Source organism: Tursiops truncatus, chromosome 1 (assembly GCF_011762595.2).
Source record: "Tursiops truncatus isolate mTurTru1 chromosome 1, mTurTru1.mat.Y, whole genome shotgun sequence".
In the NCBI taxonomy this organism is placed as follows: Eukaryota; Metazoa; Chordata; class Mammalia; order Artiodactyla; family Delphinidae; genus Tursiops; species Tursiops truncatus.
Genome location: NC_047034.1, coordinates 90,308,336 through 90,596,693, shown reverse-complemented (window position 1 = coordinate 90,596,693; position 288,358 = coordinate 90,308,336). Strand labels below are relative to the sequence as shown.

General features: G+C 36.4%; 1 pseudogene; it reads right to left on the bottom strand.

Annotated features, from left to right (window-relative positions):
* Positions 1 to 92,735: 92,735 nt before the first annotated feature.
* Positions 92,736 to 241,680, bottom strand: LOC101329817 (BRISC complex subunit Abraxas 2 pseudogene; annotated as a pseudogene).
* Positions 241,681 to 288,358: the final 46,678 nt, after the last annotated feature.

Sequence of the window (288,358 nt, the reverse complement as noted above, 5' to 3'; positions counted from 1 at the left end):
GAATGGATAAATAATATATATATATAGCTGAATCACTTTACTGTACATCTGAAATTAACACAACACTTAAATCAACTATACTTCAGTAAAACAAAGAAACAAACAAAAAGATAATGATAGGGCTGTTAAGAAGTATAAAGTGTAATTCAGATGCTGGTGATAAAGACAGAAGCAAACCAGAAAAAGTTCCTGTTCCTTTGCAGCTAACTATCTAGTTTCTGGAGAAATATAATAAACAAGATATATATAGAAGTTGTACTGTAACTAGTGCTATGAAGAAAAAGAGTAGGTGAGGGTGATATGAAATATCTATATTGAGGTTGATATTAACCTAAGGTCAACGAATAATATCTTGCTGAAATATTTAAAGCATTTTTTTTCACTTGTATTACTTTCAGGAAGATACCAAGTTCCCAATTATAATGAAAATTAAGTCCCTGTAAAGAGCTTTATACTCATTTATCCCTCCAGGTACAAAATGAGTTTTAACTCACAAGGACACTACACCTCCTGACATATATAGTAGTAGTCAGGCTCATAATCTCCCATGAGGCCTAGAACATTACCACAAACATATAGGGTGCTAAAGTGCTAAAAACACAGGAAGTGAGAATGTATTTTTAAATTTTACTTTAACTATCTTAAGGGGTGAGTATGATCAAATTAAATTTACTTAACTCATAAATTGGAGCAGAACATGGTTGTACATTCTAGATTTTGATTTATTGGTCAATATATTCTACTTTACAGACTATATTGGTCAATATAGTAATATATAACATTATATACTGACCAATAGTATACTGGTTAATATGATATGTTTTGTGGGGGAGAGGGATCACAAGAAACTGATTGCTTTAAGTCAGCTTAAACACAAGAGTGGATCTAGTGGAAGTAGAATAGGTTAGCTTAGCAAATCCAAAAGATGAAGACCTGACAATTCCAGGTATCTTGCTGGATCAATTTGTGGTCCTCCGTGGTGACATTAATATGACTCAGTCTGAACAAACCCCAAATTTTGATGCCTCTTATTAGATTTTCAAATGTTCATGATACACCGTAAATGGCCAAGTTTGCACCAGGTATCTTGACCTCTGGCCTAGTTAATGATGGCCCAGTTAATGTTGGTGCTGCATAAACCCCTGGCTGGTCTAAGCTTCGGTGGATGCCATAATGTCTGTTTTCACTCACCATAGTTTCTGCAGTGTCTAGCAGAGTGCCTGGTGCATGAAAGGTAATTAATAAACATTAGTTAAAAGAATATTTTTCACATATAAATGTAACAACATACTATTATAGGTTGTTATGAATACTGGCACATAAAAAAGTATAATATTCTTTTTTCAAAAAGTTTCATTGAATCAGGCAGTCCTAGGAAAACTGGTTAAAAGCAAGCTAGTATCCTCTTTTCACTGCTTCACAATCAATCTAAGTGTTTAAATATTCAACATTACATTAAAACACTTATGATTCTAGAGGCCTTTATCTATTTTTGGATGTTTTTATCAACAAATTGAATGTATTTATTAATCTGCTAAATACAATAATGAATACTCAGTATTCACTTTTGCTATGTAGAAGCCAGTAGTGAAGCAGTGTTCTGAGAGTACATAGGCAAAAGATGCTCAAACAGAGGAACACATACATGTTTTGGTGCTTTGTCTACTTTGTGGAGATCAGCCTTAGGATTCCATTCTCCAAGTGCATTGTGCAATGAAAGCAGCAATCTGCTATACTGCTTACCTCGATAGCGCAGACTTAAAAGAACTGCCATTATCTATCAATGCAAGGACCATTAAAGATTTAAAAAGATAGCTATGTCAAGGATTATAATAAACATTTAAAATTTTTTCTTTATAACTATTTTGATATTTGCTTTATAAATCTGAATAAAACCTAGAGATAGGCATTCTTACCTCTATTTATAAATGAAGAAACTGAAGGCCAGAAAAGCTAACTGAATCCCCAAAGTAAATATAAATACTCATCTATAGAACCGAAGTTCAAAATCTCATCTGCATGCTTCTGAAGCCCATGTTCCTTTACATTATCATGTCTCTAATACATTTTAAAATATTTGGACTTGAGATGTTAATGTATCAATACATCTTTAAAAGAGTACCAGGAGAAATATCACAAAATCAACTTCCCAACAGCTGGAAAAGAGGAGGCTACTGAATAACCGGAAACAAAATCATTTGTTTGAGGAAGACACCCTAAGAGACGAACAATGATATCCATTCTGTGTTATAGACATTCCTGGGAAACCAAAAGAAATTATTTTTACCAATGGAAAAATAAAAGTGGCCCAAATGCTTACAAAAGACAACATCTCGTTAAACTGTAACTTTAAATAAAATATTCTTCTGACACCTGCAGACTGAATTTGAATTCTTGTGACAAATATTTTAGGTGATAAGCAATCTAATAATAACATCAACAACTATGACTTCATCTAGCAAACTCATTCATTAGAAATTTTGCATGAGACATTTCCTAATTATTTTAACCTTATGTTCTGTTCTCTTCTTTATATAAAAAGGTGATGAAACTCTTGTGTGGTGTTATTCTGATTTAGACCACAGACTGTCTTATGTTGTACAAAACAAAGGCAGCATCTGATACTGTACGTGGTATACAGCAAATACTTATTGTGTTGAATGAGTACTTTTCCATTTTATGGGATACATTTGGGCTAATGGAGTCACTCTGCTGTTCCCTGTCACTGATGCAGTTGGAGAGCTCACTGCATAAGACACTGTGCAGGCAGTGTTCATGGAGCCACCAGAAGTTAATAGGCCATTTGCAGAGACATGGATGGCCCTAGAGATTGTCACACTGAATGAAGTAAGTCAGAGACAAATACCATAGGATATCGCTTATATGTGGAATCTAAAAAAAGGGTATAAATGAACTCATCTACAAAACAGAAATAGAGTCACAGATGTAGAAAATAAACTTATGGTTACCAGGGGGGAGGGATAATTGGGGAGATTGGGATTGACCTATACACACTACTATATATAAAATAGATAACTAATAAGGACCTACTGTACAGCACAGGGAACTCTACTCAGTACTCTGTAATGAGCTATATGGGAAAAGAATCTAAAAAAGAGTAGATATATATATATGGTATACAGATTCATTTTGCTATACACATGAAACTAACACAACATTGTAAATCAAATATACTCCAATAAAAATTAAAAAAAAATAATTTAATAGGCCCAGGTGGGGATTAAGCCATGGTTACAAGCCACACTGGCAATACCATGGAGGTCTTCAAGATGTTTTGCTGATTAGCTTAGGAATGAAAAGAATGTAGGACCTAGAATCAACTGAAAGTATAGCCCAGTTCCAACAACTCTCAATTATGTGAAAATCAAATTATAATTGATAAAAAAGGTCTTTAAGTTTTAAAGCATCCTGCAAATGTTGGTAATTAATACTTTGGCATATATTTCCTAAAACCATGTTTCCATTAGTATCTCTAACATTTTGGCTACATGGTCCAAAGTCTGTCAATGGATCTGCAGTTCCCTATATGGGTAAGTGTTCTGAAATTTTTGAATGTGTTTTATCTGAATGTTGTGTAGCTAAATGACCATCTGTAACTAAATGATTCTGCTGTTTCATCCCTGCATTTTAGAGCCTTCACTTTCCTTTTTCCCACTGAGAATTTGAGGAGGGCAAGGGTAGACCAGAAAGAGTACTGAGAAAGGATTCTAAGGACCTGAATAACTGTCTTATGACTTTAGGGAAATAATTTAAGTTTCCTTAACTTCTGTTTACATACCATTAAATGTGATTTTCTCCCTAACTTATAGTATAGCTGTGAGGATCAAATAAGATTATGTGCTTCATAAGCAATCATACACATATAAGAAAATATCATTCTGAACACCTGTTCACGATTTTGATATTTTTCAGACATTGATGGCAGAATTCTAGATGAATGCATATTTTTTACCACAACACTTACATCTTGTAGGTATTGGTTATGTGTCTCTTCTCTCCAGTACAGGCAGTGTGGTTTAATTTTTTAGTGTCTCTGCAAATGCTTCTATTAACTTGCATCAATCTTTCAGCAAGTATTACTATGTGCTATAATTACATGCAAGTTATGTGAGGGGATGGGATTACCATGGCGAGCTAGCTGCTCAGTCTCTTGTCCTCACAGAACAAAGAAACCATCAGAATGTTGCAAAGTCATTCTTTACTACTCAGTGCTTCTCCATAAGATAAAGTGTTGGGAATATGAGGAAATTGCATCAGAGTTGAAGAGAAGTCACATAAAGCCAAATACCTCCACACTCTAGGAGTCCCTCCCAGAGCTATTATCTCTATTTTTGCACCTGCTCATTTTGAGGAGATAAAAATAGGCAACACATCCAGGTTGACTGAGTTCTTATTCAGATAGCCTACATTATAAAAACAATATCGCTGACACCACCTGAATTTTGTAATTATCGTTAAATACTATTTAGAATAGCCCAATATCATACAGTGGAATGCATTTGGACCCTCAGATGAGAAAGGAAAAGAATGAACTGTGAAAGTTCATGTTAAAATAATTAGCCCCACATTTGCTCATAGCCAAAAATGTGCGATTACATGTATATGCCCCAAACTCTTGGTTTCAAAGAATGATGAAAATTCTTTCAACTCACCTTGATGTAGAAACAAACAAATTTGCTAGAAATGTTGTTTCCCCTGGAATTTGAAGGGCAATGATGACATTAATAACATTCTGTTCTATGTCAAACTGATATAAAAGCTGCAAACATCTGAGAAAAGACTCCCATCCCTAAATGGCAGAAATTATTTAAACCACAGGCCATATAGCACTCTCTCTGGGGACCTTTATCAGGGAACGGTTGGAGGTGGGCTTTTTGGGGCAGCCTGTATTTACCCCTCAATTCATGCTGGTCAGGTCTTTTACCAAGAGAGTTTTGTTTTCAGTATTTAGCAGTGCAGCAGGCAACTGTTTACCTCAGGGCATGAGAGTCAATCCAGTGCTTTAGAATCAGTGTGCCACAGGCAGCTGTGTTGCCCATGGTAACAAAGGCATCTTTTGGGAGAGGGAGCTCTGCAAGCAGCAGGACAGAAGATAATCCCATCAATTTTGGTCAGTGCCCTACTTGAAGGTGTTTTTGCTGCATGAATAACAGTCACAAGAAATTGTATAGGATTACAATATTTTACAATCATTTAGGAATTTGTTTCTGAGATCTGTATATTGTACACGGTAATATAAATAAATCTTTTTTATTTTTAAAATAAATTTAAATAAAGTGGTCTTAAGTAATCATTCAACTGGGAATGACTTACACTTCTCCTACCTCAGCAAAGAGAGGGAAAATGTGACACTAATTCTTGTCTAACATGTAGGCAAACGTTCTTAGATTGTGTCCTTAAGAAGAAAACTTTGGACATAGATTAAGACTGGACCACAATGCATGTTTTAAAATGTCATGAAAATGGCTTGGCCTAGAATTTCACAAGAGTCTTCTATCTTTCTTCCAACATTCAAAGTATAAATAAAATCTCACTCTAGATTTTATTATTAATAAACACTTCTTGGGATTAGCAGCCTGACCTTTCCAGTGGCCTTGTAATTAGCTCAATTTGTGCCCAGACAGCCCAGTGGAAGACGGATTGCAAAAGAGATAGAGAGTAAGAAACCATCGAGGACATTATGGCAATAATCCAGTGAGTAAGGTAGAAGGCAAAGAGGACAGGAATGGAAAAGAGGAAGAGAATGAGGAAGAGGAAGAAATATGTATGTATCGAGCACTTCACTTGTTCCAAGCTAAGGGCCAGAAACCAGATATAAGTTATCTCATGTAACTCTCCTAATACAACTGAAAGACATATATATCATTGTCCCCATTTTACACACTGTGGGATGGCAGAGGGAACTGTGCAGATGGACTTAGTAGGGGTCTGAATAAATATCTGAGTGAAAAAAAGTAACTTTTCAAAACTGTTTCTGAATATTCCAGCTGAGTCAAACTATACCAATCTTTTTTATTACTGTGCCTGCAATACTGAGGGCATGGATGCTGCTTAGGGAATAGTCGTATTTTTTCAAGGAATTATGTCATTACCAAAATTGAAATATGACTGCCTACATTATGGGATATGTTCTGAACATAATGTCAAGCTTGGTGGAGATTGGTTTGTGAGAACTTTGACTTGTTGTTGTTTCTTGAACATCTTTATAATCTGATTTCAGTTTATTCGAGATTCAGTTTTGGTATTCTCAAAAGGAATAGAGGAAATCCGTCTCTATTCTACACCAATAGAGAGGAAATCCGTCTCTATCCGTCTCTATTCTACACCAGAATATCTCTGAGAACAAGTATGACAAAAAAAGCTCACTTGATTTTCCTGAGATGTATATAATGTATGTGAAAAACCTAGTTATTTTCTTGTATGGACTGGTTTTGAGCCAGGCAGATTCTCTGGGTACAAATCTAGGCTCTTCCACTTACTACCTGTGTGACTTTGGACATGTTAGTTAATATTTCTGCTACTCAGTTTTCTCATTTCCAACCTGGGAGTTGTAGTGAACAAGTTATATTAGGCAAAACTGTTTTAATCACCACCCTAGCTTGCATTTATTGGTACCTATTATGTGAAGTATGTGATACATAGATACACGAAGACAAATCAGACATCATCTCTGGCCTTGAGGAGTTTATCATCTAGTGGGGAGAAAGAGACCAAAATTATTTTAATTCAAGGTAGTAAAACTGTTAGAGAGATCTATACATAAGATATTACAAGATGACAAAAGAGAGATAGTAATGATGAGCCATAGGCTTCCTGGAGATGAAAACTACCCTGAAACTTAAAGGGTGAACACAATTGAGAAAAGCAAAAATTTTGATAAATGCATTGTAGATAGAGCAGCTGCAGTATCAACCTTAAAGAGATATCAATCAGCAGAGTATAGTAAAATGCAAACAACATAGTTTATGCAAATCTTTAATACCAAGCCAAGGAGATGGGACTTCATTCTTTAGGTGGTGGGGAGCCACTCGAGAGCTTCAAAAAGGAGAGTGATATGGATAAATTTCTTTTTGGAAAGCTCACTCTGGCTGCAGGATGAGGGAGTGGCTGATGAGGTGGGAAGGAAGGGGCACATTGAAAGTGAAGAGTTTTGTTAGTTGGCTATTTTATTATTTCATGTTAATGAGAATGAGAACCTGCCTGAATTTGGTATCAGATGGTTGTAGTGCAAAATAGGAAATAGATTTCAGAACAAGTTAGTTATGAGATTAAATGGACCTGGGAATTGATTGGATGTAGTGGGTAAGGAAGAGGATTCAATGATAACTCCAATACAGGAAGACCAGGGAGATGGAGTTGCTTTTTACAAAGCTATGCAATATGGGGAAAAAAAAGAATCTGGAAGACAAAATTACAAATTCTTTCAGGAAGAACCTGTTAAATAGTATTTCTACAATGTTTAGGTGGAAATGTGCAGGAAGAAGTTAGATTGCCTTGGGAAAAATTGGGGTTATAGAAATACATTTTTCTCTCACATGCATATATGGGTGAGGTTCCATCTAAAGCAGGAGAGAATGGCATCCAAGGAGACTAAGATTTAAAGCATGCAGAGTAGTAGGCTGTAAGAATGGGATATCAGAAATCACCACAGTTTAAGTGGTATGCAGAAGAGATGCTCACAGGAGAAACTCAGAAGTAGAGGTCAGAGTGGGTAAGAGGATAACTGGTCCCACAGAGGGAAACTAGGAGTTTCAAGAAAGTCAAAGAGCTTATACATACATCCAATAAAAGTTATTGCTGTAGGCCTTTATTCTGGGAACATAAAAGCTGAAACATGTCCATTGATTTTTGACCCTTGCCAGAGCAATTTCAGTTTGTTTGGCACAAAAGCTAACTGCTGTGAGTTGCATTGTAAATGGGAAATGAGGAAGTGGGGACAAGGAGTATAGACTACATTTTCACAAAGGAGAAGAGGGCAATGCGGCTGAAACCACAAGGAGGTATGAGGTCAAGACTGGCAAATTTAGGATGGGAGAGATCTGAGGACATTTAGAAGAAAAAAACACTAGAATGGGGACGTTTGGAAAGGAAGTGATATTGGTGAATGATAGAGCAAGGTCAGCCGGGAGGAGTTGTGTTTGAGAGCAGCAGGAGAGGCAGAGGTAAAGGAGAGAGAACTCACAATTGAGAATAAAAAGAATAAAGACACTACGTCCAATTTTGCTATCTGTCACTTAGAATTGTGATATTAGACAATTTACTAAATCAAGTTCCTAATAATTTTATCTTCCCACATAAGGGAAGTAGCTTAAATAAAGTAAAGCAAGTAAAACAGAACTTTCAATTAATATTAATATCAATATTGGATTATAAGTGAAGATGGACAAGGTAATGTGGTGTGTGTGTGTGTGTGTGTGTGTGTGTGTGTGTGTGTGTGTGATGGAGAGAAGAGAGCTAAGGAAAACCAAACCTATTTCCTTAAATTTCTTAATATTGTCAGTGAGATCTTTCTCTTTGCTCCTCCCTTTGTCCACATTCCTTGGGATAGAGTGGGGCTGTGTGGTAGACAAAACGTGTCTAGAAATTTCAACTTTCATCTCAAAATTTGTTGATCATCTGCTATATTCAAAGCCCTCTACCAAGAGACAGTGTTTAAAAGTAGCCCATTCAAGCCTTAGCCCATTCATGCTCACAATCTAGTGGGGTAGAGAGGTAAATATAAAATCACCTGAAGGGTAAACATACTGTGATCTAAAATTGTATCTTTTACCTTTTAAAAGCAAAATAGGATCCAGCTATTTTAGAACACCATTCTACTTTAAGGCCTGAGATATTTAGAACTCTTGAAATGTCATTTGATGTGTAGATACATTTGACATACATTAAAGAAGAAGTCACCTAAGAGGTTTGTCAGACCAGAAAAAGTGTGACTTTCTGGCCTGAGAGGGGGTGACAGAAGCCATTGAGATGATTTATTGATAAGTGATGATATGCAGCTGTAGTTCAAAGAAGGGCAGAGTCAGCCCTTAATAAAAATTCCAATCCAAGGGTTTCCTGCATTAAAAAAATATATATTTCAGAGATAAAAATAGGATGTAGGCATGCACACACACACACTCTGATTCCCCAACCACAGATCCAAGAATGGCAGGCTATTTCAAGTTGTATGTGTATATTCCCACTCCATCCCCCTACACTGTCCTTTCCTATCTGTATACCAGTCTCCTCCTTATTTAATTCTTCTTTAGATTATAGCCATTTCCCCATCATGCACATATTTGTGTTCCTACACCTGATAAAGATTACGTCAGCATATCCATCTGGAATTCTAAGAGTGTAACGCTCATGGCCACAGATGCTTCACAATAGAAAGGGGAGTAGGACTCCATTAAAATAATCAGGGATCTCTATGAGATGGACAAAGAGGGCTGTGATGTTGGGAGCTAGAAGGTTGGATTGGGTTATAATTTCACATGGCACCTCAGCTGTGCTTCACTCCAGAATCAGCTTCTCTTCCCAGTTCAACATCAAGTAGCTGAAAGGCTTAAGCCAGTTTTTCTGTTCTGGTTGCTGAGCCCAAAGGACAGGAAATCATTACAGGAAAAACATTTCTAGCAAAGGTCACTGTAATAGAAAATTACATCAATCACCTCGAGGAAAAAAGTACATTTCAATTGATGTCATCCGTCCATGGGATAACATCCATTTTAGTTTCTGACTTGGGTTTTTAAAAGTTAGTCTAACTTTTGGAGAAAACACATCAAAAAGTAACCATGCCTTCAACAGTGATTTCAATCTTTTGAAAAGGAAGTGATGGTTATTAGCTATTTCATGTCAGAAGCTAAATGGTTACCTGCTTAGAAGAGGAAGAGATTTTTTTGGGATGTACTCCAATGGAATGGTAAAAGGAGCATTCTAGAGCTTTCAGAGTTTTTCAGCATACTTTCTTATATGATTGAAATGTGGCAGATACACAGCTTAAAGATAGTGATAATTTTTTCTATGTATTTTAAGTAAATGCCATTTACTTTCTAAAAATGCCTTACAGTCCTGTCTCAGTATCCATGGGATATTAGTTTCAGGACCCCTTGCAGCTACCAAAATCTACAGATGATAAAGTCCCTTACTGTCCCCTCTCTATCCATGGATTCAACCGACTGTGAATTCCATCTGTGGATATGGAGGGCCAACTGTATTAACTTGGCTTTACTCTACTCAGTCCAGAACGCTTTCCCCTTTAATTCCCCTCAAATATTTCCAAATCTAGACAGTGACTGAAATAACTTCTCAATCATCTCCTATACAAAACTATATAGAATATTTAACACTGATATTAAGTGAAGATTTATCATGTAGGCAAATTGCTGCAAATGATTCTATCTGAATAATCAGCCTTAAGAGGCCAGGGTGTCCCTGACTCCCAAACTATACACATATTCCAGCCTTGGTCTCTGAGCCTTCCTTTCCCTTATAGGCAACCAAAGTGCAAAGTCTCATCACTACAGCTTGGAAAGTACTTGCTTGAACTCTAAGAAAAACTTCTATCTGCCCTATTGCAATGAATCCTAAAGTGTGGTCCCCAGACTAGTAATATCTGCGTCACCTAAGAGACTTCAGGCTTCACCTCAGACTCACTAAATCAAAAACTCTGGAAGTAGAGCCCAGCAATCCATGTGTCAGCAAGCTCTCCATGTGATCTGGATGTACACTAAAGTCTGAGAACCATGGCCCTTTGGATTCAAATAAAGAATGGGTCCCACCTTTCTCTTCTCTACCCAACAGCCCTGGACCCCTGGATCTGATACAAATGAAAAAGATTATTTGAGAAAATGTGCTGGAAGGAATGGCTGGAGAGGTTCTAGGGCTCAGCTAAAAGTTCTATTTCACTGGCACAGGAAGCTTCTGTTTCCCATTGCCAGGCTCAGAAAAATAAGCAGGCCAATGGCCATCACAGGCAAACCCCTACCAAATCTGAAAGGATTTACACTGGGGAGTAAGTCTATCTTGTACAGTGGTCTGGAAGCACAGTAATCACTTTAATCTGGCAGGATGTAAACTGAACTGGGTGGGCTGTTTGATCATAATACCTCACAACGCTTCTTCAGGGCCTTACTTGGGTCCACTATACAGTTGACCCTTAAACAACAGAGGTTTGAATTGGGTGGGCCCAATTATATGCATATTTTTTTCAGTAGTAAATACTACTGAACTACACAATCTGCAACTATTTGAATCTGAGGATGCAGAACTGTGGATACAGAGGGACCATATACACTAAAGGCTAACTATAAGTTATACTCAGAGTTTTGACTGCCAGGAAGGTCAGCATTCCTAATCTTATGTTGTTCAAGGATCAACTGCATTCAGCAAAGAAGTAAAATGAAGCAACTTGCAAAGTGTTGTCCCAAGGATGGCCTGGCTCTCCATATGCTCACCACAGTGTTTTTCTCCCTGTGTCTTGAGGCCAGGGGAGTCAAGCCAGAACAAATGAGTTCATATTTCTATTATCATGAGGAGATGAAGGCAATTGAGAAGAACCACAACCTCTTGTAATTTAATAGCTAGTAAACTTTCTCAAGTGGGGAAGGTTTCTGAAAATTCTCTTTTCTCTGTAAATTTGTATATTCTTATTACAAATATCACTCCCACCCCACCTACAGTCATAGAGATCCTTTCATATAAAAACGTGTTATTTCATCAGTTATTAGAGATTCTGCCCAAAATGTCTTCGCATCAGTTAGGTTTATTTATCTTATCTACATTTTTATGCTTTGACTAGATTTTGTAAATGTTTTATCTCATGGTACTATGTTAGGTCAGAAAACCAACATACAAAAAATCCTTAGCAGAATTATAGCATACCCACCAAAAGGAAAACTTTGGTTTTAGTAATTTTTTCCACATTAGAAAGGAATGAAAAATGCTGCTGAAAAATCTCAGTGCCAAAGAGATACTGTAATATGTGCTGTGATGGAATTATATTGAGTTTTCTGGGAATTTAGAAGAATAAGTTTCAGCTTATCATATGAGCAATATCATCCTCAAAACTAATGACAACAAAACATTTGCATTCCAAACCCAAGGGAAATTCCATTTTGAGAGCCAAAGGAGATGCAGACAGAGCCTCGGGTTCCTCCTCTCTTGGATCTGACTTAATACCACTTTTAGTTCTATCACTGGGGAAGGAAGGAATGATGTAGAGTAGACTATGCCTTTGTAAGGGAGGAAAATATCAATAATATTTCACCTACCCTTCTGAGTTCTTATATGAGACCCCTGTAGTAAAACATAAACAGAAGTTTATTAACACATATACCTCATATATGCATGGGAGATACAAAGGGAAGAATAATTAGCTCCCCAAACTAGCTTAGAATTCAGACTGAAATACCATCTGCATACTGAAAGAGGAGGAGGAATGTAGGCCTCTTAGGGGAAACTAAATGATTTTTAAGAAAGATGAATGGGCCCTTTAGATGGGAGGTATGGCTGTGATAAAGTTTATCTGGGTGTGGTGTTGACTTTTAGTCTCTTCTCCTATGATGAGAATCAATCGTTCCTGATTGATGAAACTCCAGGGAGAGGATTTATGACAATCCAGTCCTTTATGGAGGACTTGTCTTTAGGCAGATAAGGGGAGTTCAGAGAGAGCCTCTCCCTGAATTTTCTGTATTTCAAATACCTACAGCTCAACATAGCCAATATACCACAATGGCATATTTTTTAGTGACATGTTCTGAACTCCTATAGTCATATATTGGGGTGGTATATTCTCCTACCCTTCACTTTCCTATATTGACCTCTCTTCAACTGGCAGAAATCTCAAGATGTTTCCAAGATGGTTCTTTCTAGATCTCTAAACTTGATGTGGGAAGATTCATGCTCTTTGGTATTATGGTGGGAACATTTATCCTTAGGGTGGGGTATCCACTTTCCAGATTCCTTCCAAAGCTCCTAAAATCCAAATATATAGGGTAGAGATAATAAGCAGTGTTTGTGAATGTTGGACAAATCTCTCTACAGGCAACAGAAGATCTTAATCCATAGGCAGACTGGGAAGACCTGGGGACCGTTGTCTTTCTCTGCCTATTGACTTATGTATAGTGAACTAGAATGATGGTCTGGCCCCAGGTGAGCTCTGTTTCAAACCCTGGGAAAGATGTCATAAATATTGGATTATGTCTTTTAAAATTTTAGAGATCTCTCTATTCTAGAAAAGAGACTTACCAAAAATTTCCTAGTGTACCAGTCTTGTCAAAACATCTTCCAGAATAACTCCTTGTTTTCCTTTTACCAAGAGAGAATGCTATCACTCTTATCCACCCAATGGCCGGGCAGGTCCCACTGGTCAGTGAGACTCTGTTGGGATCCCAGTATAACTTTGAAATGCAATGAGAGATGCTCTCCTGTGGAAATACCTATAATCCTAGTACAGATGCTGTCATCTTTTCTTCTTTCCACACTCAACCACTAATGCCTTTGGGGAAACAAGATATCTTAGAGAATAGCTATCAGCTGAACATTAGTCTACTTACCTTGACATTAGATAAGGACTGGGTTACGTAAAACAAGAGAGTTGATTCCATAAGGAAATTCAATGTCCTTACCACTCTTGGACAATAAACATTAGAATTTAAATACAGTGTTCCCACAAAGGACCTTTCACTTGCCTTGAAATTCTACTGTGAAAAATCTTCATGTACAAATAAGTGAATATTTTTAATAAATTTGACTTGCAAAGAGACAAACCTTTGCTTTCCTTCTTTTCTGAACATCTCAGTTTTCTGTGTTAGCCCCTGAGAACCACATTTAAAAAAGGAAATTCATGAGAACTGACTTTCTAAATGTTGCTGTATTCCCCCTTAGAACCAAAATGAAAGTAAAAATTATTATGGTTACTCAACAATCTTAGTGTACTTGGATAATATTTTGAGATATGTATTTTCTGTCCTTTATCATTTCCCTTTGTTCCCTTCCATTTTGGCAGTTAGCTGGTTCTGTTCCACATTGCCTTAGGGTCTACATGTGGTAAGTATCAAAAGTAACGTAAAGAAGATGACTTAGTAGTTACGTGTGGATTCCAGAGTCAACATGTCCTGGTTCTAAGTCTCACTGGCTATTTAATAGCTGTGTGACCTTGGGTAAAATATTTAACTCTCTGTTCCTCAGATTTTTATCTGCTATATATAAATAATGATGGTATCAGTCTCATAAAGTTTTAATATTGAGATACTATATTTAAAAGGATTTAACCATGCTTTAAAATGGTAATGATAATCATTGACACTTATAGAGCACTTACTTTGTGTTTGATACTGTTCTAAGATACATAGTGACTCATTTAATATATGCAGGCATCCTGTGCTTTAGGTATTATATACTAACACCACCACCACCATCATTATCATTCTTAAACAGAAATGATGGCATACCACAGTTGATTGGCTGCAGTTCTGATGAAGTTGGCTGGGATCAGATGACTCCACTCCAGGCTATAGGGTAGGTTCAGGACTGCTCCAAGCATTTGTTCTTGGAACTGTTGCTATCAGAACTTGTACTTCTCATAGTGAATCATAAGAACACAACAGAAAAAGCCATATTCAATAACATTTAAAATCTCTGCTTGTGTCACATCACTATTAAGACCGGTGGCAAAATCTTAAGGAAGTAAACTCTGCTGGCCATCAGGCCTCGACAAAGGTGAGAAAGTACAATGTTAATGAGAGGAAGAGGATGAGAATTAAAAGCATTAAACCACTCTACCATATAGAGAAAATAGATATGCAAAGAAGTATTTATAATATGATACAATGAAATCACATTTAAACTGAATGTTAGAATAGAAAGTCAGTGAGTCAGAGGAAAATTGTATATAGTTTAAAAATTTTCCAGAAAACCCTTTAGGAAGACACCTTTGTTGAAGACTGAGTCATTCATAAAATCCTACTATGAGAGGCTTCTCTTCAGTGTGGGAAGACATCATTGTTTTATTGGTCGATCACCAAATCAAATATAAGCCTATGTACAGGGGTCATGTTGAATGAACCCAGCATGATGCTGAGATCCTACTTTCTGGGATGTAGGTAATTGAGAACAGCTAAGGGAACCAGGCTACGAACTCGTGCTCATTAGGGACATTTGCTTTGAAAGGAAGGGAATATGCCTGGGTACTATAAAACCATCCTCTGTTTAAAATATTTTCCTCAGATTCGTTCAAGATGGCAGAGTAGAAGGATGTATGCTCACTCCTTCTTGTGAGAGCACCAGAATCACAACTAACTTCTAAACAATCACCAACAGGAAGACACTGGAACTCACCAAAAAGATACCCCACATTTAAAGACAGAGGAGAAACCACAATGAGATGGTCGGAGGAGCGCAATCACAATAAAATCAAATCCTATAACTGCTGGGTGGGTGACTCAAAAACTGGAGAACACTTATACCACAGAAGTCCACCCACTGGAATGAAGGCTCTGAGCCCCATGTCAAACTTCCCAACCTGGAGGCCTGGCAACGGGAGGAGGAATGCCTAGAGAATCAGACTTTGAAGGTTAGCGGGATTTAATTGCAGGACTTGACAAGATTGGGGTAAAAAGAGACTCCACTCTTGGAAGGCACACAAAAAGTATTGTGCCCATCAGGACACAGGGGAAGGAGCAGTGACCCCATAGGAACTGAATGAGACCTATCTGCTAGTGTTAGAGGATCTCCTCCAGAGGTGGGGGTGGTTGTGGCTCACCATGGAGACAAGGACACTGGCAGCGGAAGTTCTGGGAAGTACTCCTCGAAATGAGCCTTCCCAGAGTCCGCCATTAGCTCCAACAAAGACCCAGGTAGGCTCCAGGTCTGGGTAGCCTGAGGCCAAACAACCAACAGGGAGGGAACTCAGTCCCACCCATCAGCAGACAAGCAGATTAAAGTGTTACTGAACTCTGCCTACCAGAGTAACATCCAGCTCACCCACCACCAGTCCCTCCAATCAGAATGCTTGCACAAGCCTCTTAGACAGCCTCATCCACCAGAGAGCAGACAGCAGAAGCAAGAAAATTACAATCTGAAGCCTATGGAAAGAAAGCCACATTCACATAAAGATAAACAAAATGAAATACAGAGCACAATGTACCACATGAAGGAACAAGATAAAACCCCAGAAAAACAATTAAATGAAGTGGACATAGGAAACCTTCCAGAAAAAGAATTCAGAATAATGATAGTGAAGATGATCCAGGACCTCAGAAAAAGAATGGAGGCAAAGATCAAGAAGATGCAAGAAATGTTTAACAAAGACCTAGGAGAAGTAAAGAACAAACACCTAAACAGAGACGAACAATAAAATAACTGAAGTGAAAAATACACTAGAAGGAATCAATAGCAGAATAACTGAGGCAGAAGAATGGATAAATAACCTGGAAGACTGAATGTTGGAATTCACTGCCATGGAACAGAATAAAGAAAAAAGAATGAAAAGAAATGAAGACAGACTAAGAGACCTCTGGGACAACATTAAATGCAACAACATTCACATTATAGGGGTCCCAGAAGGAGAAGAGAGAGAGAAAGGACCCGAGAAAATATTTGAAGAGATTATAGTCAAAAACTTCCCTAACATGGGAAAGGAAATAGGCGCCCAAGTCCAGCAAGTGCAGAGTCCCAGGCAGGATAAACCCAAGGAGAAACACACTGAGACACATAGCAATCAAATTGACAAAAATTAGAGACAAAGAAAAATTCTTGAAAGCAACAAAGGAAAAATGACAAATAATATACAAGGAAACTCCCAAAAGGTTAACAGCTGATTTCTCAGCAGAAACTCTACAAGCCAGAAGGGAGTGGTATGATATACTTAAAGTGATGAAAGGGGAGAAACTACAACCAAGATTACTCTAACCAGCAGGCATCTCATTCAGATTTGATGGAGAAATAAAAAGCTTTACAGACAAGCAAAAGGTAAGAGAATTCAGCACCACCAAACCAGCTCTAAAACAAATGCTAAAGGAGCTTCTCTAAGTGGGAAACACAAGAGAAGAAAAGGACCTACAAAAAAAAAAAAACCCATTAAAATAAAGAAAATGGTAATGGGAAAGTACATATCAATAATTACCTTAAAGATGGATGGATTAAAGGCTCCAACCAAAAGATACAGGCTTGCTGAAAGGATACAAAAATAAGACTCATATATATGCTGTCTACAAGAGACCCACTTCAGACCTAGGGACACATACAGACTGAAAATTAGGGGATGGAAAAAGATATTCCATGCAAATGGAAATCAAAAGAAAGTTGGAGTAGCATTACTTTATCAGATAAAATAGACTTTAAAATAAAGAATGTTACAGGACACAAGGAAGGACACTACATAATGATCAAGGGATCAATCCAAGAAGAGGATATAACAATTATAAATATATATGTACCCAAAATAGGAGCACCTCAATACATAAGGCAACTGCTAACAGCTATAAAAAGGGAAATTGACAATAATAGTGGGAGACTTTAATACCTCACTTATACCAATGGACAGATCTTCCAGAGAGAAAATTAATAAGGAAACACAAGATTTAAATGACACAATAGAACAGATAGATTTAATTGATATTTATAGGACATTCCATCCGAAAACAGCAGATTACACTTTCTTCTCAAGTGCACTTGGAACATTCTCCAGGATAGATCATATCTTGGGTCACAAATTAAGCCTTGGTAAATTTAAGAACACTGAAATCATATCAAGCATCTTTTCCGACCACAACGCTATGAGATTAGAAATCAATTACAGGGAAAAAAGCATAAAAACCAAAAACACATGGAGGCTAAACAATATGTTACTAAATAACCAAGAGATCACTGAAGAAATCAAAGAGGAAATCGAAAAATACCTAGAGACAAATGACAATGAAAACACGATGATCCAAAACCTATGGGTTGCAGCAAAAGCAGATCTAAGAGGGAAGTTTATAGTTATACAAGCCAACCTCAAGAAACAAGATAAAAATCAAATAAACAATCATCTAACCTTACACCTAAAGGAACTAGAGAAAGAAGAACAAACAAAACCCAAAGTTAGCAGAAGGAAAGAAATCATAAAGATCAGAGCAGAAATAAATGAAATAGAGACAAAACAGTAGCAAAGATCAATAAAGCTAAAAGCTTGTTCTCTGAGAAGATAAACAAAATTGATAAACCATTAGCCAGACTCATCAAGAAAAAGAGGGGTGGGCTTTCCTGGTGTCACAGTGGTTGAGAGTCCGCCTGCCGATGCAGGGGACATGGGTTCGTGCCCTGGTCCAGGAAGATCCCACATGCCATGGAGCGGCTGGGCCCGTGAGCCATGCTGCTGAGCCTGCACGTCCGGAGCCTGTGGTCCACGGTGGGAGAGACCACAGTGGTGAGAGGCCCGCGTACTGCAAAAAAGAAAAAAAAAAAAAGAAAAAGAGGGAGAAGACTCAAATCAATAAAGTTAGAGAAGAAAAAGGAGAAGTTACAACAGACACTGCAGAAATACAAAGCATCCTAAGAGACTACTACAAGCAACTCTATGTTAATAAAATGGACAACCTGGAAGAAATGGACAAATTCTTTGAAAGGTATAACCTTCCAAGACTGAACCAGGAAGAAATAGAAAATATGAACAGACCAATCACAAATAATATAATTGAAACTGTGATTAAAAATCTCCCAACAATCAAAAGTCCAGGACCAGATGGCTTCACAGGTGAATTCTATCAAATTCATTTAGAGAAGAGCTAACACCCATCCTTCTCAAACTCTTTCAAAAAATTTCAGAGGAAGAAACCCTCCCAAACTCAGTCTATGAGGCCACCATCACCCGGATACCAAAACCAGACAGAGATACTACAAAAAAAGAAAAGTAGGGACCAATATCACTGATAACTATAGACATAAAAATCCTCAACAAAATACTAGCAAACAGATTCCAACAACACATTAAAAGGATCATACACCATGATCAAGTGGGATTTATCCCAGGGATGCAAGGATTCTTCAATATATGCAAATCAATCCATGTGATACACTATATTAACAAACTGAAGAATAAAAATCATATGATCATCTCAATAGATGCAGAAAAAGCTTTTGACAAAATTCAACACCGATTTATGATAAAAACTGTCCAGAAAGTGGGCAGAGAGGGAAACTACCTCAACATAATAAAGGCCATATATGACAAACCCACAGCAAACATCATTCTCAATGGTGAAAAACTGAAAGCATTTCCTCTAAGATCAGGAACAAGACAAGGATGTCCCTCTCACCGCTATTATTCAACATAGTTTTGGAAGTCCTAGCCATGGCAATCAGAGAAGAAAAAGAAATAAATGAATACAAATTGGAAAAGAAGAAGTAAAGCTCTCACTGTTTGCAGATGACATGATACTATACATAGAGAATCCTAAAGATGCCACCAGAAAACTACTTGGGCTAATCACTGAATTTGGTAAAGTTACAGGATATGAAATTAATGCACAAAGATCCCTTGCATTCCTATACAGTAACAATGAAAGATCAGAAAGAGAAATTAAGGAAATAATCCCATTCACCACTGCAACAAAAAGAATAAAATACTTAGGAATAAACCTGCCTAAGGAGTTAAAAGACCTGTACTCAGAAAACTATAAGATACTGATGAAAGATATCAAAGATGACACAAACAGATGCAGAGATATACCATGTTCTTGGATTGGAAGAGTCAATATTGTGAAAATGACTATTCTACCCACAGCAGTCTACAGATTCAATGCAATCCCTATCAAATTACCACTGGCATTTTTTACAGAAGTAGGACAAAAAAATCTTAAAATTTGTATGGAGACAGAAAAGACCCCAAATAGCCAAAGCTATCTTTAGGGAAATAAATGGAGCTGTAGGAATCAGGCTCCCTGACTTCAGACTCTACTACAAAGCTACAGTAATCAAGACAATATGGTACTGGCACAAAAACAAAAATATAGTTCAGGGGAAAAGATAGAAAGCCCAGAGATAATCCCACACACCTATGGTCAACTAATCTGTGACAAAGGAGGCAAGGATAGACAATAGAGAAAAGACAATCACTTCAATAAGTGATACTGGGAAAACTTGACAGCTACATGTAAAAAATGAGATTAGAACACTCCCTAACACCATACAGAAGAATAAAGTTAAAATGGATTAAAGACCTAAATGTAAGACTGGACACTATAAAACGCTTAGTGGAAAACATAGGAAGAACACTCTTTGACATAAATCACAGCAAGATCTTTTTTGACCCACCTCCTAGAGTAATGGAAATAAAAACAAAAATAAACAAATGGGACCTAATGAAACTTACAAGCTTTTGCACAGCAAAGGAAACTATAAACAAGATGAAAAGACAACCCTTAGAATGGGAGAAAATATTTGCAAATGAATCAATGGACAAAGCATTAATCTCCAAAATATATAAGCATCTCATGGAGCACAATATTAAAAAAACAAACAACCCAATCCAAAAATGGGCAGAAGACCTAAATAGACCTCTCTCCAAAGAAGATATACAGATGGCCAAGAGGCACATGAACATCTGCTCAGCATCATTAATCATTAGAGAAATGCAAATCAAAACTACAATGAGGTATCACCTCACACCAGTTAGAATGGGCATCATTAGAAAATCTACAAACAACAGATGCTGGAGAGGGTGTGGAGAAAAGGGAACCCTCTTGCACTGTTGGTGGGAATGTAAATTTATACAGCCACTATGAAGAACAGCATGGAGGTTCCTTAGAAAACTAAAAACAGAATTACCATATGACCCAGAAATCCCACTACTGAGCATATACCCAGAGAAAACCATAATTCAAAGAGACACACGCACCCCAGTGTTCATTGCAGCACTATTTACAATAGCCAGGTCATGGAAGCAACCTAAATGTCCATCAACAGACGAATGGATAAAGAAGATGTGGTTCATATATACAATCGAATATTACTCAGCCATAAAAAGGAACGAAATTGGGTCATTTATAGAGACGTGGATGGACCTAGAGACTGTCATACAGAGTGAAGTAAGTCAGAAAGAGAAAAACTAGTATCGTATATTAATGCGTATATGTGGAATCTAGAAAAATGGTACAGATGAACTCGTTTGCAAGGCAGAAATAGAGACACAGATGTAGAGAACAAATGTATGGACACCAAGCAGGGAAAGTGGGGGCGGGTGGTGGTGGTGGGATGAATTGGGAGATTGGGATTGACATATATACACTAATATGTATAAAATAGATAACTAATAAGAACCTGCTGTATAAAAAGATTAATAAAATAGAATTCAAAAAAAATTTTTTCCTCACTCTGGGTCTCTCTGTCTGTCTGTCTCTGTGTCTCTGTCTCTTTCTCTGTCTCTTTCTCTCTGACTCTGTTTATCCTCAATTTCCATCCATGGTACAGTTAGTTGAATTTGTATTATTAAGTGAATGTTTAGTCTAGTAACTGGAGACGTATACTAGAAGGAGAAATAACTATCAACTAGACTACAAACCCTTCCTGGAGGAAAGAAAGCCTATGGATGTTTAGTGGATGCCTGCAAAGATAAGGCACTAGGCTGGCCTACAGTATATGAATCACAATTAAGCTGAAACTTAAAAATCGGCAGGGATTTAAATAGACAGAAATATGAAGGAAGGGTATTCCAGGTGGAAAGAACAGTTTGAACAAATGCACAGAGGAAGGAAAATTAAATAACTGAGACTAATCCCAATTCATAATAAGTTAACGAATAAGAGTCAAGAATCAATTACCAGTGGGTTATTTTTACTGAAATATGTAATGTCATTCAGAGCTGATATTTACAATGGTAGAATGCTATTAGCAGAGGAATATGTTTAAACAATCATTAGGGCAAATTCTTTTAAATTCTCGAAATAACAGTTTTAACAGTGGCTTAAAAAGTTATTTTCAGAGTAACACCCCCATTTAAAAAATAAACTTTGACTCACTCTAAAACCTGACTATGGGTCATCTATTTAAATTAAAGTATGTTTATTGAACACTAGATAACATTCCAACAATAAATTGACACCGTAGAGAAAAATCAAGTTTAAAATAATTAAGGAAGCAAGCCTGGCATTAGGATTATAAACTTTGATTTAATTTATAGAAGATAACAGTTGCCATTTTATAGTTAAACAACTATAAAGGGCTACTTGTACAGCATGTTGAGGCATCTAAATAAAAGCCAATTTCTCCACATGATTTGTATTTTACCTAAAAAGTAGATAAAACTCTGCATTTCCCAGCTTTTCAAGGTGAATAATAATTCCAAAAAGTTCAAAATTTGAATTTCTTCAAGCATGAGGGTGGATACTAGGAGATATATATGGATTAGATATAAATATAGATATAGATGCTCTAAATAAAGTATCACATAAATCTGATAACTGATAATGCAACAAATGGCCTTACTATGTGTCTTGTTCTATGATTTGTAGGACCATTTAGTAAATTTAACGTCCTTAAATCTCAAAATTCTGAAAGCAAAGCTCTCTACTATCCATTTTCTTTACATCTTTAATTATTAATCCAACAACAGAAAACAGACTTCTATTAATCAAAATTTACTGAACTCTCAGAATCTACAGGGCAGTTTTACATACTATAGGTGTTTAGGAAGCAAGGGTTTCCTCAATTCATGACATCTTTTATTTTCAAGATGACTCTCTTGAAATCTCAGTTTGTCTGTGATATTGAGGCCAATTTTCACTGAAAATCAACTCATTCCAATATTTGGTTTATGTCACTTTATTACATGACTCCAACTCTTTAGCAACTATAATAGCATAGTATCTATAATAGCATAGGAATAAAAAACTCAGAAATTGAAATTCAAAATCTTTTATTAAGAAGCTAGCATGTGGCCAGCTGGAATACTAGGAGATGGAATACAATGATGAATAATATGAGATCCAGACTACGTCCTAAAGAGCTGAAAAAAAGTGAGTCACAATAGAGAATAAATAATCATAAGCCAATGTGAGAACTCTAATTAATAGAGATGGTTCAAAATGTTAAGAGCAGACAAACCATGGTGGGGTCACGGAAGATGTCATTAAAGAAGATGATAGATTAGTTTAAATTTAAAGGGAGAGCACAAGCTTTCCAGGTTGACAAGTGATGGGGAAAGATGCAGTTTCCTAGGATGCTAATGAATTTCTTTGTAGATTTATTTGCATGTAATTCCCTCTTTTCCTCAGTCCTAAAACACCATATCCTTATTCTTTTTTTTTTCCCTCACAATGTCTCAGAAGGGGATGATAACTTAAAGTAATACTGTAAAAATCCAACCATGAAGCAAGGGGGAAAGCTCACACTAGATGTGAAACTCATCTCCCTTATTAAGGTTTGGGGAATTGTTACATGGAGTATTTTTCCCCTTAGCAACTGGATCACTGTTTTTGTGAATTTATCGTTAAATTAAACACCATGAAATCATTCAAGACAGCAAATTTATTATTATTTGCATGTGCTTCTCTCTTGTTTTGGAGTCTCCTCTGTATTCTCAGATTGGGGTTAATTACTCATGATTTCTCCCTTTGTATTCATAATTTTTCTCTGGCAGTTTCACACTGTTATTATTGGGACTTCTTTTGTCCTGCTTAATTAAATGCTGAAAGGCTTCCAGTTGATTTTGCAGTCTGCTGAGGTAGCTAGATAATTTGCAGTCTAAATAAAATGTTCAGCCTTGACTCAACTTTCAAGACCCACTCTTGCAGGCAATGTGTATGAGATGATGCCATTGGTGTTATTCATCTGTGTTTAAAAGCAAACAAACAGACAAACATTTCTTTAGGATAAACTTCACTATCCTTCAGACAGAACCTTTCTTCTTGGGTTGTGGCTTTCTGTGCTTTCTTTATAATTCATTCAGTATTGAGAACTAATTGTCATCATCACATTGAGTCACCCATGCTAAAGAAATAAAAACCAGCACTCCTTGGGTGACAGTGATAGCGCCAAAGCAGCAGGCAGCTCCATGTGTGAAGCGATTCAGAATGGCTCTGTGTCACCAAGGAAAATGGCCTCTTTGCAATGCCTATAAGAGTCAGTGCTCTAAGAAGGCAGCTTAACACACAGAAACACATTTCTGTAAGGTCAGCTTGAGAGAATGCATTTCTGAAATAATTTTTTAAAAAAAGCAGTAAAAATGAGGATGCTGGATAGCATTTGGTGGGCATTTATGTAATAAATAACAGTATATGCTTATGCACACTTGCATTATTGTAGTAAATAACCAAAGCCCTGGGATGAAATGACTTGAAATCTGAAAGCCAATGGCCATTGCATACAGACCTATGAAATATACAAATGGAGGTACTGTGGCTTTTTTACCACTTTGGGATCTTTAATGCACTGCTTAAGATTAATTAAAATAATAAAATGAAGCCCACAATTCCCATTTCTGTTCAGAAGAGGCACCGTGGAAATAAACAGACCTATATTTTTCCACAAGCACTTCCTACAGATTCGGCACACTGCTGGTTTCTCTCCACAAACCGTTTTAATCCATGGGCACTCTCTCTGAGTGCTCCTTTGTGATGGTGAGAGGGGCTCTGTAGTGCAGCAACCGCTGCTGTTTACTAAGCTCATCATCAGCTTGAAATGCATGCAGGAACCAAACAGGAGATTGGTTATCGATATGTGTGACATGGGAGTCAGCAGCCCTTTCAATGGAAAGACACCATCTCTGACTCCGTTTGATCTTCAATATGGTTACATTAGGGCCTTTGAGAAATCTTATAATGTTCCCTTCAGCCTTTATGCAAAGTTAAACCTAATACATGGAATCTCACCTGCTAAATATTCATTGAATCGTTTCTATGATCCCAGGCATAACAGACATTATGAGAGACAAGGAAATACGGAACTTGATTCAAACCTTAAACAGGTTATAATTGAGTTAGAGAGCAGAACTACAACCAGAATAACGACATAAATAAAAAAATACATATCAAATAAGATTTCAATGGTACATTTCATAATAAAAATATAGGTATGTATCAATTAAGTAATAGGAGTCTCTAAAGCTTAAAAATCACCAAGGAAGGATAAAATCTTACTACTTCAAGTATGATCCACAGCCCAGCACATGAGTATCACCTGAGAGCTCGTTAGAATGCAGAATTTCAGGTCATGCACCAGATCTACTACAGCGAAAAAATAAAACAAGATTTTAACAAGATTAAACAAGATCCAGGTGGCTTGTATTCACAGTAAAGCTTGAGAAACACTGGACCAAACTACAAGGCCCAAGTGGGCAGAAATCCTAGCTATATATTTCATGGCTGATCTCCAGTGACTAGTCTCCCAACATTGATAGGTGATCAATAAATGCTCATTGAAGAAACCAATGTGGTCCATTGCTAAGCACATACAGCACAGAGGAAAATCCAGGGTACATAAGATAAAAAGGATGTACATGTTTTTAAAATGTCTAGAGAAGCCCCACTCTGGGCTGCAAAAGTAATATTTAGATTAATTAGAAGAGTCATTATTTGGTTTGAGAATATCATTTGAATTCTTGGGGATTGATACTTGAAATATAATTTAAGGAAAAGATATTTCTATTCATTAATCTCTATTAAATAATTAAAATTATTTATAATATCTTAAATAAAAAGTTATCTTTTGATATGCATGTTCAAAAATAGAAAAATTATAAATGTATGACTTCAGAACATAAATTAAAATGGACTTTAGAAATATTTTGCTTTCATATAATTATCCTTTATTGATAAGATCCTATGAAAATGTTTTTTCTATTAAACTCTCAAAAGAATATTAACAAAAATATGACATCTCTTACTATGCTCATTACTGACTACATGAAAAGTTAGAGCATTATAACGTTAGGAATGTAATCAAAAGGGCTTTAAAAAGCATGTCTGTCTAATTTTTATTATAGGGTTTCTATAACTAGGCATAACTTTGTGATTTTTTTAAACGCTGAAAAATTCCAATATAAAAATCAATAAAAACACAGAGAACATTATGTAAACATTCCTTGGGGTCTCTGAGTGATGTCTGCTAACATAAAGAAGAGGCTGGTCTAAATCAGTGACTCTCAACAATGACAACTCATTTTAACAGCCTGGATAGCTTACCAAAAATACCAGTGGGCAGGCCCCAGCCAGTCCTATTAAGTCAGAATTTCTGGGTGTAAAATTTACTGTCTGTCAGGTGAAGGAGGTCTGTCTATATTGTGTCAGTCCTTTATAGTTTTCTTTATAATTACATTTCTCATTTATACACATTGTACATTATTATCAGTATTCATATTTTGCAGTAACTTTATTGGCATAAACCATATAAGTACTTTGGCTAGGAATAAATAAAAGACCCATTATGATAGAATTCAAAATCAATCTATAGTTCGTTTTTTGTTGACTCTTCAAGAAAGACAAAAAGGATGTAGGACTTATAGGTCTTCATTAAGTTATAACTCTGAGCCCTGTCTCTGATTTTACTCTTAAATGTAGATATAGAGTTGTTAAAGGTGGATGTTGATGATTCTTTGCAAGCACACCTCTACAACTCACTTCATTTTAGAAATTCATTTTTGTCGTCATTTCCTTTGGGGTAACAGCTTAGTATGGCTGCATAAGTCTTCCATTAAGTCAGGAGTCAAAATTTTAAGGTAATAAAAATTATACACAGTAATAAAAATTTAGTTATAATTTCTAATTATTCAACACTATTTACCAAATATTTATTGAGGGTTTGCCATGTGTCAGGCTCTGTCCTACGTATTGAGATATGACAGTGAAAATGGCAGACATGATCCATGTGCTCAAGGAGCATACTGTCTAGTCCTGAGAGGCAGGCAATACACAGCAGTAAATGAGATAATTTTTCAGGTAGTGGTAAGTGCTATGGAGAAACAAAACCGGACTAACGTGATCATTATTGATAGGATAGGGTGGATGGTCAGGGAGGGCCTCCCTGACAATGTAACATTTGAGCTAAGACTTAACGACAAGAAAGAGTCATTCATAGGAAGATTACAAAAAAAAATTCCAGGCAGAAAGAATAGCTTATTGCAAACCTGTAAGATAGGAATGAGTTAGGCATTGTCAAAGAACAGGACCAAAGCTTATGTAGCTAGAGCAGAATGAGCAAGAATTTGAGTAACAATAAATCAATTGAAAAAGATAAGTAGAAACCACGTGATGTGCCACTTCAGTCACCATAGTGGGAATTTGAATATATGATCTTGTATGTTCACTGAAGTGAGAAGCCATGGAATTTAAGCATTTGTGGGGAGATAAGGTAGGAAGAGCAGTGGGAGGATTAGGTGGTGGATAACATGTCTTAGATAATGAGTATCTGGGAATCTCTCTTGATTTTTGCATTGATTTTTATGGAAACAATTCCCTTTATAAGTTTATTTGCTTTAAGTTGCCTTTTCTCGGAGTATATCCTTAAAATATTTTGTGAAACTTCTGCATTATCTTACATTCAATAAAATACACTCAGAGAGTTCAAAAAGCTTGCCAAAGGCCACAAAGCTGGTAAATGGTAAGACTTGGAGTTAAATTCGAGTTCTAAAACTTTAAGTAACATGTTCATTTTTGGTGTTAAAAAGAAATGAGAATAAAATGACAAAAACAAAACAAAACAAAAACCCTTCCTATTTAGTACATATTATAATTTCGATTCTGAAGATAAGTACTTATGAAAATGTCCTACAAGAGTAATGTTCCAGAAAGCTGCGAAGTTCAAAATGTGAAAACTGTCAGTTCAAGGCAGTATAGTGATAACAATTTGTGATAAGCCCTATCCTAAGCCATCATTAAATTACCCATTCAAACCAAAGACAAAGACAAAAACTGTCAACAGCTCAAATTAAAACCAATGAAAGTGACCCATTTTCAGGATTCTAGGAGGAAGTCTGAACATCTCTGTTGATGGACAGAGCTTCTCAAGTCTCCAGGGAGGTGGGACAGGGATGAACAAGGAGCACAACATGGTAGGGGAACTAAGGGGGGATCCAGGTTCCCTGCAGTGATTAAATATTCATTTTTGCAAGTCCTTTCCTTAACTATCTCTAAACCTTCATTAAAATACTAAAGTTATAGTCTAGGCTCCTACATCTCATGGGGGATAAAAGCACTCCCCATGCTTAGGAAGAAGCAGACAAATGGAAAGTGGTTATCTCCCCAAGATTAGAGTTGGATAATTAGGCTATCACCAATGGAGGCATTTTGTCCCCAACACAACTGGCAATGAACAGGGATACCCTCAGAACCATCTGGAAAATACTGTGTGGGCACTATTTTCCAACACATGAGAGCCTGTGCCACCATAATTTGGACTACATGTGGATGTAGGGAGCAATATAGTAAATTGAAACCTGGAGCCAGACTGCCTGGATTCAAGTCCCACTCTTCTACTTACTAGCTATGTGATCTTGTATGTCACACCTCTATGCTTAGATTGTGTTGTCCTTAAAATAAGAATAGTAATTGTGCATATTTCATAGAATTAACGTGAAGACTATGTGAGTTAAGTATACACAGGGCATGGAAAAGTGTCTAGTACGTAACTGCTATGTAAGCATTGACTATGATTATCATTTAGTATTAGTATTGCTGTTGATGTAGTTATGTAGCTCTGGGTCCTTAGGCTGAATAAATGTGTGCATTACAGACAGGGGCTAATAGAGCCCTGTATCTTCAGACTATAGATAGCAATTTGCAACTTTTATCTTTAATCTATTTTTCATACGAAAAACATAAATACACCTGTAGATTATTGATGAAAACATACATACTTTTCAACCTAAAACTCTCGATGCTTATTTATGACAAATGGAGCAAAATTAATGGGATGCTATGTGTACCATAAACACCATAAAATAATATATGAGAAAGTCTTCAGCATGACTATTTTTATAATCTTAATACCTGATACCATGAACAAATTAAGCTTTAAAAAAATATTAATTGACATGACAATAATTTAATGGATGCTTTTTGATTTTTTTTAATAGACTAAGAGTCACATGCTAGGCAGACACCAAGTTCAAGCATATTTAGCAAATGAGTCAGTGGACATATTTAAATGCCCAACAAATTGAAACACAAATCCTGGAAGCCACCAGTCAGGCCCACCATCATCCTGGCTAGTATTAACTTAGGCCTTCACTGGTCTCTCCTACTCCTCCAGTTCAGCAGCCCTTCCCACTGGCTCATCCTAAGAATGGAAACCATTGTAACTAAATGCCTGCTGCAACTGAAATTACCTCTGCAAGAAATTTTAAACCTTTGAAATGAGTACATTTATTAAATGAAATGGTAAAGACAGGATTTGAAGAAGGAAAATAAGACTCTCCTTTTCCCCCCATCAGAATGCCATGTCCTTCCTGAACTTTCACAGACCCTCTTTTCACTGAGTCCCAGAATCAATGGACTGTCCCACCTCAGCTCATACCTCAGTCAACCTGCTGCCGACCTTCACTCCTCCACACAGCCAGTGACCCTCCCAAGGCCAAATCTGCCTACTAATCCCAAGCAAGGTAGTGAATCTCTGTAGATGTTTCCTCAGCTAACTCATGTTGCCAGCTGACTTCTGTTTCATAAATGTCTCAGCATTCACTTAGCTTTCTGCATTATCCTCACCTCTGAGCCCCAGAGAATTTCCATATCCTCTTTTAGGCCCTAATGCAGTTTTATTCACTATATGATACAGATTATTTATGGCATTATCTGTGGGCATTCCAGGCCATGATCTAGAAACTGAGAAATCAAGGCTAAATACGAGGTGGCCATGCTTTTGTGGACTTCACAGTTTAGCCAGGAAACAACATCTATGCAATTATTAAAAGGTTATCTGTGCAATAAGAGTACCTGGGAGCACAGAGCAGACACTGACTGGAGAGGAGGTGGGGACCACTTCCTAAGAACTGACATTTGAGATGAGTCTAAAAAGACAAGACAAGTTCCATTAGTAGAAAAAGGCTGGGAGTGTAGTGGGTGGGATGGGAAAGACATGTTAGACAAGGAAATAATATTTATAAAATCCAAAAATATTACCTATTCCAGTAGTATTAGTTTTATATTATCTTTTACTGTGGAGATTCTCTACTTGTCTATCAGTATCTCTTTCTCACTTCCCCTTGGCACAATTTAAAAATATAACACCTACTTCTAACTCCTGTTCTTTGAGCTCTCACTCCATCACAATAAAGTATACAATCAGTACATGCCTCTGGAAAATGAATAATTTAATAAAATGAATTCAAATACTTAGTTGGACATCTGAAACATAAAAAGAAAAGAATGTGGAACACATTCCGGATGGATCAAATATTTAAATATAAGAAAGAAAACTGTACAATTATAAATGTGGAAAAAATGAGGTAATATTTTTTATAATCTTGGAGTGGGAATAGCCTAAATGTGACATCAATACCAGAAACTATAAAGACGTTTAACCAATTTGATGAAATAAAAATTAGATACATAAATTTGGCAAAAGGCAACAAGAGCAAATATAAAAATGACACTGTAGTTTTGCACCTTGACATCCACTTCCCATCATTTTTTAATCTGCTCTCCATCTCTATGGCTGAATAGTGGACCTCCAGAGCCTCTGGGAATCCCAGAAATTGACTAAATTAGTGGCTCCTGGGAGCTCTCTGGTTTCCCTGGGCTCAGCCATGACGAGCCCCAGCAGGCTCTGTGGTCACTTGAATCTTGCTGTGCCACTCAGTCAATGTTCACTGTTCTCAGTTTCCAGGAACCTCTCCCTCCCCTCTTCCTTTCACCTTAGAAATAGTCAGCTCTGGGTTACTGCATAATCCCTTGCGGCTCCTCCCTCCCATATCGTTGTAAAACAAGGTCCTGTGAGTTTCGTAATTGAATTTTTTTTCCAAATTATTCTAATTTGATTGTACTGTGTGTTTTTTGTTGATACCCTGAGAGATACACTGGGAAGTTGAAATGTATATAACAGACAAAGATTAATGTTTACAATATACATCATAAGGAAATAATAATTGCAACATTAATAGCAATGCTATTTATTGTTTACTCTATTCCAGTCACTTTGCAAAACTTGTTCCAAGAATTAGTCCATTAATTCTCATAAGTATACTTAGAAAATTTTAATGTTACTGATAAGTGAACTACAGTTTAGAGACACGAAGTAGTTTGCTCAGTCACATGGCCAGTAATCAGAGTCAATTTCAGAATCCCATCTGATTACAGAACCCACACTCTTAACTATAATGGTATACTCAGAAGAGAAAAAAAAGATTAAGTGATTGTAATAACAGCAAAAATAGTTAGCATTTATAGAGTATTTACAGGCTATCAAAAATATTTTTAAGCATTTTATTTCTATTAATTCATCTAATTCTCAGAAAAACTTAATGAGGAGGAAGGACGAAGCAATGTGCTCAAGATCATACAGCTAGTAAGTAGTTTTCAAGCCTAGATACACTGATTTGAGAATCTATGAACTTCATCTCCATACTTTACTGATTCTTAGTAGTGAACAGAAAATTTACTAGAAAAGAAATACAAACAAATATTTGCAATATATCAAATAATCAAAAATTGAAAATAACATTGAGATATTTCTTTTAATCTATAAGATTGGCCAAAATTATCAAGATTTTTTAAAAGCTAGTATGGGTTTTTTAAATCTTTCTCCATATGGGTGAGACTGAGAAAAAAATGGACACTGTCATATGCTACTAGTGGGAGTATAAAATGGAATAATATTTTTTGAGAACCTAAATATTTATCATTAGATAATCCATTAAATGAATTATGGGACCATGCAGCACTGCCAAAATTGAACTCTATAGATATACCCATTGGCAGGAAGATGATTTGAAATCACATTTTTCAGTTTTAAGGAAAGCTTATAAAACAGTATGCCAAATATGATCCTAATGCTACCCCTTATGGTGCCTGTGTGAACTTAAAGAAGCCCTCCCCCACCTCCCCACTCCTCAGGGGAGCAGACGGTAGGCTAAGGTGTTCTTTTTCATTGATTCTTTGATCGAGACGCCTGCGTGGACTACACATCTTGCCAGTGTACACGTCAACTCCCTGTAAACGGTGTTATACTTTAACTTAAATACGTTTTATCGAAATAGAAAAATGCTTCTTATTTCTTTTTATTTTTTTGCGGTACGCGGGCCTCTCACTGTTGTGGCCTCTCCCGTTGCGGAGCACAGGCTCTTGACGCGCAGGCTCAGCGGCCATGGCTCACGGGACAACTTCCAGCGATGGTTTTAATTCCATTCGTTTTTTGCCACTCTGGGGACTTTGCTCCCTCTCTCCTACCCCCTCAAGGTTTTTCTCTCTAGTATTTCCCCTTCAGTTCTCTCTCAGCACATCATACACCATTTCCCCACCTAGAGTACCTCCCTCACTGACACTCCATTTCTTCTTTCTCAGCCAAGTGTCTTGAAAAGTATCATACTCAACTTTCCCCATATTTTCTTCCATTTGCTTCTCCAGCCCCTGCACTCTACCTTCAGCTGTCTCCACTTCTCTGAAACTACTGTGACCAAAGTCATGAGAGACCAGATCACCAATTTTGCTAAATCCAATGGACACTCCCTGCAGTCCCTATCTTATTGGATCTCTGCTGGTTTTGATAGAGGTTTGCACTGATTTCTTCTTAAAATTTTTCTATTTTGGTGGTTCCCGTGACATATATTATCTAATAATATTTCACCCAACCAAAAACTATGGCTAACATAGTTTCATGTCTTTGCCACTATCTCTCAGTCTCTTTACCATGCTGTCCAGTTCCACCTTTAGCCTTCACTTTAGTTTCATTTATCAAGCTGTCTATTGTAGGACTTAGCAATACAGCAGTGAGCAACCGAAAGTCTCTATTCCCACGTAGCTTGCATCCTAGTTCGTGTCTGTGTGTGGTAAGTGAGGTCAGAGATGGAGAGACAATCTATAACAAAATAAACAATGGAAAACAGCAGATTATGATATGTGCTATGCAAAGGATTCAGTTAACCTGATACGATAGAAGATGACTGGGAGTCTAATGAGGTTTCGCTGAGGAGGCAGCATTTGAACTGAGATTGAATGGCAAGATGAGGGCAGCCATGTGAAGTTGCCTGGAAGAGCAGTTCAAGCAGAAAGAATGACCAGTTCAAAGCTGTGGATGAACTGAGCATGTCTGAGGACAGAGATTCTGTTGGGCTGCAAGTTTTGTGGATAATGAGGCACACTGTAGTCAGAGAGTGTGCAGGATCAGTAGAGGCTTTAAAGCCAGAGTGAGGAGGATTTAATGGAAAACAGTGGAGTGATATGATGGAATTTATATCTTTAAAAATTTACGTTGTTTGAGGAAAGTAAATTGCAACCAGGGAGGGGTGGCAACAGGAAGACCAGTTAGGTGGCTTTTGTAGCGGACTGTTTAAGATATAACAATGATTTCCTAGACTAGCATGGTACCAGCAGAGGTGGCAGCAGTGGCCAATTGGGGGTACATCTGGAGGTAGTGGCAGAAGTTACTGGTAAATTAAGAATAAAGAGAAAGGGATAAATCAAGGCATTGGGTTGATCAGTGTGTGACTGATGATATGATTCATTAAGATGAGAGATGGGAGAGTAGTTATGATGGTAGAGAAACAGGTATCAAGGGTTCTGACTTGACAATGTGTGTGATTATTATTGATATTCCTGTGGAGGTGCCAGGAACTTGGAAAAGTCCAGTCTGGAAGTTGGGTGAAAACACAATGCAGGTAATATAAATTTAAAAGTTGCTGCCGATGATTTTTATTTAGAGCCGGGGACAAGATAGGTCTACCAGGGAGACTGTGTTGATTTAAAGGGAGGGGAGAATGGAGCACAGGTTCACTCCAAGGTTTAGTCATCACAAGAGAATGAGCTAGATAGGGAGGGTGGGAGGGAGGGAGACTCAAGAGGGAAGACATATGAGAACATATGTGTATGTATAATTGATTCACTTTGTTATAAAGCAGAAACTAACACACCATTGTAAAGCAATTATACTCCAATAAAGATGTTAAAAAATTAATTAATTAATTAAATTAAAAAAAAGAGAATGAGCTAGGAACAGAGATTAAGAAGAGAAATAACCAGAGCAATATATTACAAAAGTTAATGGAAAAATGTATTTTAAGGAGAGAATGAATAACTGGTTGAATGTTGCTTTGGGTCAAATAAGATAAGTGAAGAAAACATTCAATTTTGACACAATGAAAGTCATTTGTGACCTACCCAGGGACAGTCTCAGTGAGATGGTGAGGGCAGGGACCCTATTAGAGAATCTGAGAGGACAAGGTGAGAAGCAGTGGAGTCAGTAGCTCTATATAGCACCTTCAGGTAATTTTGCAATCAGGGGTAGCAAAGAAATGAAGTGATAACTAGAAGAAATGAAGTCAGGAGAGGATTTGTGCTTTTTGTCTGTTGTATTTGTTTGATTTAATTTTTAAGACAGATGAAACTGCCTCCTATTTGTTCCAGGTTTCTGTTAAGGCACCACTATCAACTGCATCCCTCAAGACTGGAACGTGGAAACTTTTCTCACTCCTTTGTCTCCCTCACTCATATTCCATCAAGTTTTATAAGCAGATTTCCTTTCTGTTTCTTGAATCTAGCTCCTCCTGTCCATCTCTATTACTATTATTTTAGTTTGTATACTTACCTAGATAGACCTCCCTTGTCCAATTTTACTATCTTTTAAATCATTTCTTTAAGTTGCAACCAGAGTTGACTGGATAAAATTTAACTATTTCAATATCTTGCATAAAATGGCTATTTCCAATTGTCTGCAGAATTAAGTTCAAGCATTGTAATTTGGGAAGAAAAGCTCAATCGACTTTCTCTTTCATCTCATCTCACTTCTTGCTTTAATATTTATCAAAATTCTGTGGAATATTAAATTACTGGACTAATTTTTTTGTTGAATACCCATATTGTTTTGGACTAAGATATTTGTATGGCTGACTTGCTCATTCCTTAATGGATAGTTCTTATTTATTCTTTAAGGTTTAGATTAATATTCTACTTCTTAAAAAAAGTGTTCTCAGAAATTTAAGATTAGATTAAGCATACAGTGTTGTGGAAGCCCATAGAAGTTTGAATATGAGTGCTTCTGTGTGTCTGTACCCATGTCTGCGTGTGTGTATGTTATTGAACCCAAATTATTTGCTTAAGCATGTCTCCATCACTAGTGTGGGTTCTTTAGGACAGAGGCCATTTATTATTCATTTTTGTTGTCCCAAGCCATAGCTGTTTCCTCAGAAGCGCTGAGCAAGTGATTGTTAATCCAAACACCAGTTCACTATGCAGATCTAATGCTCAGTGATACTTATGCCACACAAATATCCTTTCCCAGATGGGATGTTCATGCTTACCAGATAAAGGGCAAGTTTCTATAGCAAACAACTATAGACTTTGGATGCAGTAGAGATTGCCTTCAAATTCCAGGACTGCTATTCATTTGCTGTCCTATAAATCATCTAGACTCTCTGAGCCAGACTTTTGTCAATTGTAAAAAGAGGTTACTAACACCTATTTTCCTGGTGTTACTAATACTTAAAATATTTTGAGAAATAAAAGGTATAATATTTATAAAACTACATAATAGGATAATGCCTGGCAAATAATTAGTGGTCCATAAACGATCATTTCCCTCCCATCTATGAACTACAGATTCATTCATTCTCCAAATATTTATTAAGCACCAACTATGATGCAGAAACCCTCTGAGGAATTACAATCCAACAATAAACAAGACAAATATGATTCTTACATTAGTAGAATTCAAATACCCTAATGAGGAAGACCAAGGCTTAGTAAACAATTATACATTTTGTTATTTAATTAGTTTTAACTTAAATTAATTATTATTTAAATTATTTAATTTGAATTTAATTATTTAATTAATTAAATTTAAATTGATTGTTATTTAAATTTAACGATTAAATTATTTAATTATTAAATTTAAACTTAATTATTACTTAATTGTGAAAAGTACAACCAAGAGGATAGTGGATATGAAAGTATTTGAACTTACCACCCATAACTTTTTCCATTACTTCCCTCATCTGTTAATAGAGTTCATTTAGACACTTGCTCAACAACATTACTTTTGATTCGGAGACAATCTGTGAGTGATCAAGTATATATATCAAGTGTTAAATAAAGCAAAGAACTGGGTTACTCATTATAAGGGATACTAGGAAACACACTATAGTCTTTGGTGTCAAGGGACTCAGGAGTGGAAATTAGCACTAAAAATGAGTAAATAAGTGCTACAGGAATTTAAAAGCAAAGACTCCCAGATGTGAAATCAATTTGAAAATGGCATCTGGTTTGGATTTTTCAGAATTGCTGGAAGTTTGAAAGTAGATCTTCATTCTGTTACCAATAAATTATGCATTTTAATCTCTCAGAACCTTCCCTCTACCCAATAGTCACGACAGTAATTTAAGCTTTTATTACTTGTCACCTAGATTATGAAAATGTCTTCTAAATGGCTTTCTACTCCAATCCCTTTCCTCTTTGTTTCTAGGGTGATCTTTGCGAAAACACAAATCTGATCCTGTCATATCCCTACATTCAATCTGTCAGTGGCTTTTTTGGTTTTCAAATACAGCCCACATTCTCAACATGGCATTTGAGCTCTGGGAGATCTGAGTGTCCTGGTCCAGTGTTGTAGTGAGTGCCCTGCATGCTGAAGTCTAGCTACAGCAAAGAGTGTACAATTCCCAGTCAGCTCATACTCTTCAGAGCCCTCTACTTTCCTCCATTCTCCTTCGTTTCATTTTCCTAACTCCTCCTATGCTTCTAGGTTCAGATCACATGCCATCTTTACAGGAGCATCTTCTGAATTTCTTCTAATTTCTGATAGGAGTGGTCATCTGCTCCCATGAAACTCACTATCTCTATCTTAGCAGCTACCATCTGTACTCGCTCATCTATTTGTCACTCTCCCCCATTAGACTGTGACCTTGTAGGGCAAGGACTATGTTTCTTGTTTTTGTTTCTCCAACACATAACAGACTTCTTGGAATAAAAGAAAACTCCACATTTTTTGTATGAATAAGTACATGAATTCTTGAGGTACTAGAGGTATTTCATGTCATAGCGTTAAACTGATTAAAATGGTTAAAAACAAGGTGCAGGGCTTCCCTGGTGGCGCAGTGGTTGAGAGTCCACCTGCCGATGCAGGGGACACGGGTTCGTGCCCTGGTCCAGGAAGATCCCACATGCCGCAGAGCGGCTAGGCCCATAAGCCATGGCCGCTGAGCCAGCATGTCCGGAGCCTGTGCTCCGCAACGAGAGAGGCCACGACAGTGAGAGGCCCACATAACGCAAAAAAAAAAAAAAAAAAAAAAAAAAAAAAAAAAAAAAAAAAAAAAACAAGGTGCAACCTGTTAGAGGATAGAAAGGGGTCTAATTTGGCAAGAACAGAAATTATTCAGATGAGAACAATAGATAACAAATGTAGAAGGAATGTGGAGCAGGACTGTTAGATACAACTTTCTGTGATGAGTATTTTCAGTTTGGCATTAATACAGTAGTCACTAGCTACCTGATCTATTGAGCCATTGAAATGTGGCTAGTGCACTGGGTGAATAAAATTTTTAATGTTACTCAATTTTAATTAATTTAATTTTAATAGCCTCCTGTGTGGTCTACTCTATTGGATAGCACAAAAGAGACAAGTTTGCAGAAGGCTCTGGGTATCAGGGTAATGAAACAATACCTTTGGAGGTAATACAAAAAATTTGAAGGGCTCTAAGCAGAGAGTTGAAATAATCCAGAATATCTTAACGAACTATCAAAGCTAAATACTAATAAGCAATGATATAAAACTATGAAAATCATATATTGTTATAATTGGTATTCTGGCTTATCCTTCTAGAAATTTTATTTTGTCTCTCACTTTAACGGTGTAATGAGGTGAAGATAATGGACAATGTTTTTTTTACCTAACTTACTAATGTAAAATGATAATGTAATTTTTTGGAAATATTGCTGATAGAATTTTTTTTTGAATTTTATTTTATTTGTTTTTTTATACAGCAGGTTCTTATTAGTTATCTATTGCTGATAGAATTGGAGTAAAAAGCTTGACTGTCAATTATTTCCTTATAATCTAATTAGTTGGATAGTAAAACACAATTTACAAAATTACAATTTGTAATTTTGAAAGTATTTGACTTTTCATTGCATATATTTCATGTAATAGACAAATAGGAGGCTCATCTGTTTGATCTGCATCCAGAAAAATGTTGATACTGTGCAGCTATCTGACAATGGCTTAGGCAAAAGGCGACCACAAAACTTACCTTCTTGGGGACAGTACCAGGTACATCTGATGTGAATGAGTTGACACTTGTTAATAGATTTTTAACATCTAGTTTCAGTCTCAAAAGTGTCCATATTTGGATGATAAATTATATGGTCACTATGCATCCCTGTCACAAACTGCGATATACTTTTCTTTTAGGAAATGTGTACATTAGGAAATGTGTACATAGTGTAAATGTCCAATACACTTCTCCTATTTCTTTTTTTTTGTCTGCCAGCAAAAGCATGAGAGCAGAGAGCTTGAGATTTTCAATAAGGTAAGAGTTGAGACTGTGGTGAAGATATTCCTAACATATCTGAAAAGTTTATGAACATCAAATGGTAAGGTCAGCTTCTTAAACTTGATGACACAATTGTACTTCCTCATATGGTTTATCAGGATTAATTAAAGTGATTGTATAAAGCACTCAAAACAGTATTCTGCAGAACATGATTGGTGAATATCAGCTGCTATAATTCTTATTGTTATTTGTGTTCTTATTATTAATGTTGATTTCCTGTTCTACTACCCCTCTGGATAAGTTCACACATCCTGGAGTGAGACTTGGCCAGAAAGAACACACCCAGCATTCGATAGCTCAGATGACTCCAGTCCTAACAGGAGGCACAGGGCACCAGGAGATTGATTTTCTGCCTTCTCTTCAGGCATGGATTCTAACATGTGCCGGAACAGGGCAGGTGTAAAATTACACTAACCTGACCAGACTTAGGAAAGGATGTAATATGTCTGAAGTGTCCCATGAATTCACAAACAGGAATCCCTGTGTTTATTTATTTATACAGTACTTCCCAAAGTGCTGCCTATTTCCATGCCCAAAGCAAGGTTGCTTTGGCACATTTAAAATTACTGAGGCATTAGAGTATAGTGTGAGACTAGGGGTCCCACATCTACTTATTTAGACAGTATTCCTGCCTCAGAAGTTGTGATCATTAAAGACGTTTAGAAAATACTGTTTCCTACTAAGTGTTTTTTTCTAAATAGTAACTATTATCATTTTCTAATTGATTTAGAGATTGTGATAGATGAACAGTGTTGGGAAAATATGAAAAAAGACATATGAGAAAAAGAAAAGAAAGGAAAATACAATAATTCAAAACTGTGGCCGTATTGGATTTAAAAGAATGAATTTGGGGGAAAGGACTCAAAATCTTTCTAAAAATCTGCGAAGTTTACCAGGAAGCTAAAAGCATTTAGGCAAAGAGTCCTAAGTGATTTTTAAAAATTTGCATCATAAATGTATAATCCTAGGAAGGAAACAACTTCAAACATACCAAAGATGTTTGGAAAGAATTTAAAGCAATGAAAGAAAGAGAGCTGTACGGATATACTCTGTGGGAGTGCATATATTAACGTGAACCTGCTTGGCCATCAGCAGAAGACCAGGGGCTAGTGAGTGAAGAGGAAAGAGTAGAGGGCTTTGTTATGACAATTGGGTCTCAGAAGAAAATCTTAAGCTTTCAAAAAGAGAATGCCAGGATCTAAATGATGGTTTAGGAATCTGTTTCTTATGGCTATATGTAGGATGATTGTGCATGATGAGAAATTTGGAAAGGAAATAATTAAATTAAATCCAGATGAAAAAAGTGGCAGGTAGGGCACAACGGGGTCAGGGTGAAATATTAGTGATTTAGCTTTCTTGTTTGTTGTTTAAAAAAGAGAAAGCCTTCATGCAATATTCAGATAATACTGATATAGGACATGTTAATAACCTCAATGGGGGTAGAAAAACAAAGCAGTGATTCCTATATAATAAGCATGTAAACCAACATATTGATTAGAGTCTATGGAAATTCATCTACAAAACACTACTTTAACTCAATTGACATAACTAAGCAGAGTAAATGAAACGATGAGCTGACAAGATAAATTGTTCTTGTTTTCTTTTTGTGCCTGCAGGCTGTATGATACTCAGTCTGTTGATTTTTACATTGAATCACACAATACTTTCCCTTAAACTTGGGAAGATGTTTAGACTTTTGTTCAGTGTAGGATGGTGATTTTCAGTAGTCTGAAAGGAAATATGTTCTAAATTTCACATCGGTCTTGTATCTAATGACCCAGGCTCATACACTAAGGGCCAAGACAACAGGACTTGTGGGAAAGGGTTGCTGGATATTTTTGTCAAGAACCAGCCAAGAGATTAGGACATTGAGGGAGAAAGATGGAAAGATGCAAAGACAAGGAAAAATGGGGAATTTCCCAGGAGAGCAGAACCAAGATGTTGCCAAAATAAAGACAATCTGAACTTAGACAGGAAGAAACTTTATTCAGAAGAAAGACTATTGCATTAGGACAAAATTCCCATCTCAGAAATCTGCATCTCAAAATCAACAGGTAAAGGCTTTTATTTATAAGGCAAGGAGGGGTAAGCAAAGATAAACATATCTTTTAAAAGGAAGTTGGACAAGCAAGAAGAAATAAACTGGGCATGACAGGAAAAGTGCCTTGCTGATTTCCAGGAGACCCTGACAAGGAACAGGTTCCACTTTCAGTGCTCGCTCAGGCTTGTAGGCCAAGATGAGTTTAGGGACCCAGAGGAAGGAGAGAAGTTTGACTCAAGTTTGGTCAAGAGAAAGCAAAGGTAAGAACTAGGCAGCTGTGAACACTTGGTCAATATTATTCCAATACATAGGAGGAATAGCTAAGATACCTACTTGGGTGGGAAGCTCTATGCCAGATTCAAGGGGAAGATAGGATCAAGGGAAACTAGTGTAGAAACTGGGACTAAATTTGAGAGCTAGAATTGCAAGGTGATGAAGCCACCAGGGCCTAAAAGCCTCAACCATTCCCTCATTCATAATGTGCAAATATCCTGCATAGTTGGCAAGAGTTATCCAGCCAATGAAGGAAGAGCTAGGAGCAATAGAAGAAGCCTCTTATTGGAGCATAATGAAAAAATAGAACAGACTTCTCAGATAATGAAAAATATATATTCATTTTATATATATATATATATAGCTCCATTATTTGATATGAAATTTTTCTCAGCTATCTCATTGTAGTGAGTAGTTTCAAAAAACTGGGATGTCTGGAATATCACCTGACAAAAGTTAAAAAAAATAAATTAGGATTGGCCTGCATGATTCAAGAAACACAACTGCCAATCTATGTTCACCAAGATGGATATATACTCACAACAATAATAGTAATGATGGCTAGTCTTTATCGAGTGTTTGCTATGTGCCTATTACAGAGTTGAGGTCTTTCATTCATTATAACATGTAATCCTCTGTAATAACCTGATAGATAGGTATTATTATTATTACTATTTTGCAGATAATGATAACCTTTACTAAAATTCCATGAGGTAAGTAAATGAAGCTCTGAACCCTTAATTACTTACTGAAGGTCACATGACTCCTAAGGGCAGCACTAGAAATTGAAACCAGATGTTTCACTGAATGTATTCTCAACTGATGATCTGCCATATTCAGACCACTGAAATCTCTTCACATACACATACATTTGGACTGGACATGTATATTTAATATACTCAGATCATTCTCACTGGGATCTCTGCAGGTTGACCTCCTTTGGTTTAAATCACCTTATTTCATAATCCCTCAGCTCTGATATAAGCTTTGTACTATGTACTCCCACTTGCTTATAGGTTTACAAGCTCCTGAGGTTTCCAGCCTGTGAGTTTTGTCTGCTCAGCTGGATATCAGGCATCTTGAGAATAATCACAGTAGTGTCCTTGACATTTCCCAAAGATTCAAAGACCTTAGTTGATGATATTTACATTATGAAATTACACAAAAGATTTTTATAAAAGTCAACAACGTGTCTAATAGAAACAATGTCTAATGCACCGGATGATTAACTGTACTTGCAAATATAATGACTATTATGCTTCAGTTCTACTAAATTACTTAAGGATTTTGGGATTGGGGATAGAAAGAGCAAAAAGAACTATCTCCTGAGAGCAAACTATGTGCCAGCCATTTCATATACATTATTTCATTTAATCTTGTCAAGTACCATTTAATGTAAGCATTACTGCCCCTCTTAAAAATGAGGAAACTGAAGATGGCAGAAGAGTAAGTAAGACGCAGAGATCACCTTCCTCCCCACAGATACACCAGAAATACATCTACGCGTGGAACAACTCCTACGGAGCACCTACTGAACGCTGGCAGAAGACCTCAGACCTCCTAAAAGGCAAGGAAATCCCCACGTACCTGGTTAGGGCAAAAGAAAAAAATAAACAGAGACAAAAGGATAGGGATGGGTCCTGCACCAGCGGGAGGGAGCTGTGAAGGAGGAAAAGTGTCCACACACTAGGAAGCCCCTTCGCGGGCGGAGACTGCGGGTGGCGGAGTGGGGGAGCTTCGGAGCCGCGGAGGAGAGCACAGCAACAGGGGTGCGGAGGGCAAAGCGGAGAGATTCCAGCGCAGAGGATCAGTGCCAACTGGCACTCACCAGCCGAGAGGCTTGTCTGCTCGCCCGCCGGGGCGGGCGGGGCTGGGAGCTGAGGCTCCGGCTTTGGTAGGAGTGCCGGGAGAGGACTGGGGTTGGCAACATGAACACAGCCTGCAGGGCGTTAGTGCACCGTGGCTAGCCGGGAGGGAGTCCGGGAAAAGTCTGGACCTGCCGAAGAGGCAAGAGACTTTTTCTTCCCTCTTTGTTTCCTGGTGCACGAGGAGAGGGGATTAAGAACGCTGCTTAAGGGAGCTCCAGAGACGGGCGCGAGCCGTGGCTAAAAGTGCGGACCCCAGAGACAGACATGAGACTCTAAGGCCGCTGCTGCCGCCACCAAGAAGCCTGTGTGCGAACACAGGTCACTATCCACACCCCACTTCTGGAGAACCTGTGCAGCAGTGTGATTTCCGGGGAAATCAACAGTAACACATTCATATAGGGGACTTTAAAACCCCACTTTCACCAATGGACAGATCATCCAAAATGAAAATAAATAAGGAAACACAAGCTTTAAATGATACATTAAACAAGATGGACTTAATTGATATTTATAGGACATTCCACCCAAAAACAACAGAATCCACATTTTTCTCAAGTGCTCATGGAACATTCTCCAGGATAGGTCATATCTTGGGTCACAAATCAAGCCTTGGTAAATTTAAGAAAATTGAAATTGTATCAAGTATCTTTTCGGACGACAATGCTATGAGACTAGATATCAATTACAGGAAAAGATCTGTAAAAAATACAAACACATGGAGGCTAAGCAATACACTACTTAATAACAAAGTCATCACTGAAGAAATCAGAGGAAATCAAAAAATACCTAGAAACAAATGACAATGGAGACACGACGACTCAAAATCTATGGGATGCAGCAAAAGCAGTTCTAAGAGGGAAGTTTATAGCAATACAATCCTACCTTAAGAAACAGGAAACATCTCGAATAAACAACCTAACCTTGCACCTAAAGCAATTAGAGAAAGAAGAACAAAAATACCCCAAAGTTAGCAGAAGGAAAGAAATCATAAGAATCAGATCAGAAATAAATGAAAAAGAAATGAAGGAAACGATAGCAAAGATCAATAAAACTAAAAGCTGGTTCTTTGAAAGGGTAAACAAAATTGATAAACCATTAGCCAAACTCATCAAGAAAAAAAGGGAGAAGACTCAAATCAATAGAATTAGAAATGAAAAAGGAGAAGTAAAAACTGACACTGCAGAAATACAAAAGATCAAGAGAGATTACTACAAGAAACTCTATGCCAATAAAATGGACAACCTGGAAGAAATGGACAAATTCTTAGAAATGCACAACCTGCCAAGACTGAATCAGGAAGAAATAGAAAATGTGAACAGACCAATCACAAGCACTGAAATTGAAACTGTGATTAAAAATCTTCCAACAAGCAAAAGCCCAGGACCAGATGGCTTCACAGGCGAATTCTATCAAACATTTAGAGAAGAGCTACCACCTATCCTTCTCAAACTCTTCCAAAATATAGCAGAGGGAGGAACACTCCCAAACTCATTCTACAAGGCCACCATCACCCTGATACCAAAACCAGACAAGGATGTCACAAAGAAAGAAAACTACAGGCCAATATCACTGATGAACATAGATGCAAAAATACTCAACAAAATACTAGCAAACAGAATCCAACAGCACATTAAACGGATCATACACCATGATCAAGTGGGGTTTATTCCAGGAATGCAAGGATTCTTCAATATACGCAAATCAATCAACGTGATACACCATATTAACAAGTTGAAGGAGAAAAAACATATGATCATCTCAATAGATGCAGAAAAATCTTTCAACAAAATTCAATACCCATTTATGATAAAAACCCTGCAGAAAGTAGGCATAGAGGGAACTTTCCTCAACATAATAAAGGCCATATATGACAAATCCACAGCCAACATCGTCCTCAATGGTGAAAAACTGAAAGCATTTCCACTAAGATCAGGAAAAAGACAAGGTTGCCCACTCTCACCACTCTTATTCAACATAGTTTTGGAAGTTTTAGCCACAGCAATCAGAGAAGAAAAGGAAATAAAAGGAATCCAAATCGGAAAAGAAAAAGTAAAGCTGTCACTCTTTGCAGATGACATGATCCTATACATAGAGAATCCTAAAGATGCTACCAGAAAACTACTAGAGCTAATCAATGAATGTGGTAAAGTAGCAGGATACAAAATTAATGCACAGAAATCTCTGGCATTCCTATACACTAAGGATGAAAAATCTGAAAGTGAAATCAAGAAAACACTCCCATTTACCATTACAACAAAAAGAATAAAATATCTAGGAATAAACCTACCTAAGGAGACAAAAGACCTGTATGCAGAAAATTATAAGACACTGATGAATGAAATTAAAGATGATACAAATAGATGGAGAGATATGCCATGTTCTTGTATTGGAAGAATCAACATTGTGAAAATGACTCTACTACCCAAAGCAATCTACAGATTCAATGCAATCCCCATCAAACTACCATTGGCATTTTTCACAGAACTAGAACAAAAAATTTCACAATTTGTATGGAAACACAAAAGCCCCCGAAGAGCCAAAGCAATCTTGAGAACGAAAAACGGAGCAGGAGGAATCAGGCTTCCTGACTTCAGACTATACTACAAAGCTACAGTAATCAAGACAGTATGGTACTGGCACAAAAACAGAAATATAGATCAATGGAACAGGATAGAAAGCCCAGAGATAAACCCACACACATATGGTCACCTTATCTTTGATAAAGGAGGCAGGAATGTACAGTGGAGAAAGGATAGCCACTTCAATAAGTGGTGCTGGGAAAACTGGACAGCTACATGTAAAAGTATGAGATTAGATCACTCCCTAACACCATACACAAAAATAAGCTCAAAATGGATTAAAGACCTAAATGTAAGGCCAGAAAGTATCAAACTCTTAGAGGAAAACATAGGAAGGACACTCTATGACATAAATCACAGCAAGATCCTTTTTGACCCACCCCCTAAAGAAATGGAAATAAAAACAAAAATAAACAAATGGGACCTAATGAAACTTAAAAGCTTTTGTGCAGCAAAGGAAACCATAAACAAGACCAAAAGACAACCCTCAGAATGGGAGAAAATATTTGCAAATGAAGCAACTGACAAAGGATTAATCTCCAAAATTTACAAGCAGCTCATGCAGCTCAATAACAAAAAAAAACTAACAACCCAATCCAAAAATGGGCAGAAGACCTAAATAGACATTTCTCCAAAGAAGATATACAGACTGCCAACAAACACATGAAAGAATGCTCAACATCACTAATCATTAGAGAAATGCAAATCAAAACTACAATGAGATATCATCTTACACCAGTCAGAATGGCCATCATCAAAAAATCTAGAAACAATAAATGCTGGAGAGGGTGTCGAGAAAAGGGAACCCTCTTACACTGTTAGTAGAAACGTAAATTGATACAGCCACTGTGGAGAGCAGTATGGAGGTTCCTTAAAAAACTACAAATAGAACTACCATATGACCCAGCAATCCCACTACTGGGCATATACCCTGAGAAAACCATAAATGAAAAAGAGTCATGTACCAAAATGTTCATTGCAGCCCTATTTACAATAGCCCAGTGATGGAAACAACCTAAGTGTCCATCATCGGATGAATGGATAAAGAAGATGTGGCACATATATACAATGGAATATTACTCAGCCATAAAAAGAAACGAAATTGAGCTATTTGTAATGAGGTGGATAGACCTAGAGTCTGTCATACAGAGTGAAGTAAGTCAGAAAGAGAGAGACAAATACCGTATGCTAACACATATATATGGAATTTAAGAAAAAAAATGTCATGAAAAACCTAGGGTTGAAACAGGAATAAAGACACAGACTTACTAGAGAATGGACTTGAGGCTATGGGGAGGGGGAAGGGTAAAGTGTGACAAAGCGAGAGAGAGGCATGGACATATATACACTACCAAACGTAAGGTAGATAGCTAGTGGGAAGCAGCCACATAGCACAGAGCTAGGTGCTTTGTGACCGCCTGGAGGGATGGGATAGGGAGGGTGGGAGGGAGGGAGACGCAAGCGGGAAGAGATATGGGAACATATGTATATATATAACTGATTCATTTTGTTGTGAAGCTGAAACTAACATACCATTGTAAAGTGATTATACTCCAATAAAGATGTTAAAATGAAAAAAAAAATGAGGAAACTAAGGCTCAGAGGTTAAACAACTTTCTTAAGTAACTATTGCTAATGCACTCATAAAACTGAAACTTGAAGGTAGATTTCTATAACTCTGAAACCTGTAACTTTCTCACGTCCTCCAGTGACCTCAGCAACTTTTTGTTTGACGATTCGGCATCACTAGATAACAGAACAAATTCAAGAGCTAATCACCATGCATTTCTAAATTAATTTATTTAAACTTGAAGGTTTCATTATTTCTTCCTCTATGAGCGTTCAACTGTCTACTGATAAGCCGACATTAAAGAGATATGCAAATAATGTAAAAGAATGCCACCCTTCTATTTCGTTTTGTTTTGCTTTGCTTTGGAAAATGTAACTATTGTTCATAAAAATATACTATTTATGTTAACATGTAAAGGGCTTACTGCAGTTTTTGAAATGAGTTAACATTTTAATTCTCAGTTTTAATTTCTAATAGAGGAAATATCTGTAAATATAACCCACATAACAAAAACACTTTGATATTCTCAAGAATTTTTAAGAATGTAAAGGAATCCTGAGTCTGAAAGTTTGAGAACTGTTCTTTAAAGCCAGTAACAACATCTTTTTATTTTCTAAAAGGCACAGAGGTAGAACGTTTAAGTTCTCACATATCCTACACAAAGTAATCAACAAAAGCCTAGGAGCTGTGGCTTTCAAGATCCTTAGTTTTATATTTATTTTGTATTCCCCATAACTTCTAGGACCAGCTTTGAGCCCTGAAAGTAGACAATACTTCTTTAACAAGTAAATTGCATCGTTTAACACCCTGCCTCCCAGATTCAGCTATATCACTAGGAAGCAGTGAGTCTAGTAGACATTAAAATGTGTTCCTGAAAATACAAGAGAGGAAAGGTCCAATCTGAGGTTGCATCTCACAGGATTGCTTGAGATAAAGAATATGACTCATTCATTTCTTCAACAAATATTTATAATATACCTACTCAGCTCAAGGCACTATTGTTTGGCACTGGGAAGTCAGAATCAAAGATGACTGGCACAGCTCCTGTAGCCTTGGAAATTATGTTTTGGGGAGGGAGAGCCATTACTCAACTAATTGCACAATTAGTGGTTGATTTATATTTGTAATGAGTGTTAAAAAAGAGACCTGTAAGATCCTATAGGATATTACCAGGCATAAAAAAAAGCCAGAAAAGGGATTTAGGCTAGTTTCTCCCTGTTTAGAATAAAGAAGAAAGTAGTCCTGGAGGGGAATGGCTCATTCTCTGGAACAGTTGTCAAAATTGTATTCATATAATTGTTAGTTTAATAATTTGACCAATGCCTGTTTTCTCTACTAGTCTGTAAGTTCCATGAAAGAAATGGCTATTTCTGATTTGTTCACAGCTCCCCAAATCTAGCAAAGCCCATGATACATGGTGAGACATAGTACATTTGTTAAGTAAATGAATGAATTTCACATGTACCCAGAAAGCTTAGGAGAGCTTCCTAATAGATTCCTACTATATATTGAGTTTATTTTTTTAATATATAAAACATATTAAAAAGGAGGAAAAGAGGCTAACGATTTTTCAACTGTAATTAAATTTGCTAAGAGTCTGTTCCAATACATCAATGTGTCAAGATGTGCTCATTAAAAAGTAAAAAAAAACTAGTAAACACCAAATGCAGAATTTTCTTTTGGCAAACAGATAACCAGAGCAGAAATAACTAAAGAAGAAAACTGAGGAAGAAAAGAAAAGTAACTGAGGGCATAACAATGTAAATGGTGACGTAAATGAGACAACTGCAAATAGAAGAATCCAATGCATGAAATAAAAGTATGAACAAAAAAGAAACTGAAGAAACAGAATTTATTAAAATGGCAACACAACTCATGGGATAAAATCAAAGGCTGATAATCACATTGTGAGATACAGGTGATGAGCAGAGAAAAGAAAAACGGAGAACAAGAGAGAAGGAAAGAGAAAGAGAGAAGTAGACCGAGAGACCATCCTAATCACCTTGGATTGGTACATTTTAACTGACTCCCTGTGAGAGAAAGAATTAACAACCTGAACAATTCTGTTTGTAAAGGCTTTCAAACATTTAATTTTTCATGCTACATACAAATGATTGGTACATTTATTTCATATGTCTACCCATAGTGATAAAAATATTTACATTATCAAGTAAATACTCCAATAAAAAAACTAACAGCAAGTAGAGGGTTATGTCCAAAATACCTAAGTTTGTTTACATGCTATCAACAATCTGGTCCTTAAAGTGGTGCCTGGGAATGCTCTTACTGGTCTTCTAAAACTGTATTACTTAGTGGCACTTGTTCTATTGGTTGTACTCCAGGCTTTTGTACCTTCGCCAAGGGTTACTGATTTGTGTGTATGTGATTTGTGTGTGTGTGATTGTGAGGTGTTGATTTATAGTGAGAAATATATATCTGGTGTTTGTCCCCATGTCTGGCACAGAGCTCCTGAAGCGCTTAGAATTTCTGAAATGATGAGGGAGATAAAGGTGCCTTTCGTTACTCATAATCAGTGGCTTTCCACCATGCCCAAGTGTATGTTAGTGGGGTGACTTTTGGAAAGCCCCTAGGTTACTTAAGGATGGAGGCTGCTTGCCAGAGGAACCAACTAGAATTAGAGGACTGGAACTTTCAGCCTTACCCCCTGATCTCCAGGGAGGAGAGAGGAGATAGAGATTGAGTTTAATCACCTTTGGCCAATAATTTAATCAAATATACCTATGTAATGAGCCCTGCAGGAAAGCTAAAAGGACAGGGTTCTGAGAGCTTCTGGGCTGGTAAACATGTGGAATTTCGGGGAGAATTGTTCCCAGAGAGGATGGAAACCCTGTGCCCCTCCCTCTCCCCCATATCTTGCCCCATGCATCTCTTCCATCTGGATATTCCTGAGTTATATCCTTTAATAATAAATGTGTAATCTAGGAAATAAACTTTTTCTGAGTTCTGTGAGCCACTCTAGCAAATTAATGGAAACTGGGGAGGGAATCACGGAAACCTGTGATTTCTAACTGGTCTGTTAGGAGCACAAGTGACAACCTGGACTTGCAATTGGCATCTGAAGAGAGAGAGTAGTCTTGTGGGACCGAGCCCTTAACCTGTGGGATCTGTCACTATCTCCAGGCAGATAGTGTCGGAATTGAGTTAAATTGTAGGACAACCAGTTGGTGTCCTAAGAATCTGAGAACTGTTTTGTGTGGGAAAAGTCATCACACATTTGGTGATCAGAAGTGCCAGAAGTGAAGCAGAGAACTGAGAGACCAGACACACAGAGGAACGTTTTTCCTTAAAGTGATGGTAAGTAATGTATAACAGCATTGGTTTATGAAAGTAAGTATGTTTATATAAAAAATTATGTCGATTTTGAACATAAATGTAAGACCTTAAAGAAATTCATGCTTAAGCAGACATTACTCACCAGATCAAACATGCCCCCTCCATGGTGTACTTTAGAAGGTGTAAAATCCTGCACTGTATTTGTATCCTGAATTGGAAAAGGGAGTACCATGATACCACAGAAATTGTACAAAACAATTAATACTCCCTTAATTTTAATTTTTATAATGTGAACAGACAATAGATAATTAAAAACTGAAGATAAAAATCAAAATTCCTTTTTAGGATTATCTTTATTCTTATCTAGGCATTGACTGGCACTGATAATTGGTAGCAAAATTAACTGGCTTTAGTTTCACCTTCTTTTATCCACATCTTCATCCCCAGGAAAATCCTCCTACACAGATCAAAATATCGGTACAACCCAAGAAAAAGAAAACTGCTGTGGTCTGATTGTTTGTAATCCTGCCCCAAATTCATATGCTAAAACCCTAATGCCCAGTGTGATAGTATTAGCTGGTGAGGCCTTTGGGAGGTGATTAGGTCATGAATGGATTTAGTTCCCTTATGAAAGAGGCCCAGGAGAGCTCCTTTCCCTTCCGTGTGAGGTTCTAGTAGAAGACAGCCTTCTATAAGAAAGTGGGCCCTCACCAGAAAATGAGTCTGCTGGCGCCTTGATCTTAGACCCCCATCCTCCAGATCTGTGAGAAATCAATTTATGCTGTTGATAAGCTACCCAGTTTCTGGTATTTTTGGTAAGGTAACCTGAACAGACTAAGACAAAAACCAAGAATGGAAAGAATAGTTACTGCTCTTGCAGAAAGATGGAAGTGTTCATTGCGGCTGGGGAGGAAGTCCTGTGTTAATTATTCTTTTTGGCCATTTTGGATGTTTTCAGCATGGAACAGTATGGCTCAGACATTTCTAGGTTTCTCCTGTCTCAGCTAGAAGGAAAACGTTCTATGAAGACAAGTTCAGGCTTCTAACGCTAATGGTTTTTGAGATTCTCATTTGATTGGGCTATAAATAGATTTGTGAAGATTGGTGGATTAACCAAGGATAATACTTAGGAAACAATTTAGGAGTATAAACTGTTGACTAAAAATAACTGCTTCACAGGGACCCAATCCCACAGCGAGTAGGAATGAATAAAGCATGGTTCCTCCTGGGAATAAAGAACTTTCTGAGATGAATCACAAGTAACAAAAGAAGAAAGCCACATTCTTAACTGATGAATGGAAATCCCTGAGGAGGAAAGATCTCATTTGTACTTTTCTCCTTTTGTGTGAAGCTGATTTCCAAAATGTTAATTTCATTGTGTAAGCCACTTCTTTTCTGCTCTCAGATTTGTCTGGACAGAGAATGTTGTCATATAATTGTTCTAATTATTTTAACTCAGTTTTACTAAGTGCTCCAACATTTAATCAGTTCTTTACATCCTTTAATTGGCATTTCATTTATGTTAGAAACTATTAAGAAAATGTATAAAATATGCATTAACCAAAAGAACAAAGAGAATTTTCCCTCCTCTGCCCACTCTCATTCCCACAGCAACGCCTCCTCCTCGCACATCACCTTGACAGATCCTGTCTTCCTCATTGTATTTTTCTCCATAATACTTATCACCAACTGACATGCCATGTATGTGGGCAAGCACAGTTTTAAGATGACCCTCAGTGGATCACATCCAACGTTAAACCACTACCCTTTTTAAAAATTGATTTTAATTTATTTATTTTCCACTTTTATTGAGAAATAATTGACATACATCCCTGTATAAGTTTAACATGTAGAGCATGATGGTTTAATTTACATATATTGTAAAATCATTACCACAATAGGTTTAGGAAAGCATCCATCACCTCATAGAGATACAATAAAAAGAAAAGAAAAAATAATTCCCCTTGTGATGAGAACTCTTAGGCTCTACTCTGTTTTAACAACTTTCCTATACATTATACACCAGTGTTAACTGTAGTCATCATGCAGTATATTACATCCCTAGCACTTATTTATCTTATAACTGGAATAAACCCCTACTCTTGAATCCAAGCAGGACCTGTGACTTACTTCTAGAAGATAGAAAATACAAAGGTAAAGGAATGTCACTTCCTTGATTAGGTTATGTTATTTAGGACTCCCTAGCAGACGGGAACAAGGAATTCTCCTGATGGCCTTGAAGAAGGAAGCTGTCACTTTGTGAGATGCTGTGAAATGACACATGGCAAGGAATGGTAGGGGCATCTAAGAGCCTAGAGTGGTCTCTGTTGATGGCTAGCAAGGACATAGGGACCTCAGTCCTACATCTTCAAGCAACTGTATTCTACCAACAACCATGTGAACTTGGAAGAGAATCCCAAGCCTAGACAGGAATGCAACCCAGCCAACACCTTGATTGTAACCCAGCTCAGCCATGACCAGACTTCTGCCCTGGACACTGCAAGATAATAAATACATGTTGCTGACAAGTTTGTGGCAATTTGTTACCTAGCAACAGAAAACTAATGCACTCTGTGATTTATTTATCTATGTATCTATACATGTATTGTCTACCCCCTCTCCCTCCCAACACAGTCATTAGCTTGTCATGAGAATAGGATTTTTTTCTTTTGCCTAATTTTAAAACTTCTGTATCTTCATTGCCTAGAAGATAACTCAGCACCTAGTAGGCTGTCCTTAAACATATGTTCAGTGAAAAAATATTTTTGGAAAGTTCCAAGTTTTCATCAGTGAATATATCTTACATCAAAACTGCCATAAAATTAAATTCAAGATAACACGTTTTAAAATATATGGCCTGTTCCTGTCCTGCTGCTAGGTTCATCAGAATCATTTTTTTTTTTTTAAGATTCCATATATATGTGTTAGCATACGGTATTTGTTTTCCTTTTTCTGACTTACTTCACTCTGTATGACAGACGTAGAGAATGGACTTGAGGACATGGAGAGGGGGAAGGGTAAGCTGGGACAAAGTGAGAGAGTAGCACTGACATATATACACTACCAAATGTAAAATAGATAGCTAGTGGGAAGCAGCCGCATAGCACAGGGAGATCAGCTCGGTGCTTTGTGACCACCTAGAGGGGTGGGATAGGGAGGGTGGGAGGGAGGGAGACGCAAGAGGGAAGAGATATGGGGATATATGCTTGTGTATAGCTGATTCACTTTGTTATAAAGCAGAAACTAACACACCATTGTAAAGCAATTATACTCCAATAAAGATATTTTTTAAAAAAGTATGGCCTATTAATTTGTAGAGAATTGGGTTCCTTCTATCCCATGGCTCTATTTTAAATTTTGATTAGAAAGTTTTGTTTTTAAACAGAAGTAGGACATTCAAAGATGATTTAATCATGCATTGAACTAACATATTAAACACTTAGAGTGAATGGATTACTGCACTGGGTATTGGGCAGCACAGAGAGGAAGGAGACTTACTTCTCTCCTCTCTTCAGTCTAATTAATGGGAGACACGCAAGTCACCAGACATTGCATAAAAGTACAAGGAATTCCATAATAGCAGGACTAGCAAAGTAAATGAAGAAGGACAAGAGTAGCAACAGCTGGCGTTACTGAGTTTTGCTGAGTACCACACCCTCTCGCAAAGCACTTTGCATGCATTTTGTCACTTTGTTTTCCACTGTTCCTACCTCTGTTTTAGAGCTGTAGAAAATTAGGTTCACAGTAGATTAGGTAACCCACCCCTGGTCACGCAGTAAGTGACCAAACTGAGAGTTGGACTCACATGTGCCTAATTCTAGAGCCCAAACATACAATCACTACCAATGGCTCTCAAACATTAATGTGAATAAGCATTACCTGGAGAGTTTGTTTAAGAGGATTCTAGAGGCCCTTTCTCTAAGGAATCTAGGAGAAGCTCAGAAATATACTTTTTAAAAAAGCGATTATCCGATTGATTTTGATTCAGGGCATTCAGGGCTTTAAGTAACGCGGCACTTTACTATAAATTCAGTTTTAGGGAGAGGTAAAAAGGAAGACTTCTTCCAAGAAGTAACACTTGGTAAGATATAAATCAGCTGGAAAAGGGGAAGGGAAGATGAGAGCCTAGAGCAATATCACAACTTACATGAAAACATGTAGATTAGGCACACATTGTATGCCCCGGGAATTACAGTAAATGTAGATGGAATTTAGGGTGGGTATGGTTGTGTGCAGTGAATTAATAGGAGAGGGAGACAGAGGCTTGATCACGAGAGGTCTGTTTGCCATCCTGGAAAGGATTGTCACATAGTGTATAGAAGCACAGGATCTGGAGACAAACTACCTGTAGTTAATTCCAAGCACTTCTTTTAAGAGATTTGAGAATATGGATAATTAATTGCTCTGTGACTCACTTTCCTTATCTATAATTGGAGATAGCAACCTTACCTTATAGACTTATAATTTTCCTGGAACATAGGCACACACTAAACATTAGCCATTAATTTTATGCTGAAGTCAATGTGTTGCCCCTGAGTAATTTTTAAGCCAAGTCAATCAGGTAGCTTTTTAATGGCTGGATTCAGTGGGGGGAAATGCTGAAAACAAAATGACCAGTTAGAAGAATATCTCATGTGTGCCAAGAGTACACAGTTGGAGGAGGGCTAGAGAAGCAGGGGCAGATTTGAAAAACACTGAAAACAAAAAGTTATAGAGCACAGTAATGATTGGATGTTGGGAGTGAGAGAAGGAGGATGGCTCCTGGATTTCTGACTTAGGCCACTGGAGGTTTCACTAGTGAATTCCCCTCACTATGGCCTGGATGTCTGCGTTGTTAGGTTATGATAACAGATGTTGGATCTTTCCCCCTTTCATTAGCTAACTGTCTAAAGGGGTTGGCAATTTTCTCTGTGCTGAAAGCAACATCATTGCTTCCTCTGCACAAGGGACACTAACACAGCCAATTTCACAGTTTTTGCAGTCTGCCTTGGCCTTGCTTCTGGCTATATCTTGATTTATATCAACATACTTAAAGCCTCATTAATGTCACCCAGGGTAGACTGTCAACTGGAATAAGGTTTCTAGCAAGTTTTCTCCCACCTCCTCTCATTTTCAGCTTCATCAAACAAGGCATACGTTTCTGTCATTGCCAAGTTACTGACATACACCCCAGAAAGTGCATTCCCATTAATTACAGGGCTGTGTCAGAAACATCTTGACACTGGAGCCAGCAAAGGTTCCCCTTATATATGCACTAATGGTACACCTTGTACATATCTCCCAAAACCCAGCTACAAAATTCCAAGAATTTGTCATCCTGAAGTGAAATCCTTAGAGAATATGGGTGACTTTTTACAAGTGCCTACACTTGAAGAACTTTTAGTGAATAACAAATCAGGATAGTATATTTTTGGAGAGAGTGAATCTTACAAATAAATATCCATTTTTCATATAAACTGGTAAGTAAAGAGAAATCTCTGACTCTATATGAGGGTCTAGTCTTTATCCCATAATAACAACTTCTCTCAGTACATCCTGTTATTTGCCCCTGAAGAATCAGAGCCAATGGGCTGCAGGTTTATATGTAAAGATGAGGAATGTCAGTGGGGCAGAAAGTCAACAGTACAGGAACCAATATATATTTTATAGTATCAATATGTGGAAAGAGGAAGGGTGGATTTGTAGAATAAAAATTGGAGACACAGTGATCATTTGGGAGATTATGGCTGATAAGAAATGATGAGGACATGACCTGGACCAGCAGTGGTCAAGATTAGTTTGGATGTAAAAAGAGGTAATATAAACACAGTTTGTTGCTTTGCCAGAATCCACAGGTACCATTCCACAACTTAAGATCATCTTTAATGGTTCTACTCTCTAAAGAATAAAGTTCAACCTCATTTTTGCTACACTAAACCTCCCACCCCCAGAGTGATCTTCAGCACATTTATTCTATTTCTTGACACATAAGATTAAACTTATCATCCTACTTTCACTAACTCATTTAAAAATCCCAGTCAACTGCAGAAATACAAAAGATCATGAGAGATTAGTACAGGCAACTCTATGCCAATAAAATAGACAACATGGAAGAAATGGACAAATTCTTAGAAATGCACAACCTGCCAAGACTGAACCAGGAAGAAATAGAAAATATGGACAGACCAATCACAAGCATTGAAATTGAAACTGTGATTAAAAATCTTCCAACAAACAGAAGCCCAGGACCAGATGGCTTCACAGGCGAATTCTATCAAACATTTAGAGAAGAGCTATCACCTATCCTTCTCAAACTCTTCCAAAATATAGCAGAGGAAGGAACACTCCCAAACTCATTCTACGAGGCCACCATCACCCTGATACCAAAACCAGACAAGGATGTCACAAAGAAAGAAAACTACAGGCCAATATCACTGATGAACATAGATGCAAAAATCCTCAACAAAATACTAGCAAACAGAATCCAAAATCACATTAAAAGGACCATACACCATGATCAAGTGGGGTTTATTCCAGGAATGCAAGGATTCTTCAATATATGCAAATCAATCAACGTGATACACCATATTAACAAATTGAAGGAGAAAAGCCATATGATCATCTCAATAGATGCAGAGAAACTTTTAACAAAAGTCAACACCCATTTATAATAAAAACCCTGCAGAAAGTGGACACAGAGGGAACTTTCCTCAACATAATAAAGGCCATATATGACAAACCCACAGCCAACATCATCCTCAATGGTGAAAAACTGAAAGCATTTCCACTAAGATCAGGAACAAGACAAGTTTGCCCACTCTCACCACTATATTCAACATAGTTTTGGAAGTTTTAGCCACAGCAATCAGAGAAGAAAAGGAAATAAAAGGGATCCAAATTGGAAAAGAAGAAGTAAAGCTGTCACTCTTTGCAGATGACATGATACTATACATAGAGAATCCTAAAGATGTCACCAGAAAACTACTAGAGCTAATCAATGAATGTGGTAAAGTAGCAGGATACAAAATTAATGCACAGAAATCTCTGGCATTCCTATACACTAATGATGAAAAATCTGAAAGTGAAATTAAGAAAACACTCCCATTTACCATTGCAACAAAAAGAATAAAATATCTAGGAATAAACCTACCTAAGGAGACAAAAGACCTGTATGCAGAAAATTATAAGACACTGATGAAAGAAATTAAAGATGATACAAATAGATGGAGAGATATGCCATGTTCTTGTATTGGAAGAATCAACATTGTGAAAATGACTCTACTACCCAAAGCAATCTACAGATTCAATGCAATCCCTATCAAACTACCATTGGCATTTTTCACAGAACTAGAACAAAAAATTTCACAATTTGTATGGAAACACAAAAGACCCCGAAGAGCCAAAGCAATCTTGAGAATGAAAAATGGAGCTGCAGGAATCAGGCTCCCTGACTTTAGTCTATACTACAAAGCTACAGTAATCAAGACAGTATGGTACTGGCACAAAAACAGAAATATAGATCAATGGAACAGGATAGAAAGCCCAGAGATAAACCCACGCACATATGGTCACCTTATCTTTGATAAAGGAGGCCAGAATATACAGTGGAGGAAAGACAGCCTCTTCAATAAGTGGTGCTGGGAAAACTGGACAGGTCCATGTAAAAGTATGAGATTAGATCACTCCCTAACACCATACACAAAAATAAGCTCAAAATGGATTAAAGATCTAAATGTAAGGCCAGACACTATCAAACCCTTAGAGGAAAACATAGGCAGAACACTCTATGACATAAATCACAGCAAGGTCCTTTTTGACCCACCTCCTAAAGAAATGGAAATAAAAACAAAAATAAACAAATGAGACCTAATGAAACTTAAGAGCTTTTACACAGCAAAGGAAACAAGACCAGAAGACAACCCTCAGAATGGGAGAAAATATTTGCAAATGAAGCAACTGACAAAGGATTAATCTCCAAAATTTACAAGCAGCTCATACAGCTCAATAACAAAAAAACAAACAACGCAATCCAAAAATGGGCAGAAGACCTAAATACACATTTCTCCAAAGAAGATATACAGATTGCCAACAAACATATGAAAGAATGCTCAACATCATTAATCATTAGAGAAATGCAAATCAAAACTACAATGGGATATCATCTCACACCAGTCAGAATGGCCATCATCAAAAAATCTAGAAACAATAAATGCTGGAGAGGGTGTGGAGAAATGGGAACACTCTTGCACTGCTGGTGGGAATGTGAATTGGTAGAGCCACTATGGAGAACAGTATGGAGGTTCCTTAAAAAACTACAAATAGAACTACCATATGACCCAGCAATCCCACTATTGGGCATATACCCTGAGAAAACCATAATTTAAAGAGTCACGTACCAAAATTTTCATTGCAGCTCTATTTACAATAGCCAGGAGATGGAAGCAACCTAAGTGTCCATCATCAGATGAATGGATAAAGAAGATGTGGCACATATATACAATGGAATATTACTCAGCTAAAAAAGGAACGAAACTGAGTTATTTGTAGTGAGGTCGATGGACCTAGAGACTGTCATTCAGAGTGAAGTAAGTCAGAAAAAGAAAAACAAATACCGTATGCTAACACATATATATGGAATCTAAAAAAAAAAAAAGTCATGAAGAACCTAGGGGTAAGACAGGAATAAAGACACAGATCTACTAGAGAATGGACTTGAGGATACAGGGAGGGGGAAGGCTAAGCTGTGAGAAAGCAAGAGAGTGACATGGACATATATACACTACCAAATGTAAAATAGATGGCTAGTTGGAAGCAGCCGCATAGCACAAGGTGATCAGCTCGGTGCTTTGTGACCACCTAGAGTTGTGGGATGGGAGGGTGGGAAGGAGGGAGACGTAAGAGTGAAGAGATATGGGAACATATGTATATGTATAACTGATTCACTTTGTTATGAAGCAGCAACTAACACACCATTGTAAAGCAATTGTACTCCAATAAAGATGAAAAAAAAATCCCACTCAACAAATATTTATTGAGCATATACTATACACCATGCGAGTTCCTCTTATTTCCTCCTTTCTAATGATACAACAAATCAACATGAATTAGAAATCTGAAAATTACTTAGTTATGTAATTGATAAATATATTGAGCACATTCCATGTTTCTGGAAATGTTCTAAGCGCTGGGAATGTGGTAATGAACAAAATAGATTAAAGTACCTTCTGCAGGGGACTTTCAGTCTAGGTAGGGGGACGAAAGTCAACAAACAAAATAAACAAAATATTTGCTGTGTCAGGTGCCTCTAAGTACAGTGAAGAACAATAAAGTAGGGGAGTGGATGGAGTAGATTAAATGTGTCATCTGAGGGAAATGAAATTTTAAATACAATTGTCAAGAAAGACCTGATGCCAAGCTGTATTTGAGCAAGACCATGTAGAAGATGCAGAAGAAAGCCATCCAGATATCCAAGAGAAGAGCATCCCAGGCTGTGGAGAGTGTGAGTGCAAAGCTCTGCAGTGGGGCCATGTCTGGGGTATCCCAGGGACAGCAAGGAAACACAGTGTGACCAGAGCAGAGTGAGCTTGGAGGAGAGAAGTGGAAGATGAGGTGGCAGGAAATGTAGGGCCAGACTGTATTGACCATTTAAGGATTTTAAATTTTACTTAGAGCAAGAATTTTGAGTAAAAGAATAATACAATATGACTCAGACTTCCATAAAACACAAAGTTCAAAGCAGGGAGGCCAGTCAGGAGGGTATCGTGCTAACCTGATGAGAGGCAATATTATTGTGGACTAAGTGACAGTTGTGTATGTGGGAAGAATCAGTTAGACTCTGGATGAAGTTTTATGTGATTGATTCATACCACATAAAATGTGATGTGTGTGAGAGAATGAAAGAAACTCAAAGAGAACTTGAAAGTCAAGTTTTCATTTCCTGAGATGGGGAAGACATTAGGAGAAGCTGGACTCAGGGGAAGTCCAGAAGTTGGATTTTAAACTGCTAAGTCTAATATCCATTAGAAATCTAAGTGGGGATATTGAGTACACAGTTGGATATAGTCTTGTGTTAGGAGGAACTATCTAAGCTAGAGACAGAAATTTAGGAATTGTCATTTTTGCTGCCCGATATGACATTCACTAGGCGCATGTGGCTATTTAAGTTTAAATTAATTATAAAAAAATCAATGAGTCCCACTAGTCACATTTCAAGTGCTCGGTGTGGCTGGCAGCATATATGCCTACAGGCGATCGTATTAGACATCCATATGGAACATTTCCATCACCTCAGAAACTTCTATTGGACAGCACCAGATTGGTAGTATTTAGAGACACAAGATAGGAGACTCAATGAAATTAACCTAGAGAGTAACTTTCTAAGCCTGGAGAAGGAAAGACTTTGGGGAGAGGGGTTCTTACAAGTAATTGGCTGAAAAAAATCTTCCGATTTTATTCTTAGATATTTATCTAGTTAATCTCCCCTTCTCCCCCTTCTTCCTTCATCTAGTATTTGCAGCCTTCCTTACGTCTTACTTGGATGATTGCAGCAGCCTCCTGACTGAGCCTTCCACCTCAGGTCTGTGTCCCTCATATGCATCTTCCACACCCCTAAAATAAAGAGCCTACTAAGTCATTCTCCAGTTTAAAGTCTCCCAACAGCTACATTACAACCTACAGTGTAAAGTCCATATACGGTATTATAGCATAAGAAACTTCTGTAACCCACCTCTTCCCTTCCTCTTCAGCCTTAGGTCTCATATTCTCCATCTCTAACTTTGTGATCCAACAAGAATGAACTCCTGGTATCCTCTTTCTAATCTCTCTTCCTTACTTAGCTTCTTCTAGTCTCCTTCTTCTGAGATAAATGTTCCACCCCCGACAGACTAATTTTTCCCCATCTCATAAGGAAGAGCTTAAATGTTGCCTCCTCTAGATTTGGGTAAGATGTTCCATATCTATGCTCTTATAACACCCCACACTCCTCTCTGTCATAATAGTTAACACCTGTCACTGGAATGATCTGTTTAGACATCTGCCCAGTGGACAATAGCTCTAAGAGGTCATTGCCTATACTTTCTACATTTTTCTATCTGCAAGGCTAACTATATTATCTGGCTCATGGAGGGCAAGCCATAGCTGCTCTTTGAACTGAAAGGAAAGTAACAGGGGACTTTGTGGTTTCCTGGCACATGCATGAACTATTCTCATGTGTGTGCTCATGCTGCTTCAATACTCTTCTTATTCCCTGAATTGTCCTACTCCTTCTCATGCCTCAAAGCTCAACTTAAATGTCATTTCCTCTGTGAAACTTATGTGTCCTCACCTGAGACAATCTCATCTTTCCTTCAGAAAGAAACTCTTGGCACTATTCATATGTCTCCAAGATAGCACTTTTCACAGTAATAACCATGTCCCTTTTGCTTTTTAAGTAAGTTTTAGGGACAGAGAGGCTCTGATTCATTTATTATATCTTGTATCTTTTGTACCACTTAGCACATAGTAAACATTCAATAAGTGCTTTTGAATAACTCTCTTAGTTAATTATCATATTGATTTACTAATAGCTCCTGAAGTGGACGATTGGATTACATATAAAAAGCTGTGATTAGAAGCACATATGAATGTTAATGATTTTTTAAAATGATTAAATCTGGAATGAGCTTTGAAATTAATGTAACTTTACAGATGAAGAAACTGATGCCAAGAGAGTTCAAATTAGTTTTTGAGCCAGAAAGAAGACTTTAAGTATCCTGGCCATCACCCAGCATCCTGCCTTGCCCACTCTACATTTTCTTGCTTTGCTTCTCTCTGACTCTTCCATACCTAGCTTCTCACTCCACCCTCTCCACCATGCAATGCTTGCATGGACATTTGATATGATGGACAAAGATAAGATATATATTTCCCCAGCTATGGATGACAGTGGCATTTTGATTACGAGGTAAAGATTTCTGTCTGAGTAGAAACAAAAGCTAATACAATATTTAATTTAGAAATAATATGAATCACAAGTCCAATTCCTTTCTCCCCATAGGAGTCTAAAGCCATCCTGTACTTATTCAATAAAAAGAAATGGAATGATCAGGTTTCTTGCAATAGATTGTTTCAGCCAGAACAATGTTTAGAGAGAGCTGGAAATACTCTTGTCTCTTGAATGTACAGCGAAATTAACAACTGCTACACAGAGAACTGAGCTTCTTAATACCTGTCTTCTCACAGATAGGTTAATTGCATGAGAGTTGAGTTTTCTAAGACAAAAACAATCTATAGACACAATCTCCATTATTTAAGCATACACACACGTACACACATACACACACAGAGCAGACAATGTGTAGAAATAAACTATAGTAATTTCCCCCCAAGAAACTATGAGATATATATGTGGTCATACCAAGAACATTTAGAGGCCTAATAATGAGTATTTACCATGAGTGAAGGTGAGTTAATTACTACCTTCCAGTTGAAAACATTTGAACAAATAGCAAAATGCTTGTATGTATAATTGATCCAGAACCTTAACCTTCAAAATATACATTTGTTTTTTTCTTGAAAAGCAAGGGGGCATACCTTTAAGAAAATCTAAAAGCATTTAAGGAACTGATATGGCCATAATTCTAAATTAAAATTATTAAGACTATTTCTGGTTTCCAAAGAAACCTAATTATAGCAAGCCTGATTTTTTTTTTTTTTTGGTTTTATGATACTTTTGTTCCAAGACTTTTGTCTTGAATAGCTTTTTTTAATACATTTTTCTCTTATAAAAAATGTCATTTTATACTAGTTTCTATTTTTCCACATATGTGTAATGAGCATAAATAAGAAACTTATGTGAGAAACTCCCAAGATCTTTTTTCCTCCAGGATTCAGTTGTGTAAAGTGGAAAAGGGTCTGAAAACAATAGGTTTTATAACTAAGAAAATGCATCAGTATTTAGTCTTTAAATCTAGTTCTCCAAATACCAAGGATTTTGTTACTCTTGACTGACTGATCAAAAGCTCTTGTCCCAGTTCGAAGGACAAGCTCAGTTCAAGGTTGCATTTACTATGGTTTACTTCTAGAGCAGTGAATACATTTTACAATAAATCTAAACTAGAAAAGAAGCAGAGGGTGGACACAGCTTCCCATTGCCTCTTTGTATTCCTTTTAAACATGTCCTCAAGTTCAGAGCTCTCAGAAGCCTCTGAGGAGAGAGAAGCCCTTTGGGTCAGAGGCTCATGGTATGATGGGTTCCCTGACTTATATTCAGAATCACATCAGTGCATAGCATCAGCTCATACTCTTCTACTCAGGAAACCACATCACAAAGCCTGTTTTGCAAGATCTGGTTCTTGCAATTCTCTTGTATTGGCATAGGGAAAATGCCCCCTTCCCTGTGTGTACCTGGCTCGAAGACTTTGCATGCTTTTTTGTTTTTATGGGTTTTTTTGTTTTGTTTTGTTTTACTTATTTCACACGTGGGGACCTCCTGAAGAAGACCAGCCATAGACTACCACACCATTCAAGGGAGAAAATTGTACTTGTATCCTCATAGGAAAATAAATAAGAGCAGCGGTACTATTGGTGGTCACAAGACCATTCATTACCCCAGCTCTTCTCTTATAAAGAGATAAGATTAGGTTAAAATTTTAAAAAAGGAATACAGTCTCCATGTTCTCAATGTGAATTATACAGAGGGACCCTTAGATGAAGTTCTGCAGTGATTTTTTTTTTTAAGTCAGTCTTTGGAGACTGTCAAAAATCCCAATTAGTGCCAAATAGTACAACATTTTTATTTTAAAGCAAAATCTATTTTGCAGTAAGCCTGTATATGTTAAGGGCTTTATATTATCCAGTTGAAAGAAAACTACAAAAGAAAGGAGGCAAGTTAATATTCCTGCAAACAATTTTGAAGTCTACCACCATGAATTATTTAAAAACTTGTAAGAGGATATTACATATTTCCAAGGGATATTTTAAATTAAAAAATTAAATATTCTTGCTCCAAATGCCATATTGTAAATAATATGACAGTCACTTCAACATATTTTCCCCTTGTCCAAAGAAAAGAAAGAATTATGTATAATTCTCCTTTAATACCCTCCATCTGGTGTAATGATGTTCTGAGTGGCTAAGGACTCAATTTATTTGGAAAGAATATTATCAATATTAAAGAATTGGTGATCTGTCCCAGATTCTCCAAAATTGATATGTTGACCCGTTCATATACTAAAGGCACAACAACTCCCCAGTATAGCCAAGCTTCCTTACCTATAAAGATCGCTTTCCCCATTATTCTTGAAACACAGGCTGGGCACTTGAACTCTGCACTATTTTTGCATATTGTTTCATCACTGTTATTTTCAAGGAAATCACAAACTGATCAATTTTATAGAAGAAGTGAAAACAGGGTGTAATGGGGACTTACAGGTGATGCTCCCAGCTCAGATTGTTAGAGAGACATTTGGGGAGGAAATAGTACTTAGCGAGGCAAAGATTAGTTAATGGACATTTTAGAAAGAAGAAGAATTGCATGAAAAAGAATAAAGAATTGGTATTTTATAGGAGAGACGGTAAGAAATCTTGGCTAGGTTTAGGTACTTGAGGGTCTGTGTGATATACCAAGCCTGGACTCTATCCAGAACATTAGAATGAGTAAAAGAAGAATTTAAATAGAGAAGAGAAAATGAACACAATCGTATTTTAGAAAGACAACTCTGCAAGCAATATGGATAATAGATTCAATCAAGACTAAAGACTTAGTTTAGAAGTAAACTAAAGTGCATTTCTTCCCCAGGGAGAAATGATGACAACTGATTGAATTAAGGCAATGGCTGTGAGAATAGAGATAGAATGGATTCCAGAAATGTCAGCTCGATTGGTGAACAGCAAGATGGGGAAGGTAATGGAGAATGAGAAACTCAGAAAGATTCCCTAGTCATTGACTTGAAAAACCTGTATGGATGATATCACTATTTACAGAGATGTGAACTAAAAGAAACAAAAGATGGGGTTTTTTTGGAGAGAGGGTTGGAAATCATGAATTTAATTAAACTATAGTTTGTGAAATAATAATAAAATTAAGAATACAGACTAACAGGCACTACTCTGATCTATTTTTATCTTTATCTCATTTTCTCCTCACAAAAAATCTCTGTGAGGTGGTTATTATTATCATTCCATGTTACAAATTAGGAAATTTAAAGAAACTAAGTAATCTTTTCAAGTTTACCCAAATAGTTAAATTCCATGCCTAGTAGACTGTTGTGAATACGTGGTTAAAGCGCAGAAGAGAACACTCTCATAGACGTTTAAGTGTAGAACTTAATAGCTTTGTAGTTGAAGTCCTGAAAATACACAGATACAATGTATAGGATGAGAAGGGAAGACCAAAGGCAAACCTCTGGGGAAGACTATCTTCCAGGAACACAGTGAAGATGTAAGATGTATAAAGGCAGGAAGTCTAGGTAGGAAACATTATCAAAGTTCAAAATCTGCGTGTTGATCAGTGCTACAGCATGAAATATGTCGTCTGGATTTAGCATCTAGTAAGTCAGGAGTAACTTGGAGCAGAGAAAGGGTGTTGGATTTTTTCAAGGATGAAATCAGATAACAGTGTGCCCCGGCATGATTAGGAGGAGAGTGAGTAGAGATAGAAAACGGAAAATGACTTTTTTCTTTTTTTGCAGTACGCGGGCGTCTCACTGTTGCGGCCTTTCCCGTCGCGGAGCACAGGCTCCGGACGCGCAGGCTCAGCGGCCATGGCTCACGGGCCCGGCCGCTCCGTGGCATGTGGGATCCTCCCGGACCAGGGCACGAACCTGTGTCCCCTGCATCGGCAGGCGGACTCTCAACCACTTTGCCACCAGGTAAGCCCGGAAAACGACTTTTTAAAGTAGCTTTGCTGTGGATGCAGAAGAGAGAGAGCAAGATCTGGGGAATAGGTTGCTTTATTATGTTGTTTTTTTTTTTTTTTAATACAGGAGAAGTTTGAAGAGAAAAAGAGTATAAAGTTAGGGACGAAAGAGAAGGCAACTGTTTGAATGATGTTATTTAAGAGATGGGATTTTAGCAAAAATGAACTGATAAGCCTCAGAAAAAGCAAGAGCTCCTCTTCCTCTAAACAGAAGGAAGGTTCTTTTCTGTCAAGATCTGCATTCACTTAAGCTTTCCAAACAAGACGGAGGGGTATATACGTGAAGTTATTTATTTTTGTTTTAAAACTATTTTAAGTACTTTGAAGGATTTGAAATTCCTCTTCCCAAGAATAGTTTCCAGCTAATGACTGAAGTTTCTAGATCAGATTCTTTCCTTTTTGTTTATCATTGACTTTAATCTTTACATCCCTTTTACTTCTAAAATAGTTGTGGAAGACATAATCCGTTCAATCTTTAATGAAACTGTGCTTTTTTTTTTTTCTTCAAAATACAGTCTTCTGTTGGAAGTTTAATAGCAATTGTAGGCAAAGGATGAATTACCTCAGAAAAGGATGGGATGTGTCTTAGAAAGTTTTGTTCACTTTACAGTCCCTGCTGCCTCATAATTCTAGATTACATTTATTTTTCACTCTCCGAGACTGTCTCTGTGCCTCCAAACTGCATTTCTAATCCTTGGTTGTCTTAGTCTCTCTGGGCTGTCACAACAAAATACCATAGGTTGGGTAGTATAAACAACAGAAATTCATTTTCTCACAGTCTGGAGGCTAGAAATCCAAGATAAGGGTATCAACATGGTTGGATCTGATGAGGGCTCTCTTCCTGGCTTGCAAATGTCCACCTTCTCTCTCTGTCCTCACATGGCATGGTGGAGAGATCTCTCTCTTCCTCTCCTTATAAGGCCACACTCCTATCCGATTAGAGCCCAGCCCTTTCGACCTCTTTTAACTTTAGTTATCTTCTAAAGGCCCTTTCTCCAGATACAGTCATACTAGGGATAAGGCTTCAACATACAAATTTGGGGGTCCAAGTTAATGTCCATCATTAAATGACCAACCTGCCATTCTAGCTTCATCAGCTATTGATCGTTTGAGGGTACATGAGCAGAGAGTACATTGACCTCACCTGGAACAATGTTCACTGGGCGGAACTTAGTAATGAGTTCACAATCCCCCCATTGTCTGCAGCTCTGAGGCAGCAAAAAGGTACTTAGCAGGACTTGAGGACAAGGAAAGGGCTCCTGGCCCTTGGACTGTAGGATTTATTACCACAAGATAATGGAAGCACTAGTGCTTTCCCTAGAATGAGTCAACAGCTGGTCTGAGGTTTGCACTTAGAGTAGTAAGAGGTGGTGAAATCTTGTTCTGCCTTCTATGTAGTCTACTAGATTATGCATACCTTACATCTTTTTCCATTCATTGACTTTCCCTCTCCAAGCAGTCCTTCTACACATAAGGCTGGTGTTTGCTCTGGGCTGCAGCTGCAGGGGACCAGTCTGACATCTGGTTAACCCTAACCTCTGCTTTTCCTACTCTACCCATATACCAACCACTCAGAGCTGATTATTATCCCAAAGTAGTTATACTCATCACAATTCCTATTTTTGAGTTCCTTCTCTTTGTGTAGGATTTCTCTTTCTTCTCTTCTACTTGGGGAACATCTTCTAATAACCTAAGACATTCTCTATCCAAAAGAGCCAAGAGGAATCTCTCCAATTATCTTACCACATTGTTTGGAGTATTCTTCTATGACAGAACTTATCAAAGTATTTATTTGTTGAATATGAATTTATTAAAGACAAAAATCATATCTCATCCTTCCTTGTATTCCCAGGTTTTATTACCATGCTTGGTATGTGACAAATGCTTGATAAATCTATGTTGAGTAAATCATTAAGTGAAATAGTTTCTCAAATCTTGGAATTCGTCAAAGCATGTATAGCCTGTACCTCACATTGTATTCATTCATTCGTTGATTCATTCTTCCAATGAAAAGTTATTTGATACTTTCTTTGTTTCAAGCATCATGCTAGGTTCCCTGAGTACAACCGTGGACAGAAAAGTGGAGTCTGGTGTCAGAACTGAGTTCACTTCTGGGTTCTTCCATAGTAAATGACTGCAGGCAAAATATTTTACCCCTTCAAGTTCCAGTTTCATTATATATAAAATGGGAGGATCATAGTGCTTTCCTATGCAGTGTGCTATGAGAATTAAATATGACCACTCAATTTAAAAAGCTTAGCACTTTTTTGACACAGAGTAAAAACTTCTTCTCTTGCTACTTCTTCCTATCATTATTACTTGAAGAATGATCACTGCTCTCATGGATCCCATCCATGGTAAGTACATAGAAGCCCTTTGTATTGACATTAAGTTGTTTCACATGTGTAAATATTACTTATATGATTGGATTGCAAATTCCTTGGAGGCAGGGATTCTGTGCAAACAGAAACTCTGTGAAGAGCAATTTCTCCTTCTTGATAACATTGTAACATCATTTTCAAATGGTAACAATATTAGCAAAGATAAAAAGTTAGTTGCTCAATGTATGTATTAAAGAGGGTGAAGAATCAGGGTTGAATCCCAACCAAGGGATAAACAATAAGTACAATAATAAAAATATACTTTGACAGAATGATCCCTATGGATCAGGTTCAGTGTTCTACGTGGATCATATAATTTTCTTCTCACAGAAACAGCATCACATAAACATATGTTACCCCTGTGGAAACTGAGTTTCAGAAGTATTAAGTAAGCTGCCCCAAGTCACTTCTTCTTCCACCCATACTTTACCAGGCTAGTGGTTCACAGTTATATTTTATTTTGTGATGTTTTGTCTTTTCCCGCTTCCATCTTTCTGTCCATCCCTAAACTATAAAGCAATATGTGACACACCATAGTTTTCCTTTAGAAATACACTTAGAGAATTTTTATTTTGTGGGTTTCTTTTAAAGAACTGTGGCACTCTAAAGAAGAATAGAAATGCTCTGGGAAATAGAAAAGTCAAAGTGGGTAAATATGCTCAATCAATTAAAAAATGTTTAGCATGTTTTTGACAAAAAATTTTTTTTGACAGCAGAGAGAAATAAACAGGTATAACATTGCATGTGTTGGATATGGGGAGTGTCAAATATGCACTGGAGCTCTCTGTGCTGTATTTGGTCTCAGTTACGGGCCAGAGAAAACAAATGGATGTCATGAGCAATCACATTAGTTTGGCCCATTTTATCTTAAAATGCTTTAAAGTCTCTGTTGATGATTATTATATAGTTAGATTTGGAATTTTGTGTCCTCCACTTTCGTTATGTAGTATGTTTGTATTTGTAGTGAATGATTAATTGGATATGGTAACCATATGTCCTGATTTAGCAATTGCTCTGTATTTTTCATTTTTTAATAAAATATTATTGTTAATATTTACAATAAATTGAGCCAGCATGGATCTGGAAGACCTCCATGTTTTTCTTCCTGCTGCTAGCATGATCACATCTGCTGGTTTGTGAGGCTTATATATAGTAAAGAGAAATCACACTTTAATACATGGTTAAACCGGAAAGATGACCAGAGATAATTGATTTTTCTTTCCCAGCTCTCTTTTGGGGCAATGTAACCAACACCACCCTTTCAAGGGAAGCATGCAGTGTACTTTCTGATAAAACGAAGTACTTTTGGACACTAATGGCTAAGAGCAGCAAATTCCTTCCAGTCTTGAATAAAGGTGGAGAAGTAGTCACCACTGCTCCCCTTATGAGACACTTGGTGAGCCAGCTCTTGTGCTGGGGCCCATGGAGTGACTTAAGAGATACATGAAGCTGTAGATTATCAGTTGGCCTATAATATGCTGGACAGCCAAAAAAAATAATAGTCATTAAAATAGACATCATAGAACATTGGTCTCCTTAGGTCTCTGTGATTAGTATTGTGGTGTTGGGAGGTCATGACGACTGAGTAGAGGTCTCCAGTATTATTAACAATCTAAATCAACACGTTCTCTCAGATAACGCTGCTCACTCTTGGTAACCCACCATTTATCATGCCCATTGGTAACAAAAGAGATTGGGGTTCAGTTTCAATCTCCATTGTAAGTGCCCCTGCTTGTAATGACCCAGACCTCTCCTTGGCTATAAGTATGACCATGACATTCTTGCAGTTGTCCTTCTCAGGAGATGATCTGCACTTCTGCTATTCATGATCATACCTCCTGAACATAAAAGATACACTCATGTGGACACCTGAGTATTGATGCACACCTACATTTCTACTCATGTGCTCTGAAGTCCTGGAAAGAACATCTCCTTATTTTAAAGCCCTTGTTATTTGTCTAAATTTTGAGTAAAGTTTGCTGCAAACTTTGAGTAGTGTGCTTTGGCCTACATAAACTGGATTTCCCTAGATTTAAAAAGATTCTCTAATGTTCAGTTTGCTCTATCAGAGAAAACTATGTTCGGTAAAGATAAGAACTGTGGGGGGAAAGTAAAGCAGAGAAGAGAGATACAAACTTCCATGGATTTCAATTTTAGATCAAGCAGTCACAGAAGTTTTCACTGAAAAGATAATATTAAAGAAAAAGCATACAGGAAATGAGGAAGACAGCATGAAATGTTAGGAGAAGGACCTTCCCGACTGAGGGGAAACTAAAACACAAAGGCCTTGCAGCAGAAACATGCTGGTGGGTTCATAGAAGAGCAAGGAAGACAGTCTAGTAAGAAATGGTGAAGAAGTAGCAGGTCAGAAAAGTAATGAAGCTTACATTGTTTAGAGCGGCACTGTCCAATGGATATCACGAGTCACATAAGTAATTATAAATTTTTCAGTAGCCACAAAGATAAAGTGAAAAATGGAATCTGTGAAATTAATTTTAATAATGTTAATTAATCCAATACATGAAAAATATTATCATTTTAACTTGAATCAATTAAAAATATTGACATATTAAAAATTTTTTTGTACCAAGTCTTTGGAATTTGGTGTGCATTTTTTACTTACAGCACATCTCAATTTAGACTCCACATCTGGAGTGTTCAGTAGCCACGTGTGGAGATGACCACTGTGCTAGACAGTGCAGATTAGGGACTTGAAAGCTATTTTAAGGACCTTGGATTTTACTGTGAGATAGAAAGCTACTGGAGGATTTTTAGAACAAAAAAAGAGGTAAGATTTGGCTCACATATTTTAACAGGATCACTCTGACTATGGTGTTAAAAGACTGAAGAGTGGAGACTATTGCAATATCCCATAGGAGATATGAGAGTAGCTGAGGTGTCAATTGTGGAGGCTTTGTGCAGTGACTAGGTTCTGGATATATTTTGAAAGTAGAGCCTGACATAATTTTCTGGCATATTGGTTGTCAGATGTGAAAGAAAGAAGTTAAAAATATAAATTGGGCCAGGTACGTATATATTTTTAAAGCATCTCTGATAATTCCAAATTGCATTATTGGTCAAGAATCATTGGTTGTTGGCAGTTCCTGTTTCTTATCCTGATGTAATCCCCATTGCTTTGCTTTCCTGATAAATCTCTAGACCTGGAAAGTTATTTATTTTGGATAGAGACATAGTGGGATTTGGAGCTAGAGAAGTAAGTAAGCACTTCCAAAGACCTTAGAAATAGCAGAGAAATTCCTTGATTATTATTTAGAAAGCAGCAGTGAAGAGAAACAGGGAGATTGTTTTGAAGTCTATTTCAATGGCCTAACTAAGAGGTTCCAAAGGCTTGGGCTAGTGGGTTTTGGGGGTGTTAATTATTTGTTTCTTGATCAGGATTCTGGATACATGACTATTGTCAGCATCTGAATTCATGGAGCTATACAATTATTTTATATAGATATAGTATTCCAACAGAAAGCAAAATAGAAAACATTGACTAGTCTCTCTGAAATGTACCAAAATTCACCAAGCTTATAAAGTCAGAAGGCCAATGTTTTAATTTATAGTGAAAAATACAAATATTATTTAGAATGAAAAATTGTCTTAATTGATTCTGCAGGTAAAACTACATAGGAAGCCAAAATATAATCAGAAGGTCGCTGGGTGAAAATGGAATCAGAACAAATGGAGTTACTAAAATGAAATTGATTAGTGTAATTGAGCTCTGAGAGCATAACTCACCCATCCTCACTACAGAGACATAAGTCTTGAACATTCAGGGTTCAGAGCTGGAGCTGTTTTCTATGGAGGTTGCTGAAAACTGTTATTTCTCATTGCTCTTCTGCCTTTCTCTGCTGAGCCATCTCCCATGATTGATATAATATTTGTTGTTTCCTTGAAATGTTTTAGCACCGTAATAAAGTCCTGGAAATAAAATGATTTTAAGATTACTTTCTAGATCTTATTCTAGAATATCTATATTATGGCTTGACTGAAAAAAAAAATCTTCAAAGCTTTTTAAGGAAAGCCACGTTGTTTTCCTCATGTAAAACTCACAGCATCTTGAGATGCTGGACACAGCACTTAGAACACGTTGAAAAGTCAAAGATGACCTGGAAGATCCTTGCCTTGGAAGCATATTATGCTCTTTCATTAGCCGAGGTAAATAAGGCAGGAAGAGGAGTAGTTTTGGGAAGGATGGTGCCAGGGGCACTCTAAAAATTTAAAGTTTGAGGTGATGCATCCAATTGAGTTCACTCTGTATCTCAGAAGTCCTAGAAGACAAGACAGTTTGAGCTATAAATGTGTTGATCATTTTGCTCTGAGGCAGACTAAAATTGAGAGAATTATTGAGATCACTCAAGGAAAGAGGAGGAGGAAAGAAGTGTGAAAAGATGCAGAAGAGTGGGGTTTGAAGAAATACTGTCAGCTGGTTTTAATATTTTCAGTGACATAATATACAATGATTTCTATCAAGGCCATTGATTGATGAAGTAGCTTAGGGCCTTGAGATAATTTGAAAAAATCTGTAACTGCCTCAAAAGAGGCTATAGGTGTATGTACACAGGGATTGCTGAGTCATTTTTAAACAGCTCGTATAAGGTTGACCATATAAAAGAGTCTTTTGATTTTTTTAGAGAAGTTTTGGGTTGACAGCAAAACTGAGTGGAAGATACAGAGATTTTCATTGTTCCCTTTGCCCACACTGAAGTCTTTTAACATATTTAAGGAAGTGCTGCGTAGCATCATTCGACAGCTATGACTGCACAATATTTTACAAAGAAAGGGAAATAGAGAATATGAAGGGCACGTACTATAATCACTAAGTTGAATTCCTTAGAAAGAAACTTCAGGGTTCAAGTCTTGAAAGTGGTAGGGTTTGGTTCCGGTTTTCTCTGTTTTGTTCTGCTGTTTGTTTGATAACAAGCTGGTATGAAATGCTGAATGTGAAATGCTGAAAAAGTTCACTGGAATTTAGGAGATAAAGTAACAGAGGCCAACACATTGGAAAAGTCATTGATATAGATTTTTTTTTTTACATCTTTATTGGAGTATAATTCCTTTACAATGGTGTGTTAGTTTCTGCTTCATAACAAAGTGAATCAGTTATACATACACATATGTTCCCATATCTCTTCCTTCTTGCGTCTCCTCCCACCCCACCCTCCCTATCCCACCCCTCCAGGCAGTCACAAAGCACCGAGCTGATCTCCCTGTGCTATGCTACTACTTCCCACCAGCTATCTACCTTACATTTGGTAGTGTATATATGTCCATGCCTCTCTCTTGCTTTCTCACAGCTTACCCTTCCCCCTCCCCATATCCTCAAGTTCATTCTCTAGTAGGTCTGTGTCTTTATTCCTGTCTTACCCCTAGGTTCTTCATGACATTTGTTTTTCTTAAATTCCATATATATGTGTTAGCATACGGTATTTGTCTCTCTCTTTCTGACTTACTTCACTGTGTATGACAGACTCTAGGTCTAACCACCTCATTACAAATAGCTCAATTTCATTTCTTTTTGTGGCTGAGTAATATTCCATTGTATATATGTGCCACATCTTCTTTATCCATTCATCCAATGATGGACACTTAGGTTGTTTCCATCTCTGGGCTAATGTAAATAGAGCTGCAATGAACATTTTGGTACATGACTCTTTTTCATTTATGGTTTTCTCAGGGTATATGCCCAATAGTGGGATTGCTGAGTCATATGGTAGTTCTATTTGTAGTTTTTTAAGGAACCTCCATACTGTTCTCCACAGTGGCTGTATCAATTTACGTTCCCACCAACAGTGTAAGAGGGTTCCCTTTTCTCCACACCCTCTCCAACATTTATTGTTTCTAGATTTTTTGATGATGGCCATTCTGACTGGTGTAAGATGATATCTCATTGTAGTTTTGATTTGCATTTCTCTAATGATTAATGATGTTGAGCATTCTTTCATGTGTTTGTTGGCAGTCTGTATACCTTCTCTGGAGAAATGTGTATTTAGGTCTTCTGCCCATTTTTGGATTGCGTTGTTTGTTTTTTTTGTTATTGAGCTGCATGAGCTGCTTATAAATTTTGGAGATTAATCCTTTGTCAGTTGCTTCATTTGCAAATATTTTCTCCCATTCTGAGGGTTGTCTTTTGGTCTTCTTTATGGTTTCCTTTGCTGTGCAAAAGCTTTGAAGTTTCATTAGGTCCCATTTGTTTATTTTTGTTTTTATTTCCATTTCTCTAGGAAGTGGGTCAAAAAAGATCTTGCTGTGATTTATGTCATAGAGTGTTCTGTCTATGTTTTCCTCTAAGAGTTTGATAGTTTCTGGCCTTACACTTAGGTCTTTAATCCATTTTGAGCTTATTTTTGTGTATAGTGTTAGGGAGTGATCTAATCTCATACTTTTACATGTACCTGTCCAGTTTTCCCAGCACCACTTATTGAAGTGGCTGTCCTTTCTCCACTGTACATTCCTGCCTCCTTTATCAAAGATAAGGTGACAATATGTGCATGGTTTGAAGTAATCAAAAATAACCACATAGAAGATAAATATATCAGCATCCTGTGTACTTCAAGTGTTGTGGGGATGAGTGTTTAAAAAGAGAAACAAAGATTGGGGAAGCTTGTGGAACAAAGAATTAAAAGAGTGAGGGATGTTGGCAAAACAAAAGAAAACACCTTGCAGGGAAGCAAGAATTCCACCGACTTCTTGCAGTCAGGATTTTGCAGGTAGTATCTCTACCCCTACTAGGATGGTTCTGAAGAAAAAGGTGTCAGCTGGTTTGTTTATTTTAATAAAGACTGTAATGGCTAAAGTTGTATTTGGAGAATTTCTATTGCCATCTCATTAGACATTTTCTGAACTGTTTATTTCTAGGTTTCAAAGGTGAGTTTTAATGAATTTTTACGTTGCACATTCAATTTAGACAGGAAAGCCGTATGCTGATAAACTTACTGACACTCAATCTGCTTATCATGGTTTCCCTTCAAACCTCAAATTGCATATAAACAGAAAAACTAATCAACTGAAGCAGAAACACAGTATCAATTAGGTTGATGCCTGGGAACTGAAAAAAGAGCAAACAAAATTAATTCCAATCAGTTTGGTAATAAAAAATCAAAAATGTGTAGTAACTTGAGATGACTATCCAGAAAGTAGCTGTGATTTGGCAAAGAATTTTTATATAAATGCTTAGAATCCTTCAAAATAGTATTCAAATATATATCTATTTCTTTTTTGTGGCTGCAACACATGTTATTTCAAAACAATAAACATTTATTGAGCATTATTCTGTACTTTATGAACTTCACATACTTAAAAAAAATCACTGTGGTACTCATTCACAACATGATGGACTTTACTGTATTAAAGAACCTACAGGTAAGAGAATCTAGTGATGGAGGTTTCTCCAAATTGCCTTCAAAAGTGAAGAAATTATATTTAAACACCAAGCAAGACAAGAGAATACCATCCCTTGACCGCCTTGATAGAATGAGTCAAATTAGATTCAGGAGACATTACATACCTCCTGGTAAGTGAGAGAGGAGAAACAGAAGCACAGAATCTAGGTGAGGAAAATAAGGAAATAATGATCATCCTCTCCTTTTCCTTTCCTCAGTCTTGCAAAAAGTCCAAGCTGAAGCGTGGGAAATCCTGGAATGAAATTGGAAATTTTGATTACAACCTGGAACTCAACATAGTAATTACTGAACTGATACTCTTTACCAAAATTTATTATTCAAGACTATCCAGAAAATGTGTTGTGATTTTTCTTAAATTGCATCCCACGGACATAGTGGTGCCAACAAAGTGGACTTGCAAAGACTTTAATTAAATAAACAATCTAGCTGTTTTCTGATTTTAACCTATGTGCCTCTTTAGTTCAATTTAACAGTTATAGCTACATGATAAATACAGTTACTTAGCATAGCACTTAAGGCCTATAAAAACTGGGCCCAGCTTGCCTCCCCTTTTTCATGCATTTCCTAAACTACTCTTCTCTCCTGTATTTTAAATGTATGTACAACTCTTAGATTCCAGCCAATTTTATGAGTCTGTTCTATTTTCAAGGTGGTGGTTCTAATGAAAGTTCCCATGCCAATTGCTAAACTATAACTTTCAAAAAGTTAAAAATATGACTCTCGTGTGAATATAAACACCTGAGAAAAGATTTTATTAAACTCACTATTTAATGAGAGAACTAGTAAAATGTCAATACCATCAAAAGGAAATAAAAAAAGATATACAGATATATAGATATATTTACATATCTATATCTATTTACTATCTATCTACCTATCTAATGGGCACTGGGCCTACACACACACACACACACACACACACACACACACACACACACACACTCACAATATTTAGTTAGGAAAGCTGAAATAAGCTTACATATATTCAGACCAGTTAGTATCTCATATCCTTTAGGGTGATGAAATGCAATGTTTAGGTTACTATTTGTACTGGATAAAAATCAATTCTATCTTTACTGGAAAAAATATTTTTATTCCTATGAATATGAATGATTTGTGTGACTTTCGGTTTCCTAAAAGTTAACTCCTACCCCTTCAGATTTGAAAATAACCTAGTCAATAGAAAGTTAACCAAAGGTACACAGTCCTGACCACTAAATATCACTGAGCACTCCCCTGAAAGGACATCTAATAATATCTTTTGCTCATTTCTATGCCTTGGACAATTTTTCTGAAATCAGCGATTTACTGGTAAACACGCATTTGTCAAGACTCACCCAGTTGCCATCTCCTGGGTGAAAATGTTTTGAATGACTCCATGAAAACTTTCTGAGATCCCTCTGTTACATCACCTACATCGTACTTTAGATCAAGAGGGTAGTAGTTCTGTATGTCTTGTCTCTCTGTTCAATGACTAATAGTATTCTCAAGATACAGAAGCTTATTCAAGTTGCATTGCTATTAGAAGGTTTGAAGCTTGGCTCCATCAATTAGTAGCTGTATAACATCATGCAAATTATTTACCAGTCGAAGTTTTATTGATCTCATCTTCTGAATGAGAATAATGTCTAGCACAAATTTTACTGTGAGGAGTAAATGAGGAAAAAAGCTTAAAACATTTATTACAATATAGACTCTCAATAAATAATAGTAGAAATGGTAGTAAAGACATCAAGAACATAGAAAATGGTAAAAGGAAGTGAAATTTAGATATACAAGGTTAAACTCATGAGCTCTGAGAATTTCTCAGAATGTATATTTTATGTACCACTTGGTATATTCCACTAGACCATAGGAAGATCCTTAAATCAGACTCAGAAATGTCTGTTTCAAGTCCTACTGAAAGTGGATTGTGAAAAAGTACAAATCATTTACTTTATCAAATTATGTAAATTAGAGTAATTCACAAAGCAATTCAAGTTTCTTAAAAATTTATCTCCAAAAGAATTTTATACATGTTTCTTTCTTTGTTCTTTTAGTTTATAAACTATATAAAATACATTTCTTAGAATTGTATAATCTTCAGACTCTCCTACCCAGATGTTATTAACATTTTTCCAAAGGAAAAAACTAATAAAAATATAATAGTTATCTCTAGGAAAACATGGCTTAATCAGTGAGAATGTTTTATTTTAATGATTGTATAAAAACACAATTCTAGCAAAAGAAATGATGCAGGAGAAATTAGAGACATTGTGGTTTCCAGCATAATATTTACACTCATCTAAGTATTCACACAGAGGGGACTATAACACTGTTTGAGCCAGAAAACCTGCTCTGTTAATTTTCTTCCAAACCATCAGACTTCTTATTTTAGAGGGAGAATGAACAACAAATTAATTCTGTTTTAAAGACAGACAAAATGGGAGCCTGAAATATGACAACAAATCACTTGAATTCTTCATGGAGGTTTACCCAAAACCTGGCAGGACAATCACCATCAGAACAAGTAAAAAAAAAATAACATCAATGCATTCTCAAAAGAGGTGTACCACTTCCACACAACAGTTTTAAACAGATTTAAAAACATTGGAAGGACTAATGATTCAAATGAATCCTTAGTTTAACCTGTTTTTTTAATGCCAAAATTCAATGGCTTTTCCCTTTTTTCTATTTTATGAACTTGTATCTCCATAGAACAGAACAAGAAGTTAGCTAATTAGGATATTTGTTGTGACTATTGTACATTCTGATACCAGATTTGGAATGCCAGTGTATGACTGTGAATTATGTTATCATGAATAATAAATATATCTAACATATTGAGTGCTTGCTTTGTGCCAGACAGTATACCAAGTGCTTTATATGGACTATCTCATTTAATCCTCATAGTACAAAAGCGAGGTTTGGTTTTGTTTTGTTTTGTTTTGTTTAACAGAAGAGGAACACAGATGAGGTAGTTTGCCCAGATAAAATGACGGAGCCTGGATCAGACAGAGTTTGATGCCAAAGCCAAAGTCCTTAACAACTCCACCATCCAGCTTTCCCTTCCTTAAAGAGGTTGAGAGAGTAGTCACTTTAATACATGAAAAAAATGATTTGTTCATTAAATTTCCAAAGATAAAATGCCTCATTTTCAGTGGCCCAGTATGAATAAGCTTAAGAAAAAAGAACTATTTATTTCTCCTATAATCTTAAGAGGCATTTTAACTGCCCTCTTTTGGGAGTGTGGAGGAAGTAATACTTACTTTATTTTTAGCTTTTCATTAAAGGATTTGGGTTGCTTTGACTCAATTTGTGTAAATGCAAACTGCATTTAGAAAATTGTTAAATCTATTAAATTTACCTGCTACTGGTGGATCCAATTTTCAGGTATAATGAAACATGTCAAAGAGAAAATAATGAAATGAATGTGTATTTTCTCAAATAAGACTAACAAGGATCATAAAGGGGTCAACTTGGTAGAACTGCAGGAAGCCTCATCAGGCTGGCCATGGTTTCTAACTCATATATCTCTCATCAGAAATACTGCATAATTATACATTACCTATTCAAAGAAATACATTAGAAATCCTAAAGGGAACAGACTTCTTTCTTTTCAAATAATGACTAATTAACATAATAATCATCTTAATATTTCAATTAATAATCAAGAAATTTTGTTGAAACCCAAAGGGGTTACAAAAATGAGGTAGGATCCCAAAAGAGGTATGGTTAGGTAGCTTTCAGTAATTGTCATCCAATCCTTCCCAGCCATTTAATTTTTCCCTTTCCAAGTTCATCTATGAAATTGTAAGCTGGAGGTATATGACTGTTTGCATTGCTTTGAAAACAGGAATATAATCTAAAAGAAAAAAAGAAGTGAGAAATTGTCCAAAGGTAGGTTGCAGTTATAGGAAGGACCAGTTTGTTGTCTTAGAGAAAATCAGTGAAACTTAATCTTCCAGAATCCAATTTTAGGTGTCTTTTTAGAGCTTAAAGGTGAAAAGACTCAGTTGAAAAAGACTCACTTTGGGGTCCTAAGCATATAGCTTATAACCTCTGATATTTTAAACTTTGCAAAAAGAATGAAAAGAAAAATGAGACTAATAAGAGGACTCAATAGAATGGAAAAATGTATAATATGAAGAATTTAAAAGCTTGCTAGAGACCTTCAAGATGGTGGGGAGTAAGACGTGGAGATCACTTTCCTCCCCACAAATACATCAAAAGTACATCTACATGTGGAGCAACTCCTACAGAACACCTGCTGAACGCTGGCAGAAGACCTCATACTTCCCCAAAGGCCAGAAAATTCCCACGTACCTGGGTAGGGCAAAAGCAAAAAGGAAAAACAGAGACAAAAGATTAGGGATTGGACCCACACCTCTGGGAGGGAGCTGTGAAGGAGGAAAAGTTTCCACACACTAGGAAGGCCCTTCATGGGCGGAGATGGGGGTTGTGCGGGGTGAGGAAGCTTCAGAGTCATGGAGGAGAGTGCAGAAACAGGGGTGCAGACGGAAAAGAGGAGAGATTCCCACACAGAGGATCGGTGTTGACCAGCACTCACCAGCCCGAGAGGCTTGTCTGCTCACCCGCTGGGGCAGGTGGGGCCTGGGAGCTGAGGCTCAGGCTTCAGAGGTCAGATTGGGGTTGGCTGCGTGAAGACAGCCTGAAGGGGGCTAGTGCGCCACAGCTAGCTGGGAGGGAGTCAAGGGAAAAGTCTGGACCTGTGTAAGTGTCAAGAGACCACTGTTTTGGGGAGTGAGAGGAGAGGGGATTCCTGCTCTGTGTGCCCACAGAAGGCACAGCAGCACCTAAGTGAGCTCCAGAGACAGGCAAGAGCTGCAGCTAACAGCTCAGACCCCAGACAAGAGGCATGAAATGCTAATGCTGCTGCCGCTGCCACCAAGAATCCTATGTGCAAGTGCAGGTCATTACCCACATCCTCCAGGGGACTGTGCAGACCTCCACTGCCAGGGTCCCGAGATCCAGGACATCTTCCCTGGGAGAACACATGGCACACCTCAGGCTGTAGCAATGAAATGCTGGCCTCTGCTGACACAGGCTCGCTCCGCATTGCAATTAATACTACCATACCCCTCCATCTCCCGGGCCTGAGTGAGAAAGAGAGCCCTAATCAGCCACTGCTTTTTCACACCCTCCTGTCTGGGTGAGGAACAGATGCCTGAGGGCAGCCTACACACAGAGGTGGGGCCAAAACCAAAGCTGAACCCCAGGAGCTGTGCAAACAAAGAAGAGAAAGAGAAATTTCTCACAGCAGCCTCAGGAGCAGAGGATTAACTTCCCACAATCAACTTGATGAACACTGCATCTGTGGAATACTTGAATAGACAACAAATGTTCCCAAAATTGAGATGGTGGACTTTGGGAGTAACTGTAGACTTTGGGTTTGCTTTCTGAATCTGATTTGTTTCTGGTTTTTATGTTTATCTTAGTTTAGTTTTTAGTGCTTGTTATCACTGGTGGATTTGTTTATTGGTTTGGTTGCACACTTTTTTAAAAAAAATTTATTTTTTTTTCCTTTTTGCTCTTTTTGTGAGTGTGTATGTGTATGTTTCTTTCTGTGATTTTGTTTGTTTAGGTTTGCTTTTATGATTTGTCCTAGGGTTCTGATTGTTCAGTTTTTCTTTTAGTTGTTTGTTTTCTTTTTATGAGTACGTGTGTGTATGTATCTTTGCATGATTTTGCCTGTTTAGTTTTGCTTTTACAACTTGGTTTGGGGTTCTGTTTGTTTGTTTCTTTTTTTCTTCCTCTTCTTCTGAGCTGTGTGGCTGGCAGGGTCTTTATGCTCCAGCCTGGTGTCAGGCCTCAGCCTCCGAGGTGGGAGAGCCAAGTCCAGGACATTGACCCCCAGAGACCTCCAGACCCCATGTAATATCAATCAGTGATAGCTCTCCCAGAGATTTCCATCTCAACACAAAAAACCAGCTCCACCCAATGGCCAGCAAGCTCCAGTGCTGGATGCCCCATGCCAAACTAGCAAGACAGGACACAACTCCACCCATTAGCAGAGAGGCTGCATAAAGTCATACTAAGTTCGCAGACACCACAAAACACACCACCTGATGCAGCCCTGACCACCAGAAGGATAACATTCATCCCCACCCACCAGAAAACAGGCACCAGTTCCCCCCACCAGAAAGCCTACACAACCCACTGAACCAGCCTCCCTCACTGAGGGCAACACCACAAACAATGAAAATTACAAACCTGCAGCCTGTGAAAAGGAGACCCCAAACACAGTAAGTTAAGCAAAATGAGAAGACAGAGAAATATGGAGCAGATGAAGGAGCAAGGTAAAAATCCAACAGACCAAACTACTGAAGAGGAAATAGTCAGTCTACCTGAAAAAGAATTCAGAGTAATGATAGTATAAATGATCCAAAATCTTGGAAATAGAATAGAGAAAATACAAGAAACGTTTAAAAAGGACCTAGAAAAACAAAGATGGACAACACAATAATTGAAATTAAAAATTCTCTAGAAAGAAACAATAGCAGAATAACTGAGGCAGAAGAACGGATAAGGGACTTGGAAGATAAAATAGTGGAAATAACTACTGCAGAGCAGAATAAAGAAAAAAGAATGAAAAGAATTGAGGACAGTTTCAGAGACCTCTGGGACAACTTTAAATGCAACCACATTCAAATAATAGGGGTCTTAGAAGAAGAAGAGAAAAAGAAAAGTTCTGAGAAAATATTTGAAGTGATTACAGTTGACAACTTCCTTAACATGGAAAAGGAAATTATCAATCAAGTCCAGGAAGTGCAGAGAGTCTCATACAGGATAAATCTAAGGAGAAACACACCAAGACACATATTAAACTATCAAAAATTAATTACAAAGAAAATATATTAAAAGCAGCAAGGGAAAACAACAATGTACAAGGGAATTGCCATAAGGTTAACAGCTGATCTTTCAGCAGAAACTCTGCAAGCCAGAAGGGAGTAGCAGGCCATATTTAAAGTGATGAAAGGGGGCTTCCCTGGTGGTGCAGTGGTTGAGAGTCTGCCTGCCGATGCAGGGCACACGGGTTCATGCCCCGGTCCAGAAAGACCCCACATGCCGTGGAGTGGCTGGACCCGTGAGCTATGGCCACTGAGCCTGCACATCCGGAGCCTGTGCTCTGCAATGGGAGAGGCCAAAACAGTGAGAGGCCCACATACCACAAAAAACTAAAAATAAAAAAAATAAAGTGATGAAAGGGAAAAACCTACAACCAAGATTACTCTACCCAGCAAGGATCTCATTCAGATTCGACAGAGAAATTAAAACCTTGACAGACAAGCAAAAGCTAAGAGAATTCAGCACCACAAAGCCAGCTTTACAACAACTGCTAAAGGAAATTCTCTAGGCAGGAAACACAAGAGAAGGAAAAGACCTACAATAACAAACCCAAAATAATTAAGAAAATGTCAATAGGAACACACATATCAATAATTACCTTAAAGGTAAATGGATTAAATGCTCCCACCAAAAGACATAGACTGGCTGAATGGATACAAAAACAAGACCCATATATATGCTGTCTACAAGAGACCCACTTCAGACCTAGGGACACATACAGACTGAAAATGAGGGAATGGAAAAAGATATTCCATGAAAATGGAAATCAAAAGAAATCTAGAGTAGCAATTCTCATATCAGACAAAATAGATTTTAAAATAGAAATGAAGGAAACAATAGCAAAGATCAATAAAACTAAAATCTGGTTCTTTGAGAAGATAAACAAAATTGATAAACCATTAGCCAGACTCATCAAGAAACAAAGGGAGAAGACTCAAATCAACAGAATTAGAAATGAAAAAGAAGGAACAACTGACACTGCAGAAATACAAAGGATCATGAGAGATTACTACAAGCAACTATATGCTAGTAAATTAAACAAACTGGAAGAAATGGACAAATTCTTAGAAAAATACAACCTTCCAAGACTGAAACAGGAAGAAGTAGAAAATATGATCAGATCAATCACAAGCACTGAAATTGAAACTGATTAAAAATCTTCCAACAAACAAAAGACCAGGACCAGATGGCTTCACAGGTGAATTCTATCAAACATTTAGAGAAGAGTTAACACCTATCCTTCTCAAACTCTTCCAAAATATAGCAGAGGGACGGACACTCCCAAACTCATTCTATGAGGCCACCATCACCCTGATACCAAAACCAGACAAATATGTCACAAAAAAGAAAACTACAGACCAATATTACTAATGAATATAGATGCGAAAATCCTCAACAAAATACTAGCAAACAGAATCCAACAACATGTTAAAAGGATCATACACCATGATCAAGTGGGGTTTATCCCAGGATGCAAGGATTCTTCAATATATGCAAATCTATCAATGTGATACACCATATTAACAAATAGAAGGATAAAAACCATATGATAATCTCAATAGATGCAGAAAAATCTTTCAACAAAATTTAACACCCATTTATGATAAAAACTCTCCAGATAGTGGGCATAGAGGGAACTTACCTCAACATAATAAAGGCCATATTATGACAAACCCACAGCCAACGTCATTCTCAATGGTGAAAATCTGAAACCATATCCTCTAAGATAAGGAAGAAGACAAGGTTGCCCACTCTCACCACTATTATTCAACATAGTTTTGGAAGTTTTAGCCTTGGTGATTAGAGAAGAAAAGGAAATAAAAGGAATCAAAATTGGTAAAGAAGTAAAGCTGTCACTGTTTGCAGATTACATGATACTATACATAGAGAATCCTAAAGATGCTACCAGAAAACTACTAGAGCTAATCAATGAATTTGGTAACATAGCAGGATACAAAATTAATGCACAGAAATATCTTGCATTCTGATATACTAACAATGAAAAATTTGAAAGATAAATTAAGGAAACACTCCCATATACCATTGCAACAAAAAGAACAAAATACCTAGGAATAAATCTACCTAAGGAGACAAAAGACCTGTATGCAGAAAACTATACGACACTGATGAAATATGACACAAACAGATGGAGAGATATACCATGTTCTAGGATTGGAAGAATCAACATTGTGAAAATGACTATACTACCCAAAGCAATCTATAGATTCAATTCAATCCCTTTCAAACTACAAATGGCATTTTTCACAGAATTAGAACAAAAAATTTCACAATTTGTATGGAAACACAAAACACCCAAAATAGTGAAAGCAATTTTGAGAAAGAAAAGCAGAGCAGGAGGAATCAGACTCCTGGACTTCAGACTATACTACAAAGTTACAGTAATCAAGACAGTATGGTACTGGCATAAAAACATAAACATAGATCAATGGAACAGGGTAGAAAGCCCAGAGACAAATCCACGAACATATGGTGACCTTATCTGTGTTAAGGGAGGCAAGACTATACAATGGAGGAAAGACAGTCTTTTCAGTAAGTGATGCTGGGAAAACTGGACAGTTACACGTAAAAGAATGAAATTAGAACACTCCCTAATACCATAAACAAAAATAAACTCAAAATGAATTAAAGACCTAAATGTAAGACTGGACACTACAAAACTCTTAGAGGAAAACATTAGTAGAACACTCCATGACATAAATCATAGCAAGATCCATTTTGACCCACCTCCTAGAGAAAGGGAAATAAAAACAAAAATAAACAAATGGAACCTAATGAAACTTAAAAGCTTTTGCACAGCAAACGAAATCATAAACAAGATGAAAAGACAACCCTCAGAATAGGAGAAAATATTTGCCAACAAAGTAACTGATGAAGGATTAATCTCCAAAATATATAAGCAGCTCATGTAGTTTAATATCACAAAAACAAACAACCCAATGCAAAAATGGGTGGAAGACCTAAATAGACATTTCTCCAAGGAAAACATACAGATTGCCAACAAATACATGAAAGGATGCTTAACATCACTAATCATTAGAGAAATGCAAATAAAACCACAATGAGGTATCACTTCATACAGGTCAGAATGGCCATCATCCAAAAATCTATAAACAATAAATGCTGGAGAGGGTGTAAGGAAAAGGGAACCCTCCAGCACTCTTGGTGAGAATGTAAATTGATACAGCCACTATGGAGAACAGTACGGAGGTTCCTTAAAAAACTAAAAATAGAACTACCGTATGGCCCAGCAATCCTACTACTGGGCATATACCCTGAGAAAGCCAAAATTCAAAAAGGGACATGTACCACGATGTTCATTGCGGCACTATTTACAATAGCCAGGACATGGAAGCAACCTAATTGTCCATCGACAGATGAATGGATAAAGAAGATGTGGCACATATATACAATGAAGTATTACTCATCCATTAAAAGAAACAATATTGAGTTATTTGTAGTGAGGTAGATGGAGCTAGAGTCTGTCATACAGAGTGAAGTAAGTCAGAAAGAGAAAAACAAATACCATATGCTAACACATATACATGGAATCTAAAAAAAAAAAAAAAATGGTTCTGATGAACCTAGGGACAGGACAAGAATAAAGATGCAGACGTAGAGAATGGACTTGAAGACATGGGGTAGGGGGAAGGGTAAGCTGGTATGAAGTGAGAGAGTAGCATTGACATATATACACTACCAAATGTAAAATAGATAGCTAGTGGGAAGCAGCTGCATAGCACAGGGAGATCAGCTTGGTGCTTTGTGACCACCTAGAGGGGTGGGATATGAGGGTGGGAGGGAGGCTCAAGAGGGAGGGGATATGGGGATATATGTATACATATAGCTGATTCACTTTGTTATACTGCAGAAACTAACTCAACATTGTAAAGCAATTATTCCCAAAGAAAGATGTTAAAAATAAATAGAAAAATAAAAGCTTGCTAAAATAACAGCAATTAATGGCATTAGTATCTGACTGAGTCTATCACGTGTGATGATCAAAGCATTTTAAACTTTGGAGGATTAACAGATTAAAATTAGATAGTCTAGCTGTTTTAACTGCCTAGTCAATTACCAATTATTTAAACTGGATAATTTATAAATCAGATTTATATCTCAACCTTTTTTTCAGAGTTAAGCCAGGGATCTAGGAGTAGCCACTTAAATCAAACAGTTCTATTTGGCTGCTCTTGTAAATGTGAAATCTTCCAAACCACAAGCTGCTTTTGGTGTTTAATAATTCTACAGGTAAAAAACCTGTGGATATGTAACTATGTGAGAAACCATTGTATTCCTCATTTCTGCAAAAGAGATGAAACCTAAACAATTCTATATCCTTTTTTTGTCATCTTAATTTACTCATTGGCAATAAGTACATTTTCTGCCTTCTTGCTAAGTGTAATTCTAAGGCTTAGAAACTTCTTTTTTCATGGCACAAAAGGCCATGTCTTTTAGAAACCAATCACTAAGAGCAGATTGGTGGTCACCCTCCCCACCCCCAAGGCTGATGAATCACAGTGAAGACAGCTTCACTGTAATCCATTACCTCCAACATAGCTGATAACATAATAAAAGCAAAAAGGAAAAATTAATGTCCTTTTCATGGATAAAATATTGCTAGGTGCATCATCCTTTTTTTTTTTTTCTTACATTACACATTCCAAAGAGAAAAATGAAGTTGGAGTGGCATTGTATTCCAAAGTAATGCTAATGTATCTGCAATCAAGAAAGAAAAAAAGAGTCAAGATTTTTAAATTATAATTACAACCAACACAGGTTGAGATTCTCACATTGAAATGTGTCTTGTGGAATAATAAGATAAAAAGTATTTCCTTTCATCACCATCAAAGTACTTACAGCTAAGGAATTTGCCATTAGATAAAAATTAGCAGTGAGACTGAGTTCACTGTTTACATGATTAAGTGCCCTTGTGTGGTCTAATGTATGTTGGGAGATGTCTCAATCTCTGAAGGTCAGATATTGAAAATACAAAGTAACAATGAGGAAGAAGATAAAAGCTTGCTTGTGGCAAAAACATTTCAGAAGAAAAAAAAATTCTGGTAGTGACTATCATATTTATGGGACTAGAATCTATCCCTTAGTACCTTGTGAAGACTCATAGACAAAAAGCAGTTATTAAAATGAAGAATGTCTTCAAATCTTTACTGAGAATATATTCTCCACATGACATGAAACAATTGTCAGTTGATTCAATAACATAGAAGTATATGTTATTGATCAGAAAGAGCAAGAAAAATACAAAAGTGTATTGGTCTCTTCTTGCTTCTGTAACGAATTACCACAAACTGAGTGGGAAAAAAACAATAGAAATTTATTCTATTACAGTACTGAAGGTCCAAAGTCTAAAATTAATGGGTCATCTGGTTTGTGTTCCTTCTGGAGTGTTCAGAGAGAAATCTTTTTCTTTGCCTATTTTAGTTTCTAGAGGCTGCCTGCATTTCTTGGCCTGTGGCCCCTTCCTCACGTTACTCCAACTTCTTCCTTCTCACATCACATCTCCTATTTCCCATTGCCTCCTTCTTATAAGGACCATTCTGATTATATTTAGGACCCACCCAGATAATCCAGGATATTCTTCCCATCTCAGGATCCTTAATCACATCTCCAAATACACTTTTGCTGTACTAAGTAACATATTTGTAGGTTCTAGAGATTAGGCAGTAGATATCTTTTGGGGGACATTATTTAGCCTACCATTAAACCACCAATGATAAATGCTAAGTGGTAAAATTATTTATGATTTATGTTCATTCATTCATTCATAAATTACTCATTCATCATTCTCAGTTCCTTCTACATGGAAAATATTGTACCAGGTGGTAGAGATACAGAGAGAAAAAGTACAGCTCTTACCCTAAGGAATTTAGTGTCTTATTTGAAGAGAAACAAACAGACAAAAAACTAAAATGTGATGGGTGAATGAGAAAACATGTAACTCAGACTGAGGGAAAGGAATATGTCAAGGAAGTCTTCTAGGAAGTATCAGGACTGACACGTGAAGAAAAAGTTGGAATCAGTCAGCAAAGTGATGGGGCACAGGCTGAGTTCAGGCAAAGATAACAGCATGAGAAAAAAAGTCTTCTTCATAATTTTAGTCACATGTTTTAATATTTCAGAGAAAACTATGAGTAAAAGTTATAATAAATGTTAAGCAGCCATTTCCTTTTCCTTTACTGATCTGTAATGTTTAGTCTTACACAAAAGTGTATATCAGTTCCTGTCGCCACCCATTGCTGATTAGACCATGACTGGACTTGAGGACAAGCAAACCTTTGCTGGTTAATAGTTACTCAGGTTTTCTCTCCCATATGTTTAAACTAAGAGGGACATAGACTGAGGTTAGTTGACGGTAGGCTCTAAAGCTAAAACACTATGATTTAAAGCAGTGGTATACAAGAATCACCTGTAGAACTGTTTACAAATATAAATTTAGAATATCATGGCATAGTTTTGTATCTTGAATTCCCACATAAAATTGGACAAAGTAACTAAACTGCAAAATCAAAGCCAACCAGAGAACACTTACAACAAAACTATGTGATGAGATATCCCTACAAACACAGATATGTCCACAGGTGGGGAAAAATTGCCAACAACCACAGGAATTTGTATATTATTGACATAAGGTCTGACAGAAGCAAAGTGATGTTTGACCTGAAAACGAGAGAACACCAAATGACCAAAAGATAGTCCCTGGAATATGCAGCAGACCAATTTGATAACAACAGCTAAAACTGAGGGGTTTTCCCCAACATTAGCAGGTAAGTGAATTCAAGGGGTGCCCGGCAAGATCATCAGAGGGGCGGAAGCAGTTTGTCCCATATGAACTCGAACCTGACCCACTAGAGCTCCCTTCTAGAATAAGAATCCACATTAAGGAGAAGCAAAGAAAGGAAAAACATAAATAAAATAAATATAAACACACAAATAGAAGAAAATGCTCTGTGAAGTTAGCTAGTTAGCTCTGTGAAGACAAGCTAATTAAACAAAGACATTTTCTAAAAGTTCAGGAAAAATTACTTAACAACAAAATGAGCAAAATATAAATATCAAACTCAAATTCCATACAAACCTCCACAGTTTACAAAAGAATTACAAGGAGAGTTTGTTAAAAATACAGATATCTGTCTCCTCTCCCAGGAGATCTCAGCCATCAGTGATTCACCATAACATCTCCTCCCCCCCACAAATAATTATTTCCTTTTTTATGTAAATATTCAAGTACTCCCTACCTTAATATCAACAGTAAGTCTCTAACCACACTCTTTATGTGTACCTTACTAGCTTAATTCTCAAAAGGTAGCATTATTTTCTACTTTTTTTTCTGTAAATTCATTGCATCCTACCACATTTATATGGACTATATTTATCCTCTTAAAAAAATGGTTTACTCCTCCAAATATGCCTTGGTCTCTCTTAATGAAAAAATGTGAAAACAAAGGCATCAAGATTAACTCTAGTCTAGATTATATAGTGAATGAAATGTATTTTTAAGCATATTGGAAGAAGTTAACAGTGACCCTATATATATATATATTAACAGAGATAGAGTGAAAAATATTAAGTAACAGATGTAAGAAAACACATGACAACAGTGATTAACCTGACATATTTTGACTATAATGAACATAATAAAACATAAATGGAGTAGAAATAATTTCAGTACCTAGGGTTTCAAACTTTCTATGACAAATGGCTTGTCAAATTTACCTCCTAGATGATGAATAAAAGCATATCATCACTTGAAAAATATTTTATTACATTTTTTAGCTATATTTTGGGATTTTATAGTTCAGCATGGCTTAGGTAGAGTGACATGAATTGTATATAATCTGAACATATTAAAACAAAGCACTGGAGAAATGGCAGGTTAATATGTAACCAAACAAAAAATTTTATCTGTAATAGTGTCAAATACATTTGTTACCTGGGAAATAACTTAGGCTAGATGTTAAAACCAAACAATGATATGAAGTAATGCTTCCAATACCTAAATTATGCACTGAGCTTGCTGAAACTGAGCGTGACAAACATTCAAAAAAGTATTCAAGAACTTGATGCATAAAATGGATTTCTTACTATTGTATTTCTTATTATATTCATTTTCATGAAAACTCCTAGAATTTCTGCAATTGCCACAAAGGAAAACACAGCTTTCAGAATACTCTACTTCATGTCAGATTTCTTACATTCAAAATAAATTTATAAAATAAATATAATAACATGAAATGTATAGAATCTTGTTAGAATAAACCTTATGCTGGTAATTTTCATTCATAGCAACTATGAGCATCATCAGTCTTCTATGAAAGTCTTATCTACTATATTAATAAGTTTAAATGTACTAAGCATTATATCACAATCAGTACCTTTGAATCACGTCATACATTTAGCCTACTGTGCCACTAAAATCTCCTGATTTACACCCACAATATGTAATCTGGAAGTCTAAATAAGAATGAACCCCAACATTGTCCAATGTTATCACATTTATACTTTACAACGTGACGTAAAGGCGATTAGTCAGGTACTTTGATCAATATTTACAGGCAAATTTGTCCACTTTGGCTAATATCCTGAAAATAGCTGTTGACAATTTGCTTCTTTTAATGTTTATCCTTACTTTTCTATGATTTTAAGTGGAATGTTTAGTTTTTTCATTTCATATTTCTTTTACTCTCAATTTATAAACTCAAGATAGAAAGTTGTGTTTAGTTTAATATTCCCTGAATTTAAATTGAGCTACAACCAGATTTAAAAAGTTATTTTATTTTCCTCCAATCTGAGAAATGTTGATACAATCTCTACACTTGGGGTAAAAAAGACTATAAAGATAAAATATAGATCCTGAGTACATTTTTTTACCTGTAGCCCATAGGTTTATTTTTTCCCCAGATTTAAAATGAATATTTATTCATCAAGATTCCCAAACAGTTTATTAAATATCTTTCCTCCACAAATTGAATTAACACCAGGATTTATCAGGAAATCTAAATGAATTAAATGCACTACATAGGAACTGAACTAAATCCACTGTGTCTGAAATCTGTTCATCACAAAATTTGAGTCTGGTACATAATTCCTTTCTGTCCTCCGTTACTGTACATCCTTCCTTTAAGACTGGAACTGAGACCATGAATTGGCTAATACAACATAGCAGTCACTGTAATCCTCCAAAAGAAAAATAAGTTATTTGATGACATACTTATTTGGATGATTACTTACTGGTAATTATCATTTCTACATTATTTAAAAGTCAATCATTTTAAGTGTCAATACATATTAGGCTAGTAGTAAAACGTTGAAGCAAAGCCCTCTCTTTTGATCTCACATAGTCATATCCAATATGACAAGAGAAGATATATCTGATTTGTGCCAATCAGACTTCATGGAATTATTTTTAAAAGTTTCCTGATAAAGATGAACTTGGCTTATCATAGAAAGAAAGTTCTTTGAAAGCTCTACTAAATTCATTTTCTTTTGGGAAAAGTAAATTTAAGGCATGATAGTGCAAGGAGTAAAATTTTCATTTATAGATTAATTATAGAACATTTATAGTTACTTGTGCTTAGTCTCTAATTTCTAATTTATTTTAAAGAACAAAACCTATGTTCATTATTTTACTTTGCCTAAACTTAACTGTACACCCTTGAATCACACCAGAATTAGGCAATTTGATTATCTTAATGGCTGTGTCTTAAAACCTGCACACTGGGACCAAAGGTGAGGATCTGCATATGTGAAGCTCCAACAAGTTCTGTGAACAAGGACTCTCCTCTTGGGAGTCCAGGGATCTAAGAAAGCAATTCTCCCTCAGAACAAGTTTTCAAATATTGTCTCAATAAGTAATTAAGAAAAACAGTGCTAAGTGGAGAGTGCATCTTCTTTAATTAATTCTGGGAGGTCTGAGTGTTCCTGGAGCCCTCTTGGGTATATGTCAGTGGTGGCAAATTCCTCAAACGTGAGTACTCCCTAATGTTAGGGGGACGGGGGTCAATCAAAGTTTCATCCTGCTCCACTTCCAGAATATTTCAGTCTGGCACTAATGGAAGCATAATTGGAAGAGCTCATGGCTTGAGATCAAGGCATAAATACTCTACTTTTCATGTGAGAAAGGCTCGAAGTGGTTTCTTGACTGTGTGTGAAAATCAGACTAAGAGGGAGGAGGATCAGAAAGCTCTGCATCTCCCAGCGTACTTCTACCTCAGCTACAGACTCATGGCATCAGAGGACCAAACATGGGTTCCAAACTTTCAGACGGCATCTGTTTGCTTACCATTGCCTGCTGCAATCTTCCTTCTTGTTCTTTTTTTGTTTGTTTGTTTTTCATCTGAGTGATTTGTCTTCTTAATTTTTTCACTTCTGCCTGACAAAATTCAACAACTCACTCACTCTTTTCCACAGCTGCACACACTGCCTGCGTGAAGTGCGATATAAACCTGTGAATAGCCCTGATGTCTTTCATTACTCCGTCCTTGTTAAAAAAAAAAAAGTCATGACCATGCTCTTTAATAACTGGCATAACTCTTAATATTTGGCACTGAAGGCACTTTGTACTCATGCTGGCTAATCTTGCCTACGTTGGGAATAGCGAAGGATTTCCTTTGATTACATCTTCGATTTAGTCTAAAGAGAACATTTACTAAAGCATGAGTGGAGTTGTTGGCTGTGCAGATGAAACTGCAGAGAAGGAAAAGGAGGTCCAGCTTGGGGAGAACGCTGGTGAGCTGCTTGTGGAATACCTCCTCTCTGCGTGTATCTGCTGTGTGTTTTGACAGAATCTGTACCCACCAATAACTTTCTCTGATCTTTAATACCATGCAAACTCTCTTTACTAACTTTGCTTGCCTAGTTATAAAAACTAAAAAGTTTTGAAGAAGGCTAATGGTTTCAATTACTTGCAAAAATTCTGCGTTGTTGATTTGTGAGTCACCAATGCTAAAGGTTTCACCTTGTATTACCTGTTCCAGCAAAAATCCTTCCTCAAATTTATCCCTTAAAAATAGCAGTCCCCAATTATAATCATGCTTAGGCTGGTGCTTCCATGAAGGGGGTCAATCTGGTCCTGGCAAGGAAGGGGGAAGCAAGTGAGATTCTGTCTGGCATACATCTGTGCTAAGGACCCCAAATTTATGATGAAGGTGGACGTCAGAGAAGCGCTAACCCAGGGAACTCGGTGTGGGCCTTGGAGCACTCCCCATAGGTGTTTACATGTAGAGTCTAAAAAATGTACTCTATATTTTTAATATATTTTATCAATTCAATATAAGGTCTTTCACATTTTTATAGAGATTTTAAAGCATTAAAATTTATTGTTCTAATTGTTATTTAGATGTCATCTTCTATAATCCTATTTTATGCTCTTATTTTACTGTTTCCTTTTTTTCAACACCTTTATTGGAGTATAATTGTTTTATAATGGTGTGTTAGTTTCTGCTTTATAACAAAGTGAATCAGTTATACATATACATATGTCCCTATATCTCTTCCCTCTTGCATCTCCCTCCCTCCTACCCTCCCTATCCCACCCCTCTAGGTGTTCACAAAGCACCGAGCTAATCTCCCTGTGCTATGCGGCTGCTTCCCACTAGCTATCTATTTTATGTTTGGTAGTGTATATATGTCCATGCCACTCTCTCACTTTGTCCCAGCTTACCCTTCTCCCTCCGTGTATGCTCAAGTCCATTCTCTAGTAGGTCTGTGTCTTTATTCCTGTCTTGCCCCTAGTTTCTTCATGACCATTTTTTTCTAGATTCCATATATACGTGTTAGCATATGGTATTTATTTTTCTCTTTCTGACTTACTTCACTCTGTATGACAGTCACTAGGTCCATCTACCTCACTACAAATAACTCAGTTTTGTTTCTTTTTATGGCTGAGTAATATATGTGCCACATCTTTATCCATTCATCTGTTGATGGCCACTTAGGTTGCTTCCATGTCCTGGTTATTGTAAATAGATCTGCAATGAACATTTTGGTACATGACTCTTTTTGAATGATGGTTTTCTCAGGCTATATTCCCAGTAGTGGGATTGCGGGTTTGTATGGTAGTTCTATTTGTTGATTTTAAGGAACCTCCATACTGTTCTCCATAGTGGCTGCATCAATTTACATTCCCACCAAAAGTACAAGAGGGTTCCCTTTTCTCCACACCCTCTCCAGTATTTATTGTTTGTGGATTTTTTGATGATGGCCATTCTGACTGGTGTGAGATGATATCTCATTGTAGTTTTGATTTGCATTTCTCTAATGATTAATGATGTTGAGCATTCTTTTATGGGTTTGTTGGCAATCTGTATATCTTCTTTAGAGAAGTGTCTGTTTAGGTCTTCTGCCCATTTTTGGATTGGGTTGTTTGCTTTTTGATATTGAGCTGCATGAGCTGCTTATAAATTTTGGAGATTAATCCTTTGTCAGTTGCTTCATTTGCAAATATTTTCTCCCATTCTGAGGGTTGTCTTTTCATCTTGTTTATGGTTTCCTTTGCTATGCAAAAGCTTTTAAGTTTCATTAGGCCCCATTTGTTTATTTTTGTTTTTATTTCCATTTCTCTAAGAGGTGGGTCAAAAAGGATCTTGCTGTGATTTATGTCATAGAGTGTTCTGCCTATGTTTTCCTCTAAGGGTTTGATAGTGTCTGGCCTTATATTTAGGTCTTTAATCCAATTTTTTTTTGTGGTATGCGGGCCTATCACTGTTGTGGCCTCTCTCACCATGGAACTCCGGATGTGCAGGCTCAGCGGCCTTGGCCCACGGGCCCAGCCGCTCTGTGGCATTTGGGATCCTCCTGGACCGGGTCACGAACCCATGTCCCCTGCATCAGCAGGCAGACACTCAACCACTGAGCCACCAGGGAAGCTCTTTAATCCATTTTGAGTTTACTTTGTGTATGGTGTTAGGGAGTGTTCTAATTTCATTCTTTACATGTAGCTGTCCAGTTTTCCCAGCACCACTTATTGAAGAGGGTTTCTTCCCTCCACTGTATATTCTGGCCTCCTTTATCAAAGATAAGGTGACCATATGTGTGTGGATTTATCTCTGGGCTTTCTATCCTGATCCATTGATCTATCTTTCTGTTTTTGTGCCAGTACCATACTGTCTTGATTACTGTTGTTTTTGTAGTATAGTCTGAAGTCAGGGAGCCTGATTCCTCCAGCTCCATTTTTCTTTCTTAAGATTGCTTTGTCTATTTGGGGTCTTTTTTGTTTCCATACAAATTGTGAAATTTTTTGTTCTAGTTCTGTGAAAAATGCCAGTAGTAGTTTGATAGGGATTGCACTGAATCTGTAGATTGCTTAAGGTAGTATAGTCATTTTCACAATGTTGATTCTTCCAATCCAAGAATATGGTATACTTCTCCATCTGTTTGTATCATCTTTAATTTCTTTCATCAGTGTCTTATAGATATCTGCATACAGGTCTTTTGTCTCCTTAGGTAGATTTATTCCTAGGTATTTTATTCTTTTTGTTGCAGTGGTAAATGGGAGTGTTTTCTTAATTTCACTTTCATATTTTTTATCATTAGTGTATACGGATGCAAGAGATTTCTGTGCATTAATTTTGTATCTTGCTACTTTACCAAATTCACTTATTAGCTCTAGTAGTTTTCTGGTGGCATCTTTAGGATTCTCTATGTATAGTATCATGTCATCTGCAAACAGTGACAGCTTTACTTCTTCTTTTCCGATTTGGATTCCTTTTAATTCTATTTCTTCTCTAATTGCTGTGGCTAAAACTTTCAAAACTATGTTGAATAATACTGGTGAGAGTGGGCAACCTTGTCTTGTTCCTGATATTAGTGGAAATGGTTTCAGTTTTTCACCATGGAGGACGATGTTGGCTGTGGGTTTGTCATATATGGCCTGTATTATGTTGAGGAAAGTCCCTCTATGCCTACTTAATGGAGGGTTTTTTATCATAAATCGGTGTTGAGTTTTGTCAAAAGCTTTTTCTGCATCCATTGAGATGATCATATGGTTTTTATCCTTCTGTTTGTTAATATGGTGTATCACATTGATTGATTTGTGTATATTGAAGAATCCTTGCATCCTGGGATAAACCCCACTTGGTCATGGTGTATGATCCTTTTAATGTACTGTTGGATTCTGTTTGCCAGCATATTGTTGACAATTTTTGCATCTATGTTCATCAGTGATATTGGCGTGTAGTTTTCTTCCTGTGTGACATCTTTGTCTGGTTTTGGTATCACGGTGATGGTGGCCTCATAGAATGGGTTTGGGAGTGTTTCTCCCTCTGCTATATTTTGGAAGAGTTTGAGAATTATAGGTGTTAGCTGTTCTCTAAGTGTTTGATAGAATTCACTTGTGAAACCATCTGGTCCTGGTCTTTTGTTTGTTGGAAGTTTTTAAATCACAGTTTCAATTTCAGTGCTTGTGATTGGTCTGTTCATATTTTCTATTTCCTCCTGGTTCAGTCTCAGAACACTGTGCATTTGTAAGAATTTGTCCATTTCTTCCAGATTGTCCATTTTATTGGTATATAGTTGCTTGTAGTAATCTCTCATGATCCTTTGTATTTCTGCAGTGTCAGTTGTTCCTTCTTTTTCATTTTTAATTGTATTGATTTGAGTCTTCTCCCTTTTTTTTCTTGATGAGTCTGGCTAATGGTTTATCAATTTTGTTTATCTTCTCAAAGAACCAGCTTTTAGTTTCATTGATCTTTGCTATTGTTTCCTTCATTTCTTTTTCATTTATTTCTGATCTGATCTTTATGATTTCTTTCCTTCTACTAACTTTGGGGTTTTTTTGCTCTTCTTTCTCTAATTGCTTAAGTGTAAGGTTAGGTTGTTTATTTGAGAAGTTTCTTGTTTCTTAAGGTAGGATTGTATTGCTATAAACTTCCCTCTTAAAACTGCTTTTGCTGTATCCCACAGGTTTTGGGTCATCGTTTTTTCATTGTCATTTGTTTCTAGGTATTTTTTGTTTTCTTCTTTGATTTCTTCAGTGATCTTTTAGTTATTAAGTAGTGTATTGTTTAGCCTCCATGTGTTTGTATTTTTTTTGCAGTTCACTCAGTCCCATGTAATTAATTTTTTTTTCATCTTAATATTTTGTTAGCACTTTTATGAATTCATCAGTTTTCCATTAGAGTTATGAAAATGCTTATTCATTCAGTTCAGCAGTATAGTCAATTACCAGAAACCTGTACTTGTCAGAGTCTTTTCCATGAATTCCTTGAAGATGAAACTCTTTTATGGGAACATATTTGCAAAAGCATCAGAGTACACCCAGAGCTGTCTGTAAATGCCAAAGACTTAAAAATGACCACAGTTAAAGATTTGATGAAAGTTCACAATAATGCAATTGACAAGGAAATCTAGTTATTTCTGAGATATACATTGTAAGGTAATAACTATAATTATGACTTATAACATTATACCAGAATATATAAGATTTTTAGAAATTTCATGTAATGTCTGAAACATTTATATTAACATATGTCCATACAAATAACCCAAAGAAAGATTAGTATTACTTGTTTTTGTTTGTTTGCTTGTTTGTTTTTTATACTGCAGGTTCTTATTAGTCATCAATTTTATACACATCAGTGTATAAAAGTCCATCCCAATCGCCCAATTCAGCACACCACCATCCCAACCCTACTGCTGTTTTTCCCCCTTGGTGTCCATACGTTTGTACTCTACATCTGTCTCTCAACTTCTGCCCTGCAAACTGGTTCATTTGTACCATTTTACTAGGTTCCACATACATGCATTAATATACTATATTTGTTTTTCTCTTTCTGACTTACTTCACTTTGTATGATAGTCTCTAGATCCATCGACGTGTCAACAAATGACTCAATTTCATTCCTTTTTATGGCTAATATTCCAATGTATATATGTACCACCACTTCTTCATCCATTCATCTGTCAATGGGCATTTAGGTTGCTTCCATGACCTGGCTATTGTAAATAGTGCTGCAATGAACATTGGGATGCCTGTGTCCTTTTGAATTACAGTTTTCTCTGGATATATGCCCAGTACTGGGATTGCTGGATCATATGGTAATTCTATTTTTAGTTTTTAAGGAACCTCCATACTGTTCTCTACAGTGGGTGTATGAATTTACATTCCCACCAACAGTGCAAGAGGGTTCCCTTTTGTCTACATCCTCTCCAGAATTTGTTGTTTGTAGATTTTCTGATGATGCCCAATCTAACTAGCGTGAGGTGATACCTCATTGTAGTTTTGATTTGCATTTCTCTAGTAATTAATGATGTTGAGCCCCTTTTCATTTGCTTCTTGGTCATCAGTATGTCTTCTTTGGAGAAATGTCTATTTAGGTCTTCTGCCCATTTTTGGATTGGGTTGTTTATTTCTTTAATATTGAGCTGAATGTGTTGTTTATATACTTTGGAGATTAATCCTTTGTCTGTTGATTCATTTACAAATATTTTCTCCCATTCTGAGGGCTGTGTTTTAGTCTTGTTTATGGTTTCCTTTGCTGTGCAAAAGCTTGTAAGTTTCATTAGGTCCCATTTGTTTATTTATGTTTTTATTTCCATTACTCTAGGAGGTGGATCAAAAAAGATCTTGCTGTCATTTATGTCAAAGAGTGTTCTTCCTATGCTTTCCTCTAAGAGTTTTAAAATGTCCAGTCTTACATTTAGGTCTTGAATCCATTTTGAGTTAATTTTTGTGTATGGTGTTAGGGGGTGTTCTAATTTCATTCTTTTACATGTAGCTGTCCAGTTTTCCCAGAACCACTTATTGAAGAGACTGTCTTTTCTCCATTGTATATCTTTGCCTCCTTTGTCATAGATTAGCTGACCATATGTGCATGGGTTTATCTCTGGGTTTTCTATCTTGTTCCATTGATCTATATTTCTGCTTTTGTGCCAGTACCATATTGTCTTGATTACTGAAGTTTTGTAGTATATTCTGAAGTCAGGGAGACTGATTCCTCCATCTCCATTTTCTTCCCTGAAGACTGCTTTCTCTTTTGGGGTCTTTTGGGTCTCCATACAAATTAAAAGATGATTTTTTCTAGTTCCATAAAAAATGCCATTGGTAATTTGATGGGGATTGCATTGAATCTGTAGATTGCTTTGGGTAGTATAGTCATTTTCATATTATTGATTCTTCCAATCCAAGAACATGGTATATCTCTCCATCTGTGTGTATCGTCTTTAATTTCTTTCATCAGTGTCTTATAGTTTTCTGCATACACGTCTTTTTTCTCCCTAGGTAGGTTTATTCCTAGGTATTTTATTCTTTTTGTTGCAGTGGTAAATGGGAGTGTTTCCATAATTCCTCTTTTAGATTTTTCATCATTAGTGTATAAGAATGCAAGAGATTTCTGTGCATTAATTTTGTATCCTGCAGCTTTACCAAATTCATTGATTAGCTCAAGTAGTTTTCTGGTGGCATCTTTAGGATTCTCTATGTATAGTATCATGTAATCTGCAAACAGTGACAGCTTTACTTCTTTTCCAATTTGTATTCCTTTTATTTCTTTTGCTTCTCTGATTACCATGCTAGGACTTCAAAAACTATGTTGAATAATAGTGGTGAGAGTGGACATCCTAGTCTCGTTCCTGATCTTAGAGGAAATGCTTTCAGTTTTTCACCACTGAGAATGATGTTTCCTGTGGGTTTGTCATATATGCTCTTTATTATGTTGAGGTAGGTTCCCTGTATGTCCACTTTCTGGAGAGTTTTTACCATAAATCAGTGTTGAATTTTGTCAAAAGCTTTTTTGGCATCTATTGAGATGATCATATGGTTTTTATTCTTCAATTTTTTAATATGGTGTATCACATTGATTGAGTTGCTTATAATGAAGAATCCTTGCATCCCTGGGATAAATCCCAGTTGATCGTGGTGTATGATCCTTTTAATGTGTTGTTAGTTCTGTTTTCTAGTGTTTTGTTGAGGATTTTTGCATCTATATTCATCAGTGATATTGGTCTGTAATTTTCTTTTTTTGTAGTATCCTTGTCTGGTTTTTGTGTCAGGGTGATTGTAGCCTCATAGAATGAGTTTGGGAGTGTTCCTTCCTCTGCAAATTTTTGGAAGAGTTTGAGAAGGATAGGTGGTAGCTGTTCTCTAAATGTTTGATAGAATTTACCTCTGAAGCCATCTGGTCCTGGACTTTTGTTTGTTAGAAGATATTTACTCACAGTTTCAATTTCATTACTTGTGATTGGTCTGTTCATATTTTCTGTTTCTTCCTGGTTCAGTCTCAGAAAGTTATACCTTTCTAAGAATTTGTCCATTTCTTCCAGATTGTCAATTTTATTGGCATAGAGTTGTTTGTAGTAGTCTCTTAGGATGCTTTGTATTTCTGCATTGACTGTTGTAACTTCTCCTTTTTCGTTTGTAATTATTGATTTCAGTCCTCTCCCTCTTTATCTTGATGAGTCTGGCTAATGGTTTATCAATTGTGTTTATCTACTCAAAGAACCAGCTTTTAGTTTTATTGATCTTTGTTATTGTTTTCTTTGTTTTTATTTCATTTATTTCTGCTCTGATCTTTATGATTTCTTTCCTTCTGCTAACTTTGGGTTTTGTTTGTTCATCTTTCTCTAGTTCCTTTAGGTGTAAGGTTAGATTGTTTACTTGAGATTTTTCTTGTTTCTTGAGTTGGCTTGTATAGCTATAAATTTCCCACTTAGAACTGTTTTTGCTGCATCCCATAGATTTTGGATCATCGTGTTTTCATTGTCATTTGTTTCTAGGTATTTTTTGATTTCCTCTTTCATTTCTTCAGTGTTCTGTTTGTTATTTAGTAATGTAATTTTTAGCCTCCATGTGTTTGTGTTTTTTATGTTTTTTTCCTTGTAATTCATTTCTAATCTCATAGCATTGAGGTCAGAAAAGATGCTTCATATGTTTTCAATTTTCTTAAATTTACTGAGGCTTGATTTGTGACCCAAGATGTGTTCTATCCTGGAGAATGTTCCGTGTACACTTGAGAAGAAAGTGTAATCTGCTGGTTTTGGATGGAACGACATATAAATATCAGTTAAAGCTATCTGGTCTTCTGTGTCATTTGAAGCTTCTGTCTCATTATTTATTTTCATTTTGGATGATCTGTCCATTGGTGTAAGTGAGGTGTTAAAGTCCCCCACTATTATTTTATTACTATCAATTTCCTCTTTTATAGCTGTTAGCACTTGCCTTATGTATTGAGGTGCTCCTATGTTGGGTGCATATATATTTATAATTTTTATATCTTCTTCTTGGATTGATCCCTTGATCATTATGTAGTGTCCTTCCTTGTCTCTTGTAACGTTCTTTATTTTAAAGTCTACTTTATCTGATATGAGTATAGCTACTCCAGCTTTCTTTTGATTTCCATTTGCATGGAATATCTTTTTCTATCCCCTCACTTTCAGTCTGTATGTGTCTCTAGTTCTGAAGTGGGTTTCTTGTAGACAGCATATATATACGTCTTGTTTTTGTATCCATTCAACAAGCCTGTGTCTTTTGGTTGGAGCATTTAATCCATTCACGTTTAAGGTAATTATCGATATGTATGTTCTTATGACCATTTTCTTAATTGTTTTGTGTTTGTAGGTCCTTTTCTTCTCTTGTGTTTTCCACTTAGAGAAGTTCCTTTAGCATTTGTTGTAGAGCTGGTCTGGTGGTGCTGAATTCTCTTAGCTTTTGCTTGTCTGTAAAGCTTTTGATTTCTCTATAGAATCTGAATGCGATCCTTGCTGGGTAGAGTAGTCTTGGTTGTAGTTTCTTCCCTTTCATCACTTTAAGTATATCATACCAGTCCCTTCTGGCTTGTAGAGTTTCTGCTGAGAAATCAGCTGTTAACCTTATGGGAGTTCCCTTGTGTGTTATTTGTCATTTTTCCCTTGTTGCTTTCAATAATTTTTCTCTGTCTTTAATTTTTACCAATTCGATTATGATGTGTCTTGACGTGTTTCTCCTTGGATTTATCCTGTATGGGACTCTCTGTGCTTCCTGGACTTGATTAACTGTTTCCTTTCCCATATTAGGGAAGTTTTCAACTATAATCTCTTCAAATATTTTCTCAGTCCTTTTCTTTTTCTCTTCTTCTTCTGGGACCCCTATAATTCAAATGTTGGTACATTTAATGTTGTCCCAGAGGTCTCTGAGACTGTCCTAAATTCTTTTCTTTTTTTTTTTTTTTTTCTTTATTCTGCTCTGCAGTAGTTTTTTCCACTGTTTTATCTTCCAGGTCACTTATCCGTTCTTCTGACTCAGTTATTCTGCTATTGATCACTTCTAGAGAAGTTTTAATTTCATTTATTGTGTTGTTCATCACCGTCTGTTTGCTCTTTCACTCTTCTAAGTCCTTGTTAAACGCTTCTTGTATTTTCTCCATTCTATTTCCAAGATTTTGGATCATCTTTACTATCATTATTCTGAATCCTTTTCCAGTAGACTGCCTATACCTTCTTCATTTGTTAGGTCTGGTGGGTTTTTGCCTTGCTCCTTCATCTGCTGTGTGTTTCTCTGTCTTCTCATTTTGCTTAACTTACTCAGTTTGGGGTCTCCTTTTCACAGGCCTCAGGTTCATAGTTCCTGCTGTTTTTGGTGTCTGTCCCCAGTGGCTAAGGTTGGTTCAGTGGGTTGTGTAGGCTTCCTGGTGGAGGCAACTAGTGCCTCTGTTCTGGGATGAGGCTGGATCTTGTCTTTCTGTTGGGCAGGTCCACGTCTGGTGCTGTGTTTTGCGGTGTCTGTGGCCTTATTATGATTCTAGGCGGCCTCTCTGCTAATGGATGGGCTTGTGTTTATGTCTTGTTTGTTGGATGGCATAGGGTATGCAGCACTGTAGCTTGCTGGTCTTTGAGTGGAGCTGGGTCTTGGCATTGAGATGGAGATCTCTGGATGATTTTCACCATTTGATATTATGTGGAGCTGGGAGGTCTCTTGTGGACCAGTGTCCTGAACTTGGTTCTCCCACCTCAGAGGCACAGCCATGATGCCTGGCTGGAGGACCAAGAACCTGTTATCTACACGGCTCAGAATCAAAGGGAGAAAAAAGAAAGAAAGAAAGAAAAGGAAGATAAAATAAAGTAAAATAAAATAGTTTTTTAAATACAAAATAAAAATAATTATTAAAAAAATGTTTTAGTGGGCTTCCCTGGTGGTACAGTGGTTGAGAGTCCGCCTGCTGATACACGGGTTCGTGCCCCAGTCCGGGAAGATCCCACATGCCGCGGAGTGGCTGGGCCCGTGAGCCATGGCTGCTGAGCCTGCATGTCCAGAGCCTGTGCTCCGCAACGGGAGGGGCCACAACAGTGAGAGGCCTGCGTACCGCAAAAAAAAAAAAAAAAAAAAAAAAAAAAAAACCCCAAAAAACAAAAACAAAAAATGTTTTAGGGCTTCCCTGGTGGTGCAGTGGTTAAAAGTCCGCCTGCCAATGCAGGGGACACGGGTTTGTGCCCTGGTCCGGGAAGATCCTACATGCCATGGAGTGGCTAGGCCTGTGACCCATGGCTGCTGAGCCTGCACGCCCGGAGCCTGTGCTCCGCAACGGGAGAGGCCACAACAGTGAGAGGCCCGCGTACCGCAAAAAAAAAAAAATCCCCAAAACAAAAAAAAAATGTTTTAGGGCTTCCCTGGTGGTGCAGTGGTTAAAAGTCCACCTGCCGATGCAGGGGACACGGGTTCGTGCCCTGGTCCGGGAAGATCCTACATGCCATGGAGTGGCTAGGCCTGTGACCCATGGCTGCTGAGCCTGCACGCCCGGAGCCTGTGCTCCGCAACGGGAGAGGCCACAACTGTGAGAGGCCCGCGTACCGCAAAAAAAAAAAACCCAAAACAAAACAAAAAAATGTTTTAGGGCTTCCCTGGTGGTGCAGTGGTTAAAAGTCCGCCTGCCGATGCAGGGGACACGGGTTCGTGCCCTGGTCCGGGAAGATCCTACATGCCATGGAGTGGCTAGGCCCGTGACCCATGGCTGCTGAGCCTGCACGCCCGGAGCCTGTGCTCTGCAATGGGAGAGGCCACAACAGTGAGAGGTCCGCATACCGCAAAAAAATGTTTAAAAAAGTAATTAAAAAAAGAAAGAAAGAAAGAAAGAAGAGAGCAACCAAACCAAAAAAGCAAATCCACCAATGATAACAAGTGCTAAAAACTATACAAAAAGAAAAAAAAAAAAAAAAACATGGACAGACAGAACCCTAGGACAAATGGTAAAAGCAAAACTATAGAGACAAAATCACACACAGAAGCATACGTATACACCCTCACAAAAAGAGAAAAAGGGGGAAAAAATATATATCGTTGCTCCCGAAGTTGATTTGTTGTCTATTCAGGTATTGCACAGTTGCAGGGTACATCAAGTTGATTGTGGAGATTTAATCTGCTGCTCCTGAGGCTGCTGGGAGAGATTTCCCTTTCTCTTCTTTGTTTGCACAGCTCCTGGAGTTCAGCTTTGGATTTGGCCCCGCCTCTGCCTGTAGGTCACCTGAGGGCGTCTGTTCTTTGCTCAGACAGGACAGGGTTAAAGGAGCAGCTGATTCGGGGGCTCTGGCTCACGCAGCCCGGGGGTACGGAGGTATACGGATGCGGGGCAAGCCTGTGGCAGCAGAGGCTGGCGTGACCGTTGCACCAGCCTGAGGCACGCCGTGCGTTCTCCCGGGGAAGATGTCCCTGGATCATGGGACCCTGGCAGTGGCAGGCTGCACAGCCTCCCGGGAGGGGCAGTGTGGATAGTGACCTGTGCTTGCACACAGGCTTCTTGGTGGTGGCAGCAGCAGCCTTAGCGTCTCATGCTCGTCTCTGGGGTCCGTGCTAATAGCCGCAGCTCACGACTATCTCTGGAGCTCCTTTAAGCAGTGCTCTTAATCCCCTCTCCTCGTGCACCAGGAAACAAAAGGCAAGAAAAGTCTCTTCCCTCTTCGGCAGCTCCAGACTTTTTCCCAGACTCCCTCCGGGCTAGCTGTGGTGCACTAACCCCTTCAGGCTGTGTTCACCCCGCCAGTACTCACCCTGCGCTCCGACCAAAGCCTGAGCCTCAGCTCCCAGCCCCCACCCGCCCCAGCAGGTGAGAAGACAAGCCTCGGGCTGGTGAGTGCCCGTCGGCACCGATCCTCGGTGCGGGAATCTCTCCGCTTTGCCCTGCGCACCCCTGTTGCTGTGCTATCCTCCGCGGCTCTGAAGCTTCCCCCCTCTGCCACCCACAGTCTCCGCCCAGCAAGGGCCTTCCTAGTGTGTGGAAAACTTTCCTCCTTCACAGCTCACTCTCAGAGGTGCGGGTCCCAACCCTATTCTTTTGTCTCTGTTTTTTTCTTTTTTCTTTTGCCCTACCCAGGTACGTGGGGAGTTTCTTGCCTTTTGGGAGGTATGAGGTCTTCTGCCAGTGTACAGTCGGTGTTCTGTAGCCCTTGTTCCACATGTAGATGTATTTCTGATGTATTTGTGGTGAGGAAGGTGATCTCCACGTCTTACTTTTCCGCCATCTTGAAGCTCCTCTACTCTTTCCTTCTTAATTGCATAATTACTCATTTTGTAATATATTACAAGTTTTGAAATACTAGGGTAGTCTTTTTCCATACTGCCTTGGAAGAAAGAGCAGTTGAACACTTCTATAGCTTCTCTCTTACCTTCTCACTCTTCCCATATATCTGTATTTTATCTTGAAGGTAGAGTCCATTAATTGTCATCTTTTTTTTTCTTTTGTATCCTACTTTGCTCCAACAGTTATACCAGTTAAGATTTTTCAGTACTAGCTCTCCTTCAATTTTGGTGTTCTGTATTCTAATTTATTTTTATTAGTCTTTCCCCTGTCTTAATGATGTTGTTTAATTAAACCTAATTGTTTCTTTTCAAAAACAACAGCCACATTTAGTGGATATTCCATTATTGGTACAAAATTGTACCTACACTTTGAGAAATCAATTATTTAACTCCTTGTATTCATCAGTGATCCCATGAGTCTTTTTGAATGTCTGGGGATATATTAAGATATAACCTGCACAATATGTATTTATATAAGAAGACTAAAGGATGCTCAATTTAGATAAAATAGGAATACGTACTAAGTGAACAAAATGCTAGAAAATGCAAAAGGAAAAAAGACATTGTTGAGCTCAAAGTGTGGAATTCCATGTTTAAGATGTTATATTACATCTGCCAGTGTTTTATTCAGGAAAAGTATTTTAAAAAATTATTGGGTTGGCCAAAATATTCCTTTCGGTTTTCCATAAGATGGTATGAAAAATGCCCGAACGAACTTTTTGGCCAGTCCAATATTTAATCAGTATTTGTTTGATATGTTATTTCATTGAGTTTTAGCATTAAAAATTAAAGTTAAAATTGTTAATGTGTTTCAGTAGTAGTTTATATTTGTACATTTTACTTGGAACATAGTAGGCCTTTTTAATTTCTCTTAGTTCTCAATCTTGAGAATTTATTTACTTTAGTTCTAGAGTTTTAATTTTATTTTATTATGTCCTTGCTTATTTAGTCATCCCTCTTTGTTCTGTGTTCTTTTCGGGAGACTCCTATTACTTACATAGTATATTTTCATTCTCCTTCTCCTCTTGGAATAAAATTGCTCCAATCTGTCTTCCATTTCACTTATCTGATTTTCTTTAAGGACAATTCAACTACACTATATTAAATGTTTTCAATACAGATTTTACTTTTTATACTTTAGAAATTATGTCAGTTTTTCTGGGTTCATTGTTAAGAACCAGTTTCTGTTTACTAACCATTGGTATGAGTTGTTTTTATAAAACTTTCTAGGAATTCATGTGAAAGTTCCTCTTTAGGAATTCATATTACCTTTACATTTTGTGATTTCTCCTTTTTCTTTGATATTACAGAATATTTGGTTTGTTTATTTGTTTTAAACTGAGAACGGATTTTTTTAAATTAATAGTCTCTATTAATTAGCTTGCTTACTTCTGGGAAATAGAACTTGAAACAGACTTAAGAGTCCTAATGTTTGGAATTGGAAAGTGGACCAGCTTAAGAAGTTCCCTTTAGTTGCCTTCAAAACTCAAATATTTTCAGAAACACATTCCTGTCTTTAAAACAAAATAGAATGCAATTCTTGATTTCGTGTTGGCAATTTAATATCCCAAGAGAAGGATAAATGAATGAACAGAAATGTATGTATATAAATGTTTACCGAACGCTGTATGTTAGAATGTAGATAGCAGCACTCTTTCTAATAGCCCCAAACTTGTAAACCAAACAAGTAAGCAAAAGTAGAATGAATAGATAAATTGTAGTATATCCACAAAATGGGATACTAAGCAGCAGTATTAATGAATAAACTACTAACAATGCCAGTACTTACACACTTAATATTGAGTAAAAGAATCCATACACAAAAAACTAAAACTCATCTACGGTGATGAGAGGTGAGCTGGTGTTACCTTTGGTAAGGAGAGTTGTGATTGGGAGGGAGCAGAGGCCCCCACTTGGGAACTTGGTAATGTTTTGTTTATTGCTCTGGAAAGGGGTTATATGAACATGTTCACTTTGTGAAAATTTATTGAGAAACATATACATGATCTGTGCACTTCTTTGTGTGTTTGTAATTCTCAATAGTTTATCTTAAAAATGCATGGGATGTAGGGGTAGCCACACTGCATCTGTATCTGCCACACATCTGTAACTAATCATCTTCAGTATCTGTAATGAATATGTTGTCTAATGATAACATATATCATATGCCATTAGACAAGAATAAGCGTTGTGTCATAAATGAATGAAGAGAGGGTGAAATTATTCTGATGAGGAATCAGAAATGGCTTCATAAAGGAATTCTCAGTGTAGAGGTTTGACCTGGGTGTACAGAGAGACAGAATGAAAGGAAATCAGTTAAGAAGTTATTGCAATACTCTAGGATTGCATCTTAATAGTTAAGGGCTGAGCATTGTGACTTGGGCAGTTAGGTGACTTCTAAGTATTTGTTAAACATGAACAACATTGGACTGAATGTTACCTTTGACAATAAACTGAATTACCACATGGGGGAAAAAAAGCACAAGCTTTTCTCATCATTTATACTAATTATATTTTGGGGAAATTCTGGACATGAGCATGGGTTTTTGGGATTTTGATTCTCATTAAACAAAGATACATTGAACCAAATTTTGTTTATATAGTCATTAATGTGTTGGAAATATGGAAACTAATAAACATCACAAAAGTGACAAAATAATTGCAAATTACATGTTGTGAAGATTTCCAACTCACTGAACTCCTTATTGATTTATCTTTGCACTTATTCTTTTTTTGATTTTAAAAGTACATAGCAATATTTTAGAAATGCAGATGTAAGAAAATATAAGAAGAAAAAATTATATGTACCCAACTCTAAGGTGACCTCCCTACCATGGATTAAATCTATCCACTTATCCACTGAGACAGCACTTACTATAGAGGGTCTAATTTCACTTTCAGCAGCATTATTCAAAGAACGAACAGAAAAACTTAGCAAGTCCACTAAATGTGGACTTCATCAATCAGCTAGCAAACACAACCAAGTCTAAAACAAGTCAATGATTATTTCTATTGGGTCAGAAAGCAGAAAATGAAATATAAAGCAGCTCTGGATTTCTCCAAGGATAGCAAGTTGTCTGAGGTCAACAAAACTTTCTGCAAGTGTTCCTTCTCCCTGCAAAAGATATTATTGGTATCACAACTGTAGACAACCCTAACATTTTAAAGGAATTTGGAAAATGATGTCACTTACAACACTAAACTGTGAAGTATAAATGAGGGAGGAAGCAGATGTATTAGAATCAAAAGAAGAAAAAATCTTTTTAAAAAAAGCTTCAAATTAATTCTTACCTCATGTAGAGGTGACAAATGACAAACCATAGAAGGGAGACAGAGAAGGAGACCAGTGGGGCGAGACTGAATGCAGAGAGATAGGACCAGCGTCAGAAAGCCATGCCCCCCGCCCCCCCACCCTCCCACCATTCTTACTCTCTCCTCATACTTCCTGGTTTGGTGCTTTATACAAATATGCACCTGACTGGAGATCTCCCGGAAGACAAATGGTGAGGAAAAACCTCTGTTCACTTGCGCATAGCGGGCAACCTGGTTAGATAAACTTGTTTTATTTCAGTCTTCAATTGCAAGTAAACAAAATCAAATGAGGAGTATATGAAAAAATAAGATGTATAAAGGTGGGAAGGAAAGATCACTACATGCATATTTAGTAAAAAATTTCTAAAGTCTCATCATATGTGCAGACTATAACAAAATTGATCATTGATCTAGATATTTCAAGTCAAATCTGTACCAAATCACTGGCATTCCATGAAACAGAACAGACCTCTGATTTGGTGGCATCAATCATCCAACTAGGTCATGCAGAGCAGCTTAAAGACCACGAAGCTTCATTTTGTAGCTCACAGTATAATTCTCACTGTAGCCTTCCTTACCCATACAAAGCAGAGACTTCAGAGCAGAAAGCCTCCAGGTCAATAAGGTAGTTTTTTTTTTCTTTTTCTTTTTTTTTTTTTTTTTGGATTGGTTCATTCTTAGGTTCCTGTACTCAGCTGGATTTAAAAAAAAAGAGCCTCATGAGCAAAGACAGAGAAATGCCCAAATGCTCAGATTTTTTGTTTGTTTTGTTTTGAGTTAGGGAATATATCTTGTCTCCACTCTCAGTACCCAGAAAAGGCAAAGGACATCCTCAGTATATATGCTATGGAAGGAAATGCCTTATTTTACACACTTGGTATGGGACCTTAGGCCAGTCGTTCCCCCTCCTTTCAACTTTAGTGCACCCCTTGCAAAGTGTGGTTGGTAGTAATACCTCTTCCTGGGATTGTTTCAAAAACATAATTAGATAATGCCTGTGAAAGCACTTTGTGAATTCTAAAGTGCTATGCAAATATAAGGGATAAAAGATTGTAAAGTGCCTCTGGGTGGCTCCTTCTCAAATATGCCCAGATATTAACATTTTAGTGGTGAAAAAATAGTGCTAATATTTCTCATTGGCACTTTTCTACAGCAGAAGTAAGTAATCTAAGTAGAGGAATATATTTTTCCTTAAGACTCAATAAAGCTATTTTCATTTCAATTGGGAAACTGTGGCACATAAATATTTTTATTTTCCCTGAATTGACCTTGTGGAGAAAAAACATGTAATTCACCATTTGTCTAATGGAAAAATCTGAAAGTCAGAGGAACCCTGTTCTCATCTTGCCATCAAGACCTTGTGTGTGACCTTGGACAAGTTACTGTTCTTCCCATCAATCAGTTCTGTCCAACAAATATTTATACAGCCCGAATGTATGCCAAGTTCTGTGCTAAGCTCGGCCTAAAGAACAAAGAAAAGAGCAAAAGACATAGTCCTTGACATCTAAGAACTTTACAATTTAATAAATTGTTTCACCTTTCAAACAGAAGGGGTACCCATCTCTCAGGTTTGTTATGAGAATAAAATATAGGATGGGATAGTGCTTGGCAGAATTGGAATGTGTTACATATGCAAAGTGGTATTATTACTAGACATAAAACCATCAGAAGCATGTAAATGATTAAAGAATACTTAACAGAGGGAAGTGGAGAAGGGATTAATGTTTATAGAGCTTCTGCTCCAGACAGAGAGATCTACATATATTATTTCATCCACACAACTAACTGGTTAGACGGATATTAATCACTGCTTTTGACCAGTGGGGAAATTGAGAATCTTATCAGTTAAAACGACTTAGCTAACAAATCAGAGCCCCTGTGCAAACCAAGGACAGTCTGACTGCAAAGACTACAGAAACAATTGATGTAGATTACGCATTGCTTCAGAAATCCACACCTATTTTCACAGGGAAAGGAGTCCCCAAAACTTAACAAGCAGCAATAATCAGCTGTAGAAATAGCTAAGAACATATTTTTTCAACTTATTTTTTTTAACAAAGGCATTTGAAGGAAAGGACAAATTGAACTAATTTAACTAACTTAATTAATATGTCAACATAAAGGAATCAAAAACCGGTATAACTGTTTTCTTAACCCCCTGAACACAACTCATGCCTAATATAATTTTTGTTTAAAAGCAAAACAAATGTTGTTTTGTGGGTCCTTAGGTAGTTGGAATGGAAGGAAAAACTGCACATTTTGGCACTCACATGGTTAAAGGAATCATTTAGAGAGGACTTCATGAAAAGATTTCTGTAATGCTTTCTGTGTGGATTAGCATACCAAGCAAAATACAAAAGGTAGCTTAATGCCTGGATATATTGAATAGAGCTTAACTTCTAATATCCTCTCTCCAATCAGGTATGGATTTACAAAACATTTTACTACGGTTGTTATTTTTCCTACCTAAAACTCACAACTAAATCCACTAGCCTGAAAGACTGTTGAGTTATATTGGTATGATTTTCAAAATTTATTTTCAACCTATATAGACGAATGAGATAAACTCTGGGGGTATGCAAAAGCTGGAAACTGCTTAGAAGCAGCTAAGAAGAGTACATATAAATCAAGCAGCCTGGAATTATAAATATGTAATGACTATTTAGAAAAAAAAAATTTAATGATTGATTCTCTTGCTGACCTAAATGGCTATGAATTAACACATTTCCCTCATAGCAGGAAGAGAGCTACTAATATTTATCTAGTGTCTACTAAATGCTAGACCCTGTGGTACATACTTTTTATACATTATTTCATTTACCTCCCACAAAAACCCTATAAAGCAAGTAATATTGACTTTATGTTTCAGCCAGATGATGGAAATTCTAGATGATAGGATTGAGATTTAGAATTGAAATAATGGTCCAAAACACAAAACTAATAAATAGCAGAGCCAAGATTCATCTCTGAGTCTGTCTATTCCCTTCAATATCCTGCATCCCTCTTCATGTTAGGTACCTTAGAAGGTGCCATCTCTGTACGCCATTTGCAAATATAAAAGGCTTGAAAGGCAATGAAAAGAATTCCCAGTATAGGTTCATTCATTCATTCACTTAACATGTAATTATTAAGTATCTACTCTTTGCCAAGCCCATGTTGCGGAACACATTGGTGAAGGAAACATACATGGGCTTTGTTCTCATGGGGTTTACAGTATGAATTATTTTAGGCTTTGAACTAGAGGGGTCTCAAAATAACTCAGAACTGAAAATAAACTAGACTCCACATTTTGAACCAGATGTATCTAGTCTGTCACTCACTGTCTGGTGGCTCAGGCTAAATAATAAGTACACTGAGTGCAGTTGTGTCATCAATAAAATAGAGATAATAAAAATTGTACTATTTACCTCAAGGTGGAATTATGAGGAATAAATAACACAATGCATATGAAATTACCATCAACATTCAAAGACAGATGCACACATACATAAAAGGATTATTGTTCTGCTTATTAAGGAAAAGATAATATATTTTTAGCTTATGAAAAAAGCAATCATGTGACATTATAGCAACAGTTTCTACCAGATTGCAAAATTTTGAGGCTCCTGCTCATGTAGACATATAGATAATAAATTGGGAAAGGAATTGCAGAAAAGAATAATTCATTTATTATTTTAATTATTTGATATATAGTATCAAGGCAATCTGGTAAAGCATAAAGCATAACTTTGGAATTTTTATCTTGTGGATATAGATTTCACTGATCAACCCAAATGCTTCTGCACACACTGAGTGGTGAAAGTGTACCAGGTTAACAGAAAGATTTAACACAAACAGATGCTCATTGTCCAGTGTGCCAGGCACCGTGATAGGCACAAGAGATGGGCCATATTCCCAGGGAACTTGTAGTCTACTGGGAGATACAGAAAATAGCCAGATGCTATTCACTGATGCTAAGTGTAAAATCAGGAAGATTCAGGGCATTACAAGAACACAGTCTAAAGTCACTTAAATCCATCCTAGTATCTACGAAACCCCTAAACTGAGGGTTTCGGGATGAAGAGGCAATTCCAGGTAAAGGTTAGTATTTGGTGGTAGAATATTTCAAGCAGAAAGAAGACCTAATGCAAACACATGGAAACAAGAGCAAGCAGGAAACATTGAAGACAGGAGTCTAGTCCATGGTGGCTGAAGGAGTGGAGCATGCAGAGAGCAAAGCAGGGGAAGTAGTTTGCGCAAAGTATGAGCCTGGAGAAGTTAAGGGAGAGGTACCCTGGGCATAAAGACTTCTGAGGATGTATTGAGAAATGTGGAATTTCTCTTCACAGTAAGGTAACTGATACTAAGAGGCTTTGATTTTGAGTTGGATTTTGGCTTGGAGATAAGCAAGAAGATCACAATCAAACTTGCTCTTAAGAGACATCCCACTTGTGTCTGGGTGGGTTGGTAAGAATGGGTTGGTAAGGTTAAGCCAGGAGGCTGATTAGGAGGATAATGAAATCACTAAGCTAGAACTTTTCCTGAGTTACCATGACCCATGACTGAAAATAAATGAGTACCATAAATATAAATCATAAGCAGAGTGAATCATTTGCCAAAGAAGTGAAACACTAATTGAAAAGCCAGAAGAGTACTGAGCAAGGTGAGGAAGATCATAGAAGTGATTGAAGCTGTTTCCTTTGGCTTAGATTTGTAGGACTTCCAGGATTAACTGGAACAATCTCCCTGCTCTCACCCCCCAAGGCCTCCCAATTATCCTTTTTGTTCTGACTGGGGGAGAAGTGTGATTGCTGCCCTTTAGTAAGTGAAATGCAGGCCCCATCTGTGGGATCCTGAAGGCCAACCTGGTACAACATTACTTACTAGGGGCCAAGGGTCTTATCTGACTAAGAATTCATTTGTGGCTTTCAGCCCTGTCTTTGTCATCACATCCAAAGCACTCAGACTATTTCCTCTCTGCACACATTGCTGCTGTAGAGCATGGTACTGTTTGTTTCACATAGGAAGATAGAGTTATTCATTTCAGTGATATCATAATATTGAAACTTTATTGTTTCTGGTCATTGTATCTCACTGTCTCACTTCTCACACACTCTGCTTTTTCAGCCACAGTCCCATAGCCAAACACTGTGAAAACCAAAGGAAACGTGTTATAAAAGCAACTATGCTGATGAACAAAACATATAGAGCCTCTGGGTATAAGTGAAAAATCCAACAATTCATATTTCTGTCCTTTTCCCAATTAACTCTTTAAAAATGTTATGGTGATATAAAACCTCATATTTGAGCAATCTATCTCCTATTTTTATAGTTATAATAACAATTGATCTAATTTAATTAGTGATTTAAAAAAGATATTATTAGGGAGATCAGTTAAGTAATCAGAACATGGAAATTAAATAAACTATTCAAAATTCACAGGCAAATTTAATAATTGCTGGTACTTAACAGCAGGTCACTTGACTCCAGGATGAAATGCCAACTCCCACACCAGGTCTAAAGGCTCTGTGTATCTGAACTGGCCCTTTTATCAAACCATACGGCAGGCTCAAAGACAATCTTTGTTCAAAGTCAAAACCCCATATGCAAGTCTTCCCATTACTATCTTTGTATCATTTGTGGACTTTTGACTGATATTGGGATGATAATAATAACATAGTAGTAATAACAAAAACAATGACAGCTGAGCAGCTGTCGCATAATGGTTAATAATATTAAAACAACAACAACAATAATAGAGCAACTTCAGCAAGGTGATTAAGCATGCAGGCTCTGGGTCACGTTGTCTAGGTTTACTGTACTGGCTCCAACACTCTTTGACTGAATGTATGAGCTTAAGCAAGTTATCTATCCTCTCTGTTCCTCTGTCTCTTTATTTTTTAAATAAATATCATTCATGTATAAGAAAAAAATTGATTATAATAACACCATCTAACAGAGATGTAGTTTAAGGATTAAAAGAAGTAATACCTATTATGTGCTTAAAAATTAGCTGGCACATAGTAAACATTCAATAAGTACTGCCTACAATCATTTTTTAAATATGCGTATGTATCTATAGTATTATATTGTTAAAATATTATTAGTATTATTGTTGTCATTATTATTACTACTGTCATTACTACTTTCTGGCTCACAAAATCCCCATGAGGTAGATGGTAAACAGTTACTCAGTTAGTCAGCTATTAAGGGATTGAGTAAGGATTTGAACCAGATATGCCCAATATCAAAATCCATAAAGCCTTGCTTAATTTCTTATTGCTCCTGTAAAAAATTACCACAAACTTATTTTTGTATGGTATTATAGGTCAGAAGCCTAGCATGGCTCTCCATGGGCTAAAGTTAAAGTTTGGCAAGGCTGTGTTCCTTTCAGTGTCTAGGGGAGAACCCATTTCCTTTCTCATTCAGGTTGTTGGCAGAACTTAGGTCCTTGAGGTTGTCAGACTGAAGTATTCATTTCCTTGCTGGCTGTCAGCTGAGAACTCTTCCCAACTTCTAAAGGGCAGCAACTCTCTGCCTCATGGCTTCCTTCTTTCAATGTCAAATTGAGCTACAGAGTGCCAAGTCTCTCTCATACCTTGAATGTCTCCTGCCTATTCTTCCATCACATTTCTTTGACTGAGACTTCTGCCTTCCTCTTCCACTTTTAAGGGCCATCTGATTACACTGGGCCCACACAGATAATTCAAGGTAGTCTCCCTATTTTAAGGGCTGTGACCTTAATTCCATCTTCCAAGTTCTTTTTGCTATGTAGTGTAACCTATTCACATGTTTCAGAGCTGAGGGCATGGGCATCTTTTGTGGGCCATTGTTCAGCCTATCACATTGTGGCACCTCTGATTTGTGCTGGAGGCCAGTTGGAGTCAGAGCAGTAAAGCTGCTAGTGACAAAGAAAGAGGAAAATGAGCATTATAAGCAAGAGGATATATTAATCAAATGTTCTAAACGGCAATTCTAATGGCATACTAAGCATGAGGCCAATGGTGAAAGCAAGAGTGTGGGTACAGTAGATCAGTTTTGTGAAAAACAAAACAAATTATAAATCTATTAAAGTGGTAAATAGGGGAAAGTGAAAAAAACTAAAAAAGAGTAAATATTAATTTGGCAGTACTAAATAAGTTATTGGTTGAAAAGCAAAGAAAGGAATTATAAAGAAAACAATAGAGCTGAGCAAATAAAATGTGTATATACAAAGAATATTTCAAGGGGTTAATACCACAAATTTATGAATATCTCTTGCCAATCAATAAGATGAAAACTCCAATAGACTTGTGGACAAGGGAAATTCATAAACAGGCAATTTATAATTGAAGAAACATCAATGGCCAATAAATATATGCAAACACTTAATTCCACATATATATTATTCTAATATCAAATTTGAGCAAAGATAAAAATTTGTCTAAATAAGAATGTTTTCCTGTGATACAAATTCTAAATGTTTATCTCAGGGAAATAAGTGGAAATATACACCAAAAATATGTATAAGGATACTCATCACAGCATTATTTACTTAGAATAGAAAAAAAATTAAAAGGGTACATGTGACTAAAATGATCCCTTGTGTTTGCAATGAATGTCTTACAAAATCATCGTTTAACTTTTTGGCCAAACATATGATTTGGTGTAGAAAACAAACAAATGAAAAATCTATTCAAAATGTTTTGAAAAGAAAATAAAAATCAAGCTATTGAGATTTTCCTAAGAATACAGATTTGAAAAGTAATCTGAGCCCTCCAAGCCACAGTGAACCGAATAGGAAGTGGCTTTAAAACCTTTTGGAAGATTTCAAGGCACAAATACAGAACTATTTGGGAAAGAATAAACTAGGATAAAGGCTGAAATACAAATGTGAAGCAAGCATATACATACATCTGGTTTTATGGAGATTGGGGCAAACATGGAATTTAGAAAGATACTATCGTGAATTGAGTTAGATTTAGTCATAAGTTTACATTTAATGATTCAAACTAATCATGATTTTTCATTTAATGAATAAGATTTATGGAATTCTACAAGATTGAAAATATTAGTAATTAATTCAAAAGGCTTGGTAAAGAAATATGATCACTCACTCAAAGACAATTCAGTATTGGAAATGAGGCATGATTACATCTGGCAGAAATTTATAATACTAAATTGATAGTAACACTTAACTATAGGAAGAGAATATAAGTTTCACTCAGATTTCACACTATGAGTAATGAAAAATCAACTGAGGAATAATTGCGGTCATAAAACATCATTATTCATATACTTCACCTCCCAGGCATCTTTGCACAATACAGAATATGATAATACTTGATCAGAAATGGAGAAATGGTCATTCCCATTGGCATCTGGAAAGGTCTAATAGTCAATTCCAAAATACACAAGATCATAAATGATCAGTTAACAAAGTACAAGAGATATAAATTGAAGAGTATGTTTCCCTTACTTCAGGATATTTACCTGGAAAGAATGGGGCTATACTTTTCAGAGAAATTAAACATGAAGGTATTTTCCATGTGCAAAAACACAAATACTTTGATCATTACCATCTTCCTCCAAAGAACATTTAATTTTCTCCATTATTCCCCTTTTCAAAATCCATTCTTTAAAAAAACCTTCCAATTCTGTCCAGAAAATTATTTCCAGTAATCTTGCCATTTGACTATTGCTCACATGCTATGCTTTATATGTGGTGTGTGAATCCCTGTATCCTGTGTTAAATTTACATTTTTCAATCCTTGAAGCAAGAGTTCTACTGTCTTATGGAAATAGCACACTGCTGAGAGGAAGAGAACTTCATTAGAAAACTTCTGAAATTTCTTGGTGTTTCCTTTTTCCTAGAAGTAGTAGTCAAGTGAGGTCAAGATCCCTACCCGGATCTGCCCTTGGTCAGGTACTATGTGAAGAGGCTTAGGAAAGTCCTGTGAATGGAAAAGATAGGTTATCCCCAAAGTCGAAGAATACAATCTTTTGATATTTGGGATCTTCTGAAGAGACATAATAAGAACATTTGTTAATCAGTTTTTAATTATAAGCTGGAGGGTTCATGTGAGTCACCTAACAAGGAACTCTGTTAAGAGACTTGAGACGCTCTCCAATTAAAATCCTACAGTAAAATAGAGCCTGGGTATAGTGTCATCATGGAATAGATATACTATCAAAAGGGCAAAGGACCAAAATGAAGAAGTGACAATGCAAAAACATATAAAAATACATTTTTTTTAAACTCCATTTAAGCCACAGGGATGGGAAGAAGGAAGAGACAACTGTTTCAATGACTAAAAATGTTAATAGATTTCTATTCACTCTTTAGGTCCATCACTTAAAACATCAGCACCTGTGCTTGTCTATTTGCTGCAGTGTAGCCATTCATACTCAGCCTCCAAAGACTTCAGGGCTGGGAGATTTGTCACATTTTCTGCATATTCCAAATGGTTAGGTACTGCTAGGAGGCAGCACTAATAATAAAGTACACTGTCATGAATTCACACTAATAACTAGAAAACCAACACAAATTGCAGAGTTGGAGAGATTAATGGGAATGCAGAGACATACACTAAGCAAATCAGCCCTACATCAAGCAAATATTCTTTGCTGTACAATAACAAGGATAATTGAAGACTATACTGGAAGGCAGCCTAACAGTCTAATAAGTACTTGGCTGTGATTTGCTTGCCAATCAGAAACTGAGACATGACCAGTTCTGAAGCAGATAATGCCTGATTTGAGCACTGGCCTTATTGTTTATGATTTCAAATTTGGCTTAGAGTGTTACATTAGAGTTAAAAAAAAAAAAAGATTTCAAGGGAGAGACCAATCAGTCAAAGTGAATTTAACTTAAAGTTTTATCATGTCTTAAATTCACTTTTTTTTGTTTCTCTGTAATCAAAATATTACTTTTATGTATATATATATATATATGTATATATATATATATGTGTGTATATATATATATATATATATATATATATATATATATATATATAAAGGAATGCAAATCAAAGCAATCAAACTGCTGTAGTTTCCCACTCACAAAATAGGTTGCCAACATTTTCGAGTAAAGGAATCTTACTAGTTGTGTATCCTTGAGCTAGTTTTCTTTAAACTTTAGTACACTCTGCTGTAAAACATAAATAATAGTGCCTGCCCTGTAGGGTTGCTGTGAGGATTAATTAAGATCTGTGGATTTACTCGGTAGGTAGCAACTGAAGATTGGACATGTAGGACCAATGATAGCTCCTAGCATTTCTTTGCATAAATCTATATGAATGAGAAATTTTATTTTTGGTTGCAAGAGGAAGAAAGAGGATGGATCATGGTGACCAGAGGCAGAGGAAACCAAGCTGAGAAAGTAGAAAATGAAGTCAGTTGTCCAGCCACCTCAAGTTCTAAAAAATAGGTGCAAAGCAGAAGATGAGGGGTCATTTTGACAAAGGATAGTGAGAAACTAGGCATGCAGTCAGCCACACGTCAGGGCTTAGGGAACAGAGATTTAGGAATAGCAAAATTCTTCCCATTTTCCTACCAAAGTGGTAGCATCAAGCCAGAGTGGAGAGCAGACAAGAAGTATCAGTAGTGCCAGCTATGCCTGACAGAGGCAAAAATTTCAATACCACTGACAGCAGTGGCCATGGTGAAATATCCCTCTCAAAACATTTTTGGGCAATAAACACCCAAGAGAAAGCTAACACAAAAGAATATGAGTAGACTTTTCTTAAGAAAAGTCTTAGAAATTCCAGAGTAATGGGAGGGATTGGCAGGGAAGTGAAGAGGGCTGCTAGAAGGAACTAAACAGACGTTAAAATCTGGAGCTTAATGTATTTTGTACCTGCAGCTAATAGCACCTGGGTCATTTGAGTTACATGTTCTCCATTTTTTTTTCTTTTGTTTTTGCTTTTTACCCCAATGAAAGACAAGCTCCTAGAGAACAGATGCACATCTCAAATGTTTTGTATTTCTCACATTACCCAGCACTAGGCTGGGCACAGGTTATCTGTTTAATACATTCATATTGACTTTCACAGTGCATAGGCCAGAGGAATTGAGTAATAAATAAATAAGTTGAGAGGATGCTTTAGAAAGAAATTTACAAACAAGACATAAATAAATCACCAAGAACAGATGCCATGCAACCAAATGTTTTTAAAGCAGTCAGAGGACACTGGAATTACTAGCTAAAATGTTTAATCTTTCATTAGGATTGGACACTGTACCAATCCATTGGCACATTGCCATCTCTTTTTTTTAAAAGACTTGGAAAGTGACCTTGGAATTGGTTTGCTGCTACAGAGTTGAAAATTAGTAAATTATGTGGTAAATATTAAATCAGTAGTTTTTAGTTGTTTTATAGAAAGGTAAAACAGGCCAAAAAAATGGAATTAAATTTAATTAAGTGGTATTTATATTTTGAAGAATAGGAGACCAAGGGGAACCAATGGGAATCATTTCTTTCAGCCTTTAGAAAGTCTTGGGAAGGTTCCAGACCAACAAATTCATCATATGATTAGAGAAAATGCTGACTCATGAAGAGAAAACTGACTTCAATAGAGGAAACAAAGGCAGAACTAAATTGTTTTTCTTCATATAAATGGTGACATTGAAGTACGTGAGGGATGGTGACAGGACAGATATATATATATATATATATATATATATATATATAAAATATCTACATAACCGATTTCAAAGAGGGAGCAAACAATTTTAAAGAATGAGTGAGATTTTGCCAAATAGAGAAGAGATAGAAGGACAGTTCAGGTGGAGGAGACAAGGTATGCCAATGATACAGAGATTTAATGCTTGCGTTATTTCAGGGAACAGCCTCAGCTCAGGTGAGGAAGGAATGGCAAAAGTGGAGTCTGATCCAGAACATGTAAGCCCCCACTTAAAAGGATGGCTCTACCCTTTAGTCAACAGGGAAGGACAGTATTTCCAAGCACAGAATAGAGGTGATGCTATTAGACATTTTTTTAAGAAAATAATTTTGGAAATAGAATTTGAAGGGAAGTCAGAAGAGAAGAAGGGTTGACAGAGATTAACAGCAATTAGAAGGTAAAAGGGACAGGTTTTTGGTGAGTTCTCAAGTGGTGAGAAGGAGAACTCAAAAATGAAGCTGATATGTTAGAGCTTGAGAGATTGATGAATGAGATAGGTAAATTATACAGGCAGAGGGTAGGCAGAGCAAGCTATAATGAGTTTGGTACATGCCACGTTTAATTACAGATAGAAACATTCAATTGGCAGAAATATAGGTTAACAAAAATTAAGGATATAGACATATAGACTTGTATAAGTGATAGTTAAAATCTGAACGATGTCTATTTTATACCAAATTTTTAGGAACATTTCTTATATACCACAGCATTGAGGCTTTCTTTCCTAATCTATTATTCTGCCATGTTTAAGGCAGGGTATTATCTCCCTTCTGGGCTCTTTGGATAACCCTTTTACCATTCCCTCTGCTTCCAGTCTTTTTACCCTCAAAACCATTTGCACTCTGTAGAGTGTTCTCAGATCACTAATTCCTCAAGTTGAAGAAGCCCTGTCTACTCTCCCCGTCTGGGATATTTATGTGGAATATCAGCCGTCTCTGAAGGCTCTGGAAGTCCTGTAGCTTGGATATATGCTTCACTTTGTTTAACTCAGCATTTTCCAAATTTATGTGACTATGGAAATGCTTTATTACTTTTTTACTTTTCAAAGTAAGGTTTTTAATACTCAAGAAACTAAATACAGTCCACTAAATACAGCAATTAAAATGCCACCTTATTCTCATTACTCTTGGATTGAAAGGAAAATTTTCTAGTTTCCTATCTCTTACAAAATCAAGACCAAATGCACAACAAGTTTTCCATTCAACCCTCCAGAATCTAACATGAATGTACCTTTGAAATCTAAGCCTGATCCTTTATGAATCATTCCCAGCACTTCCTCTGGGAACATAGCATTTTTGAGAGGCTTTGTTACTTTGTTACAACTATTTATTCATACCAAAGTTATTCCAACGAGACCATTTTAACTGAGTGTTTTTGATGGGGGTTATTTTGAAATAAACAAGTGAAAACACCAACTTTCACCTATTTCAGTTCTGGAGAGCATATATTTTTACCTTGTTTTTCAGCCTCACTCCATTTCACCACTTCATGGTCAACCCAAGGTGGAGAATGGAATAATGCAGAGGCCAGGGGTGAGTGAGGCAGGAAATGGGCTGAAGGATGAAATGGCTTGTGAGAAACACCTAGCAGACAAACAACATATAATCAGGAGTCATGTCACTATACCTGCTTTTCTCAGGAAAAACCATTAATCAAAATAAACTGTTTGCTTATTCTCTCCATATTAACATATACCTTGTATGAACTGTCTCTCAGCCTTTGATTTCTCACTTAAAAATAGCATTTCAGGGCTTCCCCTGGTGGCGCAGTGGTTGAGAGTCCGCCTGCCGATGCAGGGGACACGGGTTCGTGCCCCTATCCGGGAAGATCCCACATGTCGTGGAGCGGCTGGGCCCGTGAGCCATGGCCGCTGGGCCTGCGTGTCTGGAGCCTGTGCTCCGCAATGGGAGAGGCCACAACAGTGAGAGGCCCGCGTACCGCAAAACAAAAACAAAACATAAAAATAGCATTTCATAATGGAAATAGACTAAATAGTCTAATAATGGTACTTTTCCTATATATATATAGGAAATTGTTTTTGGTAAGCTTCCTGATTTGGCCTGTGAAAAATGTTGCCTGCCATATCAGTAAACAAAAGATGTTGTAGCCATCGAGCCATCACATTACAGCTGCCCCCTACGGTGGGCCCTGAGGGAACTGAGGATGGAGGCAGGATTCCCCCTCCAGCTAGCAGTCGCTGCTGCAGTCACCCCGAGGGCATACCCTGAGGACTCAGGATGAGTAAACACAGAATACACCCCAGATAGCTGAGGTGCATATCAAAGGAATGATTTCAGTGACCCCAGACTCTTGCATCTTCCAATACATAGGAGAGCACTAAATTCATTAACTTGAGATATCTGGTTTTCCTTAATTAACAATAATCTTTTGATGGTCCAACGACCTGGTTTTTGTTGCAAAAACTCCTGTGTAGTCTGGGCTCCCCCACTTGCCTCTTTGGAGCACCCTCTCAAGGTTATTTGAGATGCTGTGTCCTGCGTTTAAGTCCTCAGTTTTGTCCACTGAATAAAACAACTCTCAATTTTTAGGTCAAGCATTTTTTTTTTCAGTCGACAGGCCAATGTTATTTCATTGAGAATATTTATTTGAGAAAGGTGATTTATGGGGAAATACAACAGAGTTGGGTCGTAATATGATTACTTTTCTCTGCATCAAATTGCACAGAAAATTCTCAATGATATTTCTATTATTATTTCTCTTAATAATAATGGCATTCACATATTGTGTTTTACTTTGTTAAATATTTTTATAATAACGAGAAAGCATCAGTTGTTAAACTCCTAAACTGCTATCCTGGTATTGGTTGTTTTCTTGTTTTAAAAAAGAATGCTCATTGAGGGTCAGAAAGGGAGGTTAGAAAAGAAGTCAGGATCAGAGGATACGTTGCAGCTTGACTTACTAATAAAATTAACAACACATGTAGCCCAAATGAATCTGTGTTTTAAAACAGATTAGAAGCTCATCTTGGCCTTGTCACATCCAGAAGAAACAAATCCAACTCCAGTAGCCTTGAAAAAAAATCATACAGTTCTCTACCAAAGTACCTTGACGAGGTGGTGAAGTAGGTGAGGAATATCATTCAAAACCCTCCAAAGTCCTAATCAGTCCCGTTTACACATCTAACGCCTCAAAAGTCCTCTTTGCCAGACAGCCGCTACTCCTTAAATCTCCTTTCTCTATCTGATCATCAGCCCTCTTTCCCTGACTCCTTGGCCTCAGGATGAATTCTCTTGTTTCTTAAGTAAATCAATCACACCTTTCCTTTCCTCCAGTTCTTCTCTACTGGAGACAGAGATGTTGATGATATCTCTCTAGTGGGAGATAATTACCAATAAGTGATCAACACAGCAAGATGGAGAAAGGGAGAAAATTCACACACTTCCTTTACAGCTATACGAGAAGAAAAGCCTCTGAATACTTCTCATGTGATATATTTGTCACCGTTCCTTCTATTTTGCCAGAAACATTTTGATGCAAACACATAAAAAAAACTACAGCATCAAAATGGCCCTATCAAAATGTCCTGCTTTACATCCTGCTATCTTTAATGCACTTTATACTCTAGCCAACTACTTTCAAATATTTATTCTGTTACATCTGAGTTTAAGTTCAATTATCGTGGGCCCTGCCAATACATAGTCACTTCAAGCTACTTACTGTAGTCTCACTCATTCATTCAAAAGTTATCTACTGAGGGATGGTGATTGCAAGAGATCTGGGGAGGGTACATACAACCAACAACAAGACAGACTTGAGCCTAGCTTTTAGGATATTTTACATTCCAATGAAATGGACGGGGAAAATAAAAGACAAACACATTCAAGTAAACTCACAAGAAAATGTCAAATAGTGCAAAGTGTTAAAATTTAAAATTAGAATAGGTTTATATGATGGAAGTGAATAGGAAGCTGCTTTTGATGTGTGGTCTCTCCGAAATCAGAATGACAGAAAGGAGCCAGCTTGACTTACTAATCAAGCTTACTTACTAATCTTACTTACTTACTTACTTACTTACTAATCTCTTACTCTTACTAAACTTACTAAACTTACTAAACTCAAGCTTACTTACTAATCTTACTTACTTATTTACTTACTAATCTCTTACTATTACTAAACTCTTACTAATCTCTTACTCTTACTAAACTCTTGCTAATCTCTTACTAAGCTTACTTACTTACTAATCTCATGAAAAGACCAAGAGAGTGTATCAGAGAAAGAAAAACTAGTGTGAGTAGGCAGGAGTAAGTTGCGAGGGGGTAGGAATAGAAAGGAGGCTCTAAAACAGCTGAAGATGCGGTCTGAGAAAAGCCTAAAGTAGGAGGCAAGTGACAGGTCATGAAAGGCTTTTTAAGACAGAGACAGAAGTTTGGATTTTGTTCCAAGCATAAGGAGAACCTAGTGGAGAGTTTTGGAATAGGAGTCTGAATGAGCTCACTTATGTATTTTAAGCATCTTCCTAATACTTTTCTAGATATAGAAATTCCATTCCTCAAAGTTCAATTCAAGCATTTCCCCTCTATCATTAGGCCATTTCTATACATTCTGATCAAAATGTTCCTCCTTATTGGGAACTCTGTTAGAACATCAGGTATGAGGACTAGATAGACTTGAAGTCCAAGTTTTGAAACTAGGTAGCTTGGGTCCAAATCCCAATTCTACCACTTAAAAGCTATATGGCATTTAGAAATCTACAAAAACTTCCTGAGTCATGACTCAAGTATCTCTGAAAGAAAGGTAATAATGCTTGCCTTACAAAGACATTACAGGGATTAAGTGGCATAATTTATGGAAAGTCTTTAGCACATTGTGTAGAACATAGTAAGAGATTTTAAAAGATTAGTTTCCTTAATTTCACCTATTCCCATTCATGTCTACTGAGTTCCCAGTGGAATGGGATGGAAACTGTGAGAGGTTACATAAATTGATCACATACAGACCTTACCTTCAAGGAGTCTGCAATCGTTCATGTAACCAAAGAGAGAAGACATGCAGGAGATGTCCATATACAATGGTATAAAGTGACAAATACTTACTGTAAGTGAGGAAGAGATGAATTCCATTTAAACCACAAAGAGAAAGTATTTTCTTTCTTTTCCTCCCTCCCTCTTGCCCTTCCTTTCTCTCTCTCAGGTTTCCCACTGCCAAATGTGTGCTTCTTTCTGCAAGCTGCCTTCATTGTATTGGAACGTGAATGGGTTCCTCAGTGTGATTGGGTATAGTGGCCTCAACCAACTCCTGCTTACATAAGACTAATAGTAAATCACTTTGGCAGAAACGTCCTAAAACTCCAGGAAAGACTTGATTACCAACCCATTCTAAACCTATTACTGAGATTTAAAACATGAAAGACTTTAAATAATCCAGGTGTAAAAATACCTATTGAATGACTGTTGTCCTTACCAGAGATAGGAGAGGGAGATTTGAGACACAGAGACCCAGGGACGAAGGCCAGGTAGAGGTAGAGGCAGACATTGAAGTTGCACTAGCACAAGCCAAGGAACACCAAGAACCAACAGAAACCAGAAAAGGCAAGGAAGGAGCATGGCCTGCTGGCACCTTCATTTGGGATTTCTAGCATTCAGTACTGTAAGAAAATAAATAACTATTTTTTAATGTACCCTGTCTGTGGTACATTTTTATCATAGCCCAAGCAAACTAATACAACTTCTATTACTCTTTCTACAACTATTTCCAATAACTGACGACTTTGTTCTTATATAGTACCAGGAGCTGATCTAAGGGAATTACATTTACTAACCCATTTAATTCCAACACAAACCCCATAAGGTAAGTACTATTATTAGCTTCGTTTTATAGAAAAAGCAGACTAAGTAACGAACAAGTAACTAACCACAAGTAACAAGTAACTTGTTCACATTAATAGATTTAAGGATATAGGTTTGGATCCAGATTCTAGAGCTCTCAGTATCTACACACCATAGTCTACCTCCCTGTAGCTACATACCTATGAGATGTTCTTTTCCCTACAGATCAGGATCCTTGGGAAGGTAAGGCTATTTGCCCAGTTAACCTGCCTCTCAAAACTTTTATTTCCTTTTGCACATCCCAGAATGTAAAAGTTACCATTTCCCCCATTAAAAGGGGGCTTTGGCTATTGCTTCTGTGAAATAACCAACTAAAACCCTGTCTGATTTAGAAATAGTTTTGCACGTGTGGATTTTTACTGTTCCTCTTTTCTTTTTCCACACATCATGTTCTTGCTAACTTCAAAGTGTAGAGATCAATTTAAATTCTCTTTCAGGTTGAGGTTGCACCCATTCTTCACCAGGCACTGTTTCTTTCTTTCTTTTTCTTTTTGCTTTTTTTCAGGACTGAAAATGCTGAAAACACATGTTTTATTAAGCTCCTACTTGTACTTAAAACTGTGCTGAGTCCTGGACTAACCAGAGACACAATCTCTGCCCTATAGGAACTGTAAATGTATGTGAGAGTCATATCCGTATCTATAATCTAAAAGATATACCTGTCTAAACAAGAGCAAACAGATTCATCTATGCACTAAAAGGTCAAACAGCCAGTCTATCAAAACTATTGCATTGTTAGTAGAATCATTTTAAATGGAAGCTAAACTCTATTGGTGCACATGTTGTTTTGAAATGAGAATGTGCCCTTTCCTGTTTATTCCAGAGGCAGCAGTTTTATGAATTCCGCTGTAACACTATATTTTTGCAAGGGACAATTATGACCATAAAGGGAATTGTGTGGTAAAAACTACAGAATTTGCCATTAGGCAAGAAGATGACTTTTTTACTCAGCTGGCTTACCAAATCTGAGCAGGTTCTTAGCATTTGGGAGAGATTTATGGCCACTAAAGGAAGCATGACTGCCAACCATAAGACTGAAAGTCCTTCTTTAAAAAAATAAAAAAATCTATGAGCAGACAGTAACAACTCGATGCATCTTGGTTCAAGAACGCTCTATTCACTAGTGCTTTTGCCCTGCCCCTCTACTCAAGGCTATTTCCTCTCCTAAATCCCTCAAGAGTACACCCATTTAGTGATTGTCTACATACACACTTGGAAAAGTTAAATTTGCAAGAGCTGAATTTCCCAGGAGGAACCTCTGATTCAGACCAGAAGGAATAGGCTGGAAATTTCCAGGTCTACTTACCCAGAAGATCTTGGGACTATATCATAAGTAACTTAGTTCATCCTGATAACTGGAAGGAAAAAACATTAGGGGACCAGTCCAGGTGATGGAAGGGCCTGTATATGCATCTTTCTGGCCTGAGGCAAGCATTGATTATGTGGGCAATAAACACAGGTTGACCTCTTTGCTAATGGAAGAGGTTAAAGGGCATGAAGGAAGACAATGTAATTAAGATCCCAATCAAATTCTGAAATAATAACTAATCAATTCTTTAAATATTAAAAAAAGATAATTGATTAAAATGGGTGCATAGAAAGATAATCTTGGAATGATAAACATTTTTATAAGTAACACACTGCTATAAATTTTAAAAAGAGTGCTATTTATTAAAAATTAAAGGTTTCCAGTGACTATTTTTTCTTAAATAAAATAAAAAGACTATCTTAAAAAGTATTTGTAGCACATGTAAATTTTTAAAGAATTTATAAAACAATAGTAGGAAAGATAAATAGTCCAGTAAAAATAATAAACAGAGGATATGATGAAGTAGTATGTTTTGAACTGGCCCCTAATCCAATATCTAGTGTTTTTGTAAGGCAAGGAACCCTAGGACTCACAGACACACAGATTAGCTGGCCATTAAAGAAGAAGGCGGGGTCTTCCCTGGTGGCGCAGTGGTTGAGAGTCCTCCTGCCGATGCAGGGGACACGGGTTTGTGCCCTGGTCCGGGAAGATCCTACATGCCGCGGAGTGGCTGGGCCCGTGAGCCACGGCCGCTGAGCCTGCGTGTCCGGAGCCTGTGCTCCGCAACGGGAGAGGCCACAACAGTGAGACGCCCGCGTACCGCAAAAGAAAAAAAAAAAAAAAAAGAAGAAGGCGGAGATTACAGTTAATGCTGTCAAAAACCAAGGAATACCTGGAGATTCCAGAAACTAGAATATAGAAAGAGGTAGGAATGGCTCCTATCCTAGAGGCTCCAGAGGGGGCATGACCCTGCCAACACTTGATTTCAGACTCTGAACTACAGAACTGTGAAAGAATAAATTTCTGTTGTCTTAAACTACTCAGTTTTGGTAAGTTGTTACAGCAGCCTTAAAAAAGTAACACACCAAGCAAATGGCATAAAAAACAACACAGTCAATAAATATTAAAAGTCAGTTTGAGCATCTTTTTATGAATTATTGGCCATTTGTAATTTTGCCTCTGTCTTTGCTGTCATGTAGCCTATTCTCCACAGAGCAGCCAGAATGTTCTTTTTACAAAGTATATTAGATTAAATCACACTCCTGCTAAAAATTAACCAATATCTGCTATATTAGGATAAGTTTGGTTACAAGTAACAACAAACCCAAATATCAGAGGCTTAAACAAATAACATCACTTAACAGGGGACTAGAGGCAGGTAGGTCAGGGACTCAACACTGTCAGGAAGGACTCAGCTGCTTTAAATCCATGAATCTATTGCTCCATTCTCAGATTAATATGATATTATTTCCCACCTCTTCTCTACTTATCCTAGCACTCTGTTTTCTGCAATACAAAATCATCAAATCATAATCATCAAAATCCCTTAATTACTCATACTTCTCAAAATGTTTCCTTCCCTTTGTTGTTTGCATGGTTACCTGCTCTCTTTGGAAGACTCCACTTCCTTTACAAAGTCACTCATTAGTACTGATAGTATTTCTCCCATGTTTCTCACTCCCTGAACCTGAGAGTTTCAGGTGTCCTCCCTGATTCACATTAGTACTTCATGACCATTTTCCTTCCTTCTCCTTTAAATCTCCCAGCTTTAAATTTTATGCCATTAAACTATGTCACTATCATCCTCTCCAGATTACCATCATCCACAGGCCCTCACTGTAATTCTTTGAAAACTTTAGCTCCTGAATCACGATCACTTTCTCCAATGTCATTCCCTCATAATTCTCCGTAATTAATTATCCATTTATATGATTCTTCCAATTCCTTGGCCTCTCAGTTCCTTGACCTCCTATCCTCCAAAAGTTTCATCTTCTATCCTATTTTAGCCACTTGATCCCATGGTTCATTCCTTAGCCTTCCACATTAATAATAATTACATCCCATTAGTAAACTCAATTTCAGGCATTCACTCATTAAAGACAATCTCCTATTATTCCATCTTAGTGTCTCACTTCCATGGGGCTTTAATTTTCACTGTCCCTCAATTTTCCTCAGTTTCTGACTTCCATCTTCATCAACCTTAAATTCCATGGTCATTCATGATAATCACACTCACGTAAATTCATGACCCCCAAGATCAAATGGCTCTTAGTGTTTTCAAATAATCCTGAAACTCCCCAGTCTACTCAGTTTCCTTTATTCCTAGATAACTATTTATTTCTTACTTTTTACATTCTTCTCAAATGAACATCTCTTTCACCATCCCCTTCTCTCCTGAACTCAAGTCTAATATTTCCAGCTGCTTCACTAGACATCTCTGGATGACTGTCTAATAAGTATCACAAATTTAGAATGTCTAAAATTGAACTCTTCACCTACCACTGAAAATATGTTTATCTACAGAATTCCTATCGCAATGACTGGTAACTCAATTCTCCCCTTTTCCATAGACCAAATATTTATTGAATTAGTATATTAATTTTCAAAAATTTGGGCGTTCCTTGTCAGCTCAAGGCTTCAAGAGAGCTCCCACAGGGTTAGACATCATTAGAATATTCAAAGCCAGGAAACAATGGTGAAAAAACTTATGGTTCAAACCTTACATTTTATCGGGGAGCAAAACATTACTAAAGTGCACAACTCACTTCCCCTTATGTATTATTGGCTAAACTTAGTTTACATTTCCAAGCCTAGATGCAAGGAAGACTTGGAAATTGAGTTTCTATGATTTAGTTCGACCTATCACAATTCATCCCTTGGTCCTGGGCTCCTTTCCTATCATATTTTAATCCTTACTTGGACTTTTATATTCTAGTTACAAAATACCCAGCACCCAAAAAGATAAAATTCAAATTGTGTGGCATCTAATAAAAAATTATCAGGCACACAAGCAGGAAAACATGATGCATAGTGATGAAACAAATTAATTAATAGAAATGACACTAAAGTGATATCAATGATAGAATGAATAGACAAGGATATTTTTAAATAGTTTAATTATATTTGATGTGTTTGAGAAAGTAGAGGAAGCATGAACACATTAAGTAGAGTTACGAGAGATATATTCTTAAAAACTGAACTTTAAGAAATATAAAAAATGTCTGAGATGGAAAATATATGAGATGTGATTAATAGCAGATTAAACACTATAGAAAAAAACAATGGGAAACATGAAGACAAAGCAATAGAAACTATCAAAAATGAAACACTGAGAAAAAAAAAAAGCCTGAAAAAGTGGACAAAACACCAATGAGATGTGGGACAATTTTCATGTCTAATATAGTTGTAATTGGAGTCCTGATATTGGCAGCTGGGGAACAGAGAAAAACATATATATGAAGGCATAATGGCCAAAATTTTTCCAAACTTGTTGAAAACTACAAACTCACAAATTCAAGAAGGTCAAAGAAACCAAATCATGAGGAAACTACACTAAGGCACATCACAATAAAATTGATTTAAAACCAGTGACAAAGAAAAAGATATTAAAGTCAACCAGATACCTACCATAAAAGGGAATAAAAATAACAGAAGAATTCTCCAAAGAGGAGCTGCAAGCTAGAAGAAAATGCACAATATCTTTAACAATAACAACAAAAACAAACTTTCGAATTGGAATTCTATACCCAGAAAAAAAAAAATTTGTATTCCTTTATACATACTTGAGTTGGTTCTAAGATATAGTTATTTTGAAACAGGTTGATCCTTTCAAAGCTTGCTTTCAAGCTTTGTTAGGTTGGATTAAAGTAGTCTTTTGTCTTGTCCCACTAATGAATCAGTACCCTCCTAAGTACCCTTCAGGCCCATGTATTACAAAGTTTGACACTGACTGTTGGGTCATGTGCTGTATCTAGTCTTGTGTTAACCCTAGGAATTCTGTCTCCAGTTCTTTCCCTGTGACTCATTTCTCACCCTTGTGCTCATAAGTACTCAGTTGAGGACTCATGGGGAAAACTCTGAAGTTTTCCTTGGAAGGTTTTCTTCTCTCTATTACTCTTCCCTGCATATTTTGCTGCCTTTCCCTTCCTGAATTCTCAGCAATGTCTCCTCAATTCAGGGTGACCACCAGGCTCTGTTTATGGTCCCCTTCCCAGACTGTGGCCTGGAAATGCTCTATTCATTCCACTAGGACAGTTGACTCATCTCATTTGCTTCCCTTCTTCAATGATCACTGACCTATGATGTCTATTATTGAAAGTTTGAACACTTGATTATATGTGAGTGTGTGTGTATATATATATATATATAAATATATATATAAATACATGCATATTTTTTTTTATTAAACATTCTTAATTTCTATAAGTATTCCATTGAAGAGTAGTTTGGAGAAGAGGCTACTTTTCAACTTCATAAAGTTTTCTACCATATATTTTAAATTATAGGTATTATTTTTATAATAAAAACACTAAACATTTTTTAAAAACATAATTTTCAATGAATTTGAAAGGGAATAAAATCCAGTTTTAACAGACCAAGTAGTATGAGATGGACTGTGATAAAATATTAAAAGGAATTGTGTGGAATATTACTCAGCCATTAAAAGAATGAAATAATGCCATATGCAGCAACATGGATGGACCTAGAGTTTGTCATACTACACGAAGTAAGTCAGAAACAGAAAGACAAATATATGATATCACTAATATGTGGAATCTCAAATATGATACAAATGAACATATCTATAAAACAGAAACAGACTCACAGACATAGAGAACAGACTTGTGGTTGCCAAGGGGGTGGGGTGAGTGGGGGAGGGAAGGATTGGGAGTTTGGGATTAGCAGATGCAAACTATTATGTATAGGATGGATAAAAAAACAAGGTCCTACTGTATAGCACAGGGAACTATATGCAATATCCTGTGATAAACCATAACGGAAAAGAATATATATGTATAACTGAGTTACTTTGCTGTACAGATGAAATTAACACAACATTGTAAATCAACTATACTTCAATAAAATTTAAAAAAAAGGAATTGTGCACCTTTTCAAGTTAAAACAAGTGCTAGGTAACATTGCTCAAGAGAGAGGAATTCAGATTCTCTCATCTAGAAAGGGAAACTCATGTTTGCACCAATAAGTGGAAGAAAGGACATAATGATTGGAGCCATCTACTGAGAGAGAAGCAAAATGCTGCTATTTAGAGCTGCTGGTATAAGCAGAAGGTACACACTCTTTCTGGTATATGAAGTTGAAATGTGACTGAGACCTTAGTAAGATTCAATAATGTAGAAGCTAAAAAATTGGATTTGACTTCTGTGTCACATTTGCCAACAACATCATGGGTCCTAAATGAGGTGAAATGTATTTGATAGATTGTCAATGACCAATCAAAAAATTTAATTGCAATTTGAAAGGAAGGAAGAAAATCATCCATTTTTTCACCTGAAAGCAAATTAAATACTAAAGAAGAAAAGTGATGAGACAGAAAATCAGAATAAAGAATGTTTCCAGTGTTTTTAGGATAAAAAAAATGCAGAGATGTTCTGAAGCAAAATTGGAATTACTTAACTTAGTTCTTTTTCCCACTTGTCTGTAGTTACATAGAGCAGAAAACATGTCTGTCTTTATTGTCCTATCCTTATCACCTAGCACAATGCTTGGTGCATAGTAAGTACACAATTCTGAATCAATAAATTAACTCTAACTAAGGCCTAAACTGTGTTTATATCATTGCACAAAGAGTTAGTAAAAATTGGGGGGGCTTAACTTTTTAACACAAGTATGCACAAGTTTTTTACATAATAACGTAGTTTGTTGCTATGGAGCTGACAACTAACATGTCAATAGAAGGAGATACCTCAAGTAAATACATTTTATAGAAAGGGAAATGGTAATATTTAACAAGAAGTTTGTGTGTGTGTGTGTGTGTGTGTGTGTGTGTGTGTATCACAAATCTAAGGATAAATCCTGGTGGTTGGAAGATTGTTAGCATAGGACACCGGTGATTCCTTAAAGAGAAGCTAGAGAGAAGCTAAATTTTCTTAAACTATACTAGAAAAGGAGCAAAGAGGGAGAAGTTGAGTATTTGTGGAAACAAAAATCTTCTAAAAGACTCATTTGACTGAAAGCAGAATATTAGAACAAGTTTTGATGTATCTCTGACAATATCCACACTCATAAGGACAATACAAACTCTACACAAACTCTTCTGGAAAATAGAGGAGGAAAGAACACTTCCAACTCATTTTTGAGTTTCCAACCATCAGTTTATAGTAATATGAAAACTGGATAAAGATATTACAAGAAAAGGAAACTACAGATCAATATACTTCATAACCATAGATTCAAAAGTACCCCCAAAATATTGGCAAATTGAATTCATCAAATCCAACATGATCAAGTGGGGCTTATCCCAAGAATGCAAGTTTGGATCAACAGGTGAAAATCAATTTAATTCACCATATTAACAGACTAAAGAAGAAAAATCATATGGTCATTTTAGTAGATGCAGAAAAGCACTTAATGAAATTCAGCATTCATTAATAATATGGAACAGATCTCAGCAATCTAAGAATTAAAGAGGATTTCCTTAACCTGATTAACAGCATCTACAAAAGAAACTTACAGCTAATGCCACAATTACCAGTAAAGTAAAAAACGTTTCTCCCTAAGACCAGGGACAAGTCAAGGATTTCTTCTTTGATCTCTTGTCTTCAACATACAAAAATTGGGCAAAACATTCATACAAACACTTTACCAAAGAGGATGTATGGATGAAAAAGAAGCCCATGAAAATATGTCAATATCACGTCTGTCATTAGAGAATGCAAATTAAAATCACAGTGAAATACCACTACACATATATTAAAATGGATAAAACAAAAAAATAAATCTGCTAATATTGAGTCTTGCTGAGGTTGCAAAGCAGCTGGAACTCTCACCACATTAATGCTAGGAATGTAAAATGCAGACACTTCTCAAAACAGTTTAGTAGTTTCTTATACAGTTAAACCTAAAACTTACCATGAAATCATATAAACCCCATCCTTTGGTATTTAACCAAAAATGGAAAGATATATACCCACAAAAACTGTTTACAAGCATTTATAGTGGCTTTATTACAATCACCCAAATCTGGAAATATCTCAAATGCTCATCCTCTGATAATAGGTAAATAACAGTGGTAAATACATGGAATGGAATACTGCCCAGCAATAAAAAAGAATTAACTACTGCTGCATTCAACAACTTGGATGAATCTCAAATACATTACATGAAGTGGAAGAAAACAGATGCAAAAGGCTACATACTATGATTCCATTTATGACATTCTGGAAAAGACAAAATCAGAGGGACAGGAAATAGATCAGTGTTTTCCAGGGGCTAGGGGAGGGCAGGTAGAGAAAGCTTAGAAAGTATCAAGAGAGAACTTTTGGGGGTGAGGTTGATAGAAATGATCTATATTTTGGTTGTGGTGATGGGTACAAAGCTGTATGCATTTACCAAAACTCAAAGAACTGTATACATTAAAAGGTGAATTATATTGTATGAAAATTATACTAGTTACCTAGTGCTGTCTAACAAAGTATCCCAAAACTTAGTGGCATACAACAATAAACATTTATTATCTCACAATTTCTGTGGGTCAGAAATGCAGGCTCAGGTACCTCTGGCTCAGAGTCTCTCTCACAAGGCTGCACCTCAAGTTCTGGGCTGGTACAGTCATCTCAAGGTTCAGTGGAGGTAGGATCCACTTCCAAGCCCATTCAGGTGGCTGTTGGCAGTACTCAGTTCCTCATTGTGTATTGACTAGGGGCCATCCTCACTTTCTTATAAGGTGGATTTCTCCATAGGGTAGCTCACAGTATGAAAGCCTGCTTCCCATAAAATGAATAAACAAGAGATGGAGAGGTCAGCCTGAGACAGAAGCCACAGTGTTTTTCAACCTAACCTTGGAAGTGACATCCCATTACTTTTGCCTTATTCTATATATTAGAAGCAAGTCGCCACATCCAGCTTACACATGAGGGGAGATTATGTAAAGACATGAATAAAAAGGGTTATATCACTGGGGACCATGTTACAGCCTGCCCACTGCACAAATTATACCCCAGTAAGCTTGCCTTTTTTTAAAAAATAGAAGGATTAGAAATAGGACTAAGTGAAGGGCATACTTAAGGGCAACTAAGGTAAGGAGACTAAAGTAAACCAGAATATGTTAACGTGAGCCCAAGATGCATGCTTACATGTCAAGAGTGACATCTCTCTAGGGAAGATCAGATAGCTGAGGAGGCAGTGGGAGAACGGGAAGAGATAAGACTTTATTGATTAGGCACAAATTGGGGTTTAAGAGCAAGACCTGAGACAAGGAATGAAGACAGAGGTCTCAGGACCTGGAGAGACAAGAGATGATGTCAGCTGTCAATACTGATCCCTCTGAGAAAACAACAAAATCATGGGTTAACAAATGCTAAGTTGCCAAGCCCCAAATATAGAATTTTTAACGTTAACTATTGGCTCTCACTCAATTCCTCAGGATTGGCATGTGATGGGGACAGAAGCCAGGCAGATCATTACAGAGACCTGATTTGACAGCAATGCATGTGAAGAAACCCTGAAAGGCTTTAGCTTACAGCAAGTTCAATATGTGCCAATAGTGAAATTAATTTGTTTGAAAGGTCAATTCAATATTAGCCTGTGCTCAAAGACTATCATGTTCAATCAAGGGATATTCCAGTCCACCTTTATGATAAGATCATACCAGAATCAAATGATCTGGCAGATGTTTTCTCTGTCACTGAGCTCAATCTTTAATATCTGAATGATACAACAAAAATGTTAATAGGGAGTTGAAACCTAAAATGTAAGATGGGTAAAGAGATTTTAATGGAATATGTAGCATGCACACAGAGCATGAAAACATATAAATTTATTTTTATATATTACATAATATTCATTATACTTACTTAATATATATGTTATAATAATATAATATAAATTTTATTTATATATAACTATAAAGCATTTCAAATATTCTGCCCCATTGCCAAAAAACAGATTCTTCCCTGGGGTGTGGATAATCTTCAGAAGTAAGAATTCTAGTTCAGTCATTTTGCAGATTGAGAAGTGCTAAAGACTTCAGTGGAAAGCAATTACAGTGGCAGTGCTGTTCCTACAAGCCTATTCCTTTAAAGTCTGGAATATACATATAAAGTTGAAGGGGAAGCTTGTAATTTATTTCTCACATGTAGATAATGGGCAAGAATAACTATTTACTATCAGGTTTCCCTTTGTGTGAGTGTGTTTAAATATGCCATTAATTTGAATGCTTTCTAATTGATGAGTGGAAGAATTTAATTTTCATATATGGCTTCAATGAGAAATGGAGCCATTTGGTTCTGGAAAGTGTTTCAGTTACTCTTGTTATCCCTTTTCTTAGAATGTAAGATCCAGAGGATTAGGGGCCAAATGTATTTTGTTTACCAGCCCCTAGAAGAAATCCTGCTACATAGTAGGTAGTCAACATTTGCCTCAGAACTAGGTGATAGCCTCCTTACTTTTTCTACTCTCTGACTGTAATAATATGAATTCTTGTTGGTATAAATGTTCTTGTTGGTCTCAAGTGTTACCTTTCTTTTTCCAAAAAAAAAAAGGAAATTTTTTTCACATAATCATCCACAAAATGCGTCATTATTTATTAAATTAATCCCACCCTCTTAAACAATTTGGAGAAGCCTGGATGGGTGGGGAAAACAATTACAAAAATTTTTCTGAAGATACAAAATCCCCATTTAAAAAATGCTGAGCAAATATGCATAAGGTCAGTTACCATAAAGCAGAGCTTACTCTTAGAAAAATTAAAGATAAAATTCAATCAAATTATAAATTAGACCCAAAAAACTATAGCCTGAAGAAGAATGAGGTAATTGACTAGATGTTTTAGTTCAGATGCCAATAAAAAAATAATTAAAAACCTTTGATATTTATAATGATAACATATCAATAAAAAGAGCAAGAATTTATTTTTGGCCAGAGTTTAAACATATGACCACACAAGTGTGCACTGTACAACTGAAGTGTGCAACTTGTATACCTGAGTGTGAATGATGAGTCACTATTTGCCAAGCACAGAGTGATTTGCACACAACATTTCATTTAACAACAATCCCACAAGTAAGACGTTACAACTTCCATTTTGCGTAAATGGAAATCGAGATACACAGAGTTTAGATGGTATCCCCAAGTTCATAAAGCTAGTAAACAGTGGAGTTGAAATTAATGCCACATCTGTTCAACTCCTAAGCTCAATTGTCTTTTCATTTAGAATCTCTATCTGAAATATCACTACCGAATTAATTTAATTATTTAAAGCAATATTTATTTGATAAATAGAATTTCTTGGTCTGATTTCATTTCTACAAAATTATACTAAGCTGTTAGTCATAAATGTAAACAAAGATTTAATTAAATTGATGTTTGTTATAATAGTGCTTAAAAGGTAAAACAATAACCAACAGAAAAATGAGCAGCCTAAAATTCCAAAATAGGCAAGTAGTTTAAAATATTATGAAATACAGGGTATTCTCAAATTTTAATGACATGGAAAGTGTTCACCAAGTATATAATCTTAAGCGTTTACAAGTACTAAGAAGCTTACAAAGTAGTACCACCACAGTAAATGCATAACCTTAATGTCTTTTTCCTTGTAAACCACATACATGAGATTCATTCAACATCTGGAGTTTTAAAAAGTCACTGTCTGACTGTAAAATTCACCTGACTCCAGTTCAATGTAGCAAATATGTTCCTCTTCTCTTCCCAAAGATTATTTTAATAACAGAAGAAATATAAATATAAAATAATCCACAATTTCAGTGGAGAATCATGAAGGGGCCATCTACTGAGCAGCACTGAGGAATAATGTGAAATGTAAAGGAGATTGCACAGGATTAATAACAAAACATTAGAGAAAAGAAGGGAAGAAAGAAAGAAAGAAAGAAAGAAAGAAAGAAAGAAAGAAAGAAAGAAAAAGAAAGAAAGAAAGAAAGAAAGAAAGAAAGAAAGAAAGAAAGAAAGAAAGAAAGAAAGAAAGAAAGAAAGAAAGAAAGAAAAAGAAAAAGAGGCAGGGAAGGAGGGAGGGAGGGAGGGAGGAAGAAATCCCATTAGACAAATATAATAACTTCTGAATAAAATAAAATTGCCTCTAGAAAACCTGGACCCAAAGTCTAGATCCATCAGTACAGGATGGAGTGAGAGTAAGCCAAGAAGTAGGCAGCAGGTTTTTCATCCAAATCAAGCCCAGTCTTCCATATGCTTGGCTGTGATGTTTGTTCTCAGCAAATGATATGAAATTAACTCTTGAAATAACATAAAACATGTTTCTTGATAAAGCTCAAGAATAGACTTTATGGCCAAAGAGAGAAGGGAGTTCTTTGGATAATTTTACCAAGGAATCAGCAAGAACTACAAAACTAGCTCTTTGTACTTTTTGTACTTTCAGAGACCTGGTTGTTAAACATTTACCAGAACACCACATAGCTGCAGGGGAAACTGGAAAATAAACGTTTTTCTTTATTATTTTTTTAAGCTGAGCATATTGCCATCCTATATTTTGTTGGCAAAGAAGGAGGAAATGGTAGAAAACTAGCAGTAACTAATACATGGAAAGATGTGATTTTAGTTCTCAGAAATTAAAAATCTGATCATTAAAATAATTTCAAATCTCTACATAAAGAATGACTTGAAGAACAAATAATACTTAAAATGGAATTAGTAATCTAGAAGATACACTTATTTTTTCCACAGTGTAGTACAAAATAAAAAATAATATAAACTACAAAGAAAATTTAAAGACATAGAGGGTGGATCTGAAAGGTCTATTTCTATTTTATCTGTACATTAGAAATTTCACAAGCAGTGTAAGCATTCTACAAATAAAGAACAGAAATAATGGAAGAAGAGAAAACATCAAATACTTAACACAGAAAAATTTCCCTTGGAGACACATGTCTAGGACAGACCTTCATGTAATCTCAGATGTCAAAGTATAAAGAGAAATTCCAATCATATTCAGTAAAAAAAAAGTAAGTTACTTATGTTAGATTGGGAATCAGACTGGAAATACCCAACATTTGCTTAAGAGTGAAAAATGAACTTGTTTTTAACTATGGATGGAGTGTAAATAGGGGGCAATTTGACAGATTTTACAAAACTGTTAAATGTGCATATCCTTTGAGTGATCAGATGATTATTCTGGTAGCTATCTTCCATAAATATTGGCACAGATGTGCAAGGACGTATGTAAAAAAAATGTGGCACCATGTAGCAAAAACTAGAGTCAGCCTAGAGGCTTCTCACCTAAGAATAATTAAATACATTTTAATATTTTCATATTATGTCTATACAGTCTATAAAGTCTATACAGTATATACAGTCAATTAAAAGAAAAAGTGATATCTCAATGTGCTATGTGAAAGGATTCTATAAATTGTTAAGTGAGGAGCAAGTTGCAGAACAATGGATAGAATTTGCATGTCCAGGTAAGTGCAGAGGATACACAAAAAATTGTTAATAGCAATTAGTCTTAGACTGTATAAAGGGAGATGAGAACTTCTGCTCTTTAATTTTTACATTTGTTTAATCTTTGATTTTTTTCACAAACAGCAAACCGTTCTCTAGTAATTTTTAAAAAGTTATACTAGAATTTTTCATCAATAAAGGCTAGATTTCCAAGAATAAGAATAGTCCAAAAATGCTGGGAAAATATAATAATTAAAAGCCTATACCTTTATGAGTTATAATTTTCATATTTAGGCAGAAATCATGACATTTATAAATTCGAGTATAGAAAAATTAAAACAAAACTACAAAAACAGCTCCCCCACTAAAGAAAAAGAAAAAATAAAGTGTAGGGAAAACAAATACCATAAATTAAGATAAAAGACAAAAAAAATTGAAGGGAAAAAATCATGTAACATGCATAATAAAGTACTAGTTTTATTTATATATATATATATATATAATAGTAATATTTAAAAATACAAAGTAGAAGAAAGGGAGTTTAAACAGCTTGTCCGAAATTATTTAGCTAAGAAAGCAAAAATATGACAAGACTGGAATTTTGTTCAGGCAGCATCAGTGAAGGGCTCAGGGCCTGACCACCCTGCTGCCCACTTGTAACTATTAAGTGCTGGCTGTAGGAGCAGCACAGGGTCAAGGGGCAGGGCACAACAAGACCCCTCATGTCCTACTGGTGGATGTTTAAGTCAGTTCAGAATTTCTGGACAGAAGTCTGTGAAATGATTAAAATACCTTTGAAATGTGCCTATACTTTAATTCAGCAATCTCACATGTAGAAATTTACTCTAATAATCAGATACGTATTCAAAACAGTCTTATCAGTGACTACAGTTGTGTAACTGTGAAGACAACTTAAGTATCCAACAGTAATGGACTGGTTAAAATAATTACAATGTATGGATAGATACAGATTAGACATACAGAGAGATATCCACACAGAGGCATGGAAATTTCTTAACTTTTTATGTATTTTAAGAGGTGAGAATACAGGATATTTCATATGCTTCCATTAATGAAAGAAATTACACGTATATAGAAATGTGTCTGGAAATATATTAAATTCACTCCAGAAATATTATTGAGCATCTAATACAGAAGGGCAGCACTGGTTACAAGTACCCACCCTGCAGCCAGATAGCCTAAGTGAATCCCAAGTCTGCTGCTTACTAGCCATGGATCTGGGCAACTCATGTATGCTCTCTCAGTGGAAAAGGATGCTATGAAGAAAAGTGCAGCATGGTAAGGAGAATAGAGAGTGATGGGGTTGGACCTGGTGTATGAGTGAGAGTGGTTATGGGAGGTCTTTCTAAGGTCTGAAGAAGAAAACTGTAAGAAGTGAGGGAGCAGAGGGCAAGCACCCCAAATATCCAGGGAACAGAATCCCAAACGGAAGGAATTGCAAATGCAAAAGCCTGAGGTGGGGAGTTTGTGGAGTGTTCTGGGAAGAGCAGGAAGTGAGGGTGGCCATAGTAGAATAAATCATACCCAACTGTTCATAGTGGAATGCATGGAGCTATTTTTCTCTTCTTACTTGTTTGGATTTTTGCAATTAGCATGAAGTACTCTTACAATGGAAAACAGCAAAAGTATTCACATTTGGAAAAAGAAAATAGCAAGTTACTCTCTTTCTGATTACTCTCTCGAATGAATATGATCAGTGTTCCGTTTCTTGAAAATACATGTTCATACTTTCTAAGCAAAATTCAAAGCCATCTGCTTATTCAGGCTCTCATGAGAGGGTTTAGCAGTGAGGAGTGTGTGTTCATGATTCTGTTTGGGACAGTGCTGTTTTAATGCTTTGCTCTTTACCTTGCTTCCACTCTCCAACTGTGCTTGATTAGAAACCAATTTTAACTTTGAATGACTTTTTAAAAATTGGCATTTCCCTCATGTGCCAAAAGTAAGGAGCGTATCTTTTAAAAGAAGAAAATGAATTTGATAAAACATTTTGCTTGGCTAGAAATGTTTTCAGTAGTTTATTAACTGCAAAATAATTCCCTACTGAATGCCAGAGATCTTGTGCAGGGTGTTGCCTGGGGCTAAATAATATGTGTTCACCTTTTAATCACACTGACTTTTAATCACACTGAGCCGGCCTCCGGGGGGAAATGGAAAGTAAGTCCACCAGCATTCAACATATAGTCTTTATTTTAATGGAGAGGAACTTTAAGCATGAATAGCACAAAATGTCAGATAATTCAAAAAATGTTTATGATTTTGCTGGGTTATAGTATAGATTTACCATATAGGTATTTCCAACAATCTTGGAATTCACTCCCATTCAAATAATGAAACCACATTGTGAAAACCTCAGGTAAGTTGAAAGTCCCAGTCTTATTCTTATTATCTGTTTCTGCCTGATCTTAAAGCAGACTATATATTCATCATTTTCAAGAGCCATAGCTTGAAAACAAATTATAGATTTCTTTGGTTCACCTTCGCAGTCAGGTTAATTCACTATGTTACTAATGTGACAGGGACACTAACCTTTGTTTATTGAGCTGTTGTACAGGTGCTTGACTTTACAGCTGTATTGTAAGCAGGCTGAGGGTAGGAAATATTGTCGTATTTACATTTTAATCCTGAGCAAATATCACAGTGTTTGGCAGATAATATATGTATAATATTTGTTTGTTGAAATTAAAAGACAATTCTGGACCACAGTAACTTTATATTTCATATTGTAATAAAAGAGAAATTTGCAGTTTTGTTTCAATAGCAATTCCCTTCCTACCCTATTTCTAATTCTCCAGCAGGCCTGATAAGAAGGTCAGCAAGGATGCAGTATAATTGCAGAAATTGGTTTCTTTATTACTGAGAACCATTCCAGTCTGAATTTATATTTTCAGTTTTATACCCTAATGTTTAAAATTTTGTGTTTTTTTTAAAGATGAAGCCAAAAGTAGTTATAGTGAAAAATGATTAATTATTCTGAATCAAAATGGGTCTTGTTCATTGTTTGGCTTTGGACACTATTAAGGAAATCTGAAGTATTTGGGTTTTTTAAAATTTATTTTTATTTATTTGTTTTTCCTCCATATATATATTTTTATACAATTTTTAAAGCTTACACTCCATTCACAGTTATTACAAAATATTGGCCATATTCCCCGTGTTGTACAATATATCCCTGTAGCCTATCTTATACCCAATAGTTTGTACTTCTTATTCTCCTACCCCTGTATTGCCCTTCTCCCCTCCCCACTGGTAACCACTAATTTGTTCTCTATATCTGTCTGTTTCATTTTGTTATATTTACTAGTTTGTTGTATTTTTTAGATTCCACATATAAGTGATATCATACAGTATTTGTTTTCTCTGACTTATTTCACTTAGAATAATGCCCTCCAAGACCATCCATGTTGCTGCAAATGGCAAAATTTTGTTCTTTTTATGGCTGAGTAGTATTCCATTGTATATATATACCACATCTTTTTTAATACAAAGAATTTGGTTTTGTCTTGCTTGGGGAAAAAACACACAGAGTACCAGAGATTTAACAGAATTAAGTAGATTAGCCATTCTGAATGCACTTTCCACCCTCAAACCCACCCCTAAATCTATGGTGATGATTAATCCTCCTATGAAAGCAACAAAAGCAGAGAGTGAGCCTTTAAAGCAAATGATCAGCCCTGTTATTAACAATATACCTCTCAAAGCATTGCAGAGATGTTTCTGCTTGCCAGTCTCTTCCTTTTTCTTACCTATAGGCCATTAAAATGCCTTAGTGCAGTCTTCAGGTACACTCCAATGTCTACCTTCAGTTACTTCTGTGTATTTCTTTTTATTCCTTGAAATCCCCATTTCTGCAAAATATTACAAGGTAGAGGTATAGACAGTAATTGGCAACCTTTGGCTGCATTATTGAGGAGATTTGTCTTCTTCCAATACATTTTGCAAAACTCCAGCTACTAGTCACTATTAGTAAATGGCCTCTCTCTCTTTTCACACAGTGGTTTACTTTTCTGCCTTTCCTCAATGGGTTTTTGTTTTCAACATATCTCAAACAGCAATTTCTGAATTTCGTTGCAGTGATTAGAAGATTTTACAATTCTTGTCCTTTTACCAGGAACTTCCATTTTGTATATGAACAAAATATTATCTCCCTCCAGGCTGAAGCCGTAAGCCTCCTAACACTTCCCATCAGCAGCTCTGGACTTCTGAAACAGTGCATTCCCTATCAGACAGTCTACACACTGACATCCAACAAAACAGCAGCTGAAATCTTTTTTTTTAGATCTAGAACCTCATTCATCACCTGCTAGCAATATAAAGTTTTTAAATTATACTGTATCATAGTCTTTAGGAATGTTCTATTTATGACACATTGCTCTCATTTCAATATAGTTTTGTGGGTGGGCATGTCATAGTAGGAGCTAAAGCAGAAGAGAAAGTTCATTAAATAATCATTATACGCTTTATAATATATGTACCTAATAAATGCATTGAAAGATTTAAAATATTCCAGGGAGGATGCATTCGTAGATGCAGTTTGAAATATGATTTGAGAAATTATAAAAATATATTTCTCAAATGCAGACAACCAATCTGTGTATTTCAAGGGAAAATATTTAAACTCTGACTTCACTTCCTATCCATCGTTAAGGCCAAATTTCTAACGCTGTAATATTTTATTTCTACTGCAAACTTACCACCATTTACTTTGTCTCTACTATATTCTGCTTAAGGAAAAAAAATATACGGGGGTGTGTGTGTATATATTTATATATATATATATATATCAAGATATATATCAAGTTTATAGCAAACATTGGGTGAAAATTAAAGTGCAAATGTATTAAATAATGAAAAAGATAAATAAAACAAGTTATTAGTCTGGATTATTACTTTGAATGGATTAATTTGACAGCATAACATAATAATGATTAATCTACCTTTGAACACATACCTATTTTGTCTTTCCTTTCTCACTGATAAAGTTAATATATATGTTAAAGAATGTCTGCTAAGGTGGTCATTAAACAATTTGTTAGTGTTATTAGCAAAAGCCTGGTATTTAAAGATATCAAACCCTCTAGATCTAACACAGAGACAGAAGTCTCCTCAGTATTATCATTTTTGCTTTGGGAAGAATAGTTCATGTGGCCTCTTAAATAACAGACACAAGACCGTGAGTGCTCATTGCTTTGGATAAAGCTTTTGCAGATTTTATTTGTTTATGGTTTTGTTTTTAACAGAGGTTGATTAACCCCAAATTTCTTTGTATACAGAATTTAATTTTCTGGGCATAATGTAAGAAAATTAGCATAAGGCATGAAGAGCCATCTGAGAAGAAAATGATTCAGATCCCAACCTCTTCCATTTTAGAGAAAGTAGCCTGAACAGATGATGTGGTCCAGTTCCAAACTCACCTTGGGCCCTCAGACAATTCCACAGAGAGCTCACAAGCTGAGATGGCACTTCAGTTTTCCAAAATTGAGGGACCGGGACCAGGACTTGTTCTCCCCATAACAAGACATTGGATGCAGGCTGCTTCAGAGGAAGGGGTACACCTTTAACTGGAGCAACTGAAGGAATGCAACTGTGAGCATCCTGGCGGCCCTAGCTTTAAGTGCCTTCACCTTGGAGGGAATATTCTAGGTGAAACTAGCATGTGTTACACCAGGTTCTTTCAACCATCAAAATTAAATGGAAAGATAATGAAAATATCCAGATAAAATTCTGGAATAAATATTACATTGCATGTTTTCTAAACAAAGAAAGAGAAGAGAGCAAAGAAGAGAGAGAAAGAGGAGGATGAGGTAACATCTTTAAATACCTATTCTCACAAAACATCATGCATTACACATAATATGTATGCTGAGTAAATAAATTAATGAAAAACAAAGCTATTCTTTTCATTCTGTAAAAATATCATATGCATTTATTGCTTATTGCTTACAAACATTTTCAAGAAATCCTGCCTCACTCATTATCATTCATGAGGACTGAAGCTTTGATTGCTTCCTTGTAAACTTTTCTGAATATTATCTTATAGCAAGAGTTAATTTTTGTAGATATATTTAACATTTGGCAGGAAATTTACTCTCCTTAACCAATACAATGCAGACAATTGGGCTTTATTTTTTTGAAAAGAAAAGTGAAGCAAATGAAATATATTTAGTAAACTCATTATTTTGTAGCCTTCGTTGGTCTGTACCCAGTAATGTTAATGGTACTTTAACTTATCTAGAAAACGGAAATAGAGTTACAGATATAGAAAACAAACTCATTGTTACCAGGGGTGGGGGGAGGGATAAATTGGAATATTGGGATTGACATATACACACTACTATATATAAAATGGATAACTAATAAGGACCTACTGTATAGCACAGGGAGCTCTACTCAATACTGTGTAATGGCGTATGTGGGAAAAGAATCTAAAAATGAGTGGATAAATATATATGTGTAACTAATTCACTTTGCTCTACACCTGAAACTAACACAATACTGTAAATCAACTATATTCCAATAAAAAATTTAAAAATCTCAGTAATTAAATGTGCTTTGAAATAACTCTTTAAATATTGAACCATTACCATAATTTATATTAACAATATCTACTCACTTCTAACCAAAAGGACTATTTTTTTCTTAATTTTCTTTATATTCATTTCAGATTACACTATTTTCTCTGGTTTCAGGTATATTAAAACTTTGAAGAATGATAAATGTTCACCAAGTATATTTAGATTTTATAATTATCCTTAGAAGCATTTTACATTTGAGCTATTATTCCATATAATTTCATATTTTTTCTTTACCGAAAGTTGCTGTCATAATAAATCATAATCTTTAATTAAAAGGAGCCATCCAACTCAAAATGTCAAATACCCATCTACAAGCTATATCAAGTAGCCCTAAATGTAAAGGCTTCCAAAATCTTTTCACATTCTTTGTAAGAGAAAGATTATTTTAACAAGAAACACCATTTATATACTAGTAAAATATTAAAGTTTTATTCTTCAAACTTTTGAACAGGTGTTATCTGGTCAAAGCATTATGCTAGATGCTATGGAAGTAAAGCAAAAAATAAGCTCTTTTATCTGTCTTCATAAATGTTATAACATTGAACTAAGAGATTATGAAAATAATGTATCATAATACAAAATAAAGTAAGAAAAATAAAGTTAGTATAAGCAAAGAGAAATGCTCAAATTATTTCAATCATAAAGATGAGGGAAGATTTTATATTAACCTCTAATAAAATATTTATCTCAGAGTACTGTAACTGTTTCCTTCTCTGCCTCTCCCACTAAACTGTGAATTTATAAGTGGAATTAAGTGTACATCACAGTATTTCCTATGCCTGTCACAGAACTCTGAGCTAACAGATGATCTTCTAGCTTTTAGGTGAGTTAATATGTAAACATCCCTCACCTTGAAGGATGAGTACCAGTTCCATAGAGAGCTTTCCAAGATGAGAGTGAGCTGTTGGCTTATTCACTCAAGTCATTTGAACATATAATGTTCATCTTGAGGAGTGCAGAGGCAAATGTTTCTGAAGTAATAGGTTGATAGCATATTATAGAATACCTTGAATGCCATACAGCAGAATTTGATATTTACTCCTCTTGTAGGTAAAGGGTTGAGAATTTTCTTCATAATAACATAACGTAATCTGAGTGTTCTTTAGGATATTGGGTTACTTAAGTCACATCCTTTATTTCATTTGGATTCCCATTACTAACTTTTTTAACCCAATCCTAGAAGGGAAGTCAAAGGAAACAAAAGAGATGGACTAGACTAGTTTTGCTCCTAATTTAGATAAGCCAGTTCCAGCAACGAGGGATTTAGGAAACTGGAATATATTTTTTAAAGTATATCTCTATTAAATATCTGCTATATTTCAGGTAAAAATTACATTCTTTGAATATGTTTCTAATTTAAAGAAATCCCTGTGTATTGTTTCAATTATCAATTCTTTGTAAATACTACTTCTACGGTTAATTGCACCCCACGAATCTAATCTTACTGGAAAAGGATTGCATTAGCTAAAGTGAATTTAAATCTGTTTAGTATATATTTAATATACACCTAACTCAGAACTCAAAATTGGAACTCAGAATTGTTGAAGGGAACATCTCAGTTGTTGAAGGCAACTCCTGAGTATGAAATTTCTCTCTTCATCCAGAAAGAGTTAACAATTTCTTCCAAACTTAGTCCAAGATGAGAATTTATCACAAATTTGAAACTGGAGGCCTTTACCAGACTATAGATTTTACCACATATATGGGAACTTGAGAAGAAAAATGAGAAATTTTGTAAAATTAAACTTCGTTAAAATCATATCAGAGACTTCATGTTTCAGCACAAACATCTAAAAAACTTGAAAGGAAAAAGAAAAACCTTGACACAATAAAAAATAAATGACTTTTCTTGGATTCGTCAAAAAATATTTTGTGGGGCAAATAGTCACCATAAAATCTGGAAAGGAAAGTGAATTCAGAGAGTCAAAGTTGAGATCTGCTTACCTGGAGCAAAAGCTACTGGGGCCATAAAATTGTAAGAACATGAGCTAATCTTGATAAATTGCTGGAGACTGAATTTGAACTAGCATGAGAGTGAGAAGGTCTTAAGAGGACCTCATACTTTCATGGGACTTTCTGCCTGGAATCCCACCAGATTCTCCAGTGAAAATCTGAGAAAGATCCCCTCCAGTTGTAGCAGGAAGAGGATAGGAGTAATTATTGTGAAATATACCAAGAGTATTCTAACAAAGCCAACTTTCCAGGAGGAAAGAACTTACCAGAGCCTTGCCTCAGAACCACTGGGGAAAAGGCATTCCTCTTACTCTAGTCATGTCTGGCATTCCTGTCTCAACTGGAGTTGGGGAGTGAGAGAAGGAAGCTATTTAAGAAGTAACATGTATAAAAGTCACAGCCAAAATATAGGTCTTCTGAAAGAGTGAGATTTCATTGGAAGGTTATAATGATTTTAAAGTGTATATGGAAAGGCAAAAGGCATAGAATAGCCCAGACAACACTGAAAAAGAAGACAGAATTGGAGGAGTCAATTTTAAAATTTCACATAAGGCCATAGTAGTCAAGAAACCATGGTAGGGGCTTCCCTGGTGGCGCTGTGGTTGAGAGTCAGCCTGACGAAGCAGGGGACACGGGTTCGTGCCCCGGTCCGGGAAGATCCCACATGCCGCGGAGCGGCTAGGCCCGTGAGCCATGGCCGCTGAGCCTGCGCATCCGGAGCCCGTGCTCCGCAACGGGAGAGGCCACAACAGTGAGAGGCCCGCGTACCGCAAAAAAAAAACAAAAACAAAAAAAACACATGGTATTGGCAAAAACAAAGACACCACAGAAAAAGGAACAGAATAGAGAGCCCAGAAATAGACCCACAAATATAATCAACTGATTTTGACAAAGGTACAATAGTAATTCAGTGAAGAAAATAGAACCTTTTCAACAAACATCGCTGGAACAATTGGATATCCACATGCAAAAAAAAGAAAAAAGAACCTAGACACAAACTCACCACTTACATTAAAAAAATGACTGAAAATGGATCAATGATCTAAAAAGCTTCTAGAAGAAAATATAAGAGAAAATTTGAGTTTTGTGTTGAGGTTTCAGATACAACACTAAAAACATGATCCATAAAAGAAAAAACCGAGAAGTTGGGTTTTATTAAAAATAATTGCTCTGTGAAAGACAAATGGAGAAAATATTTGCAGATCATATGTTTGGTAAAGACCTGTATCCAAAATATACAAAGGTCATTTGAAATTTAACAACAAAACCCAAAAACTCAATGAAAAAAATGGGCAAAAGATCTCAACAAACAGCTCATCAAAGAATATATATATACATATATATATATAACAGATAAGAATATGAAAAGATCTTCAACATCATTTGCCATTAGGAAAGTGCAAATTAAATCAACAATAAAATAGTATTACACACCTATTAGAATGACTAGAATTCACAGATTTGACAATACCAATTGCTGGCAAAAATATGGAGCAACTGAACCTCCCATTCATTGCTGGTGAGAATGCAAAATTGAAAGGCAATTTGGAAGCTGCTAATAAAGCTAAACATTGTCTTAGCCTACAATCCAACAATTATGCTGCTATATATTTATCCAACTGATTTGAAAAATGATATGCACACAAAATCTGTTCACAGATGTTTACAGCAATTTTACCCATAATTGTGAAAAAGCTGAAAACAAACAAGATGTCTTTCAATAGGTGAATGGGTAAAAAAAGCTGTGTAAATCCATATGATGGAATATTATTCAGTGATAAAAGGAAATGAGCTATCAAGCCACAAGTAGACATGGCTGAATCTGAAATTCATATTGCTAAATGAAAGAAGATAGTCTGAAAAACTTACATACGACATGATTCCAGTTCTAGGACACTTGGTAAAGAAAAAAACACCCAAACAAAGATAAAAAAAGATAAGTGGTTCCTAGGAGTTTGGGGTTGGAAACAGTTGAATGGTTGAAGCACAGGACTTTTTCAGGCAGTGAGTGTTCAGTATGATAGTGTAATGGTGAATACATGACATTTTGCATTTGATAAAACCACTGTAACTTTACAGCAGAAAGAGTGAACATTAATGTATGCAAATTTAAAAGTTTTTCCAAAGTTGAGGGATCCAAAGATGGAATGTAGAAGGTGAAAAAAGAAGTTTTATAACTGTATGAAACAACCAGTGAAGGGATGGCCGACAAAGATGCTAACCTAATAACTTTGGAAATGAATGGAATCTATAAGAATAAGGACAAAAGTAACTGTGCATAGCACTATTCTGTTCTCTTTTGATGAAGCTGTTCCCACTGGCATGTGGGTTAGCAATTCTGAAAGCCCTATGTATGGATACTGGAATTAAACAAGTAAATGGATAGCAGATGATGGGAACCAGGTTTCTCACTGTTGAAGTGGGAGTATAAGCAAGGGGAGGAGGGAGGTTAGAGTGATCCATGTCGTAAGAGATAAGTCAGAGACTCTAATTAATTCATGTTTAGTTTAATATAGACACAGGTAGGTATTTATAGAGAAATATTTGTAGATGTGTATATATAAGTGGGTTAGTATAGGTACATACATCCACTAAGTCTGTCAGTTTAGAGGGTCTAAAAACAACAAGAACTCAGTAGTAATAAACACACCTAGTGCACAGATCTTGGTTTCTTATATACCATTCTCCTATAAGAATAACCAGAGATCCAGGAGAAAGGGTTGATTCTAGGAATAGGGTAGGAAGTACACAAGATGAGCCTACAGCATCTTTAGTGCTTGAATACAAGTACTCAGAAGAAAAAAAGGGGTCCCAGAGCCAACCCCAATGGTCAAGGCTGGAACAATTTGAGTAAAAAAAAATTACAAAATATGGACATGACTTTGTAATAATAATAATAATGATGATGATGGTATATCAATATTGGTTCACAAATTGTGACAAATGTACCCACTAATCCAAGTTGTTGGTAATAGGGGAAGACAAATGTACACGCTAATCCAAGTTGTTAGTAATAGGGGAAACTATGTATGGTATATATGAGGGCCCTCTTTAGTCTTTTTACAATAATTCTGCACATCTAAAACTATTCTAAAATAAAAAGGTTATTTTTAAAAACCACACACTCTCCAGAGCTAAGAATATGTTTATGGTTTGAAATATCTATGGATAGATGACAATATCACAACCCAAACATCATTTAAAGGTCTTATACACAGGTTTCAAGTCCATTAAACTTGCAAGCTGCTCGTACTATATAGTCAAAGCCAATTTTATGCCAAAAGACAAGCCCCAAAACATTTCCAAAACAATTTTTAAAACACAATTTTTATCCATAAAGTGAAAACTAATGTTTTGCATTTTCTGTCAGGTTAAATTTTACATTGCTTTTAATCTTTATTGCTTGTATATGAGATGCATTGCAGGTTTCAGAACAAAGTTCACTTAGACAAGTAAAGGACTTCTGTGCTGTATATTTCCACACATTAATAGCATCATTTACATGCTAAAGAAATTAAATCTTTATTCTGCTGTGGCCACCATGGATTAATTTAATGAATTGAATAGTTTGGATTGCCTTCTGAGAGAGAGAAGGTTAAAAGGTACATTTTGCTGAATATTTAAAATTTTTAACCTTTGTGGTATAGATCTCCATGATTAAAAAAAAATACATAAAGTACAGTTGTATCTTGCTTGAAATTTTTTCCTTTGTAAACTCAGAGGGAATTTACATGATTCTTTGAATTAATACACAATATTTTGTAAATGCTATAATTCTACTATGGAAGAATTTCCAAACGTGTTATCAGATTTTCTATGATTTTGTTTTATCAAACCTGGATGTATAGAGGAAATAATTGTACATATGTGCAAGTGTCATGAAGAGTCTCTTCGGCAATACCGTGTGTTATTGCCGTCTTAGAATTCACTGATTCCATTCCTAAATGAATGGCCTTCAGAGTTCTAGTTAATTTTTAAACTGGTCACTTGTGGAAAAATTAAGAGCTATCTTTTGATTTGTGTTTTTGGAACTTCTGTATCAATTTATTAGTTGACATCTGGTATTTCCATCACGAAATGTCAAACGTAAGGGCAGCCCATGTACTAGAGGCTTTTGTGAAGCAAAGGACTGTATATAGAGCATCAGATTTTTTTTTCATTAAATATTCTCTTCCCACAATTAATATATTACAACAAATCTATCAAATGTGCAAGATGATTGAGGAATCTCTGTAAATATCTAAGGTAGTGTTCTGAGAAAAATTGATTAAAACGATCTCATGTTAGGAAGGAAGAAAAATAAATTTTAAGTCAGAAATTACCTTACAAAATGTGTTTTATATTCTTGACATAATTGGAGAAGACTTTCAGGGATTCAACATATAATAATAAAAGACAAGAATTTAAAGTAATATATTTTCTTGAATCATTAAATGTAATCCAACCCATAATGTTTCTATTTAGTATTTCATGTAGCATTTAGAATAAAGTAGGCTCCTTTTAAAGTTTGGACCTAAATGGACTTTTCATACATAAATATACTTTATTGTTTCATTATTTTTATACTTTTATATTATAAATATATACATTAACATCTGAAAGACAAAATATATATTTTTTAATTAAAATATTAACTGTCTACAGAACATATTTTAGTTCGTCACTGCCCACAGCCACCAGCCTTTCCATCGCTGTCACTCTAGTCTTTTTCCAGAAGACTTTGGGCAAGAACCTGAAGACTTAAACTACTGGAAAACCTTTCCATTCCAGCCAAATTGAAGTTGATTCTTTCCAGAAGGATCCCTGTTTGTCTAAATTATGATATCTGGCCTCTCTCACATGGAATTTCTATTGTCTGCCTTCTTTTCCTAAGTATGGGTCATATCTGTTCATTGCATGTGTCACAATTTTTTGTTGGAAACTGGACATTTTAGGTAATATATTGTAACAAATCTGGCTATTGATTTCCAACCACCCTCTCCAGGGCTAGTTTTCATTATTATTTGCTTATATATTTAGTGACTAGGCTAGAATATTTCAGTGAAATGTATTAAGACCATTGTGTGAAATCTCTGATTTGCACCTCCTAAGGTATGGCCCTGGGTATATGCACATCACTGTGAGATCACAATTGTTTTAACAGGGTCTTCATTGTCTGTCTTTTCCTGATCTCTCTATTAAGCCGTCTACCTCTACTATTATCACACCCAGCTCTTAGACTCTGCTGATTATGGACTGATTTTTCTATTGTTTTGGACAATATCCTCAGGCATAAACTATTTCACAGGCTGATCCAATTAAATATGGGCAAGGGTAGTTTTAAGGCCAGGTTTGTTCTGACTCCAGGAGGGCTTTTCTTAGCTGTCTGTTCCCCTGCTTGTCTCTGGTAAACTAGATGGTCTATGGTTTACCTTGGCGCTAACAGCCTCTTAATTATTTATCACCTAAATCTCCACTGTTTTTGAGTGCCCTTAGTACTGAAATTACTCACACTTTGTATTAAATTGAGTTAATTCCTTTGGTGAAAGCTTTGGAGTTCTCTGATTTTATGGACGTAACTGAGCAACTTGCTCTGGACACTGGGAGGGGGCAGTAGCCTCTGTTCTTCTCCGCTTGCTTCTCCTGGCATTGAACATCTGCCCTATGAGTGAGCTAGGGTGAAGGTGATCAGAGCCCTAACATGCTTGTCTTGCCATGCCTACATGGAACATCAGGCGGAGCATCTACCCTATGAGTGGAGTCTCTGACTCCACTCACCAACCAATTTCACTCACCAACAATTTGGACTCTGCAACTCAGAGTTGAAGGGAATTAGCAATGCTGATGGCCTACCCTTCCTAGTAGAGAAAGTGTCCCTTGATTGGTAGCTTAGAAGAGAGGAAGTGCTGTCCTCTTGGTCACATCTACCCGGAGTGGAGCTTCTGTTAAACTGAGCTGGTGGTGAGGAGGAACTGAAGGAGGGCAGAAGAGGGATGTGAGATGTGGCTCAACTTCCACAGACTCAGTTTATTTATCAAGTTTTAGTAGATTTTCTTGAATAAATGTTTCTTCATTTATTTGCTGTACACTCTTAGGACAATTTCCAGAGACTTTAAATACTTACATATGTGTGTATGTACAGATATAGATATATCATTCTGTTTATGTATGTATGTATGTATGTATCTAGCTATCATCTATCTATCTCTTGCTTCTTTCATTAGGAAGCAGGTTCATGGAGCTCCTCCTGCTGCCATTCCTAAAGTGGAAAACCCGTTAACGTCATTATTTTTTGAGCCAGCTGTGCTAAGCTATCATCAGTAGTAACAAGGTCTTCTAATCTCACACTATTTTTTAACCAAGTCAATCATAGGGTCTTGTAAGAGTTCAGTGCTGGTGTCTGTAGCTTCAGAGCTCTTTCTTTTCCCTCAAACTTTCTCCAGGAGAACAAGAGCCTCAACCTCTCCAAAACCTGATTTAAACAGAAAATATGACTTTTAGTAACTTTCTAACCTGTTAAACATGAATACGCTGTAACTTCGTGTTATAAACAGCATATTAAAGTCTTTAGCTTATTTTGTGCTACAAAATATGATTGTTCTAATGGATAAACAAAATCTGTCATATTCATATGATAAAATACTATTCAGCAATGAAAAGGAACAAACTATTGATCCATGCTTCAATGTGGATGAACCTCAAAAACATTATGCTAAGTGAAAGAAGTCAAATGCCAAATATTACATATTATATGATTTTATTCATATGAAATGCTCAGAGAAGGCAAATCTTTAGAGACAGAAAAGATTAATGTTTGCCTGAGGTTGGGGGAGGGAAAGGAGACTGCAAATAGGCACAAGAGATCTTTTGGGGAGTGATAAAAATATTCAAAAATTGAATTTTAGTGATGGTTGCAGAACTCTGTAAATTTACTAAAACTCATTGAATTATACACTTAAATTGAGATAATATATGGTATTAAAATTATACTTTAATAGAGTCATTAAAATATGATTGTCTTATTTTTCCCTATAATCCCTATATTTTGCACAATACCTAGGACATAGCATGTTCAATAATGCTGATTACATGAATGAATCAATTAATTAATATAAAATCCCACTGGACACAGAGATCAACTCCTTGCCTAGGTGGTAGTGAAGAGCACCAAGCATCTACAGATCTATATAAGTTCACCATGTAGTAGGAGAGGCAAATGAGTACCAAAACACACAAAATGGAAATAATAGGAAATTAGAGGCAAATCCTATCTGGGTCTACCTCTGATGATCAAGTAGATGGTTACTTTAGGACTGTTCCACCCCCAATCCACACCTCTACTAGGAGAAATGTACACAAAGAAGGATGATAAGATGAAGACAAAAGGATTCAGGATCCCCCCTATACCCACTGTGTTTCAATAAAAGGAGATCACTACTATCTGATTTTGTACTGTTAAGATATCTAAGTTTTCATTTAAAGAAACTCTCCATGACCAGCAAACAAACAAAAAGTGTATAAGCAATTTTGAATAATCACATTGATCTCAATGTCAATTGATTTTAAACAAAGTATTTCCTAACTGACTTTATAGATCATCTCTCAAGAAGTCTTCTTTGACTTCAAGTCTTAACATCCTTCGCTTATCCATAACATAGGACCAGCTACACATCAGGTTGGTAAGTGTTGGGCAAGCACTTTCTCATCCATCATTCTACTCCTGAGAACAGAGTAGGTTCTTAAATAAATATTTATTGCATGATTTAATTATATCTTGAAGTTACTAAAACACCATGCCAAACAAACTCAATATTGTAACATACCTTGCAACTCTTAAATGGCTGTACTAAGCACAATATCCATTTGCCAAATTGCGATACTTTTCATTACCCTCTTATACACACATTGAGATGTTTGTATGTTAAGAAACTTACTGAATAATCTGTGACAGGTTATGTACATGCTACTCTGTTCACAGGAGCATTTTGCCTGATAAAAAACAACATAAGATCAGTATGAAAATTATTTTTTCCAATTCAAAGTATTATAAACCTTAGCCTCTAATGATAATACAAAACCAGCTAAAAGTAAATTTCTCTTTTTCAGAAAGTGTTCAAAATTACCCCACTAACTATATTTAAAGGTTTTGGTTTAATCATTGTTTTACATACTAGAAATGTTTCAGGCATCCAGTCTCTGACCTGGCCCTGGATAGAAGACTTTTGCCTTCTGCTCTTCATTAACTTAGGCATTTCTGTTCCCATTGAAGTGAGAAGAAAAGAGAAAGGAAGTGAAATTTAAATGAGAAGATTTAGTTACATGATTATAATGTCAATAAAAAAATTTGGTATGGGTTGAAGTTGAGAAGTATTGCTAAATGCAGTTTTTCAATTATCTATGGATTTCAGTTATCCAGGGATCCCTCTCCTTTATTAGAATAAATCACTATGAGTTAACGTAACTTATTTGGATAGAATTTAAATCTCACCACGCTCAACTTCATTATGTGGAACAGGGCTTTCATTTTCAAAGACTGAAAGGAATTTAGGAAATTACATGATTGTTTTTCCTTTCTTTGAAAAAGCTGACACAAAGTGTTTCACACATCAAGGAAACAATAAACCAGAAACATTTTCAGTTAGTCTCTTTTTAGTACTTCATTGATTATAAGACATATTTTATCATATTCCTGAAACTTAACGGCTATGATACTTGGAAAATATGTTGAGACATAAGAATATACACAGAGGGCTTCCCTGGTGGTGCAGTGGTTAAGAATCTGCCTGCCAGTGCAGGGGACATAGGCTCCAGCCCTGGTCCGGGAAGATCCCACATGCCGTGGAGCAATGAAGCCCATGAGCCACAACTACTGAGCCTGCACTCTAGAGTGTGCAAGCCACAACTGCTGAGCCCATGTGCCACAACTACTGAAGCCCACACACCTACAGCCTGTGCTCCGCAACAAAAGAAGCCACTGCAATGAGAAGCCCACACACCACAACAAAGAGTAGCCCCCACTTGCTGCAACTGGAGAAAGCCCACGTGCAGCAACAAAGACACAGCCCAGCCAAAAATAAAAATAAAGAAAATAAAGAAAATAAAGAAAAGAATATGCATAGATATACAAGTTTAATTCATGTATATTACATGCACATAGATGAATAAGTTCTAGTACCAAAGTCTTGAAAGAAATATCTAAATTTAAATACTTATATATGAAAACATTCCACAAAAGTTTACTGCCTTCATGAATAGATGTTCAACATTAACTCATGGCATCAAGGCAGTGATTAAATCATGGTTAAGAAAATATGATACAAATGAGCTTATTTACAAAACAGAAACAGACTCACAGACATAGAAAATAAGTTTATGGTTACCAAAGGGGAAAGGTAGGGGGAAGGAATAAATTAGGAGTTTGAGATTAGCACATATAAACTACTATATATAAAATAAACAACAAGGTCTTATTGTATAACATAGGGAACTATGTTCAATATCTTGTAATAACCTATAACAGAAAAGAATCTGAAAAAGTATATATATATATATATATATATATATATATATGTCTTTGCTGTACACCAAAAACTAACACAACATTGTAAATCAACTATACTTCAATAAAAAACAGACAAACAAAAGAGTATGGGCCAAGGAACTTGATCATGATTCCTTTGTGTCTCAGTTTCCTTCTGGGTGAAATAGATACAATAATGGGTTTTGTGAGAAACATTATAAAAGTGTATGTGTGTGTATAAGCACAGTGCCTTGAGCATAGCTAATTAGTAGTTGCACTATGGTTGTTATTTCCTTCATTTTGCTGACTTTGGGCTTTGTTTGTTCTTTTTCTAATTCTTTTAGGTGGTAGATTAGGTTGCTTATTTGAAGTTTTTCTTGTTTTTTGAAGGCCTTTAACCCTATGAAATTCCTCCTTAGAACTGCTTTTGCTGCATCCATATATTTTGCAAAGGTGAATTTTCATTTTCATTTGTCTCAAGGTATTTTCTGATTTTCTCTTTTATTTCATCATTGACCTTTGGATGAACATGTTTTTAATAGCACTTTGTTTAGTCTCCATGTGCTTGTTCTCTTCCTGTTTCTAGTTTCATACCTTTGTGGTCAGAAAAGATGCTTGATATAATTTCTATCCTCTTAAATTTGTTGAGGCTTATTTTGTGACCTAGTATGTGAGCTATCCTGGAGAAGGTCCCAGGTACACTTGAAAAGAATGTGTATTCTGCTTTTCTTGGATGTAATGTCCTGTAGATATCAATTAAGTCCACCTGGTCTATTGTGTCATTTAAGACCTCTGTTGCCTTATTGATTTTCTGTCTGTTCAATCTGTTCATAGATGTCAGTAGGGTGTTTAAGTCTCCTGCTATTATTGTATTATTATCAATTTCTCCCTTTATGCCCGTTAGTACTTACTTTATGTATTTAGGTGCTCCTCTATTGAGTGCGATATGTTAATGAATGTAATATCTTTTTCATGTATTGATTCCTTTATTATTATATAATGCCCTTCTTTGTCTTTCATTATAACCTTTGTTTTAAAGTCTATTTTGTCTGATATGAATATTGTTACACTCGTTTTATTGTTGTTTCTGTTTGCATGAAATATCTTTTCCAACCCCTCACTTTCAGTTTGTGTGTCTTTTGCCTTGAAGTGAGTCTCCTATAGGCAGCATATTGAAGGGTATTGTTTTTTTATTCAATCAGCCACCCTATGTCTTTTGATCAGAACATTTAGTCCATTGACATTTAAAGTAATTATTGATAGGTATGCACTTGTTGTAATTTTATTCCTTGTTTTCCTGTTTGTTTTTGTAGTTCTTTTTTCTTTATATCTTCTTCTTTTTGTTTCTACCACTGTGGTTTGATGATTTTCTTTTGTAGTATTGCTTGAGTTCCTTTCTTTTTGGTTTTGCATATCTATCATAGGTTTTTGATTTGTGGTTATCATGGGATTCATATATGTTGACCCATAATTATATCTACTTGCTTTAAATGGATAATCATTTAAGTTCAAACACATTCTGAAAGATCTACCTTTTACTCTCCTCCCCCACATTTTGTGTTTTTAATGTCATGTTTTTCATCTTCATTCTTATCTCTTTACTGTTTATTGTAGTTATAGTTGCTTTTATAATTTTTTTGTTTGTTTTTTAATCTACTTACTGGCTTATTTAAATGATTATCCATCTTTACTACATATTTGCCTTTCCTATTGGGATTTCCCCTTTCCTATAAATTCTTATTTCCTTTGCATTTAGAGAAGACCTTTCAACATATATTTTAGGGTAGGTTTAGTATGGCTGGATTCTTTTAGTTTTGCTTGTCTGAGAAGTTCTTTATCTCTCCTTCTGTTATAAATGATAATCTTGCTGAGTAGAGTATCCTAAATTACAGGGTTTTCCCTTTCTGGACTTTGAATATATCATGCCATTCCCTTCTGGCTGCAAAGTTTCTTCAGAGAAATCAGCTGATAGCCTTAAAGGGATTCCCTTGTATATGACTCTTTGTTTTTCTCTTGCTGCTTTCAGAATTCTTTCTTTAACTTTAACTGTTGCCATTTTAATTATAATATGTCTTGGTATGGGTCTGCCTGTGTTCATCTTGTTTGGGGCCCTCTGTGTTTCCTGTACCTAGATATCTGTTTTCTTCTTTAGGTTTGGGAATTTTTCAGCCATAATTTCTTCAAATACATTTTCGATCCTCTTTTCCCTTTCTTCTCCTTCTGGAACCCCTATAATTTCAATGTTGGAACATCACATGTATCCTAGAGATCTCATATGTTGCTTTTGATTTTTTCATTTACCTTTCTTTCTGCTGTTCTGATTGGGTGACTTTTTAATTCTATCTTCAAGGTCACTTATGCATTCTTCTTTGTCATTTTGTCTGCTATTCATTGCTTTTAGAGTGCTTTTTATAACAGAAATTAAATTGTCTATTTTTTTTTTTTTTTGGCCATGCGATACAGCATGAGGGATCTTAGTTCCCTAACCAGGGATCAAACCTATATCCCCTGCATTGAGAGCTCAGTCTTAACCACTGGACTACAAGATAAGCCCCTAAATTGTCTATTTTTAACAGCATCTTCTTTATAGTTTCTAGTTACTTGTTAAAATGATCCATGCTTAGTTCAATTCTCTTTCTTAATTCAGTTAGCATTTTTATTACCAACTTCTTGAATTTATTGCTGGGTAGACTGATTTTCTCTGTTTCATTATCTATTTTTTTCAAGGGTTTTCTCTTGCTCTTTCAATTGGGAGTATTTTCTCTACCTTTTCATTTTATCTAACTTTTTCTCTATGAATATAGGTGAAACAGTTATCTGTTGTAGTCTTGAAAGCATGTTTTTATGTGGAAGCATCTCTGTGTAGACTGTGTGTGCCCAATGTCTTTGGTGTGAGGGCTGTATTTGATGTGGACGTCAGCCACATTTTCCTCAGGGTGTGCTGACAACTATCACCTTGATAGAGAGTGTGGCTGGTGTCAAATGAGCTAGAGCCTGTGCAGGGTGTGAAGCAGGACTTCCTCTCTGCTCAGTGGAAGTTGCTGCCCTGTGAGGGGTTGGGTCTGCTCCCAAGTTACTGAAGTAGATGCCATGAGGGTTGGGCTCGAGCTGGCTCTGTTCCTTTTAAGTGTGTGTTTTTCCTTCTCCCCACACTGGGGCCTTTGCCCCAAAGAGGGGAGTGCTGAAGCAAGTGGAGCTCATGTGCTTACAGAGGTCCAATATGTGGCCTATGTACGCATCTGTGGCTCTGCTCAGACACAGCTCAAATTCTTATCTTTTCCCCTGTTGTGGTCTTCTCGGATCTAGTGCAAAGTTGTGGCATGGCGTAGGCAGGGACAGAGAATTCCCTTACCTGGGACTGGAGATCACAGTGTGCTGGTCACACTGAGTTCAAGTGGCTGTACTGTAGTCAGAAGTCTGGGCTGCTTCTGTGGTGTTGTTTGAGTGAGCGCCAACAATGGTCACCATTACCCCCCATGGACCACATCTCAGGCCCCAGGGTCACCTCTGCACCCCTAGATCTAGTCTTTTCCCAGGACCTAGCTAGGTCCAGTGCCAAGCTGTGGTGTAAAGTGAATAGGGCCAGGATGTTTGATCAGCTCGGATTGGGGAGCACAACAAGGCAGCAGCCACTAGGGCAGACCTCTCTCTGCCCCATCTGGTGGCAAGCCAGCACCCACCACACACTCCTCACTAATGGAGTCTAGGCTTCTCCAGACTTTCTATCTGTCTCCATGGTTCTCCAAGAAGCCAAGGGGGGTGATCTCCTCTGTGTAGGACCCCAGACTGGGACACTCAGTCTGTGGCTTAACCCACTCACTCCCCAGGGCAAATGTCTGCCCCTGCAATCTCCCTTTTCCTCTCAGTCTACTTCCAGGGGCACAGGTCTCAACCTGATGCTTTTCTTTCCATCCTACCTGATTACAGGGGAATCTTCTTGCAGCCTTAGGTTGTATAGGAGTTCTTATGCCAGTTTCCAGTAGTTTTCTGTGAGAATTATTCCACTTGTAGATGTATTTTTGATATGTTAGTGGGGAGAGGTGAGATCCATGTCCTCTTAATCCCCTCTCTTGATTCCCCCTCTGTGTACTATGGTTGTTATTAGCAAGTTTGACTCCTTTCTTTCCCTCATATAAAATCAGCTGAAAATTCATCTCAAGAAGTCAATTTCTGTAGTGTTTCTCAAATGTGTCCATTCCTCTTTTTCCACTCCACTATTCTTACCTAAGACCATAGAGCCACTTCCTGGTCTATTGAGATAGTCCCATAACTGTTCTCATTCTCTTTAATCTTCCCTCCTTTAATTTGCTCACAGTCCTGCAAGTGTTATCTTTTAAGGATAGAGTTGATCATGTGTCACTCCTTGGAATAAAAGCTTTAATGCTTCACCATATATCATTAAAATCAGAGCCTCACCTTAGCATTCAAAGTCACAATGTGCTCTAATCAACATTTCTAATGTCTTCACTCTCTGTACCACCTTCTGTCTTCCTCCCTCATCCATCACTCCAAAACACATCCCAAATCATACTCCATGCCTGAAGATGAGATCTGAATTTTTCCAATTCACAACCTTGGCTTGATTTGTTCTCATTCCCCTTAAAATCTCTTCATTTATGGTGAAGACTTAAACACCCTATAAAGAGACACCTAATTCTGAATTCTGGTCTCCCCAGGCACTGACTCTCATTCATCTTCCAGAACTCCTTTATTGTGCATTTTGGCATGCCTTACGTTTGCTGGAGCTCTGCATCAGAGCAGGCTTTTGCTTATCTGAAGATTCCTTAGACTGACACTTTATTATGACTGCATGTTTGATTTTCCAATACAATTCTGACACTACACAAGGGTTTTTAGCTTTCTTAATAATGCTCTTGAAAGAGCCTCATGCTTGAAAGACTCACAAGCTCTAAAACACCAGCCTGAACAAAGCATCCAAGTCCCATTTACATAAGAGGGAATTTGGGACAATCTGTTCCTGTCTTCCTCCTATACTCTAACTAATGTGTCTCTCATATTTCAACTGTGTACTTTACCTCTCTCAAGAAGCATCTCACAGCCCCTTTAGTTGAAGTGCTCTTCTTTTCTTATCCAGTTGAACTTTGCATCTTTCCTACAACTCAGCTCACATACTCCTTTTTCAGAATTTTTTCTATTTGTGCCTTTTACTTTTACTATATCACATTCTCTTAAATAAAATATTTATTTTACTTTCTAGGATACCTAAATCAGCATCTCTCTCATAGCAAATATCCAATAAATGCATGATGAGTTGAATTGATGTAATAAGAATATCACTTATTATTTACAATAATTATTTATTTTACACTTTTGAAAACAAAACTATGGATATAGACACATAGCAGAGCAGGTAATAATATTAGTGCCCAATTACAGATAAAAACATTGAGACACAGAGTTATAAATACATTACTTCATAATAAGAAACCTAGTTCTAACAACTTGCCCAGAGTTCTTCCACAAGAAAAAAACTTTCTAGCTCAAATATAGCTATGATTCAAATTTTTGTGGTGGCACTCTAATATTGTAGAGAAGTGTAATAGAAATCGAGTCATTACATATACATCCTCCCTTCCCCTAATGAAAATAATCTTATTTTCCATTAAGAAAGAAATGATTAAAATAAAGGAAGATATATGGTCATACTGCAGGATGGTATGTATCATTTTGGAAAGAAGAGGTAGAACTAAATATGTTAGCATGAAAGTGTCTCTAAGACATATGGTTGAGATAAAAATTGTTTCAAAATGACAAAACAGTGTTACATCACTTACATATTAAAGTTATAAAATATATGATACTATGTATGCTCTAGGAGTACATATGTATATATGCAAATGCATAGCAAAAGACCTAGAACAATATGTACCCAACTGAGAAGATGTTACCGTTGAGGAGAATCAAGGAAATGTAGACTGGGGTTGGGATGCTTGTCATCATACTGAACTTTAGAGTTCAGTTTTAAATTTAAATTTAAATAATTTAAATAAATTAAACTTAAATAATTTAAAAAAATAAATAATTTTTTTAACAAGGAAAATTTATTCTGGCTCTAAGCCAGATGCCATTGTTCAAATCCTGTCTCTGCCATTTACTACTTGTATGAACTTGAGCAGTATATTCTTTCTACCCATTCCTCATCTAAAATCTTTATATATACTTACATAATAGGCAAGGTTGCCTTCATAGGCATACAAATACCTTTTAAAAGATTAAATTCTTTTGTTAAACAGCAGAATCTTGAAGTAGAAAAGATACATGCCCCCCCCCCCAAATATATTTACCTTTTAGATGTTCCATATTACATTTGGGAAGTATATATATACTATAGATTGGAATCTGAAAATGAAAATTAACTGTGCCAATTTAGAGGTGCATATGTACTTTTGTCATTGAACTGAATTATGGCTTAATAAATTAGAACATCTTCCTGACAATCCTAAAATATCACTGAGATCTTCAAATGAAAAATTCAACAAAAATTTAATAAACCCTTTATCTATTTGAATTATTATGCTGAACACTCCTTCTCATATATAGTAACATCAACTTCCCACTCTTGGCTACATTTTTTCTTATAAAAGAGTTCTCCTTAACGGTTGCAAATTTATTTTTATTATTACTGTCTTCTCAAGTTTAGAATGTTTTGACACATGGCAAAATGATATCCTAGAGTCTAAATATATATGCAAATTTGGCAGAAGTTGCTCAAATAATTAATCAAAAATGAAGCCTAGATCATACTTGAGTGGGTCTTCAAAAACTACTCACTGCTGTATAAAGAAAACAAAAGAATTACTGTGTTAACCCTATGTCACTGCTGCTACTTTATTTTACAATTCTAGTTTAATTAAAAAATGGGGCTGTCAGCCCTTATTTTACTCAGACAGCAAAATGCCCTAAAAACTTCTACTCTCCTCTGATTTTTTTGTTTTGTTTTCCTGAATGTTCTTGTTGTTGAGAAAACCCCTAACTGAAAATATTTTTGTTTAGCACTATCACCCAACATTTCCTGAGCATATCTGATGGGCCAGAAATTGTGCTAGGTACTGGTAGTAGAGATAGAACAAGTGACGTTCCTTGCCTTTGTAAAATTTGTAATATAGAGAAAAAGACATGCAAATAAGTGATTTTTTTTTTAAAATGAATTTATCTGTAAGAACTAAGGCCCATGTGCTATATCCACACATATAAACCAGTTCTTTGAAAGCAATTACATTAAGCTGTAAATATATTATTTTGGAAAAAATGGCAAATTTAACCCAAACAGTACCAATTATGTTATATATTAATTCTGTGTTATCAATGAGTTTTTTCTTAGGTCTAATTTTCTGGCTCAAGATATTATTTTCCAATTATCTTCTGGTTTGATCTATATCTGCAGTCTAAATTTTCCTCTAAAATTTATTGTGAAAATATTTCAATGAGTGTATCAATTCACTACATGACTTCCTTTTAGGCTCTGCCTTATCTTAGATCTGAAGACTTAGATAGATCTTAGTTATCATAACACCTTTTGTCATGGAGCCACAGGATATCTCTACCTCAAAATCTAGCATTTAAGAAGCAGTTGAGTGAGGATTACTGTCCTGTGGACACCTGTTATAACTCTGAGAAAGCAATACCTTGGCAACATTACTTATTTAATATAATCAGGTCTGACCACCAGCTTATGTTTCTGCCAAGTCTATTATGTATAATTTTTAGTTGATGTAATTCTCTTAAAGCCAAATCAGAATGCTGCACTGTAAATAAAGCTCACTCTTCTTCACAGCAGGCAACTGTGTGATTACTCCTACTAACTTTGTTTCTCTACCTCTGCCAAGTCTTTCATATCACCAAGGACGTGCCCTGGGTGTCAGAGGAAGAGAATACTGCATCCCTGCACTGTAATGATGTGTACTTTATCAGCCATTGACTTAAACAATGAAAGAAGTAGTAATTGCCTGATGGAGTGTCAGGTGACCTTTGGGTTGGTTTTACACATAAAAGAATTCAGAGGCGATAATATATAACAAGTAAACGTGGCATTTTCAGTATCACAGCTGGACCAGAGCAACTTATTTAGTCTACTATTTCCATGTGAACCACAAGCACTTGTGTCGGCTTTTTCATCTCTTCACAAATTTGACTGCATTATTTGGAATTTTGAAAAGTTGTAAATAAGCACGATGGTTACTAATTTCAAGTAAATGACCCTGGTCTTGGATATTTTCAGTCTTACCATTCTCTGAGGTCCTGTAAGTATCTATAGTCCAAATCACTCTACCCAGCACTTAATTACATGTAAGGCTTTGTGTTCTTGGGTATAAAACAGAATCTTCCATTTCTGTCGCAACACTGACCAACTTGCAAAGCACTTGTACATAGTAGCTTTGTGATGAAAACTTTAGGATGAGTTCAATCTCTCAGTTCCTGACCTGTTACACTCACTATTCAGAAGGTGAAAATATTGCATCAGGAAGGGACTTTCGTCCACTTTGTAGAGGACAATCAAGAGATTTTCAAAGGAATTGTAGGTACTCAGCAGAAAAAAAAATGAACTCATAAATCCGAAGATAATTTCCTTTCTGCTACCTATGGGACAATCATGCATTTTGATGCAAGATTCAGATATACTTTCAGACCTATGAACATTTTGCAAGAGAAAAGAAAAAAGTGCTTTCCACCCTCAAGAGAAATTGAAGGAGACACAGCATTCAATACCATATTGAAAAAAATCACCTGCTTCTGAATTAGGAAAAAGTGTCCCATTATATTTAAAAAAAAAAAAAAAACACAGAAAAAAATTCAAGAAAGTTTGAAACATGATAAAAATGAAGGAAACTATATTGGTATTTTTATCAAATAAAAAGTTAAATTAACAACAACACCTTATTTATTGATTGCCTGTATGGAGCCTATATAACATTGTTCCACAGGTAATCAGGGCGCAGATATTAATTTACTTTCTAAAATATTCTAGCCAACCCAGATATGTATTACAGATAATATGGAATCTCTATTTCTCAATAAAAAGCCATTAATTAACAGGCAAAAAAATTGTCCTTATTTCTAATGTGTGCTGAGCTATTAATTAAAACCATGATATTCTGAGGCATAGGACATAGTTCTTAAACATTTTAAATAGGAATTGGACAGCTGTCCAAACGTAAAGTAAAACAAATCTTTTCATGGGTTTATATAATCTCATCCAACTCCAAGTGGCCCTTGTTAAAGTAACATTTACCTTAGGTTACCCTGACAGAAAATCAAAAAGTTCTGTTTCCTCCCCCTGCGATTGCCGGCTAAGAGATTAGAACTTTTACAGCACTTTAAGGTCTAGATGAGAGATCAACATGAATCCTTCTCCAGTCTCCTTTCTTTCTTGGCACTTTCTTTCTTACCACTAAAACCAATGTGGTTTCCACTCAATCCCTCAGGCCACTGAACTCCTACCCTTTGAAAGGTAACTCCAGAAGCCACAAGGCCATTTTCACAGGGTTAGTAATTCACCTCAATATGCCCTTCAAATCTATTAAATAAATGAGAGTAAGCCTGGTGTTCCTTTTGTGCTGTAGTTCAACTGCCAACTCAAACAGCTGTTAAAAGTTAAAGTGGAGATATAGCAACTGCACGGCCACCTGCTGTTCTCTGTGACAGGCACTACTGCCCCTTGACACTGAAAAGCATAGCATTGTCACCCAATAACCAGGCAACTCAATGAGTGCACTGCAGTGTACATTAGTCTAAGGATTTATGCTGTTATTCTAGTACCAAGTATACTAATAAACTCTGCTTCCAAATGCATGTTTGCAAAACTGTCAAGCCAAGTGTTTTTTCTGCATTAGTGGAACTAGTTGCCTTTTCCAACATTAGGCATAACTTACTTTTGTAATTTTAAGTCTAAATTAAAGCAAACTATGGTTCTTAAGATTATATGTATGAAGAAAAGTAGCTTTTCTTTCGTACTTTCAGGGGAATTATGTATCATAAAAATATTTTTAGGAGTCCTGCCCAACTACATCATCAAGAGCTTTTCTTTTCTAAGTACCTAATGATCTATTATTCAAGCCAAAATGTTGTAGGCCTTTTGGTTTTCATTTATTATTCAGACCAACTGTCTCATGACCATGTAACATCTCATATCCCATCAGGGCCTCCAGCCTGAGAAAAGTTGGATGTGTTTTTCTCTTATTCGAATTGTGAAATTCAAATAAATGTGAATCAGAAGAAGACTTAACCCTTTTATAATATTAGCTATTATGGTCTGCTGGCTGGCAGATTAAAAACAGAAACTATTTAATGAGAAATTATGTTCAAAATTGAAAGCTATTTGTACATAGCAGCCTCATCAGAAGTAAATAGAAGTGTGTAGATACAAGCATGACATTATACTTTCTACTCCCATGGAGCTCTCCTGTGACAGACAGAGCCACAAAAAAAAGAAAGAAAGAAAAAAAAAGTAAAACTCTCATTATCAGTCCCTGAATACAATATGGATATGTAACTGAATTGAATAGGAAAAAATAATTGGGTTGGAATTTATTTTTATAATATGGGAATAGAGCTTTACCTACTTTTAGTTTAAGAAGAAATATGATTCCAGTTTAATGCTGTTGTTGATTTAGTCTGTATCTTTATGTTTTATGGAAAACTTACAAAGAATGAGCTAAAAGGAAACTTGTATAATTCATAAATACTCTAACATGACTAAACTTGTTCCCTGTATCATTAGAAGCCAGAATTCACAGGTGGATACCAAGGGGTCCTATGATGATGCATTGGATTAATTCACCAGCCTCTCATGTCTTTAAGTTTCTAAGAGATCAAATCTTTAATCTGACATATGGGAGAGTGGTGATATATTGAATTAATTCTGTAGCCCCTTACTTTCATTTGAGGTCCCACGTGTTTCAATGGACATTTGTCTCCATCACAGCCACACCACACCAAACATTTGATTTGTCAGTTCATTTGGTCAAATACCATTCAAACCAGGAAGTGCTTAGGGAGGAGAAGCACCTAGCTCAAGAGCTGCAGCCTATTTCTGACGTTGGTCCAAATGGTTTTTTTCCTTCCAGTTTCTCAGAATCCTGCTTCTGTATTAGATCCATCCAGGACTTCAAAGGGATACTTTGGGTTATTTACTATCTTTTTATTTTCTCACTAATTAATCAATATGTACATAGTATGAATTTTCCCATATTCTGTCAAATGCTAAACATAAGAGTTTTCAGGGTTTGTAGTGTCACTTCCTCTGATGCCATTCTTTTTGCTATATAATCTCTGCCTAACACTGTAGTTTAAATACGCTTCCCACGTCCTTTCTGCCATGACAGGCATGGAATGTAAGTTTATGTGGACAAAGAACAAGGAGAGATCAGAGAAAACATCAACTGTACACACACTCTATCACCACCTTTGAAACATTCTGAAACTGGCTATAAACAAATGAATATCTGTAGTTTGTATATAAAAGAATTTTCACGTGCAGTGTTTCACATAATCCTCATAGCAAAATGAAGTGATTCTTAATCTCAAACATAAATTTACATACGAAGAAACGGAGCCTGACAGGTTAAGTAACTTGTCCAAGATCACACAGCTGGTAAATGGCAAAGTTGGGAATTTAACCAAGTGTAGTGAGTCCATATAATTCCCCCAAATCATCTTGTTCTCCAGTGAAAGTTAGAGAAATTGTGGTTTAAAACAATAAGACATAGATTAGCATCAGTGAGAACAGGCAATATCCACAGTAGCTATGATCTATTGAGCCTTTCCAGCACAGTAGAACAGAAGTGAATATCTGTATGAAATCCTTATATTGTTGCACGTACAAAAAGGAAATATAAACCCTTTCAGAATATGTGAGCCAAACACAATGCAAAATGCTCTCTTCAGTTGCCCTTTTGTGAAGCTCACATGATAATCACATATTCAATGTTTATCTTCCCCACAAGACTGTAATCTCCACAAAGGGAAACAACATCACTTCTCCTAAGCATACACACTGAGAAGGAAAATAAGGTAATTTTTCTTTTCATTCTAGATTCTGGTCAATGTCAGCTCTAGAGTTTCTAGGTTGCCCAGGACAGTACCAAAAGCTTCTATTTCATCCTATGCACAATATTGAAAAATAGGCTTATATTGTGAGCATGAATTCTCTAAAAAGTATTTCTAAACCCAGGCATGGACTAGCCAACATTCAACATATACACTTATGACTTTTTCAATGAGCACTCTGAAAAGAGTCCTTTAAAAAGTGTCAAACAATTTAATCAATGTGAAGTGGTAGGCTGTATAGACAAATGGGCATCATTAAAGAATACTTGATCGATAGAAGATGATAAGGAAATGAAGTCAAGAGTTATACAAAATTAGATGGAAGAAGCAAGGAGGCAGTTTCTGGTGAGGGAAAGAAAAAATATGATTTGTCCAGGAGGAGCTCTGCCAGAAACAATATAAAATGTTGGAAAGAGCTCTTGAGCCAGAAGGTATGTTTTCCCTATATACTAGCTATGCAGGTTTAGACAATCCATTTAAATTCCTGAGACTTCCTCCAATATTGTTATAAAAAAAGACTTTTGAGATAACATGCACAGCCCCTTTAAAATCCATGCATGCAGGGCTTCCCTAGTGGCACAGTGGTTGAGAGTCCACCTGCTGATTCAGGGGACACGGGTTCGTGCCCTGGTCTGGGAAGATCTCACATGCCGCGAGCAGCTAGGCCCGTGAGCCATGGCCGCTGAGCCTGCGCGTCCGGAGCCTGTGCTCCGCAACGGGAGAGGCCACAACAGTGAGAGGCCCACGTACCGCAAAAGAAAAAAAAAAAAAAAATCCATGCATGCGATAAATGGAGGGAGTATGCTATAAAATGTTCTGCAAATAAAATTGTGTAAAAATAGACTTTACTTCACTGGTGATTTTAAACGGACTTTAAATCAGTGGAAATAAAAAGAAATGGCCAATTGTGTATATAATGAATAATATGTAGCCATTTACGAATTTCAAGTTTGAAACTTAACTAATGATCATTTCTTCACACTCATAATATGGCTGATAACTAGTATTATATCTCTGGTCTTAGTTGAAACTTCTGTAATTTAAATGGTTTTGCTGCTCTCTCCACATAAAAGCATTCAGAGAGCCATTGACTACATCAAGTTTTGTTAGTTTTGTTTGTTTAGCTATGTAGGTCTACTGGCCACTACTACAATGTTTAAATTAGGCTCATGCTTCCCTCTGTTAACAAAGATAAAGAAAGACCTATCCTGATTACCTCAGGAAATGTTGGGTTAAAGGACAATAAGTCTTTTTGGCTGTGAAGTAATCCATCCAGTCGGAATAACTGCCCAGAAACAGGTTTTGAAATAGGGAGTAATCAGCCTTCCCATCATTAGGTGGGCCTACATGAGACTTTACCTTCCTTCTCTTTGTCTAATGTGATAAGGAATTTTCTTGAGAACTTGTCACAGGTCATAATGGTGGATGAAGCACAGCTCCAACTATGTGACAGTAGGCAGACTTAAGCCATGAGTCCTCCAGTATGCTGAGAAGTGTGGAGTTATGTGCCACCGTCAGGCAAGTTTATCTAGACAAAATGCATGTGAGGTTATTGAGAATTATGGAGACCTTATGTTCTGTTTTCAAATAGGATTCAAATAAAAGGGAAGGTAGATTAAATCTAACATGACTTCCACTTATTTTACAGGGCAGCACAGTCGAGGGTAAGGAGTGGGGGTGTGGCAGGTATCTAACTTGGCCAGATTATAGTCCTAACTCTTTCAATAAATTGGTGAATCTGGGAAAGGCTGGTGTAAATACTATTTTAAAGGCATTTAAAATTATAACGTTGTATCATTCTTGAGAACTAAAGAAAATACCATTGTTCATCTTTTTGGCCAGTCCCCATGGCTATTTCTATTCTACATCTGTCTAGGAGGTCAGAAGCAGAGACTGAAGTAGCACATCTCTTAAAGACAAACAGCATGGGGCATATTCAATATCCGTTTATTCAGGACACACCAAAGGCATGATCTAAAGTTTATCCTTTGACTGAACCCTGAGTAAAGACTTTGAAACTGGTCTCTATTTTCAGTTCTCTTTATTTAATGTTTTATAGAATCTGGAAACTGTAGAGCAGAGAGAACCACTTTCTTTGTCAGTCAAAGTGACACCATGACAACAAGCTGAAATTTGAAAGATTGTCAAATCAACAATTGTTTTGTCTATATGATGCCAAGTAACAGCCAGTTTGATTGATTTGGTTTTTTAAGTACAAATTTGTTCATTTGTTGAAGCATGTAGATACAAGCCTTTAAATAATCATACCTTTTATTTTCTTCACAGGGTATAGACCAATTTCAAACATATTATCTCATTTTTATTCTGATTTTCCCAACAACCTTAGAAATATCAGTAGAGCAACTATTATTATATTTGTTTTACAAGTGAAGATTATAAATGGGATTTACATAGCATGGGCATAACTATCTCAGTTAATTTGCTCTACTTTCTCTAAGTGGAATGGTGTATAAATTTTGACTGGCCCAAATAAAATATTCAGTAAATAGTATTCAATTAGATTCTCTTATTTTCCGTCATCAGTAGCAGAATCTCCACTTTCCTGAAGGATTATTTCTTTCCATCTACAGGCATATGTTGAATACCCTATTGCTTTGAATAGCCTAGGTCCTAGAAAAGCAGAGTTGTTTTCCATTTGATACCCAGGTTTGCTTCCTTTATTTCAAGTGAAAATAACCCCTCAAATGTATGAACTCCTAACTCCTTTCCAATAGACTGATTCTGCCAAAATGTCTTCACCAACATTGTAAAGATACTGAGGCTTAAGAAAGTAATTAGGTCATTTGGTGGTAAGTATTCTAATCAAGACATGAATCCTGTCTATATCACTACAAAGCTTATTCTTCCAAGCACTTTAAAAATATATTTTCAGATTTTATGTCAAACCCTAAAACTTTGGTTATCCTGGAGATTCCCATCCATTGCATTAGTGGTTTCCTATACTCCTCAGGAAGGGCAGATACCAAATAGAAAACAAAACTATCGCTCAACTTTAACGTTAAGTGTGCTCTTGTTTTTAATATAATTTAATCTAATCTATTTATTTTATTTTATTTAGTTCCTAGACACAATGTTCTTAAAAGACAAATATTACTGAGAAAGAAAGTGATTTTCTTAATTCTTTGGCTCCCTTTAAAATAACAAGAGCTGGTCCTGGATCCTTGAGTTGTAGATAGAGAGAACCTGCCATCTGGATCAGGCCAACCTGCGATCTCTTCTTTCCCTCACTCAGCAGACTTTACTGAGTGCCAACTATGCAAGGAACAAGCTAGAGTCGTGGAACTTCAAGGAGCTTGTAATCCAGCATATGGCTCAGATATTGACTAAATCATAAGGAGTGTGATATACAGAAGTGCAGGATGCAGTCAGGGACATTTAACAGGGAGTGAACTTGGTTTGGGGCACAGGGAAAGCTATGCACCCAATGTGATGAGATATTCATACTGCAGCCTGAATTGTGATTATGGGTTAGCTGGGGGGAGCAGTTTCAGGCAGCTAGAAAAACATATCAATGGTGGTGGTTAATTTTATGTGGCAACCTGGCTAGATTGTAGTACTGTTATTCAATTAAATACTAATCTGGTATTATTATGAAGGTATTTTGTAGATGTGGTTAACATCTACTATTAGTTGATTTAAGGAAAGGAGATTTCCCTTCACAATCTGGGTGAGCCTCATATCATCATTTGAAAGGCCTCAAGAGCAAAACTGAGGTTTCCTTTAGGAAGAAGAAATGCCATCTGTGGACTGAAGCTTTGGCTCCTGCCTGAAAGTTTCCAGCCTGTTTGAATCTACAAAGTTCAGACCTGCTAACCTCACAATTATATAAGCCAATTCCTTGAGATAAATCTCATATACATTCACACACACACACACACACACACACACACACACACACACACACTACAATTTTTCTATGTCTTCACAAGGATATATATATATATATATATATATATATATATATATATACACACACACACATCAGGAAGTGGGATGCTGCTGTCATCAATATTTTACAATATGGCAGTGGCTTTAGAATTGGGGAATGGGTATGGTAGAGGTTGTTTTGACAAGATTGTTAATAAAAATATAGAGGTTAAAGGTAATCTCTCAAAAGGAAATGAGAAACATTTTATTGAACACTATAGGAAAGGAGATACTTGCTATAAAATGACAGATACTTGACTGAATTTTATTCTACAGTTTGTGGAAAGCAGATTTGTAAGTGACAAATTTAGATATTTACCTGGGAATATTTCCATGTAGAGTGTGGAAGGTACAACCTCATTTCTCCTTGCTAATTTCAGTAAAATGCAAGAGGAAAGAAGTAAATTGAGGAAGAAACTATTAAGCAAAAAGGAACTAGCATTTGGTGATTTGGGAGGTTATTAGCCTACCCAGATTCAAAGGTTGCTAAAATTAAGAAGATCATTATTGAGAAAGTATGCTCTGGACAGAAGGCTGAGGGTATGGCTGAGCAAACTTTTGTTAGGGAGATTAGGTGTGTGATTCATGGATCTAAGCAATCATCTCTGCAGAAACCAGACATAGCGATGGAGTTTCCCAGGAAGGACCTGTGGAGAATCATCCTGTCTAATCATCCTGTCACATTGACATACAGGGGAGGCCCAAGAGGTTTTTGAAAATGTTATACCAGCAGGAACATGGCCATCTTGGTCAGAAAGGGACAGAAATTGGACTTAAAGAACGTTGTTGGACTCCCCAAATTCTACAGGCAGGAAACACATTGATGGAGTTACCCACCTGCAAACATCTGCTACCATTCCAGAAAAAGGAAGAATGACTCAGGTGATGGAGCTTCCAGTGAGGGCACAGAGGGTAAGGAAGCCACCGCTGAGGGCACATGGACAAACACACATCTCTCAAATACACCAGCTCACGGTCCTCTCATCAGAGGCCACCATAGCCACAATCCACTAATAATTGTTTCTTGTAATTTACACTGATTTAGGTTATTTATTTTTATACAATTATTAATACCTCTTGTTTTGACATAACCCAGGGAATCACACTATATTTATATTAGAGGTAGTGGTGTTTTACTAAACTGACATAATCTGCCTAGATTCCAATTCTTATTTCTTTTTCCTAAAGACTTTCCATTGATTCTCTATAATCTAGTCAATCAAATCTTGACTTTTCTTTGTGTTTTGTAAGATTATGGAGAATCACTAGAGATGGTGCTGTGTGTCTTGACTCCCACTACTTTGTATTTTTTAACGTGAAAGTTCTGAATCCTGGCTATTTAAGCTTCTCTAAACATTCCATTCTCAAGCCCATCTCTGTTCCTTTACTCATTTTCTTAATCCTGCCTCAATGCTCCTCCCTACCTCTCTCTGTCCACCTTATTCCTACTCGTGTTACATGGCCAACTCACTTTCTGAAATCTTTCTAGACTCTTCCAGCCTACCTAAACTTTTTCTTTTACACTATACTTAAAGTCAATATCAAAACTTAAGCTTGAGATTTTTATGCAATTGTTTAATGTGTTTGACACTCATCTCTCAACTATACCACAAGCTGCTTGAGGACAATGATTATATTTTGCAAGTATCAAAACACAGGGAATAAAATGAGCAATGATATAAAGCTATAAATATTATGAATGAGAGCAACAGGGAGATGAAAAGCATTTCTGAATCAGCAGGGAGTTTTTTTCAAACCTCAGTGGCCCATCCCAGTTTCTGGAAACATATCCAGAGAAATGAAACTCAAAGTGCAGTTCTCCAACTTCAAGCATCATGATCATCTAGCATGCTGTTTAAATACAGACAGGTCCCCAAGCCTGTCCTGCAAGGATTCTGTGGCGAGGCCTTGGCATCTATATTTTCACCAAGCCAATCAAGTGGCTCTGCTTCTGAAAGCTGAAGGACAATCTTGTGAGAACTATTGCTCTAGGAATGAGTAATGAAACTAGATATGCCAGGATGCAAGACTGGGCAGGAAGAAGAGAAACCAGACTTTAGCCAGCCTCTTGGATACTCCCTCACTCCCTGTAAGTTATGGTCTGGAACTTCCGACTCTCAGACTCTCCAGCTCTTTCTAATTACAAGGTCTTCAATTCCTCATTTGACAATCCGACCTTAAACTTACTTGTTCTAGTAAGACTTCTACACACATATTAATGCTTTTTAATCAAATAAAAATGTATGAGCTAGAATCCCTTTACTCTCCCTATTTTATTGGTGAAGAAACTAAGGCACAGAGGGTTAAGGAATTGCCTAAGGCCATAGACCAAGTAAGTAGCAGAGTTGAGAATCAAAGTCAGGCAATCTGGCTGCAGAGCCTGCACACTTAACCACTATAAAGCCATCACGGTATACTGCCTCATGGACTCTGCATTTTGGATATACTGCATGCCTTTCCCAGCTGCTACTCTCAATAAAATCAAAGAATAAGTATTCAACATCTACTTTGTGTGAGATGCCATGATAAGTACTAGGGATAGAACCCAGAACAAAACTCTAACCATTTCTGTCTTTAAGAAACCTGCATTATAATGGAAAATCCAAGCAAGTAAACTAACATGTAACCAAATGTATTGATAAGCATTACAATAGGAACAAGACCAGGACATAATAGGAGTACAGAGGAAGGGAACCTATCTTAGTCTTGGGAACTAGAAAGACTTCCCAGAGCAAATGTGATTTAAGCTGAGATCTGAGAGAGCTCCTGTAAGCAAGTTCAGGTGATGGGCTCATGGCATTCGTGGCCTTTAGAAGAAAGTGATCATTAGAGAATGTTACAGTCAAAAGCAGGGCATGTGCAAAAAATATAAGGTAAAGAAACTGTGGTACATTCTAGGAACTTTAAGTAGCTCCTTGTCACTGTACAGTAAAAGAAGATAAATGGTAACAGATGGAAGAAGGAGGAGAGATTTCACATGTATTTTCTTTCAACTGCTGACCTTAAGAGATATACTCAAATTCTTGATTACTCACCATGCTTAATGGTTTAGTTTGAAGTTTTTTTGACCCATGAAATTGGATGAATCTAATCCTAGTGGCTTAGCGGAGCTCACCCTAGATCCTTTCCTTGAAATTAATATGTGTTGATTGATTAATTAGTCTAATAAATGCATATTTGATTTCTGAGTATACCCAGGCATATAACTGAACATAATCCTCTCTGAATAACAAAAACATTAAAGAGGATTCAGAACTTTATGTGAAAATATATCCAATAAATGAAAGCTTAATCTAATACTTGAATACTTTTTGAAAGTTGTTTAAACACTTCTAATTTATAGTTAGGGACCTTCATTTTCAAGCTTCATTAATAAGCACAGGGCAATAAAGATGGATCACTATATTAATAAAACAGAATTATTATGTGTTATTTATACAGGACAGCAATAAAAATCATACCAAGAAGATTAAGCATTCTAACATGCTGTAATTTATGTCAAAGTAATGTCCTACTTTGAAATCAGATTCTGTTTTAAACAATGAAGTAGGACAAATATTAGAAACAGCAAAGGGGGATGGAAAGATAAAAAGCCAGCTTCATGTAGAATATTGAAACCTTTTGACCAATTTAAAGGAGAGATCATTTGAGGAATATAATCTGAGACAAAGGAAGGTTAATGATGGCTCCTCCTCTTTCTCCCTCTTTAATCCTTTATAGTTAGTCAATGTCATTTCAAAAACAACCTTCATAAGAGCAAGTAAGGTAAAGTGTTTCAAATGTCCTCTGAGTACTCTCTGACACTCTTGTCTGGCCCTGACACTCTGAGTCACTATAGAAAACACTTCAGCATATATAAGATACCAAATTCTTAAAGGAAGAATCTCCACAATCAAAAAATGGCTTAAAAAAGAAAGCTAGTGCAAAGAGTAGGCTGAAGCCTTTCTCCTACTGCATTTATCCCAACTAAAACTATAAAGTATCTCTTTGAAATACAATTTTGAGAATAAATGAACAATATGGTTTATTGCAAAGTTTCTGAGCCCTGATTTTGAAAAATGCTTTTAGAGTCTAATTTTTAATCTGGGGCCCCACCAAGAAGTGTGCAGCCATATATCAGAGGAAAGTGACAACCAGAGATATAAATCTGTTGTATCACTCTGGAGAATCAATTTCACCAAATAATTTTGGGGAAATTTTTGCTTTTTTTTTACACTTGAGATTTTATCACACCTACACACAATCAAAATTACTTTTTGGTCATGAGCCTAGAAAGTAGAAATTTTTCTGGGCAGTAAGTGACTGTCCAGTTTATACTTTTGTGTTCTAAGAAATCCTAAGATATTAGCACTGCAGTTGAATTAAAGAGAATGAGTCCTCAATGGAAAAGAGAATAGATTATGGGTTTGTCCTAGTATTCAAGGTTGGTGTTTTTTCAGAACTGAAATTTGTCGTTCTTTTTTCCTGAGTCTCCTTTTTCACTACACACACACACACAAATCATTGGCTCACCAAACTTATCTCAATCTCCTGTCACAAATGTGTTTATATACCTATATATGAAATCTCATATATATATATATATATAAAAAATACATATATATATATATATAAAAAATACAAGACTTCCGTTTTCCCATATTGTAGAAGAACTACAAATTCTGAGTTTGACAATGTTTGATTTTAGTTTCATGTTGCTTTTACATTTTAAAAGTTAAATGATTTTTTACAGTGAACAAGGATTTACAATTCAAAGGGGAAAATTTGAATAAAACTTCTCTGAATCTTAAATGTTCTCATCTGCAAAATGTGGTTAATTTTTGCCCTAAACTTTCATACAATATAATATGCATTCAGGTACATTAAAATCTGTAATCACGATATACATGTCAAGTGATTCTATTTCCATTGTATGATCATATTCATTGTCTCATATAACCTTCCCACACATACATAAAAATACAAAACTAAAAAATAATTCAGGAACCTGTAATCAATATTTCCTAAAAACCTTAAGGCGAAAAACATGAAGGACTTGACCATGATTAATAGTGACCAGCACAGTGTCTGACATATTGCAAATATTAAAAAAGAAAAATATGCTGAATATTGTATTTGTCCATCTGTAGTCTGGAGATATAACCCACACCAGTTAGTTTAGGTGTGCTGTACTAAAGAATTGAAAGTGTAGAAAGTAAACATTATGGTATCATGGAGGTAGCAACTACAAAGGTAGCAACTTCCGAAAGGAAGAGGTTGGAATGATTTAGACTTAGATCCTAAAGAAGAGCGCATACAGCTGACAATCAGACCTCTGATGATAGAGATGCTTGACTGATGAATCCCCAAGCTTAGTGGAAAAGAGGAAAGGCTACTGGGTCCAGACCTCTGAGGAGGTGAAGGAAGTCTTTTCTTCTTCCAGCGCTCCAGTCTCCCTCTTGAATCTCATATTAGAGCCAGACACAAGCTGGCAGAGCAGAAATATGGTGAGCAGAGTTCCAGTGCCAGTGTCACAAAGCAAAGTTTAGGAAGGTGGGTTTGGAGCTGAAACAGTAGGTCACATCTGGCTCCAATATACAAGTGGTAGACTGAATGAAAGAAGAAGGTAACAAAAAAAAAAAAAAAGAGAAGAAGAACGAAAGAATGAATCATTCATTCAGTGGCTGTCTGGTTAAGAATCTAAGCTCCTATAGAGGATTCTAATACCTGTATTCCCAAAAAGTAGATATAAGCTGAAATTTATTAATCATATCACATTTAAATGCACTGGGGAAGTTTGTTATTTAGAGAACTTTTATGGCAAATTGTTTTGCAAGACAAATAATCACTCAGTCATTTAACTGGTGCATAAATTACAATTTTCATACATTTGGGTTACTTAAGCAAACTGTAACTATATTGAAAAATATGAGATTCATGAAACAACCATCATTGTAAAACCTCTAATACCTTTTGACTCCCAGAGGACTTCCTCAACATGTAGTAATGTGCTATATTGAGGTGGCACAATTTTAGTCCCTGGTAAAATGATAAAATTTTGAGTTCCTTCATTCTTACCCTAGCCCATCTTTGAAGATACCACAGAAGAGATTGAGGGAAATTGATTAAATTGATAAAACAAAATTTAAACTGTGAGCAGTATTAAGAAAGAAAAGATATTTATGTGTGTGTGTGTGTTTGTTAGATGGATTACACTGAAATCTCCTGGAACAGAAGAAGGTATTATACCTCAGAAGAAGAATAGATTGTGGGACAGCTTTTGGTTATCTTATTTTGCCTCACTGCATACTATCGTGGATAGATCTCTGTTTTCTCTTCTTTCACATCCGTGACCAGCAGAAGTTTAAAAATTAAGACACTAGCCAAGCAGTACCAGAGATATGACATAAAAAGCACAACTAGAATGGAGAGCAGCTGATAACTAATCAAAGCAAAGTAGTAAGTCCCTGAGTAGTCCCTCTGCCATCCTCCACTCCCTCCACAAATGAGGGAGAAGTAATTACACCCTTAAGAGAAAATTGTTGGAGAATATAATTCCTGAGGATAAACAAGTGAAAATTATAAAGTGGTCAAACAAGAACTCTCTGCCTTATGTTGCACCCACTTCTGACCTCCACATTCTAAATCCACCAGGAAGTGTGTAAACTAGGTCTTGATTTTAGCTTTTCAACCTGATTACACATTACCAGCCAACATAGGTAATATTCCTGTAGGACAAGAAATAACTAAATAATTGAGAAAGGGAAAAACTACAATACAAAGGCAATTCAGCAATCTAGATGGAACCTAGACATATCACAGTTTAAAAAATGTAAGGACATTGAAGACAAAGAGAAATTTTTTTAATTTTTCAAAAAGAGTAACTGCCAAAAAGAAAGACAAATTAGATTGGCAACAAGAATCTCAAGAGCAAGACTAGGTGCAAAAGAGATAATGGAATGATATTTTTAAATATTTAGAGGAAAGGAACTTTGGCTCTGAACATTATATCTAGCTAAATTCCCCTTTTTTTTTTTTTTTTTTTTTTTTTTTTTTTTTTTTTTTTGCGGTACGTGGGCCTCTCACTGTTGTGGTCTCTCCAGTCGCGGAGCACAGGCTCCGGACGCGCAGGCTCAACGGCCATGGCGCACGGGCCCAGCCGCTCCGCGGCATGTGGGATCCTCCCGGACCAGGGCACAAACTCGTGTCCCCTGCATTGGCAGGCGGACTCTCAACCACTGCACCACCAGGGAAGCCCTAAATTCCCATTTTAAATATATCAGTCTATAGGATACAAACCTTAAGAATATTTTGAACACAGAGACTACATTTGAAAACATTTTTGGAAAAATATAAACAAATCCAGGAGCTTTCTAGCTGTGTGTGATAATTGATAAAATTTACCATTATTTTATAAATCAATGAAAACAACATCACTGAAATAAATCCAAACAATCTATTACTAAAATTATAGGTGATAGCAACATGGTGGAGTAGTGAAAGGTGGGTAGCCTGGGGAAAATGAGAAGGAAATGAGTGTATAGATAAGTCTTAAGCATCGTTAAACTTAGGAAATTTAAAATGAAAAATAATAACATATATATGAGATTTATTCTATGTAAGAATATAATTAGAATATGTAACTTCCATAGCAGCAGCACAACTATAGAAAATATGCAGGAAAAGAGGAAAAGGGAAAAGAAACATATATGGCAAAAGACCTGAATAAAACAATAATTAAAATAAATTTAAAAATTTAAATTCACCAATTAAAGCAGTAAATTATCATATTGAACAATACTTTACATATAAGTAATAGATTAGAACTAAAATGGTATGTAAAATTAAAATTAAGGGGAAAGGAAAACAAATGCCACCAATTATGAACCAAAACAAAGATTAGGTAACCATTTTAATATCGGAAGATAAACAGACTATATATACATGTACATGTGTGCATGCACACATATGTACACATACACAATAAAGAATGCAAGGTAATGGTAAAAGAAAAATGGATCAAAACAATGTAGGACTCAAACATACATATGAACTTAACAACATAGCCTCAAAAGACATCAAGAAAAAAATAACAGAACTATCATGAGAATTGGAAATTGATAATTGCTTAGTTCATATCATTTTGTTTTGCTTTGTTTTCATGGAGAAAAAAATCAAAGTGCATCTTTACGGAAATAAGTTACAGGTGGATTAAAGATCTAAATGTAGAAAAAATAAAGGTGATAGAAGAAATTTCAGAATATTTCTGTGACCTTTTGATGGAAAAGAATTTTTAAATTAAACCCTAAAAAAAAAACTCCATAAAGTATACAGCAATAACAAAGGTGTTTTTGACTACATCAAATAAAACTTTGTGTTGAATGAAAGACAATGCAGATAATGTAAACAAATGAGTCATATCCTAGGAGAAGATAATTGCAAAACCTAAAACTAAAAATATATTAATATCTGGGATGTAAGTGGAACTCCAGAGAAAACAGCAAGATATGTATCAAAATCCAATATAAACACAGAGAATGAAAAGGAATAGGCCAATTTCAATGTTTATCAGAAAAAGGCAAATTAAAATAATTATGAGATATAAGTTTGTATCTGCTAAAATTGACAAAAAAAAAAATAAAGATAAGTAAGTCCAAGTGTTAGAGGGCAGGTAGAAAGCTTTACATACTGCTGGTGGAAATATTCTGGCATACCCCTCCTGGAAATAAATTTATAATACCTGATGAAAATTAAGTTACATACAGTGTATAACATAACTCATTAATTCTACTCCCAGGAATATATACCCCAGATAATATATATATTTCTATTATATATATATTTAATATAAATATATATATATATATATATATTTCTGTGTTTTCCTGGTAATGATTGTATACTCTGGAATACCTTACAGCAGTAATGAGCTAAAAGTTTATACTATAACTTGAGCATTTATAAAACATAACATTGAAGTTTTAATAAAGTAAAATGATTATAGATATAACCAAATATCATAATGTTACTTAAAAAGTTATACACACAAAACAACATTGTAAAGGATAAGTACATATCTAAGGTCTCAAAATGATATATTGTAAGTCCATTGGAAAGAATGCCTATGGGAAGAGAGGGTAGAGGGAATGGATTTGGTGAACTGAGGAGAAAATAAAATAAAAGAGATTCCTTGCATGGACTAATGATGTGAGCAAGCCACAAACAGAAGAGAAGGATTTATTTAATTTTCTGTATGTTTTCTAATCTTTCAATTTAAAAAAAGTAGAAAAAATTGACTTTGTAGAGCTTGTGTTACATAGTCTCATACATTACTGGTGAAGGAAAAAGTAGGAGTATTTCTGGCAAAAAAATTACCTATTACTAAGTACTTTCCGATACTTGAGATGTGGCAAAAACTCATCTACCTAACCAAGATTTAAGCCAGGCTGGACATTGGCTCAGCAATGGAATCTGAGATACCCTAATGTCACTGTGGGGCAGCAGGGAAGTGAGCCAGTTCTCAGAAAGAGAGAAACAAGTCAAAAAGTTAAGATGAGTTTGAAATCCAAAATTTCAAAACATGGGAAGAAAACTAACATTAAATATCCAATAACATTAGGTAATAAAATAAAATATAATAAAAACTTAAAAAGAAGGTTCTACAATGCATATGCTTGGAATCTCTCATAGACATATGGTTGTTCACCCCTCCCCGAAAAAGTATTTTAATTCCTCACTCTATTGAACTCAGATGTAGCTAAGTGACTTGCCAAAAAAACCCCACAAAAGTAAGCAATAAAATTCCTCTGAGTGTCCCTGCTTGAGTACTTCCTGTAATTATCCATCTATCTATCATCTATCTATCTTTCACATTTACATAGATATTTGAACTCAGGTTCATTTTCTGTGGCTTCTACACAGTAATTCTGTTTTTTCCTTTAACAGAAACAAAATACAACTCTTTCTTATACACTATATCTCCTTGAATATTTTATAATAAATACCATGTATCTTCTTTGTCTTCTGTCCTACCAACTGAAATCCCCAACCTCATAATTTTTCCTTAAGTGGCATAGAAGTCAAAGTCCTTATTATTGTGCTTACTTATCGATTTTTCCAAAATATTTTGTGTGGAAATTCAAGTTGAGGGATCAAATTTTACATTGTTGGGGAAAAAAACTATGTAAAACAATTATAAGCCTGGGACCACAACAGAACCCACTCTTGGTACTCATTTTTCTTCATAATCATATAAAGAAACATGGCCCTAAAATCAGAACAAAGCTGGAGTATGGTGGTAAAAAATATATTATTCTTAATCAAATATCTGGATGAAAGTTCTATTTCTGCCCCTCACAGGTTGTATGTTTCCATGAGCAAGTTATTTAACCCTTATGAGTCTTGGCTCACTCAGCTTTCATATGAGGATTCAAAAGACTTGCTCGCATAGTAGCTTATGGTGTAAGGAATTAGGTAAATAAACTAAATGAGTGCTGCTTTGATATGTTGGAAATAATGACAGAACATATTTCAAGAAAGCACTACAAAACTTTGAATCATGCATTTTGACAAAGTAAGTATTTAAGTTGAACTCTCCCCAAAGTGTGAATTATATTCATCCAGTAGCAGAGATTATTTTTGAAGACATGTCTCAGCAGCAGTCATTTTAATCTACTGCATTTGGATTATTTCTCAAGGCAGGCCAAAAAAAACCCTCCAGGTCTATATTATTTTTCCATGGTTATTCTTCCCAGTTCTGATGTTTCTGTATAATGTATTTAATTGAATGGGACTCAGTGATGGAAGGGACGCAATATTTTGTAAACTTAGTTGACAGTTTACAATTGATGGGGAGGATGCCTCAATAAAAGGGAAATCTGGAGCTGGAAGTCAATAGAAGAAAAATATGAGAAGCATGAAAACTCCACTTATATAAGAAAATTGCTGATTTTTATTGGAATCAGAAGAAAAATTATTATTCTAGGTATGAAAGTGTCATGTAGTATCTCGATCCATCATGGTTACCTGAAAGTAATCTTTTACACTCTTTAAATTTGTACAGACGTACACATCATGAATATATGCAGGAATGCAATGAAGCAGAGCATAAGTTGGCATTGGCATCCCCAGAATTCTGGGAGGAAAATACTGTTGTGCAAATGTGACAACATGTGATTGAATGAGTTAGGTAACAGTCAACATTTTGGCTTTAGAAATGGGTCATTCCTGTTACCCAGGAAGGCAGAAAGGGATTTTAGGTCGTCAAATCAAAGAACAATCTCAAAGTCCCAGCTCCTTGAGCGAGCAGAACGTGATCACTTCCTGAAGGAGAGACACTTGATGACAAAGGAGAGAGGGGCACTTTCTCAGCCACTAGAGTACCTCTGCAAATGGATCCTTTACTCAGCCTTGGAAAAAAACAGGAGCTGCAGGTTGCCTTTTTAGTCAGAAAAGAAAAAGAAAAAAAAGTGGCCATAGCAGCCATACAGCTGTCACTGCCAAAGAAAGGGACGTGGAGAATTCAAAGTGGGATAAATAGTGTTGGCACTACAGTAAAGATGTAGAGAATTAATAATGCACCAGGCAACTTCTGTAGATCTCCCTAGCCTTCCATCAAAATCAACTGAGACTAATTATATCAAGCCAAGTATTTCAATTGACAAATAAAAGGACACGTCTAGCTATGAATTCTTCTCTCTGTTTGATATGATTAATGTTGCATTATGCTACAGAAGGCCACTTGGTAAGTGGTTAAACTATGATACACTTGGCATTTATGAAAGAACTTTTGCCATGTTGCAATGATGTGTTTAAAGCTTGACCACACAGTGTTGAGTTGGTTTTGATAATGCCCTGGTGAAGGCTGTCTGTGGGAAAATAGTAAAATAGTTTTATCCAGCATGTAGTTAGCCCTGCTGTTTTCAACACTGAGGCGAGTTGTTAGAACACCTTTGCTCAAATTCAGATCAGAAAAACCATCCTGACTTACATACTCATATATTTATTTCAAAAATTCTTAACTAATTCTGTTGACATAAATGTCTGATGTAGATATTATTGTTATTACTGCTATCATTACTATTTCATTAATCCCATAGTAGCTCACATTTTTTATTAAAAAGTTTTTCTGCCAGTTTTCTCAATTTTGTACCTCCACTCCAATTTTTAAAGTAAATATGCAATCTACAGCATATTCATGTTACATAGAATGCTACATATGTTGCCATAAAGCCATTGAGAAAGAACCACAGATAGCTAAAACTTCTCAAATCTAACAAGGCTTTTGGCCATAGAGCAATGGAATCGTAAGAGTTAATGCAAGCACCAGCAAATTAATGTGTTATTCTTAACAAATGAGTTTAGAGACAAGGGAATAATTTTTTTAAACAAATCTTAATGAATGTTATAGGAAAAGAAAAACAGATGCTATTATAGAATGCATAGAAGTACCATTGCCACAAAGACAGGCTTATGTGAGAATCTATTTCTCAGCAATGCTTCCTTTTAATGACATCATTTCCATAAGACCTTTCACTTTAAGTTGAACTCTTTCCAAATTTGCATTTGTCATTATAGGTTCTCTTTTTCTCTAAATTCATTTAGGAAAGCTAAAGATGGCCAACCTAATTAGGCTACAGGGTAAAAACTTCCACACATAAGAAAAATATTCACATTTTTAGGCTAGGATAGATGGAAAATTACATAAACGGAAAGTACGTGGTAAATTTAGTAAAAAAAAAATTTTTTTTTAATTCTAATTAACCAAGGATTGCATTCAAATAATTAGGGAGAAAATTAATTTTAATTAAAATTAAAATTAATTTTAATTCTAATTAACCAAGGATTGCATTCAAATAATTAGGAATAAACCATTGCACACTGTAGAGTGAAAAGGTGAAATAGGGGCACGTAGCATTCTTCAATATGTATCTCCCATTATATTATTCATTGTTTAACACTTGCTAAAACAGAACACAGGTACATGTAACAGTACTGAAGTCTCCCCGACCATAACCATTTTACATTCTCAAAACAGCAAGCAACATTAGGATTGGTAGGAAAGAGTGAATTCTAAAACATCTATGTCTGTGTATCATTTTGTGTCTATTGCTAATGGAGGTCAAGGCAGGCTGCCTCCAAAGGTACTGCAGAATTCATCAGGAATATGTCTACTTGCTGTACATTTCTAAGCCTTCTCCCAGAAAATTTCTGTTTCTGGAGTGCTCCTTCTAATTTTAAATTGAAACAATATACCTGCCCTAGTTTAAAGTACAGAACTTGCATTCAACTAGGCTAAAGCTCCCTATCTCATCACTTACCGCCTTGCTGTGAGCTGAGCAGATATCCCTCTAGTCGAGCTCGTTATCTGAAGCCTTCTTCCCAGGCGTTAGCCCAATCAGGTAGAGTGGTCATTATTTCTCAAGGATAAGGGTTACTTTTTGAGTCCTGTTTTCAAGTTCACATTTGATAATAAGGCTAGCTCTCCTAACAATCTTTCTCTTATCCTCTCTTCCTGTGCAAAAGGCCACTGGTGGCACAGTCAGGCTAATGCTGAAGAGAACTTTTGTTCTTGAGAATTTTTAAGTCTAGGAGAAATGGTCAGGAAAGTTACACCATAAAAATTGCCAAAATAAATTTTTGATTTGTGTCATTTGCTAAATAAAATTCTAAGATTGCCTGCATTATTAGGTTTATTTCATTTGAATGATTTTTGTGGGGAGAATTTGTAAATCAAGGATAAAAATTCTATTTTAAGTGTTGTGATTATACAATAAGGGCTCTAGTATATTTACAATATCTCCAAAGAATTAAAAGACATGATAAACATTTACAGAAATGTGTTTGTATATGTATAAAATGCATATTTATGCTGATAAATATATCAAGTTCTAATTTTAAGGTGATTTATATTTGTTTTTTTTTTTCATTTGGATCATGAGCTTTGATCCAATTTCCTTAACTAGCTAAATTCCTGCATTGTATCTTCCCTTTGTTGGTCATCAAGATGATACTTATAATTCCCTTCAGTTGAATATCATGACTCAAGTTTATCTATTTACGATTTATAGTTATCTCAGGAAGGATTCAGTGAAATTGCCTACTTTTCCAGGTGAAACAATTTCAACCTTTGAATACTTTCTTTTATTTTTTTATGCTACAGAGCATCTCCATCTTCCCTTTAGCTTTGCTTCACTGTTTTGCAGAGCAAACTGCCAAGACCTTCCCATTATCATTCACCTCCCTAAACTCTTCCATATCACTTCTCTTGTGTGCACTTTACTAGAATTACAGAACAAACCAATTTAATCTCTGATGCTTTACAGTATATTTCAGATTGGTCTCTCTTTTATACAATACTTATATATGTGGATAGATCAAATAAAATATTTACAAAAGGCTGGTCTTACAAGAGAAACTTTGATTATACCAATTTACACCTCAAAGGTCGTGCACACTCTCTCATATCTATCTCTGTATATATCCAGATACATAGATTGATAGAAAGATAATTAGATAGATGCTCTCTTACCTTACTGTATGTAAGTCAAATTGCCTGTACTGCAGCCATGTGTTTACTTGCCTGTCTTTATGGTAATCTAGGTTATTTTGTGTGTGTGTATGTCTTTCTGTTCTTGTAGCTTAATTTCTTTTGGTTTATGGCTCAATAAATAAAACACCCTATCATTTAAACCAACTCTAACAATTTACATATCCAAGATAAGGATGTGGCAAGGATGCTGTTACATAGTAATCATGGTTTCATTGGGAGCTAAATAATAAATACTGTGGCACTCATATACTCTATTTCCTAATATTTTACCCTGCCTTATTGGGCAGTTACTGGCAGATAGGAGATGAATTAGACATATTTGATAAGAAATTGAATACTCTCAATTTTTAAAAATATCACCTTACCTTTTTTTCGTCAGTGTTGAACTAAATCCTCTCATCATTTACTAGTTCACACAGAACTATATTCTTGTTTACAGTTTTTTTTTCTTTTATGATTAGTGTAAGGCTAGTTTCATTTTTTTTTTTTTGTATTAACTTCTTTATGGCATTGTTAACCTCATCTAGAGACCAATTAAATAATTTAAATTGTTCTACTGTTCTGAGACTTATTCTACTGTTCTCACTTATTCTGTCATTTTTTTCTAATCAATTAACATGTTTTTCACTGAATATTTAAATTGGAAACCACCATAAATCACTTATTCATTATTATATGCACCATATTTCACAAAATCAGTAACCATCATAACACGTATTTAAAAAAATTAGAACAGAGCAAGGACTTATTCTTCTTCCATTTCTAAGGCACTGTTCTGTATTCCACTTTGCTATTGTACCCACATCTTCCCCCATCTCAGAGAAAGGCAGAGTCTCCCCCTGTCTCGGTGTGGCTGCTTTCCCTCCAACTCCACTTGGGTACAGTGATTTTCTCCCTTCTAAGCGACTTGGAATTCAGTGCATTTTCTATTTGTTCCTTTTTTAACCTCTCCCCTAGTGGTTCCTTCCCATACAACACTCACTTTTCAGTACTTACATTACTTAAGCTTGTTTTAGTTACTCTTAGTAGCATCTGACACTATTAACCAAATCCATGTAATTAAAATTATCTTTCCTCAGTTTTTTCTGACCCTTCACTCTCCTTAACTTTCTTCTACTTTGAGGGGGTACTTATCAGTTTAAACTTTGTTGCGAACAGTTCTTTAAAACTCATCATATCTGTATTATTTTTCTACTGCTCTTGTAACAAATTATCACAATTACGGTAACTTGAACAGTACTAAAGGTCAGAAGTTCTAAAATCTACATGTCAGCCACCATTACCTCTTGGCCTTTTAACAGATCTCCCTATACAAGTTGTCTCTCATTATTTGTTGCATGTTCCTAAACATATTCTGATTCTGACAGTACACTGCTTAAAGTCCACCAAAGATTCTTCATTTCCTTCAAAATAAAAGTCAAGCTTACTAACATACATTATAAATTTACATCGTTTCCCTCTTAAACCTTATCCTTTGCTGTCCCATCCCATTTCCCTTTTCCTTACTGACCTCAGTAGTTTCCTGGGCTCTCCCAGCTCCGTGTCATTCATGATAAAAGTTATTCATTCTGTCTGGAACACTTTGTCCTAGCTGAATCCACACTTCACATCGATGGCCCCTATCTATCCTATATGTCCCCATGCTGATGTCATTTACCCCGGGCACCTTTCTTCTACCGTGTTCAGACTGGTTGCCACCTTGCCTTTGTTCCCATTGTACAGTGAACTTTACCGTTTCAGCATTATAAGGTATGGCAGGTTCCTTTCCTGTATCTCCCTCCACATCATATGCTCTGGGAGGACAGGATCCATGTCTGCCAAGGTTGTCATTCATCTCTGTGGACAGCACAGTGTAGTACGAGGGCTCAATATGTCTTGTTGAAAAAATGAATTTGCAAGAAATGGTACAATTTCTCTGAGATTAACTGTAACTGAAGAGCTTAATACTGATCAATATTCTATAAACCATTTGGTGTGAAGCCATTCCCATGAAACATTGAACATTTAAAATTCTTATACCCAGAGAAGATGCAATTCAATTCATGTCATGAAAATCAGACACATGACACTGTGCCAGCTACCATCAAAAGTACAAAATTCTCTTAAATTCTCAAAGTGCTAATAAGAAAGATAAGCTAGATGTAAAAAATAACAATGCAATATACAATGAGATCCATGTTAAAGAAAAGTTCAAAGGGATGCAGAAAAGGGAAAAGATTATTATAACATGTTAGCGCACTGAGCCACTTAATAGTCCAGACCATAAAGACCATCAGGCTGGAGGCAGAGCCCAATATCGCCATCAACAGGATAAATAGCAAGATCCGGCATAAGGAAATTACCCCCTTACTAGCAGAGGCTCATCTCTCCAGGTAAGCAGCGGGAAGATGGCCTCCCTCTTTCTTACTACAACATCCAGAGTTGACCCTGCAGCTGGTCCTACATCTGAAGAGGTGGCTGTTAATTCTTCAACGTTGCAGTATTTTCAAGATGGCATTACTCTGCATCATTGCCATTCATTTAAGTCCAAAGTTTACCAGTTTCAGTAAGGTCTGAACCCTTTCAAAATGTTACACAATGTTTTGTTGTGTGGTAACAAACAACCAAAAAAGCATCTTAAGGAAATAGACAATCTATTATTCATCTTTTTTTTTAAAAAAAATAGACTCTCACCGGCTCTTGACACATATGTGTGGCAGTTTTAAAATATGGCCCCATAAATCATTAATCCTTCCTCATCAAGATATGTGGTCATTGTCCCCGCATCTTGGATCTAGTCAGACTTGTAGGTCTGCTTAACCAATAGAGCACAGCAGAAGTGACACTATGTGACTTCTGAAGCTAAGTCATAAAAAGCCATGAGCTTCCTCCTAGTTCTCTTGGAATTCTCAGTCTCAACCTTAATTTTTGGGATGTTCTCCCTCAGAACCCAACTGCCATGCCATAAGAAAATTTAAGATAGATGGAGAGTGTCCCAGCTGAGATCAGACATTTGAGTAAGACAATTTCTAGATTGTTCAGACATTTTAACCTTCCCATATGAGGCTCTAATAATTGTGTTAAGAGACAAGTAATACCTCCTTGTGCCTTGTCCAAATTTCTGACTCATAAAATTCATGCATATAGTAAAACAGCTATTGTTTTTGTAACGCTGATGTTAAGGTGACATGTCAGGGAAAGGTATTTCCTAGCTTCGCCTCTGCATTACAGAGGAAGTGATGCAGTGATGTTGTGTTGACAATGGGCAATCATCACACCAGGCAAGTGCTACTAAATAAGTGTCAGTGTGGAGAGGCACAGGACATACTCAAAAAAATAGCAAATCTCTGCCTAAATTGGATTCTTTGGTAGAAGATAAGAATTGAAAAATAAGTTGAAGCCAAGTGTGTACTTTTTTCCTGTAGGAACTAGAAGGAGGGAAACAAAGAGCACAGAAAAAAATATCTGGGAGAGAAACTGTAGAATAATAACTAATAAATAAGATTTGGTGATTGCTCATGTTGGGGCTGGAACTGGGATTCAAAGCTAAAGATGTCACAGCTAACAAAAGCTATACTTTCCCCTCTAAGTCAGTGTTTTCTGAACTATAAACTTTTCATCTACCATCTTGAAAATTTTTGTTAAATCCATGTACCTACCATAGTATTACCTACTTAATATTTTTCTTTAAATATGTTCATTATGTTAAATTCATAATTTTATGTTACAAAGAAGATTTATATCCTGGTCAAAAATGGGAAGTATGCATCACTCAATAAAATAGAATATACCGATGTCAACCCTGAGTCTAATGGCCTGAAGATTCCTGACATTCCATGCAAACAGAAACTGTTTTCTTTCTTAAGTGAGGGAAAAATGGAATTAACAAACTGTGACTATTAAGCAAGTTACACCAAGATTTATGCCTTCTTTCCCCAAAGACAAATTGTACATATATTGCAGCAAGGAAAGAAAATATATTTGGGGAAAAAATCCTATAAGAAGCTTTCCTGATGGAAATTATATACTTTTTTGTTTTTTAATATCTATATTAGTGAATGGAGAGTAACTTGCTCCCAAAGAAAAAACTAGAGGACACCACGACTCTGCTAAAGTGAAACCAAAGTGGTCATGGGCAGTCATCCAGGCATGTGGATTCTGCCTCTGTAGGGTTAATACAGGCTCCTTTGCAAGGATTGTCTGATCATGCCCCTGCAGCAGGGCTGGGGACCAAACATCCACCCCTCTCTAGTTCAGAGGTCCTGCTGTTGGTTCAAGTCATCCCACCTTTGACCAGAGCACTAAAGCAGTGTAAGAAGCATAGTCATGTGATTTAGCATTTCTTGGACAGAGGAAAAAAAGGGGTGAGGAGTAAAAACAAACAAAAATCTTCGACTGGTGTATGTCTCTTTTCTATGTCCACCTCATTGAAACTAAAAGAATAAAAGGAGAACTTAGCCCCGAGATGGAAGACAAGTCTGGTTTTGGAGAGTCCTAAAATAATTATAAAAACAAAATAATATTTCTATATTCTGGATACATATTTTTACCTGTGAAGGTGGTTTACCCCTAAGATCTGTTCATCCTTTCTCTTAAAAAAAGGGTGATTATACAGTGTCACAGAAGGATAAATTCATACGACCATCAAATATGCTGGTTTCCTTTGCTGTAATCAGGGTCTGAAAGAACACTGTAAAGGAATACTTGGTGAGACAGTTTTACTTAATGCTCCTGGAGAAACAAGATCAAGTTTGTTGTTGTGTTTGATCTTGGTATTGTTTTGAGGGAGAGATAGGATATCATTCCAGAAACAGTAAGAATAATTTCTGGTGGCAAGGAGTTCATTTTAGAAAGCTATTACAGAAATGCAAGTAAGAATGAGACAGAAGTCTAATTTAAGTTATTAGTAATTGAAAAACTAGGCTGGCTTATCTAGAAAACATGTTAGTGAGTGATGTGGTGGCAGTGAGACAGAGAGGATTTGAGAATGGCACAGACGTTTCTAGATTAGAGGCTGTTTAAATAATGACGTCAATACAATCTAAGCTTACAGGAAGCAGAGCAGATTTTATTTTGGACAGGGAGGTTAAAATAAATTTCTATTAGAATTCAAGTTCATATAGAGCACCTTGTTGGTTGTACCCAGGAGGCAGCTTACATGCTGAGCTTGGAAATGCTCAGATCTAGTGATAGAGATTTGTGAATTGACATTCTATGCTCCCTGGAATCATAGAAGTGAAGAGATAACCCACAGAGACAGGGCAGAGCAAAAACATGAAAAGACAAAAGACAGATTCCTCAGTTAAATCCTACATGTAGGCGGATGCCAGGGGAAGTGAGGCATAGCCAAAGATCAGAGAGGCAGGAGAATACCAGATGTTGGTGACTCTGTCAAAAACAAAATGGCTAGGAACAAATTGATGCAAAATCAGTAACCCAGAAAAGGAGAAATAAAGCTTGGTGAGATACTGAGAGGAGAAGGAATAGGGTAAGAGCTTAATACCTGTTGTACATGACTTCTCAACTTGTGGTTCTATGAACTGCCATGCTCTCTTTCTCTTTGTATTTCAAACCCACTAAATGTTCTGGCTAACTTCCCTTCCATCTTCATCCTGGCTAACTCCTGCTCATACACACTTTTGCCTCTGTACTACCCCCACCTGAAGTGCAATTTTTGCCCTTTCACCATCTTCTTCTAAAAACATGTACCAACTTTGATCATACACTTAATTTGATACCCTGAATGGCTGATATACTTGTCTATTTTCCCAGTAAAAATAGGAGCTCTTTGAATTAATGATGCTATATCTCTTTCTGAATGGGGCAACCCTTGGCACACTGTAGATGTTTCTAGTTCACACTTCACAGCCTCTGGATCAGAAGCGAGAGAATTTGCCTGGAGGAGGCTCATCTCAAACAGTTCTGTTGGTGTTAATTGGAGGTGAAGAAGGACTTAAGCAAACACAGTAAGAAAAATTATAGCTTTTCAGTGAAGTGTGCATAGTGAGAATGGGTTTGTAGGCAGAGAAAAAAAATGAGTAATTGCTTAATTTTCACTTCTAATGAAATATCCCCTGGTTGTTTGACCACTGGCTTCTGGGAACATCCCATAATCAGTATATTTATTCTCTGCCCCTAATCTGTGTCTCCAAGTTTTCCTTGGCTGTCTCATTCCCGGCTTGTGGCCCTAAAATATCCCACAGCCTGATGGAATACTGTTTAGCACATAAATCAGTGACACTTTTGTCTCACAGCATGGGGACTGTGAACCATTTGCTCTTTGAAGAACTTCAAAGTGAACTAGAGAAATCAATGAGTCTCACTTCCAAGGAGGTGAATGATTTTTTACATACACTAATTTGTTGCTAGATTTTCTTTTTAAAGATAGCCAGGTAAAGGGCCTCCCAACCATTCTCAGTATAACTTGTATAAACCACATAGGACAAATATATATATGGCTTAATTCTGCTTTTCTTGAAGTTCACTCGACAATATCTTTCATGAAAATTTAGGGACCCAAACTTCAAGTCAGTTCCAATCACCTCAAGAAGTTTTTGTTATACTTCTGTAAATGTCAGTCACTGTGCTTACTTCTGAGGATGAGACTGAGAATAAGATAGACACAAACCTTCCTTCATGTTTCTTACAGTCTAGTAGGGAAATCAGATGAAGGTTTAATTAAAAATAAACAAGCAAATGTATAAATAAATGAGAGCATAAAGGACAAAATGTTTCTAACATGTTGACTTAATGATATTGATATTTTGCCTTTTAAAAAAATTATAGTTTTAACTTTTCTTAGAGACAATTAACCCTAAAAACCTCAGTATAGTGTGAAGATTTAAAAACTATTATTCACAGTTTTCCTTTCCATTAATGGGAAAGCAATGCTCTCATTATATCAAAAGCAAGGTTGAAAGGACTCTCAAACTCACCTGTTCCTTTCATCCACTTACCCTCTGGTTTCTAAAATGCCAATGTGATCACACATTATTCCTCTGCTTATACATTTTCAGCAGGCTCCTGTTATCCACAGACCAAGCTCAGGTTCTTTCACATAGTCTATGGGTTTGTTTGTGTTTTTGTCATCCAACCACAAACTTTGGCCTTTCAGCTCTATTTCTACCAAATACCCCCACAGCCTTGATGCACACACCACACATACACAAACACTTTATATTTCATAATAGAATACCAAGAGTTCTTGAGATATACTACGATGGCTTACAAAGTCTTCCTTGCACAAAATATTCTCATTGCCTGAAAGTCTCTCTCTACCATGTCTGCTCTCTCTCTTCCTTACTACACTCTCCTGACTCCTTCTTTCTCCTTTAAGACACAGCTGCTATGTGCTTACACACTCACCAGGAAGTGTTGAAAGAGCCCCTTCTCCCTCTTAACACTGTGTGTGCTCCCGTGGCATCCTCGGCATGCTTCTGTCTCAGCATTTGCCACACTGGATTTATTCATGTATCTCCTCTACTAGACTACAAGAGCCTTAAAGCAGAGACTGTTTATTATAGTATTTTCATCTCCCTAGTGCATAAACCAACACCTTCCATATAGTACATACTCAATACACATTTATTGAATAACGCATTTATCCACAAGAAATTTGTGCCATTAACAGTAATAAATATTTCACACAAAGCCATGATGCTCAGATTAAAAAGCAAGTAATAAAAGACTATTATTTTAAACTAATTTGGCAGGGACTGAAATTCTATTTCTGTAAAAGCTGTCATGTATCAGAAGTTAATCCAGGACCTAGCAGGTACAATTTTGGTTCTTAGGGAGCATTACATAACATCAGTAAGTGGCAAGTACTTTTTTTTTTCTTAATGGCTATAGAGGTAAATTGGTCTTAAATGTACTGACCTTATGAAGCTGTACCACAGACTAACATTTGGATGGTCCTTTAAGTAATGTCATTTATAAATATAAGCATGCAAAACACTAAGCTGAGAATTGCTAGATCAAGGCACATTTACAGCAAATTTTAAACCTCATAGAATTTTCCTGTTTTGATTTAAAAATATATATTTCACAATAATCTTACTATGGCTTGCATTCAGACTGCAACCTATAATAGTTTCTGATTTTTATGGCTGGTTTTCTGTGGCATATCTGATGTACGATGAAGTTTTAAATGCTTGCTTAATAAGGAATTTTAAATACAGATTATGTGATTCCTCCTTGCAACACTTTCTGCCGAATGCCCTTGTTCTGCAGGGAGTTTCATTAGCATGTGCCCTGCTCTCATCCCCCAGCCCTCATTGCTTCAGACAAGGATAGGCTTAATTGAGAGAAAACCAAGCTGTGACTGTGACTCAGGTGTGAAGGCTGTTTCTCTCAGCAAATGAAAACCAGTGGAATGACTGAGTGTTCTTCTCCATACCCTTCTGATAGATTTAATACTGCATATTAATTGATGTTCTCATAGCCTCTACTCTGTGATTGTTTTCCTCAGGATCCTAGTGAGGATGATTGATGTTCAGATAAATTTGATGGTTTCAAATAGAGAAAGAAAGATTAACATGTGCCAGTAAGAACATTAGGTCACAAGAGCTTAGATTGGTCTACATAGGAAATACAATATTAACACATGCTTTTGCAGATTTGAAAAGAAACAGTCTAGTAAATAAAGTTCAAAGCTGATAATTAGAAAGGAAAAAAAAAAAACTTGGCTTCTTAGGTCTAGTTTCTAACACCTTTTCTTTGCGACATCCAAACAGATGTCTTTGGGTTTACCAGTTAACCCAATTGGAAAGATAATTTATTGATCATATTCATAGCTATGCTAAAACAATTGAGGAGAAAATAAGGATTTTTAAAGTGTCTATTTCACTATCACCTCACTCCCATGCTGAACTATAAGGTTCTGCAAGACAGGATTGGAGCTATACATTGCATTGTTTAGAGGCTCCATATGTGTTTCTTGGACTTGAAATTCACTGTAATATATTTAAGTTTACCTAGTACAAGTGTAAAGGTATCATTTTTTAAACCAACCCTCATTCTTCCCTGATTTCTTTATAATTTTTTTTATTGAGCACTTATTTTTATAAATAGCCTCAAATCTTTTCTGAAATCAGGCAGAATATAAAAACAGAATGAAATAAAGAAAGTTAATTCAACATTTTCAAAGAGGAAGAAAAAGGAATTGGTAAATTCACATTGTAATTATAGTCTTAGTTTACTTTATATTATCAGAATATCATTTAGCCAAAAGCTTCTGCTTTGGGCTGCTAATAGTTTACGTAAAATGTCTTTGCTAAACTGGACTCCTTAGGGTGAAGCAAGTTCACTTATGAAATCCAACCACATCTTTATTAACTAAAGGCCATAATGAAGGCTGAATTTCTTGTTGAAAAAAAAATTATCTTGGGTATAGATGCTAATCTAAAACCTACTTCATGAATTTGCTTATTTTTTCTGCTCCCTTCAGACATTAGCCAGCTAAAGCCATTACACATACATTAATTACACCAATTAGTCCCAACTGCACACACACATACATTCAAGACTTGATTGTCTGAGCTAAAAGAAGTGGTTAGGCATGGCACAAATAATACAAGTGAGCAAAAAATTCAAATCCCAGGTACATTGAGCTAATCAATGCATTATACATTTTTGGCATAGCTCAGATACATTATTATGCTTTTCTTAATTTAATAATGCAATTACCTTACATTTCCATATTCTATCCAGGTAATGATAGGAAGAGCAGGCCCTGATTTATAACTGGCATTGGGAAAAGCCAGTCTACACTTTAAAAATTTGATCATGTCTTCTATTCCTTCTTTATTTTCAAATATGTCTTTTTTACCTAGCTGGACATCCTCTATACTGTCGCTTTAATGCCCACAATGTCCAACACACTCAAGAACAATTATCCTCACAGGTGTAAGCATTCATTCATTCATTCATCTCCTATGAGTAAAGGAAGCTGGAAGGCAGCCAGTCAGTCTCTACCTAAAAGTAATCCCAACTTTCATTTCTTTGGAGTTTGGGGAGTTAATTAGTTTTTTGAATTAACTTCCATAACGTTTTGCTAGTTTAAATCACCCTTTGTAAGACAGCATAGTGTGATGCATTGATTCTCAAATTTTACTGTGCAAAACAAAACAACTTGGAGAGCCTTGTTAAAACGCAGATTGCTAGGCTCCCACTCCCAGAGTTTTTGAATCAGTTGGTCTGGGATGAGCTCCAATAATTTGCATCACTAACAAGTTCTCAGGTGATGTGGATGCTGCCAGTCTGGGGATCTCACTTTGGGAATCACTAGTGTAATGGTAAGGAATGTAGCTTAAACCCAGCTCCAGCACAACTAGCTGTTTAACCTTGAGCCTCAGTTTTCTTATCTGTAACCTGAGGGTAATTATGGCAACCAATTTCATAGAGTTATTTAGGTTATTAAATGAGTTATGTATTTTAAATGCATGCAATGATATCTGGAACCTAGTAAGTGGTGTTGATTATTATTATTGTTGCTGTTTCTATTTACAAACACAGGTCATCCAGAATAATCATGAATGAATTAACACTAAAAAAAGAAAAAAATGCCTTTCTCTGAAACAGTTGGTTGAGCACTAGACACTGGGAGAAAAAGAATGTTGATAGACCAATCCCTTAGGGTAACTTAGAGAAGAAGAGTGGGGGAAAGCATGTAGGCCTTTATTATATTATGAGGCATCATCACAAGGCAGGGAGAGAATGTATGACAAAAGTGAGGGAAAGGGTACTAAGGAGAAAGTCCTTGATTTTTCTCTGATGTACTGATGCTGGGCTCACATTAAGGATTCAGTAAATGTGTGTTACATGTTTATTTTGTTATTTAAGCCCTGAGTGAGGACTGAATACGCAAAAGTGAGCAAAACGGAAATGTTTTCTGCTCTCCTCCAGCTTAAAATTTAGTTTAAAAGATCATATAAGTCCATGTGGAAAAGCAAATGTCACAAATACCAAACAGGGTCTTATTGTTTTAGAGATATCCAGTGAGACTTCTTAGAAAAAAATGATTGAATAGTTACAGTCCATAAACAAGGCCAGTTAAGTCAATATAAATTTCTGTTTCTGAAATAGTTAGATGATAGATGGATGAGTGTCCAGAAGGACAGATAGATAATTAGGTGTTGAATCAAAGCCTACTGACAGCATAAATTTTACTAGTTAACAATTACTTGTGATACATAAATTAAATGGTTCAATACCAAACTGTTTAACTATAGCTAATAGAATTGATTTCAAAGACAGTTACAGAAAGCTCAACTTTTCAGAGGCCTAAATGAATAGGAAATAATTTTTCTTGGATAAAAGAAATCTGGAGGCAAGTGATGTTGGTTTGGTGGCTCAAAACTTCAGGATCCATGGCTCTGAAATACTCTCAAGTCTTTCCATCCTGATTGTCACCTCATGGTCACAAGACAGCTGCAGTATTCAAGGCATAAAGGTGGTTCATTTTCACCTACTTTCCTGATAGCCCTTCACTCCCCACCCCCACAAAACAGATTTTTCTTTAAGTATCACAGGTTGGAATTGATTCACCAGATAACTTCAGGGGTAAAGCAGGCTGGAAAGTGGGAAAAGGAACTGCCATAATTTCCTTTGGTTAAGCATGACCCCCTTCCCTAGGAGGAGTCTGGGTACAAAGGTGAGATCTTGCTATCTAGGAAGAAGGAGGAACTGAGAGTTTCTGCTAAAAAAAAATGCAATTTTGGTTTATAGGTGCATTTATAGTTATTGGGTTGTAAATATTGAAGCTTGGTGGAGATAATAATAAAATATCAATAAAAATTGATATATATGGGCTTCCCTGGTGGCGCAGTGGTTGAGAGTCCGCCTGCCGATGCAGGGGACACGGGTTCGCGCCCCGGTCCAGGAAGATCTCACATGCCACAGAGCGGCTAGGCCCATGAGCCATGGCCGCTGAGCCTGCGTGTCCGGAGCCTGTGCTCTGCAACGGGAGAGGCCACAACAGTGAGAGGCCCGCGTACCGAAAAAAAAAAAAAATTGGTGTCTGAGTCTTACACCCAAGATTCTTATTTAAAAAAAATAAAAATTAAATTAAAAAAAGAATGTCAGGTTCAATTTCCTCTTCAATAGAAAGTGATATTTCCAAGGTATACTTTCAGCCTAAGGTCCTTTGCCTCATAGACCCAGAGGCAATGTGTAATTAAATAGTGCTGACTTCCAGCTTCCCTTTCTACAACTCTTTTGTCATAGAGACTCTCACACTGTGTTGTAATCACCAGCTTACTTCTTTTGCTCACTTTCAAAGTTTTTCTGTCAGACTTGTGTGGAGTCAAGCTCTGTTTGCCGTCTTTCCTCCCAAGTTAACTCCTTTGAGGGCAAGGATCGTCTCTCATTTATCCCCTTTAACCTATTCCCAGTACACAAGGGAGAGAGAAGTGGCCAAGAAAGAGCTGTAGGAGGAAAGTTGCAGAGGTCAGAAGCAGAGGGACCCTTAACGTGAAAGGTCAGCTGGAAGCATGATAGATGAAGAATGAGATTATTTGATGGTTAAAAATAAACTGTTAGAAGATGTCCACTTGTGCTCTTGTTATGACCTATGTATTCGAGCCCAGAATAAAAGAACATAGTGAGTTCACCGGGCAATAGTTAAATGTATGGATGACAACACCCAAAGCCTCTAGACAATGGATCTTTCAAAAGAACACATATGTGGGGGACCTTCAAGATGGCGGAAGAGTAAGACGTGGAGATCACCTTCCTCCCCAAAAATACATCAAAAATACACCTACATGTGGAACAACTCCTACAGAAAACCTACTGAACGCTGGCAGAAGACCTCAGACCTCCCAAAAGGCAAGAAAGTCACCACGTACCTGGGTAGGGCGAAAGAAAAAAGAAAAAAACAGAGACAAAAGAATAGGGATGGGACCTTCACCTCTGGGAGGAAGCTGTGAAGGAGGAAAAGTTTCCACACAGTAGGGGGTACCTTCACTGGTGAGGATGGGGTGATGGGTGGCAGGGAAGTTTTGGAGCCACAAAGGAGAGCACAGCAACAAGGGTGCAGAGGACAAAGCAGAGAGATTCCCACAGAGAAGATCGGTGCTGACCAGCACTCACCAACCTGAGACGCTTGCCTGCTCACCCGCTGGGGTGGGTGGGAGCTGGGAGCTGAGGCTCTGGCTTCAGAGTTCAGATCCCAGGGACAGGACTCAGGTTGGCTGTGTGAACATAGCCTGAAGGGGGCTAGTGTGCCACAGCTAGCTGGGAGGGAGTCCGGGAGAAACTCTGGACCTGCCTAAGCGGCAAGAGACCATTGTTTTGGGGTGCACAAAGAGAGGAAAATCCTTCCCTTTCTGTCCACAGAAGGCAGAGCACCTCCTAAAGGAGCTCCAGAGACAGGTGTGAGCTGCGACTATCAGCTCAGAAACCAGAGACGGGCATGAAACACTAACACTGCCACTGCAACCACCAAGAATCCTGCATGCAAGCACAGGTCACTATCCACACACTGCCTGCCCCCCTCCGGGAGCCTGTTCAGCCTGCCACTGCCAGGGTGCTGTGATCCAGGGACAACTTCCCTGGGAGAAAACAAGGCACACCTCAGGCTGTTGCAACATCACACTGGCCTCTGCCACCACAGGCTCACCCTGCATTCTGTACCCCTCCCTCGCTCCGGCCTGAGTGAGTCAGAGCCCCCTAATCAGCCTCTCCTTTAACCCCATCCTATCTGGGTGAAGAACAGATGCTGGAGGGTGATCGACATGCAGAGGTGGGGCCAAATCCAAAGCTGAATCCCAGGAGCTATGCGAACACAGAAGAGAAAGGGAAATTTCTCCGTGCAGTCTCAGGAGCAGCGGATTAAATCTCCACAATCAACTTGATGTACCCTGCATCTGTGGAATACCTGAATAGACAACAAATCAACCCAAAACTGAGGCAGTGGACTTTGGGAGCAACTGTAGACTTGGGGTTTGCTGTATGTGACTGACTAGTTTCTGATTTATATGTTTATCTTAGTTTAGTTTTTAGCTCTTGTTGTCATTGGTGGATTTGTTTACTGGTTTGGTTGCTCTCTTCTTTTTTTTTCTCAATTTTTAATTTTTTTTATTTTAATAATAATTAATTTTTTTATTTTAATAACTTTATTTTCTTTCTTTCTTTTTTTTCTCCCTTTTCTTCAGAGCTGTGCGGCTGACAGGGTCTTGGTGCTCGGGCCAGGTGTCAAGGCCTGAGCCTCTGAGGTGGGAGAGCCAAGTTCAGGATACTGTACCACCAGAGATCTCCAGGCCCTATGTAATATCAACTGGCGAGAGCTCTCCCAGAGATCTCCATCTCAAAGCTAAGAGCCAGCTCCACTCAATGACTAGCAAGCTCCAGTGCTGTATGCCCTATGCCAAACAACTAGCAAGACAGGAACACAAACAAACACATTAGCAGAGAGGCTGCCTAAAATCATAATAAGTTCACCAACAACCCAAAACACACCACCAGATGCAGCCCTGCCCACCAGAAAGACAAGATCCAGCCCCACCCACCAGAGCACAAGCACCAGTCCTCTCTACCAGGAAATCGACACAACCCACTGAATCAACCTTACCCACTGGGGGCAGACACCAAAAACAACAGGAACTATGAACTTGCAGCCTGCAAAAAGGAGACCACAAACACAGTTAGTTAAGCAAAAGGAGAAGACAGAGAGAAACATGCTGCAGATGAAGGAGCAAGGTAAAAGCCCAACAGAACAAACGAATGAAAAGGAAATAGGCAGTCTAACTGAAAAAGAATTCTGAGTAATGATAGTAAACATGATCCAAAATCTTGGAAATAGAATGGAGAAAATACGAGAAACATTTAATAAGGACCTAGAAGTACTAAAGAGCAAACAAACAATGATGAACAACACAATAAATGAAATTAAAAACTCTCTAGAAGGAATCAGTAGCAGAGTGACTGAGGCAGAAGAATGGATAAATGACCTGAAAGATACAATACTGGAAATAACTACCAGAGCAAAATAGAGAACAAAGAATGAAAAGAATTGAAGACAGTCTCAGAGACCTCTGGGACAAAATTAAGCATGCCCACATTCGAATTATAGGGGTCCCAGGGAAGAAGAGTAAAAGAAAAGGACTGACAAAATATTTGAAGAGATTATAGTTGAAACCTTCCCTAATATGGGAAAGGAAATAGTCAATCAAGTCCAGGAAGCACAGAGAGTCCCATACAGGATAAATCCAAGGAGAAACATACCAAAACACATATTAATCAAACTATCAAAAATTAAATTCAAAGAAACAATGTTAAAAGCAGCAAGTGAAAAGCAACAAATAAGTACAAGGGAATCCCCATAAGGTTAACAGCTGATCTTTCAGCAGAAACTCTGTAAGCCAGAAGGGAGTAGCAGGACATATTTAAAGTGATGAAAGGGAAAAACCTACAACCAAGATTACTCTACCCAGCAAAGATCTCATTCAGATTCGACAGAGAAATTAAAACCTTTACAGAGAAGCAAAAGCTGAGAGAGTTCAGCACCACCAAACCAGCTTTACAACAAATGCTAAAGGAACTTCTCTAGGCAGGAAACACAAGAAAAGGAAAAGACTTACAATAAAAACCAAAAAAAGTTAAGAAAATGGCAATAGAAACATAAATATCAGTAATTACCTTAAATATAAATGGATTAAATGCTCCAACCAAAAGACATAGACTGGCTGAATGAACACAAAAACAAGACCCATATATATGCTGTCTACAAGAGACCCACCTCAGACCTACGACACATACAGACTGAAAGTGAGGGGATGGAAAAAGATATTTCATGCAAATAGAAATCAAAAGAAAGCTGGAGTAGCAATTCTCATGTCAGAAAAAATAGACTTTAAAATAAAGACTATTACAAGAGACAAAAAAGGACACTATGTAATGATCAAGGGATCAATCCAAGAAGAAGATATAGCAATTGTAAATATTTCTGCACCCAACATAGGAGCACCTTAATACATAAGGCAAATGCTAACAGCCATAAAAGGTGAAATTGACAGTAACACAATCATAGTTGGGGAATTTAACACCCAAGTTTCACCAATGGACGGATCACCCAAAATGAATATAAATAAGGAAACACAAGCTTTAAATGATATATTAAACAAGATGGACTTAACTGATATTTATAGGACATTCCAACCAAAAACAACAGAATACATTTTCTTCTCAAGTGCCCATGGAACATTCTCCAGAATATATCATATATTGGGTCACAAATCAAGCCTTGGTAAATTTAAGAGAATTGAAATCATATCAAGTATCTTTTCTGACCCCAATGCTATGAGACTAGCTATCAATTACAGGAAAAAATCTGTAAAAAATAAAACACATGGCAGCTATACAATACGCTACTAAATAACCAAGAGATCACTGAAGAAATCAAAGAGGAAATCATACCTAGAAATACCTAGAAACAAATGAAAAATGACAATGAAAACAAACGACATGAAAACACAATGACCCAAAACCTATGGGATGCAGCAAAAGAAGTTCTAAGAGGGAAGTTTATAGCAATACAATCCTACCTCAAGAAACAAGAAATGTCTCAAATAAAGAACCTAACTTTATACCTAAAACAATTAGAGAAAGAACAAAAACCCACAAAGTTAGTAGAAGGATCAATAGCAAAGATCAATAAATAGCAAAGATCAATAAAACTAAACACTGGTTCTTTGAGAAGATAAACAAAATTGATAAATCATTAGCCAGACTCATCAAGAAAAAAAGGGAGAAGACTCAAATCAACAGAATTAGAAATGAAAAAGGAGAAGTAACAGCTGACACTGCAGAAATACAAAGGATAATGAGAGATTACTACAAGCAAATACATGCCAATAAAATGGACAACCTGGAAGAAATGGACAAATTCCTTGAAAAGCACAACCTTCTGAGATTGAACCAGGAAGAAATAGAAAATATAAACAGATCAATCACAAGCACTGAAATTGACATTGTGATTAAAAATTTTCCACAGAGAAAAGCCCAGGACTTCACAGGCGAATTCTATCAAACATTTAGAGAAGAGCTAACACCTATCCTTCTCAAACTCTCCAAAATACAGTAGAGGGAGGAACACTCCCAAACTCATTCTACAAGGCCACCATCACCATGATACCAAAACCAGACAAAGATGTCACACAAAAAAACTACAGGCCAATATCACTGATGAGCATAGACATGAAAATCTGCAAAAAAAAAAAAAAAAATACTAGCAAACAGAATCCAACAGCACAATAAAAGGATCATACACCATGATCAAGTGGGGTTTAACCCAGGAATGCAAGGATTCTTTGATATATGCAAATCAATCAAAGTGTAAACCATATTAACAAATTGAAGGAGAAAAACCTTGATCATCATTGAGATGATCATCTCAATACATATAGAAGAAGCTTCTGACAAAATTCAACACCCATTTATGATAAAAGCTCTCCAGAAAGTAGGCATAGAGGGATATTACGTCAACATAATAAAGACCATATATGAGAAACCCACAGCCAACATCATTCTCAATGGTGAAAAACTGAAACCATTTCCACTAAGATCAGGAACAAGATAAGGTTGCCCACTCTCACCACTATTATTCAACGTAGTTTTTGAAGTTTTAGCCACAGCAATCAGAGAAGAAAAAGAAGTAAAAGGAATCCAAATCAGAAAAGAAGAAGTAAAACTGTCATTGTCTGCAGATGACATGATACTATACATAGAGAATCCTAAAGATTCCACCAGAAAACTACTAGAGCTAATAAATGAACTTGGTAAAATAGCAGGATACAAAATTAATGCACAGAAATCTCTTGCATTCCTATACACTAATGATGAAAAATCTGAAAGAGAAATTAAGGAAACACTCCCATTTACCATTGCAACAAAAAGAATAAAATACCTAGGAATAAACCTACCTAAGGAGACAAAAGACCTGTATGCAGAAAACTATAAGAAACTGATGAAAGAAATTAAAAATGATACAAACAGATGGAGAGGTATACCATGTTCTTGGATTGGAAGAATCAACATTGTGAAAATGACTCTACTACCCAAAGCCATCTACAGATTCAGTGCAATACCTCTCAAAGTACCAATGGTATTTTTCACAGAACTAGAACAAAAAACTGCACAATTTGTATGGAAACACAAAAGACCCACATAACCAAAGCAATCTTGAGAATGAAAAATGGAGCTGGAGGAATCAGGCTCCCTGACTTCAGATTATACTACAAAGCTACAGTAATCAAGACAATATGGTACTGGCACAAAAACAGAAATATAGATCAATGGAACAGGATAGAAAGCCCAGAGATAAACCCATGCACATATGGTCACCTAATCTTTGATAAAGGAGGCAGGAATGTACAATGGAGAAAAGACAGCCTCTTCAAGAATTGGTTTTGGGAAAACTGGACAGTTACTTGTAAAAGAATTAAATTAGAATACTCCCTAACACCATAAACAAAAATAAACTCAAAATGGATTCAAGACCTAAGTGTAAGTCTGGACACTATCAAACTCTTAGAGGAAAACAGAGGCAGAACACTCTATGACATAAATCACAACAAGATCTTTTTTGACCCCCCTCCTAGAGAAATGGAAATAAAAACAAAAATAAACAAATGGGGCCTAATGAAACTTAAAAGTTTTCCACAACAAAGGAAACCATAAACAAGATAAAAAGACAACACTCAGAATGGGAGAAAATATTTGCAAACAAAGCAACTGACAAAGGATTAATCTCCAAAATATATAAGCAGCTCATGCAGCTCAATATGAAGAAAACAAACAACCCAGTCAAAAATGGACAGAAGACCTAAATAGACATTTCTCCAAAGAAGATATACAGATTGCCAACAAATACATGAAAGGATGCTCAACATCATTAATCATTAGAGAAATGCAAATCAAAACTACAATGAGGTATCACCTCACACCAGTCAGAATGGCCATCATCAAAAAATCTACAAACAAAATGCTGGAGAGGGTTTGGAGAAAAGGGAACCCTATTGCGCTTTTGGTGGGAGTGTAAATTGCTAGAGCCACTATGGAGAACAGTACTGAGGTTCATTAAAGAAATAAAAATAGAACTACCATATGATCCAGCAATCCCACTACTGGGCATATACCCTGAGAAAACCATAATTCAAAAAGAGTCATGTACCACAGTGTTCATTGTAGCACTATTTACAATAGCCAGGACATGGAAACCACCTAAGTGTCCATCGACAGATGAATAGGTAAACAAGATGTGGCACATATATACAATGGAATATTATTCAGTCATATAAAGAAATGAAATTGAGTTATTTGTAGTGAGGTGGATGGACCTAGAGTCTCATACAGAGTGAAGTAAGTCAGAAAGAGAAAAACAAATACTGTATGCTAACACATATATATGGAATCTAAAAAAAAAAAAAAAAAAGGTTCTGAAGAACCTAGGGTTAGGATAGGAATAAAGATGCAGACGTGGAGAATGAACTTTAGGACATGGGGAGGGGGAAGGGTAAGCTGGGACGAAGTGAGAGAGTGGCATTGACATATATACACTACAAAATGTAAAACTGATAGCTAGTGGGAAGACCCCGCATAGCAGAGGGAGATCAGCTCGGTGCTTTGTGACCACCTAGACGGGTGGGATAAGGAGGGAGGGAGCTAGGTGCAAGAGGGAGGGGATATAGGGATATATGTATGCATATAGCCGATTCACTTTGTTATACAGCAGAAATTAACACAACATTGTAAAGCAATTATACTCCAATAAAGATGGTAAAAAAAAAAAAAGAACACATATGTGAACTGAGTTCTGTCTCTATAGTCAGGTAGAAAATCACTCCCTATTTTAATTAGAGATAGAAAGTGTGATGGGGAGGGGGAAATGAAAAGGGAAGGAATAGGGCTTCCCTGGTGGCGCAGTGGTTGAGAGTCCACCTGCCGATGCAGGGGGCATGGGTTCGTGCCCCGGTCTGGGAAGATTCCACATGACTCAGAGCAGCTGGGCCCGTGAACCATGGCCGCTGAGCCTGCGTGTCCGGAGCCTGTACTCTGCAATGGGAGAAGCCACACAGTGAGAGGCCTGCGTACCACAAAAAAAAAAAAAAAAGGGAAGGAATATATTTGAATATTTATACAGGAAGATAATGAGAAAATGTGAAGAAGGATCTTAACAGTTAGTGCACATAGGATATTATCTATAAAGAAAAATTATTAAGAAATAACTCAAATGACCAAAAGCTGCAGAATGATTGACTGCATTAAGGTATATGCATAAAATAAAAAATTACTCAGAGACTAGAATAAACAGTAGATGTATACATACGTCACGTGTCAGACCTTACACCGTCTAATTATTATAGCCACTTTATAAATGATGTACTATCATTATTCTTATTTTCTAGGTGATGAAACCAAGGCGCAGCTGTGTAAAGTTACTTGTTCAAAGTCACACAGATGGTTAGTGAAAGAATTGGGGTTCAAACCTGGGGAGTTTCTGCTTAAGCCCTGAGCTCTACATGGAGTGAAATGGCCAAAACTCACTATTACCATTATATGAAATGAACAGGTCACTGAACAGTATGTATGCTAATGGTCTCATTTTTGTTAATGTAATATAGAGCTACAAAGAAACAGTGAGTAGAACAAAATCAACAGTTAAAGAAGAAACTGAGGCAATCTAGAACTTTCTAGCATATCCCCAACCAATTACAAAAAGCATTAAATTGTGTTTGGGAGATGCAACATTGTGAAATTCCTCTAAAGCATTTGGCTCTCTTTGAAATGTCCCTTCGGCTGTAAGAGAAGATCATTTTTATATCCCCTCTACAGATCCGCTTGACTGCGTGTCAGCTCTATTAGAAAGTTGCTTCTCGCTAATTCAAGTTGACTTTTTAATAGCCACTTATACTTCAATCACCAGACACATGACAATTTTAGGGTTTAAAAACTGCCATCACTTAGATCCAGGCAGACTTAGTTCTTGGCTGTGACCAAAACACAGTGTTAAAATTTGAAGTTTAACTGAGTGCACTAATTTTTAGGTCCTTTACTTTTTACTACCTGCTTTTAATTCTTATGTGAGGAGAATACTATGGAGAATGAAACAAATCAAGTGGCCCCAAGCAAGCGTGCGGGAAGAAGAGAATAGTTCTTTGTAATACAGTATTTCTCTCCAGCAGTATGTTGACATGCGCTAAAACATAAAAGTGCCAAGGTCAGCCAGCAGCTCCAGGGGGTCCTTTCCCAAGACGACCAGCCTGGGATAATTACCCTCCCACAGGAACATTACCTGTGTTGTCCCTCAGGCAGAGACAAAATAAATCAAAGCCGTTGCAAGGCTTGGGTTTGTCAGACTGCCACTTTTCTGTTTTCAGTGTTTCTTGATTCTCTGAGTGATTTATTTATTTGTATAAATTTTGAAAGTAATTCATTAATATTAGAGAAAGGCTGGGACTTGATATTTAACGGGCTTTGGAGTAAAGAGGACTATTCATTAATATATTCAGTCTTTCCTCTCCACCCTCTTGAGAGCATCACATCTACTTTCATTATACTCTGACCCGAATTTCTTAGATCTGAGGGTCACTGAGATGTTATGAAATGTTAGTCTACAATTCTCAGTGAAATTTGAGACCCATGTACAAGAGAGATGCTGGCATGGGGCATCAGGCTTAAATTTTTATAAGTTATTTTGTATCTTGAAAAACTTCAAAAAACATAAAAATGAAGGCAGAGAACTCTCAAAAGGGGCTAGTAGGCTAAGACATTGATTGGAAGTATAATCTCCAGGATCCCATCTTTGCTCCTGACATATCATTTACTCCAAGTCAAACTGCTTAATCCTTGACGCTCCAGAATTGTATATATAGTGGAAACAAAATAAAACTTACAATACTGATATACGAAATGTGGAACTAAATCCAACAAAACCATTAATCGTACAATACCTTCATTATAGCGAAGAGAAACTCACCACCTCGGGCTTTCGTGAAGTCACATGACTAATTAGTGGGTCGTGGGGTATGAGGATTCAGATGACTGGACTCCCTACCTGAGGAGTTTCCTGCTGCCCTATACTGGCCATGGGCCAGTAGCCTATGAAGAAACTTATGATGACAAATAATAAATCTAGATTTTTTTCAGTGGGGCTATTGACTTCATATTTCTGTGCTTCCATTTCCTTAAGTAGAAAACGAGAGGTCTAGAATTCCTTATGCAAATATTTTTCAGACCCAATGACCATTTGGAAAAACAAATGGGCAAAGTAACAACAACCAAAGACATATGGCAGCTGAGTGGAAAGGCCAGTGACATCACTAGAGGATGGCCAGTGAATTATTAAAGAAACTGCCATCTTCTCTAAAGGCAGCCACGTGTGGAGCTCAGGGCCTAAAGTGGGGCTTCCTGAGATGAGTGCCTACCTTGCAAGATGCTCCATAAAAAGAGTGCTCCAAGATGGGATAGCTAAGTCTGGGTACCTAGCACATTGCATAGAGCTCTGTGCAGAAATTACGCGGTAGTTGAGCACCTTTAAGGTGCTCCTTAAATCCTGAGTAAAGAAACCTGTGTATCCTTGCTTAATACAGCATTTACCAAGCATAAATGACCAGGAAACCCTGTTTATTCATGGACTATCTATTTTTTTAACATCTTTATTGGGGTATAATTGCTTTACAATGGTGTGTTAGTTTCTGCTTTATAACAAAGTGAATCAGTTATACATATACATATGTTCCCATATGTCTTCCCTCTTGCGTCTCCCTCCCTCCCGCCCTCCCTATCCCACCCCTCCAGGCTGTCACAAAGCACTGAGCACGGACTATCTATTAATATGGTATATAAATGTTCTGTACAACACATACTGGGAAACCCTGGGCAAAGCCTAGTCAAAGAAGATTCTACGTTGCCCATCCCCTCAGCCCTTTTCTCAGGTCAAGGCCATCTCCCCAACCCCAGACCTAAATTTTCCAACCACTCCTCTTCAGTCCTCTGGCAGTTCTCACCTTGGGGATTCAGGGTAGAGGATCATGCCCTGAACTCCTTCCTTTCTTTGCTGTGGACCAGAGAGCAAGAGACAGGGGAGCATCTTAGTACTAAGAGGCAAGGGAGCTGCAGGTAACCAGGTGTTCACTTTGGACATGAATGGGGGCTGGATGAACAACTACACCAGTACAAAAGGTATAAACCAAAGCCAGCCCCAGGCAAAACGACACATGTGATCACCCTATAGGGAAAGCTTCTTATTGCTCCAGTGGTGACTCTGAGGCTGCCGCTAGCCACTGGCCACTGCAGGGCAGTTGAACATCAGCATATCTCGTCATTTCAATGTCCTTCTCCCTTTTCCCTTCTTTTGAAGTAAAGTTATAAAGTTTCTAGTGAGAATTAATTGCTCCTTTTTCTAGGTTTTCCTTGGCTCTTTGTTTATATCTGTTTATATATATCGCCTAGTTTCATAGCAATAATTTGCATGTCTGCCTTCCCAGCCAAAACAAAAAGTGCTATAAGGTACAGCATCTACATTATTCACTGTTTCATCCTTAGAACTCTGCACATAGTGGAAGCTTAATAAATGTTTAAATGAATGAACAAATGGATGATAAATGCAGGAATGGCAAAAACACAACTTCTAGGTTAAGCAACAATTGTGACTCCCTGAATTTATATTTGTTGCCATTCAGGTGTAAAGGCTATAAACTTGGCAGCAATTACTTAATAGCCCCTTGCAGATCCCATTCCTAACCTTCACTCTGCAAACTTATTGCTCTTTATTCTAATCCACAGCCAAATCTTTTCTTTTAGTACTTTCAAAGGAAACCCAGGTGTCCAAGGAAACCCTGAGATATCACTTTAAAATTTTTAAAATGTAAAATGTTTGTGTAAAAGGAAGGGAAAATGCCTCAGTTCCAAACACTTCGGTAAAAGTAGTGATGAGAATTCACAGGAAAACTGACCCACAAAATATATACACAGCTGGGTTTTGTTGATCATAAGAAGGGAAGAGACTCATCTCCCTTCCTGAGACTGAATACGCCTTGATCTTTACCATGAAGGACAAGCAAGGTGGGGGACAGAGCAAAAACTGAAGGCCAAGATGGTTAAGAGACAAGATTAATGACATTAGTAAAGTTGATGGAGGCCTGTGGGCTTGAAGTGATTGTAATAGCTCATATGAAGCCCGAGGGCGTAAATATTTAACAAACAATCACTTCATGGTCTCATATCCACCATAGGGAAACAGAGTAAAAGTGGTCTCTTTGAGGACTTGGTTATTTAACAATTAAAGGAAGGAAAAAAGAAAATCTAAAAGGATTTTCCCTTCACATGATTTCTCTCTGAAACCATGCTCAATCCATTCATGGCTTGGAGTAAAAATTCTCATTCTCATTGCTTCTTCTGTGCAATGCAGGCACTGGGATGTTTCTGGCAACTCTTCCTTGCTGTTTAAATTTGAACCTATGCAAGTGGTCTTTGCTCTCTGGAGTGAGTGAGTCTCTTTAGTAAATTGGCTTGCCACCGCAGGCTCACATCTGTCACTGTACTTAATTGCTCTTTGTTCAACCTATTTTGTTTTTTGTTCCTTTTGTGGGGCATGTTTCAATAAGGGGGATACGTCTTCAGTGTCAACAAGGGGGAGCTTCCCAGATCCCATCCATTCAGTGTCTAATACAGGATTCTTGGCCAATTCAGTCAACTTCCCCTTATCCCCACTCCAGTCACTTCACTTAGGCCCAGGCGACAGTGGCTCTGCGAAAACATATTAGTGAGTTTATTCCTGCCAGCAAGAAGAGAGTGACATTGCTCACTTTGGAGAGGTAAATCAACTTCACAAAGGGCACACCATCAGTTTAATAACAGTCTGTATTTACTGAGCACTAATTATGGGCCAGGCATTGCACTGAGTGATTTACAAACATTATTTCATTAATCTATCACTACAGTTTTATGAAATATGTACTTTTATTATTCCCCAGATTACAAATGATGTAACTAAGATTTAGAGAGGTTATGCTCAAGGTCACAAAGCTAAGAAGTGGATGAGCAAAGATTATAATCCATATCTGTCTGGCTCCCAGAGTTTGCCCTTTAATTAATCTACTATAATACCTCACATATGAGTGCATGAGAAAAGACAAAGCACTAAATAAATGATAGTCAATTTTAAAAATATGAGAAAGGTACTTGCTAAAATTATATGATGGTTGAAAATTTAAAAGAATTCTGAAAATTTCCAGAGCAGAAACATATTAGCATTATAGTATGAGCAATTTTGCGAGTTTTTCTTAAGAACCCTCCTGTGAGGACATCTTCATGGGAAGATGATAGTCAAGGCCATGACAACTGAGTGGAAGTAACTCACACTCAAGTTAGTGATGAAGCAAGAGCTTTTCTTCAGGGTAACTAATGCACTCAGTATTCTTCCTTGTCTCTTCTCCTTCAGTGTCCCAGACCCCATCCACCCAGTGTTTAATGCAGGAATCCTCTCCCTCCAGTTTTGTTAACACTGCAGGTCATCCATTCCTTCCGCTGACTCTTGGGGCATCTGTAGTCTCTCAGCAACTCTCCATTCCGGGTCTCTTTTCCTTTATATCTCTTACCTCTATATCTCTTTACCTCTGAATATAGGCCTCTCCCCGCTTGTATTCCTCTCCTACTCCCCATTTAAATATCCTTCCTTCTGCTAGGACTTGCTGTGAGAGGTGAGTCTCCAAAATTCATTGAGATAGGGACTGGTTTTATAAAATATGTATAAAAATATGGTCAAACTACAATGTTCTAGATCAAAAGTCAATTTCCAATACTTTAAGAAGTCCACCCTAGACACTCGATTATGGTATTAAGTTGTAAATTCCATTTTATTTATTCAGTAGTAAAAAATTATTATCACTTAGGTATATATTGACACATGGTGTGAGACTTGGTGTCATGATGTTTAGAAGTATAGGCTCCAGAGGCAGACTCAGTTGGAATTCTGGCTCTGCCACTTATAGCCATGTGACCTTGAAAAAGTTACTTCATTGCACAGTGCCTCAGTTCTCTCATAGGTAAAATAAAGATAATTATGTTAGCTAGTTTATAGGGTTGTTGTGAATATAAAATGAATGAATGTATGAAAAACATTGATAAGAGTAGCTGGTATAAAGTAAACACTCAAAGATGTTATAATTATTATAATGTCTTCACAATATCAGCAGACTTGCTCTAATAAACCAGAGAAGTGAGTGATAGGTTTTCTTAGGCTGACCAAGCAAATACATAAATAAATATGTGCTTAAGATTTATACTCAGTCTATGCAGCATCCTTGGGCTTATACAAGCAATATAGAAGTAGTTTCTGCAAATGCTTGCCCAAGAATAGAAGAGAAAAAAGAGAACTTATCTATTTTAAGATTCTGTTGTGGTAGGAGAATCATGGGATTTGATGTCAGAAGAATTAGCTTCCACCTCTGATATTCTTATTTATGAGTTTCAAAAACTTCTGAGTCTCTTTGTTTTTAATTGCAAAAATAATACCGCTAATCAGAGTGACATCCCAAAGTTGTCATATCAACAGAATGAGATAAAATAATAAGTTGTAAAGCACTATATACTTTTAGTGCTTACTGTTTTGTTTTTCAAAAAGCATTTTAGAGCATCAATGTATAAAGCCTTATACATGTAGAGCACAACTTTCTAAAAAGCAATCGTATACATGCTAGATGTTTCTAGTCGATATGCTATAATTCTCATAAAACCCTCCACACAAATATCATTGTCTCTGTTTCATCAAGACCAAGGCTCAAAAAAGATTATGGAATGCTCAAAGTTATACAACTGGTAAATGACACCTAAATTTTAACACAATTTTTCAGCTTCCAAAGTCCAGAGCATTCTTTGAATTATAAAACCAGCCCCATTTATTGTAAATCTTTACTGGTATAATTGACTAGATATAGGCATAAAAATATAGTAACTTCCTTCAGAGAATGTGTAATCTACTCGGAGATAGTAATTACATATCTATGCTGCTATAACAAACTCTAAAAATTCAGGATTTTATACCAAATTAATTTATTTCTTACCCATTTAAAAACACAATGTGGATGTTTCTGACCAGTGAGCAGCTTTCTCCCTGTAGTGATTCACAGACCCAGGTACCTCGCACCTTGTGGTTCTGCCTTTTCCTTGGGCCTTGGAGTTCTCTGTTTTCCATCAGAAGAAGAGGTAAGAAGCAAAAGCTCCACCTGCTTTTTAAGAAATTCTTGGCCCAGAAGTGACTCTTCTCACTTATGCTCCTATTCTACTGGGGATAGATAGTCATGTGATCACATCTGGTACAAGAAGGGCTGGAAAATGTAATGCCTGGTTGGGCAACTGTCCCAGCCACAATCCACACTATAGAAGAGAGTGGCACAAACTTTAGCCAGAGCTGCCTGGGTATGTGAAAGATAATAAGTGATGGAAGTTTGTTAATTCCCTAAAAGAAAACTCTATAGATGAGTTGGGTTTTAGAAGTCAAAAATTTTCAGGTTTTAGATAATAAACAGATAATACAGTCCCTGTACCATATTATATGTCACGTCCACACACAGGTCTAGAGAAGATCCCTATAATTAAACACAGTAGTCTTTCTGCAGTGAAATAAATTAATATTCACACTAAAATGTGATAAATAAGAATAGAAATCAACTCACATCTGTTGAAGTCAGGGTTTGCCAACAAAGAGGCTTTCCAAAAACCTTCAACAGATGAATAAGTTTTTAGTTTTCTGAATTGCAGATACAGAATTTGTGAACTTGCATCAGGACTAGGGATATGATTCAACAAAAGCATAAGGGAAGGACTTGAGTGCTGTTAGCAGCTTGTAGAAGAGCTCTTGCTCAAGTGCAAGAAGGTCACATGTGACTGGTCAATTACTATGTGCTTCAGCTCCTTAACAAGTTAAATGTTTTCATCTTTTTGTACTTCCAAATGCAAAGAGTTATTAGGCCCAGTGAGAGAATAAGTACTTAACCATTTGTTACACACACAGAACAGCTGCCGCCTGGCATTTTCTTTCCACTTACAACACTAAGTGGATGAACTGACACTTTGAAACTGATAATCAAAATGTCCTTCCCACTAAGCTCTAGTCATCAACAATAGGCACTTTTAAATGAGTTATAAACCTTTCAACTCAGGAGAAAATCAGCTTATGCTTAGCTTTATGGTATAGCCATTTCATTTTTTACTTTTTTTTGCATTAAAAATAAGAGATAATCTATGAGTTTTATTTGTGCTCTTTTTAAACTACTTTGAAACCCAGACAACCCTAAACATTTTCTGTGACCCAGGACATTCCTCAAGTGAAATTTTTTGAGCCAGGTGCTTAATGCCGATGACCACACAGAGATATATAGTATATTGCTATGAATTAATCATTATGAGATTTAATATTTAGTGAGTCAAGTCTGATGATCATTAAATCTGGTGATGTGACCTTGATGTTAATTTTTTTAATTATATATTTTTTCAAATATAGGTCAGTTAATTTTCTCATGACTCTAGCTATGTTTTCTAATCTCCCAGGTTGTAACAAAAACACTATCCTCAGGCAATTTGGAAAGGCTTTGTTGCATGATAATAAGAATTTAAACAGCACACACAAAAACCTGATATTTATTTAAATAACATCATGAATAAAAAAACTGATAGCAATATTCATCTCATGACAACAAACTAGTTGAAACACCTAAAAATAATGCATTTAATTTTCCTAACAACTTGAAGAGAAATTGGTTGTTTTAAAATTAAGACCATATAGGGGATTGACTGGTAGGTCTTAATTTAAATAATGAGGCTGTATATGATATAGTACTTCATATTAGATCCAAGACATTAGCTCAAGTATTTTTATTGGTATGAGACAGATTATAACAATTTACATAGTTCCCCTCCTTGATTGTTATCAAACTCTTTAGCAGAATAGAGATAATATGTTAGGTATACAAGATGTGCTTTTATGACTAATAGCCTGAAGATTCTCGAATGAATCTGCAACATATATAAAACACAGGTCTGTCCCAAATGGGCTGAACTGGGTGTCAGAAGACCAGCTTTACAATACCAACTCTGACCATATGGGCAGGTAACATGTTTCCTCACTGGTAAACCAAAGAGTTTGGATTTACTGATATCAAGAGTTCATTTCAGCTCTAGCATTCTGTGGTTTCAATTAATATTATTTCAGGAATAGAAATTTATTTTACTAGAAGAGGTTTGTTCAGGATCCCATGGCTTCTGGCTCAAGTCACACTTATGATGAGAACATCTTCCTTCCTGAGTGTCTTTATCACTTCTATTATGTCTTGCTTTTTCTACCATGCCCACAGAACATGTGTCAAAGAAAAGTTGCACCAAATGGGTTAAATAGGCAAGGAAGATTTTATTCAAGACTATTGCAATGGAGATGAGAGATTGAACCCAACTCTGCTGAAATGAAGGGTGGGAGGGCTTTTAAGCAGTAAGGTGAGCAAATAGAAAAGTACTGGAGGACATTAGGAGAAGGCTGGTTAAGGTGATTTAGACCATCTGTGCCAGTTGGTGCTTATCAAAGTTAGGATCCTACTCTCCCACAGGGATTGGGAGTTAGGGGCCCTCTCCTTCTTGATAATTACATTTCAAAAGGATAGCTCCCAGATCCTTCAGAAAGACATTTTTTGGTTGTATAAGATTTATATCTCAAAGGAGCAGAGAAAGAATTTACAGTCTCAAGTTTTCTAAAGTAAATGCTCTAAGAAAAGGGAGGTCAAGGGTCTATAGTCAGGAAGAAACCTGCCTAAAATTTACTCAAACTGAGGGAGAAGTTACGCCTGTCTTGTCGATGTGTCCTTGTAAACCAAACATTGCGGGTTAAAGAAGGCCAAATAGGGAGTCCCCAGAGGACAAAAACAGCTGGAAATGAGCTCCACTAATGTCTAATGATCACAGATAGGACACTTGACTTAAGGCAGCTTGCCTAGAGGGAGCCTATTTATCCCCGTTTCTCTAGTGCCCAGCAGATGCCTGTCACACAGTTGTAATTCCATAAAAAAATGTTCAGTGTGCAGAAACTAATCTCTGTGAATCAGTTCATGACGATGCCACTTCTTTCTCTTGCCTTCACCAACAGAGAATTTCTGACCATACTGTCACCATGATTCTCATAACTCTTTAATCCACAACTGTCTCAAAAGCAAGAATCTAATTTATCTCTCTCTCTGTATCCATGGTTGAGGACATGGACTGTGTAGTTCAAGTTCAAGCACTGAGTTCAAGTTTTAGTTCTGATGCACATATCATCATATTGAACAAGTTTCTTAACCTTCATGGATCTCAGTTTTTACATCTTTATGAAAGAAATAATACCAGTACCTACTTCACAGGGTTGTTGTGAGGGTTAAAAGAATGCAAAGAACTTAAAAGAATTTTAAGAATGAAAGTACTTAGCAAAGCACTTTGCACAGAGTAAGCCTTTAATAGTTACTGGCTTGTTTTAAGTTGTTAGTACTTTTCATGTGCATGGCTTGCTAATAGTTCGTTGAATAAATAAATGAAAAAATGAAAACTTACCAAAGAAGATAGGTGGTATTTTAACTTTACTACTTCTTCTACCCTGGATATTTGAACTTTAGGTAGAAAAGTAAAAAATCTTTCATTCACTAAACAAACCAGATATAGCCAAATATGTCAATGGAGATTTCATCTCTATTGATAATTAGTAAGATAAAAATAAATTAAATACTTATTTTCAAAGGAGAAATTGCAGAAAAAAACTTCTTACAGATTTGTGAAATTAATAAATAAACACAATGCAATACTTTCTAATTTAAAATTTTTCCCAATTTTGAGCATTTCTTTGCTTAGTTGCTTGAGATATGATTCCACTAGAATTCGAATTACTTTTCTTTTTCCATTTACTTGGTAAAGTACCTTGACACCCTCAGTCAAAAGGCATTTTATTAGTAATAATAGCTGTCAGGGAGGAAGAAATTTTCCTCTATCCTTCTAGGTTCCTCTGGCTGGTCTAAGAATTCAATTGACAGAGATAGATTAATAGGAGAAGATCAAACAAAAGTTTACTAACATGTACATATGGCAGAGACCCAGGTAAACTGAGTAACTTGCCCAAATGACCGAAACCCTCAACTTAAATATCATCTTCAGAAAAGACAAAAGAAGATGTTGGGATAATGATTTGGGACTTCAAAGCTGGGGGAAAGCAGTTCACTTGGAGATGAAAAGGTAAATGTTTGGTAAATAAATGTTTGCTGGACCATACAGAGAAAATGGGACACAGAGAGGAATTTTAACAAACACATTTTGCTAGGTTCCTCCTTGTCTACCATTTCTAGTTCATACTATATTTATCTATGGTGATAGCTCCCTTCTGGAACAAGTCATCTATCTACATACTTTTAGGCAGTTGTGCAGAGGTCGCAGTCTTTTGGGCCTTGATTGTTTTCAGCTTTGAATAATCCACATGCCAAAAGAGACAGGTATTGGAGTGGGAAATTTTGCTCCCCTATAGAGGTCTTATTTAGAGAGATTTGATGGCCTCTCAAAGATAATGATACCAGATCATTCCCATCCTCCTGTGTACACCTTTGGTGAGATCTCCAAAACACAAATAATATGGATGATAATCTTTGGGGGGTTATGGTAATTTATGGCAATTGCATAAAACAATGCTCTGTTCAAAATGAAAATCTGAATGGAAAAATGTAAGGTGTTTTTATTTGGGAGAGAATGTTACATCAACGTTTCAAATAAGTTTGATAATGGTAATGTGTAAATGAATCAAAGAAGAAAAGACTAGTCATTTGGTAGAGAAAATATGTCAACAATAGGTCCGTGTATATTTTTTTAACATCTTTATTGGAGTATAATTGCTTTACATTGTTGTGTTAGTGGCTGCTGTATAACAAAGTGAATCATCTATACGTACACATATATCCCCATATCCCCTCCCAGTCTGTGTATATTTTATTCAAGGAAATTGAATGTCTCTCACTTTATGTTCAGAGTATTTTTCCAAGTATGATGTACTGCTTCTCAAAAAGTTATAAGGCATTTCCCAGAATAAGTTAAAAACATACATATTCTGTTGAGACTATAATTGACAACAAAAGATGTCATGGTTTGGATGATCAATCCAACAAAAAGAAATTCATGTCAACCTTATGAGTAGGCAACATATCCAAGTTTCAGTCTCTGATTGGAATTACTTGTGTTTGCATCTTTCTCAGTATTAAGAATAAAGGACTTCTGACTGAAAAACAAAAATCATTTTAGATGACTTTCTCTGGGAAAGCATAAGGGATATTCCTACTGGAAAACACTTTCCACTCAGAGTTTACTTTGTTATAAAAATTTTCCAGTAATAAGTGCTGTGAAGATACTAAAAACTATAAAGCCATGGTGTCTATTCTTGAGACACTTAATTTGCTGCCCATTTCTTTACTTCCCCATACAGTAAAAAATTTTCAAAGAGTAGTCTATACCACCAGTCTTCAGTACCTTCTTTTTTTCTGCCTAGTCTCTCTTGAACCCAATCCAATCAGGCTTTTACTCCAATGCCCACAAAAAAATTGCTTTTATCGACATCACTAAAGACCTCCATGTTACTAAGCCTGTTTGTAACATGTCTCTCCACCTTAAAACACTTTCTCCATGTGGCTTCCAGGACATCAGATTTCCCTGTTTGTCTGCTTTTCTTAACATTCTTCCCCAATCCTTTTATCTGGTTCTTCTTTCCTCACTTCCTCACCTTCTCTATGTTAGAGAGCCCATGGGCTTAATTTTTATACTTCTTTTCTAAATAATGCTTTCCTTTGGTGATCTCATCAAGTCTCAAGCATGCAAATATTATGTATTTATATCATAAAATTATATATCTAACCCAGACCATTCCGCTAAACTCTAGACTTATGTATCAACTCTCAATTCAACAAATTCACTTGACTGTCCAGGAGGTGACTTAAAATTAATGTGTCCAAATCTGAGACTTTGATAGTGACTGCAAGACGTGCTTCCTTTTTTTAAACAATATTCCATAGTGCAGTTAATAGAAATCTCTATTCTCCTAATTGCTCAGGTCAAAAATTTAGTTTTCCTCTTTTAATAATAAAAATGTAAATACTACCCTGAGATAGTGTTACGTTTACAAAAATTCAAAATTTAGCAACATGCTCTCTGTTTGAGGGGGAGCAGCTTTGGGAAGACAGGTACTTTCATACATTGCTTGTGCGTATGCAAAATAGACAACTCTAGAGGCTATTTTGGCAATATTTTACAAAACTATATTTGCATTTACCTTTTGGTCCAGCAATCCTACTTCTAGAAATTTATTCTGAAAATATACCTCCAAAAATCAGAAAATATGTATGTACAAGGTTTTCTATTGCAGCATTTTTATTACTGCAAAATATTAGAAACAACCTAAAGGTCCATACCTAGAAATTAATTGAGTGAACTATGGATCATCATCTACCCAATGGGGTACTCATAGCTCTACAGAAGAAGAAGGAGGATCTCTATGAATGAATGTGGAATGATTACCAGTATATATTGTTATGTAATAAAGCAATGTACAAAGATGTAAGTATAATTTACTCTCTCTTATATAGGAAAAAGTGGAGGGAGACATATACATTCATTTATTTTTACAAAAAGAAATATAGGAATGATAAACACTAATGTAATAGGCAAATTGGTTATGGAAATCAGAGGTTAGAAAGCAGCATTTCTCTGAGAATAGCTCTTTGTATAGCTTTGACTTCGGAAACAGTTTAATATTTTACATATTAAAATGATGAGATTAAATCAAAATTAACTGGAACAAACTAAACTTGAATACAAATAGAAACAAATAAATTAAACAGCATAACAAATGGATTATATAACCACATAGGGAAAAATGAAACTAATCCAAATAACGTCTGTACACAATATTTTGATTATATATCCTCAGACTAAAGAAAATGTGAATAAGTCTTCAACTTAATTTAGTAGATTTTCCTTTGTAGTAGTATAGGTGTAGCAATTCTCAAACTATTTTGTGTATATTTTGAGACTGAGCCAATAGTAAATATATTGATATTTTGGGGGATCCAAACTCTTACTGTGAGAGAAGGAAAATAAAAATTGAGAATGTGGGGAGGCAAGAAAGAACCTTGTGGTTGGAACTGGAGTTAGAAATCTTAGTAGCAATGCATGATATTTTTCAAAGTAATAATTATCTATTTTCTGTCCACTGAAATGGCCCAGGATCAATGAGCATAGTGTCCAGATCTTGATTTCTTTTTCTTTTTTTCCTATTACCTTGGGAGACTGACCTAAGAAAATATTGGTATGATTTATGTCAAAGAATGTTTTACCTATGTTCTCTTCTAGGAATTTTATGGTGTCATGTCTTATATTTAAGTCTTTAAGCCACTATGAGTTTTATTTTTGTGCATGGTGTGATGGTGTGTTCTAACTTCACTGATTTGCATCAATGAAGCTATCCAACTTTCCCAGCACTACTTGCTGAAGAGACTGCCTTTTTCCCATTTTATATCCTTGCTTCCTTTGTTGAAGATTAATTGACTGTAGATGTGTGGGTTTATTTCTTGGCTCTCTATTCTGTCCCATTAATCCATATGTCTGTTTTTGTCCCAATACCACACTGTTTTGATTACTATCGCTTTGTAGCATTGTCTGAAGTCTGGGAGGGTTATGCCTCCTGCTTTGTTCTTTTTCTTCAGGATTGCTTTGCCAATTCTGGGTCTTTTATGGTTCCATATAAATTTTAGGATTATTTGTTCTAGTTATGTGAAAAATGTCATGGGTAATTTGATAGGGATTCCTTTAAATCTGTAGATTGTTTTGGGTAGTATGGCCATTTTAATAATATTAATTCTTCCAATCCAAAAGCATGGGATAGCTTTCCATTTCCTTGAATCATCTTTAATTTACTTTATTAATGTTTTATAGTTCTCAGCATAGCAGTCTTTCACCTCCTTGGTCAGGTTTATTCCTAAGTATTTTATTTTTTTGGTGCAATTTTAAAAGGTATTGGTTTTTACATTCCCTCTCTGATATTTCATTGTTAGTATAAAGAAATGCAACCAATATCTGTATGTTAATCTTGTATCCTGCTACCATGCTGAATTCACTTATCAGTTCTAATAGCTTTTCTGTGGAGTCTTTAGGGTTTTCTATATATAGTATCATGTCATCCACATATAATGACATTTTACCTCTTCCCTTCCAATTTGGATACATTTTATTTCTTTTTCTTGTCTGATTGCTGTGGCTAGGACTTCCAATACTATGTTGAAAAGAAGTGGTGCAAGTGGGCATCCTTGTCTTGTTCCATATTTTAGCAGGAAGGCTTTCAGTTTTTCACCATTGAGTGTTATGTTGGCTGTGGGTTTGTCAAAAATAAGTTTTATTATGTTGAGATAGGATTACTCTATACCTGCTTTGGTAAGAGTTTTTATCATGAATGTATGTTGAATTTTGTCAAATGCTTTTTTTGCATCTATTGAGATGATCATGTTGTTTTTGTCTTTTCTTTTGTTAATGTAATGTATCACATTGATTGATTTGTGTTTGTTGAACCATACTTGTGAACTTGGGCTGAATCCCACTTGGTCATGGTGTATGATCTTTTTTTATGTATTGTTGGATTCGGTTTGTTAATATTTTGTTGAGAATTTTTGCATCTATATTCATCAAAGATATTGGCTTCTAATTTTCTTTTTTGGTGGCATCTTTGATTTTGGTATCAGGGTGGTGGTGGCTTCATAGAATATCTTTGGGAGTGTTCCCTCCTCTTTAATATTTTGGAAGAGTTTGAGAAGAATTGGTAAAAATTCTTCTTTGTATGTTTGGTAGAATTCACCTGTGAAGCCATCTGGTCCTGGACTTTTGTTTGTAGAGAGATTTTTTTAGATTTAGATATCGATTTCTAAATACCCTTCTCCATTAAAAGGAACCAGGAACCCTGGTTCCAGAATCTGTTGGTTAATTTCATGGCTGGGGCAGAGAAAGTAATAGTGAAGTAATGTAGAGCTCTCCCTCTAGAATCAAACCACTTCTTCTTTCAACACTTGGATGATTAGAATAGTTTTCTGACTTGTTTCCCTGCTTCCACTCTTGCACCATACATTCTGTTTTCAACAGGTGGAAATAGTATCATATTAAAATGCAAGTCCAGTCATGTCCATCCAAAGTCCCCCAGTGTCTTTCCACTCCTATCAGAGCAAAAGCCAAAGTCTTTGAGGACTTCAAAATTCATACAGAATCAGGTCCCCCATTCTCTCTCCCTTTTACTTCCAGCCATATTGACCACCCTGTTGCTTCTCAAACACACCAACAGCACTCTTAACTCAGGGTCCTTGTATATGTTGCTCCCATTAACTCAGCATGCTCTTCCTCCAGCTATCCACATGGCTCTCTCCCTTACCACCATCATACCTTTACTCAACTATCATTTACTTGTTGATGTCCTTTTTGGTTACTCTACCCCAAATCACTAACCCTTAACTCACACCTTCCTATTCTCCATTTTTTTCTTTTCCTCAGGTGTCACTTTCTACTTTATTAATCTTTATTTTCTGTCTATCCCACTGGAATGCATATTCTACATATCTGTTTTGTTCACTGCTGTGCTCCCAGAGCTTAGAATCATGCTAGGTACATTATAGATACTCAAATATTTATTTGCTTAATTAAGTAAGCAACAGAGTAACCAAACACACACAAAAAGTCAAAAGAATAAATGGTATATATACCATAGTATATAAGTATAGTATATTATATAATAGGCATCATATAATGCCATATGTATAAATGGTATTGAAACAAAATGTGTTTATGAGTTTGCATAAATGAGATACTATATAGATGGCATGATAATGGAAAGTTAAAAATTGAACTGGAGCTTAACAACAGAAACTGGTGGGGGAAAAAAAAGTATTGATGGAGAGAAAACACTCAATTGAGGAGTCACTATATCTTGAAAAAATTAAATTATTTTGAAAGCATGCCCTTTCAGAACATGGATTTCAAAATAGAATGAAAATTATCAATACCACTGTCACACTTGAATCTTCCAAACTACATTTAATACATCTCATGGGAGAGAGAGAGAGAGAACAGAAAATAGTCACTCAGGCTACAGACATTGAGCAGTCATTGCACTATTGTAATCTGACTCAGAAAATCAATTCAAATCAGAGATCCATAATTCCACAAGCTCTCTAGACTTGTTTATGAATTATGTCAAACCAAAAGGCATTTTCTGATATTATGTCATACTTTCTTTCTCTTCATAAGTCTGATCAGTTCATTCTTATTTAAAATTCAGAACTTGGGTGAAAAATTAGGAAGCATGTCACTACCCCTTCTGCACTTTTGTAGAATTTCAAATACTAATCTGGGAGACCCTTAGTAAACTACCCTTTGAAGGATCTGAGAATACCTTATCATTCACTATGCAATTAATAATATTTTCCTCTTTCAAGAAAAAAATGAACTTAATAAAATGTGACTGTTATATACTATTTTTAAGAAAAATACATCAACCTGTGTATGTCCACAAAATAAATTTCACATATTGCAGATAATATTTGCAAAATTCTGAGAGAAACTTCCTTTGCTCAGAAAGTGCCCTGTTTTTTATTTAATAAACAAAGAAAGAACTCCTGACTAAAATTCATTCAAATGCTGTTATGAAGATGTGACCAGTTATCATTATGGTCTATTATTTATGTCCCAGAAGAGATAAAATCAGAACACCTTCACCCTTGTTCAGAAGTCATCCAATCATGAAACAGAACTTGGCTGAGGTTGTGAACAACCACTTCTGTATCACCTCTCTACTTTTAAGTGAACTCTGCCAGTGAAGAATCTGGAATTGCTCAGACACATTTAGAAAATCTTCCCTCTGGCAGGTTCTGAAAATCGATGGCTGATATCTGAAGTTGCTTAACATTGTCTTAGATAGAGAATGAGTATACAGCACATTAACCTTTCGTTTGGCTTCTTTCTTTTGGTAAACTGAAACGACCAATTTTTGCTTTTGTTTTTATAAAGAATCAGAGTGAGATCTTCTCCAGAGACAGAAGTCACCCCTAATTTGGCAAGTTCTAAAACAATGCAAAATTGCATCATCATTATCAATCACTTTATGTTGCATCGTAATTATTTGGGTGCTCAACCGTTTGTCCACCAGCCCGTGACCAACTCAAAAAGAAGAATTTTATCCTAATGGTTTTCCACGCTGTGTGTGATATAATACTTAGTACACGGATGATATGTAATGAATATTCTGAAAAGAATACAAAGCATGAAGCTCATCGAATCTGTGAATGATACAAAGCTTGGGAAATGGACAGCTCATGCATTGAGTTACAAAATCATTAGTTCAACTTGTCTCTAAAATCAAACTGAAATCTAGTAAATAACATTTTCAAATCTCCCATTCAGACTTTTAAATAAAGTACCCAAATATAGGTCAAAAGAAAATGGGCTAAACTGCAATTCATAAATAAAACTCTCATGAATTTTAGCTCACAACAAACCCTAAATAAACCAGTGTGAAATGACCCCTTATGGAGCTAGTGCAGGACTGAGGTGTGCCCCAGATACCACCCCCTCCTCACCTCCAGAACCTGCACATCAGGACATGAGAAGAGTGATGTTCTTCCCCCATTTTAACAGGGAAAGAACATTTTTAGCTCTATAGAGGAAGAGACTTTCTATTGAAAAGATCTAGCTATGACATAGAAGTGAAGGGCAAAGAATATACAGAGGAACTGCAAAAAGTCCCAGAGGGAAGCAAAAAATGAGATGAAGACCAGCTCCAACAAATTAGAAGTAATAACAGGACTCTCTGGTCAGAAAATGCCTTCCTGATGGAGCTAGAATGTCTCTGAAAAGCAACATTCTGAAATCTTCCAAGGGGATCTCAGCATTAGAGAATGCCCTTGTGAAGACTAACAGAATCAAAGATGGATTACAAGAATTTATTAGAGAGCCAGATGAGCAAATGATGCCATGGAAAAAGAACAACGAGCCTCTGACAAATCTCTGGAAGAGGTTGAGCTGCACTTGAATTAAACCATTAAAAGAAACACCTTCCTTGAAAGAAAACTTGTTGTGGAGGAGAATCTCCTGGAATACGTTCAGCAGGTGAAAGATGGAGTTAAAGATGTGTGGCAGAAATGGCAGAACAGTAGAAGCAAGAGAAACCCAGAACTCCATGCTCAGCTCAGTGGAAGTTAGGAGGTTGAACATAGCCATCCAAGGCCAAAGTAATGGCTCCATGGAGATCACCAAGGAGGATCTGGCTCTGATCTAAACAATTCTAGTGTGATCTGGTGCCTCATCCAAGCCCTCCCACCTCCCAATGCCTGTGACATCAATGTCTTCACCCTATCTCAAAGTGAATTTACTATTGTAAATAGGGCGTCCTGACAGACCTTTATGTCTGATTACTCTCCATACTGGGCAAGGATCCTGGCATTATGATAGGAGAGCAGTGACCAATAGCCTGGCAGTATCTGTGTAATTTTGAGCCATGAAACTTTGGGTAAAGCTTGGAATTTGGGATGCTGCCTTCAAGAATCTCCCTACCATTACTGCCATTGCCACGGAGTGTAGTCAAGATGTTGCTTTAAGAAAACCAGAAAGCCCTTGATTGGTCTGCCCATTCAATTGGTCCATGCATATCCTTATATCACTTAGCTCTCAATCAGCTGTAGTTGCAAACTGTTATCCATGCCTACCAGAACAAAACCTCCAATGCTTTATGATACATTAAAGATTAACATTTTAAACTATTTCCAGAATTTGAGTAGCAATCAAGCAGATTGTTTTTTTCTAAAATGATAGCAAGCTACTTCAGTGCCTAGCTAGAAGCTGATTAATCTGTCTGTTATTGGGCAATTAGAGGTATGCTAGTCTCTGACTTCTGGTTGAAATTGAAGGTAAATTTCTTCTTGACCAAATCTAGTGAAAGATCTTCTATTCTTTAGGTGTTTCTTGACCATTAGACTGTTTGACTTTCCTGTGTGTGATTGACCTCATTTTCTGGCCTCAAGAGGGTCCTCTGTCAAGACAGACTAGAAACATGGCCTCTGATAATAGGACTTTTAAAAAAACCTTATTGAATTGATAGAGACATCCTTCAGAGGATATTCACGTATGAAGATGGTTGCTGGAAACTTATTTTTTAAAGAAATAAAATAACACAGGATATCAAATGATCTACCATGGGTATACTCATCATTGCTTGTTATGAATGGATGTCTCACATTTTTAGACTAGAATAAAAGAACACGCTAATTTCAGGGGCATTATTCCCAACTTAATAACTTTCCTTTTGTTACTAAGTTATTTTCTTGAAAAAAACGAATGTATCTTTGAGTTGGGATTATAACTTTTATGTACTACTGAAATTCAACAGAAGAAATAAGTCAAAGTGCCAGACTTCTTAACCTAAGAAATTTTCTTAATTTGTATCAAAAAGATAAGCTTTTATTTTTCTAATCAAAAACAAAAGTAAGAGAAAGAAATGTTCACTTTGTTTCCAGCTGAATGATAACCCCATGACAGTGTTTAATAGTGCAATATATACCTACATTTCTGTGTTGTTGTACATGCTTGGCTTCTGTTTGTTTTTATTTAACTTAGTCACTACATATGAAAAATCAAATATATTTTTAAAGATTTTTCCATTCAAGTAGGCTTTTTAGTAACATATTCTGGGGGAGGGTAAATAATGCTAAATGTGTTTTACAACTGATCATTTAATTGAGTCTTCTAAGTTTCCATCATAGATAGCAACAGTCCATTTTTCCCTTCTCTCAAATCTATCTTATTTCACAGAGTTGCTATGTAGAATAAAGTTTGTTTTGAATGGTAGGAAAAAAATAAACTAATGTAAGCTTAGGGGACTATAGTAAGTCCAGATCAAGGGTGGAACTGGTACTACTCCACTTTGCACAGGACACTCCATATCAGTGATATGGTGTTCCCCTGAGAACCAGGCACTATTTAGTTAACTAACAAAGGCACAAATATTCTAGGAAGTGCATTGGCTAACTAGGGTAGTTGAATGATGATCAATATGATGAGAAATTATTAAAGGTGCTGGGAACATTACATATAAAGAGAAACATGAAAATCTATAAAAGCATACCTCAGAAATATTGTGGGCTCAATGTCAGACCACAGCAATAAAGCAAGTATCACAATAAAGCAAGTCACATGAATTTTTTGATTTCCCAGTGCATACAAAATTTATGTTTACACTATGCTATAGTCTATTAGGTGTGCAATAGCATTATGTCTAAAAAACAATGTACATACCTTAATTTAAAGTATTGTGTCGCTGAAAAATGCTCACCATCATCTGAGCTTTCAGAGAGTCAAAGATCATTGATCACAGATCAGCATAACAAATATAATAATAATGCAAAAGTTTGAAATATTGCAAGAATTACCAAAAGTGACACAGAGACAAAAAGTGAGCAAATGCTATTGGAAAAATGGCACCAATAGACTTGCTTGACTCAGGGTTGCCACAAACCTTCAATTTGTAAAAAATTCAATATGAGAAGTACTAAATAAAGTGATGTACAATAAAAACAAAGTATGCCTGTACTTAATGAGGATTATCTTCAAAATTCCTTTCTTTCAGGGCTGCTGTACTTCATCCACTAATGCCAAATTCTGGGACAGAATTCCGTAAGAGGGCTTCTGTCACCCTTTCTGTGCTGGGAGCTAAGTGAATCGATATAGAAGAAAACCCAGATGTGATCATGTCTACAAATGGGAATAAGTACTCAACAGCCAGTGACCAGCATCTAACTTCCTCTCACTTGAGCCCATCCTAGTCCATCCCTCTTAGTCCTTGGAGTTAAAGGAACACTCCAAACAGAATATGAGTCACAAACTCAACCAAATGGCCTCTACTGCCTTCAAAAAACCTTCAAGACTAATTTTCTTCTGTTAGGAAAGGCAGTCTCATATGAGCAGTCTTTCAACTCCCACTCAGCTGCATAAGAATGGGCCTTGAGTCTGGAACACTTTTCATCAAGAAATACGGAACACAGCCTGAGCCAGGTTTATCACCCTGTGTGAGAATATCTTTCTCTGTTTCTGATTCAATGAGTGCTCTTTTGTTCTGCTTAAAATGTGTGCATTATATGGCACTGGCCAACCCCACTGCTACATCTGTCTTATCTGGAAAGGGGACACGGTACCTTCCACTACAGCAAGAGAGGGGTGGACATAGGCCAGTTGCCCTGTGAAAGACCTGTCAGCCATGGTGGACAGATGCCCACCATCCTCTATGTAAGTAAAGTGTTGTTCCATCCAGTGCTTGACTGCCTTGTGTTTTCCTTGGTGACTCCATTACCAAGATGCAATGGGCAGAACTGTTTGGATTTCTATTTCTGATGGTTGGCATAATGATGCTCTTTGCTATCCTCCATGTAGTTAGATTCCTCCTCTGGGACTGGTAACCAGTGATCAGTACTCTGCTCGACACCTTCTAGACATCCTGTATTTATAATTCCTCTCTTTCTCCCGGCAGGGACGCTATCACCTGATCTAAAAGTACCCTGGAAGATTCAAGTGGGAAGACATCCAAATCTGTCTCTCTGCCCCAAGGGCAGAGTATCTACTTTTCAACCTATCTGTACACAATGAAAAGATAAAGGATTCTTAAGGAAAATCCAAAACACCAAGTATGGCAGGGATAAGGGAAAAGGGTGCCTGAGAGGCACCTGGGATACAATATTTAAGGAGATGCTCATTCTCAAAGCATTGCTAAGAGGGCTTTCATGATCTGATCTTTCCCAGTTCCATCTTTCAGTATCCACACCTCACATTCTGTATCCCAAGTCTACTGAATATCTGGCTGGCTAAATGTACCAGACTCATGATAGTCTATCTATCAGAAACATCCTTCTCTCCTTGTCTATCTAAATCTACTCTTCCTACATTAATCAAATACAAAGAGGATTTCTAGACAACTTTCCATCCACACAAAATTGTACTAAGAGTCCTGACTACCGTCAGGACAGTATTTATCACACTGTACACATAGTTCTCTTTTTTTAAATCAAACTTATTGAAGTATAACTTACGTTAAATAAGAGCCAATCATACTGTGTTAAGCAAACATAGTATATCTCTCCATTTATTTGGATATTTCATTTTTCTCAGCAATTTTGTGATTTTTAGTGTACAGTTCTTACATATATTTAATTAAATTCAATCCTAGATTTATATGTTTTTGATGTCAATTTGACATGACACATTTATATAGTACTAATTTCATTTTTTAATTATTCATTGCTAGTATAGAGAAATACAAATGAAGTTTCTACAGTGATTTTGTATCTTCTGATCTTGCTAAATTCATTTTTAGTTCTAGTAGCTTTTTTATGGATTCTTAATATCAGGTACATACACAAGCATGTCATCTGTAAATGAAGACACATTTACCTCTTTCTTTTCAGTTTATATGTCTTTTATGTCTTCTACTTCCCATATTACACTGACTGGGACCACCAGTAAAATCCTGAAGAGAAATGTTGAGAATGGAGATCTTTATCTTTTTTCCCAAACTTAGAACCATTAAATATGATGTTAGATGAAGGATTGTGTAGATGCTCTTTTTTAGTTTTAAGAAATTCCTATCCATTTCTACTATTTTGAGAGCTTTTATCATGATTTGGTATTGTGTTGTCAAGTGCACTTTCTGCATCTGCTTTATCTACTGAATGTACTGAGATGCACTTTCTGCATCTACTGAGATTATTAAATGTTTTTTCTCCTTTATTTTAGTAATATGGTAAAAATTCATTGATCAATTTTCAAATTATAAACCAATTTTTTACTCTAGAGATAAATTTCATTTGGTCAAGATATATATTACTTATTATATATTGCTGGATTTGATTTTTCTAATGCTATGTAAAGGATTTTATCATTTATGTTCACATAAGAGTATGTGAGTATTCACCTGTAGTTTTGTATTCTGGAATGCTGTAATCTTGTAACATTAATACCATAAAATGAGTTTAGAAGTTTTCTTTCTTTCTGTATTTTGTAAATTATGAATATTATTATTTTCTTAAAGTTTGTATAGAATTCACAAGTGAAGTTATCTTGAACTAGATTTTTCTTCATGGGGAAGTTTTTAATTATAAATTCAATTTATTTCTTAGATATATGGCTTTTCAAATTTTATTTCTTCTTGGGCCAATTTTTGTAATATGTGCCTTTCAAGGGACTTTATCTGTTATATCTAAAATGCCAAATTTATTGACATATTATTCATATAATCTCATAATATTCTTTGTTATTCTTTTAATTTGGGTAAAATATGTAGAGATATCTTTTTTCATTATGACATTGGTAATTTATATCATTTTCTTTTTTCATGTTCAATTAATTTGAGTGTGTTCACTTTTATTGATGTTGTCAAAGAAAAACCCTTAATTTCATTAATTTTCTCAATTTTTCATTTTTTCTTTCATTGCTTTCTGTTATTATTATCTCGTACTTGCCTATTACCTTCTACTTTTTATTATTTTTAATTTATTTGTTTATTTATATTACTTTTATCTTCTACTTACTTTAGGTTTAATTTGTTTTTCTTTTGGTAACATTTATGAAAGAAACTTGGGTAATTTATTTTAGACACATTGTATTCTTTTCTAAAATAAGAATTTAAATCTATAAATTTCCCTCTATATAATATTTTAGTTTCATCACCCAAATTTTGATATGCTGTGTTTTCACTGTCATTCAGTAAAAAATATTTTCTAAACCCTCATGTAATTTCTACTTGAACTATGGGTGCTTTGAACTATTAGATCGAGTTGGTTGATACTTGTTAGTACATATATTTGTTCTATCAGTTACTGAGAGAGGGTTAGGGAAATTTACAAATATGACTGTCAATATGTCTGTATCTTTTTCAGTTTTGTCAGTTTTTGCCTCATGTATAATAGACTACTTGATATTATCCCACATATCACTAAGATCTTTTTCTCTGTGTATTTTAGTTTGAATAGAACTTTTTTCTCTGTGTATTTTAGTTTGAATAGTTTTTATTAATATATCTTTATATATTGCATTTTCCACTCTAAAATGATTTTTTAGTTCTTTTTTATATTTTCCACTTGTAGCTTCATTATGTTTATGTTTTTCTTTAAAGCCCAGCACACTTATAATCACTATTTTAAGTCTATTGACTATTAAAAGCCATTGGTAATCCTATTATCTCTGTCATTTCTGGATCTATTTCTACTAATTTTTCTGCTTGTAATAGGTCACATTATCCTGCTTCTCATTATTTTTAAGTGAATTTGGACAGTGTGAAATTTGTATTGTTCATTATTTAAAAGATTTTCTATAAAGAATGTTGGGAGACTTCCCTGGTGGCGCAGTGCTTAAGAATTCTCCTGCCAATACAGGGGATATGGGTTCGATCCCTGGTCCAGGAAGATCCCACATGCCACAGAGCACTAAGCCCGTGTGCCACAACTACTGAGCCTGAACTCTAGAGCCCACAAGCCACAGCTGCTGAGCCCACATGCCACAACTACTGAAGCCCACACACCCAGAGCCCGTGCTCCACAGCAAGAGAAGCCACTGTTAGACATAACTAGAGAAAGCCCACACAAAGCAATGAAGACCCAGTGCAGCCAAAAATAAATAAATAAATATTTTTTTAAAAAAAGGAATGTTGGGCCTTGTTCTATCAAGCAACCTAGGAACATGTGGGTTGGCTTAATTCTTTAGAGACCTGTTTATAAATTTTGTTACAATAAGTCTAAAGATTATTTTTTAAGGCTACTTTAGCCCTGCTATCATTCTGTGGTCTCTGCTAAGTGTCCTGTGTGTTCAATACATTTCTCTACTTTGCCTGACTGGAGCTCAAATGTCTCACAGCAATGTTTGAGCTTTGGGAACTGCTCAGCTTATAACTCAGTGGTAGTTTTTCTTTATTCTACTTCATGGAGTTTAGCCCTATACATGTACAGCTTATTATTCATCCAAAAGCTCAAATAAATCTCTATATGTATTTCTAGGACTCTTTTTCTATGTAGATCCCAGATTTCAGCCACCTTTGTGTCCTTAAACTCTGATTTCTGTGTCCTCAACTAAGAGAGACCATTGTATTTTGTTTCAATTTTCCTACCTCTACCATGGTCCAGAAAGTGCCTACAAGAAGAAAACTGGGAAAAACATAGGGCTTACCTCATTTATTTTCCTTAGCTGGGGACACGTTGTTGAAATGCTGACTGTGTAATGCCTGAAAGGAGTTGTTTAATATATTTGGTCCATTTTTCCAGTTATTTATGGCATGAAGGCAAGTCTGATACCAGTTGGTTAGAAGTGTGAGTCGATCACATTATATTTTAACTGCTCATTTTCATATAGTAGGAATCTCAGTTTGAGCACAGGCTATAGTCAAGGCTGAACTTCAGGAAAGTTTGACGTATTAGTTTTTCTTATTGCTACTGCAACAAATTACTACAAACTTAGTGGCTTGAAACAACAGAAATTTACTCTCTTAGAGTTTCGGAGATCAGGAGTATGAAATGACTCTTGCAAGGCTAAAATCAAGGTGTTGATAAGGTTGGTTCCTTTGGAGGCTCTAGAGGAGAATCCATTCCTTATCTCTTCCAGCTTCTAGAGATTCCCACATTCCTTAGCCCATGGCTACATCACTCCAATCTCTGCTTCTGTTGTCACATTACATTCTCCCTAATCTGATCCCCTTACCTTCCACTTATGAAGACATTGTGTTTACATTGATTCTACCTAGATAATCCAGGATACTGTCTTCATCTCAAGAATCTTAATCACATCTGCAAAGTCCTTTTTGCCATGTAAAGTAACATATTCAGAGGTTCTGATGGTACTCAGACATCTTTGGGAGGCTACTTTTCAGCCTATCACATGTGGCATTCTGTGCACAATTACTTAATAATCCATTTACATCACAATTTTGGATTTTTAATTAAGCAGGAAGGAAGACATTTTATGAGTTGTCTATGGGGGTGGATTAACAGATGGTGAGGACAGTGTATTTAGAGGTTTCTCCAGAGAAACAGAACTAATAGGATGCAGAGACACAGAGAGATAGAACAATTTGAGATGTATTTTAAGGAACTAGTCCACATGATTGTGGGGCTGGCAAGCTTGAAATTTGCAGGGCAGGCCAGCAGCCTGGAAATCCTGGCAAGAGTCAATGCTGCAGTCTTGAGTTGAAGGCAGTCTGGAGACAGAATTCCTTCCTCTTCTGGGGATCTCACTTTTCTCTTAAAGCGTCCACATGATTGCATGAGGTTCCCCCAATTATGGAGGGTAATGGGCTTTACTCAAAGTCTGTTGATTTAAATATTCACATCTAAAAAATACCTCCACAGCAACATCTAAACTGGTGTTTGAACAAACAGTTGTGCACCATAGACTAGCCATGTTGACACATAAAATTAACAATCACAAGTAGCATAGTATCTGTCCCTTCACCCAATCACCTGTGTAGAGGATTGCTATAGGCAGAAGGTAGATGTTAGTTATATAAAAACTTAAGACATATTTTCATAGAATAGAGCATGGCTCCAGTATAGGTGTTCCAAAGTGAATATAAAATTATTTGGCACCTCAGCATTTGGAGGCTTTGAGAACACTGAAACTTAAAACTTGGTGTGGACCTGCACATTTTTACGGTAAGAAGAGCCTCTTTTAAGTAGTTTATCAGAAAATATCAGTGAGAAGAAGCCTGTGCATGAGATAAAGCCTGTGCTGAGAGGTTGAATTCTAAACATATGAGGAAAACTCCCTGAGAACTTCCAATATCCTGAGGTAGATTTGCAAGCTGCTGGGTGCCTTTACAAATTGGGGGAAATTGTGTCAAAGTTAATATTATAAACATTAAAATGACCCAATGTATACCTGAAAGGGGGAAATTCCTAAGAAAATTCAAGTTACAGTTATTGGTCTGCCATAAGCAGAAAGCTACTTGAATGGGGACTTTTCTTATTCACCACCATATCTTGAGTAGAAATCAATAAAGATTTATTGAAGAGTCAGTCAGTGAATAAGAAGAGAATTAAATAAGAGAGAAGAAAATGAAAATAACTAAATTTCTTCTACATAGTAAGAAATTTGTAGGTAATGTATATTCAGCATCTAGGAAATACAAGGAAAATAATACCACACACATAAAGCAGCATGGTATTAGAACTCTAGGAAGTAAATATAGAGGGATTAATACTCACTGTCAAACTCTAACACATCAGTATGTCTGTTAGCAAAGGACAGTGAACTGACTCTAGTCATTCTTTTCCACTGTGCATCAGAAGCCACACACCCACTGCAGAACTCAGTGACCTCACATAAATGTTTTTTTTTTTTTGGTTTCTTTTAAAATAATAACAGGTGAACAAGACAAGGATGTCCACTTTTTGCCACTTTTATTCAACATAGTATTAGAAGCCTTAGCCACAGCAAACAGACAAGAAAAAGAAGTAAAACAAATTGGAAAGGAAGAAATGACATTGTCACTGTTTGCAGCTGAAAGGATACTATACAGAGAGAATTCTAAAGACAGCACAAAAAAAATTACTAGAACTCATCAGTGAATACAGTAAAGTTGCAGGATACAAAATTAATATACAGATATCTGTTGCATTTCTATACACACTAACAACAAACTGTCAGAAAGAGAAATTAAGAAAACAATTCCATTTACAATCACATCAAAAAGAATAAAACAGCTATGAATAAATCTAACTAAGGAGGTAAAAGACCTGTACTTGGAAATCTGTAAGATACTGATGAAAGAAATTGAAGGGGACATAAACAAATGGAACCATATACTATGCTTATGAATTAGAAGAATTAATATTGTTAAAACGACAATACCACTCAAGGCAATCTACAGATTCAATGAAATGTCAACCAAAATGCCCATGGTATTTTTCACAGAACCAGAACAAATAATTCTAAAATTTGTATGGAAACAGAAAAGACCCCAAATAGCCAAAACAGTCTTCAGAAAGAAGAATAAATCTGGAAGTATCACAAGCTTTGATTTTAAACTATACTACAAAGCTACAGTCATCAAAACAGTATGATACTAGCACAAAAACAGATACAGAGATCAATGGAACAAAAAAGAGAGGCCAAAAATGAGCCCATGCTTATATGGTCAATTAATCTATGACAAAACAGGCAAGAGTACATAATGGGAAGAAAACAGCCTCTTCAATAAATGGTGTTGGCAAAACTGGACAGCTACATGCAAAAAAATCAAACTGGACTACTTTCTCACACCATATACAAAAATAAACTCAAGATGGATTAAAGACTTAAATGTGAGACTTGAAACTATAAAACTTCTAGAAGAAAACATAGGCAGTACAAGCTTTGACATCAGTGTTAGCAATATTTTTTGTAAATGTTTCCTGAAGCAAAGGAAATGAAAGCAAAAATAAACAAATGGGACTACATCAAACTAAAAAGCTTTTGCACAATGAAGGGAGCTATCAATAAAACAAAAAGACTGCCTACTAAATGGGAGAATATATTTGCAAATGATATACTTGATAGGTGGTTAATATCCAAAATATACAAAGAACATATACAACTCAACATCAAAAAAACAAACAACCTGACTAAAAAATGGGCAAAGGACCTGAAAATACATTTTTCCAAAGAAGACATATAGATGGCCAACAGGCACATGAAAAGATGCTCATCATCACTAGTAATCAAGGAAATGCAAATAAAAACCACAATGAGATAACACTTTGCACCCTTCAGAATGAAAAAAAGACATTATCAAAAATGTCTATTATCAAAAACACAACAAATAACAAGTGTTAGGGAGGATGTGAAGAAAAGGTAACCTTATGCATTGTTGGTGGGAATGTAAATTGGTGTAGCCACTATGGAAAACAGTATGGAGTTTCCTCCCCAAAATTAAAAATTACAACTGCCATATGATCCAGCAATTCCACTCCTGGGAATTTATCCAAGGAAAACACAAACACTAATTAGAAAAGCTATATGCATGCCTATTTTCACTTCAGCTGTATTTACAATAGCCAAGATATGGATGCAACCTAAGTGTCCATTAGTATATAAATGGATAAAGAAGATGTGGTAAATATATACCTTGGAATATTGCTCAGTCATAAAAAAATAGAATTTTGCCTTTTGTGACAACATGGATAGACTTAGAAGGTATTATGCTAAGTGAAATAAATCAGACAGAGAAAAACAAAGACAAACAGTGTGTGATTTCACTTATATGTGGAATCTAAAAAAAAAAAAAAGAAGAACAAACAAAACAAAATAGAAACTGAGTCATAGATAAAGAGAACAAATAGTAGTTATCAGGAGAGGAGAGTGGGGGTAGGAGAGAAATAGGTGAGGGAGATGAAGAGGTATAAACTTCCAGTTATAAAATAAATGAGTCATAGGTATGAAATGTACAGTGTGGGAACTGTAGTCAATAACTATGCAATATTTTTGCCTGGTGACAGATAGTAACTAGACCTAACATGGTGATAATTTTAAAACGTATAGAAATATAGAATCACTGTGTTGTGTACCAGGAACTAACACAGTATTATAGGTCAATTATATATACTTAACAAACAAACAATCAAACAAACAAGCATATAAAAAGAGTTTAGATTTGGGGTTACCAGGGATGGGGGGAGGGGGACTTGGATGAAGGTGGTCAAAAGGTACAAACTTCCAGTTATAAGATAAATAAGTACTAGGGATGTAGTGTAAAACATGATAAATATAATTAACACTGGTGTATGTTATATATGAAAGTTGTTAGAGAATAAATCCTAAGAGTTCTCATCACAAGGAAAACATATTTTTTCTATTTCCTTAATTTTGTATCTATATGAGATGATGGATGGTCAATAAACTTATTGTGATAATCATTTCATGATGTACATAAGCCAAATCATTATGCTGTACACCTTAAATTTATACAGTGTTGTATGTCAATTATATTTTAATAAAACTGGAAAAAAATAACAAGTTGTTTTGTTTTCAAGCATAATAAAATAAATCAGCTATACTATATTATGGGTGTATTCACCATCTAAACAAAAGAGACCAAAAATATAAGGACTATAATTTTCATAAGATTGTCACCAAAAACAATTTTGAGTGGATAAAGTAATGAGACTTTTAAGGGAGAAACTGCATAGAAGGAAGTAAAATGGTTTAACATCTATGTTCTTTGAGAGTATACATATTCAAGGGATTGGGGATGGGAGAAGGCAAAAAAGAAGAAGCCAGACAGATGGGAGGAGAACCAGGAGACTAAATTAAGAAAGAATAGGAAAGGAGAGGGTTTCAAGAAGTGGGAGGAAGAAATGGAAAGTACAGAAAGCTGCTGATACGGGAGGATGATGAAGAAAATATGCTGATAGGTAAAGTAATGTCTCCGAGGAGATGGGAGAAGAATGATGTAAAACAGGTGGCAGGGTTATCCTCAGACAATTCATAGGATGAAATGAGTAAGGGAAGGTTGGAAAATCAATCTGTGAAGGTGCCAGTGAGGCAGGAAGTTGGTAGAGAAGGTTGAAAACTTCATACTGGTAACTTTTGTTTTCTTGGTAGGGTAAAAATAGAGATTTTGTATGAGTTAATGGCAGGGTGATGGGAAAGCAGATTGAAAATAATCATGAAGGCTTGAAATCATTCTTATGGAAAATGAATTTTAGGGTCCTTAATAATGCTGGAAATTATTCTAACTCACTCTATGTTTTTCTTTTTTTCTTGCACCAAGAAAACAAATTGACCCAGGGTTGGTGTTTTGCCAGGCAGATGCCTCACAAGGACAAGGGGTTGAAATGATAGCTCATGAATGTGCTCCTGATCTTTCTAGAAAGAGGAAATAAACATGTGCAAAGGCTTATGGTGGGAGGAAGCCTGAAAGGAAGTCATCGTGTTGAGAGTACCAAGTACCAAAAGTCAGGAACAGCCTCATTCATGATGAGGCTAAAGAGGTAGAGAGGAGCCAGACCAGTCAAGGCCATATTTTCTCATAATCATGAAGATAATAAACAGAAAGTAGCCTGATCAGATCTACATTTTTGACAAGGTCATTCTGACTGCAGTGTGAAAGGGATTGGGGGGGTATCTAAATGAGTGGAGTGTAGACCGTTTGGGAGGGTGTTGTAATTATTCCAGGCTAGAGGTGATTGTGCCTTAGAAAAAGTGGTGATGGAGAGAAGTGTGGGTACTTTAGAGACATTTAGAAGCAAAGTTGACAGTCTTGTTGATAAGCAGAACATCCTGTATGTGACACCCACTTAATGGGGTAGGCAGGTTGATGATTATTGCATCTGCAAATATGGATTCCACAGTCATATTTACATGTTAACAACATACAACCCACAAACTACAGCATGAATATTCCTCAGCATTAAGAAGAAATAGAATGCCCACAATGAGGGAAAATATTCCTAATTTTTGAAATAGGTATTAGAGTGTTATCTGAATTTGACAGCAAAATTCACAGATTATGCAGCTGGCTCTGCTTTGTCATTGAGTCCACAAGCTAGTGAACAATGTCACCGTTTATTCTAGAAGGAATAAGCACCCAACCAAATCAGAGTTGAGTAACGGCTGTCAGTAATATTCTCATCAGAACTCATTCTGGCATCACACTAAGTTCCCCAGACAAATTACCAAGTTTTACACAAAAATTTTTCTTCTCCATATTCCTCTCAGCCAAAGCTTTGCTTTAACTTCCTTTAAATTTCTTTCCTGTTTTTCTCTCATAAAATAGATGCCAGTGCTTTCACCTCGAAGTGCCTTCTCTATTTTATTGTCTTATAACAAATTCTCCTCATCCTCCAATAGCATATTTTCCACTGAGAATGAAGTTGGGGAAAAAATCATTAGATGTTAAGCTCTTTGTGAGAGTTTTGTCTATCTTTTTTTCTCCCAAAGTTCCCTAAAACCTATGATAGTGCCTGGGGTTCAATCAGTGTTTAGTAAATACTTGTTGATTAAATAATAAATACATGAATGAATGAACAAATGAATGAACGAAGTTAGTTTAAATGTCATTTTCTCAGATCAGTCTTCTCCAGTCCCCCAGAATAAGTCATATTCCTTTATTTTGAATCAAAGACACTTAAGAAATAGCAGGTGCAAGAAGGACACTCTGACCCTCTTTTTTCTTCCAAAAGCAAAAGATAAAACTCCCATGTGAAAGGCACCCTCCCTGTACGAGGAAGAAGATAAACATCTTATCACAAAGAATTTGGGGCTGAGAAATCTGTACAAACAAACCTTGTTAAACTCACCCCTATCTTCCTAGTTACTTCTTCACCATTTACTCCCCCTAGCTCAAATCCCTTTGTCTTAATAATTCCTCACAAATGTGTTGTCTCTTTGTCTAAAAGGTATCAAAGCTTCCTGCTCTGGTCACCTCTGTGGGTCTTCATTCTCTTTATATACATAAAAATTTAATAAAATTTGTACACTTTTCTCCTGTTAATGAATTTCATGTCAGTTTAATTCTTAGGCCCAGCCAGAGACCCAAAGAGTGTAGAGGAGAACTTTTCCTCCCCTACATTCCTACCAATCGCTCTTTTAAGTCCCCATTCTTCTCCTTCCAGGCACTATTCACAATTGTAATTGAGCAATTAAGTGTGTAACTGGCTATTTAACTTATATTTCCTAGCATACACTAAGCTCCACAGCAGCAAAGATCATGTTGTCTTATTCATTGCTGTCTCCCTGGTGCCTAATACCATGCCTGGCACACAGAAGTAGGGCAATGAATTTTGGCTGCCAAATGAAAAAGTGATAAATAAAATAATCAAAAGATATAATGACTCTTAGATAAGGGAAGGAATTTGCAGCTTCAGATGCACCCTGATTTTGCAGTTAAGGGAATGCAGGCCCAGAGAAGTTAAGTGATTTGCTCAGTGTTTCCTAGCTAATAAGAGTTCAGGGCTATACTTCATTCCCAGTTCTCTCCAACTCTGTAGCTTGTGCTTTGAAATGGAAACACTATGCCATGCTGCACCATTTAAGCAATGATATATTCATTTAAAGCACCAGAGATCACATTTTCATAAGAAAAGGAGTTTGTAGTATGAGACGAATCAATCAGCCATATGGAAGGAAGAAAAAAAGACCAGGCTGAAAGCTTCCTTTCACTTTGTACAATATGAATTGTCACAGGAATCAAATTTGGCACATACTGTAACGCAGAGAAAAAAGTTATCCCACATTGGATGTAAAATGTGACTTGCATTTTGTCTGAGTTTTTGAAATCCTGAAGAGGATACGAAAAGACTTGTGGAGTTGAGGGCATAATGTTTTGAAGATAGGCTTTTTATGCACTTATCCACAGGCATCAAGATGAGGACCTGAAAAATTAAAGCCAACCTCAGACATAATGAATGCATTAAACGATGAAGCAGCTGGTCAGGGTCAGGCAGCCTCCTTGAAGCAGAGTGGATGTGTCTCAGGACTTCAAGTCTCCAGACAGAGGCAGGGGCAAGGAAATGGCCTCTTCGGCCATAAAACATTTACGTCTGTTCTTCTTCTGTCACTTCTCTTTGACGTTGTTTCCCTTGCCTTCAGCAACATCCCAGATTCACAACCAGATTCTTACGCCTGCTAATTAGAACAGAGGTCTAACAGCAGTGATGAAGTCTCCAGCTGAGACTGGCACCTAATTCTAACAATATCAAGTAGATAATGGAGTTTATGGACTGTTAATTATTAAATCCATCTAACCTGCCACGGTCAGATTCCATAGATTGTCACTTTCCACGTGCCTCTGTAGCACACAGCCTTTGCCACTCTAGAATCTCAAGTTCTGACCTTCTAATAGATCCTTATCACAGAATGCCAGAATTCGAAGACATTTTAGAGATCAAAAGTAAAATACATACCACGTGCAGTAATCGTCTTTAAAACATCTGTCTTAAAGACTCATCTAGCCTGTGCTGCAGTCCTGTGGTGGGGAATCACTGACTCATAAGGTAGCGTCATTCCATTGTTGGACAGATCATATCGTTAGAAAAATCTTCCATCATTAAACCAAAATTGGCTTCCCTGTATCTTCCACTCCTGTGGCTTCTTCTGCTTTCCAGAATTGCATACATCTTTTATGTACATTGTATGCCATGTTGTAAAAAAATATGGCATATTACAAAGAGCTCTGGAGTCTTACAAACTTGGAGTCAAATGCTAATTCTGGAACTTAGAAATCATTATCCTTCCTCAAATTCAATTTTTTCACCTACATAAGGGAGACAACACCTCATGGAATTGCTGTGAGAATTTGATGAGTTACATGCTACTCAGAGCCAATGGGTAGAGTCCAGTGTGAAGAGCACAGCCTCTGGAACAAGCCTGCCTGATATGAAACTTGGCCCCAACACTTAGTAGCTATGTGATGTGACCTTGGGCAATCTATTTAAATGTTTTAGTCTCATTTTTCTTATCTACGTAATAGCTATAAGGAAAATCATGTTACCTATCTCAGGCCTCTTCTATCTAGGAGCAATATCCACTAGGACCTCAGATTCTTCCACTGAATCCTGTGCATTTGGTCCAGAGATAATAGCCAAGCAAAAGACTGGAAAAGGCACACACGCTCTTAGTCACCATAGTCTAGAGCTGTCATTGATCACTTCTTCTCACATCCCACTGGTTAGAGCTAGTCATGTGCCACATTTGGACAGAAAAGCCTGGAAAATGAAGGCTAGTGGTTTTCCAGGAAGAAAGAAAGTGGGTAATGGGTATATAGTAATGTCTCTGCCACAAGCTCTAAGAAGAGTGCCTAACAAATATAGCCTCCTAAGTGTGGGTTATCACTGTATCTATACTATGTGATATCAGCAATTAGAGCAATTATGATGATAAGAGCCCTTAATACTTAAAAAGTGATCACACTTGCTGGGTGAAGCATTCTTGCTTTTTCCATCAGTTCCCCATATATCATGTTTCAGGGCCTTTCACTTGTTCTTAGACTTCATAATGCCACATCATGCTGGATCCTGGGCAATGCAGAATGTACACCTCTCAGTTCAGAGAGTGCACACAGTATGAACACATATCAACTGGTTCCACTTTACATATCTTTATTTTTCTCCATTTCATGATCTCCCTGAATCTGTGTCTTGTATTTAACTCAGACTTTGGGACATGCCATTGATCAGGGATTTTCAACTGTAAATTTTGATCTACGGGTAAGACAAGAAAACCTTAGGAGGCCTAAACTTGCATTTTTAGAATAGAATAGAAAAAATATAGAGTTGCTGTTAGGTTTAAATGAGTTTGTATATGTAAAGCATTTAGAAACTTGTTGTTGTTATAAAATTTATTTATGAAGAATATTGTATTCATTGATGATAAATATTCATTAATTGCTGTATCAACTTAGTGTTTTTAATATTATACACTTTAATACACAAGCATATACAAACTCATGTACCTACTTTGCATCATGGACTATTCTCTGAAAACTAAGAAAACAAAAGGATGTATTAATATCTTTGGGCCTATCTAGTATAATAGGAAAGGAATTCGTGTCAAGCAAATAATCAGTCTGGTTAATGAGCCCCAAACCAATGAGGTTGTGTTGTTTCTGAAGTAAAAAAATAGAGTGTAAAGGAAAAATAGATGAAAAAAGAAGGAACAAAGGATGAAATAACTTGCCTCAAAGTGTGGCAGAAAAAGGCAATAACATTACAGAAAAAGAAGATCCATAAAACATGAAATTCATATTATATAAAAGAAGATAACAGAAGGAAGAGTGGGAAGAAGGGAGTAAGGTCCAATATCTTCAGGTGGAAGGAGGCAATCCAGAATCAGGCCCTTCTTAAATAGAAAGCTACAGGGCTCTAGAGACTCTGACCTATGAAGAAAGGACTGTTATCCCTGTGACCTAAAGGTCAGCCTTCAGACCTCCACTGAGAAGTAGAAAATTAATACCAATGAATACTCTAGTCAAAAAACAAAACTTTCCGCATTTCCATTGCAAAGTACAAAACCATAGAACACTAACTTTTAAAATCAGAGACAACCTTAAAAAGGAAGAAACTTCTCACACAGCTACAACATGGATGAATCTTGAGGACATTATGCTACATGAAATAAGCTAGTCACAAAAGGACAGATATTGTATGATTCCACTTATATGAAGTACGGGAGTACTCAGATTCATAGAGATAGAAAGTAGAATAGTGGTTATCAGGGTCTACGGGGTGGGAGAATGGAGAGTTAGTGCTTAATGGGTACAAAGTTTCGGCTTGGGAAGATGAAAGAAGTTCTAGAGATGGATAGTGGTAGGGGCTACCCACGTGGTGAATGTATGTGATATTACTGAACTCTACACTTAAAAATGGTTAAAATGATATATTTTATGTTATATATTTTTATGACAATAAAAAAGATTAGAAAGTATGAGTGTCTCACACTTCAATGAGGTAGGTATTGTTTTATAAAACATTTATTTCATGTATACATGCACTTGGTCATGAAGTAAATGTATTTCTTACTGTGGGTCAAGATTCAAAAAAAGCCACTGTCCCAGAGGACAAAACAACAAAACAAAGCATATACACTATTTTCCCAAGCAGAGTTGCCCTCTCTGAATCTAAGATTCTTAATAATTGTTGCTTTTGAAGCCCCAGAAATAGTCACAGCAGTGTATATAAACACACACACACACACACACACACACACACACACACACACACACACACCACCTTCCACTTATTGAAATTACTCCATGCTCTTACATCCCTTCCTTTTTTCCCTGCTCACTTCATCCCATCCTTCAAGGGTCAAGCTGGACATTTTTCTTCTGAGATCCCCCCTTAACTCCACCTCTGACCCTGATTAGAGAAAAACATACTTCTCTGTCATAGCATTTATTATTGTATTTGCAATGCTTGTTTAATTTTCTGTCTCCGTCACTCAGTTATAAACTCTAAGAAGAAAGTGTTTACCTTTCTCACTGCTAATTTGCTAGGATTTAGCACAATGTCTGGTACACTATTAAGTGTTTAATAATTATCAATGAATGAATGAATGGTGACAATATGGAGATAGAGCTACCTCATTAACAACCTCAGACTAAAAATATATAACATGTACTGTTAGATAGCCTAGATAAATACTGATTTCACTTTTATACCTATGCCTTAGTTCTCTATGGTCTATTCTCAAGAAAGGATAGAATGATACAGGTATTTATTTCCTCATTGTTTATATGGCCCTTCTTCCAATATGACAGTGAGGAGCTTAGAGTTAAAGGAATGTATGTAGTAAGCTCATTAAAGCAAAGAGAATTTTATTTTAAGGAAGTGAAATATAAACATGATTATGAGGGCATATCATATGGTGAAATTGAACTTCATTTTAGCTCTGTGTTTCATGGCAACCACAGATGTCTGAAATCCACAGATGTGCCTAAAAACCCCTAGCCCCCTAAAACGGTTAATAGCTCCTTTGAAGGTGTTATTTATACGGATGCATATTTAAAAGGAGGCAATTTTCCAGACCGCAAACACTGGCCATGAAACCCTGTGGTATTGCTCTTACCTTCTTACTAGTATCTTGTTACTCTCTATTCTTGCCTCCAAATCTATGAAAAATGAGAGATACACCGTTCTGTGCTTCCATTCACCTGCTGTCAGGTTTCCAGAGAGGACACTAATCTGAGGGAAACTGGAAGCAGGTAGGTCAAAGGCCAATCTTCGCATTTTTCTGTTTTTCTCATGTTGAACTAACTTCCAGCCAGTATCAGTATACATATATATATATATATATATATATATATATATATATATATATATATATATAGTATAACATTTAGCCAACTGCTACTTCTACCAGATACTCTATACTCTAAGGGGGACATAAGAGAATAAATATAAACTTTGGATCATTATTCATTTTCACTGTGGAATCATGGTTATTTGAAGTGCAATTTTGTTCTCTGATGCCATTCTCCACATCACATTTAGAATCTTCTGCTAACACAGGAAGTTAATTTGCTTTTCCTTCACTCAAGATATTGATGAATATTTATGAGAACAGGCTTTCAGACCACCCCTGCAGCATATCATCAATAAACAGCTGACTATTGACAAAACTGCCAGTGAAACAAAACTCAGAATGCATGCCCCTCCAAGAAATTCTGACTTTGACGATGTAAAGTGAAAATCAGAAACTAATAGTGGCTTTTACAATTAGCAAGTCACTACCATATTCTCCTGTGGGATCTCAGGACCCCCAAGACCCTTAGGATCAACTGAATTACCCTAACATTAAAATTCTTTTTCTATCCAGCCTTGCATATCCATACTCCAGTCTTGAAAGTATACCGCAATTAGATGTGAAAATTTACTCACTACATAAATTTTCAGGTACCATGTCCCCCAATGTATAAAAACTGTACATTCCTCAGAATATGTAGGAGTATTATCTAGCTAAAACAGTGACAATGGAGTTCAAACAAGGAGTCTATAGTTTGTTATTTTTGCGGTACGTGGGCCTCTCACTGCTGTGGCCTCTCCCATTGAGGAGCGCAGGCTCCGGACGTGCAGACTCAGCAGCCATGGCTCACGGGGCCAGCCGCTCCGCGGCATGTGGGATCTTCCCGGACCGGGGCACGAACCCATGTCCCCTGCACCGGCAGGCGGACTCTCAACAACTGCGCCACCAGGGAAGCCCAGAGTCTATAGTTTTGAACACAGAAAGAATAGAATAGAACACTAATAAGAACAACATATCCATTTATGTAAGTGGCCAGTGATATTCTGGTACCCAAGATGTAACACATGGACAAAAGGGCAAGTTCCAGGTTTCTGGGACTAGGTGATCGGAACTGTGCACCTCCAGAGAGCTAGAGGTGAGGGCTACCCCTGGAAGGAAGGAGGGACTGGAATGGAGGGGCAAGGGGCTTTTGCACTTCTGCTTTCTCTGCCTGGAACGTTTTTCCTTTACACCATTACATGACTCTCCTTTATATTCTTCAGTTTTCAGTTCAAATGATACTTCCTCAGAAAAGACTTCTCTGGCCACCCTCCTTTATATATTCTCAGTACCCCAGACAGTCTTGAGTTCATTGTCAGCTTAGTTTTTTATGTTTCTTGTTATCTTAATTTGGATTTTACTTGTGAGATAGAATGTGAGCTTCTAAGACCAGGGGCCTTCTCTATGTTCCCCACAGCCCAGAATATGACTGTGAATGAAGTAGGGGTTCAGTGAGTACTTGTGACATGAATGAATGAATGAATGATGGAATGCATTCATACTTGTCCTGTACAGACTTTGGCACACATACTACACACATATTCTGCTCCCTCTCAGATTTGCCTTGATTACACGTTTCCTCCCAATAGGAGACGGTGCAATACATCTATTTCTTTCTAAAAGCTCTAGAATCCCTTGTCATTAAGTATGCCCTATTGCTGCACAAAGCCTCATTTAATCCTCATAATACTCTGTGAGAGTGGCATTATTAACCCATCTCAGAGGTAAGGAAACTCACGAGTGGAATATAGACTGAGATTCTGACTCCAAATCCCTTGGTCTTTCCTTCAAATTAAATACTGAGCCTCTTGGTATCTGTGGTGCTGAAATGAAAGAGACATCAATGCTCATAGTTTCACTAATCTCTTTTTTTCCTTTGTTTTCTTTCACCTGGTTTTCATGTCTGTGAGAGGTAGGGGAGGGTGTGTGTATGTGTGTGTGAGAAAGAGAGCAAGAGAGCGAAAGAGAGAGAAGAATAGATTCTGTGCCAGTCTCCAGCATTCATTATATCCCCTGAGTTTAATCAGCTAAAATGTTTCAACTCCTAATTTCTTACCCTGGGTAAGGCCAGTATCTTTGGAAGAACATTGACTTTGAACATAGAAAACATAAATTCTAATATTGACATCAGTATTAACTTTGTGGTTTTAGGTAAATTACTTACCCTTTCTAAACCTCAGTTTCCCTAGCTCTAAAATGAGAATAATAACATTATTTACCTAATATAGTTGTTATGAGGCATAAATGAAAGTTTGTATCTAAAAATCCTAACATGTTGGGCCCTTATAAGATCCCTGTAAAAGTTTGTTACCCTCGTCGTTACTTAGGTTCTATTTTTCCTTTTCATTATTCTAAATATAGTAAATATAAGGATTATTTATTGTTTAGGCATTTCTATATTTACTCTAGTAATAAATATTTTGTTTTCAGCAATCACTTTTTTGCATCTCATAAACCAAATTTAGGCTATTGTTGGTGTTAGACATCTATTTAATTTTGTTATCCTTTGACTCAGTCCTCCTGATAATCCACAAGTATGGAAGTGGAATCTGTCTGTGGTTGTGATTGTTTTTCTAGCTATAGCACTAACTGAACTCAAAAAGAATTATAGAGTCTTAAAATTTAGAAAGAAACTTAGAGGTCATTAGTTCCAAAGGCCAGCTGAATAAAACTTGCCTGGGGAGCTTGGTAAAAACACAGATATTACGACTCAGCCCCATGGATTCTGATTTAGTAGGTATGGAAAAATACCCAGAAATTAGTACTTTTATGAAGCTCCCCACAGGATTCTGATGCACAGCCAAGTTTGAGAAGCAATGAAATATAGACTAGCAGTTTTCAAATGTTGTTAAATCAGTGAAAGCCTTTTTTCACTTCTTTACTTGGAACGTTAATGTGTAAAACTAATAGAAGTAGAACTTTTTTAATTAAAGGGGAAGATGAAAACCTTGCCTGTTCCCCCTCCTCCATGGCTCCCAAGGACCACTAAGGAACTCCACTGAGGAGCACAGTTTGGAAACTATTGATCTAGACTGAGTTTTCCAAAATATTACTGATACGTGGTCACTCAGGTCCAGTTTGAATACTCCCAGTGATGTAAAATTTTCCTTTTATAAATAGTCTTTACTACTGAGATGTACAGTTATTTCTTATTTGCTAGTAATATATTGCTCCCCTAGACTTCTGTAGGCTTGTGTACTGACATAATTCAATAGCTCAATTGAGCATAAAACTAAAAATCTCCCTGGGGTGAACACAATACTTGTTCTTCCCTTTCATCCCTACCTCCTGTTATTCTAATCACCTTTTCTGTCTCCTTCTTAATTCATTTCTAATTCTCCCTTCTCTCTTCCCAGATAGTCACAATATAACAAAGAAATAGCATATAGAAGTTCAAAATGTTAAAACAATCTCATTTTAAATTATGGGAAATTTATCTCTTTGACAAGGCGAAAAAAATAAACTAGCTTATTTGTGTCATCTTGTGATATAGTTTGGACATATGACAAAATTTTTAAATTTCTGCTTATTCTACAGCACATACTCACAAAAATATTTTTGAGCACCAGTTCTGTACCCAGCCATGTGTTAGCACTGGATACATAAAAGTGAGTCCGATTCAGCTTCTGCCCTCCATGTACCCACAAAGTCGAAGATAAGACAAATACATAAACAGTTGCAATATAAATAATGAGCTAAGTGCCAAAAAGACATTATAGGAGCAAAAAGGGGAAGGTGACTAGCTACAGTGGGAATAATTATTTGAATTGGGCCAAGACAAAGAATTAATAAAAGAACCAGAAGAAATAGGGAGGTAAGGGAGAGAAAGAATAGATCAGTAAAATTATAATAAAGCACATTTCTCAATATTAAAAATTTAAAAAATAAATGAAATGCTTGGAATTTTTATCAAAACTATTATGAAGAATACAAGATTTCTGAGAAATCTCTGTAATTCCCAATTGTGAATTCTAAAAAAATCTGAGCTCTAAAAGTAAAACAATGTGATTTCCTCTGTATCATGACTCAATAGAAATGAATTAAATTAAGATCAGCAGCATGAACTTTTGTTAAGGAATCTATGGATCAGGGGATAGGGTAAGAATTACTATTTTTTATTATTAGCCTTATAGAAAATTTCACTTTTTAAAGTATGTATACAGAATGATTATAGAAAGAGCATTGTATAATATAACAAAAATTTAATTTTACTTTAGAAGAATAAAATTTCTATGGATCAGCATACTTGTATGTTGTCAACTCAATTTTACTGCCACCTTCTTCCAAGATGCCCTCTACATTGCAGAGGACAAACTGGGAACTACATTTCCCAGCATCCCCTACCCTTATAGATCCAGAATATAAGCTGCTAATGAGAGGCCTTCACGCAGGAACTGAAATGCTGAAGAAAAGTAGAAGCCGTAGAAGCCATCCTTTCTCAGAGGAAGTTGTACCCAAAGCCGTCCTTTCTCAGAGGAAGTTGCACCAAAATGCCTGGACAGAAACGACATGAAGTTTAAAACAGCTTACAGGGGGTCTTAAGAATCATCCACCCACAAGAGTGCTGCAGACTGAGAGTTACTGGGAGCTCTTGGGGTTTGCAGCCATTTCCTGGTGAGCTCTTAAAACCACAAGCTTCAATGCTTATAAGCAGAGACAGTCTGAGATAGCTTCCTTGACCTTGGCCTGAGCTTTGCAATGGTTCTGTAAGATTCCAATTCCCTATACTAAAACCTTTTATACTTAGAATGCACAGACTTAGACTGGCTTCTTTTTCTTGATGGAACCTAGCTGATACAGTCAGTTTCAGAAAATGCTTTGTTAATTGCTCATTACATCTACTTTGTCAAAAATAACACTGCAGCGATGACAATTGTTGTTCTAGTTACTAGAATTAGAGAACTGATATAGGAAATAGTGGGTAAGAGTGTAATCTGTGGAACAAGGTTCCTAGGGTTCATTATCCAGCTCAGCAATTTTCAGGCTATTGCATCTTGGGAAGATACTTAACCCAAATAAGCTTCCTTTTCTTCCCCTGTACAATGGAGGTAATAGTTGTACCTTTCTTAGAGGGTCACCTGAGAATTAAATGTTAATACAGGGAAGCTTTTATATAAATCTTTGGCACAAAGTAAACTTTCAATAAGTGTTAATTATCAATATTGTTGTTTATTCTCTAAATATTTTCTGATATCTCTTAACATCTCCCATCTGGTGAGTAATGACAGAGGATCTCTCCTTGACAAAACTTTAGTCAGACTCCTCTGAGCCCGGTTCCTGATTAGGAAGTCTTAAATAAAGTCTTTCTTGCCATTTGTGACAAGTGTCCAGCGAATTTTTTTCTTTAACAGTAGCAAGCATTAAAAAAAAAATCTAATTTTGGTTAAATCCTTTTACACTTAATAATTTAAACATTCTTCTTAAATTTGACCTTTCTTTCTGTTTCTTTCCTTCTTTCCTATGCTCCTGTTCAAATTGTTACCTGGATACTTGACCTTGTGTTAGACTTTGGGCATGTACCACCTTGAGTCCAGTAGTGCTTGGCTGTCTTTATCCTATCCTTGCCTGTTGGCCTCCTCTTTTTGACTGATGAAATTGTAGTCTATAATTTCTCAGCCTGATCAGCAGGTGGTGGCCCCTTTATGCTGACTAAGGCTTTTCTGGGTTCTCAGTTGAGAGTATATTTGGAAGTACTCTGAGTCTCCATGATACCCCATGTGGCACTGATTCAGCTGCTCCTTCCCTTCCCAATCCTGCACCACCAAAGACCCTGCTATGATGATACCTGGTTTTCTCTATGGCCTATGGCATTCTTACTGGTGCTCAAATCTGTGTCCATGCCACACAAGGACCCAAAGGAGGTCCTCATGTAAGAATAGATCCTCCCTATGGTTGACCAATGATTCCATGTTGGCATGGGCTTGTTCTGCATAGTGATCTCTTCAGCTCACTAGGGAATAGGCAAGAGTCCTCCCCCATCTAGGATTTCAAAGCTGACAAACAAGATTTTGTGGACCCATAGATTTCATCCAATATCTCTCCAACTCTACTCTCAACTTCTTTCAGTTAACTCTACCCATAATCCTCTCAGGATCCAAAAAGGTAGAATTCCCTTTTAATTTTTCCATGGTATATCCTGAAGTAACTTCATATCACTATGGAAGAAACTGTGATGTGACATCAAGCCTAGTGCTTTATATTTCAAATGGGAGAGACTTAAAAATATTTTCTCTTTAAAAAATATCCAATTAACTTGGTGCAATATTATACTAACTTTTTATTTCCCTACAAATTCATTTGATAACAATCCTAATTTCCACTCCAAGCCCCTCAAACACACAAACAAAAAAAGCAAAAACAAACAAAATACTCCAGTAACAGAGCTACTAAGACTTAGCAGAAATATTGGTAAACAGGGTAAATATAAGATATAATACAAAAATCAATTACTTTGTCTATACTAGTAAAACTGCTTTAAATTGTCATGGGACAAAATAATTCATTTACAATAGTAACAAAAACTATTAAATACCAAGGCATTAACTTAACAAAAAAATTCAAGATTTATGTGAAGAACACCATACAAAGCCTCCTTATTAAAAGGGACAAAACCAAGTATCTATACAAAAAATGAAAAGATATCTTGGATGGAAAAACTTAGTATCACTAAGGTGTGAATTTCCTCCAATATCAAATTGATTTTAATTCCAATTTCAAAGTTTTGTTTTGTTTTGTTTTGTTTTTTAAATTTTTTTTTTTTTTTTTTTCAGTACGCGGGCCTCTCACTGCTGTGGCCTGTCCCATTGCGGAGCACAGGCTCCGGACGCGCAGGCGCAGCGGCCACGGCTCACAGGCCCAGCCGCTCCGCGCGGCATGTGGGATCCTCCCGGACCGGGGCACGAACCCGCGTCCCCTGCATCGGCAGGCGGACTCTCAACCACTGCGCCACCAGGGAAGCCCTGTTTTGTTTTTTTAAGGGATGGGGGGAATGGATAAAATTATCTTAAAGTTAATGTGACAGACTTACAGAAAATTGTAAGAAACAGTGTAATGAAAGTGAATTTATCCTACCTGATATTAAAAATTATTATAAATTCCCTGTAATCAAATAGAATCATCATAGGAAGAAAAAATAAATAAGTGGAATAAAATATAGTCTAGAAATATATCACAGAATATGTGGAGATCTAATATTTGACAAAGGTGATTTTAAATTAATCAGCAGAAATATAGTTTATTTAATGAATGATGTTGGCACAATTGGCTGTCCATCTGGCAGAAAATAAAGTTGAACTAGTACTTCACACTGGAGACATACAAAAATAAATTCCAGATGGATTAAGAGCTTAAATATAAAACAAAGTGCATAGGGAAAAATAGATATGTAGATATAACTTTGGGTGGGGAAACCTTCTTAACCAAAATGGAAAACCCAGAATATCTAAGAAATAAGAGTATTTGACCAACCAGAAATTAAACACTTTTGTATAGAAAATGACACCCTAAACAAAATAGAAAAACAAAAAATTAGGAAAAATATTTGCAATATATTGGACAGAAAAAAAAATTACTACCTATAGTGTGCAAAGAACTCTTTACAAAATGGATAAGAAAAAGGCAAACTACTAGATAGGGAAATGGTTAAATGATACGTGTAGACAAATAACTGAAAAAACAAATTTAAATGTGATAACTATATGGTCAATAGATATGTAACCTCATTAGTAATTAAGAAAACAAAGTATCATTGAGATATTTTTGGTTATTATCAGATTGACAAATTAAAAGTTCAAAAAAAGATAATACAATATATGGCGAGGTTGAAGGTAGGACAAAAGATAGGAAATAGAAAACATTTTGGCCTCTGGTAAAACAATTTCTCAATATATATTAAAAATAAAAATACAATAACCTTTGTACCAGTCAGAGTTCTCAGCTATAACAAAAGAAATGGGCCGTGGATAATTTAAATAGAAAAGAAATTTATTGGAAGGAGATTAATCATTGACAGAATTCACAGGGAAGTTGGAGAATGAGACGAAGATAATGGACAAGGATCCTGAAATCTGAAAACTGGACCCACAGCCAAGGGTAAGCCCAAGAAAAGTCCACCTAGAGCATCTCTGTTTCTGCATGTAGATGCCAGACAGCGCTGTTGACGCTCAACCAATTTTCAGGAAAAGAGAGACTTCAAACTCTTATGTTTAAAAATTGATTTTTTTTTCCTCTAACCTGAGAAGGTCATTAAGAAAACATACTTAAAAAGTTTTCAATTCCTTCAGTTTCAATTTAATTTCATTTTGTTAGTAAAAATTCATAAAAAATTAAATAGAACTTTATAAATATTGATATGTATATAATATATACATAATAGTCATCAATTTTTAATAATATATTTTGGGTAATGGAATAGTTTGGATTTTTAAATACATTTTAATAATCAGTAATGTTTTATAATTAGGAGTATCAGCTTTATTTAAAAAATCATTACTTGATTAAAAGTGGACTGGGTCATTGCCTTTTTTTGAAAAAAGAATTGTATTACTTTAGATACTTTACCCCCATCAATAGTGGATTATTTTTGTCCATAACAAGGTGCCTGGAGGGAATCATTTCCAGATTTGGTTCTGGAAATACAGTCAGGATCCTGGATTGTAATTTCTGTAATTTTCAGTGTTCCCATTTTAGTTTCAAGAAAGCTACAGCAGTTTCAGGTATCTTGGACCACATACTATCTTCAAGCATAGAAAAAGCAGAGCACTGCCTCTGGCTTCTCAGGAATACATCTAGCCAGTTTTCTCCTTATTTCCACCCCTATGTCCTGTCTGACTGTTCTGAGATTAAGTCAGGGATCTCTTCATGATATTAGAACAAAGTTGGGGTTCTGTTAGCCAGGAAAGGGGGAGAAAGAGGCCATGGCTTTTAAAGAAGTTATCTACATTGTCCACTACACCCATTTTGTTAGTTTCCATGTGAGGGGAAAGAGAGAGAGAGAGAAAAAGAGAGAGAGAGTTAGTTTATAAACAGCTCTAAGATTTCTGTGTTTATTTTTATAACATATATAATTAGGAATTCAAGATCTCAATTTTACTAATCATCCAGGAAAGAAATTTGACATTTTCATGAGATTGTTCCTTATTTTGTTCTTCATTGATCCTCAACTACAGCAAAACCAGTTTCTCTTTCCCATATATTTCCTTGGCTTTTGCTGTGAAGCAATGAAATTTGTGGTAGAAACTAGGTTTAAAAAGCTTAGACAACTGGTGGATCCATAATCCAAAGATAGAGTTGTCTCTAAATTACTGAGAATAAGCTATATTGAAATTAGCATTTAAATTATACCTTATGGGGCTTCCCTGGTGGTGCAGTGGTTGAGAGTCCGCCTGCCGATGCAGGGGACATGGGTTCGTGCCCCAGTCCAGGAAGATCCCACATGCCACGGAGCGGCTGGGCCCATGAGCCATGGCCACTGTGCCTGCGCGTCTGGAGCCTGTGCACCGCAACGGGAGAGGCCACAACAGTGAGAGGCCCGCGTACCGCAAAAAAAAAAAAAAATTATACCTTATGATGCTTTCTATAATCTTTTGGGCATTAATTGCTAATAAATTTCAAATTTTGAAACAATATAAACATTTTCCTCAAAAAATCCAAGTGTGATTTTTTTTTTCCTCTTATAGGCTTCTGATTTGTAGGTTTGCAATAAATTTGACATTGAGAAAGGAGCAGTGAAGAATAGATATCATTTAACAAAAACTGGAAGATGACAATCAAAGAACTTCATGTAGCAATGACCATAACTTCTTCCTTCTTTGCTTTTGAAGAAAGTCCTAGCTAAATGGCTGGTTGACAGTACTGGAGAAGCAAATGGAGGCCTTAGTTTCCTAACTAAGAAAGTTAGTTGTAAAATTCTTATCTCAGGAAACAAAATCAAGCAAGTTGAGGGAAGCTACTTCTAATCTCTGTGCACATTTCCATGATCCAGAAAGGTTTGTTTTACCCCTACATTAAGAGAAATTGATGCATTTTAACATTCTCATCAGAGTCTAATAAGATTGGGTTTGGAATAAGTAGATAACAATTACAGATAATGAAAAAGGAATCTAATTGCACCTAGATGTTTGTTTTCTTCAAAATCTTCATCTCTTTTTAGAATCTTTTTAAAGATAGCACTTAGGAATCCTGGTCAATGTTTTGCTGTTTTAATAAAGCACTCTATTTTTGTATTAAATTAAAAGTATTAGAGTCTCTTTTAGTTAACTCCATCTATTCCATAAAACCCACTATGTGGAACACATATTCAAAACCATTACTCAGTGGCAATGCAATGCTTCAAGCAGAATATCCAGCTAGATTCTAGGACCTACAAGTCAAAGGAAAGTGTGGTGGAACTACTCTTCCTTGATGGAGAATTGGACCGAGTCATCGAAGAACACCAGAAGAAAGAAAGAAAAGAAAAAAATAAAGAATAGTCAAGAACGCTGACAGTGCAAACAACCAAACAATTAAGCTATAAGCTAGGACTAAAACACATGAGGAGCTTGTATTTTGTCCAATGAATGTGCAAGCAATTTCATTCTTTTATTTTTATCTTCCACCCTTGGTTAGCTGCTTGAGGTAAATATAACATTTGGACAAATATTTGCAACCAGATTGTAACATGTATGCCACTTAAAGTCCAGTGTGGAAACAACTTCATTTGGCTCAAATATGGTTTGAATTTGAACCAGTTATTTAAGTGTCTTAAGTTTTTACAATTTGTTTATCCTCTATCAAATAACTTTGTTATTTTCTGTTATTTCCAAAATCCTCCCATTTAAAATGTGTAAGCTACAACCTGGGGTTTGATTTGGTTATTTTTAACTAGATATTATAGAATTCTCTTGTTTATGTGGATGGGTTATAAGATTTAATTAAGACAAGAGTCATTTTATAAAAGATTTGGCAATTTTCTTTCCCTGAATGATGCTTCAGTAAAACTGCTTTACAAGTAGTGAACACAGCAGACTGATTTGATTGTTGAAAAATGAATAAAATCTGCATCAAACCACGCCAAACTAATTCTGAGTTCGAGTCATTTTGCCTATAGACCTATAATAACTATAATAACTAAAGGCCAGTAAATTATAATTTGAGAGACAACAAGATTTCTTCTTAAAGGAAACAAAAAGGCAAAAATACATGTAAGATGTTTAAACAGAATTTTCATTTGTGAGGCATTAGAGAAGGAATAAAAGACATATTTGAGATTTTTTCCTCCAATATGTGTGTCACTTTAAGCTTATTTTGAGACATAGAAGTAAATTTGCAAAAGAGTATAGTAGCACAGACCAGGGAATTTTGTATAGCTTCTCCTTTCTTCATTGTATATACAAAAAGTCAGAAGGAAGGATTTCTCTGTCATTGTTCTTTTTCATTCTCTCTGTCTCCACCTCTTTATTTCTCTCTCTCCCTGTCTGTCTCCCTTAAGCCTCTGGAGTAAATGCGTCTTTAGTGATAACATAGCATTCAGAATTCAACTTCCAGCCCACAGTTTTATGCAGAAGCTCTAGGCATAAGGAAGAAAACAATATCTCAGTGAGGAGTCTTCAGTCAAGGGTTAAAGCAGTCATGTTAGCTCTTTTATTTTTCTTCATTCTGCATCTCACATAGGGACACAAAGAGATCAACCAATGGGAATTAATTATTTAATCATAGAAAATACATGCAAGTGGTCAATGGCTGTACTTGTCGAGCACAACACTCAACAAATTTTCATTAAAATGCATTCACCAGGTAGAGTAGAACCTGGAACTCCTAAGAGACAGAAAGAGAATCAACAAGGATGAATACAAATTGACTAATGAAAGCAGCTATGAGTTGGTAATAACCCCTAGTTTTCAAAGAATTTTTAAGAAAATATAAACCTGACTTTATAAATTCTGTTTTCCTTTGATTTTAATTCAATTCATTAAAGCCCTCATATTTTACTATCATGTTAGGGACTTTTTTTTTCCTGATTAAAACAGTTCTATCATAGACTACAAAACAGAAGATGCCCTTTTAAAGGATAAATCCTTTAAAAGTGCCTACATAAAACTTTAGTCTATACATCTCAAAACAAAATGCTAATACCCTAAATCCATTATCATGGTGTTATGGACTGAATGTTTGCATCTCTCAAAATTCATAGATTGAAGCCCTCCCCCTCAATGTGATGATATTTGGAGATGTGTCCTTTGGAAGGTAATTAGGGTTAGATGGGGTCATGAGGTTGGAACACTCATGACAGGATTAGTGCCCTTTTTAAGAAGCGACACCAGAAAACTTGATGCCTCTTTACCACACAAGGACACAGAGAGAAAGTGGCCATCTACAAGCCAGGAAGAGAGCCCTCACCAAGAACCAAATTGGCCAGCACTTTGATCTTGGACTTCCCAGCCTCCAGAACTGTAGGGAAAATAAGTAATGTCTGTTGTTTAAGCCACCCAATCTATGATATTTTGTTATAGAGCCCAAGCAAACTAATACACATGGTCTATAAGAACTGATATTATGCAAAGACATCCTTGTTTAGGATGCAGAAGTCAGGCTGACCTCTGTGTGACCTTGAACAGGTTAAGAAATGTCTTTACTTATTTCTTTATCTAAAAGATGGGGGGTACTAATACTTGCCTCATTCAAGTGTGTGAAATTCAAACAACATGAAACAAAAAGCTTCACAGAGTGTATGGCAAGTAGTAAAAGCTAAAATAATCTTCATTATTTGAGCCCATCCCCAACACTTCCTTAGGAAGTCATAGCCCCTTATAGTTGATAGCACAGAATGTGACTTGATCAATTGCTTCCTATTTTTACAAAAACCTGCAGATTCCATTCCTTATTTTCACCAGTAATCCATTAAACATTAAAAAACACTTTTCATTTATTTTTGATGATGCCAACAAGAGGTATTTCACCCATCAAATAGCTCTTCTGAAATGTATTATCACTTTTTTGAAATATGATGTTACCATCTAAATTCTGGTTGTTTTTCAAGGGCTTTGAATTCTAAATCTATCTGAATAATATACTAATAAGTCAATATAGTAAACATTTTTGAGTGCTTGATACATGCTGAGAAAACAAAGGTTGTCCTGGGAGCTGTTGAGCACACAGGAGTGGCTAAGACAGGGCCCTGTCCTCAAAGAGCTCAGAATAGTAAAGGAAACACACATGCAAGTAAACATCTGGTAGTGTACTGAGTGCTCTAATAGGCATAACCATAAGACAGTGAAGACCCAAAAGAAGGATTGGCCAGTTCTTCTTAGGGTAGAAGCAAAGCCATCTTACAGAAGGTGAAACAATTAAAGTGTCTTCCAGCATTGCTTGAACCCTGTATCTTACTTCAAGAACTGACAGCAGCCAAAGTAAAATGAATTTGTGGAGGAACGATTATATGCAATGTGAGCACTTGATATCTCTACTCATGATTTTTTTTTCCATTCCAGGGTCCAACACAGGATACTACATTACACTGAACAATACTGAACAATAATAGTAGCAAATTGCAACTACCACTACTACTATTACCACTGGATTAATACTACTAGTAAAAATAATCTCTAACATTTGTATAATTCTTTACAAAGTATTTACACATTTCATCCCAGTTCTACCCTGTAGTCAGTATCTTAATTTAGTATCAAATGAGGAAACTGAGGTTCAGACAAACTCAACATTTGCAAAGTTCTTGTTTTGTTAGGAATGGGAAGGAAGCATCAATAACACTGGCACTATTTTCTTAAAAGTGATGAAGTATTAGAAAACAGAAAGAAATTCTACACCCTCCACATGCTTCAACTAACTAGTGTCCTAGCTCCCACTGTACTTGTTCTTAACTACTTGAAAAAATTAGTTAACATTCTCATTTGCATCAGTTAACATTCTGAGAACTCTAACAAATGCTGTTCATAAGCTGTATTTATACTACAATGCTTTTCCTTTTTTCACATTTTTAATTATGAAAGTAAAATATGCTCATTATCAGCAATTAAAAACAGAGACAAATATTAAGGGAAGAAAAAATTAATCCATAACCCTAAAATCCAGAGACAACCTGGATGATATATTTCCTTCTAGCCTGTTTTCTTTTTTGCTTGTGTTTGGACGTACATTTTTATTAGGGAATATACTATATAAACAGATATGTTATGCTGCATTATTATTTTTTTAATTTGGGGGGAATAATTTTATATTTACAGAATGCTTCCAAAGATTTTATATTTACAGAGAGTTCTTATAAACCCTTAATCCAACTTCCCTTAGTTAACATCTTATATAACTATGGTATATTTTTTAAAACTAAGAAATTATAACTTAATTTTTAACTAGACGACTTATTTTCTTCACATTTCACCAGTTTTTCCACCAGCATCCTTTTCTGTTCCGTCATGCAATCCAGTGTGTCACAATTAGATGTCATGTCTCCTTGGTCTCCTCTGATTTGTGAAAGTTTCTCAGTCTTTCCTTGTTATTCATGGTCCTGACACTTTGAAGACTACTGGTTCCATATTCCATAGATCATCACTCAATTTGGATTTTTAGTGTTTTCTCATAATTAGTGCCCTTCTCATCACATCCTATCAGGGAGTACATGATATCAATGTAATTTATCACTGGTGAAGTTAACTTTGATCCCTTGGTTAAGATGTGTCTGTCAGGTTTCTTCACTGTAAAGTTACTATTTTTCCCTTTCCATACTCTGCTCTTTGGAATTAGTTATAAGTAGTTATAATATATAAGCTACATATATATAGTTATATATATATATATATATATATTATATATATATATATATTTGGAATTTTTTTCTAAGAATGAATTGTCTCTTCACCATTTATTTCCATCAGAATGAATTCATGAATATTTATTTTATACATTGAGTTAGATTAGTTATTTTTGTTGTTGTTGCTCAAATTGGCTGCCATTTGGCTGTTGAAAGCTCTTTCATGGTGGCTCTTGTGTCCTTTTGAAATGCCCAATCCTACTTCTTTTTGTTTTTGAGCATTTTGTTAATTTCTGGCACTACAAGTTGCTCCAGGCTTATCTTGTATATATCTTACCCTAACCCTAGAATCAGCCATTTCTCCAAGAAGCCCTAATTCCTTTTATTCAAGAATGGTGTTAAATACTAAGATCTGGGTTCTAGGTGTTATCATTTAAATGGAAACACAATATTATTTATCAAATACATTATAGTACAACTGAACAACCTGTGATTTGGTCTGATCTACAATGGATGCTTCTCTATTTTTTTCTCACTAAAAGTACAATCTACATAGTATAGTGTACTGGTTAAGAGCCCAGGCTCTGAAACCAAGGAACCTGGGTTACAAACTAGTTCTCTCACCTACTTGCTGTGTGACCTTGGGCAAGTTGCTTAACCTTTCTGTGTCTCAGTTCTATCTTGGAACTAGCAATAATACCTATCTCACAGGGTACCTGTGAGGTTTAAATAAATTAATATTTGCAAAGCACTTGGAGTGGTGCCTGGTATCCATTAATTACCATGTATATGTTAGATGTTATCATCACTATTCTGATAACTTTAACAACAAGTGCAATACTGAAGAGTCAACATCTAATCATAGCCAACACATATTGAGTCTATCTTATGAGAAAGACACTCATTAATCCTATTCGTGAAGTATATCCTATTTTTAAATGAAATTTTTTTATTATTAATTTAAATTTGCTTTAATGGGCATATTTTAATTCATATTTTATTCTTTAAGTGTTTACATTCAATTTCTCATCAAAACTTTACATGAGAAGAGCATCTCCAAGATGGCCTCCATGGATGCCCTTCCTCACTGTGTATGCATGCTACCTTTCACATAAAGAAGCAGAATCTAGCTCTCCTTCCCTTAAATTTAGAATTTTCCTAGTTAAACAAGTTACTAAAATGCAGCAAGAGTAACATTCTTGAACTTTTGAAACTAAATCTTATCAGAAGCTTTGGTGCTTCCATCTGGGAATCTTGAAGTCCTTATTTTGGGGATGACCATCTCAGAATCAAGCTGCCATGAGGCTAAAACCTAAGTTGTATGGAGAGGCCAAATGTAGGCACTCAGGTTGACAACTCCAGTGGAGTTTTCAGTTAACAGCCAACTATCTTGGATACTTAGTTTAGTCAAACTTCAAATGACTAGACCCAGCTGATAACTGATGCCACCATATGAGAGATCCAAAGCCAAATTGTATACTGTTCAGTCAACCTACAGATCTGTGAGCAATAATAAATTATTGCTTTAAGCCAAAAAGTCTTTGGGCTCTTTGTTATGTAGAAATAAGTAACCAAAACAGATAACTTCTTCAATTTTTTATACTCAACAATTAATGAGAAACTTTGTTCACAGAAGTAAAGTTAGTAAATATCATAAGACTATTAATAGCTTTCTGACTGATGAATGGAATTTTCACCATTACCAGAATTTAGATGATTTCCTTTCTTTAACTAGTATTTCATGAAACACGACAACTCTTTTTTTTCTTTCATTCACCAATGTAATTTTGAAAAATCTTATAATAATATATTTGGATTTCAAATCCAATACTTTTTTATATCAAATATTTCAAAATAATGATACAGCTTTTCTTTATATACAGTCAAATGTTGCTCTAATGTATGTTAATGATTCTTCATTGAGATTAGCATTACAATATAAACTAAATATCATTAGCAAAATGTTTTTTATTCCATGTTTTCAAGATTTCATTTTCACTTGATCTATAAACTCTATGCATGTTAATGTTTTCATGGAGTCCTTACTGTTTTCATTAAGTTCCTTTAGAAGCTCAGTGATGTAAAGTTTAACAGGCCAATAACTATGCTTCAAAATAGCCAATGTGAGAATCATCCAGAAAAAAATGTTTTTGATTCTTACAGCTTAAAAATTTTTGACAAAATCTTCCCTTGGATGAGCAAAACAATTCAGTGTGAAACAGCAGGAAGTGGTGTCCGCTCCCATTTCTTCACATAAAGCTGAAAACAGTGTGGAGAAGCTTAAATTTTATTAGATTCACCACTTTGATAACATCATTAAATGTGGAATTCTGATCTACAGCCAATGTCTACATCTGAAAGCCTCACTGTGAAGAAAATAATGTATTTCTTGAACCTTAAGTTTTATAATATGAGCTGTATGCAAAAGTCTTTACAACTTTCTGTCATGTTCCCTCACTCTCAGGACACACAAATTTATGTAGGGTTTTCATATTATCTGTATCGAAGTATTCACTAATCAATTTAAACAATTCATCTCCTGTAAGCTTCTTCGGTATTTTATAGAACAAATAAAGTTCTTCAAAGCATTTCTCTTTAGAGATGCTCATTAGCATCATTACTGAAGTACTATTCAATCTGTAATGAAACTTCTTTAATCTAATAATATTCTGGATTAGTGTGACCTCTATGTAATTCAGCATGTCATCAGTGTGTCTACTAATTGCATTAATCAAAGAGTGGTACATTTTCTATTTTCTTTGCATCATTGACCCCCTGTATTATATTAGCAGTTTCAAGACAGGCTGTAAAAACAAAAAGTCTACAGTTGAGTGAGACATTCTATATTTGGACATTACAGAATTTTATTATTTTTTTTAAGAGTTAGATGTAAAATGGATTTATTTATTTATTTATTTATTAACATCTTTATTGGAGTATAATTACTTTACAATGGTGTGTTAGTTTCTGCTTTATAACAAAGTGAATCAGTTATACATATACATATGTCCCCATATCTCTTCCCTCTTGCATCTCCGTCCCTCCCACTCTCCCTATCCCACCCCTCTAGGTAGTCACAAAGCACCAAGCTGATCCCCCTGTGCTATGCGGCTGCTTCCCACTACCTATCTATTTTACGGTTGGTAGTGTATATATGGACATTACAGAATTTTATAATTAGTTCTTTGAGTGTAACCTAATATAGTATAAATAATTTCATAGAACAAATTTGTCTCTTTGTCATTCCTTCAATAATTATTTATCTAGACCCTACTATGTGCCAGGCACAGATCTTTGTCAGTGACCAGAATGTGCAAAGATCCTTGCCCTTGAGATGATTACATTTCAACAAGACAAGACAGAAAGTAAACTATATAAATAATAAAACTTATATTACCTAATATATTAAAAGATAATATATTAATTTGCTAGGGCTGTCATAGCAAGATACTACAAACTAGGTGGCTTAAAGAACAAAAATTTTATCACTTCTCAGTTCTGAAGTCTAGAAGACTAAGATCAAGGTGTAGGCCAGCCTAGAAGAGCTGTGAGGAAGAATCTATTTCATGCCTCTCCTCTAGCTTCTGGTGGTTTGCAGGCAATCTTTGGCATTCCTTGGCTTGAAGACACATCATCTTGATCTTTGCCTTCATCTTCACATGGCATTCTTTCTGTGTGTGTGTCTGTGTCCTAACTCCCCCTAATTATAAAGACACCAGTCATATTTGATGAGGGGCCCACCCTATTCCAATTTGACCTCATCTGAACTAATATATCTGCAATGACCCTATTTTTAAATAATGTCACATTCTGAAGCAATAAGAGTTAGAACTTCAACATATGACTCTTTTTGTAAGAACACAATTCAGTTCATAAGAGATGATATGTGCTATAATATAAAGAAAGTAGATCAGGTGAAGGGATGGGAGTCATAGAAAAGGCCCTTGGGTCAGAGTCTGCCCTCAAGCTAGAGGAATAGAGGGAAGTCAGTGTGGTTGGAGTGGAGCACATGAGAGAGCAGTAAAGAATGAAGATCCAACTCATGTAAAGCTTTGCAATCTATTGTAAATTTTGGCTTCTACCGAGTTAAATGGAAAGTCAAGGGAGATTTTGAATAGAGTGACATGACTGATTTCTGTTTAACAAGGGTCCCTCTGGCTGCTGTGTAGAGAATAGACTTACAGTGGGTAAGGACAAAAGGAGAAACACCTATTAGGAGGCTCTTTCAGTAATCCAAACACAAGGTGCTGGGGTCTAAGGACAGGGTGATAGCGGTGAAAACATGAGAAGTGATAAAAGTCTGCATTTATTTTTGAATTAGAGTTGACACGACTTCCTCACACACTGGAATGTCATATGGGGAAAAAAGACAGCTCAAGGATGACATTGAAGTTCTGGATTGTGCAACTAGAAAGAAAGGGTTGCTATCAACTTAGTGAAGGAGGATAGTTGGTGAACTGGGTTTGTGGAGTACTCTTTGCTGTAGGCAGCCTCTAAAACAGCTCCTAGTGATACCTACCTCTTAGTATTCATGTTCTTGTGTACATGCACATGACTCTCCTCTCAGCATGGGTTGTATTTAGGGACTTGTTTTATTTGATATATGACAGCAAACGTAATAGAAAGTCAATTCCTACATTAAGTTAAAGAAAGGCCATGGCTTCAGTCTTGGATGCTCTCTCTCTCCTACTCTCTGGATCTTTCACCCATCTTAGGGATGCCAGCTGCCATGATGAGCCACTGTGCTGTGGAGTGTTCATGTGATTGGGAACCAAGGGAGGCCGCTGTGCTGTGGAGTGTTCATGTGATTGGGAACCAAGGGAGGCTTCTGGCGAAGAGCCAGTAAGTTGTTGTTAGTCCAACAGCTCACAAGGAACCGAATCCTTCCAACAACCACAGGAGTGGATTTGGAAGTGACTCTTCTCCCTGTCAAGCCTGCAGATGAGAACATAACCCTGTCCACAAAGATGATGTCAATCAAGCTTATGACTGTCCTTGAGCCAGAGGACCCAGCTAAGCCACATCTAGATTTCTGACCCATAGAAATTATAAGATAAGGAATGTTTGTTGTTTTAAGCCAGGAAATTATGGCATAATTTGTTATGCAGCTATGGATAAGCAAAACACTCTTAAAAAGCTCAAAGCTTTTTCTGAGCAAAAACATTCATAATATTTTGGGGTAAGATACCAAAGAATTTTCTTATAACCATTGATTCATTTGCTAATATTCCATGCAAAAAAAAATATTTAAAGTGAGAGAGGAGAGAATTATAGGAACTGTCCAATGCACATTTGAAGAAATTCTCATTATATTGCTTAATGAGGGCTTAATATTTTTGCAATATTGGGTTTACCTTGGGAGTATGATAGCTTTCCAACTTTAATCAGAAGTTTGTCCATTAAGATGGGAAAACATATGTATGTAAAAATCATCTAAATAGAAATCCCTTAAAGGGACCAGAGACTATGAAACTTCCAAAAAATTCATTTTCAAAAATAGTTTATATCATCTCCATTCTTTTCTTTTTCTTTTTTTTTTTTTTTTTTTGTGGTACACGGGCCTCTCACTGTTGGGGCCCCTCCCGTTGTGGAGCATGGGCTCCAGACGCGCAGGCTCAGTGGCCATGGCTCATGGGCCCCAGCCGCTCCGCGGCATGTGGGATCTTCCCGGACCGGGGCACGAACCCATGTTCCCTGCATCGGCAGGCGGACTCTCAACCACTGAGCCGCCAGGGAAGCCCTATCATCTCCATTCTTAATAAAATTTAAAGACATATTTTCTAAAACTATGAAGAATTAAACATATTATGCAAAGTAAGAAGTAATAAAATGTTAATTTTCATTACTTAACAATTAAACTTTTGAAAATTTTACAGTAAAAATATTCTTGACAGTCATATGTAGTCATATGCTATATATTGATTTCTGAAACTGTAGTGTTCTATAGTCCCTTTTTAGAAACAATTTAATTGAAAAAGGACCTGAGGGAGTTCCCAAGATGGCAGAGTAGAAAGACTCTGAGCTCACCTTCTCTCACAGGCACAACAAAATTACAACTATTTACAGAACAACTATCCATGAAAGAGATGGGAAGCTACCAGAAAAGATCTTCTGCAACTAAAAATGTAAAGGAGGAACCACAATGAGACAGGTAGGAGAGGTGGAGTTGTGGTATAGTCAAGACCCATATCCCAGGGTTGGACGATCCACAAACAGGAGAATAATTACAATTGCAGAGGTTCTCCCCAAGGAGCAAGGTGCCTGAGCCCCACATTGGGCTCTGCAGCCCAGGGATCCTGTACTGGGAAGATAAGCCCCCAAAACATTTGGCTTTAAAGGCCAGTGGCACTTATTTTAGGAGACCCAGAGGGCTATGGGAAATAGAGACTCCACTTTTAAAGGGAGCACACAAAATCTCACATGCTCTGGATCCAGGGAAGAAGCAGTAATTTGAAAGGAGCCAGGTTCAGACCTACCTGCTGATCTTGGAGAGTCTCCCAGAGAGGCAGAAGAGAACTGCAGCTTACCCTGAGGATATAGACTCTGGCAGCAGCATTTTGGGTGCTCCTTCTACCATGTGGACACTGGTGCTGGCAAGTACCATTTTGGAATCCTCCCTCTAGCTTATTAGCACTTGGACCCAGCCCTGCCCACGCTCACCAACCTGAAGAGCTCACTGCTTTCCTACTCCTGCATCCCCTCCAAGCCTTCCCCAAATGTACATCACTGCCTCAGGTGATCTTTTCAAGCTCTGCCTCACAAACTACCAGCTCTTTAACCCTTTGATTGGATCCTATTGTGCCCATGATCCATGGTCTCTAGGAATCTGTGGTTGTTCTGGATGCTATAATGAAATACGATAGCCAGAGGGGCTTAAACAACACACAATTATTTCTCAAATTCTGGAGGCTGGGAGTTCAACATCAGGGTGCTATGCATGGTCAGGTTCTTGACAAGGTCTGTCTTTCTGGTTATGTATTATAGCCGTCCCTTGGTGTGTACAATGCAAGCAGAGAGTGGTCTCATGTCTCCTTTTTTTAGGGCATTAATCCCATAATGATCTCCTGATTTCATTTAAACCTAATTACTTTCCAAAGGTACCCACTTCCAAATACCATCACACTGGAGATCAGGGCTTCAATTCAGGAATTTTGTGGGAACACAAGCGCTCAGTTCGTAGCAGAATCCTAGAATAACTAACATGGAAGAAGGTGGCAGAGACCATTTAGCTTTAAGTATTGGAGATTGTATTGATTATATGACATCCATCAGGCCTTGGGAATAAGCAAGCCTGCCTCAGATAAAGAAAACAAGAAAAATAATTCAGGGCCCATTATAAACATGTATTCTATAGACTCTCCCATTACTATTCTGTTCCATCGAAATTTACACACCAGAGTGGCTGGGTTTCTCTCTGAGGAATCGGAGAAAGCTGAGATGATCAAAGCAGTTGCTGGAAACAACAGGGAAAGGAAAGTCAGGAAGAGGGGCAGTGTTGTCTGGATTTGGGAGGGAAGAGGGATTCCCAAGTGGAGAGTGGGCAGTGTAGGTCCAAACGACTTTTTGTTCACCCCAAATCCTAGTGAATACTAATTTTATGTGATATCACTATTAAACTTCCCCTGGTCTCTTAACTTGTTAATACCTCTACTCAAGTCCTCGAAGAAATAACATTTAAGTTAGAATTTGAGACTAGAATAATATACTAACCCCAAAAACTAGTGCATAAAGGAGAACTAGGGAAAGGAGAGATAAAAGCAGAAGAACATTCTAGACTGAAAGGGAAGAGTATATTAATAGGTCTTGAAGTGAGAAGGAGCTTGGCTTTAAGGAAAATTTAAGGAAAATTAAAAATTAAGGTAATACCATGCTAAGAGGTGATAGAGTATAAACCGGAGAATAGATCATTGGCTTTGAGATTGGAAGGATAGGACAAAATGGTAGTATATTTAAGAAGTACAATGAAAGCAGATATCCAAATTCATCAGTGGTTAAAGTCAGCATATTTGACAGCAAACTTTGACCAGATTTTCCAAAGAAGGAAACAGATAAGAAATGTTTTCATAATTAGGTACCCTCTGCTATATATTATCTGGGTTACATTGTATTAGCACAATTTAAAAGCAAAATTAACGAGATGGCTACTCAGTGCTACTTCCTAGCTTTTGGTGACAGATTGTGTTTTTTAATTGTTCAACATGTCTTCATTCTTTGCCTAAGATAAAAATCAGCTATAAAGGCTCATAAAGCTCTTGACTTCAATAGGAATGTGGACCTACCTGAAAGAAAGAAGAGGAAAAGTACAGGAGTGTTTGAGGAGTGTAAGGTGATGTTCAATGGAAAGAGAATACAAGGAGATACAGCTCCCAGAACTCCCTTGGGATATGACTCATTTTTTTTTTTTTTTTTTTTTTTTTTTTTGCGGTGTGCGGGCCTCTCACTGTTGTGGTCTCTCCCACGGTGGAGCACAGGCTCCGGACGCGCAGGCTCAGGGACCATGGCTCACGGGCCCAGCCCCTCCGCGGCATGTGGGATCTTCCCGGACCGGGACACAAACCCGTGTCCCCTGCATCGGCAGGCGGACTCTCAACCACTGCACCACCAGGGAAGCCCAGGATATGACTCATTTAACACAAATGATATGTCAGTAATTAGAGTTCTCATAAACATTATTTACATCCCCACTTCTAAGTTATAATCCTCTACTGGTAGCTACAAGACTCTATCACATGATTTTGACATCAATCAATACAGGTGATATAGCAAAACAGATAACCATTATTCAATCATCATCTAGGAGGTACTGTTAAATTTTTAAAAATATAATGAGTGGATGGAAAGGTAGAAAGCAATAGTGTAGTGTAATGTGAAAAAGTCTTTTCATAAGGGGCAAGAAATATTCTAATTCATTGTTGAAATTAAAAACTATTCACACTCTATCATTGCACTAGCAAATTCATGTAATTTTGAAACTTTGTATATCTGTTGTCCCATTCCTTTGTTTAATCACAAAATAACTTTGTCTAAAGAACAGTCACTCTGATAAACACTGTTATGTTGACTGTGAGTACCACCGTAATATTCATTAAATCACAGTTTGAAGAGGAAAATTTTTACCACTCTTCAACTGCTAATTTTTAACTATTGTTTTTATATTAATCAGCTGTTTTATCAAGTTAATCTGGCTAGAGCTTTGATCAAAGAAGGTATAGATATGTAATGTGTAATGAAATAAGCCAGTTTTCAAATCCAAAATTACTTTTTAGCAAAGGTATTATTTGTATGACAGTACCCATAGCTACACAATTTTGTATTTTGGAGGATGTGGTCTCAGGGTCTACAGAGTATAAGAGACGGTTTATTTGCATCATACTTATCTTTACCCTAAAGGGTATTTAATGAAAAGATGTTGCATTAGTTTCCCAGATTTCAATTCAAACACATGTTTACTGAGTGCCTGCAAGGAATAAGTCTTTCTGCAATGTACAGGATCCTGCAAAGGTGAGTGAGACTCTTTCTGTCCTAACATCTCACTTTCCAGAAGGGAAGCTAAGATATGTGCTTGAAGAACAATAATATAAATAGAATGTGACAATTGCTAAAAAGAGATATATGAACAATTGTTAAGGGAACATAAAAGGACCAGAGATTAATGACTGCTACACCCAGAAGAAGGTGATAAAGAACCTAATTGAGGAAGGAAAGTGCTCAAAAGTCTTCTTGAAAATGATGGATTTAAATCGCAGGGGTGCATTTTCTAAGTCATACATCATTCTTCTTTAAGTATAGTTCCTTTGTGTCTGTGTCTAATATTTATCTCACAGGTTTGAGATTTAAGGAGTTTTATGTAATCTAAATCTTTATGCAATTATAAAATAGTAAAATAGTAAAAAAAAAGCCCTGTGCTAAGCATCATGAAGATTGCAAAAGCACTGCCAATGCTCTCTTGAAAAATCTTGAACATGGGTAAGTAGAGACAAAATATCCCAAAACACATAAGACAGATAATACAAGGTGACAGATAATTGATATTTGTGTTGACTTTCTGTACTCCCCATAAACTGGCCAACAACGGGACCCCAGCTACAGACTTCTGCATCATAGAGTCCAGCATGCCAGCCAAGGGCCTCTGTTTGTACTCTCATTCTAGGTGAAAACCACAAATATTAATAGTGGGCCAGTTATTCACCAAGGACTCATAAAACAGTTTCAAGATTTCTTGTGACCCATCTTAAGAAGCAGGAGTCCCAACAATGCTCTATTGTACTGAATGTTTTGAAGGAGGCTAGAAAAATAAAAATGAAAAACCAGGTTGACTCTTCGGTTCATTTGATGTCCTCTGATAACATCACAGGCTACTGCTTACCTAACAACTGTTAAATAATGCATTTTTCTTATATAACAAATCATTGAAGGTGAGAGGTAACCTTCTTCCACACTGTAAGTATTTGAAAATCCACAAACCTGTGTTGGACACATAATGTGTCAGTTTATTTTCTATTCTTGATCTTATCCTGAAAGGCCAATTAAGCCCCTCACTGATTTTTTTTAACATGAAAAGCATGTTTCACGAGATGATCATCTGCTCCCCAAAGCTACCTGTGTTGCCTCAAGGCTCCAGGAGTGTTGGGTGGAACAAGGAGGGGAAAGTTAGGAGCGGAGATGACTGGAGTGAATATACACAAGTCATAAGAGTTTCTTGGGTCTTCTTCCCTTTCAGCAGCTGAGATTACTCGCAGCCCATGCAAACAAAATAGAGCGCCCCAATCCAAATCTACCCTGAGGAGATCTGCAGGATTTGCTTTAAAACTTTCCTCCCTGAACCTAGCTGCTTCCTGAAAATTTAATGCTCCAGGGAGCTGCATCGACTCTCAGGCAGCTAAGGTCCCTTTCAGGGTATTAAAATAAGCAATTATAAAGTGATGGCCAAAGGGTCAGAAAGAGGTAATGTAGCTTCCCAAAGTGCCCAACTCTTCCAGGAGAATGTCTTTGGAATGTTGGGCCCAATGAGCAGCAATAGATTCATAAAGCAAAGTGAAAATAAAAGAATGTAAAGAGAAAGAAAGACAAAGAAGGTACCAAAAGATACACTTGAGTAGCATAATGTTTAACTTAATAAATAATGCACATCATAAAATATGTATTTATTTAGTAAACACCTAGTATACCACAACATCAGTCACAAAAATCACCCTGGTTTAGCAACTGAATAATAAATACAGCACCTTAAAATATCTGACTTCCAGGTTGGATAAAAGGGTGAAGCCAACACATACTGACCTCAAACTCCACAGCCTTCTCCTGCCTCTGCGGAAGAAGACAGAGTGGATGCTGAGTGATTAAGCCATGGAGGTAGCTGCAGCGTATCGTGGTGCTGAATAATGGATATCCCTGGGAGCCCTTGGTAGAGGCTACAAGCCACCATGGGAGGAGGGAAGAATGATGAAGAACTTTAAGGGTCTTGCTGTGACCAGGAAAAAAACAGAAGTGAAGAGATTGTCAATAAATCTTTCAATACCCAAGAAAACTGGCTACCAGATATAAGATTTTATCCATTTTAGCAGAAAAACATTTATTATCTTGCTGTATAGTCACTCATGTGAAATGAAAATATTAATGCTATTAGATCCAGTCTGAGAAAGATGAACCAATATTACCCATTCGAAACCATTGGTTGTTTAACCCTGGCTTGCAGATTAGCACGTAATAATTGACAGAACAGGCTTTCCCGGGAATGTTCAGGATGCTTTCCAAACAGTTCAACTGAGACACTTTATTGATCATAAAGCGTTCCTAATGCAAATGAAGGAATGCCAAGGCGGCACTGGTGTCGACAACAGGCTGCAGTTTACAGCGGTAAACTCTCCATCTCCTATCAAGCCTTCAGCACGCTGTTCACTGCACAGCCGTTATCTTCACATGCTGACACATGTAATCTAACATTCTCACTTTGCCACAGTCAGAGCAACTGCTTGACAATATGATTACAGTTTCCTGTCAGCTCAGGCACAGAATATTTCTGTGAGCTCTCAGAATTGCAAAATATTTTGATTTTGAAATGATAGTAATCCATGAAGAAAAAGTCTTCAAAATATTGATTTCTGATAACAAATCAAGATCTGCATAAAGGACATTGCTTTAAGTGTCTATGAATAAGGATGCTTTGGAGTGCAGAGGGAGACAAGGGGAGGCTGTGATAATATGATGAAAAAGAGAAGGACTTGGGTTGTGGAAACTACCAAAGGAAGCAGAGCTTGTGACAAAAAGCCACCATCAGTGGTCATTGGCCTGATGGATTTAATTGAATCACCACTCTACTGGTCCAGCGTACAGTGCATGTTTGTCAGTGTCATTTCAAAAGAACACTCTTCCTCCTTCAACCCAATAAAGGTTGTTGGGCAAGTACATTGGTAGAAATTTTGTAGGAAATGGAAATGAAGAAAGAAACTTTACCACTTAGAAGGCAAAATATCTCTTAGTTTAATAAATAATAATGTGTATGTATTTAAATGAATTAATCTCAAACATTGAAGGTCATATCTCTCTGTAAGAATTTTTGTTGCTTACTGTAAAATGGAGAGACTTTTCAATAACTGGGTTAAGACTGGCTCCTCGTGACCCCTGGTAGAGATATGAAATAGGATTTATCTGATTTATTGACCTTTCCCCCAGAAATGAGAATGTGGTAAGAAAGACCTCCACATTCTTTTTTGTTCCCTCAGACATCAGTCATTCAAAATAGTTACTACCAGCATTTTAGGCACTTCTACTGGATGGTAGTTTTCTATAGGACAAGACAAAACTGAAATTATTTCCACAAATGAACAAGATAGAAATGGACAAAGGATTAGACTGAAAAATCATGGAATTTTAAATGGAGGAAAATGTTCTGAAATGAAAACTGATTACTGTAGCCCTGGGGCTAAGGATAATTTATAGGTAGACCAGTAAAACATGTGTTCCTCAATAATGCAATCAATCACTTTACCTGGAATCTAGCCACTCAGCGATGTAATGCTCCAGTATGAATTTAGATTTTTTTCAAGATGCTATTAGTCAAGTAGCTTTTAATGACTTCTACATTTAGACAACAGTTAGGGCTATTTAAATCTATAATTTGTCCTTTATTTCTTCTTAAACAGGCATACAACATATATGCAGACATTGCTAACACTGCATATATTCAGAACAGGAAAAGCATATGGTTATAACACATGGACTTTGAAAGCATTAATTATTCAGAAACAAAATAATCTGTCACTGACATTTCATTTCTGTAATAAGGAATAATTTACATAAAGTAAACTTCATCCTTTCAGTGTACCACTCTGAGTTTTGGCAAACACATATAGTCAGGTAACCACAATCACAACCAAGATATGGAACAGTTCAATAATCTGTTTCCCAAATTTCCTCCTGCCCCTTTGTAATCAACCCCTCCCACACCCTCAGTCCCTGGCAACTACTGATTTGTTTTCCATTCCTATAATTTAATGTTTTCCAGAGTGTTACATCAGTGGAATCATGTAGTATATGGCTGGTTAATTCTGGTGTTTTTCACATAGAAAAATGCAATTGAGATCTAGCCACATTGTTGTGGTACCAGAAGTACATTCTCTTCTTTGCTAAGTAGTATTTCATTGATTGGATGTACCTCACTTCAATTGATTCCAGTTTTCAGCAATTACTAATAAATCTACTATGAATATTAACATACATATTTTTGTGTGAACATAAGATTTAATTTAACTTGGGTTAATATCTAAGACTAGGGTCACTGAATTGTATGATAAGTGTATGTTTAACCTTACAAAAAAATGCCAAACTGTTTTGAAAAGTGGCTGTATTTTTTGAATTCCTGCAAGCAAAGTATGGGAGTTTCAGTTGCTCCACACCCTTATCAACACTTGGAATGCTCAGTTATTTTGTGCGTTTGTTTTATTGGGTTGGATAAAAAGTTTGTTTGGGTTTTTCCATAAGATGTTATGAAAACCCCGAATGAACTTTTTGGCCAACCCAATTGTTATTCTAATAGATGTGCTGTGGCTTCATACTGCGGTTTTTAATTTGCATTTTCTGAGTAACTAATGACGTTAAACATCTTTTCACGTGCTTACTTGCCATTCCTATATTTTCTTTGATGAAGTGTCTGTGTAAATCTTTTGCTCATTTATTAAAAAATTAGGCTGATGGTTTTCATATTATTGCATTTTGAGAGTACTTAGGTAAACTGGATACAAGTCTTTTATCAGATATATGATTTCAAGTATTTCTCCCAGTCTATAGTCTGCATCTTTTAATTCTCTTAGCAGTGTCATACATAGGGCAGAAGTCTCCATTCCAATGCAATCCAAGTTATCAATCTATTTTTTTCCTACTATGGATTGTGCTTCTCATATTGTATCTAAGAAACATCTGCTTAATCCAAGATCACAAAAATTTTCTTTTATGTTTTCTTCTAGTCTACAGATTGTTCATGACAATACAGTTTAAAATAGATATAATATTAATGAAATCTCAGTGACATCTCTGAGTAAAAAGAGTGGACACAATTTTTTTTTAATTCAGAAGAATACTAAGAGTCTTCAGTATTTCACACATTTGGAATTTCTGAAATCACAATCTCTTCCCTAAAACATAAAAGAATCACACAGTGTAATAGTCTTTCATTCATTCATTCATTAATCAAGTATTTATTAATGGCCCTACTATTTTCCAATTGCTCTAGTAGATGATGTGGTAACAGAGTTAAAGATGTAGTTGGTCTTTTCCCTCAAGAAGTTCTACATCTCTGTCCTATATCACATGCTTATATAGGACAGAGACAAGGAGTGAGAAAATTATAGTACAGTGTGATAAGAGCAAAGATTCAGGTGGTCACCAGCAGCAAGATGAGTGAAAAGTGGGACACTTAACCTAAAATGACAGAACATAATAACCCCATGAAAGAAAGGAGATAAAACTTGTAGCCCTCAGGAGCACACAGTCTGGTTGAGGAAATGAAAATATAAATACATAAATAACAATTTAATTACCAATGTTCTAAGTGCTCTGAAAGAAAATGATAGAAAATGAAGACAGTACATAACAAGATATAATTTAGTCTACTAACCTAAGGGAAGACACCCATAAGAAAGTAACATGAAATTGGAAGCTGAGCATAATTAGAAATTACCTTAGAATAAAACTTCAACGTTCCAGACTGAGGAAACTGAACATTTTAAGGCCTTAAAATAGGAAATAAATGAACATATTTGAGGAGCAGAAAGGTCAGGCCAATAGGGAATTGTGTAGTGGTTTTCTAACTTTAGTTTAAATGAGAATCTTCCAGAAAACTTGCTTAAAATTAAGATTACTAGACCCCACATATAAAAATCTTTATTTAGGAGGTCTAAATTAACAAGGTAATTATAATGTAATGTATCAACCACCATAATTCAATTAATTCCAGGATAGAAAGAGGGAGACTTGTGGTAGATAAGGAGAAAGGAGGTAGGAATTGAGTCATTCAAAGTAAGGATAGTTGAGCCAAACTTTATCCTAAAAGACTTGAGAAGCTTTTGAAGGATATAAAATAGGGATGAGACATGATCCAGCTTGCATTAAAACAAATTACTTTGGAGTGATATCATCAAGACAGTGACATAGATTGTACCCAACTTCAGTCAGCCTCACAAGAGGGTCAACTAGCAACTATCTATACACAAGACACCATTTTGAAGATCCCAGAACCCAAGAAGTGAGACTTAAGCACTACCTTGGACAACAGAGACTAAGAGGGACTGCATTAGGAGAGTAAGAGCAGCAGCTTCATTTTAACAGACTCAACCACTCCCCAGGCCAGCACATCAAGAGGGCCCCACTGGGTAACAGTTTCTCCAGTGGTAAAAACAGAACCCAAGGTGGACATTCAGCTTTACCAGAGTTGCAAGATGATTCCGAGGAAGCATACTCAGGTCTTACCTCACATACATCACAAGGAGGTATTTGTGCAGCTCCACCAGGAGCTAGGGATCAGAAGGAGAGAGATAAAGGGTGGTGGTGCCTACAGCAACCTTCACTCAGGTTTCAGCAGACCATGTTCCTGCTTGCAGAGGCACCTGGCCAGAAATCCCAGCCTGAGGCTCTACATATCTAGAGAGCTGAGCCATGCCTTAGTCTGGCCAAGGAGCCTATTTGACAGTTCAGTCTGATTAGGATTACTGGCTACAAGATTGAAGCTACAGTGGAGTGCATTTGATAGCCTATGCTGGCAGAGGGACAAATTCACAGTCTCACCAACCTGCTGAGCATAGCTTCCAGTCCCATCACTCTGGGAAGCATGGCCACAAGAACCAGTAGTCCAATAGTTGTGGAACACATCCTACCCAACTGTTGAGCATAGCTCTGGCCCTGCATAACCAGGGAGCTTTAACAATGACCCTGAGAATCCTGGAGAACAGCCTATGTTACCACCCCACTGAGGAGCTCAGCCTACAACCTCACCCAGTAGCAGAGCCTAGCATATGGCCTTGATCAATTGTTGGACAGCTTGTGGCCTTGCCTAGGCAGGGAGTGCAGCCAATGACTCTGCCCAACTATGGAGCATAGCTTACAACCCCAACTGACTGACAAGCCAAGAAAGTGACCTTGCCCAACTGAGGAGCACAGTCACTAGCCCCACTATCAATAATGGATAGATTATCCACACAAAGAATCAATAAGGAAAGACTTGGTTTGAACAGCACTTTGATGAATGTACATAACAGACATATACAGAACATTCCAAGCAATAGCAGCAGAATACAAGTTCTTCTGAAGCATGCATGGAACACTTTATAGGATAAATCATATGTTAGGCCACAAAAGAAGTCTCAACAAATTCAAGAAGATAGAGATTATGTCAAGTATCTTTTCTGAAAATGATAGTATGAAACCAGAAAATTTACAAATATGTAGAAATCAAACAACACACTCCTGAACAACCAATGGATCAAAAAAGAAATCACAAGTTAAATAAAAAAATATCTTACAAACAAAAATGGAAACACAGTATACCAAAACTTATGGGATGCAGCAAAAGCAGTTCTAAGAGGAAAGTTTATAGCTATAAATACATATATCAATAGAAAAGAAAGATGGCAAATAAACAACCTAACATACCTCAAGGAACTAGAAAAAGAACAACAAACTAAGCTCAAGTTAACAAAAAGAAGGAAATAATAAAATTAAAGCAGAAATATATAAAATAGAAAACAGGAAAACAATAGAAAAGATTAACAAAACTGGAAAAGATAAATAAAACACACAAACCATTAGCTAGACAAACTGAAAAAAGGAGAGAAGACTCAAATAAATATATAAATGAAAAAGGAGACATTAAAACTGATACCACAGAAATACAAAGGACTGTAAATGACTAAAAATTATATGCCAGCAAATTGGATAACCTAGAAGAAATTAATAAATTCCTAGAAACATGCACCTCCTAAGACTGAATTATGAAGAAACAGAAAATCTAAACAGACCAATAACAAGTAATGTTATTAAATCATTAATCAAAACCTCCAACAAAGAAAAGCCCAGGACCATGGGTGGATGGTGGATTTCATACGTGGATTTTGCCAAACATTTAAAGAAGAATTAATGCCAATCCTTCTCAAACTTTTCCAAAAATTTGAAGAGGAGGGAATACTTCCAAACTCATTTCATGTGGCCAGCGTTAACATGATACCAAAGCCAGGCAAGGACTCTATGAGAAAAGAATTACAGACCAATATCCCTGATGAATACAGATGTAAAAATTCTCAACAAAATACTAGCAAACTGAATTAAACAGCACATTAACATAATCATACACCATTATCAAGTGGAATTCATCCCTGAGATGTAACGCTGGTTCAACACATGCAAATCAATAAATCTGATATATCACATTAATAGAAAGATAAAAATCATATGACCATCTCAATAGGTGCAGAAAAAGCATTTGACAAAATTCAATATCCTTTGATGATAACTCTCAACAAATCAGGTATAGGAAGAACTTAATATAATAAAAGCCATATATAACAAGTCCACAGCTAACATCATCCTCAATAGTGAAAGGCTAGAAGCTTTTCCTCTAAGACAAGGAAGAAAACAAAAGCACCACTATTACTACTCTTATTCAACACAGTACTGAACCTCCTAGCCATTGAAATCAGAGAAAAAAGAAATAAAGGGCATCCAAGTCAAAAAGAAAAAAGTAAAATTCTCTCTATCTGCATATGACATGATCTTATACATAGAAAATCCTAAAGAATCCACCAAAAAACTGTTAGAACTAATAAACAAATTCAGGAAAGTTACAGGACAGAAAAACAACATACAAAAATCAGTTGTATCTCTGTACACTAACAATGAACTATCTCAAAAAGTAATAAAGAAAACAATCCCATTCACAATAGCAACAAAAACAATAAACACTGGCCTTAGAGAGCTGTGAGCCCAGAAGTGGGGAGAAGTTGGAGAGGTCGGTAGGGGAGGGTAGGAAGAAATTGCAAATAGACCCCTGCCCTGGTCAGCTGAGCCCCCAGAGAGCATCTCTGCAGTGTCCAGGCTTTGTGTGGATGTGAAATGCATGGCCCTGTCAGGCCTGAGAGTTTGCAGACTGTCCCTGCTGCGTCCTGCCCCGTGGTGGCCCTGTGGCTCCTGCAGTTGTCGCGGTGACCCCAGGCACAATCCAGCCCAGGTAGCTGTGCCACAGTCCCGGGGCACCATGACCCCATGCTCGACCATGCCTTGGGCCCCCTGGGGATGGCAGATGGCAGGCGCTTCTGGCTGCTGCTGCTGCTCAACAAGGGGGAATGATTACTGTTCTAAAGTGAATTTTGGAGGTGGATACTTTAGGCCATGCCCCAGGGAATATTAATTGGTGTGAGCTCTCCTGGAGGTCCTCATCTTGGCACGGCACCAAGAGCCAGCTCTTCCCAGCTGCCTGCAAACTCCAGTGGGACCTAATTAAACTTAAAAGCTTTTGCACAGCAAAGGAAACCATAAACAAGATGAAAAGACAACACTCAGAAAGGGAGAAAATATTTGCAAACAAAGTAAATGACAAGGGATTAATCTCCAAAATATACAGACAGCTCATGCAACTCAATACCAAAAAACAAACAACCCAATCAAAAAATGGGCAGAAGACCTGAATAGACATTTCTCCAAAGAAGACATACAGATGGCCAAGAGGCACATGAAAAGATGCTCAACATCACTAATTATTACAGAAATGCAAATCAAAACTACAATGAGGTACCACCTCACACCAGTCAGAATGGCCATCATCAAAAAATCTACAAACAATAAATGATGGAGAGGGTGTGGAGAAAAGGGAACCCTCTTACACTGTTGGTGGGAATGTAAATTGGTACAGCCACTCTGGAGAACAGTATGGAGGTTCCTTAAAAAACTAAAAATAGAACTACCACATGACCTAGCAATCCCAATCCTGGGCATATACCTGGAGAAAAACATAATTCAAAAACAGTGCACCCCAATGTTCATTGAAGCACTATTAAGAATAGCCAGGACATGGAAGCAACCTAAATGTCCATCAACAGAGGAATGGATAAAGAAGATGTGGTACATATATACAATGGAATGTTACTCAGCCATAAAAAGGAATGAAATTGTGCCATTTGTAGAGACATGGGTGGACCTAGAGACTGTCATACAGAGTGAAGTAAGTCAGAAAGAGAAAAACAAATATTGTATATTAATGCATATATGTGGAATCTAGAAAAATAATACAGATGAACCTGTTTGCAAAGCAGAAATAGAGACACAGACATAGAGAACAAACATATGTACACCAAGGGGGGAAAGCGGGAGTGGGATAAATTGGGAGATTGGGATTGACATATATATACTACTATGTATAAAATAGATAACTAATGAGAACCTACTGTATAGCACAGGGGAAAAAAAGGTATAATCTGTTTGTAGGACATATATTAAGTTAACCTTAAAAATGCATTCCAGTATACAGTAGGTGCAGACAAATACTGTTTGATTCCACTTATACTAGGTACCTAGAATAGTCAAATTCATAGATTCAGAAAGTACACTGTAGATGCCAGGGGCCAGGGGGTGGGTGTGGGTGTGGGGAGGTGGAATGGAGAGTTAGTGTTTAATGGGGACAGAGTTTCAGTTTAGGAAGGTGAAAAATTCAGGAGATGGATGATACTGAAAGTTGCACAACAATGTGAATGTACTTAGTGATACTGAACTGTACAGTTAAATATGGTTAAAATAGTATGTTTTACATTATGTGACTTTTACCATAATAAAACTTTTTTTTAAAAAATCAATAAATACTTAGGAATAAATGCAACTAATGTGGTGGAAGATTCAAACACTAACTGTAATAAGACATTGATGAAAGCAATTTAAGAGGACAAATAAATGGAAAGAAATCTCATGTTCACAGATTGAAATAATTAATGTTATTAAAATATCTATAATACCCAAAGCCATCTATAATATTCAATAAAATCCCTATCAAAATTTCAATGGTATTACTCACAGAAATAGAAAAAAAAAATCCTAAAATTTATATGGAACCACAAAAGACCCCAAATAGCCAAAGCAGTCTTTATAAAAGAAGAACAAAGCTGGAAGTTCACACTCCCTGATTTCAAACTATGCTATAAAATTATAGTATAATCAAAATAGTACAGTACTGGCATAAAAACAGGCAATAGACCAATGGAAACAGAATCAAGAGCCAAGAAATAAACCCACACACACATGGTCAACTAATATTTGACAAGGGATCCACTAAGAATTCTTAATGGAGAAAACATAGTCTCTTCAGTAAATGGTGATGGGAAAACTGGATATCCTATCCAAAAGAATGGAACTGGACCCCTCTCTTAAATCATATGCAAAAATTAACTTAAAAATGTATTAAAGACTTAAATGTAAGGCTTGAAATCATAAAACTCATAGAAGATCATAAGGAAAAAGTACTTGATATTGGTTTTGGCAATGACTTTTTAGATTTGACACCTTAAACACAAGCAGCAGAAACAAACAAGTATGACTACATCAAATTAAAAAGGCTGCACAGCAAAAGAAATGACCAACAAAATACAAAGGTAACCTATTGAATGAGAAAAAATATTTACAAATCAAATATCTGATAAGGGGTTAATATCCACAATATACAAGGGACTTATAACTCAGTAGCAAAAAATAAACAAGTCAGTTAAAAAATGGGCAAAGACCTGAATAGATAGTTTTCCGAAGAATATACACAAATGGCCAACAGATACATGAAAAATTGTCAACATCACTAATCACCAGGGAATTGCTAGTCAAAAATATAACGAGATATCTCTTCACACCTGTTAGGATGGCTATTACCCAAAAGACAAGAGTTAACAAGTGCTGACAAGGATGTGGAGTAAAGAGAACCCTTGGGCACTCTTGATGGGAATGTAAATTGGTACAGCTACTATGGAAAACACTATGCAGGTTCCTCAAACAATTAAAAATAGAACTACTATCTGATCCATCAATTCTACTTCTGGGTATATATTTGAAGGAAATGAAATCATTATCTTGAAGAAATATCTGCACCCTCATGTTTGTTGCAGAGTTATTTATCTCAATAAAACTGGAAAAAAATTAAAGAGAAATAAGTTGTAACATCAAAGAAAAGCAAGAAAGAGAGAATCTCATAATAAAATATGGTCCTTTAAGTTGAATAAATAGCTTTATCAAAATCTCTCCTGCCTCATATCTTTCGACTGTGAAACGTCATCAAGAATCCACAAACTTAAATGTGAACATATGGCACGTGTTTTTGAAATGTTAATCAACTCAGCAAGATAAATGAAAGAGTGAAGAGTCAACTGAATAATGTAGATGAGGGTCTTATAAGCCAAAATGAGAGTGATCAAGCACTGGAGGCTGAGGAAAGTATTTAGGTGCTTCTATTAATACAGTAGGTGCTCTCTAAACATCTGCTAATTGACTAATGAATGCATGCATGAATGAATTGGGATCATCTAATCTGTGAAGGCTTCAGAGAAGTTGTAAGATTTGAGGTGGTCTTGATAAATAATCGACGATTTGGAGAGGTAACTAGGGCAAGGAAGAAATTCCAGTTCTAGGCAATGACAATGATAAGATCACAAAGTGATAACGTTCAAAATATTAGAAGAAAGAAAGTAGCTAGCAGAGGGATCATGTCTCTTTTCACTCAAACTCTTTCTTTGTTGCCAAATGACAAAAATCTAATGAATAAAGTGAATTCAAAACCTAGCAATTATTCATTACATGCCCGGCGGTAGTACTACAGTCATGGACATGGGATATTCAGATAAAATAATCTGCAGAGAAACAAAGAAATACATTTACTGCCTAAACTGTTTCGCAGTTATAGCTTTGCTTCATAGCCATGTTCACATGGATAATTGTATATATGGGAACAGGAAAATTAATACAACTGGTCTTCTTGTGCTTTTTGATGACTCTCAGGCAGTGTCACCAGCTAAAGACAATGTCTGAGGGTGTGGTAGAGGTGAAGAGAGAACACATGGTAGTAGGAGAAGGATTACAGGACTGAATTATAAACGTTGGTACTTATATATCTATATAGAGGAGCTTCAAAATAAATTTTAGTACTACTGCTTTATAAAACAATTCAGAAGACTTGAGAGATCTTTCTCTAAAATTCAAGTTTCTTAAGAGGGCTACTGTTTTAAGCATGCCTGATCCTTTTTTCTTTCTTTCTTTCTTTTTTTTTTTTAATCCTGAATTGACAAATAGAGAAGAGTAGAAAAAGCATTTTGAAGGCATTTGGTTAACCACACACTTGTCTGACAGAAATGACAAGGCAAAACCCAGAGATTTGGGAACACGCTAATAAGTGACTAAAATTTTCGTTAGCTCTCACCCCTCTTTTGACTGATGGATTGAAAGTGACAAGACAATCAGACAATAGTATTTGAAATGAATCAATGACTGGTTGTCTCATATGGATTTTGTTCATTTCTTTTTATCTTTACACACCACCCTTGTCTAAGAACTCACTTAAGTCCATGCAATAGCTCCCACTGGATTTCCTATTTTTTTTTCTTCCAGTTATATTGAGATATAATTGACATACAGCACTGTATAAGTTTAAGGTGTACAGCATAATGATTTGACTTACATACATCATGAGATGATTATCACAAGTTTAGTGAACATCCATCTTCTCATATAGACACAAAATTAAAGAAATATAATATATATTTTTCCTTATGATGAGAATTCCTAGGATTTACTCCCTTAACAGCATTCATATATAACATACACCAGTGTTAATTATATTTATCATGCTATACATTACATTCCTAGTACTTATATATCTTATAATTGGAAGTTTGTACCCTTTTTTTTTTTTTTTTGCGGTACGCGGGCCTCTCACCGTTGTGGCCTCTCCCATTGCGAAGCACAGGCTATGGACGCGCAGGCTCAGTGGCCATGGCTCACGGGCCCAGTCGCTCCGTGGCATGTGGTATCTTCCCGGACCGGGGCACGAACCCGTGTCGCCTGCATCGGCAGGCTGACTCTCAACCACTGCGCCACCAGGGAAGCCCGGAAGTTTGTACCTTTTGACAGCCTTCATCCAATTCCTCCTGCTCCCACCACCCACCTCTAGTCACCACAAATCTGATCTCCTTTTCTATGAGTTTGTTTTTTAAGTATAGTTGACCTACAACACATTGTTGGTTTCTGTTACACGACATAGTGATTCAATATTTCTATACATTTCAAAATGATCACCACAATAAGTCTAGTTATGGTACATCTGCCTACAAAGATATTATAGTTATTGATTATATTTCCCATACTGTACATGTCATATCCATGACATTTATTTTATAATGGAAGTTTGTACCTCTTAATCTCCCTCACTTATCTTTCTTCCTCTAAAGATTTGTCTATTCAAATCCTCTAACAATATTTTGATGGTATTTTTAATTGATGTTGAGTTGTATGAGTTCCTTATATATATTAGATATTAGCCCCTTATCAGATATATTGTCTGTGAGTATCTTCTCCCATTTTGTAGGCAGCCTTTTCATTTTGTTGAAAGTTTCCTTCACTATTCAAAAGCTTTATAGTTTGATGTAGTTCCATTTATTTATTTTCACTTTTGTTTCCCTTGCTTGGCATATGGAGATATATCTTAAAAAAAATTACTAAGACTGATGTCAAAGAGTAATGTTTTAGAGCCAACTGCCTAATTTTTCTTCTAGAAGCTTTATGATTTCAGGTATTATATTTAAGCCTTTCATCCATTTTGAATTTATTTTTGTACATGGTGTAAGAGAGTAGTCCAGTTTGATTCTTTTGCATGCATATGTCCAGTTTTTCCAACACTATTTATTGAAGAGTCTGTTTTTTCCCATTGTATATTCTTGCCCTCTTTGTGGTAGATTAATTATCCCTATAAGTGTGGATTCATTTCTGGGCTCTCTATTCTGTTCTATTGGCATATGTGTCTGTTGTTTCTGTGTCAGTACCATGCTGCCTTGATGACTGTAGCTTTGTAGAATAGTTTGAAATCAGCAAGCAGGACTCCAGCATTGTTCTTTTTTTTCTCAAGACTGTTGTGGCTATTTGAGTTCTTTTGTGTTTCCATACAAACTTTAGAATTACTTTTCTAGTTCTGTGAAAAATGTAATTGGTATTTTGATAGGGATTGCACTGAATCTGTAGATTGCCTTGGGTAGTATGGTCATTTTAAAAGTATTAATTCTTCCAATCCATGAACACGATATATCTTTCCAGGAATTGGTATTCTTTTCAATTTCTTTAATCAGTGTCTTATAGTTTTCTGAGTACAGGTCTTTTACCTGCTTAGGTAGGTTTATTCCTAGGTATTTTATTCTTTTTGATGTGATTGTAAATTGGATTGTTTCCTTAATTTCTCTTTCTGATAATTTGTTTGTGTATAGAAACAAAATAGATTTTTGTATATTAATTTTTTATCCTTCTGCTTTCCTGAATTCATTGATGAGTTTTAGTTGTTTTTTGGTGGTATCTTTAGGCTTTTCTATGTATCATATCATGTCATTTGCATGCAAACAGTGAGAGTTTTACTTTTCATTTCCAATTTGAATTCCTTTTATTTCTTTTTCTTGTCTGATTGCTGT